This window comes from Thermobia domestica, chromosome 4 (genome assembly GCF_964235325.1).
Source record: "Thermobia domestica chromosome 4, izTheDome1.hap1.1, whole genome shotgun sequence".
Lineage (NCBI taxonomy): Eukaryota > Metazoa > Arthropoda > Insecta > Zygentoma > Lepismatidae > Thermobia > Thermobia domestica.
In genome coordinates this window covers 39835520-40095334 of record NC_137457.1, presented here as the reverse complement: position 1 = coordinate 40095334, position 259815 = coordinate 39835520, and the positions used below count along the sequence as shown (strand labels likewise).

The 259815-nt window shown below is 35.1% G+C and overlaps 1 protein-coding gene across 1 annotated transcript; it reads right to left on the bottom strand.

Annotated features, from left to right (window-relative positions):
• Positions 1–38875: 38875 nt before the first annotated feature.
• LOC145683299 (trypsin-3-like) lies at positions 38876–221802 on the bottom strand. Its single transcript, XM_081754660.1, has 7 exons — positions 221652–221802; positions 168477–168571; positions 142403–142494; positions 104368–104539; positions 72855–72968; positions 68746–68895; positions 38876–39118 (listed from the first exon to the last, which is right to left on the bottom strand). The coding sequence occupies exons 1-7, from the start codon at positions 221695–221697 to the stop codon at positions 38969–38971; spliced, it is 819 nt and encodes a 272-aa protein (XP_081610786.1). The 5' UTR covers positions 221698–221802; the 3' UTR covers positions 38876–38968.
• Between the last annotated feature and the right edge of the window lie 38013 nt (positions 221803–259815).

Genomic DNA, 259815 nt, shown 5'->3' with positions numbered 1-259815 from the left:
AGTACTCAGTGAAACTACATTTTGCCTTTTCCTGGATTACTATAGTACGGAAGGTATAACGTCGTTGCTTTCCCGTGGAAAGTTGTAGTGACGTTTATGGGGAATTGCCAGCTTGGTTACACGTGGCTCACTGAGCGCAGTGAATGGTGGCTGGTGATTTGCTATCCTCTTACCACGCCCCCAGTGACGAGCAGGTCCATGTGCGGGAAGCCAACGACGCTATACCTTCTGACTTTTAGTTACCAAGAAAATTGTCAAAAGGTGTTAACCAACTTACTTGGTTACACTAAGCAAAAGGAATAACAGCTGTACAGTTTTGCAGTAAAAATAGCTCATTGCGGTCTTTGTAATTGCTCATTGCACTTAATTATTGCCGGTACTTGGGCTGTTATAGACAATTAGTTATTTTAACCCCTCTTCCTTGGTTGCAGGAATTAGTTATTCAGGATAAATTAACACGTCTCAATTGATCTTTCTTTTCGAGTATCAAAATTCTTATATAATATTAAATTAACTGCAGTATGGGATATTTCGAAGTAAATTTTTCTGGTCACAGTATGAAACATCCTTAAATATGCTAGTTGTCATTGTCGTGTATGCGATGCACTAACCAATTAAAGTAGTGTCTACTAATTACGGCTCTCGATTAATTTAATCGTTTTGGTTGGCGTAATCATAAATATATTCATCTGTATTAAAAATTAGTTGCTATATAGATGTATATGTAGTATATAAGCGAATTTTAAAGGGGAATGTAGACAGTAACTCCCACAGGATTTCTTTACAGGAGGGAGTAGGCAAAAGGACCGACATACAAACAAAGTCACAGATACAAATACCTAGAACCACATAATATTTAATGTTAAAAAAAACAATTATTACAACGCACTGCTAACTTCACTAACTGTTGTGTGTGAATAAAAATTTTAATACCAATTAGGAAAATCCATTGTTAATGCAAGTGCTCCCTGCAGCGGGCGGCTATGGTTACAGAATACAGTTTTAGTGTTACTGATACTGCGTAAATGAAATCCTCATTTAGTTGGGCGAGGAATCTAGAATACGATAGTGCTATGATAAAGAAAAGAGTAAGTTTTTATATTTTAGGTATGTTTTGTATTTGTGACCTGTTCTACTTTCCGAAAGTATATTCTGCTTTAGAACAACTTAACTCTGTGCATCAGAAGTGCAGAAGTACAACTCTTATGTAATATATATGTATTGAAAATTGAAAGTAAAGATTACCATGAAAAAAAGCAATGATAGAACGACAGTGCGAAAAATACGAACCAACCAGTGCTAGATAGCCACTGAAAAGCGCGAATATTATTAACAGAGTGAGCACAAGGGCGTAGCAGGATGAGTTTTTTTGTGCTTCCGTATGGAGCGGTCATGTCAGCGACAGTGGATTTGCACGTAACCGAGGGTAGTGTAAAAATTTTATATCCCATAAAACTATGCCTTACATCTAATATAGCTTTACTTCACTCCTGTGGTTCTGCATCATCACTTTACATAATGCCTTGAGTTCATAATAGCTTCCTTACGTAGTACTATGCATTACGTATTACGTATTTGTACCTATGATAAATATTAAAATAGATATAAGGTTCCGATATATAGTTACATGTAGATTGCTATTTCAAAATGAATCAACATATAAATAACATAAATAATGGTTTGTGCCTTCCATTTCAACTCAGCCAAAAAAAAAGTACCATCACCATCTCAGATATTGTTGGAACTTTTTTATAGCAACTAGACATGTTTTTTAAACGACCAGTATTTTATGTTGTCGGAAAAGATTTTCCCGCCAAGTAATGGGCCATCAAAACGGGAAGTACAATTTACGAATTTTAGCGGATGTGGAAAATGGGAAACTTCGTAGCCCCACCATTCAGCTATGGAGACAGATAGTTATCATTCCTGTTGTGGTATGTACACTCATGACAAATATTATTGTCGCATGTCTATAAATATGTTGTTGTAGGAATATAATTTGATAACGAATTCGTCCGGTATTTCTTATAATATAATCGGGAAAGACGATGTATGTGGAAAATTTCATTTCAAAAGAGCAGTAAATAAGAACAATAAATGCCTCTCTTTCAGGAAATTCAGTTTCTTTAAATGTACCTAAATTTGTTATTTAATCATAATAATAAATTCCCTTACCGTGAATTAAACGGAACTTATCATCGGAAAAATATTGCTTTCTATAGACGAATTGCTCAGGTTTTAATTTTGACACCAAATTTTCGAGACTGTACGGAAGGAATTTAAATAAGTCTACAAAACGTAACTCGATAGGTCTACCATTAAAATTAAAATGTTTAGAGAATGTGATGTATTTCTCAGTGCTTTCAGCAATTACAGAAATATTGCCAGGTGTGCAACCTAATTCTTTCACAAATAAATGTGCATCATAGGCAGACAAATTATGGAAAAATACAGGGATAAAATTACTTTGACGTTTAATTTGTAAATTGCAATTATTGCACACCGGGCAATATATTAACCAGTTAAATGGTTATGATGTTTAACTTTTCTATTGCTACTCATATATTTACTATCGCAAACAGAGCATTCAGTGGATAGATTATACTCCTGTAACTGAGAACTATTTAATGGTATTATGGGCAACTGGCGGAACAGCTCCAGAATTGTTTCGTTTGGTCATGTCTCAGAAACGGTTTAGTATGCAAGGAGCACGCACCAGCTGTCCTCTGTTGCTGGTGCCGAGGGCGTGAACAACATGAAGACAGTGAGTGATAACTGCCACATTCCGAATGGATTTTGGTCGGTTTGAATAAACTGTTTACCATTTTGTTCATTTGTTTGTTTCTTGTGATTTTGTAGCTTTACTGCATTATACAGTGTTGGAAAGTTATTGATTTTTTTAGTTGTGTACTGATATCAATAAACAATGTAAAGTACCCTGCATATATGACTAAAATATTCTAAAGTTGTAAATGTACAATAAAATTCACAATTAAATCTTAAACTGTGTTAATAAGAAAGATTTTTCCATTACTTTCATAGGTGAGAGAAAATCTCACCACGCGCCCACTTGCGTTCCTAGTAACCACGCCCCCGGTGCCGGGCTAGGCAACACCCAAGCCAAGACGAGAATCGAACCCACTAGCCCCACAGCCAGGGGACAGCAACCGAACGCGTCTAACCACACGACCACCGACGTTTCTCCACTCGGGAAACTGTGACGCGAGGAAAGAAGATTTTTTCTGAGTATTTGTGTATTTCAATCAATCAAGGTAAGTCCGTGCAATAGGTCGCGAATCAATAAAATACATGCTAGTAAGAAATCTACCTATCCTTTCCGGCCTTGTGCCTAAAACTGTTTTTTTTTTTTTTTTTTTTTGAATAGGGCAGTTTTTGAAAAAAAGATTGACATTATAAGCCAGTAAATTTGCAAAGGAAAAAATTAAGTTTCCAACATTTAAATTCTCCCCCAAAAAACCTTCTTTATTTTTTAAAAAATAATAATAAAGCAATATATAATCTGTTGTCTGACCTTGGGCAGACATGTATTCTAGTCGGTAAAGTGACCGACTGCCAATCCAGCAACATGTGTTCCATTCCCGGTGAGAGTAAAAGGAACTTCTCAACTGAGGCTCTACGTCCTAAGGGTCTTCGTCTGCATGATTCTGGTTTCTTATACCGAAAGCTTGCTCCAATATAATCGTGTGTATATTCGTAAGTACTCTTTTCCTATATACAAACATTTGAACAGAGAGCTTAAATGTAATGCAGCGTGAACAAGAACTCTAAGCTTAGAGCCAAACGGTGAATAAAATTGGACAAATGTTACTAGTTTTAAAAATACTAGGCCAGTAACTAATTTTACTGCTCTAAGCTATGCATGTTTTACAGCCTAAAGAGTTAGAAAATATACTGCTTAAGTATACCTGACGTCTTCTTTCCCTTCCTCCGTTCCTGTCCACCGCACCTTTTAACCACCTTCTGGTAATGTGTATAATTCGGTGTGTTGTGACATTATATACTGGGAAGTTTGCGGCGACAACATCTGGAAAATGCAGACAATTTGATTTAGAAGTACAAAGTGGAGCAAAAATGGCGCACTGTAAAATATTAGTATTGACTAACTAACAGTAAAAGATGATCACTTTTAGTATTCATTTTTATTTTCGTTCTCTTTCCAGTGAGCTTTCAGACAAAATAACACCAGAAATGCAATTGGTTAAAAGTGGTCCAAAGAACTTACCGATGACTATCAAGGAGAGATTTAATATAGGTACAATAGGTAGATGAAGCACATTTCAAAGCTCTTTTAATGCTTTTACCCATGCTGCACTTCTTGAACTCGAGAAACCAATTACTATTTTTCTCCTCGAAAATGTCCCTGAAAGGGAACTAAAGCTAAATAAAATCTCGAAAATACTGCAGGATATTTTCATCAATGCTCACAAAACTATGTTAGGTACAAGTTCGTTGGAGACGAAAATCGGACAAGGAGAAGAGGGTAAAAAAAAAGAAAAGAAACTCTATGGGCCAAACATGCGGAAAAAAGAAAAAATATTAAAAATGATTTAAATGGATTTTTATGTCATAAGAGGTTTATCATGAGGTCTACTGTTCGAAGAACCTTTATAGTAGTTATTTTATATCTTATGTGAAAACACACAAACAATTACAAACTTTCGTCCATGTACTCTAATAAAGGGTATCCGAAAACACAAGGTACAAGAAAGAGAATTGGTACCAATCTACAGGTATTGCGTTAAGAAATGCAATGCACCTTTTCTGGAAATAATTTACATATTGCCAACCAGGAACTCTTCATTCAACATCAAAAAGTGATTTTTCATAGACTAAACCAGTAATAAACCATTCTCCCGAACTTTCTTGTATATTCAGAGAAGTCCCATTTTCCCCCGACTGTAAACACTATCATGGGTACGCTCGCTTGCCATCAGACAGTGACACGCAGTGTTGACACTATAGTTACTAACAGCTGGCACTGAAGTAGGTTTCTAAGCTCATTTCGTTACACGAGTTACTATTACTAGTATTAAGGTTCTTCGAAAAGTAGACCTCGCGATAAACATTTGAAAGTGTAGTTCAGATTCCTCAAAATCCATTGTTCGAGCAACTCCCTTTCATTTTCTGCCTTCATCTTGTTCGACCCCCCCATCCCAAACAATATCCCGGAATCTTCAATTTATATTTGCACATTTTTAAGGCTCTTATAACAGAAAACAATCCATTAAAGTAGCTTTTAATAACCCTCTACAGGGAGTTTCACCCCACACCCCTGTTGTACGACAGAGCAGAAGCTAGTTAAAAATCTCTTTGTTACCTTCCATCAACACTAGGATCTGCTAACAGACACAAGACGTAATTAGTACTAAAATGTGGCAATAGTTTAAGACTTTTTTCCTAACCTCGAAGAATTTCTGCCAACAAAGATTTTCCAAAAGAAAACTTGGCGTTACTGCCAGTTATTGTTAACTCTCAGAGCTGCTTCGTCTGTCATCAATTTCCTCAGAGGCTTTCTTGCACACTGTTCCACAAAGTAGTAGGCCCCGGCGTTGGCCCGAATGACTCACCCTCACTCTATTTTATGACCGGGAATTTTGAAATTCGTTCCCTCATACGGCTGAGTGCTTTGGTACCTCGCTGTTGATTGGCTGATAGAGGTCACGTGATGTTAGGCACCCGCCCACGCGGGAAATTCAAATTTTCAGGTTATGTGGTATGACGTCATGAGTCATCCCGCGGGGAAATCCATCACCCAGGATTTTTGAAATTCGTTTCCTTTCACGGGTAAAATGAGTGGTTTGATATCTGATTCTGATTGGCTGGCAGATGTCACGTAATCTTAGGTCCAGAGATATTTGAAATTCGTTCCCTTTTAGAGTAACATGAATGCTTTGGTACTACGATGATGATTGGCTGATAGAGGTTACGTGATCTTAGACTGGGATTCTTAAAAAAATTCGATCCCTTTATGAGTAAGATCAGTGGTTTGGTACCTTGAATTTGATTGGCTGACAGAGGTCACATGATCTTAGACCCTGGGATTTTTCAAATTTGGGTATCCTCTTTGATGAGTACTTTGGTACCTTGATTCTGATTGGCTGATAGAGGTCACGTGATCTGAGGTCGTGGTATTGGTACTACGATACTGATTGGAGGATAGAAGTCACATGATTTTAGACCCACCACACGGTGAACAGTTTACATGGTATAACGTATGGGGAAATCCCTCACTCATTTGTTTCCTTTTACGGGTAAGATCAATGTTTTGGTTCCTCGATTTTGATTGGAGGATAGAAGTCACATGATCTTAGCCACAGCCCAGCCGAGAAATTCAGAGTGCTATGACGGCGATCCATCCTAGACCAGGATTTTAGAATTGTTCCCTTTTTTGGTATCATAAAGTTCACATAGAGGGTTCAAACTCCTCCTTAAATAACACTTTTTGGTATCATGATATTGTACTGAAGTTTACATTAAATATTATCATTCTCTTTGACAGATAAGATGATTACCAGCTTTCTTACCTTGATGAAGAGACGTTTATATGTTTACGCCTTATATGTTTACGTATGGAGATCCTGTCCTTGAATTAGTAAATCCCTGAAAGGATACATTTATTTAACAATGTTGAAAGAGGGGGTCCATCCTTGTCGCTTGTAGATTTCTTATAAAACATTGTTGTGAGTTTAAGCGAGCGTTTTATTGCTCAGGAGCGCTTCATTAATGGAAACAGTGTTGCCAGATTTTTCCTTAACTAAACTGCTCCGATTCTTTTCGAAACGGTTCCGCAGAGTGCAAGAAATTTTAAACTTAATTTTTTTCTAACTAAAAAAATTTCAAAACTAAAAATTTTTCGAACTAAAAAAATTTCGAACAAAAATTTTAAACAAAATTTTCGAACTGAAATCTTTGAAACAAAAATTTCAAAAAAAATTCGAACTAAAAAATTTAAACAAATTTTTCGAACAAAAAATTAAATATTTTTCGAAAAAAAATTAAACTAAAAACTTTCGAACTAAATTTTCAAATCAAAATTTTTCGAACAAAACATTTTCGAACCCAAAAGTGTCAAAAGAATTTCGAACTAAACCAATTTTTAAGAACAAGTTTCGAACTAAAGATATAAATCACATCTAAGAATTCTCAAATCAAATTTTCTCGAACTAAAAATTAAAAACCAAATTTTGGACACTAAATTTTAAAATCAATTTTTCGAACAAAATATTTTCAAACTAATCATTTAAACCAAATCTTGGATATATTTTGCACCTTAAAATTTCAAGATTACCATTATTTGAAAACAAGTGTTCAGGGTTTCAAGAAATAATTAAACACATTTTTTTCAACTTGTTGTATTTTAATGAAAGGTATGTGCTTTTCTCATACAATTTTTATTAACACAATAAATACAGAATCTAGTTAATGAATATTTTGGACGTGTCGTCATCTTCAAATCTTGTAGACGTATCCTGTAAAGAAAAAGAAGAAACAATGGATTACTTTATGAATTTTTTTCTGAAAAAATAACAAGGAGTAAATATTGATAAGAGAGAAATAAAACTTACTCGTACATGACGGATGTGTTTAGGCTCATCTTCCTCCTCGGGTACGAGATGACAACATTTTTTCCACTGATGGTGATGTTGATGGTTTATGAACTCTTCTGGGCATTTCGTTTTTTCTTGGTGTTGCTGCTTTATGGTCAAGGAGAAAAAAGAGGAAAAAGGAAAAAGAAATGGCGGCCTCATTCGGTATTTACAGTTTTTTCTTCATCTTCTTTCTTTTTCAGTTCCAACTTCCGTTTTTTAACGTACCCGGACGGAACCGTATCATAGGAATTGAGTTCTTTAAGTCGACGTTTTGTGTATCGGATGCTGTACATTTTTTTCTTCTTTGCGGGTGACGATGGTATGGCATTTGGTCCTGCATATTTTATGAGGGATTGTAATAATGACTTGTCCACGGCATTGATTTTTAATCATTTCTTTTAGCGTACTGAAATTTAACTGCTGTCCTGCATCATAGTTTAATGTAAATCCTCTAATTTTACATATGTAGCTGGTGACGTTGGTGTCTAGATTGTATATTTCTAAGCTGTAATTTTTTGGCCCTCCACTAACAAATGTCTTTATGTACGCTCGTCGTCTATAAGACTCCATCTCATCGGATAAGCATCCCAAGTACGTAGAAGGTTCAATGGTTGGCTCTCCGGGCTTTTCTGCAACTATCACAGAATCCGTGTCGAAATATAAAACACGTTCCTGCAACATTTCCAGGTACTTGTACAGTTCCAGACGTTCCCGACATGTTGTAAATGCTCCTAAAACAACATTGGTGTTTCGGTATTTGAACAGGCACATGTTCATTGTACTCCCAGAACGCATACAACATGGTATCATTGATGGGTACAATTTGATGGGGTTTAATGTCGGGGGAAGTGAGTTTTTGATAAAATTCTTCCGGTTGATCAATAACTGTGGTCTGGCTAAAGTTTGACCGTTGCAAAAGCTTGCCCCATAGAGCGTTAACAAAAAGCTTAGATAAACTCCTCGTACAGGATTATTTTCAATTTTGGTCGTATCCAATGCGATACCTTCACGCTCCAGGACGGTTTGTATAAATTTTGATTTGTCTTCTTCGGTGACACAGGAACTGGGCCAGCCAGAAGCTTTAATTTTCGATTTCAAAAACGTATTGATGTATTCCGTGAGTTTCCAGCCTTTTTATCAGTTGCTGTTCAACCGATATCCATCAAATTGGAAGAGTAGGCTTCTACGGCTATCTAGTCGTGCATTATACAATTTGAAACCGATCGCTTGAATACGGGCTAAAAAGTAGTTTGGATATTATGTCGGATTATCGAGATGCATTGTATTTCAACGAAAGTTTTACATTGTTCTACTGTCAGCAGATATGCCATATTTTTACAGTTTGTATATCAAGTCCAAAGTTATACATTCAAATAAAAAGAAAGTATTTTGGAAACTTTGTTATTTTTCTTTTTTTGCAAAGTTGGTTCCATTTTTTAAAATTTATTTATTTATTCTTCCAGATTTTGGAGTGAGAACTTAAGATTCTTTTATATTCTACTTCTTAGGCTCGGCGATAAAAATTCTGTGAAAATTAATAATTAATTTGGTGTGTGTTGCTACGCAATTTATTCTTCTATTTTTCGGTATATGTTGTTTTGATTCGACATTTTGTATTAGCAAAAAGCTATTCAATTGTAATATGTTGGCTTAGATGAGGAGAGATTAACAGCTATGAAAATTAGTAGACCGCGGTAGCAGCATTTGTGTCACTTTAAATTCTGGTGTGAGAACTTTTTTTTAAACAGGTTCTTGCTGTAACACTGTGTCTTCAAGCTCCACTCTCGTCAGCAGTCATGATCAGAATACGTGAGGTCAGCGCCAACATATTTTACAAGGAGACGATCCAGTTTATGATTTTCTTCAGTACTTGCGGTAACGTCGTCCCAATATAAATAGGATTTTCTGTCTCGCTCACAACTCGAAGGGCTACGATGGACATTTTATTCTAAAGACCATGGTAGAACATTGTCAATGGAGACCTGACGTCATATTAAATGGGACCAAGATATTGAGTTTAACCTTGAATAATCTGACGTTCATTGACTCTTTGAACTTCCTGCCTATGGCATTAAGCAAATTGTCAAAAGCGTTCAATTTACCCGCAACTAAAGGCTACTTCCCGCATTTTTGAACACCAAAGAAAATCAATCGTATGTTGGACCACTTCCAGAAACAAATTATTATGGTTCAAATGAAATGTGCATCGAAGACAGGAACAAGTTCATGCAGTGGTACAACGATCATTGTAATGACACGTTTGATTTCCAGAAAGAAATTATCAACTATTATATTCAAGATGTCATTGTACTGCAACAAGCATGCGTTTCGTTTATGACGTCATTTGAAGCAGAAACCAAAGTGAACCCCTTCTTGGAGACGATAACGATTACAAGTGCTTCCAATTTAGTACCTGTATTCCGCCGGAATTTCCTAAAACCCAATACCTTTGGAATTCTACCGGCACATGGCTATCGATGGAAAAGTACCCAATCGATCGCTGCAATGCAATTGCTGGCCTACATTGAAAAAAAACGAAGGAAAACAAATCTTACATGCGGCTCGAGAAAAAAAAGTGTTTATTGCGGGATTCCTTGTTGATGGTTACTACCAAGATCCTGAGACGTTAGATGAGCACGTCTATGATCATGCCGGCTGTTTTTATCACGGATGTAAAGTGTGTATTACTAAAGGCCGTAATCAACCCATCTACGGCAATCCAGAAGACACCATGGAATTCCGTTATGAACGAAAGCAACGAAAAAAATGCAAGACTGCGTGAGTTCGGGTACATTGTACATGAAATGTAGGAGTTCGAATTTAAACAGTTCTTAAAACAAAATCCAACAATGGCGGCGTATCTGAAGAATCACCCGTACATGAACAGCAAATCCAAGAGATAGCTTTTTTGGAGGAAGGACCAATTATGTGAAATTGTACCACCAAGTCGACGAAAAAGCAGGAGAAAAAATAAGATATTTCGACATTGTTTCGCTTTATCCTTACTTAAATAAGTGTGCTAAATACCCTGTAGGACATCCTAGAATTTATCTACAGAGTGATGAAAATATACCACCAATAAATAAAGTCAATGGTCTGATCAAAATGACGATATTGCCAAGTCGCCATCTTTCTCATGGTCTCCTCCCTTATCGATGTAACAAGAAACATTGTTTCCACTGTGTGCTGCTTGTGCCGAAGAAATGAACCCAGATCCTACAGCAACGTGTACGCACAACGTTCAGGAGCAATGCCTCACTGGAATATGGGTATCATATGAAATACAAAAGACAATAGAATTAGGATATCATCCGGTGGAAATCTTTGAAATTTGGGATTATGACATTGAAGAATATGATCCCATCACGAAAACAGGTGACTTGTTCACGGAATACATCAATACGTTTTTGAAATCGAAAATTAAAGCTTCTGGCTGGCCCAGTTCCTGTGTCACCGAAGAAGACAAATCAAAATTTATACAAACCGTCCTGGAGCGTGAAGGTATCGCATTGGATACGACCAAAATTGAAAATAATCCTGTACGAGGAGTTTATCTAAGCTTTTTGTTAACGCTCTATGGGGCAAGCTTTTGCAACGGTCAAACTTTAGCCAGACCACAGTTATTGATCAACCGGAAGAATTTTATCAAAAACTCACTTCCCCCGACATTAAACCCCATCAAATTGTACCCATCAATGATACCATGTTGTATGCGTTCTGGGAGTACAATGAACATGTGCCTGTTCAAATACCGAAACACCAATGTTGTTTTAGGAGCATTTACAACATGTCGGGAACGTCTGGAACTGTACAAGTACCTGGAAATGTTGCAGGAACGTGTTTTATATTTCGACACGGATTCTGTGATAGTTGCAGAAAAGCCCGGAGAGCCAACCATTGAACCTTCTACGTACTTGGGATGCTTATCCGATGAGATGGAGTCTTATAGACGACGAGCGTACATAAAGACATTTGTTAGTGGAGGGCCAAAAAATTACAGCTTAGAAATATACAATCTAGACACCAACGTCACCAGCTACATATGTAAAATTAGAGGATTTACATTAAACTATGATGCAGGACAGAAATTAAATTTCAGTACGCTAAAAGAAATGATTAAAAATCAATGCCGTGGACAAGTCATTATTACAATCCCTCATAAAATATGCATGACCAAAGGCCATACCATCGGTACCCGCAAAGAAGAAAAAAATGTACAGCATCCGATACACAAAACGTCGACTTAAAGAACTCAATTCCTATGATACGGTTCCGTCCGGGTACGTTAAAAAACGGAAGTTGGAACTGAAAAAGAAAGAAGATGAAGAAAAAACTGTAAATACCGAATGAGGCCGCCATTTCTTTTTCCTTTTTCCTCTTTTTTCTCCTTGACCATAAAGCAGCAACACCAAGAAAAAACGAAATGCCCAGAAGAGTTCATAAACCATCAACACCACCATCAGTGGAAAAAATGTTGTCATCTCGTACCCGAGGAGGAAGATGAGCCTAAACACATCCGTCATGTACGAGTAAGTTTTATTTCTCTCTTATCAATATTTACTCCTTGTTATTTTTTCAGAAAAAAATGCATAAAGTAATCCATTGTTTCTTCTTTTTCTTTACAGGATACGTCTACAAGATTTCAAGATGACGACACGTCCAAAATATTCATTAACTAGATTCTGTATTTATTGTGTTAATAAAAATTGTATGAGAAAAGCACATACCTTTCATTAAAATACAACAAGTTGAAAAAAATGTGTTTAATTATTTCTTGAAACCCTGAACACTTGTTTTCAAATAATGGTAATCTTGAAATTTTAAGGTGCAAAATATATCCAAGATTTGGTTTAAATGATTAGTTTGAAAATATTTTGTTCGAAAAATTGATTTTAAAATTTAGTGTCCAAAATTTGGTTTTTAATTTTTAGTTCGAGAAAATTTGATTTGAGAATTCTTAGATGTGATTTATATCTTTAGTTCGAAACTTGTTCTTAAAAATTGGTTTAGTTCGAAATTCTTTTGACAATTTTGGGTTCGAAAATGTTTTGTTCGAAAAATTTTGATTTGAAAATTTAGTTCGAAAGTTTTTAGTTTAATTTTTTTTCGAAAAATATTTAATTTTTTGTTCGAAAAATTTGTTTAAATTTTTTAGTTCGATTTTTCTTTGAAATTTTTGTTTCAAAGATTTCAGTTCGAAAATTTTGTTTAAAATTTTTGTTCGAAATTTTTTTAGTTCGAAAAATTTTTTGTTTTGAAATTTTTTTAGTTAGAAAAAAATTAAGTTTAAAATTTCTTGCACTCTGCGGAACCGTTTCGAAAAGAATCGGAGCAGTTTAGTTAAGGAAAAATCTGGCAACACTGTTTCCATTAATGAAGCGCTCCTGAGCAATAAAACGCTCGCTTAAACTCACAACAATGTGTTATAAGAAATCTACAAGCGACAAGGATGGACCCCCTCTTTCAACATTGTTAAATAAATGTATCCTTTCAGGGATTTACTAATTCAAGGACAGGATCTCCATACGTAAACATATAAGGCGTAAACATATAAACGTCTCTTCATCAAGGTAAGAAAGCTGGTAATCATCTTATCTGTCAAAGAGAATGATAATATTTAATGTAAACTTCAGTACAATATCATGATACCAAAAAGTGTTATTTAAGGAGGAGTTTGAACCCTCTATGTGAACTTTATGATACCAAAAAAGGGAACAATTCTAAAATCCTGGTCTAGGATGGATCGCCGTCATAGCACTCTGAATTTCTCGGCTGGGCTGTGGCTAAGATCATGTGACTTCTATCCTCCAATCAAAATCGAGGAACCAAAACATTGATCTTACCCGTAAAAGGAAACAAATGAGTGAGGGATTTCCCCATACGTTATACCATGTAAACTGTTCACCGTGTGGTGGGTCTAAAATCATGTGACTTCTATCCTCCAATCAGTATCGTAGTACAAATACCACGACCTCAGATCACGTGACCTCTATCAGCCAATCAGAATCAAGGTACCAAAGTACTCATCAAAGAGGATACCCAAATTTGAAAAATCCCAGGGTCTAAGATCATGTGACCTCTGTCAGCCAATCAAATTCAAGGTACCAAACCACTGATCTTACCCATAAAGGGATCGAATTTTTTTTAAGAATCCCAGTCTAAGATCACGTGACCTCTATCAGCCAATCATCATCGTAGTACCAAAGCATTCATGTTACTCTAAAAGGGAACGAATTTCAAATATCTCTGGACCTAAGATTACGTGACATCTGCCAGCCAATCAGAATCAGATATCAAACCACTCATTTTACCCGTGAAAGGAAACGAATTTCAAAAATCCTGGGTGATGGATTTCCCCGCGGGGTGACTCATGACGTCATACCACATAACCTGAAAATTTGAATTTCCCGCGTGGGCGGGTGCCTAACATCACGTGACCTCTATCAGCCAATCAACAGCGAGGTACCAAAGCACTCATCCGTATGAGGGAACGAATTTCAAAATTCCCGGTCATAAAATAGAGTGAGGGTGAGTCATTCGGGCCAACGCCGGGGCCTACTACTTTGTGGAACAGTGTGCAAGAAAGCCTCTGAGGAAATTGATGACAGACGAAGCAGCTATGAGAGTTAACAATAACTGGCAGTAACGCCAAGTTTTCTTTTGGAAAATCTTTGTTGGCAGAAATTCTTCGAGGTTAGGAAAAAAGTCTTAAACTATTGCCACATTTTAGTACTAATTACGTCTTGTGTCTGTTAGCAGATCCTAGTGTTGATGGAAGGTAACAAAGAGATTTTTAACTAGCTTCTGCTCTGTCGTACAACAGGGGTGTGGGGTGAAACTCCCTGTAGAGGGTTATTAAAAGCTACTTTAATGGATTGTTTTCTGTTATAAGAGCCTTAAAAATGTGCAAATATAAATTGAAGATTCCGGGATATTGTTTGGGATGGGGGGATCGAACAAGATGAAGGCAGAAAATGAAAGGGAGTTGCTGGAACAATGGATTTTGAGGAATCTGAACTACACTTTCAAATGTTTATCGCGAGGTCTACTTTTCGAAGAACCTTAATACTAGTAATAGTAACTCGTGTAACGAAATGAGCTTAGAAACCTACTTCAGTGCCAGCTGTTAGTAACTATAGTGTCAACACTGCGTGTCACTGTCTGATGGCAAGCGAGCGTACCAATGATAGTGTTTACAGTCGGGGGAAAATGGGACTTCTCTGAATATACAAGAAAGTTCGGGAGAATGGTTTATTACTGGTTTAGTCTATGAAAAATCACTTTTTGATGTTGAATGAAGAGTTCCTGGTTGGCAATATGTAAATTATTTCCAGAAAAGGTGCATTGCATTTCTTAACGCAATACCTGTAGATTGGTACCAATTCTCTTTCTTGTACCTTGTGTTTTCGGATACCCTTTATTAGAGTACATGGAGGAAAGTTTGTAACTGTTTGTGTGTTTTCACATAAGATATAAAATAACTACTATAAAGGTTCTTCGAACAGTAGACCTCATGATAAACCTCTTATGACATAAAAATCCATTTAAATCATTTTAAATATTTTTTCTTTTTTCCGCATGTTTGGCCCATAGAGTTTCTTTTCTTTTTTTTTACCCTCTTCTCCTTGTCCGATTTTCGTCTCCAACGAACTTGTACCTAACATAGTTTTGTGAGCATTGATGAAAATATCCTGCAGTATTTTCGAGATTTTATTTAGCTTTAGTTCCCTTTCAGGGACATTTTCGAGGAGAAAAATAGTAATTGGTTTCTCGAGTTCAAGATGTACAGCATGGGTAAAAGCATTAAAAGAGCTTTGAAATGTGCTTCATCTACCTATTGTACCTATATTAAATCTCTCCTTGATAGTCATCGGTAAGTTCTTTGGACCACTTTTAACCAATTGCATTTCTGGTGTTATTTTGTCTGAAAGCTCACTGGAAAGATAACGAAAATAAAAATGAATACTAAAAGTGATCATCTTTTACTGTTAGTTAGTCAATACTAATATTTTACAGTGCGCCATTTTTGCTCCACTTTGTACTTCTAAATCAAATTGTCTGCATTTTCCAGATGTTGTCGCCGCAAACTTCCCAGTATATAATGTCACAACACACCGAATTATACACATTACCCGAAGGTGGTTAAAAGGTGCGGTGGACAGGAACGGAGGAAGGGAAAGAAGACGTCAGGTATACTTAAGCAGTATATTTTCTAACTCTTTAGGCTGTAAAACATGCATAGCTTAGAGCAGTAAAATTAGTTACTGGCCTAGTATTTTTAAAACTAGTAACATTTGTCCAATTTTATTCACCGTTTGGCTCTAAGCTTAGAGTTCTTGTTCACGCTGCATTACATTTAAGCTCTCTGTTCAAATGTTTGTATATAGGAAAAGAGTACTTACGAATATACACACGATTATATTGGAGCAAGCTTTCGGTATAAGAAACCAGAATCATGCAGACGAAAACCCTTAGGACGTAGAGCCTCAGTTGAGAAGTTCCTTTTACTCTCACCGGGAATGTATTACCGACTAGAATACATGTCTGCCCAAGGTCAGACAACAGATTATATATTGCTTTATTATTATTTTTTAAAAAATAAAGAAGGTTTTTTGGGGGAGAATTTAAATGTTGGAAACTTAATTTTTTCCTTTGCAAATTTACTGGCTTATAATGTCAATCTTTTTTTTCAAAAACTGCCCTATTCAAAAAAAAAAAAAAAAAAACAGTTTTAGGCACAAGGCCGGAAAGGATAGGTAGATTTCTTACTAGCATGTATTTTATTGATTCGCGACCTATTGCACGGACTTACCTTGATTGATTGAAATACACAAATACTCAGAAAAAATCTTCTTTCCTCGCGTCACAGTTTCCCGAGTGGAGAAACGTCGGTGGTCGTGTGGTTAGACGCGTTCGGTTGCTGTCCCCCTGGCTGTGGGGCTAGTGGGTTCGATTCTCGTCTTGGCTTGGATGTTGCCTAGCCCGGCACCGGGGGCGTGGTTACTAGGAACGCAAGTGGGCGCGTGGTGAGATTTTCTCTCACCTATGAAAGTAATGGAAAAATCTTTCTTATTAACACAGTTTAAGATTTAATTGTGAATTTTGTTGTACATTTACAACTTTAGAATATTTTAGTCATATATGCAGGGTATTTTACATTGTTTATTGATATCAGTACACAATTAAAAAAATCAATAACTTTCCAACACTGTATAATGCAGTAAAGCTACAAAATCACAAGAAACAAACAAATGAACAAAATGGTAAACAGTTTATTCAAACCGAGCAAAATCCATTCGGAATGTGGCAGTTATCACTCACTGTCTTCATGTTGTTCACGCCCTCGGCACCAGCAACAGAGGACAGCTGGTGCGTGCTCCTTGCATACTAAACCGTTTCTGAGACATGACCAAACGAAACAATTCTGGAGCTGTTCCGCCAGTTGCCCATAAGTCCTCCAGATTTAAACGAGAACTCTTCATCATACACGATAAATACAGCAAACCTAATAGAGCTAACATTTCTTCATAATCAGTGTTACGAATATCTCTTTCACGTGTTATTCCTATACGAATTTCTACTAATTTTAGATTCGTATATTCCACAATTTGTTTTATAGTGTCTTCAGGGGAAAATAAATGCAATTCTTCCATTGGCGATTTTACATTACGTGCTTGTCCTCTGACACTTGGTAAATGTCTCACGAGATTTATATGCCTAGTTTTATGTGTCGTGTTTCTGGAGTGAACATTCCACGTTGTAACTCCATCTTTCGGTGTATATATAGGTCTATCTCTCACTACGTGGTCAGAATTTACAACATCGGGTTCTGTTTCTGTTCCCGAAAACTTACTTTCATTATTTTGTTCAACTCGCTCAACGTTATCTCCTTCATTGTCACTCCAACTGTCCATTATTTCACTTGCACTTTCATCTGCGTCTTCCCTTATATTCATCTCCCTTTCCACCTCATCCATCCATTGTAACACTTTTTGTGCAGTTTTGTCATCCATAGTTTAATATATTTACCTACAGTCAATGTATTTGTAGTATTCAACACTGCCAGAAATAGTAACGTAACAGGGCGCAAGGTGAGATAAAATCTCACTGAATTGCAAAGCTTCTAACAATGCACTGCTAACAAAAACAACGATTCTTCATCAACAAGCTGTAGTTGCAGATTGAAGCTAAAAATAGTGAACTTGGAATACATAGAAGGATATACACGTGCGCATAACCATTGCGCAGTAGTACATGGGGAAAGCAAGGAGTGAGGGATTGCCTCACCACGCGCCCTGTGCCGGGCTAGTGTCGTGGTTGTTCTTGTGGAATGTATTAAGCGGAAATCAGTAATTCGGTAATCACAAATCAGTATATGTGGTATGAGTGTGTAAGAAATGTCGGCGTGAATGTTAAAAAAAAGTGGTCTAAGAAATAGGTTGAGTAATGCAAGGGTCACTAGTTCGATCCTCGTTCACGGGAAGATCGCTTTTTCTTTTTTTATTTTGCTTCTTTGAACGGCCGCCACTTTGAAATTTTCTAATGGTTCTGATTTTCACACATATCTAGTATATTGTTAACCTCGACATTTTGTTCAAATATGGTGCGGATCGGTTCATAATTGTAAAAATTATGAATTTTTCGAAAGTTCAAATGGCCACCGTTTTGAAATGTTTCATCCCATCATTGTGGCTAACGAACATATTAATACGATCAATTTTTGTGCCAAGTTTGGTTTCAATCCGTGAAAACTTACGGCAGCTAGAACATTTACAATAAACGTTATATATATATATATATATATATATATATATATATATATATTGGAACTAAGGGTGGTTTTAGTGTCAGGGAGTCATGATCGGTAAAATATATAGAAGGTTTCCGGAAGTGCCGACATGAGAGTATCTCCAATAGGCAATTTATAAGAAACCTACCTCAAAATCAGGGGAGGAGGGGGTAAAAAGAAAACTTTCCCATAGTACAAACTAAGAAATTCTTCAAATATCTTTATTCATGTGACTCAGACTTTCTAGAACATACTTAAGGAAGCTCATGTGCACAATTTCTCCTAGTGTGTAAAAAGAAAAGCTTTCTTTTCATCTTCCTGAAAAGTTTCGTTTTTGGGCAATGGTTATTATTATTATTATTATTATTATTATTATTATTATTATTATTATTATTATTATTATTATTATTATGCTACGTCCTGGAGGTAGGAGTTACGTAAAGGATTAAAATATTATGATGATAATATGATGCTGATGATGATACCGAAAGGAAGCAACATTTTGTTTGCGAGAATATTCGTAAAAGCTATTTCCCCTATTTGATTTACCAATTGGCCTTCAGACACCTTTCGTTTTTCTGTATGTACATATATGCAGTTTTAGAAACAGTTTAAAATTTTCCTGTGTAGGTATGCGCACGAGTCGAGTCCAGTCGAGATTTAAGCCTGTCTCGACTCGTCTCGAGAAAATGTTGTCTCGACTCGAAAATATGGTGCTGTCTCGACTTGACAGTCTTTGTCTCGACTCGACTCGAATTCGAGTCGAGAGTCTTGAAATTCGAGTCGAGACAAAATATACGAGTTAATATATACACACACACATCAGCCAGACCGTTATGACTACCTACCTAATTGTTAGTATGTCCACCTTTTGGCACGAATAACAACGGCAACGCGTCTTGGCATGGTCGTAATGTTCCTCGGTGGGTCGCTGGAGAGAGTTGGCACCACATACGCACACACAGGTCATCTAATTCCAGTAAATTCCGGGGAGGGGGTGATGCAACCTCACGTCACGTTCAATCACATTCCAGATGTGATCGATTGGGTTCAGATCCGGATAGTTTGGGGGCCAGCACATCACTTGGAACTCGCTCCTGTGTTCCTCGAACCACTCCATCACACTCCTGGCCTTGTCACAAGGTGCATTATCTTGTTGAAAAATGCCACTACCGATGGTAAACATGGCCGTCATGAAGGGGTGTACGTAGTCTGCAAACAGCGTGCGACACCTCGGTCGTCATGGTGCCTTGCTCGAGCTTCACTAGACACGTGGATACTCACCTGAGTGTTCCCCAGATAATAATTAAGCCGCACTCAGTTTGTTTCCGTCCCGCAGTACAGATGTCAAGGAGCTGTTCCCTTTGAACACGGCGGATTCGCACCTCACATCGTCATGATGAAGAAGATATCGGGATTCTTCAGACACTTTGAAAGCACTACTTACAATTTTGTATTTTGTTTGTAATGTTTAGTGGAAATGTTAAAATATTTGTTGGCAACAATGAGAGGATAAAAACGTTGACGTCATAACCGCAAAGCACGTGGCAAAGGTGATGTCTATTCAAGAGAAAGCGAAGTGTGGCGTGGTTTTGCGAGTTAAAATCTTGTGTTTTGGTGAGAAGAAAATTCAGACAAAAATATATGAAACAACCACCTGCATGTTGAAGTACCAAGAGATGGTACGATAGATTCCTAGCTACCGGAAGTATCTTGGACTTGCCTCGCGGCGGAAGGACATCAACTAGTGTTGATGTGATTCTGTACGTACAGGAAAGCGTGTTGGGAAATCTAAAGAAATCGTTGAAACGCAGATCCTTGGAGCTGCGACAGACAACGCTACACAATATAGTTCGTAAGAAAATAAAGGCAAAGCGTTACAAATTGAAACTTGTACAGGAATTTACGGAAGAACACTGTGACCTAAGAAGTGAGTTTTGTGAAATGCCATTCTTGGATTCCCGAAAAGACTTCAGCAATGTTTGAACGTAAGTTGTGCTCAGCTGAAGGTTTGGCGTTGAAAACTGCTTGGAAACAAAATTTGATACTTTCTTACAAGTCCACTAGGTTATAAAATTACATCTTTTTACTTTTTTCAGGACTTTTGGAAGACCCTGTATATATGACATAGATTACTTGACCTTGTTCCGCAACTGGAACCGGTATGTAACAATAGTGGCAAAAAAACCGTCAAACCTGCTATTATTATGCTCTCCAGACATGTTTATAGAGGTATTTGCTACATAGTGTAGTTTACTTGTGAACGAAAACAATCAAATTCTAGATTATTGAAATGAAATGAAATCTTTGAATTTTATGTCCCACGGTTATGCCGGTTAGGCTAAAAGAGACGGTGAGGATGAGTAATGAATGAAATGGTGGAATGAAGAAAGTGTGAGAAAATGGGAAAACCCCGAGAAAACTCACGCACACGGTGTTTGTCCACCACAAAGTTCACTTGGTGGGGGCTGGGATCGAACCCGGGACCCCTAGCACCAGAGGTGAACGCTCTACCAGTTAGCCACCGTGGGCCCCCAAATTCTAGATTATTGTGTAATAAATAATTAAGACCAGAAGTGAAAGGATCAACAAATGTAAAACCAGGAAATGACTTCTCTAGATAATATTTTGTAAATTTTACCTAGTTAGTTGATTTTTCTGTAAGTTTACATTTGTTCACTAATGTTACATTTCTAATCACAGTGGTGCCTTCCATCCACCCAGAGATTGTTTAACGTACAAAATAACCATCTGGTATCAACGAGCTGCTTGAACGAATGCTCTCAACGTAAAGGTGTAAGTTCTTTCCTAGATGTTTTTAGTGGGATCAGGCCTGTGGTGGCCCACTGGGACACCGGGAAATGTCCCGTTGCGCCCTCCGAGACATCGCGTTATATATAAAGGTACATTTTATATAATAAATTCTTACAGTTGTTATTGATAATTAACCCATGATAAGTAGTGCAATCTTTACTCAAGGCGACCTTGCGAAAACACGCAAAGATAAACGGTTTTATTTATTCTTCTGTATGGAACAGTTCTGTACAATGAATACATAATGTTACTGTTGGTAAAGAAGCCGTGAAGGCAACAGTGCACCCTTTGCATGAGGCGCCCTTGCGAAACCACATTAAAGAGAAACGACTTAATTTATCTGTATGGCACAGTTGTGTACAATGAATACACAGTGTACTCTTGGTAAAGAACCCGTTAAAGGTACAGTGCATCCTTTACGCAAGCCGCCCCTGTTCTGTGAATTTTCCTGTATGTTTTATAGTAGTACTGGAATAATCAGTGCCTATTGTATGGAACAGTTCTGTACAATGAATACATAATGTTACTGTTGGTAAAGAAGCCGTGAAGGCAACAGTGCACCCTTTGCATGAGGCGCCCTTGCGAAACCACATTAAAGAGAAACGACTTAATTTATCTGTATGGCACAGTTGTGTACAATGAATACACAGTGTACTCTTGGTAAAGAACCCGTTAAAGGTACAGTGCATCCTTTACGCAAGCCGCCCCTTTTCTGTGAATTTTCCTATGTTTTATAGTAGTACTGGAATAATCAGTGCCTATTGTGTTACTAAAATATAGCTATATTGATTTATTAGTATATATTTAGCTTCAGTTTGTTTGACAAAAAGTTATTACAAGAACTAAAATTGTTTCCCTTGAAAAGAAATTTTCACAGTTTAGCTATTAACGTTATTAAACAAACCTTAGTTTTAATACATAAAATGGCGCCCGTATATATACAGGAGTAACTTAATTAACATATCGAACTTCAGGAGGTGACTCTTGATACGGATGTAAAACGAAAAGTATACACCGTTCTGAGTGAGAAAATGCCTCCTTTCGGTGCCTTGATCACACGAAAATTTGTCAGAAAGAAAGTAAAAACAGCCATGATTCAAGAACAGAACATCGGATTAAAGTCGGGTAGAAGAGAATGCCAATTATTTTTAGTCGTAGATCCCACTAGTGTACAATCGGATATAGTGCAGTGGCGACGCAAGGCTGCTTCCCAAAGAAACTGGAGTATTTCTTCGAGTATTTTATCAAACGTTGAATGAGGAAAACGAACAACAAAAGTACAATATTTCAACCTCTCGACAATGCAACGCTCTGCCATTGTGCCAAGGTCTATTGGCGATGGTCACGTGTTCATTTCAGTTATAGTTGCCGATGTCGTGGTGTTAACATTCGCCATTAGGAGTGTTCGGTGCAACTGTGTTCAGACTAGTGTTGTGAAAGCCTGTGATAAAAACGGAAATTTTGGGTTAAAAAAACAGTTTTTTTACTGTTTTCCCGGGCTGGGGAAAACACGGAAAATTTGAGTATTATCAGAATCATCATTTTTGTTAATCACACAATCATTTTAGTTAATATGTTAAATTAAACATATATTTCATAGAGATATCTTCATTGTTTTATGTAAAATTCCGAAAAATTTTGAAACCATAATATAAAAGAAACATTTGTTTAGAAATATTGGCAAAAACAGGAAAATGTAGTTTAAAAACTATTTGTTGGCCTGATGCTAGTGATCTTACTTGCTGTTACATGTCTGCAACATATAGAGTGGGAAGTGGAAAATCCGAACTAATTGGGACCACATGTATTCGGATTTTCAAATTGTTCGGATTTTCGAAAATGACCAAGAAAATGCTATTTAGGCTCACATATACTGTGCGGTATGTTCTTCTGTCGATACAGTGGTTATTCATTACATACAGAAATTACAATATATATACAGTGGCGGATTTAGAATATGATCAAGGGAGGGGCTAAACCATAATTTGCCGTTTATCCAATGTAAAACAGAATTGAAGCCCATTTTATCCAGTGTAAACCTGCGCGTCAAGGGCAGGGCTTTAGCCCCGTAGCCCCCCTTGGATCCGCCCTTGTATATATGTATACTGTATATAATGCTCACAAAATTAGGGGTTCAGCTGAAATATCACACAAGACCTTATGAATAAGCTTGTGTTTGACTCATATTATCATACAAGAAGGAATGCTTTAAGATACACTAGGAAAATGGGGCACATATTGGTATTGAGACACGGAAAACTTCGTTCACATGGCTCATGACACAAGACGGTTATGTGTGCACCTCTCGAACTGCTCAGAAACATGCAAGGAAACAACACTGATTGTTCCTTAATATGTCAAATGATCATTTCGAATAGCCAACAGAGCCTCGCACCTGCGTGGCATGGATTCAACCCGATTATCGATGAGTTCTTGGGGGAAGTTGTGCCATTCATCCAGAAGAGCGACTTCCAGCTCTGGACTGGTTGTTGGATTTACTGGCCTAGCGGTAATTCGTCTGCCAAGCATATCACAGACATGCTCAACTGGAACGAGATCCGGAGAGCATCTGGCCACTTCATCCGAGCGATTCGAATTTTAACTAGCTTAGAATTTGGTCCAATTTTTGTCCATTCTTGTTCACCCAAGGAAAACAAATTGTACCATTAAAATAAACGAGGGAGAACCATTTCAAAATTTGGGGCACTTGGATCACCTGTAGTGCGACATCTTCAAATTCGAATTTTAAGTAGCTCAGAATTTTGTCCAATTCTTCTCCATTTTCGGCCACCCTAGAAAAAAAATTACCATTAAAATAAACGAGGGAGGGCCATTTCAAAATTTGGGGCATTTAGATCACCTGTAGTGCCATATCTTCAAATTCGAATTTTAAGTAGCTCAGAATTTTGTCCATTTTCGTCAACCCAAGAAAAAATGCTGTACCATTAAAATAAACGAGGGAGGGCCATTTCAAAATTTGGGGCACTTCGATCACCTGTAGTGCGACATCTTCAAATTCGAATTATAAGTAGCTCAAAATTTTGTTCATTTTTGTTCACCCAAGAAAAAATTTTGTACCATTAAAATAAACGATGGAGGGCCATTTCGAAATTTGGCCGATCCATTTATCTGTATTGCGACATCTTCAAATACGAATTTTAAGTAGCTCAGAATTTTGTCCAATTTTGTCCATTTTTGTCCACCCCAAAAAAGTTGCACCATTAATATAAACGAGGGAGGGCCATTTCAAAATTTGGGGCAATTAGATCACCTGTAGTGCGACATCTTCAAATTCGAATTTTAAGTAGCTTAGAATTTTGTCCAATTTTTGTCCATTTTTGTCCACCCAAGAAAAATTTTGTTCCATTAAAATAAACGATGGAGGGACATTTCAAAATTTGGGGCACTTCGATCACCTGTAGTACGACAACTTAAAATTCGAATTTTAAGTAGCTCAGAATATTGTCCAATTTTTGTCCATTTTTGTCCACCGAAGAAAGAAATTTTTACCATTAAAATAAAGGAGAAAGCCCATTTCAAATTTGGCCTAACCATTTAGCTGTAGTGTGACATCTTCAAATTCGAATTTTAAGTAGGTCAGAATTTTATCCAATTTTTTACCATTTTTGTCCACCCAAGAAAAACTTTTGTACCAATTAATTAAACGAGGGAGGGCCATTTCAAAATTTGGGTCACTTCAATCACCTGTAGTTCGACATATTCAAATTCGAATTTTAAGTAGCTCAGAATTGTGTCTAATTTTTGTTAATTTTTGTCCACCCAAGAAAACAATTTGTACCATTAAAATAAACGACGGAGGGCCATTTCAAAACTTGGGACACTTCGATCACCTGTAGTGCGATATCTTCGAATTCGAATTTTAACTAACTTAGAATTTTGTCCAATTTATGTCTCTAGTGCCGTTTCAAAATTTTTCTACTTACATCACTTGTAGTGATAAAGTTCAAATTCTAATTTTAATTATTCAAAATTTAGTCTAGCTTTGGTTCATTTTTGTAACACCACAAAATAATTTTGTACCATTCAATTTAACAATGGAGGGAAATAACAAATAGTGGCCAGTTCGATATCTTTTTATTCGAATTTTGAATAACTGACAAGCGAGAACTGAGTACATTTCTTTTACCACAAAGAACTATGTACCATTCAAATAAACAACGGAGGGTCATTTCAAGATTTGGCCAATTCGATGTCCTGTAGTGCGACAATTTTTAAATCCTAATTTTAATTAACTCATAATTTTGTCCGATGCGTGTACGTTGTTGTAGAACCAAAAATAATTTTATAATATTTAAAAGAACGAATTAGGGACATTTTAAAATTTAGCCACATGGATTATTTGTAGTGCAACATCTTTAAATTAAAGCTTTTAACAAGCTTACAATTTTGTCTAAATTTTGTACTTTCTTCTATCACCAGTAAAAGATTTTCTACAATTTAGGTAAACATCAAGGGGTCATATCAAAGTTTGGCCTATTCGAACACCTGTAGTGTGACATTTTCATAGTGATGTCAACCTGTTCGGCTCGGCAGGAGCCATCTCGGTTGCGATAAGCCATCGGCTCAGCTCAGGCGACCCATCGGCTCGACTCAGGTTAGCCACGGCTTGGGTCGTTTCGGCTCACGTGAGCCATGGGCTCGGTTTGATTCGGCGGAATTGAGTTATCAGCTCGAACCGGCTCAGTTGCGACGAGCCACCAGCTCAGTTCGACTCGGCTCAGGTGAGCCATCATCTCCCTTCTTCTCGGCTAGGCTCAGCTCATCGGCTCGGACCGGCTCGGTTTTGAGATCTGTTGGCTCGGCTTAATTCTCGGTTCGGCTCTGTAGTGACTTAGCCGTGAGCCGAGCCGCTCGAGCCGTTGACAACACTATCATATTCGAATGTTATGTAGCTCAGAACTTAGTGAATTTTTACTATCAACAAAACTTTTGTAAAATTCAAATAAACATGGAAGAGTCATTTCAAATTTGGCCAATTAGATCATCTGTAATGTTACCATCTTTAAATTCTCAATTCAAAATGCCGAATTACCATTAACTTGGAATGCCACCAATTCGTATTAAAGAATTAAGAACATCAGCGTCCTCTACGAGTTTTGCACCTTCAGAAAATGTAGATATTTTATTTTGTACCCTCTGCGTTAATGAGAAATTCCTAATTAAAAATGCGGAATTACCATTAGCTTGGAACACCACCAGCGTCTTCTACTAGTTTTGCACTCTCCGAAAATGTCGATATTTCATTTTGTACCCTCGCCGTTAAAGACAAATTCCGAATTACCATTAACTTGGAACGCCACTATTTTATACTGAAGAATTAAGAACACCAGCGTCTTCTACGAGTTTTGCACCCTCAGAAAATGTCGCTATTTCATTTTGTACCCACACTGCTAATGATAAATTCCTAATTCCAAATGCCGATTTACTATTAACTTGCAACGCCACTATTTTGTACTGAGGAAATTAAGGACACCAGCGTCTTCTACGAGTTTTCCACCCTCAGAAAATGTCGATATTACATTATGTACCCTCGCTGTTAATGAGAATTCCTAATTCAAATGCCGAATTTCCATTAGATTGGAACGCCACCAATTCGTATTGAAGAACCAAGAATACCAGCGTTTTCTACAAGTTCTACACGCACACAAAAAGTCGATATTTCATTTTGTAACCTCACAGTTAATGAGAAATTCCAAACTCAAAATGTCGAAATAACATTAACCTGGAAAGCCAACAACACATTTCGAAGAAATAACAACATTAGAGTCTTCTGCCGTTTCAGCATTTTCAGAAAATGTGGATAATGAGAAATTTAAAGTTCAAAATGCCGAATAATCATTAATTTGGGTTGCCACCAATTCGTATTGAAGAACTAAGAACACTTCTACGTCTTCTACGAGTTTTATATTCCCTGAAACTGTCGATATTTCATTTTGTACCTTTACAGTTAATGAGAAATTTTCAATTTAAAGTGCATAATTTTCATTACCTTGAAACAGCACTAACTCATTTTGAAGAAATAAGATAAGCGTTTTCTGTGAGTCCTGCTCCATCAGAAAATGATGATATTTCGTTTTGTGTCTTGTCAGTTAACGAAGAATTCAAATTCAACATGTCACAAATCACATTTTGTCTACAGTAAAACAACATATTTTAGTAAAAGGTTAGTTTAGTAATGAATACGTAAATATTATGTTACTGTACTAATATGTAAATATTATGTTACAAGATAATTCAATTAATTACGTTAAAAGATGACTAAGTATACTGATAAAGTACATTATTTTATTATTAGCATAGGTGAAAGTGGATCTGAAAAGGAAGACGACACATGAGGACTCGCTGTTCCGTGTGCCTATCTTTGTCAATTGTATTTTTTTTAGGAAGTAGAGAATGCCATAGATATTGCCATTAACTTTTAACGCCATAGATAGTTTTGGAAGCTGGGTGACGGCAGCCACTTGCGTTCCCCTTCACTTTTACACCCAATTGTTTTCTCGAAGTTATTTCCATGTGCAAAACTCGTAGAATAAGCTGGTGCTCTTAATTCTTCAAAACGAGTTGGTGGCGTTCCAAGTTAATGGTAATTCGGTATTTTAAATTTTGAATTTCTCATTAACTGTGAGAGTACACGATAAATTATCGACATTTTCTAATGGTGCAAAACTTGTAGAAGACGCTGGTGTTTTTAATTCTTCAGTACAAATTAATGGCGTTCCAAAATAATGGTAATTCCGCATTTTGAATACGGAATTTCTCATTAATTATCGGGGTACAAAACGAAATATCGACATTTTCTGAGGGTGAAAAAATAAGAGGACGCTGTTTTCTTAATTCATTAATACGAATTGGTGGCATTCCAAGTTAATTGTAATTCGGCATTTTTAATTCGGAATTTCTCATTAATTGTCAGATACAAAACTACATATCGACATTTTCTGCGGGTGCAAAACTCGTAGAAGACATTGCTGTTCTTTATTCTTCAATACAAATTGGTGGCTTTCCAAGTTAATGGTAATTCGGCATTTTGAATTTTAATTTTCTCATTTACTGGGAGGGTTCAAAATGAAATATAAACATCTTCGGAGGGTGCAAATCTCGTGGAATGCGCTGGTGTTCTTAATTCTTCAGTACGAAATAGTGGCGTTCCAAGTTAATGGTAATTCGGCATTTTGAGTTCGGAATTTCTCATTAACTGTGAGGGTACAAAATGAAATATCGACATTATCTGCAGGTGCAAAACTCGTAGAAGACACTGATTTTGTTAATTCTTCGAAACGAGTTGCTCAAGTGCTCCAGAAATTTGAAATGGCCCTCCCTCGTTTTTACTAATGGTACAAAATTTTTCTTGGGTGGACAAAAATGGACAAAAATTGGACAAAATTCAAAGCTAGTTAAAATTAGAATTCGAAGATGTCGCACTACAGGTGATCGAAGTGCCCCAAATTTTGTAATGGCCGTCCCTCGTTTATTTTAATGGAACAACATTCTTCTTGGGTGGACAAAAATGGACAAAAATTTGACAAAATTCTAAGCTACTTAAAATTCGAATTTGAAGATGTCGCACTACAGGTGATCGAATTGCCCCAAATTTTGAAATATCCCTCCCTCGTTTATTTTAATGGAACAAAATTTTTCTTGGGTGAACAGAAATGGACAAAAATTGGACAAAATTCTAAGCTACTTAAAATTCGAATTTGAAGATGTCGCACTACAGGTGATCGAATTGCCCCAAATTTTGAAATGGCCCTCCCTCGTTTATATTAATGGTGCAACTTTTTTGGGGTGGACAAAAATGGACAAAATTGGACAAAATTCTGAGCTTCTTAAAATTCGAATTTGTAGATATCGCAGTACAGCTAAATGTTTCGGCCAATTTTTGAAATGGCCCTCCCTCGTTTATTTTAATGGAACAAAATTTTTCTTGGGTGGACAAAAATGGACAAAAATTGGACAAAATTCTGAGCTACTTAAAATTCGAATTTGAAGATGTCGCACTACAGCTAAATGGTTCGGCCAAATTTTGAAATGGCCCTCCCTCGTTTATTTTAATGGTACAAATTTTTTTCTTGGTTGGACAAAAATGGACAAAAATTGGACAAAGTTCTGAGTTACTTAAAATTCGAATTTGAAGTTGTCGCACTACAGGTGATCGAATTGCCCCAAATTTTGAAATGGCCCTCCCTCGTTTATTTAATGGTACAATTTTTTTCTTGGGTGGAAAAAATGGACAAAAATTGGACAAAATTCTGAGCTACTTAAAATTCGAATTTGAAGATGTCGCACTACAACTAAGTGGACCCCACAAAATGTCGTATCTCAAAAAAATCGAAAATTGAGATATTTTACTATAGTGTTGTAAATAGAAAAAGAAGCGTTCGTATTTTTTTAGAAATGTACGTTTTTTAAAACAAACATTGCCTTTCGTTTTTTTTTTCTAAATTTCGGTTTTTCTAAATAGTCATTTGTAATGCACCTGACGTCTATTTAAGTATGGAATGTATTTATGTAGGTGTAATTGCCATAAAATGCAACATATATTAAACACTAGATACTGATATGCTACAAATATTTTACAATTTATATGAGTAGCATACCTACTAACAATTCGGGTTTCAGCAGTTTTCATCAATATCAACTTAGAAATAAAAGTAGACATGCGATTTTGTTTTTTCGTGAAAGCAGGTCTTTAGTAAGTACGAAAATAATGTCACGAACAGTATAAAATTCAAATAACTTGTCTAAAGGTAAAAACAAATACTAATTTGCGTACTAGTATTTTTCTAAATATCATATATATATATATATATATATATATATATATATATATATATATATATATATATATATATATATAATTTGTCGACTAGATATATATGATATGCAGAGCCTGCTCTACCATATGTGCAACACGTGCATTTGCATGGAGCGGCTAGTTTGGAAGGTTCGACAAAATATGTCATAAATATATTATTTAAAATAAATATTTCTTGTTGGAAACAGACTTCATGATGATGGTAGTTACACATACTAAGCTGACCTTCTATTTGAATACTACATTCATAAATTTATGTTTAGGTCGCATTAGTTTAAGGTCACATGGATAATGCTAAATCAAATGGTTAAGTAAATCCCAGCACAAATTGCTTGATTGTTGTCAAATGCAAAAACTCAATTCTCGAACACCTCTTCCATTTAGTTAGTTATCACAGTTCTGATATGATAGCTAGTCTTTTCTTTGTCAGAAACAAGTTCCTTATCACTGAAGGTGGAAACAAGTCTTTTTTTTAAAAAAAAAAATAACAGATGTAGAAGCAAAATCAAGAAAGAAAGATAAAAAAGCTACTTGCATTTTAATTGCAAATTGATATGTTCAGACTGAAGCTCGATATTAAATTCTATATAAAAAAGGGGGTTACCAAATTTTTAGGTGTGTTTGCTTTATCTTCACAAACATAATAGATTATTATTTAAAGAAAAAACAGACACAACGAAATTGTATTTGTAGTATTTAACCCTACCTGAGTGCGAGTGTATTTTTCTTCCTCCTGTTCGTTGTTCATGCTGGAATAGCATACTTAAAATCGTGAGTTTTAAAATTTGTTCTTTCTGGAGAAAGGGGAAAGCCGCAAATGATACCATTGCACTGGGAGGCAAATGCTCTGCAGCCTTGATATGTACATACAAGGCATGAATATAGTATGACACAATTTGAAGCAATGCAGGGTGTTTCAAAATGAATATTAGGGCTTTGAAACTTCGTAGTATTTATTAGAATTAACTTACAATTATATATATTATCAATTGAAAGAGCAACTCAAACAGTTTTGTATTCACACATGCACATGCATTGTTTCCTCTGTCTGCCGTTAGAAAGAGTTAATAGTAGCAAAGATGGAGGCTAGAGAACAGAAAGCTTTATGTGTTTTAAAAAAGACTGAATCTGTAGTTACAGTGCAACCGTATGTGTGAAGAATATTAAGGAACCGCTTGCAACTACGTCCCTATCGCTTGCAGTTTCTACAGTTCTAAACCCTACAGACTACGGTTTACACGTAAATTTCGCAAATGAATTATTCCTGCATAACAATGAATATTTTCATGAGTGTGTCGTCTTCAGTGATAAATCGACATTTCACTTTAGAGCTAATGGCTGTCGCATCTGGCTGTCAACTAATCCTCAGGAGATGGTACAGGTGAAACCAGACTCCAGTAAATTGAACATGTTTTGTGCCATATGGCGGAAAATTTATGGACCTTTCTCGTCTATCTAGATGTGTGCCGTGTGACGAATAAAGCTCACATCGAACATTTGTAGCAAAACCTGTTTGAGGCGTTCTTTTATTTGATGTATTGTTTATAATTGTACGTGACATGTAATGAGTACTACCAAGACTAAAACCTCGATATTAATTTTGAAACACCCTACATTTTTCACAACAGTATTGGAACTAAGATGTAAAAAGGGAAGAAAATTTTCCTTATAAAGTTTTTGTTTACAACAACGTTATTATTATTAGTCGAGACTATAACTACTACAACAACATGAGTTAGTAGTAAAAAAAAATGTAATCAAATGTACACTCTTAACACTTTCGGACGCAGGTGAACAAAGTGGCACATACTAGTGTGTCACTTTTATAAATCCGTTCCTGTGTGGACATTAATTAAGATATCGCGACATTATTTTTACCAGATATGGTTGGACCATAGTTTATAATAATTTCTTTTTCTCCTGGGTGAAGAATTTCCTTCTCAAATTCCACCCCAGTCAAAAATTCGAAAAATTTCGACTTTCCTTTACTTCTTTTCCTATGTAGCTTCCTTCGTTGAAGAGAGAGTTCCTTAAGACTTGCCTGATAGATACCTCGTATGGATACATAATTGTTGACATCAATTGGATGGGCCTGCGCGCAGTGTTGCCAATAGGGGAAATTAAAATTTTCCTAAATTTGAGCAAAAATTCGAAATTTTTCTTTATATATCCCTACCTATACATCCGAGTGCAAGTCAACTTACGCCAGTATAACGTTTGTCCTTACTGAACAAGCGCGGGTACAGATAGTTAAAATGGAGTAACTAGGAAGCGCACGAGAAATATGTATTTATGTTCTTACCCTTGATTTTTCTAGTTTTTCCCTACCTTTCTGTTTACCGTAATATATTTTTGGTAATTCGAAGCTTTGTTCCTTAAATATCGCCATGATACTTGTAAGATATATTAGCGGTGTACCAATGTTTAATTTGAGATAGTTTGAGTCTGTCTGGTAGCAGTGATGTCAGCTACAGAAAATTTTAATTCCTGACTTTAGGGGGGAGTTTTGGGAAAATTATCTGTTTTGTCTCTATAATTTCCCACTTCTTGGCTACATCGGAACAAACGTACCATTATCTGAAAGTATCCTCTTTGCCCTTTACAATTCACTATAGAAAGTTTCAATAGGATAATTAGGGGAAGTACAGTTGACGTTTACAATAGACCTTGTTCTTTAATTGGAAAAATAGCTTGTAATTTTTAAAGGTAGAATGAAATATTTTTTATTGACATGTTTACTTTATTAGATATTGTCACAATACTTGTAGGATATATTAGAAGGATACCAAAGCTAATTTTAAGATAGTTTGTGTGTGTGTCTGATAGCAGTGTTGCCAGCTACAGAAAATTTTAATTCCAGATTTTAGGGGCAAATTTTGGAAAAATGCTCTTTTTTGTTTCTATTATTTCCCTCTTGTTGGCTACACTCGAACAAACGTACCAGTATCTAAAAGCTTCCTTCTTAGCCTACACAGCGCACCATAGAAAGTTTCTCTAGAGTAATTAGGGGCTGTACAGTTTAGGTTTGTAATAAACCATGTTCTGTAAATGGAAAGAAAATGGTGGATTTTTGAGGTAGAATGAGATTTTTTTAAAATTTCATACTTACTTTGTTAGATATCACCATGATACTTGCAGGATATATCCTTGTGATACCAAGATTTATTTTCAGATATATTAAGTCTGTCTGATGTCAGTGTTTTGAGCCAAAACAATTAATTCCCAATTTTAGGTGAAAAATTCGGAAAATTTTCTTTTCCCCTGTATTATTTCGCTCTTGCTGGCTACATTGAAACAAAAGTACCACTACCTGAAAGCTTCCTTTTTGGGGATTTAGGATTTAGGAGTTAGATTTCTGGGCTTTCGGCATCTAAGGCCATATAGCCCGTCACGATTTGAGGGATGACGTCCCTCGGCGAGCACACAATCCGGGGAAAGGGAAGGAAGAAAGGATTGGGGAGGGAAGGAGGCGGCCTGGGACCTATAGGTTAGGTACCACCCCGGCATTTGCCTGGTGTGAATGAGGAAAACCCAGGAAAATTTCATTCAGGGTGGCCTGAAGAAGCGTGTTACACTTTTTCGACCGAGTGACCCCACCGGGAATCGAACACTTCCTTTTAGGCCTACAGAACACACCATAAGGAGTTTAAATAGGATAAATAGAGAAGCTGTAGCCTTGGCATATCTGTTGGTTTTTACTTTTGAGGCGTAAAAAGTGTCGAAATTTCATGTGTATGATGACAGAGATTTTTTTCTTTATCTTTTTGAATGGAAGCCAGCAACTTCAGGATTTGACTTTACCTTGTCAGCACACCAAAGAATTTTTTTAGGTGTCTTAAACCCATATGGCAGCAGTGTTGCTAGATAAAAAAAATGAAATTCGGTTAGGGATGTTTTGTAAATTTTCACCCCTACATTTCCCTCAATAATTTCCCACCCGTTGGCAACAATGCAATGTGATATACACAAACAATAGCAACATCAATTTTCTAGGAAACAAGGCCTTAACCATATCAAACGAATAAATGGTTTTTGAGCAATAAGTCACAAACTGAGAATGTTGGAAACGCCAAAAATGACCTGGGTCCGAAAGGAATAATCACACAATTTTGCAAGTATAGGTATAAAGAAACAAACGATTTGAAAGTTACGAAGGCTTCAACTCAACTTCTGTTGATTATTGCAATAATCTGTAACATAAATCAATAAATAATAGTTGCCAGAAAGAAAACCGACATTTGAAAGAAAATGTGAAAAAGAACGATGTTTTTATTGAAACAAAAAACTTCACAGAAAAAAAAACTGTTCTTTTTACAACACTATTTTACTATGTGGTTGCATACACTGAATTCTACAATTTCCCAAAACGACACATCTCTAATGTGCGTTGTTTTGACGGTGGTGATGACGTTACTGTGTTGTATCTTAAAATGAAGCATATAACCATTTTCACAAACAGTCGTATCTTGAGTTACTACAGCTTGTGAGCAACAGATCTTTCGCAACTGGACAGATACGCCTATATTCAAAGCCTTTTTTATATATATACAAAGTGGCCCAAAAGTAGGTACACAGTCCCGTACTGATAAACTCATTGCTTTTTATATCATTTCTTATTTTTATCCATCAGGTAGACTTAATTTCTTTATCATTTCTTCCTAATGTATTTTTCTTATATCATAAGCTCGGAACAGCCAAAGCAAATAAACTTATAAGCTAGAATGTTATACTTGATCAATGCGTGGCTGTATACATATATATTTACACGGCATGGGGCGTCCTTAGGTTGCGCATCGACATGACATGACATTTTTGAGTTTTACGTCCCACGATTATGCCGGTAAGCCTAAAGGAGACGGTGATTATGAGAAATAAATGAAATGATGGAATGAAGAAAGTGGGAGAAAACGGGAGAACCCCGAGGAAACTCACGCACACGGTGCTTGTCCACCACAAAGTTCACTTGGTGGGAGCAGGGTTGGAGCCCGCGAACCCATGAACCAGAAGTGAACGCTCTACCACTGACCCACCGCGGCCCCAGATTGCGGATCGAGGAGAAGGCCTTTAGCAAGAAATTAGCTGCGAAGATACTGAATAAACAGTCGCGGGCTAACAAACTCATCCTGTTATAGAAAAAACGACAGTTTTTCAGAAACAATCACAGAAGCATCAGACAAAAACTGATAACTTGGCACTACATCAGCAAAAGAAAATGGACATGAGATTTTGAACATGGAATATTAGGATTCTTTATAGAGAGGCGCGTTAAAATCCGTAATGAATGACTTAGAAAAATACAGGATGGTCCTAATAGGAGTTCAGTTTGATTGCTATGATGGGGTATACGGTGCAAACACTTAAGAACATCAGAGATATTTCTCTCCGATTCTTTGAATCTAGACATGGGCAAAATGAGGGAGATTCAGTGCACAGTGTATATAAGCACATCTATTAAGCACTGTGGTAGCAATTTTGTACCCTCGTAACTTGAACCGATTGTTAAACTGGCAATTAAAAAGTACCCATATACCGTTCATTGTGTTGACAGAAGCGATGAATGAGACTAGATCTCTGTCCCAATGTCTTTGTATTCTGTCAGATAGACGTGACGAAAATGGAGATCTAATCAATTGGCAGAAATGCGCGAAGTGAAAGCGAACAAAAACTATCCAAACTGCATTCAGTTTAAGACAAGTCATTTTGGGGACACTTACATGACTATTTCCCTGAAAAGAACGCAGATTGAATCCACCAGATAGAAGTTCCTACACTGATCCACAAAACTTAAGCAACTCGAAGAAAGTGGCAGAAAATAAGACGACACGATCATTACGCTAAGTATAATGAACAAATAGACGGTCCAGATGCACAGTACAACAGAAGTGAAGACGAACAATACAGTTGGGATGTACAGAGTGTCCAAAAATTTCAGCACAACGATACCTCAACAGGTGAAGTTGGATTGTGCGAGGGCATAGGCAGTCAATATGGCGCGTGACCACCAAGAACAGCTATACAGGCACGACATCTGGCCTCCGTGCTGCAAATCAGGGTGTTCATAAAGTCTTGCGGCAGATCGCGCCACTCCTAGAGGAAGGCTGTTTGCAGGTCAGGGAGAGTGCGTGCTGGTGGACTGCGCTACGCTATTCGCCGCCCAAGAGCATCCTACACATGCTCGATGGGATTTAAGTCCGGCGAATATGCAGACCATGCAATACGCGCAATATCTTCGCTCTCCAGATACTCGGACACAAGATGTGCACGGTGTGGGCGGGCATTGTCATCCACGAACAAGAAGTCTGGGCCAAATGCTCCGTGGAAATTGCGCACATGTGTATTGATAATTTCATCCCGGTACCGTTGTGCTGTCAAAGTGCCATGTTGCACAATATGGAGGTCCGTTTTCCCATCCAGCATAATTCCACCCCACACCATAATGGAACCATCACCATAGGAGGTTCAGCAATGAAGTTTGGATGATAGCGTGTTCCTGGCTCTCTCCACACTAAAGTCCGACCACAATCTGACGACAGGCTAAATCTCGACTCACCGGAGAACATGACACGCGCCCACTGGTGTTCTCCCCATGCAACATATTCCTGACACTATTTGTAACGCGCAAGTTTGTGCTCCAGTTTCAATGGCACACACAGCACAGGCCTTCTTGCATACAGTCCTCCTGTATTGAGCCGTCGACGAACAGTTTCACGACTCACGCGTTGTCATGTAGCCTGAAACAACTCAGCCAGTTGAGAACATGAAGATTGACGGTTACGTTTGGCAGAAATTGTGAGAAATCGGTCCTCGACGGCCGACGTCTTCTTCGGACGGCTTCCTCCATGACGTCTACTGACTTCACCTACATTTTGGAAGCGACTCTTCAGCCTCGACACAACACTTTTGTTCACGTTGAATTCATGCGCCACTTACACTTGCCATTGGCCCAATTCCTACCGCCCAATTATTCGCCCGCTGTCAAAGTCACTCAAATGTCGTCTACCAGCCATTGCAAGGTGTGTACCCCACACAAGAACCACTAACTAATGCTTGGAGCCTCGGACACTACTGGGCTGTGATGTACGCCTCATGGCATAAGTGTGCGCCACTGTGCTTGCATGGGTGCTGTTTATGCGACAGAGTGGGTGCTCGCCTTGCCTGTGTGTCTCTGTGTATGTGCATGCCACTAACTAGTGTTGAATGAGCCCCACACGTCACGTTCTCCCGGGTTACTTAAGTTTTGTGCAGCAGTGTACTTTACAAACTTTTCAAAAATTATCTCTCCAGAGAAGTACGAGGACTCGTTTTGATTGATTTTCAACGTCCCTTTCAGCAGCGAGGTTATATGAGACATGGACCTACTGATCAATGTGGAATCCGAACCACATGAGCTCCCGCCGGGAATCGAACCCGGGTCTCCCACGCCTACGAGGACTCGTTATCATTGTGTCCGGGCCCAACTCCAATCATTCGAAACCCTGAACATGTTCAATTTTACAGAAACTTACTACATTAGCCATCCTTCTCAAGTGCAATTTCAAAGCATGCAATTTGCAAATTACTTTGCAAGATTTTATATTCTGGCAATGGCAACTGGATAGCATTTTTTAATGTGATGGTTAATATGCTCTTAATATTGTGTTTGTTGTGTGTTCTTAGGAATTTCGTTTTACCCTCAAGATTCTCAGGAAGCATTTGTTAAATTATTTTGGGTAATAAACACTAAGTATTTCAATAAAAGTGTAATATATTCCGATGGTTCATCTGTTAAAGTAGTTCATATTATAAAAAAGATGCGTCGTATCTTTCATACAAAAGAGGATTACCATCGCCACAAACTGTAGTATCTTTTTCCCGCCAAATTTTCCACAAGCTTTTACAGATAAATCCCATAAAACTTTCTACACTGATTTCTTATGATTTAAGTTATAGCTTGGTAAATTTCCTCTCTTTCGGTAAAATAAACTTTTAGTTACGGCTGTTCTAAGTAGTGTGAGAACCTAAAAATCGCTCTCCTGAAAAGTATAGAAAACTGAGATACGACAGTTTGTGACGCTGTCGACGGTATCTAGGAATAAATCCTATAATTTTAAAAATCTTTACACTTAACTTCGTCTTGTGCTTTAACAATGTTTTCCAACAATAGCTCTTCGATAATAGCTACGAGAAATATGTAATGCATAGTACGCCTAGGAAACTCTTTAATCAGTTGCTGTTAAGGTATAGAAATTTATTTTTTGTGCTGTAAACTAAATCAGGTCTTGAGATAGTGTTACCTAGTTTCTCAATAATACTCTGCTTGTAACAACGCTCATAAGCAATATATGAAAACTCAAACTTCCCAGTTCCACACTCAAGTATGTACTGCATTCTACTGCAAAGTAATGCTGACTTGTTAATGAGAAAAACTAAATTATATTTCATCATTTTATTAACAATTATCTCCGTGACAGGATTAACATCGAAAATTGTAATTTACTATTTCATAAAACTTGCTATCTTCTTTTTGCTTATTTAATTTGTTTTAGCAAAATTCTAAAATTGTTTGCTATGTGCATGATTGTTTTACCTAGTCTTTTCGATATGGCATTATTAATAACAGTTTTGGGGGACCCGGGTTTGATTCCCAGCGGGAGGTCATGTGGTTCCGATTCCACTTAATCAGTAGGTCCAGTAACATATAGCTTTGCTTGACATTAAACTCCAACTCAACAACAACAAAATTATATATTGATTGTATTACCCGTGTAATTAGAAACAAAAATATGATTGTCTAAAGTTATCTTAACTGAAGAGAGGGAGAAGAGATAAGTAAAACATTATTCCCTTGACATTGATTTTATTGAGTGATGGCTAATATGCGGCCAAGTCTTCGATAGAATTGAAATAATACACATTTCTCTGGATGTTTACATTGTGTCATTAGGCCTGTTCAACAACATTATGAATAAATTCAATATATTTTGAAACTTCTGTATAGACTCCAGGTTTATTGGGATTAGCACACCCGTAACCCCAGGATACAATACCATATTGAACACCATCTAGAACAAGAGGGCCACCACTATCACCCTGTAAGAAAATTATATAAAATTATATATTCTAAGTATTATTGTATTAAGTAAATTCCATATTAGTGCTTTCTTAGATAATGTTATTAACAATGATTATGATACTAACCAAATATTTAAATTTTAATAATATAATTGAAGCTTTAGAATTGGTATTAAATTATGAATCTCGTTATGGGTGAGTCAATAACTAAAAATTATACAATAACTAATCTAGACCGACAAAGTAATCTCAAGGCTGTTATTCACGTTTATCTATACTTCTGAATCTAATTAATTACAAGGTCTACCAAGTATAAGGAAGCTCAGGCTGAATTCGTATATGCAGTAAATATTTTATTTTATTACATAATCTTTAGTCTTTTCATTCCTTTAGTTAGAGCTGAAATTTGATTCATTAGCGCAATAATATTTATGAAACCATTCAGATTACTTTGTGGAAAGTTTGATATTTTTAAGCGTTGCGTAAACTTATTTGTCAGTTACAATGTTTAAAATCGTACACACCAAAATCATACTGCTCGGTGTATATATGGAACATTATGATCTCTTTCATTCTCTGAAAAACTATATTTGATTTGTAGAACAAAGCAAACGGAAATAATAAGAGTTGTAATCCTAGAATTACACACACACACACACACACACACATATATATATATATATATATATATATATATATATATATATATATATATATATATATATATATATATATATATATATACAGAGTGTATCAAAAATAATAATCCGGTTTTAAACAATAATATCTATTCTGTAATTTAAGAGATGTGAGTGAACAACGTACTGTTGGAAAGAGGAACATCTCTAGTTGTATATTTGTACATGGTTTTCGCTAGGTAGCAGTAGTGTGCTTCAGTGAATGTTCACTACGGTTCTGATTAAAATGGCATCTGGACAACAGAAAGCGTTTTGTGTACTACGTTTTGCGGAGTGCAAGTCAGTGATAACTGTTCAGCGTGACTTTCGTACTAAGTATGGTGTGGATCCTCCTAATGCACGGAGCATCAGACGATGGCATGTATAATTCCGAACAACAGGTTGTTTGTGTAAGGGAAAATCATCGGGACGTCCTCGAGTGCCCGACGCAGACGTGGAGCGCGTCCGTTAATGTTTTACACGCAGTCCGCAGAAATCCGTTCGTCGTGCAGCTCGACAGCTCAACATACCCTCGATGTAGGTCTGGCGTTGTAATTTCATTCTTGGCAAGATTGCAGAGGACGACAGTTTGGTCACCGCTTAGTGTTTAGTGACGAGGCAACATGTCATTTGAATAGAAATGTGAACCGCCATAATGTGCGAATATGGGGAACGGAACACCCACACGAAGTTGTACAACATGAGAGGGACTCGCCAAAAGTTAATGTGTTTTGTGCAGTTTCCCGGAAAAAGGTGTACGGTCCATTTTTCTTTGCCGAGAACACTGTGACGGTGATAGCCTACCTTGATATGCTTGAATACTATCTTCCCACAGTTGGAGAATAATTCGAATGATTTCATCTACGAACAGGATGGGGCACCGCCACATTGGCATGGGAAAGTGCGGGGATTTTTAAATCGAACGATTCCACAACGATGGATCAGTCGCACTGGACCAAATGATGTAGCGTTACATTACTGGCCTCCAAGGTCACTGTTTGTGATTATTTATTTTCTTGTGGTGGTTTATAAAAGACTCCGTTTATGAGCCTCCGTTACCAACCACATTGAATGAACTGCGACATCGCATAACGGCCGCTATGGAAGCTGTAACTGAAGACATGCTAGCTGCAGTTTGGGACGAAATTGAATACCGCATGGACATATGCCGTGCATCTCACGGGGGCACATTCAACACCTACGAACGGGTGTATTAAAAGCTTTTTGAGTTTCACTATCATGCAAAACAAAAACTACTTGTATATGTTTATTAGTTTCAGAAATACAGACTTGCCAAAGTAAATGAATCTTTTTGATACACCCTGTATATATATAAATGCGGAACATAATTAATTTCCCAAAATAATAATTCAACTTCTCTCTTTCACCGGTATCTTATCATAATTAAATTTGCATCATTAAATTTCCATTTAGCAGTAGGAAATAATGGTAAGCATATATATGTCGACTAGGTTTTGACTAGCTGGGGGCTCCGCCCCCAGAACTCAAAGTTTGCTCAGCATGCGGCCATATCTTACCAATCGGCCTTTGCATCAACAGAGAACTTCGTGAACTTTCTCTTCATATTTCCTATATTTGTCCATCCGGGGGCTTTTCCCCACACACTGATTTTGCTCGGCCTACGGCCTCGCACATCTTAAACCCATAATGCCATAGTTTTTTTCCTATTTCAGCTATCTAAAAGCTAAGATTTTGTACCCCAAGAAAACGCCCATTTAAATAGAATGGAAATTTCTTCACCCTTTAGACCCCTAAAAGATTTAAAATATTCACTTTTCACAATTTTCCTGTTGGTTAGTCTTGGAATACTAGAATCTTGCAAAATTTCATGACTGTAATCTTGCCGGAATTGGCTAAACATTTTGGAGTGTCGAAGACATCCCATATAAATAACATGGGAAAGATTTTTCAGTTCCCCATAAAACCACTCTATGTTTGGATATTTCTATTTCTGATGATTCACTCAGGTAAGCTATCTAAGAACCTAAAACATGCGATTATAAGTCCAGGAAAAGCGCCATTTAAATAGCATGGGGAAATTTTTCATCCCCTCTTTACACGCTCTAAAAATTAAAAACATTCACTTTTGGTAATTTTTCTCTGTGCTTGTCCGGAAAACCTACAATAATGTCAAATTTAATCATTGTAGCCCTACAGGAACTGCTCAATAATTTGGGAAGAGGGGGGGGGGTAAAATATCCCTTATAAATAATATGGCAAAGATTTTTCAGTTCCCTATAAAACCACTCTAAATTTTTATTCTTTTATATCTTACTGATTTACTTAGATAGTGCTAACGAAAACGTACAAGCATGCCGAATTTCAACTTTTTATTCCAATTGAATTGAATTGCATTGAATTGTATTTTTTTTTTTATTTCAGCGGGCGAGGTTCAGCCGGAGGCTGTTCTGCCTCCTAACCTCTGTCAACATTACAAAGATAAGAAAGAAAAAATAAAGACACAAATAAGATACAAGATACAAATAACAATACAACATGATACATTCGATAATACTAAGGATAAACAAAACACTCTGTAAAAGTAAATGAAAAAAACTATACTCATACTGCTAGTCCAATTTCATACCAATTTCAGTCCGGTTTCAAACTGTAGTAAACCTTTCATGCTTTGTCTCTGATGGTTTAAATGAATTATATGGTTTGTCAGTGATTGACTTTGGAAGGGAGTTCCAGATTCTTACTGCCGAAATTGAAAATGCCTTATCAGTTATTTTTAAAGAATGCCGAGGCATATTTAGTTTATTACTTCCTCGGGCATAGTAACTGTGTATTTCTGATCTACATGTTAATTTATGGTGCAAGTAAGGTGGTGCTTTATGTGAATTTATTTTGTATAGTAAACAACAGTATCGGAGATATCGTCTTCGGGACATGGTTCGGATATTGTTCTCATTAAGTGCTGGCAAAATATACTGATACTTTCTGTTACTGAGAGAGAAGCGTATAGAGTAATTCTGTATTTCTTGAATAGCCCTAGTATTTTGAGTGGAGAGAGAGCTACCATATATTGAATCGCAATAATCGAACATAGGCAAAATGAGAGTGTTAACAAGTCTTGTTTCTTGGGACAAAAAGCCTTTTAATTTATAAAACTGTCGTAAGATGCGCTTAGCTTTAATGCCCTGTTCAGAAATGTGTTTATTCCAGCTAAGCCCTTGGTCTATTATTAAGCCTAGATCTTTTACAAAGGGAGAAAATGGAATATTGGAATACACTACAGTTACTTTTAGGTCATCAGGGTTGACTTTGATCAACTGCTGTAATGTTCCGAATACAGTGGAATCACATTTTAATGCATTAAGTAAAAGACCGTTCTTAAGGCACCAGTTGCTAACAGCTAAAAGATCCGTATTAAGTAACTCTATTGGGTCCATAAAATTTTCAGGCGTACTACTGATGAAGATCAGTGTATCATACTCATAGACGTGAACTGATGAATGTTTTATGACTGTAGAAAGATCAACTGAGGAGAGTGAAAATAATAGGGGACCTAATATTGAATCTTGCGGAACTCCTGCCTTTATCAGGGATTGAGTAACTACCTGAGTTTTTCTCCACTTAGTATTAGTTGTTGCTGTCTACAAGAGGGATACCTGTGGAGCCACTTAAAAACTGATTTCTAGAAGTTGTAATATTTCATTTTGGCCAGTAGCAGTTCACGATTTACCAAATCGAATACCTTCGAAAATTCCAACAAGACCAAAACTGTTACCATTGAATTTTCTATTGAATTCAAAATTGAATCTATAATTTCTAAAAGGGCTGTGGTTGTGCTATGTTCTTTACTGAAGTCGGATTGAGTAACAGGCAATATTTCATTTTTATTGACATAAGTTGTTAGTTGCTGAAATGCTACCTTTTCTAGTACTTTGGAGATAATTGGAAGTATACTGACGGAGATAATTGGGAGTATACGGATGGACGAAGTTCATCAAGCAACTGTACAACTGTCTTCTTGGGCAGTGGAACCACCTTCTCTCGCTTCCATAGTTCTGAACAACAACCTTGAGTTAATGAGTAATTTACTATGTGTGTAAGTGGAGTTAAAATAAACGGAACAGACAGTCGAAGCATTTTTCCTGTTATTCCAACAAACGCACATGTGTTGGACTTAATACTGTGTATTGCAGTTTTAACTTCTGTTTCGTTTACAGTATGAAACTTAAATGTTTCAATGTTGCTCTTTAGTTTACGCGGTGAAAGCCATTGCGTTTGTCCATAAGTACGTTAGTGCTTGTCTCAGACATTTTAAAGTCACTTGCGAAATGTGAATTTATAGCTTTAATGTCATTTACATCGTCCGGAAGAATCAAGCATGAATCTCTTTTACCTAAACCAAGATCACGCAAAGCTTTCCATATGTTACATGCATTATTCTCATACGATCAGAAAAATACGCAGTCTGTTCTTGTCGAACAACAGAAATTGTGAAGTTACGCAAGCGTCTGTAATCCTCCAAATGCAACTGATCCTTCATTCTTTTATATTTTCTGTAAGCACGTTCACGCTACTTCATTAAAAGTTTTGTGTTACTTGAGATAAAGGGCAGAGTGTTCTTAGATAACCTTTTGTTTTTGAGCGATGCATGGTTATCAAAAATATCGACCATAGACTTTTGTAAAAATTCAACTTTATCATCTATGGTTTCCATTTGAATAATGTTATCCCAGTTATAATTTTGTGCATCATGATAAAACGATTCGGAATTAAATTAAGCGTAAGTACGACACTGAATTACTCTACTTGGAGTTTTGGATATTGTATGAAGCTAGAGTGAAGTGAATTATGCTGGGTCTGATGTTCCAATGGGTGGACTAACCCCAAACAAGTGTATCTGTTCCGTGTTGTCAGTAATAATTAAATCTAGCAAAGATTCGGTAATTTCAGTGACTCTCGTGCGTTCATTTATTAACTGTGTAAACCTAATATGTTAATAATAGATTTCAAGTAAATAGTTTCTTGTCTATCTGGACAGAGTTGATCGCAATTGAAATCACCAACAACGAATATTTGGTCGACTTGTGGATATAGTTCCAATATGGCAGACAATTTCCTATACGGTACGGTACGGTAGGGAGATCTATATACAGCAGTAATACCTATTGACAAGTGGTTCACATTAAGAACAAGATTTAAATTTTTAATATCTTCATAAACATCGTTAGAATGAAAGTCAACAACTTTCACTTTAATATGTTGTAAGTAGTAAATGAGCATGCCTCGACCCCTCCCTTTTTCACTGCGAATGACTGAATATCCAGGTATCTCAATTTGCATTGTACTTATAGAATCATCCAACCATGTTTCCGATATAATCAAAATGGAACATTTCGTGGAAACAGCGAATAGCCGTACTTCGCCAATTTTAGGAAAAAGAGAACGGACATTTGCATGCATAATCTTAAAATTTGACGAAGCAGCAGATTGAGTAAGGATCTGCAACTCCACTCTACATTGTTTATGTTTGTATTAACCATATTCAAATACAAAGGTTATAACTAAAATGTATGTAAAAAACACATTAAAGCAGTAATTGAGCCCTGACGAAACTGAAAGGCTGCACTGACACACATGATATGATGACTGCCTCTTCTACCAATAAACATAAAATAAAATGCAATAGAACATAGATGACTGAATTTAGAGTAAAGAAGAAATAACAGTTCATTCCAATTCTAAGTACCTAACACATGATCTTATAGGTCCAAAAGAATCCTCATTTAAATAACATGGGGAAATTCTTCATCCCGTCTTTAGACCCCTAAAATTTAGATATATTCACTTTTGGCAATTTTTCTGTCGGTTAGTTCCGGAAAGCTACTATCATGCCAAATTTAATCATTGTAGCCCTACAGGAAGCGCTGAATAATTTATGTTTACCCATGTAGTAAAATTATTATAGGTTAGTTATTAAATAGCAATCGCACCTACATCTCTGCAAATGCATTTATATGTTGTTATGTTATTTGTATAACAGGCTGTGTCCAAAGACCAGACTACAATTCTAGACGTTTGACTTCAGCCCCTGTCCTGCAAAAGAGCTGTACTTCGTACAGGAACGGGTGAGTTATATCTCTTGAAACGGAAAAAGACACTATTATTACTGTGTCTAAGAACAGTTGTTCAAGAATATGTTCTTAGGTCACCGAAATTCTATGAAAAAAAAATGTCGAATTTGAAAATCTCGAAGATGCAACTCTTTAGCGTGATCTTAAGTAGATCTACAAATTATAAACCAGACTTTGTAAACTGTTGTAAGCCGTAAGCGGAGAACAGCAAAGGCATGGGTGACGGGCTAGGTATCATCCAGGTAATTCATATATTTTTTTTGTTTTGGAGTTATTATTATAATAGGTAATTTGGTAATAGTTAAGAGCAGCTACTTTTCATCTCCCGTGGACGAGGATACTTCTTGCTGTTACACTACCTACAAAATGGATTATATTTGATGTACAAATGGTAATAGAGCACACAAGAAACCCAGATCATATTGTATTCACACTCCAATATGGAGTGAGAATGCAGCGTGACCTACGTTTGTTATGTGTTCTATTACCACTTGTACATCAAATGCAATCAATGTTATAGGTAGTGGAACAGTAAAAAGTTTCTACGTGCACGAAACATACGATATGTGTTCAATTGCCCCTACACATACTTATACATTAAGTACGAGGGCACTGAACAGACACACATAAAGTACAAGCCAAATGTCAGAAATGCAACGAAAAAGAAGGAAAGTACCAGGTATTATTCATTTTCACATACCTCAAATGGTTGGAGAATACAGAAAGTTGTAAAACCGCGTTGTGAGGGGATACTTTTTCTTGAAAAGAAAGGAGGACAGATATCCGACGAAATGGTGTCTTTTGTTCCCATATCTCGGAATGCTGTCCTTTGAGTCTCGCTAGAACCGCTTGATATTTTGCGTATGAGCAACGGAAAGTGGGTCTATTCCCTCCTTTTTAGAAAGCTAGATAGGCAATGAATAATTCCTAAAAGTATGAGATTTCTTGTCCTTCCGTAAACGGAAAGTACCTCTGCTTAACTACAACCCGTAATTTATGTAGTTAATGTGAAGAACATTGGAATCATATGTATTATCCGCATTGTTCCTACTGCTTGCTATATGACTCAGTGGGGCCTCTCTAATCAGCCATTTAAAATTGTAGCTACCGAAATGTTATATAAGTATTATTAGCCTTTGTCACTATATTCCTTGTGTTGAATTATAATTTGGAAAATCCAAACAAAGTAATTTATAACACTTTTACGTTAAGAGATACTATAATGACCATTATACTCCACAATGTGAGTTTAGTAATTGTTAAGAAATCTAGAATGCTAGTTTTAAGTTCATTGTTAATTATTCGTAGTACAAAAACTTTGTTAGTAGTTTTCCATCATCGGGTACTTCATGACCGTATGACATAATACACTACTGTGGACTTACCATGACAAATATTACTTACATGAACGTGACTGCGATTTAGAATTAGAATCGACTTTGGAAATAATTGCTAAAATAAGCCTGAATAATGAAGAAAAATGTCAAGCATATGCTTGTTAAAGTTTCGGCTTTCATGCAAGAACTTCCTTTGACAAATCGTTGTTTGAGAATATTCCTATTAATTCCTACACACTTAGCAATCCCCACATGACCCTATGTTTAGAAAAACAGTGAAGCAGAGTGTGGAACGAAGTTGGCATTCCACAGTATTTTTACTGTAGAAACTACTGGTAGAAGAAATGCTGTTTTTTCTTTCATATAAAACTGGGTTGTTTTATTTTCTATGTTCAAAATCGCGTAAAAAAAGTCATTAACATTTTCTGCAAATGCACAAATGTAAGTAACGTATAAAAAGGAACACAAATAATTGAACGAAACTCTAATATCCTTCTCTTAGAATATTATTCGTTTCAACCTACTTCCCCATCTGCTTATTCCATTTGCCATACATGGCTGCTGATACCGAATTTCTTACCGAGGCTATCCCACACCCATCTTTTCAACATTTTTCTCCTGGGTCCTGGTGTCTGAAAAATCTTTGTTTATGTGATGTGCACGCACAGTCGACGCCGCAATTTTAATTTTAATGTGTATTACACATTACACAAAAAGAAACATTGATCTACTTGTAACACAATACGTAATAACTCTATATTATTTCTAGCATGAACTCGCGGTACTGGACTCGTTACTGGATCAATGCAACGCTACATTAACCAATAAATTTCCTGTCACTATCATTTACACAACACAAACAATTACCAGATTATCTCAAAATGGTGGGAAAAATTTCGAAAATAGGGAAAAAGACCTGCCTGTACCATTGGTAAATGTGAAAGGCTTAACCAGGTTAAGCCTCCCACTATTGATAGATGCAGTACACTAGGATTGTTGGAGACCCACCACATTAGAACATATTTAAGCTGCGTGAGTTGGACCTCTTGTTGACTATGAGTAAGCAATTTCCACAAGTTTGTCACTCGTTCTTCCATTCTTTTGCTTCGTCACTTCAACATAGTAGATTTCTCCTTTCGCTGCTGAGATAATGTAATTCATCAAGTCATATTCTATTCAAAACTTGCTGGATGAGGTTGTTTCAGTTCGTATAACAGACTGTGAACCAAAAATTCCAATTCAACAATTTTATTAGAATTTGTTGTATGTTCTCATTACAATACCCTATAACGCCGAATACTGACCAATGCTCTCACGAGCTGGCTTGTTATTGCTTATTCAAGCAATGTCCAACTTAAAACTGAATATCTAGTTCATATATAAAACAATAGTCAGGAAGTGCTTTGTCGCATTTCAGAATACAATTTATATCGACTGGTGGTGCGATTAGACTTCTTGCTAATATGTGTGATATGGCAAATCACATTTATTAATCATCGAATGCAATTCCTAGTAAATGAAGGGAAAAGAGAAAAATAAAACAAACTGCATTTATTGCAGACGTTCATTTATCCTTAGCATAGTAGTGGTGAAGCTATTATTTTCTAAGTTAATAACGTTTCGGAATGAGTTAATTATCGAATTGCTATTCAACTGTATGGTGGGTTATGACCTATCGCCTATATTGAGCTGCGTTCATCGTATATCACCTTGGCCTTCATAGTCCAACACGACTATGACTCCCTGTTGGCCTGCAATGAAGTCCTGGTTCTTGGGATATTGTTGTCTCAGACAAGTTAACTATATTGCAGCGCACCCATGCATGTGTCCATTTTCCATTGCTAATTTATGTTACTTCTTTCTGATACTCACGAATCAAAGTCCTTAGACAATAATATTTTATGTGTAAAGAAATCGGAATTCATAATTTTTTAAACTTGATATTTTGCGACATCTATTCTCCACATATTCCTATTCATACATATGTACACTCCAAAATTATTGTCGCATGTCTATAAATAAGAAAGTGGTGTTGATGTTCAAGACACATATTTCGTACATACTTAAAAGCAATTTAACACTTACATTTTCTCAAAGTATTCATCATTACACTGTACATACTTTTGCATCCTCGAAAACTACTTTTGGAAGCAGTGTTGTCAGTCTTTTTCTTCAAGCGTTGAAAGATCATTCTCGTAAGCCACTACAGTTTCTTCAGGCCTGCAAAATCTCTTCCCACGCATGCGATCTTTGATCCTGGGGAACAGAAAAAATCACACGGAGCCAGGTCAGGACTATACGGCGGATGAGTCATAAGTTTGACCTCCGTAGATTCTAAAAACGGATTTGTGATGTAGGTTGTGTGTGCGGACGCGTTGTCATGATGAAGCAGGATCATACGCAATCCAGTTCTTGGACGCTGTTCCCGAAGCTTCTAGAACACTTTTGTTAGGCAAACAGTGGTGTAGCACTGAACAGTAACAGTCCTTTGTTTTTCAAGTGGAACAGTTGCAACATAGCCAGATTTGAAGAAGAAAGCTACGACCATCTTCTTCCCCACACTTCGCGGTCGCTTCATTTTCGTGGGTTGATTTTCATCTGGAAATATCTAAACTGTGGACTGGCGTTTACTTTCAGGGTCAAATTGATAGATCCAAGTCTCATCGCCAGAAACAGTGTCAGAGACGCGTTGCGAATAGCCTCTATCAAACCTTGCAAGCATTTTTTCACACCATTCTACATGCATGCACTTCTGCTGTTCAGTCAAAGTGTGAGGCACCCGACGAGATGAAACCTTCCTGTGCCGAAGATGATCATGAAGAATTTTTGTTACTGCTGTTCACTGTAGATTTAATGACTTTGAAAGTTGTTCGAGGATTTTCTCGAATCATTCGTTCCACAGCGGCAATGTTTTCATCTGACAGCTTTTGCCGGACTTGCAGCTCTCTCTTCGTCTTTAAGCGATGTACGGCCTCTTCTGAAATCACGAAACTACCGAACAATTGTAGCACGGGAAGGAGCAAGTCCCCAAATCCCCCCTGCAAACGGGCTTTGTGTCTCGTTCAAACTACTTTTGAAATTGTAAAGGAAAATTGAGCGAAAATGTTCCCTTTCGAGCTCCATTCTAGACAACCGAAAACTGCTCACATCAGCAAACAAGCGAAGGCGATAGGCCACGCCGATAAGCGAGACGAGTCGAAACTTGCTTCTCTTTTCGCTCTGGACACCACTACCGAACGCAATTGTAGAAATTCAAATGCTGTGCCACAACAATGCGTATCTCAAAACTTTCATAGTGACGTTCTGTATGTTGTTGAGGGAATATAATTTGATATATATGATTTGATATAATTGATATATATATTTATGGATATATATATATATTTGATATAATTTGAGGTATATAACTTGATAGCCAATTCACCCTGTATTTCCTATAATGTTAGTATGTGTATAATCGGCAAAGACATGTATTGGCAATTTTCATGTGAAAAGAGCAGTAAATAAGAAAAATAGAACGAAAATAAAACTTTCTTGTCCATTTAGCAACATTTTGTTTTACTCATTGTAATTTTCATATTTATATTTTTTTTCCTCTGAAATTTACCACGCATATACATTTTCTGATTATACGCACAGTATCAGTAGTAACTGCAAAATCATTATCAACTTATATTCTTACAAGAAAACAGTTATAGATATGCGACAATCATTTTGGACATGACTATACATTAGCAAGAAGAATTACCCTGCCCTTGCGTGCTATAATTCCATTACCTTGTATCAAGGTCATTTGCAATTACTAAAACGGCTGAACAAATGTAGCTCAAATTATACGAAATATTTCTCAGCAGTAGGTATCACTGGGCCATATCTTTATGGAAACACTTGAAATTCCATCTCGAACTTTATGTATAACATGTATTCAAGTTCTTACTTCGTAATTATATTATTATTATTATTATTATTATTATTATTATTATTATTATGAACCCATATATGCTCAAATTATTTTCTCTCGAGAAATTTTGTGAAATTTACCATACTGGTCCAGAAGGAAAGTTATAAATGAATTTTCGTAAAACATACATATTTTCGAAGTTTTTTAAAATGTTGCACTAACGCATCACTAAGCACATATCAATGAGATACCGGCAGAAGCTTCTTCTAACGTTGCAAACTGAGTTACTAAGGAAATACCAGTGAAAACATTTCTGCTTTTTTTAACATTGCTCAAGAACAGATATATGGTTTATGTATGTGGCAACACTAACAAACAATCTGATAAACAATGAAATAATAGTAATTACACACTGCATGTTATAGCAGAAAACTTAAAGGCAAATATAATACTTGAATCAATCGTTTCGGCTGATGTTCAACCGAATTTGTTTTTGAATATGTCGAAGTGCTTGTCGTGCAGGGTCACTTTGCACTTTTCCGTTATTTGTGACTTGCGTAACACACACGTCAGTCTTTTGATTTCAGTACCTATCATGGGCTGTCCCTTATCATTTTGCACTTCAGTAGACGCTTTATTTGATGTATGAATTTTGCTTCTTCCTGCCTTACAATTTTAACGTACTTCTACAACAAGGAAAGTGCTACATATCTTCTAAATTCCAGGAAATCTATTCGTTTTTCACTATATATTTGCTGCGTTATAACAATAATAATAATAATAATAATAATAATAAATTAATAAGATAATTATAATTCCAATTACATAAACGATAACATCAAATGAAGAAATTCAATTAATATGACGTAACTTGAATCTGGGCTTCTATGACAGATATTAATGCGTTACCATTATTTCGTTAATCACTCCCATAAATCTTACAAACTAAACTCGTCTTTAGGGAAGATTTTAAATATTAACTTTTATTATGGTAAATCACAAATAAAATAGGTTCACTCCTTAAATTGGGCATGTAGCTTACATAAGACGAATCCGGAATTATATCTTATTTATTCTTCGTTGTTATGACAACGAATCTCTATCACAACAAAACAGCAACGTATCAACTGCAAAGAAATTACACCTACATATCCTTTTTTCATATACTTATTCTTCTTTTTCTTGAATAGCTTGTGCGTAATTTGAAAGTATATTCCGCCCACAAATACAAATAAAGGTTGAAATACAAGTATCGTTATATATGACGCCTAGAACTATAGAAACTGTTTCTCTTTAAAAAATAAAAAAAAAAGAAAATGCTTTGCCGTCAAATATTACATACTAAGTACTGGAATTTCCGAATGACTCTCATATATATATATAATTATAATTCACATAATTATATAATACATTTTACTTTTATAACATATTATTTTTATATTTTATTCTTAATTCTTAATTAATTTCATTTCAAATATTCATACGCTTTAACGTCGCTAATATAAAGGTACATTCAGATTACGGCGTAAATGTTACTGAATTTTAGGGTTTTTTGTGGAAGTTGATACATAATATATGTTGAAGTTAACAATATTTATATCATTTTAGCGAACAGAACAAAAAAAGTGTGAAAAGGATGTGACATTTACATAAGCTATTTTACATAAGAAATGATCAAAAATATTAAAATAGAAATATCAACAATATCCGGAACAAAACACGATAATCAACATCTTATCAAGATCATAAATGCACAAATTGTTCTCTTCGTTGATTCACTGTATTATCTTTTAGAATTCAAGTAAGGTACGAATAACAAACAAAATCATAACGATATTTACACTGAAATAAAGCAAGAATCAATTGAATACGGTTTTCCCGGACGCCATAACTTTAGCTTAAGTTAGATGACCAGCGAATTCATTCAAATTGCATTGACAGTCATAAACCGGAATAAAGTCTTGCTCGTTACTTACTTCTACAGTTCTTTGTTTTATATTTTGGGAATTTGTGCCATCTATGGAATTTCTACGAAGTTCACTTCGAGGGAAATTAGATCTAATCGTACATGCTTCTTAATTGTAGTACAATTATTATTACTGTTGTTACTAAGATTAGGTTCGGTTACAAGATTACTATTACTGTTGCTATCAGGATTAGATTCGTTTACATTACCGGTACATGTGAATTTAACATTACTTTTTACATTGGGATCACAGTTTAATCTCACAGGGTACTTCCAACTTGGTTTCGATTAAGGTTAATTTGGTTCAGATTAGTAGTGTATTGCATCATTGATGGATTTTCAAAATGTTGGGATGTCATACCTAAATGATTGAAGTTAATGCACTTCACCGCGTTCGGTAAAAGCACCATATGATTGTTTACAACTATCATATTTGTCTTTTCGTTGAATGAACATTTCAACAGCTCCAACTCATTCGACCAATCACTACAAGCATTGTTGGGAACACACGTTCTATTTCTGAATTTCACGAATACTGGAATCAATTATTTTTTACATGAACCATGGTCGTGTACATATAATTAAACGATTCTTACAATTACTTCATTTCCAGAACTAATATCATTTTGAATATACTGCGAATACAAGCAACCAAGAGCATTCATTAGGTGAAGATGGCCATAAGTTTTCGCATATTGATACATATTAAAATCTTCAATACACGCAGCATCAGTAAGACAATCAAAAACATTCGAATGAAGAAAGAAGTCGGGAAATCTAATCCAACCAATATCGTAGTATGTTTTTGCGAACACTCAGCAAATTTCACCAATGGAAACACAGGATCTGCATTTTCTGTTTTTTCTATGGAAAGTTCAGGTTCATATGGAGCATTCTTGTTAACCTATGATGACGTTTCTTTGGTGAACCTAAGGTAACTTTGTTCAATTCTTTGATATGTATGATTAATCGGTCCTGATAAATTTTGACTGTTAACGTTGATCTTACTGATGAGTTGATTCACTTGTTCCATTATTTGATTCATTTGTTCCGTTTGTTGATCCATTCGATTACAAGAGTCTTGTTTTAATTGTTGAACGAGATCAGCTAGGTAAGAAAAGTTAATTTCCCTGTTACCATCTGTTTCAGATGTATTTACAGTATCAGGAACTCATTGGGATATTTCTGAAAATTTTTGTTCAGCTCTTTAACAAAGTATACTCCGTTTTGATATTTTTTTTTAAATAAGATCACTACGTAGCCTTAAAGTCAATCTGCACACCTGGAGTTTATTATTTAGAAGATTATCTACTAAACTTCATACAAATTTCCTAAGGTCCTAGCTGCAAAACCACCAAATTTATATAAGGTCAATAACATATAATCCTTTTCTGAAAACACAAAATTTATATAACGACAATTATTCAAAATTAAGTTATGCGATGAACACCTATATATATATATATATATATATATATATATATATATATATATATATATATATATATATAGAACGTCGTTACTCAAAGGTCTACAGTTTTTAGTTTCATACAAGCAAGGCTACGAAAATCACCATAAAACATTTTTGTATTTTAAATATTACCTTTTGTTATGGCACAACACAAATAAAATAACTTCACTCCTTAAATTGGGCATATAGTTTACATAGATGAATCCGGAATTATATTTTATTTATTCTTTGTTGCTATGCCAACGAAACTCTATGACAACAAAACACCAAAGTGTATCAACTGCAAAGAAATTACATCTACACATCCTTTTTTTCATATACTTCTTCTTCCTTTTCTTGAAAATATTGTTCATAGTTTGAAAGTATATTCTGCCCACAAAGACAAATAAAGGTTGAAATACAAGTATCGTTATAAGCCTTCTAGTCGAGAAGAAAGAGGACAGAGGCAAGAGAAAAGTCCATTAACATATGTGAGGTTTAAAAGTTTCAATTTGACCTTTTATCAAAATTTCTAGACTATTTTGTTTAAATAATATACAAAAGTTTGTTGTAATATCACTTAAGTAACAGAAAGACAAACTTACTTCAAATAGTAGCAAAGCAAGTAGTTATGCATCACTGAAATAAACGTTGTAATCGTTGTTAATATGCACACGAATTGGATGATGTATATTTTTATTTACTCTCGAAAGACGAAGACAAAAGCGGAAGCCAAGTATTTGTAAAGAATCCCAACTTTTTTGGACTTTGGTGGGAGGAGTAGGAGAAAAGAAATGGTGTTTTTTCGTATGTTTTATCTGCTTGATTTCTTTTGCTACTCTTGAGGGTAAGTTTGCCTTTCTGTTACTTCTTATCATCTAGCTATTTTAGAGCAGAATTCTGTTTTCTAATGTTAATTTGACCTCAAAACTCCTTTGGTTTCAATTCGTTTCACGATTGCTTCTAGTGGCACCTTCTTGTTACTCAGCTCTTTTTAACTTCTCGCTCCACCAAAATCATCAACACCAATAAAGTTAAAGTTTTATGTTCTACTTTGATAAATCAAACGAGATAAATATTTCATATAAAAAGGAAGATAAAAAAAGTACACGTATAATATACAATCTCTATTCAAACTTGTAACAAAAGGCCACTAAAATCTTTACACATAACTTCACAGATAATATTTAAATATCCATGAAGTTATATGTAAAGATTATACTAACTTTTCTGTAACAAGTTAGTACGGAGTTTATAGTGTATATTATGAAAAGAAAGCACTCTCTCAACAATTAATGATCCTTTCTTATGGTACGGATCTATGAAAGTGTGAACCCAATTGCATATTCTTTCAGAGTTAATTTCCGTAGGTTGGAGAAAAGGGACATTTGTGAATGCATACGTACGTTTGCAGAGTATGAACTCATATAATAAGGTGTGGAAATGATGTGCGTAGCTGTATGTAGAGTTAGAAATAATATTCCCGTCTTAATTTCGAACAAATAAAATGGAATTTTTAGTGTCAGATGTTCTCTTATTTGATGGTAAGCTTTGAATGTAATTTCTGTCTATTAAGGCCACATAAAGAGTACATAATGTAACTTTGTTGTTACGTGCGGAAAGTTTTATCCACATTTTAAAAAATCTTGGAAGGTATGAATTAGGAGTATGCAACCTGAAATAGAGATGTATGCTTTAGCACCTATTTCGGAAAGTTTTGAATTTCGCACATACGAAGGTGCTTGGAGTGGAGAATAAGTTAATCCTTCCTTTGGAGAACTCTTCAATTTCTTTTAACATTTCATTAAGGAATCCCCGAATTTATTTACGTGACGACACTTGTGCTGTTGATTTACTTTGCAGTGAATTTCCCAAATTCAAAAATAAATATTTTTGAAGGAAACATCATCGAGTGAGTTACTTCCAAACACTTGCCGTGAATCACACGTTATGTAATTTACTCATGGACTGACCGAGGAACATTCCAGTGATGCCAGCTCAATGGAGACAAGTGGTTTTTCGAAGACCAGTTTAAATAAGCAGTCTATCGGGAATCCACGTCAATTGAGAGTGGATTCGGACGCCTTGGAGGATTGTCCTGAACTACAAGGGTATATGAATGAGTTACTTAATAAGTTTGCTAATGTACTTTCGCCCAAGCTAGAAAGAAATAAACATTTTAATTCTAAAATTCTCTCAAATGATTATACTCCTATCCGTAGGAAAGCCTATCCAATGTCACAACCATGTCAAAGAGAACTCCATAGAATTATTGATAAGATGCTAAAATCTGATTGTATGCTTTTTGGTGTTTCCTTGCAAACAATAACAATGGATTCAAAAGTATGGTTGTGAACAATTCTGATTTGAAACTGTATCTTTTTTAAAAATACACATTTCACACCTCGGATTGAGTATATTTTAGTTGAATTATCAGACGCAAAATTCTATACCCATTTCGATGTAAGGAAAGCATATTTTACAATACCCTTGACTTAGGATTGTTTTATTTGACGGAATTTCTTACGCATAAGGGTTTGTTGATTTTAAGGCGCTTCCAATTGGATTAGCTGCAGGAAGTCATGTGTTGTCAAAGATGCTAACTGAATTCTTATATCTGTGAAAAGATGAAGTTGTGGAGTGGTATGTGGGTGATTCAATATGTGAAAGGGAAGACATAGAGTGTCATAAAGTTTTATCAGATAAAGTTTTAAAGAGGGTAGAAGATAAAAGTCTGACTTGGTCAACTGAGAAGCGTACAATTTTTCACGTAAAATTTCTTATCTGAGTTTTATTATAGACGATGGAAAAATGAAAAAGAACCCATCTAGACTTGAAATTATTAAAAGATTGCCCGTACTAAATAATAAGAATGGTTTGATATCTTTACTTTCCTTTTTACAATATTATGTAATGTACGTTCCACAATTCCATGAGGTGACGGAACCAATCGAAAGATTAAGGGCGGCTTCTACAGTATTTAGGTGAGGACAAGAAAAGCAAAACCTCTAGATAATGTAAAAGAATTATTTCCGAATTATGTTGTATTAAAATTACCTTATTTTAATAAAGAAGTTCGTAATTAACGGTGATGCCACATTAACAAGTTTAGGGGGAGTGATCCAACTATATGATGGTAATAACAACTTAGCTCCAGTGGGTTTTTATAGCAGACATCTAAAGGCGGTGCAGCAGTGGGTTTAATAAGCCGATATATTCGTTAGAAATGTTAGAGTTCATCGAAACCATGGAACGTTATACAACTTATCTTCATAAACGTTTTGAGCTTAGAATGGATTACGTCGGTTTAGTGTATGCCATAAGGAATATGAAGAGAGTGAAAAGATATGGATCGTTATTATACCGTCTCTTTGCCTTTAATTTTGAAGTAAAATCAATTTATACTAATATGAATGTCTCGGCAGATTTCATTTCGAGATTGTATGATGTTAATAACCTTGAGGAAATAGAGACGGAACATTCATATTCGGACAATGTAACAAACTACATTTTGACTAATCTGTGGAATATGCCTTATGCAAATATGTCTATACGAGATTATCAGTTAAACGACTCTGAGTTCAGTAAGACTTTAAGGGATGTAGAAGCAGAAAGGATGACTGCGGGTTATAAGTTAATTAACAACATATTGTGTGGTAACGCTAAGGCCACTAGAAATACGTATAAGATATTTTTACTTAAAATATTAGATCCGAGTATAATTGAGTTCATCCACTCTAGTATTTTACCCGGATCTCATGCCGAAATAAGTAAAACCAATGGAAAGATCTGTGAGCGCTTTACTTGGCCTGAGATGCAAAAAGACATTTGGGAATATGCTTTTACTTGTACTGAATGTCAGTTGAATATAAGTAATAATGTGCAACCTGCAGCAAACTTGATTTCCCAGTATAAGAAGATAGTAAACGGGTTTAGGCAAATTGACTTAATAGGGCCAATGGTAGAGAGTGTAATCAGTGTTATTGCCTGAAGTAGTGGGTTCATTTTCACGAACCAATAAAATTCCTTTCTGCTCATAGTATTATCAATAAACTCTATACATTAATATACTGAAGCACCTTTGTGTTTTCCATAGGTCATGACAGTCAATCTGTATTTGAATTTGACAAGTTTAAAGATTATCCATATGCAAATATAATTTAGGACATAAGCATATCCTCATATCACGCGGCGTGGAATCTGAGCGAACGTTACATGCCTACGATAAAAAATTCCTTTAGGACATATTTTGTACAAAAAACAAACATCTTGGGATAAAGTAATGGGAAATTGAGTATTCTATAAGTTACGCTATTCACGAAGAAACAAAATGTAGTCTTATGGATTTGGTTTTAATTTTGATATATGTAATCCCTTGGATGTTAAATAGCAAATAATATCTTCAGATATAAATACTCGAGATTCTTAGTTTTGTTCAAGGGCTATGCAGAACGTGAGCAATGCGTGGAAACGTAAAACGAATATATATGATAGAAGACGTGTTGATCATAATTATATATAGCGGACACCATTTTAAGAAAAACACAATTTATTTTTCCTCCTTAAGTGGTAAAAGAACTAAATCTTTGTGTCCAAAAGGAGTGCGTCTTATCTCAGAGAAAGTTTCTAGTGTGGAAACATTGTTTAGATAAAAAATATTGAAAATCCCAGAGATATTAGAAAGTGTCATGTTAGTCAGACAAAGATGTTTAGGGACACGAGAAATATTATATATTAAAAATAAAGTAGATATTTCTTATAATATTATTTGGATCTGCGATATAAAGGAATGATAGTCATTCATACTCCAGCTTTAAAATTAATAAACTATATATAAAAATTTACATGTGTTATTATTATTTGTCTTTGTTTGTCTTCCAGATGTGGATGAGTTTTATAATTGTCATAGTTTTGTGAATTGTTCAATGTACTTGTAATACTAGGTAGTATCTTAGAGAAGATACATCAAAATATTTTGTACATGTATCAAGCAAGTAACGAAGTAAGATAGTGCTGTAAGATGAGTACAGAGAGAAAATTGTAATATTTTATTGTTATTATTATAATATAAATTATGGATATGAATATTCAATTAATAAAGTTATAAAAACTCACTTCTTATGTAAAAAAAATACAGCTATAATGTTATTGATATTAAATTCCTGAAATTCTCAAATTTTCACATTTTGTATGGCCTGGTTTTATGAATAGGAAAACCACTGATAACTTAATGTTTAACTAACATAAGTAGTTGGGAATATAGTAACGAATGAAAGAGTGTATGTATTTTTTGAGATTTTTCTTTAAATGGTTTTGTTTAGTTGAATTGAAAGAGTTTGGCGAGAGTAAGTTAGTTAGGAATAGAAATTTAAGTGGATTAGAGGTGTTGGATTAATAACAGCTAGTGACGAGGACAAATCCGAAATTCAATTTTATTCATAATTAAGATCCATTAAGGTTAATCACAGAGTACAAAATTTGTTATAAAATGTTGTTCCAACTTTGTATCGTCAAATAGGCGATATGCGTTACGTGGCAAAAATTTATCCACACTTTAAAAAAAATCCTGAAATATATTCCATTAGCAGTATACAACCTGAAATAAAGATGTATTTTTTCAGCGCCTCTGGCGTAAAGTTTTGAATTTTGTGCATACGAAGGTGCTTGGAGAGGATGGCTTACCCATTCGATCACTAGTATGAAAGTGGGCACTATCTTTTCTATTGTAATCACCTATAACGTGACTACATACTACAATTCTGTGGTTTTAACAGTTTTTTGAAAGAAGAGAAATGTATAAAATTTTAAAAGTATTGTTACTTAATTACAAAAATGTGTTAATCTTGTTTACTTTATTGTATTCTTACAAATTATTGTAGTGCTGTATAAATGAATTCAATTGGAAGTGAATATGATTACCTATCAGTTTTTTTTGTAGTAGGTGAGTGTTTGTACTTATTTTTATGTTTTCTCATTTAAAGTGTTAATCTATGGAGGAGTCAATATATATATATATATATTTCAATTATTAAGCATAGCTCTATCAGAACGTTTTCAAATATAAATTTATTGGAAGTAAAATAACATTACTGCATTGTATTAGGATATATTTAACAGATGAATTAAAATTCCCAATTAGACTTACTGCAAGAACAGTTTCGAGTTTATATTACCCAGTTTATGGTGTATGCTGATGATGTAAATTTAATAGGAGATGGTAGGAGAAAAATAGAAAGAAATGCAAAGATCTTATTAAGTGCTAGCAGGGACATGGATTTAAAAGTAAATGCAGAGAAAACTAAATACATAGAAGTGCGTCGGGACCGTAATACAGCAAATTATGGATGCGTTAAAATATTAAATAATGCTTTTGACAAAGTGGATAGTTTCAAATATCTAGGATCAATATTAACAAACGAAAATCATATTCACGAAGAAATTAAAGTCGACTAAAGCAGGGAATTTGTTATTATTCGGTTCAAAATCTCTTGTCGTCGCGAATTCTGTCGAGGAATTTGAAGCTTAAAATATACAAAACAATAATAATTCCTTTTGTTCTGTATGGTTGCGAAACATGGTCACTTACTCTGAGGGAAGAACGTAGGCTGAAAGTATTTGAGAACAAGTTCCTGAGGCAAATATTCGGGCCCAAGACGACCGAGAATAGGGAAAGGCGGAAGCTTCATAACGAGGAACTACGTAAGTTATATGATTTACCCAACATTGTTAGGGTCGTCAAGTCTAGGAGGATTAGGTGGGCGGGTTATGTAGCTAGAATGGAAGAAAGTAGAAACGCTTTCAAAGTCTTGACTGGAAAACCAATCGGAAAACGACCATTAGGAAGACCTATGCGGAGATGAGAGGACACTATTAAGATGGATCTCGCAGAGATTGGATTACAAAGTAGAAACTGGATGCAGTTAGCTAAGGATAGAAGTCAGTGGAGAGTTTTTGTGAACGCGGCATTTAACCTCCGGGTTCAATAGGCCCTAGAGTTAATTAGTTAGTTATTTATCAGGATACCAATCAATACATCAATATAAATTACTATTCTTTTTCAAATCAAATTTTATGTTTATATTACTTTTTTGCATTATTGTTTTAGAGTTATTTATTCCATAGAAACATCAACGTTTATTTTTATAGCCATATATTACCTATTTGATTATTGAAATTTATGTTTCTCTTCAGCTGGTGAAAAATACGCACTATTATATACGATAAACAAGAATTATTATAGAACATGTACCTAATTTTTGCTATTGAATGAATTTCAATTATTTTCCCTCATTTAACAATTGTCATTGTAAAACGTGTCTCTCAAGTTAGATATTTGCCCTGGTCATTAAAGGCCGGTGTCCCAAGACGGAGCTATTCCAAGCCCCTTTACAATATGAAACTAATTACCAGGTGCTAAATACTTAGAAAAGAATTTCATTACATGAACGTAAATAGTTTCATGTATTTAACTGTACTCCTGTTTTACTAATATTAAGAAATATTCATACCGCAATTTTTCTCGCGTATTGTCATTATCGGTCAAGCAACTCAAAGAATATAAGAGGAGAGATTTTTTACATATTCTTGTCTGGACTGATATTAGTTTCTATTACAAAGTAAATATTCTATTAATATTATTACCAAATACAATTATCGAAAAAGAAAGATTACAATGATTATGCTATCACACACATCACTAAATAATGAGATATAACACAATACGAAATTGTTTTGTGGAATTACAATATTTGATAAACGACTCTAGCTTTTTCGTTATCAGAAATGATAGTTCTTTGAATCTACTTTTTATTTTTATTTTAGATAGAGTCAGTCTAATATGTTTAAACCGAAAGATTTAGTTTTGGATCTGAATCTTAAACTCAAGGAAAACAAATTTCCATTTTGATGTAACATTTAAATGTGAACCCTTAAGGCTAATGATCAACTTTTACATCCCAATACTGCTCATTTTAATTTCAAATAGAACTCAAGATGATAATATAATGAGATTAGTAAGGAGTAAATTTTGCAATTTTATGTCAAAAGAATGGTAATTGCTTCTGTGAAAATAGTTCCTGTATTGCCAGGAAAGAGTCAAACGAAAATCAATTTGATCTGGTCATTGTCTGTAAATTAAGGGGTTATAATTCGGCAGTCTGCCTCCAAGGGATCTCAATCCCACTTATTAAGATAGTAATAAATTTTTGTTTGATTTTGATGACACAAAAGCTATGAAGTACCATTTTAGCAAACTTACATTTAGTTTGGATGCTAACTTTATTAATTTTCCATCGATAAAGAAGAACTAATTTTCTTGTGTTTGATGATCCGGTTCAGACACAAGATGTCTGAAAAGTCTTATTTCCATTCATCAATGACATTGCCTAGCGTTACTTCAAAATATAGAAGGAAGTTTGTGAGAGAAATACATGGAAGCATTTTGTTAAATATGGATTTTAATACTATAGGAGCGACCATTATGTGTAAGTTTGTGGAGCACTTGACAAGTGCATCATTGACTTCTTAAAGGGTTTATACAACAAGAAAATGAAAGAGCAAACGACTTGTAGATCCTGTTATTAATTGACGACAAGTTGTACATTTTCCGAGTTCAGAATTTATAATAATAATAATTGGGAATGTGTTAAATAAAGAAATTAAACTTGAATGCATACACAGTAATTTTTCTTGTAATCTCATGGAATTATGTAAACGAATATTCAAATATAAACAATAAAAATATCATAGAACAAACGTTTTAATAGGTTTAGGTAAAAGTAGGTATGTCAAAATTCATTTTACTCATCTACAGTTAGCAAAGGAAAAATGAATGTCGATTTGTAAATAATAAACAGAAGATATATAGGAACTGTAACTAATTTGCGAAATCTAATTCTTGCTTACCTGGGTAAAACAACAATGAATTAACTGGAAAATTTACAGTTCAGTAATATTAGTAATGTAGGATGAGGTAATGGAGTTAAAAATTCTGATAAAGGTAATCGCAATCAGAAATTGGTATCTTCGATGGATGAAAACTATTGCGCAACATTTGTGTATGAAGAGCAAAGTAGAAAAAAGTCGAAAAATTGCTGCGACAGTGGATCTTTTTTTAAACCTTGAGAGGAAATAGTTATTCAGAAACGCTTCCTTCCCACATACTCGTTCGGTTAAAGTTAATCGATTGATTGAAAATAGAATCTGTTTCATAACGTAAATTCATGGTGAATAAAGAACTAATATTCACTATTAAGGTAACCGGCATAAAGTAAAATTTTGGCTTGTAGAAATTTTCACTTTAAATGTTTGGTTGGAGTTAGGTAGTTTAAAGCTGTGGGTGCCAACGCTGATTACGGGAATAATGTGCCTTCATAAAGGAAGTAGGGGATATAATGTTTAATTGTTAAGAAGTCAACATTCAGTTTCAGAATACCATTTAGACTTGAATTGTGCAGACAGCATATTCGCTTGCGATGGCTTAGCTTAATTTATGTCCGCACAAGCTGCAGTTGTGGCCTAATTTCCAATGCGAGTAGAGAACAATATTAATTATTATTTAGTTGATCTTGCCAATCAGTATAGAATTAATGTAGAAGAACTAGAATATCAGTTTTTAACGTTTAATCTCGACTCAGTGGTGAAAAATTTTATAATGAAAACTTCCTAGTTCGAAAATTCCTTACATTAAACTTTGTGTAAAACCAAGTAAACAGAATGGGCATGCGGGTAATTTCCATGGGAACAATGATATTCCAAAAGAAGACGGTTTGTTGGACTGTTCTGGAGTAGATGAAGAATTCTTTTATATTTTTCATACGATAGCTGAAGAGATTAAACGGGTTCCGTGCCCGATGTTTTGCTGGTTTTAATGAGTAAGCAAAGGTGTATTGTATTCATACAAACCAAATTCCTTTGCGTGGTGCATACGTGGACTGCTATTTGTTTTTGAACACTTTTCTTTATTTTGTGGTTAATCGTGGCTCCTATTTTTAAACAATAAAGTAAGCCAACTCGAGGTCATACGTAAACTAGTTTTACAAATGGTTTACCAGTACAGCATAAATTATTTACTAGTCTGCCCATTCGGCGTTATTCAAGATTGAATAAGCCAAACCAAGTAGCGCGTCTGAATAAGCGATTGAGTTAGGGAAACTAATATATAAGATTATTTGCATAAAGTTAAATCTACTTTAGATTTGTAATAAGGGATAAGAAATCTTAAACATCTGTGAGGTTATTTGGTTCACACAGTTACAGTTAAGAAATATATAAGAGGATAAGATAGATTGTTTAGAGCCTAAATTAGGATAAAGCGGGAAGTATAAAACCTTCTATCATTCTATTTTCTGACCACCAATTAGGTTACATAATCTCCAATAAAATTCGTAAGGGCTTACACATTTTTGTAATGAAAGTTGTGATTATGAGCGAAAAGAGCTAGTTGACCTTTGACCCCGAGTTAAACCAGTTTGCGGCCACTTCTTGAGATTCAGACCGAGCGCAGTTGAATTACCAGCCCCAAGTTGCAGTTATTCATTAGAAAAAAGAAGGCGCCATAGCTACAACGCTTTTACTTTATTTAGATTACATATAATTACAAATAAGTTTTTTGCCTGTTCTTATGTAACAGTGGGGTTATGAAGGACGGGACTTACAATTTAAAGTGGGTTAAAAACCGCTACTTAGTTTCTATCCGAGAGAAATTGTCCTCTAGCTGGGCTCAAACATGGGACCTCTGATTACAATAGTGACAATTCCACAGACCCATCCACGGAGAACATCTGATATATTGTCCTAATCTTGCATGTACTATACATGTGAAAACTTTGAGTCACTTTACAAGAATCAGAACTAAAACCTGCACAAGTGAAATCAGTACAAAGTACAGAAGATATACTTCATTCCTCCAAGTAGTTCATAGAGTCAGAAATTTAGCGACCTATTTTAATTTGCATATAAGAAGTGAATAAAGATATGAATCATTTGAGTTCACTCTGGTTCTGAAATATTTATATTATTTTATTGGTTTAAATTAATTGCTTGTTCAACACACACATACAAATTCTAATTATATGCGTTTATTTAAACTTCAATGTGAAAATAATTTTAGTTTACACACAGTGGTATAGGTATGAAGTTCGTGAGCCGAGGTCTCACTGTGTATCTTCACAAGGTGTTCGAAAACGACATAAAACAAATTAATCCTTACACGAGGACATAAAATGAAAGTTATGGGTCACCGCACTAAAGACTATTCGCTAAAAGTTCTTGGACTAAATTATATTATGCTGCAGTCAAATACAACAAAACGTTAAGGCGTTTTCGGAAAACTCCAAAATATTGCACGAGATATAGCTTTTCTTTACCGTTACGACTAGTTTTCTGTGGACAATGTCTAAAATAACGCAATTATGCACCAAGGTTGTTCTATAGGCGTTTTCGTGTTTTCGTCCGACGATTCACTTCCCGAATTTATTTCGTGATATCACATGTATATATGTTATACTGCTTATTTTCAAGTAACAAGAACTAGAAATGTTCGAGGCCCTAGTTCCACTTATATTTATTACCACAATCTGAAATCCTTAGAAAAACACTCACTTAGTCTAAATTTTTGTGACATTACTACGTTCGTTCTTTATTAGCTTGGTTGGTTTGGTGGGTTTAGGGTTTAGCGTACCCTTCTTGCAATGATGTTACAAGAGACATGAGCCTCAGTAGAATCCGAATCATTAGTGGTGTGTTGAAATTTTAAGACTCTTCCACCGGGTATCGAACCCGAGATACATGATCCAAATTTGGAGGAGCTAGCCACTAGACAGATGGCAACGGCAAGGACTGTTGCATTTTTTATATTGCTACTTACGTATGTTTATTCACGGGAAAGTTGGTTCATGGGATTCAATCCATAGTTTTTGATGAATTAATCTTGAAGTAATGTTGATTTTTTATTACTTTCAGAATTTTTTTTAAATAGCTAACGTTGCCAGAAACTAGCAGTTACTACTCGCAACAAATTCCAAATCCCAGTTACTAGGGGGAAGTATGTAGCTTGTATCTATGCTAACGTCTCATACAAACTTAGTGCTGCAGAGGGAAGCTAAATTTCAACCACGATCTGTATGAAATTGTTGATCTTGCTCTCCAAAGTATACACTCCTACCTACTTTCTACTATTGTGGCAGTGTTATTGCAAAGAGTTGGACTTACTAATATTAAATTCGTGGCTAGCATTAATTATCTAACTAGAATTATTAGTAATGAAGAAATTGACGTTCTCTACCTAAAGTGTGCTTTCACAATATACATCATACAGCAGGAAATTGCAAGAAGAAAATATTTCAAATTGTCTTGGAAACAAATATACTTTCTTTGTGACCTTTACAAAAATATTGTATCCGCTGTACAGAAGCGAAGGAAAGAAATGGGAATTGGATGGCACCCCGCGGCCTTCTACCACACTCACTGGGAAAGTACGTAAAAGGAGAAGGGAAATGCTTACCTGTAACCAGGATATCTGTTTGCAAAGATGAAATTGAAACACAGAACCTTCAATATATAGTTCCTGGCAATTTACATTTAAAAGTTCATTACTTTTGATCTATTTCATTAAGCGTAAAATTGAAACAACTATTTAATTTATATTACTTTTCTGCACAAATAAGGAGAATTTCAAGTTGTTACTTACCATTTTTCGCTAGATATCCATGAAGTAAATTTATCTTATGGGGACTGAGAAACCACTGGTAAAAGGCATAAGATCCCCTTAATAAAATTTTCTGCTTGATTCAGGGAGAGAATAAATCGTCGAAATCGTAAACCAAAAAAGGCGTATGTTAAATGTTTCTGTATTTAAATGTTGAAGAATCACTGTAATTATTTATTTACACGTACTGCCAAGATATGGATGTGTTATTTAATTATGTTATATATAATAGTATTCACTTGCGTAAAAGGAAGAAAATTCGCAAAGATATTATGAATAATCCAGTGATCTTTTATCTACAGCTTCTTTTGTTACTCTTAAAAGTGAGCTTTTCTTCCTCTTCCTTTTCATCAACTAACTGCTTTATGAGCAGAATTATGATGATTGGAAATGTGAATTTAACAAGGAAACTTTTCTGATTTCAATTTGTTTAAAGATAATAAGAATTGATGCCTTCTTTTACTAAGTTGTTGTTAACTTTTACCTCCAAAGATAATTATCCTTTGTCTAACTAAAGAATAATATTTTTTGTATTAAAGAAATGAGTAGTTCTTATAAAAGGAAGATAACGAGAATAAACCAAATTAAATATTGAAACAATATCCGTCAAGTTATCTGTAAACTTTATTGTTTGTAATTAACATATTTCTTTTTAGTTTCATGACAGTAAAGAGTTTTTCGGTTTCATGACAGTATAGTACCTTAAGAATAGTAGACAACGCTTTAACCATTATTTCTTTCGTATTTTATGGATTTGGAAACTGCGTTTCCAAATATGAGATCTTATTATTATTATTGTTATTTCTGATGATATAATAATAAGATACGACGAACCTTTGTGAGTAATTTCCAAGTTTTAAAGACGACACAGGATTCCATAATTTAAATTGAATGAGTTTTGTAATATGTCATATATATATATATATATATATATATATATATATATATATATATATATATATATATATATATATATAATTGCCACGTATTGTTTTCAAATCTGAAAAAAAAATATTTATAAATCAAAATTCGTAGTATTGCGTCTCACTGCAGCTCAATAGCTCTGAGAGAACTGTAGGATATGGGAAGAGGGCAGAAAGTGCTTAAAAATAAGAAACAAGCTGTTACGGTAGCTAAGTGATATAGTATGTGGACATAGAGTGAGATTATGATGGAACTTAGAATATAATGGAAGTTAGAACATAATAGGAGTCAGATTATATTGGCAGTAAGAGTATAATGATATAGATTGATGTTTAACAAGATTAATGTACTTGTGAAGTAAGATTGATATAGATAGCTGTGTCACATAGCGGCAAAGATTAAAAGTAAAGATACAGAAGAATTTAAGTCTGTATCTTTGTTGAATTAAGTTAACTAACAAGAACACGTCACGTATTAAATCATTATTACAGGATAACACCTCTAAAAGTGAAAAGCTTTGCATTACAGACATATGTCGCAATAGTTCTGGAATAAATGTAATATATGTACTTACCGCGCAAGCATCCTTTCCTCCGTGAGGGTAACCAGCGCATATTTGATTTTCAAGAATCCCTCCTTGTTTGTTGTAAAGACGATTACATGTATCTACATTGACAATGGGTACTATGACTTTCAGAAGGACATTAGATTCTCTACCAGATACCTAAACAAGGAAGTAAACTAAATGGGCAATTAAATAATAATTAAATTGATCTTGCACCTCGAAGATTTATTCGAAAGTTTATGATAATTGTAGTTCACGTTCTAAAAGGTTACATGTTTTCTATTAACTATAATTCTACCCTTTAATTCTAAGACAAATTTGTAATTTAGGCGAATGTTATCCTCTTTATCACGTATTTGAAATTATATATATATATATATATATATATATATATATATATATATATATATATATATCCGATCGACTAACAGTTTCAGAGTGTGTCTCCTATCATTAAAAAGACGTGGTTCAATTAAAGGCGTAGCACACACAACATATCCTCTAGCTGAACGAACAGTAACTTATCAATACAGGGACATAGACACGTACATGAAAGCACAATTTGGATTAATGTGATCTCGAAAAGAAATTTTATTCATAATACAACCATAAGCCTTTAAGATAGATCGCAAGAGAGTTGAAAGACACCATGGACAACAATTGACCACGAATATCATTTGATAACACTGACTGACTTAGTTTATACCTTAAATTTTGAGTTGCTGTTATGTTCGACTTGTAAATACTGATCCATGTTGGACTGCACCTTTTGTCGGAAGTCGAATTAAGGTTCAATGAAAACCAGATTCTAGTACCCAAATGAAAACAAGAAGCATTTAACAATTTAAAACTAAGTTAGATTTTTCTCGTTGTGCCTCAGTGTGTTGAGGAAAGTTAAACTCAGCGACAAAACAAATCAATCAGTTGTTCAAAGGAAAAGAAATTTTTTGTATCCAGTATACCGAAATCTTCTCACAATCCAAAAACGAATCTCTTCACTAAAAACGGTTGAATATTTCTGGAATTTACACAAGACAATAGTCCTTATGAGCTATTTGGCAGTCTACAGTACAAGGACAATAATGAATTGAATGAATCACTACAGCTTCTCTGATTTGTATATTATAGGCATCTCCTGTCTAAAAATGCATTTCGTCATTTATTATGATCTACTTTCTGCTGATTTTTCTCTCATATATTTATTTCATGTTCATCTATGTTTCTTTCTGAATTAATCATTACAAAATTATGTTCTTAATCAGCATATAATATAATATACTTAAACGTTGTGATTTTCTACTGTCATTTATTTATTTCAAAAGACAACATTATCCATCTTTCAATAATATTTCCTGAACACATTTATGATTTCTACTGGTTTGACCCTCTTTCATATTTCTATGTTTAATATAGGTTTTCTTATGTTCTTGGTTTATTCTTTAATCTTATTTCTATTTCTACCGTTTTACTTCCCACTTTTCCACTTTTCCCCTTCATACTTTGTAAACTATATTTATGACTTGGACTCTATGGTATTCCTTTGTATAAAGAAAGTGCATGCATTTTGTTTACACATTCTTTCTCTCTCACTTTCTTCTATTTCTTTAGGCAAAATGTTTTGAAAATAAATATGTCTTCCTTTATTTAAATTATTCACTAAGTTTCATCTATTTTTCTCCTCCTCAACATTTAATTATGTTTTTCTTATTTTAACAAATACCCCGTTCAAAACAATGGTACATAAAATTTCTACACATCCATATCATTAATCACATTCGATGACAAGTAGCACAATAGATTCTATATTACCACCCTGGTTTCATACGTACATTATGATTACAAATGATGGTGTTTGTCTTGATGTTTGCATAACATTTATTAATTGTAATCAATAATTACTTTTTCTAGGTACTAAATCACTTTCCAGTGTCTTGTTTGCCGATCGTGATCGAGATTTGTCATCGGTATGTAAGATTGAATATGAAAAGCGATATTCGGTACTTTTGTGTTCCATAACGTAATTGTGAATGAAACGTACAAATAAATAGCACATGAAATTAAGAAGGTATGATTTCCTATTGCAAATTTTGCCACTCGGACATTTTTCTTATTTAATAGAGAAATCGCTTCATAACACTGGAAGTGTTTGAAATTTTGTATTAGTATGAACATATGTTTTTCTTTTATCGTTAAAATTGTGCATCACAAATAATGAAATATTATCTGCTTTTGTGACTTCTAACCTGATTTGATCAGACTTACAACTCAAAGCTAATAAAATGTATGAGCCTCTTCATATTATGCCCGTCGCGTGACCACACAGTGTATTTTACAATGATAGAAAACGCTATTCTTTTGCAATCCTTCATTAATATTTTCATGTTAGACAGAAAGAATAGATTACCAGTAATTCATTCACATGTATTTAAATAAGACGGAGTTAGGACACATCAACATAACCTGGAAGCCTGTAACCAGTGCAAATCATCATGCAAAGACTCCCACAAATATCTAAAACTTGTGCAGTAATATTATAAGCTGGCAAGACAGATGACAGAGATGCTAACCATGGCCGTTCAATTCAACTATAAAATATCCAACTATCTTACCTTCTTCTCACATCACGGATCCTCAGATGAAGAAAAAAAATATTTCTGATTAGGAGAGACATATATATATATATTTTGCATTATATCCACATTTATATTTATGACGTTTTTTGTAGTGTAGCATAAAATATCTGTGCCAAGTATATCAACTTTCGTTAGAGGTTTTGAATTATCACTCGAACTCTCAGAATAATCAACGACTTAAAGATAGATTATCTGCTTTCAATTGCTTGTACTTTTGTTTACTTAAACGCTTTCTTTTTATATCTCATAATTGTTTTTCCGATGCCTATTTTGTATTTATTTCATATCAGTAAGGCAGCGTATAAATTGGGAGTCGGGTATTAGGAACTTCGGTTTGGATACAGTTTGGAAAGCCTATTCTTTTTAAATAGGTTTTGGTAAATGGTACCAAGAAGTTATATTTGCAATTTTATTCTCTTTTGTCATTTTGTATAGTTTGTAATTTCAAACGTTCTGCTCTATGATCTGATGATCTGGATACATTCTTCCTTCGTTTTCTCACGTATCGCTAACACGAATATGTTTCATCAACTTAAGAATAAGCTCCATTTTCACAACGTTTTTACATTATTACATAGGTGTCAAACCTTGGATCATCAAATTCTATAAATTTTCAAACATTAGACTATTCAAATGGAAATGATGTGATATACGGTAATCTATTCATAAATTTGTATAAGAGTGTGGTTTCATAAGATCTTGAAGTATTTCTATGAAGTTACTGTAAAAAATAATCAATCATATTTTATTCACTGGCTACACCACGTTTGTGATCATTTCCAAAGTTCCCGAAATTCATCCTCAACATTACACTAATTACTCAATATTTGGAATATTGCAAGAAATTCATGCTAAAGAGAAAAGTATAGTGTAAACAAAGGTAAAGGAGAATGCTATCTATGTACGAACCTGAGACGAGAAATGCCATGGAGTGGACGAAAGAAATTATGGGGATACAATAAATTAATACAAGAAGTATACTAGTAATTGCCAGCTATAGCGTAAATAATATTAGTATTTTGATCAGGTTCCTGTACGTTTTAGAAATATAATCATATATTAAGAAACACACTATTTCCCTGTACAAGGTATAATATTATTATCATTATTTTTACTAAATTAGACACATTTACTACAATCTAAGAAAAGAGACATGCGCAAAGGGACATTTAAAAAATGCGCAAAGAGACATTTTGCAAAAAATATTTGAGGTGGACAAACTGTTTTGTTAGACTGTTGTTAACTGCAAATAGCTATAAGACAACAGGAATCCAACCTGAATTATAAATTAATGATGCGAATAAATTGAGAACAAGTACAAGTTTTAGTGTTCAGTCATGTCAGTGCAGTAAAACATTACGATAGAGAGACAGGTGTAAATATAAATAATTACTTTATAATAAAATAAGAAATGAATTATATCACAATTTTCTAATAGACACTTCAAAATATAAGAATTGAAATTGAAATATTAATGATATTTACCTGGGTATATCCCCAACCAGTTACATATAATGGAGTTCCATCGTCTAATTCTTCTCCTGGTGTAGGTAATGTAACTGGTTGAATATATTCATCAAATTTCAATGGGTTTCGTAACTGAAACATTTATAAATATATAGTATATACTATTGTATATAATACTACATACATACACAGTTTCATTGGCAATTAATAACTTATTTCATTTAGATACTCCCTAACGAAGACAAAAATTGTAATCATGGACAGTAATACATCAAAGAATCAACATGATTCTTGTTTTTCATCCTAAATGAAAAATATAAGGTGCTTTAAATTTAGTGTTACAATCCAGTTTGTATCAATAATGGGAAGAAAACTGATAAAGAAAAATAAAGCGACACCAACAAAAGCCTGTGAAAAGCAAGTGTACTAAGGGTTCCCTATTAAATTGCCCGTGGGTGAAACCTTAAAATATAAAATCAGACCTTACGTGAAGAGATACTGCAATTCTGATTTTGAGAATAAGAACTACTGTTAAACAAGTATCAATGTGGGAGCATTTGCAAGATGAACACCTGAATTCATCTGAATTTGTTCACTTAAAGTAAAGATTACAGTTTAGGTTTAGGTAATTACAGTTTAGGGAATGGTGGGTGCTAGATGAATATAACGTATTTCGAATAAACACATGACATATTGATGACAAACAAAAATAGCGTATATGTGAAAGAATCAATTCCATTGTCAAAAAACAGCCTACTATCTCTCCTCTCCTGTTCCAAGTGCTTCTGTAATCGGCGGCTAATAAATGCATGAATTTCATGCATGAATCTACTACAATCGACGCATATTATCGTCGAAATTTGATCAATTTTTAGTGGTAGTTGGTGCTTTATATAAAAGGAATGCTAGCGAAACATCAGAAGAAAAGGTAAATATGGTAGATCAGAAAGCTATGGAATATAACTTTCACTTCAAATACATTTGTAACACTGTCGTTCGTCAAACACAATTCTGACACAGTATGTGTTATGCTTGCAAGCAATGACATCATAATAAAGCAAACGTGTTCTTTTTTTTAGGAAGAATCTATCATTACAACTGTGGTAAAATATCTAGAATACTATACACATTTGAATAGTAGAATTTACGCCAGTCAAATGACATAGTCAAACAAAATGCTACACCATAACTTGAGAGACTGCCATACTCGTTCGAGTATTTGCCTTAATAAATTGTTCTTAATGAATATTATTTCTTCTTATGTATGGTTTAATTCAGGCCCGTGCTGGCCCACCGGGACACCGGGACGTGTCCCGGTGCGCCCTCCAAAATATCACACTATAAAGAATGGTATAAGTTTTTAGTAACAAATTCTTACAGTTTTATTGGTAAAGAACCCGTGAAAGGTGCAGTGCGACCTTTACATTAGGCGCCCTTCCGAGACCAAATCAAAGATAAACGATTGTATTTACTCTTCTGTATAGCACAGTTCTGTATAATAAATACACACAGTTACTGTTGGCGAAGAACCCGTGAAAGGTACAGTGCGCACTTTACATAAGGCGCCCTACGAAACACCACATTATAGATAAGTTGTTTTAGTTATCCTGTGTACCAGCTTTGTTTAATAAATTCAAATACTGATTATTAGTACAGAACCTGTGAAGAATACAAGGCGCCCTTTACATAAGATGCCCTGCGAAATATCACATTTTTTATTGTTATTATTATTCTGTATTTCAGTTTTGTATTATAAATTCATACAGTTGCTATTGGCAGAGAACAGGTAAAGAGTATAATCACTTACAGAAATATTATAAAGTTATATAGCTATAAAACGAAACAATGTGATACATCAAGAATAGTTCGGATAGTCAAACGTACGATGCATTTATGTAATACTATACTGACACTAGTCTCTAATTTACGATTTTTACGGCATCGAAGCTTTCACAGTCTTAATATGCATCCATATATGCGAGCATACGGATTGTTCTTGTGTGTTTTAAAGCAGTGTTCGGATAATCAGTACCTGTTGTATTTCTGAAATATAGCTGTATTAATTTCCGTAAAATGTGGTCTTCCTGTCACCATGGCACGGCGCGTCCTCAGGTTGTGGATCGAGGAGAAGGCCTCTGGGATATAGAGGTTAGCTGCGAATATACTGACAAGTAAACCTTACGTTTGGGTGAATCGAGTTGCTGACTGAGACACATATCAGAAAGTAGAACTAATTGTGGTCAGTATTTCAGTGAAGTTATAGGTGCGAAGCTCCAGGGGTTTAGGAGATACAGCTACCAGAACATCGCATGCAAGTACAGAATAGTCTTCATACAGTTGGAGGTAAAAGCTCTGTAAGACCTCTTGTAACGACAAAAGGTGATAAAAAATATATGGGTACATATTAGGACTAGGGGGAAGTCATATAGTAAGGGTATACCTGACGGTGGCCATCTTGAAATCCGCCATTTTGAATTAAGGTTAAGTTTTTGAAATAGGAATAGAGTCATGTGATACATGATTGAAGGCGCAAATTTAATCAGAAGAACAATGGTGAGGTTAATTTTGATTTACGCGCAATTGGTGAAAAGTTGCAGGGAAATTAAATATTGTTGCAGCATATGTATTAGTCCTTTACCCCACCTTGTAAATTTTGTGTTAATAATAATTAAATAAAAAGCAGGTGGATAAATATTAGGTCTATGGTAAGAGTTGCCTTGATGGCGGCCATGTTCAAATCCGCCATTTTGAATCAGACAAAAGTTTTAAACAAAACGCATAACAGTGATACCTTATTAATAGCAATTTTTACCATAATTCCAACGGTATAACCATTTTTGCTTTATCATTAACCAGCACAAAATTAAATGGATCGCTCCTTACGACTACTGCTTTGACGGAAATGTTAACGACAAATGTGTCAAGTGTAACTCGATTGCCTTTGTCAGGTGTGCTCTCTGTGAGCAGAGCATTTGTGCAAGTCATGCACTCTTTTCTGAACTACATATTGATTGTACTAATTGAGGATTTTTCTGGAAGAAAGACGCAAGTTCAATTATGACTCAATTCCACTTTGGTCATTTTTCTTTAAATTAGCAACTTGTTTATGCGATAACAAATGCTGGTTAATGATAAAGCAACAATTGTTATACCGTTGGACTTATGGTAAAATTTGCTATTAATAAGGTGTCAATGTTATGCGTTTTGTTTAAAACTTTTGTCTGATTCAAAATGACAGGTTTGAACATGGCCGCCATCAAGGCAACTCTTACCATAGACCTAATATTTATCCACCTGCTATTTATTTAATTATTATCATTAACACAAAATTTACTAGGTGGGGTAAAGGACTAATACATAAGCTGCAACATTATTTAATTTCCCTGTAACTTTTTACCAATTGCGCGTAAATCAAAATGAACCTCACCATTTTTCTTCTGATTAAATTTGCGCCTTCAATCATGTATCACATGACCCTCTTCCTATTTCAAAAACTTAACCTTAATTCAAACAAAATGGCGGATTTCAAGATGGCCGCCTTCAGGTATATTCTTACTATATGACTTCCCCCTAGTCCTAATATGTACCCATATATTTTTTATTCACCATTTGTCGTTAGAGCTTTTACCTCCAACTATATGAAGACTATTCTGTACTTCCATGTGATATTATGGTAGCTATATCTCCTAAACCCCTGGAGCTTCGCACCTATAACTTCACTGAAATACTGACCACAATTAGTACTACTTTCTGATATGTGTCTCAGTCAGCAACTCGATTCACCCAAACGTAAGGTTTACTTGTGGGTAAGCAGTCGCGGACAGACACGGGGTGATAATCCAGCTTGAGAATTTGGTATGAGGCTAACAACCTCATCCTGTAAAAAAAAAGGATTGTTCAGATAAGTTCGCAGAATCTTCGGATCAGAACTGTAATTTGGCACGAATTCCGCAAAGAAAATCGACATAAGATTTGGAACATGAAACGTAAGAAGTCTGTATAGGGCAGGCGCGTTAAAATTTATAAAAAAGGAATTTAGAAATAGAGGTTGGACCTAGTGGGATATCAGGAAATTAGATGAGAAGGAAATGGAGGAGTCAAGTCGGGAAATTTTACGTTCTTTTACGGGGAACAAATTAAAAATTAACAACTAGAAACAGGGCTTTCCGTTCACAAACGAATACGTAATATCAGCAATTACATAGGTTGAATATGTTATTGATATATTTTCTTTAACTTTTCTTAAGGGTCGGTGGTGTAATATTATTTTAAATGCACACGCCCCAACAGAAAATAAGGATGGGGATTTAAAAAATACAGTTTTTACGAAAGAATAGAACGGGTGTTTGATCATCTCTTGCAATACCATATGAAACTTCTGTTTTGGCGGTTTCAATGCTAAGGTAGGACCAGAGGGTAATTTCAAGCCGATTATAGGGAATAAATGTTTGCATAAGGAAGGCTGTGACAACGGCGTTAGATTCATGAACTGTGCAATATCCAGAAACCTTATCGTGAAGATTACAAAATTCCAACATCGCGACATTCATAAATATATTTGGACTTCCTCAGATAGGAAAAAAATCAAACTGATCACGTTTTAGTAGAGAGAAAAGAACAGCCTAGCACAACTGATGTTCGGTCGTTCAGAGGAGTTGATTGTGATAGTAAGAGAGAGACTATCGTTGAATAAAGGAAATATTCAATATCTGAAAACGAAGCGGTTTAATTTTTTTTAAAAAAATAGAGGAGAGTCAGGTGAGAGGGGAGCCAGATTGAAGTATCGAATAGATTTTCGGTTTTAGAAGGTTCGGAGTGCACTAGTGTTCAAGATACTTGGTTGAAATTAGAGATAACATTAAAATTTCAGCAAAAGAAATATTGGAGCGCGCAGAAATACGTAGAAACAAACCATGGTTCAACCAAAAATGTACAAAAGTAGCAGAGAAGAGAAAACAGAAGAAACTGCATTGGCTACGAAATCCGAACGAAATAACTACATAAAATGTCATTTTCATCTGGCAGTGACTTCTGAAACTTTTAAAACTTTTAGAATAAACAAAAGCGACTTTTGAAAGTTAAAATTAATTAACTTGAAGATAATAGTAAAAACAAAAACATTCGGGACATGTATAAATGCATCAACGACTGTAAGAAAGGCTATCAACTTTGTGCTTATATTATTAAAGAAACCTAAAGGAACAGTTCTCACTGATACAGATATAATCTTAAATAGATGGAAAGATTTCTTTGACGATTTGCTTAACACATAGCCAAAAACTAATGCACGTGGAGAAAGTGAAATGCATGCAGCATAACCGTATATTCGAGAAACTAACCAGACAGAAATAGAAATCGCTATTTAAAAAAAATAAAATAAACGGACATCTCCGGGTGTAGACGAAATTCTGGTTGACTTAATTTTAGCTGGAAGGGAAAAATTGTAGAGCAAGATACACAAACACATTCTCATTATCTGGAACAAAGAGGAATTACCAAAAGATTGAAGAGAATCAATCATTGTTCCAGTTCAGAAGAAAAGCAACAAAACAGATTTAATAGTTATCGAGGAATTTCTCTTCTGTCAACATCCAATAAATCCTCTTGAACATTGTATTAGCGAGATTGACTCCATACGCAGATGAAATTATTGGAGATTATCAGAACGGATTTAGGTAAAATCGATCAACTATCGACAAGATATTTACCAATACTTGAAAAGAAATGAGATAATACAACATCCTGGCACATCAATTATTGACTTTAGACTCTGGTAGGAGGGAAACATTGTACAACATGCTTACACAATTTGCAATACCGAAAAAGGTAGATTAATTAAGATATGTATAAATGAATCCCAAAGTAAGGTTCGAGTAGAGAAATTCTTGTTCACGAGCTTTCACGTTGAGAATGACCTGAAACAAGGTGATGCGTTGTCGTCATTATTAGTTGACTTTGTTCTGGAGAACACAATAAGGAAAATCAAAGACAGCAATCAGTCTTAGAGCTGAATTATATTTGCCAGGTTATGGCGTATGCTGATCATGTAAATTTAATAAGTAATGACAGAATAATAGAAAGGAATGCAGAAATCTTAATTAACGCTTGCAGGGATATAGGCTTAAAAGTAAATGCAGAGAAAACTGAATAACTGTAAGTTCGTCGGGATCGTAATACTGCATTTTATTGATGCGTTAAAATACCAAATAATATTTTCTTTCGACAAAGTGGATACTTTCAAATATCTGTGATCATTATTAACAGACCAAAACCATAATCACTAGAAAATTTGATGTCAACTGAAAGCAGGGATTTCGTGCAATTATTCAGTTAAAAATCATTTGTTGTCGCTAATTCTGTTGAGGAATTTGTAGCTTAAAATGTAAAAAGATAATCATGCCTGTTGTGCTGTATGGTTGCGAAACATGGTCGCTGACTCTGAGAGAAAATCGCAGACTGAAAGTATTTGAAAACAATATTCTTAAACCAGTATTCGAACTTCAAGAGAAACTGGAATGGGGAATGGCGGAAACTTCATAACGATGAACTGCACAACTTTATACCATTTACAAAAGCATTGTTAGGGTCATCAAGTCTAGGAGGCTCAAATGGTCAGGTTATGTAGCCAGAATGGAAGAAAATAGAAATGCTTTCGAAGTTGTAACTGGAAATCCAAATAGGAAAATGAGCGTTAGGAAGACCGAGGCGCAGATGGGAGGACAATAGTAAAAAGTTTCTCGCAGAGATTGAAATATAAAATAGAAACTGGGTTCAGTTTTCCAAGGACAGAAATCAATGGAGAGCTTTTGTAAACGCGGCAATGAGCCTCCTGCGTCCATAGGCGTGCTGTATTAAGTTGTTGATACATTTAGCTTCTTTTTATTTGACAGAAATGTTATTACAGGAACCAAACAGTTTTTCTGTAGTAAAGAGGATTTCGATTCGAGTTTAGCTATTTACGTTAATACTAAAACAAATTTGGTGGTGATTTTGATATAAAATTGCACCCATACTTTCTTTCAAAGTCTCTCTCTCTCGATATATATATATATATATATATATATATATATATATATATATATATATATATATTCCGTTTGTATACGCGCCCTTTTAGTAGACTTGTCCACCGCCCTCATTAGTATCCCAGCACGGCCCTGGTTTAATTTTAAAAGCCTCTTCTTATTGAACAATATACTTTATGATCTCTCTTTCTCTCTCAGTCTCTCTATTTTCATACATTGCAATAATGAATAATATTACTCTAGTGACAAATTATTTCAGAAAGTTTAATTATGTATTCTGATAAAATTCTATTCAATTTTGCTAGTATCCAATACGCGCTACAGAAAAGGATATTAAGGTCATTAGTCAAACTATTAGGTTTCTAGTACATACATGAAAGATTACATTTAAAGCTGCATAATTTCTTTTTCACGTTATGCATTTCTTCTAGAGTTGACCATTAGAAACCCGTCTTATGTTGATGCACTTCTGTTAACAAAAATCTACAAGCTCGTTCAGAGAGACATAGAACAAAAAGGGAACCTTGGTTTATCATAATTCCCACAGACCTGTACAGAAAGAATTGTATTTTTTCTACCGTTTTTTAAAATATAGATAGTATTTGCCAGATACACGGGGAGTATAACAGAGCCTTTTTTTCTGTACTTGTGGTATTCTTTTTACAAGATTTGTGAATTAGTAAATGTGCATTACATGTAATTTGTTACCCTGGGTTGGTAAAAATTTCTTTCTTAATTATCTAGTTTACATGCATCTTCGAGTTTGAGCGATATGAGTTATATGGGCTCTTATGAATTCAGAGTTACCTTCAGAATTCAGAGTTAAGTATTCAAAAGAGCGTTATTTGTAAAATATTGCATTAGGTACTTAGTACTCTGTTAATGCATTTTAACCGATAGCAGCGTCGCTGTGAATTATGCCAATTCTGACAGCTACTATGTGTTACCCAATGATTTGGCGGACAACAACTCTGTGATAGTTGTGTTAGTATCGATAAGTACAACTGAATTTAGTAGTACCCAGTTAAGGTGTGCATTCTTTGGGCATGGGCATATTAAGACTATTGCTGATTAAGTGTACTTTACTGATCATATTTATAGCGGTCGCAAACTGAATGTTAAACGTATTATTCTATCATTTCTTACTTTTTTGATTTACGACTTCTGTCAATTCGCCCCTCAAATAAAGACGCGTACCCTCTGCAACTCTCAGGATCATACCGTACAGGACTGTCTCAGCTCATCTCTTACTCAAGTTTATTTATTTTTAAGTGTAGGTTATGCAACCTTGCAGTTGAAATGTCAGATGCAGATTCCAGATTTTACAGTACATTTCCTGTTCTCCAGAGGGATACCGACGCATTCGCATCGGCCCTGAAACAGCCACTTGAAACTGTTGAATCTAATACAAAATTCGTCCCATCCATCCCTCCACATATGAAAGCTCACATAGTATAGAAACAGCAGAAACTCTGAAAACTGAAGCTACATATCCTCATCTTCATTTCCGGTTATAGACCAGACACTTCCGCTCAATTATAAGTTCACCACTACTTCGGAAGATGCTGCTAGTGATTTTGTAATTATTGGAACCCCAGCATAGCATAATAATTAAGATTCAGTTTAAAAATTGTGAAGTGACTAAACTTCTAAGAGTAATCTAAGTACTGAAGTAAGAAGTGGCAAGAACGATAGAACACGAGCAACTGAACCAACATGTTAAAATCTGTTGTTAAAACCGAGGCGAATAGTGTTAGCCCAAGTTTGGTATAAATTATTTAATATAATTTATATATTCATTTCTTGTTCACACTTTACAAATGTTCTGGTTCTCAAATCACATTGCATTCTTCTATCAGTTTTACATATTTTTCCATGTTAACTTTTCATCTCGATACTGTCAATAAACCGTCTTACCTCTTCTTCAAATTACATGCAATACGGGGGTTTTTATCAGGAACAAATTTATATTCTATTTGCCCAAAAGATGGCAGTATCAACTTTCTACACATTCCCCATTACCAATTTGTTCTACGCTTCACTGGAAATTTTTCAACAACTGTTCTCACCTATCGCCATGATATCGACTTCGAAGAGTTTCTTCAAATACCTACTGAAAGTATAACCTCAGGAACACTGCGCGTAATGCAGCGCGATATTTTACTTTTAAATATTGAGCCTACTCAATTGCTTCATAATGGTTCCTCTCCTTTACTTTAGCAGAATAGTTTAATTCTACTTTGGCACCAATAGATCTGACTCCACTTTATTGCTTCTCTGCCAGTCTGTCGAATTTAAGTGCTACTTATGATTCTTTTGAAGTGTGTCGACACTTATTTACTAACGGGCCTGACTACACGTTGTTTATAGGGACAAGTCCTGAAGATTGGATAAATTCTATATCAGTCACACTCTTATATATCCGGTTCAACATATGGACATGGTTCCTGTCTGTTTTAGTGATCATTATTCTCTACTCATGGCCATCAATCTTCCAGCCGAAAAGTTTTTTAAACACAGTGTAATGTGGTACTTTAATACTTCAATTTTACATGAAACGGAATACTTGACCCTCATACATGCAAAATAGGAAGGTTTTCCTGACATGCAAACACGACAGTATGGTTCTCTTTTGCAGTTTTGGGAAAATCATAGAAATCCAACTCTATGCTCTTTGACCAAGAAATATTGTGGAAGTTGAATGCTGATCACCATATGCAATATGAGTACTAGTCTGGTTTCTTTAACGGAGTATATGATAGAACAACATGTCGGTTGTCACTTACGGTTTTACATTCAGAAGATATAGGCTTATTTATTAACGATGTATAGAAGACGTATGTAAGGTTTTTATAGTTCGTAAGAAAATACATCAACATGATGATGTTGAGCAGGCTGGTATCCTTTAAATAAGCAAATAGTGTAGAGGGAGTAGAGAAAATAAAAAAATAATTTAAAAATTAAGGCCCAAGGTGGGTATTTGAATGTGAGTTTAGAAGTTGTCGCATGAACAGTTGTCGCTCCGCCTACTACTAATTGTACTGACCTTTTTATTTTTGATTATATTCCATCTGTGGTAACGGATCATGATCACGAGTGTCTTCCTGGCCCGTTCTCAATAGACCAGGTTAAGCAGCCAATATGTTTGTGAAAACTCGGAAAACCAACAGGCTTTCATTCTGTACTACTAGTATTTTGTGCCACGTTTGCAGATATTTTAGATCCCCTCCTCACAGTCCATTTTAACGAATACCGCACATATCGTTTTTAGGGCAGTTTCCCAGAACATTCATCTCCAAAGATTTACCAGCAACTGCTGTTACTAATTTTCTTTCTACAAGACCTTTATATACAGACTTAAAACTATAAACTTCTTGTCTCACGATGAAAATGTAATCATATAATAAGAAGGTGTATATTTAACATTTAGTATTGAAAACAAGAATTCTATTTGTAGGTCCTTACCAAATCATAGATATTGAATTTTCTTTCATTAATCTGCCGATCCTTTTTCTCTAGCAATTGTATCCTTAGATTATTCCAACATATAATATATCGTAATCATCCCTTCCAAGTTTTAGCTAAATATGGATACCGTGAACTTGTTATTTCTCTTATCAAAGAAGTATACTCAAACCTAAATACTAGATTTAGTCTAAATGGTCACCTAAGTGTACCCATCTCCGCTCATAATGGTATTCCACAACAAGGGACAATATTTAATACTTTATCCACCACTTTATTCTCAGCATCGAGTATATACCACACACTACCTATTCCGTGGTGATTATGCGTATAACAATAGTATAGCACCATGATTGTACATAGATGATACATACTATATACTACGAAGTCAACCAGACCTGGAAAGTTTAAAATATCTGAGGATCCCGTATCTGGAAGCCTCTCTCGCCCAACATAATAAATAAAAACAAAATATTTTGTATGCATGAAAAATGTCAATCTTTGTATAGTAGTATGTTTGATACTGTTTCAACTATCAAAGTTCTTTTTCCTACTGTATTGTATGATTTGTACTTTACAACAGAGTATCAAGAAAACAAGTGTTGTCAATGCCTCTAAATTTAACATCCTTTAATATCACATAACTCAAGTAATCTTCGTGTTTGTAATGTTTCTTAAAAAGCTGTTTTCAACTTATTATGATAGTTCCACCCAGGTGAAAGATTTACCATAGACTATCTATTACTTTCTTATGCGTAGCTAAAACCCGCGTTGCTGTACTCATTTGCTTTAACAGAAGGAGCACAGTTTAGAAATACTGAAACTGAATCACGTGTTCCACTCGTGAACAAAAGATCTCGAATGGTCCCCGATTCTATCACTGCTACGGTTTCCACCGCCTTGACCTTGTGCTTCCGATTCCTATCTTTCTATGAGCAATGAAATTCAGATAGACATTCAGATAGACATAATCAGTTAGACATTCTTTACCATAAATTCCATATATTTCTATACATATAATCCATATTTACGTGTTTTAGCACTATACATAGCAGAATACGCCATCTTTTGTCCAGTTCTTTTAATGTAAACAATATCATTGTTTCCAGACGTTAATAACTTTCATAGCTAGAAAATTAATCATATAAATAGATTACTCTAAAAAAAAATAATGCTTATTCTTGTAACGGCGTGACCAATGTATACTAAAGTGTATGAAATTAATTTAACATACAAGGCTAAGTCGTCCTCTTCTTCATGTAATCCGATGTGTTTTGCAAACACATTTAACAATAGACATCACAACGTATTATAATGCAAAACACAAACAAATAAAAGCATAACCGGTAAATTGAACTGTCCTATACTATTGCATTTAAATTTAAAGTAAGCTCTGAAATATGCAAATATCTTTGTAAATTCTCTATATTTAAGCAGGAAAAGCTATTTAAGAAATAGCGTAGCTTGGTGACGCACCGAGTTATCATAAATATCTTTTGAAATTTGAAAATGACAGATTCGAAACACGAACCGAAATATTTTACTTATTTTTGAAAATATGACGAAATAACTTAGAGGTTGTTAATATTATTTCCACATGTAAATCTTACATTTAAATATTTTGTTCTGAAATTTAGTGTTCGTTTAGTACACTGCTTTTATAGGACTTCTCTGTTTAAAATCCTTAGGATAATCTGGAACACTCGGACGGCTGTGCAGTTAAACTAAGAAAATTAAAATAAGCATGCAATTAAAAATTTGAGCTCCTCCGTGGCTAAGCGGTTGGCGTACGCGCGTTTGGCGTGGGAGACGGCGGGAGCTCATGTGATTCGGATTCCACGTTAATCAGTAGGTCCTGTCTCATATATCCTGGTTACACTCAAAATCAACTCAACGCAACGCAATTAGACATTTATACAAAAAAAATTATATCTGGTAAAATATATTTAAATTGCAAATATATTTCATAAAAGATAATAATAAATATTGGCAAGTTTTAAAATGTTTATATTGAATAAACGATTCTCACTAAAATGAAACGATTCTCACTAATTATTATAACGATGTCTATCACTTAATGAAAACGAAAAGTTATTTCCCAGTTTCATGAAGAAATTCAAGTATCCCTTTCTGATTTTCATAAATAATCGTCCGATATGATGCTTGAAAATACACAATAATATGGTGATAAAAAGTATTACGATATTTTCACATGTAAGAAAAATAAATCTCTGTTGTGGCGTAACGTGTGAATGAAAAGGTTGAAACAATCGTTAAGAATATAAAAAGATCATCCGATATGCAGGCAGTAATTTCGAAATGCTGCTTTTCCGAAAAGTACGGTTGCACAAAAACCAGATCTTTTAAGTTGAGATTCTCAACTTTCACTCACTCTTCGTTGAAGAGATGTAGTAGAAATTCAAGAACTCTAGAGTAGCAAGATATATATATATATATATATATATATATATATATATTAGTAAACCAATTTAGCAAGCAACCATATAGGTTCGAAATTTTACTTCTTTGCGGTTGTTATGTGCTAACAAACGAGACAATAAAATAGTTTCTTCTTTCTAGATGTAAATATTTATAATATACGAGTCAGGCAACTCCGTTTTGAAGTAGCTTGTTTCGAGGCACGATGAGAACATGCCCCATACCAAACTTGACCTTTTCCTATAGTTAGTGCAATTTTCATTAATGAACTGAAAGGTATATGTTCACACTAACACTTATCGTGATGTATTTAAGAAAGGCGAACTCTGGAAACGTGGTTGTAAGAACGGGCTTTGAGACTTCCATCTGTATATATTCTAAATCACTACAGTCATACTATATTATTGTACTTTCACACAAGTTTTACTAAAAGTATAACTCTATGCATTATAATAAGGTTCGATATATAAGTATGGAGAAGAGATAAAAATATAAGCTGTATAGATAAATAAGAAATAAAGACATTCAAGGAAGAATGAATGAAAAAAGAGAGTAAGGAAGTTTACGGCTAAAAGGGAAGAAAAATTTATTAGGACACTATTCATAAATTAATAGCTTTATAAAAGATACTTTGGAAGGATTAGTATCATGAAGGACAAAGAGGGAGAAGAAGATGTCAGCTCCTTTGGCATATGCATTCGAAAGTTCTTCTACATTATCAAAAAGTAAGGTTTTAAAGAAAGATGAATGAGGGAAGAGTTGTTTGTTGCAAGGACCTGCCAGTGTCACATATCGCTGATGATGATAGTAAGGTTATAGTCATTCTCGCGAAAAATGGGTATGATTCGTTTTATCTCCATCACGATACATTGCAACGCCCTTCCTTTTGTTAAAATATTTAGGATTACTTATGCGTTATATTATATTTGTGTTATATTGGTGTGTTATATTCATATGTGTACATCTTTAAAGTTTGTCTGCAACTATTCATTCCCCCGTTAACCCACTGCATATACCTTATGATTTTTGCATCTGCAAATTTCGTACCCCAATTCACTAGTACATTGCGAAATATTTTTAAAATTCATATCTGACGATTATTAGCGAAAAGGTGGCACAGATATGGAAATTCAACGAACAGAACTTTGCGCTTAACATTTAGTTATATATATATATATATATATATATATATATATATATATATATATATATATATATATATATATATAATTTATGATTATTTTTATCAAATATATATTCATCAGAAATATATTCAGATAAAAATTCATTTTGGCTTCATTACTTCTTACTTATATTTATTTTTCTTTCATTTCGAAATCATTCAAGTATCACTTTCTATTCTGGAGATTTAAAAGCGAAAAGTCTTATACATATTTGTTTTAGGACTAAAAGGAAAAAAGGAAAATGAAATATAGGCAATAAACACCAATCTTAACACTTTGGTGTTACACTTGAACAAAATGAAATCTTTAAGTTTAACGTCCCACGGTTATGCCGGTTAGGCTAAAGGAGACGGTGATAATGAGAAATGAGTGAAATGGTGGAATGAAGAAAGTGGGAGGAAACGGGAGAACCCCGAGGAAACCCACGAGCACAGTGTTTGTCCACTACAAAGTCCACACGGCGCGAGCTGGGATCGAACCAGGGACCCCAAGCACCGGAGGTGAACTCTCTACCACTGAGCCAGCGCGCCCCCGTGTTACACTTGAAATGTACGTGACAGAAAAATATTACACTTAATTATTTCATTATATCTAAATGTTTAAAAGATAAATAACATCATCTGAGACCTAATTTTGAGCTCTCGAATTTGGAAAATTTCAACTTATTTTCGAGGACTCAGTGTCTCAACAGAATAGGCTACGTTTGGCACAAATACTATTGCAGCTAGGATATATATATATATAAAGAACAAAGAGGTTTGTAGGCTTTTGTGTTCTCTTGTACGTGTAAAATCTTTCAGTTATATCTCCTACGATCACGTTGGCTAGGATGACGGCGATGATGAGAAACGAATGAAATGATGTAATGAATAAATTAGGAGGAAACGTGAGTACTCCGAGTAAACCCGTACACAGTGTGTGGCCACCAAAAACTTCTAGCTGGGATCGTACCAGGGACCCGATACATTAGAGGTGAATGTTCTACCACTGAATAACAGCCTCACTGTTTTTTAGAGGTTGTCTCTGAATAGGTTTGTGGGGCTTTGTGAAAAGAAGTGTACACCTATGTCACTACGTACGTCCTTCGAAGTCATAAACTTCATCTGAGAAAGCTGGGTTTGATCTGATACATCGTACTTATTGCTAAAGTGTTTCCAGAATTTCTTAAGTAGTCGTCTCACATTACTCCTATATTAACACATGTATGATAAAAGAGCTTCACTATTCGTATGTCTCTTGCACTAATACGAGTTTCAACTGAAATGTATCTGTTTTTTACTTGAATGCATTACGTCTCTCAGAAATAGACGTGGAAGCTTCGCGATCCTTCCAAAGTGTTCGTTTTCAATATTTACCGTACGAGATGCTACCCTACATTACTTTTAATATGCAACTTTTCCTATCGGTCATTGTATGGAGGGATCTGCGCTCAACACATAAACGCTAATTGAAGTTCATTCTGGCATTTCGTAATTCAATTTTCTTCTTCTTATTTTTTCTCTACCCTGTATATACTGCGGGACTTGAAAGATTATATGTGAAACAAAACACAAACTTTAAAACTATTTGCAATATTACTCACATTGGTACTAGATTACTACTTAAGCTGTTTAGATGTTAAATATGTATCGAATTTGATATGATCTGAAAAAAGTTTGACATTGAATTGATCAATAGCGTTCCTAATCGAACTTCGGAATACTCTTAGTTTCGCATTAGTAGCTAAAGTGACCAACATACATATTCTAGGACTAAGCATCGGTGAACCACTGATAGGTAACTAGCGATAATTCCTCAAAAATTGGTGGCCCCGCAACAACAATGTATTGTGGGCCCAATTTCCGCTTTCAAAATGATGCTACCAGCGGGAGAAGCGCGACAAAATGCCAATCAATCATAAAATTGCTTCCTCACAATATGTAAAATCGTTTATATGTGGAATTTCTTCATAATATGGTGAGTCTAAAAAACACTAACAAAAAGTACCAAGGATGGGCGCGAAACTCCAACCTTTTGATCACTAGGCGCGTGCTCTTACGTCTTCGCCACTTAGGTGCTGAAGAGTACATCGCTTGTAGAGGGATAAATAATTGAGGTCTATTTAATTTGGCAAATAAGAGTGTTCGTTTATCTGTGTACAATCAACGATTACCCTTTGAGATCTGATAAAGTGCCTTTATAAAAATAATTTTATAAAAATATGCACATTTACTTTCTTTATTTCGTAGATCTCCTAAATTCACTGTGTAATGATCGGCGACTGTTGCCATCTAAATTCATACAATTATATGCACTAATCTGAATATTTTTCAGTTCATAATTAAGAGTCAAAGATTACTGTTGATCTCGCCCACTTTAGGAACAATACGTCGGGGAAAATTTATAATAATAATCGCATGCACTTACCTGGCGATAATTCGTGTTGGTCCCTCGCGATTCTATGCGACGAATTCAAGAAGAGAGGGTCCAAACGAAGCACTCGCTCCAACGCAGTGGTAATTTCAGCACCCCGAATCTAGATGTATGTTTCGACTAAACCCTGACGCCAGTGGCACAATACCGGCAATCCTTCGACACACACATATCAACGATTGACATTGACTTTCCGGCAAATGGGTCACTAGGTGTTGACGACGTTTATGGCTTTCGCAATATTTTTCATAGTAAAAGTAACATTGTTGTGAGTAGGTAATAATAGGACAATAATAAAACGACTAGGTAATGCAGAAAGGTATTACTATAACAAAACGATTTATTTAATGTTGGTAGTAATTATGTTGATTTATATATTAATACTCTGATCCCTAAATAAATATCAACGGAGGGAAACCCCGTTGTAATTTCCAGCGGTCAAGTTAGGAAGTGGTGTTCTGAGTAGGTAGTAATATAGTAATAATTTGATATGAGTACTAAAGTATAAACGCAAAATAACTCTTTAATAATTGTATAATGCTGATTGTATTGTGCAACTTGTTTGCGTTACAGTTAAGTCAGAAATTCTTTAGCAAAATCACAAAACGATTTTATGATGTACAATACTTTTGTCGTTTTATTTTATAATGTTTCATGACGCATTTTCCATCTTATATGATAGTTATAGAAAGGATGTAAGTTAAAATTAGTGATTAAGGTTTAATGTATATTCATAATATGAATTTTACTGTGTAGGTCTATAGTTTTATATAGACATTTTTTTAATTATTATTAGAAACACAGGTGTAATACAGTACAATATGCAATCATGCAGTAAAAGAATTATTGATTTCAGTAAGTTTACATGTATGTTTACTTACAGCTTTGTAGTTTATGTTACTTGGCTAATTACAAGCTGTTGTAAAAGATTGATTGCTAAAATCTAAAACAAAATCCTCAAGAGCCAGTATCTTCATCACTACTACATATGCCTAGATACCAAAATTTTCTTTAAGTCGGCACTTGATACTGGAAATCTATTGCGTCTATTGTTTTCAGGGTTGAATGTAGCGCATTATTTTCTATTGACTTTGATCCTGCTATTTCAGTCCCTGCTCGACAAGGAATGCTTTTCTAATACATAATGAAGATTTTTACTGCGCTCCTGCACTGGTAACTGAAGTGTTGGTCTTATATGCTTGTATATAATGATAGTTTTGATGAAATATCAGTTTTCATAACTTTTCTTGCTCTTACAGTGGGTGCCTTTCTCCTTTGTTGTTAATGCAGCTGCAACTGTTCTGATTTGGTTTGATTTCACTTGCTCCCGTGATCTCATTCTATCTAGGTATTGCGCGATTCATTTTTTCTTATTAATGTTACTAATGTTCTGGTTTCCCAAAGAAAATTGTCCTTAAGTTTAGGGAGATCAAAACCACATACACAAACCAACATTACTGAGTTTAAGGCATAGATACTAAGGAGGAGAAATCGAAATACGCAGAATATAACTAGTTTAATGCATCCTTATATAAATTGAACAAACCAATTCTACCCTAGGTAAACATAACTCTGATATGGTAACCAACATAGATATAATAATTTTTAACTCCTTGATTTGTTACAGGAGATAACTGCAGGTCTGTAGTTAATGAGAAATGTTATATACTTGTTTAATATTGCCTGCCCCTCGTTGGATTCTAATGTTGTATGTTCAACATTGATCCGTTTCACGCTTAGTTACTACTCCATATTAATTAGACATAGAAGAAATGAGAACAAAATTTGTATGATATAACAGGGCACCGCATTAACTAACTTTATATTTCTCTCCTTTGCCTGCCTACCGTTAGTCTTGAATTACTTCCTCCTTTTTGTTATTATGATGTGTAAAGAACGGGAGTGCATTATGAAAATGTATTTTTTGCTACAGTTATAATTACAGTTTTTTTTTGCTGTGTTAATACAGTGCATGCTGTAGATGTCTTCTAGTAGTTATGCTGACTAATATCTGGGGTTAAGATCTTTCTTGAAAACCGTCATTTCGAACGTCGTGCTTATCGCACGGTAAGAATCGAACAGCACATTGTCATCTAAAGCGTACTATTTTTTAACCTCGTCTCGAAGACAAAAACAGTATGGTTGTTTGTAGCGTGCTATAAACTAGGGAAATGAGTGATAATATCGACTCATGCTCCTTTGGCATATCCTTGTGTTCTCTGATATGTGCAGTATGAAACCCTATAATCTAGTGTCGGTTATAAAATATATTCTTTTTTTACAATTATGGCATAGTTCTCGTTTTTCGCGATCGACTTCATTACCTCAACGATATAAATAAAAACAGTCTTCTGTGTTAGCCTGTAATTACCGAATATTCCATTACCGTTTTCAGACCTCAGTTGGTAGAAAACAAATTATGCTTCACACTTCCCTTAAAACTTACTCCCATTCCTGCTTCCACATAGTGTATTTGTACGCAATGTAGAATCCCAAAAATGAACGTAAATACAGTATTTTCTCTAAGGGATTTAAGCACAGCGATTAGATATGCATTCTTGTTACATCCTGCATCAATTTCAAATGTATTTGCTATGATATTATGTTGTTTATTTTTATCTAAGTAAATAAAGAGAAAAGAAAGCAACGTGGCCAATGTAGAAATTATCAGTGAATATTCCACCTTCGTCTTTTCCATTACTTTATTGAATGTTGGTTGCAAAACAAATCTATCGGCAAGACCAGTTCAAATGCATCACTCTTGTTAGCTTCTTTCAAGTTGTTGATGTCACTTCGTTTCAAAAGAGTTAATTCCATTACGTATCTAAAAGAGTTTCCATGTTTCTCACGGACAAAGTATATTACGTCCTCACGATTATAAATTTATGATTGTGTTTGCAGCATGAAACCAAATTAAATCATCAATATCATTACTCATTCTTATGGCAAAATTAAATGTATGACTGTTTTAATAGGTAGAATGATTGGAAACGCAGTTCATGACCAATATTATCAAGTAAATCTGGGAGTGATTTAGACAAGTCCATAAGGTTAGTTTATATATATGTGATTTGATGACAAAACATGAGACACAATTTTATTTTCTAATTTGAACGCATTATATTGTCAGCGAATCTAGGGAATATGTTTACATTCAAATGTTGTAACTGTTAAAATATTAGAGTTTCTACAATTTGGTTAAGTATAGGCTTTTACACGTCATAGTTTTCTTGCATATAATATTCATTAAAGACCTTGTTCAAAAGTCTTAAACTAAATGGCTACTAAATACTACCTTTTCTTCTCAAAGCTATCTTCCTTTCAAGCTTTTGGTAATAACTATTGTGAGTACTCCGATTAATTGAGACAACTAAGTTTACTCAGCACATGAATTACTGAAGTAACGTAGAGAGTAGTTAAACTGACAAAAAGTTGAAACCAAGGTTCTTGATCACCATATCAAGTGCTAGATAATTAATATGATCGTATCGTAAGCAACGGTATTTTCTTCTTTTTATTTTCTGTTACGTGCTAGTCTTAAACCATTTGCATCTCGGTTGAGATTTAGGAATTAATATTATGCTTATGCCTTTCTGTTCAGGTATCTCCGTTTGGTTATTTTCCACATATTTTCTTGGTAATCAAGAATCATCCAAATACCACACTTCTTAGCGGCTAAATTCCTGGTGTGGTAAGCCTTCTATTTTTGAGTTTGTTAGTTTGAGTTTGTACACTAGCATTATACACTTTCAAGAATTTCGGTAACATTAACTTAACAATCTTAATTAAGTAACGAATTATTTAAGATAGAGCAAAGTGAAGTTTGATAAGTGATGCATAAAATATATTAAGGTTATTTAAACTATCCTTTTTAAATGATCGATTCCATACATTTCATTCACATCACTCAATAAGAATGCATTTTTAAAGTTCCATGATATCATCTATCAGGATGAATTCCTTTGACAACTTTGGATACCTGTGTAGAGTATCTGGGTTGCTTTCTTTTCAACTCGTTATGCATGTCGCTTGATTTAGCCCATGCCAGATATATATAATGGTGACTCAAGAATTGATATTGGAAGAATATTGAACCTGCATCATGTAGAATAATTACTCAGGTATTGCCATCATCAGGATTAGTCGTCTGAAATATATATCTATGATTATTTTATTATCTTTATGAGTGTAATATTGTATCTTTTTACCAAGTACCATTACTCTGCAGTATCTTATATTAAAATTCTTTCACAAGTCTTTTTTCGTTATACGTGGACGCCATCGTGAGCAAACCTCATCTTCCAGATACCTCTTATACACGAAATAATCAAATTTTTTCTGCAGTGAGTTCTTATGTTTAAAGATTGTCAACCTTTTTAAGTACTTCGATAATTATAGTCCTATTTTTGGACGCTCTACATTTAATTTTCTGTATAAAGATACTGATCAGTAACCTTTCCATTCTAACTCCCTTGTCTTTCATAATATGGATTTCATTACTTCCATTCAACTACCGGCTTAACTGCAGTTGTATTGGAGCCTATATTTTTATACGGTGGAACTTATTTTCATATTTAATATTAACATTTATTGTTGTTTCAATAATGTTCGCTAAAGCTTTTTCTTATCATGTGTTTATTCTATTCGTGGAAACGTCCGTGTAAGTAAACGTGAACTACAATTTAATGAGTTGATTACTATATCCAACCTCACTACTTTTAACTGTCATTTCTATTAATCAGTAAACATGTATGGCTAACTCGAAGAATATGACCATTATGTTTTTGGCTTTTTCTACTACATGGCAGAAATTTAAACTTAACATAGATGTTTTTCAAGTGATGACGAATTAGGAAACATGCAAATTGGTTTCTTTTCTCTAGTAGACCATTTGACGATCTTAATGTACTTTTGATTAATGAAGAATGAGTAAATGTTTGTATACGTACTAAGATTGATATTCAGTTTATGTCTATCAAAAATTATAAGTTTGACACTCATTTTTTAAGTGAAGTAACCGACGGACTAATGATAGTTGAGTGTAAGCCATCACTATTTTCATGTTGTGGTACGTAATCTAAAATATCTTATTTTTACGCTACTCAAATTATAAAAAATAATATAATTAACCTGTTTCCAAATTAAACGCCTGACACCGAACACAAAACTGTTGATAACCATACTAGTATTTTCTTACTATGTTGTAGGTGCAGCAATGCAGAAACATGGTTAGAAAGAATGTAACAGTTAACACATGTAATAGAGAGAGTCGGATGTTATATTTCCGTCCTAGAGTCACTCGTTCTGACGAGACAAAAATAATTGAATTTATAGTTTTGTGATATTTGTTAACCTTAGCTTCATTTACTGTTATTTAGAGGCATGAAAGTGAAGAAGAAAAGATGCTTCTGTGTATAAATTGATATGTGATTCCCAGTCCTGGTTAATTGATATACCAAAAGTTTTCAAGATTTATATAATGAATTGTCTTATTCCTCCATCAGATTTTCTATGCTTGCACTGAAAAAAACTACACCTGAAAAAAAAACTTTTCTTCAACTTCCAGCTCCCAGGCTATAAGTGAAATGCACTAGTATTGCGATTTCTAAAAAAAAAAACATATTTGGGAAATGATTTTGGTTTTCTTTACATCACCAAATTATTAGGGTGTGACATTATTTTCGATTTTAAACTCATGGAGAGCGTAATATTATAAAGGGAAACGGTCTTCAGCAAAATACTAACTGTTGATCATGACTTAATTCGCAATGAAATCCGAGTAGGTCTCATTCTACTTTGAAACATTCCGTTCTATTCTCCATGTTCACTAGCTTCTACAGTCCGTCTATCTGCTCATGTGTCTGTTAGTATTCGACGCGATTGATATTGGTTCACTCCTATTCATCTTTGATATACAAGGTGAGTATTTCTAGTGTTTACAACTTCAATCACTTCTAATTCTTTATTATCGAAATCTCATACATACGTGGTTTATATGTCATTATACTGCAAAGCGCTTCAACTTTTTGGTACGAATCCATGATGGCTCAACGTGTGCACCTGCGGTCATCCTGCGGTCATCCGAACGAAAGTCGATATCCTGCTAAATAATAGCAAGCATTTCTTGGTAATGTCTGCGATGGTTGTTGTGATGATATGTTTCAGTTAACTAACATAATCAGGTAGGGCAGGGGTATACATCTTATCGTTCACAAACATCCACAGAAAGCAACCAAGTAGCGTGTAATCTGGAGACCGTGGCTGCCAGGTAATTGGTCCACCATGATCTATTCACTTATCTGGGAAACACTGATCAAGAAATTCAATTACATCTATCAGGTAGTGCGGCGGGGACCCATCTTGTTGCCACAATAAGCGGCAATTGTGGTCACTTCCATCTAAATGTGGAAAAAGGAAGCTTGGGAGCATATCAAGATAGACGATGACGGTGATGGCACTCTCAGCAAAGATGAATGGTCCCTACACCTTTGCTCTGGAAACCGCACCAAACACGTTCATTTTGGGACTGTCACAAACCAGCTACATGTGCACATGTTGATTTTCCGTGCAACAAATACTACAACTGCTTGTATTGACTCGACAAGAAAGGTGAAGAGTTGATTCGTCACTCAATACCACATTGTTCAATGATGACTCATCACCAGAAATGCAATTAAATTTGTAACACAGAATTAATGTCAGGTATATTTATTCGCTTTATTCAGTGTTTGAACCAATCACAGTGTGTATGGATTCATGCAAAAAAGTCTCAGCAATAAACGCCAATCAGCGGTCTGAAGGATACCAGTTTCATGTGATACACGTCGTGCAGATTTTCGGGAACTACGAAAAAAACTCTCCCTAACTGCTTCCATCACATCGTCAATCACGGTGAGAGCCATGATACCTTTGTGTATTGCACAGAACAATCTGCTTCAACAAATAAGTTGTACTATTTGTACGCTATTAGTTTGCTGGTTGGTTCCTTGCTATACTGAGTGCGAAACTTACGCTGTACACTTGTTATTGACTTCGTTTCTTCAAACTAAAACACGCACTAATCTCTTTCCGAACCAGTCAAAATCTCCATTTTCAACGACTGACCGGTGACACTGCGTGTGGTCAATTCTGCAACTTCTCACTACGTGAATCAAACGTGAAGTGATCTGCAGTATAATGACATATAAACCAAGTCTGTGTGTATTTCGAATGAAGAATTATAACTGATTGACGTTGTAATCTTTATAAAGAATCACCTTGTATTTAGTCCAAGATTCTCATAAGATTTTCCTCAGAGGTTGCCTTTACATTGATTTCTTGACCCCAAACACAAGGGCAATTTACTAAAGAGTGGAAACCGAAAGACGCAATTCTGTCCAGAATGAAACTATCCGTTTTTATATTTTCTTGAAACTGACGTTTAACTAACAACCCTTTCAACATCTCTCCCCCAAAAAAGGGATAGTTTTATTCCTGAAGGGTGACTTCTTTACAACCGAAATGTAAAACGTAAATTATTTTGTTTATATTCCCTGGCTATATACTTCAATAATGGCGACAGTTTATACAATTTTGGAGGATTTAGTGCGGCGTCTTAAACCTTTTTCCCGTTTAACACTAAGCTCATACATTTTATATGAAAAGGAGGTATTAGAAATCACAAAGCATATTAGTCGATTTCGTAAGCGCTAAAAAATGTCATTTTCTGCACTAGTTCTCACTATCACGTTTTACGCTAAGAAAAATGGATCCCTAACATTGAAGAAGTATCGCAAGGTCTACGGCTACTATTTACGGAGATGCTAGTCTGGTTTAGAAAGGGCAAGATTACGTTACTTATTCTGCTGGATTTCTAGTTTGCAAATAAACATTGCATTGCTGATTGAATGCGACATGGTTATATTGCTTAATTTGAGACAAAGATACATGAATATTTCACCGCTTAAAACTAGAAGATTTCTACACCTCTTTCAATGCGATAAGTGCCCGTCTGTCCGTCCATGGATAACTTAATCATTTTTTTAATAAAACGACACATGTCATGTTTTGTCAGACTCGAAATTAACAGCAACATTGTGTTTGCTACGCACAGATACACATTTTGTGACACATCTATATTTGTCAAAATGTTTCTACACTTAGTACTTTAGAAATAAATGGACGTTTTTGGAGAAACAGCAGTGTTTCATATTTTTTTTCAACAAAAATACTGGTTATTCTGACATGTGTTGTTTGAAAAAAATCGTATTAACTACCCTTTATTTTCTACCTTGCTGGTCGTTATATTTTGGAGATTATATATTTCATTGTGACATTCTTTATTTCTGTTGACACTATCTTAATCATATGTTCATTTAAAGTCGGTGTTACATTATGATGTTAGCTATATTTTTCATCGAGGCAAAAACAAAGATGGAAAACAATGTTATATACCAGTTCATAAACCAGTGTCGTGGATGGAGTCCATTTTTCATTTATGTGATGTATGCTTCGAAACTCTTCGACTACCTGCGTCTGAGAGTAGAGGCACGTAGAAAAACAGAGCGACTGCGAGCCCATACCAAAAGATGAAATATTTTTACTGCTTACATTCAATTTTAAGTATTTAACGCACAGTATTATTATAGTGGATGGCCGAAGCAGAAACATTACTTAAGTATAAATTATTTAATATAGTAGATCCTACCCCGGGATTTGCAACCAAGATGAATTACTCTTCGCTTTGTAACTACTTTCTGACATTGCCAATCGCTTGTATTGTCCCTTGAACTTCACAATGAAGAAGCAGTGTTTACCTATTCCAATCGATTACAAGTAATGACTCCACAGTAGTACGTAACGTCCCGTAGACCATCATAGACTTTCAAGAACAGTCACCAAATTAGATTTATAGCTCATCACTCATATGTCCGGCATACATTCAAAAGGGACGATGCGAATTATTTCTTTATTTGTCCCAACCTCTTTCGTCGAACTACATTTGTGTTAATTTTTACAGCACGCTGTTTCTATCCTCAATACTCAGAAATATAGAGTTGCTTCTTATTATTGTGTAACGATCTTAGTCGGTATGCCGTTATTATTAATAGTAGTAGCAGTAAGAAAAACACATAGTTCATTTTGCATGAGCATATTTTTTGCTACGTTCAAACTCTTTCGTTAACTTATTGCAGGGACCTACTGTAGTTTTAATGCCATTGACCTGTTCTTCGTTTCCCTCCTTCAAACTAAGTGTTAGAATAAATACTACTTGCTGTCTTGTTCCCAAAAATTTCCCCCGAATTAAGCGAACCTACACCATTCTTTTCTTATTTTTCCTTTCCAGTGTTTCCGTTCATTTTGATTTAATTTATTTTTCATATTAACTAATGCTGGTGGTAATTTAGGGGGTCTCTCTTGCGTGGGCTGCTACTGCGCTTTCTAAGAATGCAGCATTCATTTTGTTCTTTCTTCACCGTTTTCATGGACTAACGCCTGTGCCTTTCGGACACATTAGGCGACATTTTCGTCGCTTATACGAACGTCCACACCTTGCTTGATCATATTCAGTGTAATGAAATCCTGATAAATTTTGTGTCGTTCAATCGTTTACTTAACCTTCGAAATCACTATCCGTCCCACTCCTATATTGCATTCTCACGAGATGTCATTTAGGACCTCATCCACTGGTGATCCTAAGGGTTTGGTCACTTCTGTGACTTCCTCACCACTGGAATATGTCTTTTGGGTGAGCTTCAGTTTTAGTCTCTTTACGTGATCCACCATTTAGTTTGCGATATTTGTACCAGAAGTCGCAATGCAAAAGAATATGTCTAACAAACATTCCGATTGTAAGGATGAACATAAGGTTCCCTTTTCGAGATAAGGGCGATGAGAGAGGAATCTAAGACACATACTTCTTTATAATATGTCCTCTTGATCCAAGTTGTTGAACAACATTATCTCAGCTCATCCAATATTGTTATATACAATCGGACGCGATGAGAATTTTCGATCTCCTGATCGTATTTTTGGAGAAGGAATAAACTCCCACACATAAGTGTTCTGTTTGGGCACGTACATATCACATTGCACCAAGATCGTGGTGTAGTACTCAAAGTCCGTAGTTCAAAAATCCTCTTGTATTTCATCCTTTTCCTGACTCCATTCACTTTCATCCACGATGTGTCTTCATGAATGTTTTCCTCAAAGCATTGAAATCTTTTACCGTATACAAATCTCTCTCCTGTACACTAATGTATTGCTGACTCGTATTGGGAATTGCGAGATAATTGCATTCTGCATACTTGACATTAGGGGACGCCTGTTCGACGAATGTCTCCGTATCTTCAGCATCAGACGCTACGGCCTTTGTCTCGTTTTGATAATCGAGTGGGAGTAGCCGGAGACAAAGAGAATTCTCGATGGACTTCGACCAGGCAGAGTTGTCGGCTCTATACGCCAGTCGGTAGGTCTATCTGTTCTTCCGTCGGCTATTGGGCATCTATTGGGCAAAAGTGCTTATAAATGTGATACTTGCGGTTACCAAGTAAATTAGAGTTAACCTGTGCAAATAAGTGATATATATGATATAGATTTATGTCAGTTTTTTAAAGATGTAATACGATATAAGGTTATAAAGATATAAAGAAGCATTTGTTATAAAGAAATAATGATATGAAATATAAATGTGAATTCAAAGAAGATTATAGATGTAATAGTTAGAAGAATGATACGGTGAGGATTAAGAATAAAGGGATATATAAGATATTTAGTTTTAAAAATTGTAGAAGGCTGGCTTGGGAATAGTTACATCGTTTGTAGTATTACGATTTTTAGAAGCTAACACTTCACTTTCCTATTATGAACCACTGTTTTACGTGTAAGATTGAGTTTGCGGAGTTTGCATTTGAACTTCGTTCCGCGTACTCTGTCTATCTGTATTTGTCTCATATAATCTAGCTCGTTGCTTACTCCTTCTCTTCGAGAATGGTGAAACAGCTATGGTCCAGCATCTAGTACCACGAAGCTTATATAAAATAAGCTTATTTCGATAAGAAGATGGTTTTAAAAAAGATGTGAGTCATAATCTAGTAAGGAGATGCATTTCCCACTACCGATTTTTATTTGAACGGTGGGTAACACCCAGTACCCAAATGCCAACGGATGTTAGTTTCGTTGTAAGTGCAAATAGGATTTCATTTGTTCGATGGTAAGGACATAGAGTAGAACTGTCCCTTCCCTGTACACTTCCTGCTGAATCTCATCACCCATCTGGGGAACGAGCTCTATATTCTCACCCTTAATTCTAGGGGGCATCCAGAAACCAAATTCTAGTAATTGACTCAGAGTTTAAACTCTTTCGAATTTATCCAAAAAAGGTATCAAACCTCTCTAGATCTCTTCCATGTTTAGTAATAAGAAAGACAAGAAATACGTGCGCAGACCATCTAAAATTTTATAATTTACTTCGAGGTCTGTCGGTGTTCCATCAAGTCTACGCAAAATCTCTACTTAACAGGTAGATAAACGTTTCACTGTATTCTCCATTTAGTTGTTTCCTTGCTTTTATATCGTATCTTGCCCTAAGTACGCCTTGAATTCCGAAGATGGAGATCCATTTTCCGATTTAAAATTTCTTGTTCCTGTGTAAGAAAGTAAGAATATTCTACCCTACTGTCGGAGAAGTTCATTCTGCGTGCACATTTGACTCAGGCTAAGGGACTACAGTTCTTTATCCTAAAATGAAGTATAAACATCGCATTTAAGTTTTCGAGACAACATTACTGCCGTAGACAGAAAACTAAAGGAAGAAGAAAGACGAATAATGAAGGATTAACTTTAAGAAACCCGCTCCAGTTGAAAAACGTAGATACGGAGAAACAGTCGTATAAGCAAATGCTGAAAGAATCTTTGATTATGCGCTTACTTACCTTCACTAACGTGTCTGCTTACTACTGACGCATCCACGTTAGCATATAGTCACAAGAGAACATATAATTCAGATTTAGAGTACAGTTTCAAATGCTCATTCCTCGAAACTGTGAAAGGCGGTGGTTTTCTTTCATTCAAATTTATTCAAACTCACGAACGACGGCAAACTGAAAGGCACAAAGTTGCAATTGGAAGTAACAACTCTAGTCATACAGTTGGTAAAATTAGAAACGACCAAAATTGAATAGTTAACATCGCTCATTTCTAAATACAGCTAGCAGATTAAACTTAAAAGAATGACAAAAATCAGTGAAATTTGGGGTTATACTAGGCATACTTTGGGAGGAAGGCAAGAATCCGCGGTGGGGGTACATCAGTTGATTTCTTTGGAGGGAACAAAATGTGATTGGGAGGGAAAATTCCCCATTCCCCAAAAATCGTGATAAATGTCTTCAGCCAGTCCGTATGATTAAGTTCACTGTGGGTGATTATCTTTGAACGAAATTTCCGAAGTTTTACCTAAACAAAAAGGTGATTGTTTATCAGATTTAATCAGTTACTGCAGGATAATATGATTTAGTTTAAGAAATTTGAGCCAGAACTTTTATTGAACTGGCACATATATTTATTATATAATAAAAATATAATTACAAAATATTCATTCTTGAAACTGGAATTTCTGAAATTGCTGGAGCATATTCACTAAATTTTAGCAAGTTCATGTTTTATCTCTCTATCATGTCCTGAAATACTCCACTTTAGGCATACACTTTATCCCATTTTCATCTGCCTTAGCATACGTATTTTGATGTCATAACAAGTCAGTCTGAAGCAAAACTCCAAACTATGCAAATTCAATATTCAAACTTAAAATACAGGGTGTTCAATATACAGTGCAACCCGGAGTTCGGGATAGTAGAACTTTTGAACCTAAAGTGATACACAAATAATAATTATACCAAAATGAAGCCTTGTTCATGCACATATTTTTAAACTAGGAAGCAATTATTGAAGTACACTAGGAACCACACAGTGTTGCCAGATGTAACCGAAGGTGTAAATTAATTTTTGTTTTGCAAAACATGTAATTGGACTCATAGCTCATACGTATGGATGTTCTGTCATTAATTTTGTTTGCTTAGTTGGAGTAGCTTGGAAACTACGGGGCAGAAAAAAGAAGTTTTTATTTCCACCGATAACTAATCGAATGACGCCTCTGTAAGAAGAAACTAGGTAAATCGTAGTTTTTTTTTTATAAATTAACACTTTGAATTGGCAATTCTGCTGATGTTTCAGTGCATGTAAAGGTGTCTTAAGGATATATTTGCATTATGCAACTCCTGAAAACAACGAAAAACAAACTTTGAAATTATCATAATAAAATTTTTACTTACATGGAAGTGACAACATTGCTATTCATTTCTATGGGGCTATTTAAAGCAAGGGGTATACAAGAACAATTCCAGAATTATTCAAGACCTGGAAACGAACATTCACAGTGCCACTGAGAACATTAACATTTTTAATCTTCGTAAAGTTGCTGCCAACCTGGTGAAACGTGTGAACGAGTGTTTGAATCAAAGCAGAGGACACTCCCAGCACCCAATGTAGAGATGGTAATTCATTTCTGATAATAGCAGTGTTGCCGGGTGCATAAAGTAAACGTTTTATTTGCAAAAAGCAGACGGATAATTGTCACACTGAGTATGAGAATCCTATGTTTCAATCAGCATACTAGCGTACTAATGGAGAATGTGAAAATTTGTTTATATATATAATATTTCCCGGAGCAAAAACCTGAAAATATACTACTGCAAGTAAAGGGGATAGATGTGTAAGAAAGTATATGTGTGTTAAATTCTAAATTTTGTCGAAAGTAATAAAATTATATTCTGTCAATAGTAATAGTACCGTTCATATCATTATATGCCCGTAAGTTACTTTGCACTTCTCTGTAAGTACTCAACTAAATATAACTTCACAAACAACTAGACAGTTTGTGTTACATTCTAAATATTTATATTCTTTTCTATAGATGGTTTAAATATTAAATTCATGTTATAAAATTGAATATTTGTGTTATAAAATATAAAGTAAACGAAGTAAGTATTCGAAATATGCGATAATCAGTGAAATGCATTATAAGATATATACATGTTGACAAATGCAGTCTCGCAGGCGACGAATTAAAAAAAATAGGCAAAAATTGTAAGATAGTATTTACTTACAACAGTAATAATTATCATCAGACTTCTTCCAGTGAGATAAATTATGTACTTATTACATATTTTTAAGGTAAAGAAACTCGAAACATAGGTTGATATCACTCTAGTACCACAGACAATAATACAACATTGTACACTTGTTAACAAAGAGTAAATGTTGATAAAGGAAGTGGAAAGTAATTTGACAAATTTCCCATACATATGAACAGCTTTTAGTAGAGAAACAGATAAATAAATAGATTTAACTTGATGTGAATACTTGTAGAAATTAATACGACTTACAACATCAACAAATCACTCAGAACATATGCATGGAATTAATATGTACACGTTTACATGTACTTACATAATGTCGAACAGTTTTTACCTTACGTATCTGCTTTGTTTTCTTTTCAAACGAAATGTTTTTACTAGCAGTACAATGTATTACATCAAGACAGTCAGTGTCAAATTTTATTAATATCCCAAGACCGTTGTTCAACTTAAGTGTATTCTCATATTCTGAAGTGTAAAATAAAATATTACTGATCATTTACATATACTATTATATCAAATTGATTTTTCGTCATATCATTTGTAGATCTCGTAAGTGTCATTCATGTTTCTCGGCATATGTACATACTGGTAAAACATTATAATTATCATTTTAGTCTTCATTGTTGTCTAAACTTCCCTATGTTGATCGTGAAGATGGTGCAATATAGAGTAATATATATGTTTATAATATGCAAACAAGAACCTGATTGATATTTTGTTTTGAGTATACTAGGTATAGTAAATAAACAAATATTCAGGAATATTTCAGCATATAAATTTGTGATATTAATTAATGATTATTGTTTTATTTAATTTACATAAAGTAATTTACCTTAAGCACGGCAATATCATGGCGGTCTTTGCTAAACCATTCTCCAGATTCATAATCAAAAGCAATGACGGAAGAGAATTTTGGGTGGATATATACTTCAGATATTAATCGTCTTTGTCCTCTTTCTTTTAAATTTAGAATTCCAGCTCTTATGCTATATGAAGCATAATCTCTGTAATGAAAAGTTAAAAAGGAATGACATAAGAGGAAGGTCACAGTAACCGTTCATCATGTTCTAATATAATATGTAATACTTCGCACGTTAGTTGCAAAGGTTACATAAATAGTAATATGAAGTAATGATTGAATACGAGACTTTTAATTTTGGTTTATTTTTGCACTGATTATTTTATTAGCATGACATTAATTATAACTGTTCAGAAAATATATTTAATAAGAATTAACTAGTACCAAAAATACATCTTCAGGCTAAAAGGCAATGTATATCGTACTATATTGTTATTATTAATTTTGATTTTAGCAAGTACATTCGTAACCCCAATAATAGTAGTGACAGCAATACTAATGTTAGTGTGCGGTTTGACAATATAAATAAAACTTTAAGGTAAAATATACAATTAACAGATTTGTAATTTGTATCTGTCATTTATTCCTAAATACCTGAACTCTATATTATAACTATTCATTTCATTGCTTGGGCTACATTAAATATATATATACACAGTGTATATATAGAGTGTTCTTTTTAATAATAAAGGTGCCGGTAAGCTGGGCTTCACCTTCCAAATGGTTAAAATGCTTGTTGCATACTTTTCAGGGTAATAATAATAATAATAACAATGAGCGTAATATATAGCCCAATTTGCTCGAATTGTTCGGACTTGAAATTCTACACTTTCGTGTAGGACAGTATTTACATAAAAAAATAATTGAAATATAAGCACTTACCTAGGAATTTATTTCGAAAGGTTCAAGGTCATTTGGGGGTGCCAAATTGAATTAGAGGATATGTTGTATGAAAATTTGTAAACTCGCCTCTAGAATTAGACTAAATTTGCACAAAATTTGGGATTTTGGTAGTCCGTACTGCCAAATCCCATCCTCTGCGTGCGTCCCTTTTGAAATGTCTATGTTTTATACCCTATTGTTGACTGCAATGTAAATAACGAAAAGGTATAATAATTTAAAACATGATTCACAGAATAAGAAGTGTCCTTGGCAATTAAAAAACGGCTATATTTTTGTGAAATTTGGAGATACCTACTCCACGTCCCTCTACACACCACACACTTACACGTTTAAGATCCAATTAAATGTTCTTAATTCGGAAATATTTACTACTTCCTAGTCTGCCATATCACACAACAAATCGCACGTCCAACTAAAGTAAAGATTACTTAATTGACGAAAATCCATCCGACGACGTTTTAGACGCTTGGACCATTTTCAGATTCACAGGATCTCTTGAGCCGCCGTGGTTGGAGTTTCAATCATTTCCACCTATAAATCAGCACAAACTCGAGAGCGCGAAGAGTTAAGTTGCTTCTCAGTGGGAAAAAAGAACAAGATTTAAAACAGGAACCTTGGTTTACTAAATTGCTTTTCTCAATATGTCCGCAAGTAACAAACATAAGGGGGCGTAAATATCTACAGAAGTTTCTGCCAAGGTTCAATTATTTCTTTCTGTAGCAACCAGAGAAACAATAGCACTATAATTTCGATAACATCTGTGTGCTCCTTCGGTAGGCAACACTTCCCGTAAGAAAGTTAATCCAAAATTGTACAATTGGTAGGAAGAAAGGGTAGTTCGGAATGATCCGTGGCTAAAACAAAAGACTCGTAACCAGCTTTTATAGATAATTGAATGCAAATTTTGAATTATTTCTGCATCTTAAAAGCACATATTCATTTACTGTTGCTCATGTTGTGTATGCATATGTGTTTGTGTTTGTTTGTGTGTGTGTGTGAGAGAGAGAGAGAGAGAGAGAGAGAGAGAGAGAGGGAGAGACTGACGTTTGCTGACTTCTGCTTTCGCTTTATTGTCTTATTCACCACATAAATTCATCCCCCAATTTGCCATCTCGAATGGCCATTAAACTTCAGCGACAGACAAATTTTTGGGGATTATTTTGTTGTTACACGTCAGTCTGGTTGTTTCAGAGCCTTTATGGTTTATATTACCTTGCAAAAAAGGAATAAACAAAAGGGAAGCGCAAGGAAGTTGCTATCTACCGTTTCCCTTGGGTGCTGGCTTCCGAAGAACTCCCTAAGAAAACAGCTGATAACAATTCAGGTCCAGGCTCATGAGCTGTTAAGGCGAATATTGATAATATTGAAATATAACAAGTGATTTGACATGAGCAACGTTGGTGCTTTTGAGACTCAGGTTGTATTATACTTACCTTTACGTATACCTACGTATGCATATACGTATCTGGCAAGCCGACTGGTCGCAGGGATTCATACACACATGAATGAAGATGATAATATTTTCTTAGGTAAATTCTTATTTATTAAATATGCATATATGTGGATATGGAGTTGAATGAGAAATATATTAACAACACAAAATTTTCACTTTACAGAGCTTAAACGCTCAAACAGAAGAAGTTGCACTGACGCAATCAAATAAACGAAATAATAAAAAATGAAACACTTAACATTGCATAGTAAACGTAGATATGCGCACACTGTATAAAAGCACTAGAAACATTGAGCTTGTATTTGATATCACTTGCACTATAAACTTATGATTCACACTGAGATGAAAGTTTCACTGCGTAATTAGGACAAAAGGACTGGGAAAATACAGGAAACACTAGTTGACGATGAAATTCTTGATTCCAACGAAATGCTACATCCCCTAAAGATGGTCGTTCCTTTTAGCTTCACATCAAAGTAAGATTCTTTTTACATATTTGAGTATTCGACACACTCCTTTATATTAATAGTGACAAAACGTTCTTCCTAACTATTTGTTCCTTCTTCCTACGACGACTTGGGCTCACTTCTTGCTTCTACCAACGCTTGGGAACATGCCGTTCGCTATACTTCGGGTTGATTGTGCGTTATACAAAATAATAAAGAAATGTCAAAGTTTTCCACATTAATATACAATGCAAATATGACGACGGTATAATGGAGAACACTTGCAACATTTGTTTCGGTCTCGTGGGAGTGAAACTTGGAAGTGATAGTTAAGAAAAGTGTTGCACTCTGAACTAGTAGATTCTTTCCATGACTATTAGATTTTTATACACTACTATTATACATAAAACAGTTCTGGGGAAAGAAGTGAACGTTGGTAATTGTGTTAATGTCATTTCATTTACGACTCCTACAAGCCATGAACACTGTTCTCACGGTAGGAAGGGTGACATAATATGAATACATGGGAACACGACAGACGACGAAAATTCGTTCACACACAATATCAACTTCATGTCCAAAATATTCCGAATCTTAATAAATGTTGTTGTGGAGAAAATATATATGGAACAGTCATGGTAACGAAAACTATAAGTTGGTAACTATTTTTAGTGAAAGAAAAAATGAGCTTGCTACTACGAAGCACTTTGTCCAGACGATAAGTGTTGTATTGGGAAACAACAAGTTCTATCGTGAGAAACGATAAGAGCAGCTGAAGAACACTTGCAAACAAAGAAACAGTTGAAGTTCTCACCAGCAAGGAAAATACCTTTTTTTTTCTACGAGTAAAATAATGATTTCGTTCCATGAATAAAAGTTAAAAAAGAAATTCACTGTTCGCCCAAAAACGTAATATTGTGGCCGGGCTAACGGTCACAAAGTACCAGCGAGCGAAATATAGAAGAGCTCATATATTTCTAGTTCCTGCATACTTCCGACTGGCATCAAGAAGGAACAAAGATTCAATCAAGAAGATCATTCTCTGAGAAAAAAATGAAAACGAAATCCGATGATCACTCTGTACATACTTTTCAGTGAACTGTAGCCACGTTGGCAGCCCTAGCGACGCCCCTAATTGTCACAGGGACATGAACTAAATCTCTTTGAAGGCTTGTGAAACAGATTTTAAAGAGAAAACTTTTGTGTCCTCCTACGTGGGACAAATAACAGTGTTGCCAGAATTCCACAAACTTAAAATTGTTTATTTTTTTATTTTCTTCTTCTTTTACAAGTCAAGCATGGGGGCATAGAAGTTACCTAGGTGGAAGTTGCGTTCTACAAGCTTTCTAACGAAGTATTGTTCATGTCCCTGTGACAGCCAGGAGCGTCACTAGGGCTGCCAGACAACGTGAAGGGAGCGGAGACTGCTACGAGGTTCCGAAATTTATTTCCCTTGCTATTACTCCTGGACCCTTCCTTGTTTTGATGTGACTGTTCTCAATGTGTGGCGTACATGTGAGATTTTTTCCTGCATACGACAAATAGCAGTGATGGCAGCGTTCCTTAAAGTTCAAATATTTTCTATGGGCTTTCTTTTATAAGAAAAAATCACTGGAGGAATGGGCAAATTCAAACCCCCATTCATCCCTCATATGCCCAACGACCAAATAGAGTGAACAGTATTACAAGGTAGAATATTCATTTATTTATATTGGAGCCATATTTGTGTTCTTGTAGTTTCTTTGGGATAAAGTTAAAGTCAATTTGAATTTCGTAAATGCATCTTTAGTTGTAAAGCCATTATCATATTGTTAATAAACGCAACTAAAATTTAAAAAAAATAAGATATTGGTATTGCAATAACTTTATTTGCCTTTAACTTCATTTCTTAAACATTTGTGTTCCTGATGTTAACCCACCCAATTTTCAGTGTCTAGTAGTTTTGAAAACGAAAACGACTGTAATCTAAAACATGAAGATCAATTAATAAGAATGTATGTAAAGTGAAAAATAACCAGTATGAAGCAGACACAAGAATTTTTCTTCATGTATTTGAATCGGTTGGAGAGAAAGGGAGTGTAAACCTAATAATTCACAGCCCAGACACGGATGTGTTTGTGTTAGCCATGTCATACTGGCATGAGTTAAAAGACGTCGTATGCCACAATTTGTGGCTAATCGCAGTTAATCGCTGGTTTTGGAGGAACAGAGGTCATATAGATTCAGAAACATTTGGGATAAAAGTTTCCTAACGTTTACCATCTCTTCATGATATTACAAGCTGTGACTCGAGGAACAAAGTAGGAAGCAAATAGGATGCTCTCAGTTTAGCAAGAAAACCGGATTCTGTTTTAGATTTGCTATAATTATTTTAGCAACAAGACTTGAATGATACTCAACTTCACCAACTACAGCTGTCTATTTAAAGATTGTTAAGATAAAGGGAAACTCTTGAGATAAAAGTAGATACATCCACTTCATCTAATTCTCATCAGCAGTTCGTGACATTGTTTGTTTACCGTTCACCTCCAATTCTTTCCGACAACATGTACTGAGATGCACTGTTCAACTCTACTATTGGAGTAAGTCCACCATTCCGTTTGCAGAGCCTTTAGATTTAACCAATTTTGTTTTTTTTTTCTTAGATGACAGAAAACATACATCCACTTCTGATGACAGCCTGCCGTACCACATTGTATATGCAAAACCAACTTAGAAAATATTGTCTTGCAAATGTTTCGTAAGTAAGTCGTCTTGCTGCAGTCATTGTGCTTGTTAGGACAATTGCAAAAATCTTGTAACAAACTATTACTGCGAGGAAGCCGATAGTGACTAAGTAAATCATACCCAATTGCAATCATTAAGAAGAACAAACCCTTAGTAAATGCAACCCCTTAGAAAATTGAATTATCTTTTAAATTGATACGCAAAATTTAACGCAACAGTTACGATACGTTAGGCCTCAAGTGATTTAAGTTTAATTTTTAAAAAGCGGAAATTTTGAAAATCAACAACAGTTCGTTTCTGAAATAATGAAGTATTATTAAACAACACGAGAAGATGAGGGCATTATTTGTCATTGAAAATTGGCTGGATTAACATCAGGAACTCAAAAGTTCAACAAATGAAGGTAAGTGCAAATAAAGTTGTAATACTAAATTTATATTATTTTATTTCAGTTACATTAGTTACAATATGGTAATTGTTTTACAACTACATATGAATTTCAAAAATTCTATCTTTAATAACAAACTCAAACTGTCTTTGAACTTATCCCAAAGGAGCTCCAAGCACAAAAATTCATAACAGTATAAATAAATGAATATATGTATAAGGTAACCACGAATGTTCTATGCTTTTCTACCCACCACCTTCGAACATTGATATGTCACCTAAGATGTACCACGAAGATCAAAAAAGTCTGCATCACCATCGACGACCTTCTGCCAACGTTCTGGGATGCCACGGGTTCCATTGCGGTAGAACTTAGTGGGATGTGAAGCGAAGAAAGTATCAAGTGAATTTGCAACCCGTAATAGTGATTTGAAATACCGACCTCTTAGGTGGTGGTCCAAGGAATGGAACAGATTATAATCGGAAGGTCCTGGAAGTATGGAGGATGCAATAGTGCTTCCAATCCAAGGCGCAGAATAGTGTTCCGGGTCATCCTGGCCACCTGGGACTTAGTTATGTCGTGTAACAGGAGGGCAACTTCGCGGTTCGAAAGTGCTAGCTCCAGAGTTTTGCATTTTAATTGAACAAGGCTCAACTGATGAAAGTATAAAGATACTAAATTCAACCCATATATCGTTCAATGCGTGCAAAATTTTCATCCAAATATTATGGTTGACATTACTATTTGACGTCTTTAATGTAATCATTTTTATCATATATAGAGGTTGTTTTTACCATATAATAAATTCAACCATAATTTCCGACTATAATAGGGTTGAATGTAATAGTTGAATTTACTCATATATGGTTTTCGGTAGGTTGATTTTACCACTAAATAGTTGTTTCAATCATATTTTTTTCAAACGTATTTTATGGTACATTGAACTATAATATACTTGCCCATATATTAATCATATTTTTTGGTAAATTTGGTAACTTTGTTTTGTTGATTCAACCATATCGTTTTTTCTGTGAAACCGGGCACAGAGGCTATGGGGGCATCAATATGTTAACGGGTCTCAAGTCATTAAAAATTCTCTTACAAATAGCTAAATTGTGTTTTGTGTTAAGGTCTGGAGGGTCACGGAAAGTTAAAGGGGGAAGGCCCCTCTAGTCCCACCCTGGTTGCGGGCCTGGCATCATATATGGTGTACCCTGCAGCGCCTTCGCCTTGGTATGTGGAATTGGAGGGGTTTACTTGGCATTCAGGTTTAAAGTCTGAATAGGAATACAGAAGAGGTGTGTGAAAGCGCCGAAGGACGCAACATAAATAGACAATTGAATTCGAACTAGGCAGCATTATCTGCCTACTCAAAGGTTTGGTCCAGTACAGCAAACTGGATTTGAATACAAAGCATATTACCCCAATAGTGGGTATGTGACAGGAATGGAAAGAACTGAACCGTACACAGCGATTATTCCGCAGTGGAGCGCGCAATACAAAAAGCGCCAAGCAGGAACTTTACTTATATCGATGTCACAGACCGTCGAATGTGATGTACAACGTTAGCTGGACACAGAAGAACGGTAATGAGTGGACTTGTCGGGACCTACGATTCAAAGACATATGCTGGACTAGTGTTACCGATTTCTCTGCGTAAGCACCACAAACAAGACGCCGAGGTTACACATCTATTTCAGAGAACTACAGAAGTCATATATATATATTCATAAGGAGGAACTACATAATGTGTAAGGTTTATCCAACATTTTTAGGGTGATCAAATCTAAGAGGCTTAAGTGGGCAGGGCATGTGGCCAGGATGGAAGAAAGAACGAACGCTTTGAAAATCTTTTCTGGAAGACCAGCCGGAAAACGACCATTAGGAAGACGTAGGAGCAGATCGAAGGACTATATTAAAATAGATCTCGCAGAACTAAGCACAGGGACATGACATGATCTATCAAGAATTAGAGGTTGAATTACTTTACCCTATCGTTTTAAAAAAAATCCAGTATAACTTCTGTAAAAAGTATAATTTTTTTAAAGAATATGGTGCGTATGTAATTTGGAGTTTATGAACATGCCACACTTTTAGGGGTAAAATCAGTCAAGAATGACCAATCGCCCCCTGCCATTCATGTTACTTTACAAAATTTCAAACATTATTTTGTAGGTTCCCAATTAACTCCGCTGTTTGGAATTGGTCAATAATAAAGGAGTGAATTTCATTCCTCTTGTCATGTGACAAGAAATATTTCGTGCAAATTAGAGTTTTGTGAAACAATGTATAGTGTTTAAAATTACAGGCATTAAGTTAATGTTTGGAGTTGAAGTTGGAGGAAAAAAAGGAAAATTAATTTCACTTCGTGAAACTGTTAACAATTTTTTCTCCAAAGCTCCAAATTTTCATGAAATATTAGGTATGTTTTCTTTCAGGCTGTAGTTAGGTCTATTATTTATGTTGTTACGCGCGAGAGTTGGGGGAAATTAAACCAACTTCAAGATTACATTTTACGGTAACTTCTGTGCTTTTGTTAAACCTGATTTCATGAAGCAACTTTTATTTTTGAAAGTGTAAGAACTACTATTGTTGGTATTGACTGAAACTAATGAAGAGAAATATAATGTAAATGTGCAAGTTAAAAAGAAATCCGCTCTCTTCTTCAACGCACAGTACAAGTTATGCTGATAAAACGTTATTTTGTAAAGAAGAAATAAAATATATAATACTAGCCCCAAATGTCTTTTGGGCATTAATTAGGAAAAACATAAAATTAAAACCATTTTTTTTTCTAAAAACGAAATAAAATATTTAACTTTAGCTCCAGAGGTCTCTTGGACATTATTTGGGATGAAATTAAATTAAAGTTGAATCTGATTATGAAAACTTAAGACTCCAAAAAATTTAATCCAGCTTCAAATGTCTTTTAGGTTAATTGAGAACAAAAATGAAATGTAGAAGTTATTTACCATTGAACAAAAGAAGAAAAGATCAATAAAAGGCAAATATTTGGAAATGAAAGAATTCTAGTATTTTGTCTAGACACCTTCTGCTTCTATAACGTCACCCAAACGATTATTTATACTAGCTACAAGATTCGAGAATATAGTTGGATGTTGTTGGAAATTATTCCAGTTCTATTACATGTGCCTCAAGAATTCCTTTGTTACGGTTTTGTCGACGTTTTCTTCCATTCTTGAACGATTAACGCCCAAAGATGTTTTATGGGGTTCAGGTCTGGCGATCGAGGAGGTCATTCTATACATATTAGCTCTGGATGATCTTCCAACCATGCTTGAGTTTGCCTCGAGGTATGAACACCACTGTTGTCTTGCATAAACACGAATTCCTCTTGTTCTGGAAATTTTTCATGTAGAGACGGAAGCAGTATATCCTCCAGCACTTGCATATAAGTCGCACTAGCCATTCGTCCAGGAACAGCAACGATCTCGCCCGGACCTTCAGCTGTCATATACCCCAAAAATGAGCTGAAATTCGTCTTGAATGTTCGGTGCGAATGACATGTTGTGGAAGACATGTGTCCCGCGGTTCCTGTATAATAGTATTCTCCCTTGCAATCAGAGAGGAAAACCTTCTCATCAGACCAAATGACGAGATCCCAATAGGCTTGTGGAAGACTCACGTTCTTCTTAGCCCATTCTGAACGCCTTTCCTTGTGGTAATCTGTCAAAATAGTTCTCATAGCTGGTTGTGCGTGATGGGGTGCAGTCGCAGTAAACCGTTGCCTAAATGTTTTGTGTGAACATCCTAGTTCAACAGCTTTGTCTCTCAACACAGACCGATAACGCAAAGAATGGTTCCGTACTTCTTCAACGAGAGCTTCATCTTGGGTCTTTGACGCTGCCCGCGGTCTTCCACTTCTGGGACTTGACTTAGTACATTCTCTGTTTCCCTGCTCCCTATGACGGTCCAGCCACATTATCACGGTTCTAGGATCAAACCAAAATCTCTAGCAATGAGAGACAATTTCTCACCATTAGCAGCACGGCCAATAATCTCGCCTCTTTGAGCAGCAGTTAACTCCAAAGCGCCTTTAGTTCTAGGCATTTTTGCTGACACTAGAATGACAAACGAAATACTCCACAGGATGTATGAATGTGAAGGCGTGTGTTAAGGACCAGAGTAATATTATATGTTGATTTATTTATTGATGCATGTTCTCTGTGGGTATTATTAATTTTGTTTTTGTAAAGAAGCAAGTTATTACCCGCAAATATAAATAAATTTCTAGCTATAATCTTTTTCTATTTTTGACAAAATAATATGACGAGTGTGGATCTTTTCATTTGTTTTTGGATGTGAGACTGTTGACCAGGGTGAAAAAAATCATGATTTTTCTAAAAAAATATAATTTTTGTTATTTTTTTTACTTAAATCGATTTTTATTTAAATCAAAACTTTCTTCTCGTACAATACAAGTCGCGAACTGCAGAAAAGAATTTTGAGTTAATCACCAGTCGTTTATCTATTTCTATTCCAAACAATGTATCCCAAGCATTATGGAAAAAACTTACAGCAACGTTTGTCAACATAACCCTTTTCTTTTCGCGAAAGTTACTGATGTTTGGCAGGGGCATATTTTTTTAATCGAAACTAGCTAGCCCCACGAAATACATATAAAGTCCATAAATTTTGCCTAAAATTAACTACCTCTATGGCGTATGGAACCCGGAGGATCAATTCTACGTTCACAAAAGCTTTCCCTGACTTCTATCCTTAGCCAACTGGATCCAGTTTCTACTTTGTATTCCTATATCTGCGAAATCCATCTAAAAGTTGTCTTCCCATCTGCGCCTAGGTCTTCCTAATGGTCGTTTTCCGATTGGACTCCCAGTTAAGACTTTGAAAGCGATCCTACTTTTTTCCATCCTGACCTGCCCACTTGAATCTCATAGACTTGGTGACCCTAACAATGTTTGGTAAACCATATAAATTATGTAGTTCCTCATTATGAAGTTTCCGCCATTCCCCATTCCCGTTCCTTTTGGGTCCGAATATTCGTCTGAGGATCTTGATCTCAAATACTTTCAGTCTATGCTTTTGACTCATGCAAGCGACCATGTTTCGCAACCATACGTCTGTTAATATTTTCTTAGATATTTGAAAGTAATCCCTTTATTAAAAGTATTATTCGATATTTTAACGCATCCAAAATTTGCCGTATTACGATCCCGAATAACTTCTATTTATTTAGTTCATAAATTTCGCCTGAAGTTTTAAAATCTATTATTTTTTTCGCAGAGGGGATCGAGCTTTCCTAAATACGACACTATTACCTGAAAACAAACAAATAGACGTGGACACAAAAGAACTTTCGTCTTAAATTTTCATGATGATTTCTCCGTAGGAATAGTGTTAACGATTTTAAAACCCTGTGTTACAAAGAGAAGAAAGCAAGATTCACCCGTTATCCGTTCAAAAGGGGATTTTCTCTAATCATCCTCTGCATGATACTGTTTTCATATTGTGCTTACATAATTTGACTCTTATTGTATTTTATTATTATCTTCAATAATCGAAATAACAGAACAGAAACGAGATTTTACTTTTTTCACTTTAAATTAATTTATTTCGGATTTTGATTTAAACCAACGACTTTTATTCAAAACATCAAGTGATTTAAATCTTTATTAAAAACGTGATTTAAATCAGACTGATTTAAATCAATCCACCCTCCTGTTGACCCAATGAAATTTCCTTCACTAGTAAGCAACTACTTATTCGATGAGTCATCACTAAACGCCATAGGCAAAGAAAGGCAAAGCAATATCGCCTGAAGGTCGTTTGAAATGTGTGTCTTGCCTTGGTTTACCTGCGAAGTGAAGGCACTTTGTTTCTTCTACTAAGTTCTGACACATTTGGCAATGAAATATTGGTCTGTCTGTGAAAAGAAAGAGAGGAAAGAAAAAATATGAGCTCTCCGCGTCAGTCTATTAGATCTTTAAGCATGTTGGAAAAATAAACCATGTTCTGTATTTAATCAAAATATGGTTAATTAACTAGAGTTATTATCATTAAAGGCCGTATCTGTCCTGGAACCTTGTATTATACCTGGAAAAGTTCGTGTCAGATCCAGATGAAATGTAACATTTTATGATTATTCAACGATAAATGAAAAAATGGAAGTACACTCTGTCTTAGTGTTCGGTGCGGAAGACCTGGGTTCGATTTCCAGTGTGAGTTTATCTGCTTTGGGACAACACGTTAGCTGTAGGCGCATGTCTCATATAGTCTCGGTGCTGCAAATTAAGTTATACTTCTAACCATCAAACCCATCAGTCTTAAAGCTCATAGGATTATGAGAAAGTGATTGGTGTGATCCGTGATGCGTTGCAATTAAAAAGCCACAATGAGAATCGCAATGCTGGATATAAAAGTTGATCTCTCGCTGAAGCATCGTGACTTATAATTAAATTTCAGATTTTTATCTTCTAAAAATTGGGCCTATGGGTTCCTAATATAAGCTTGGCAAAGTAGTTAAATATATTCTAAAACTCATGAAATATAATCAACAATTAATTTAAAATTATTGACTGAGTATAACTGTAAACCCAGGGTTTAAAAAGAAATATGTAAAAATAATTAGACACATAGTTGCATTCGTCTGGATTTTCAAAGCACGTTTTTACTGTTCACATAAGCTTAAAAATTATCAACCAAATAATTACAATTTCCATTCTCCCACGAGAAGAATAAGTGTACGAAAATGTTATTTGCGAAGCGTTTAAGCCCCTTTCCTCCCCCCCAGAAAAACAGCAAATGATAAAAGCTATCCCAGTCAATAAACGTATTAACTATTCATTGTAAACAGTTAAATTACTTCCTTGCTTTGACCATTTAATTAGGATTTTGTAGCAATTACCGCCGTACATTCTACACGACAAATTTTACTGGCTCGCTTGATTGAATTTTGATAATCCCTTAAAATCAAATAACTTATCTTTTCTGTTATTCTCAAGCGCTTATACTCTTACAGAACTTGCAGTTATCTTTCAGTGCAATGTTTTGACACACACAGACGCACACATCAAACAAGAATGGCAAATATAAATTTAGTGAGAAGAAAAAGCAGAATCATGTTGTTATAATTTCATTTAAAAATTAAATGAACATTAATGAAAAATTAGTTTCACGTTCCACGATAAAGTCTCTTAGGCTAAAGGAGATGGATCACCAACGAAACTAAAGTTTCTTAAAGTAAAGCTTTAATAATCTCCCAACGAAAATCGAATCCAAGACTACACGAACCACAGGCGCACACGCTACCCACTACATCAACAGGAACGGTTAGGGTTTCTTTAACTGTGTCGTAGACACTTTCATTTCCATCGTCTCCAGGGTTGTTCGGTTATAAAGGATCCAGGTAATGAAATTCTTATCTAGTTTGATTACTGTTTCCCAATAGCAAATTAATTTCATTTTACTCTTGAACCAATTGATTTCGTTTAATAGGGGTGATCGAGAAGCCCCAAAGAATATATACGCCATACTGAATCAAATTGACTCAATATGGTTTAAAAATATTACTTGCTACACTTTTAATTGACAACTAATAAGTTTATGTTCATTATTACTGACAAATTTCTACTACTTGCAGAGACTATTCGGAGTAAATGTTTTACTTAGTTTAGTCATATTTTATTTTAATATATTTTTTAAAAAAATATTTTATTCTTTTTGTTTAATAAATATAATTATTTTTCGTTCTTTTTCTATGGGAATTAACAATTCTCATTTTTTCTTTTTATTATGGGAATAAGGAAAATATTCTGAACAATTTTTAAGCACTTAGCATCAAGGCTTAGATAAATATGCTATTTTATTTTGCTATCTGTATGATATATGAGATATATTTTTCTTTCTTATATAGGAAAATTAACGTTTCCCTTTTGCCTTCTAAGAAAATTAGAAAAATGGATATTCATAACAGCATCGCTTTCAGACACTTAATGCAGCGTTTCCCAACCTGTGTGCCGTGAATGTACAGCTGGTGTGCCGCGAATAATCGAAACAAAATTATTAATTTTATAGCAATCAAATTGTAAAACGTAGGGAAAATGTATATTTGTATTTCACATTACTATGAGCCTCTACTATGAGTCTAAAATTTTACGTTTCATACCGTGTTACTGTTTTGTACATTTCTGATGTTGAAAAAAGTATTTGTTGTCATTGTTATGACCATTATTGCTTTTTTATTGTTGCACACTATTTTGCAACTTGAAAATTTAAAATATCATTAAGTGCTTTCGACAAATTACTTACATTTGTGTTTTAAAAGTAAAAGAGATTTGTTTGTTCTTTCGTTATTTAGTGTTCTTCCTTCTTAGTAAAAGGTTGGATACAGTTTTTAAAAGGAAAGCGTATTTCTAAAAACTTGAGTCCAATATTTCATTGGAACTGTTTTCTATTTTTAAATTAGAATGAAAAATAAGCATAATGATTTACTACGGGGAAAAACAGTGTTCGAGTTTTATTCTCTGTCAGAATGAGATCAATAATCACAGAAAAAAAATAGCATTGTGTTTTATATTTACAAATAATATCTATAAGTGTGCCGCGAGAATCCAAGAAACACCCGTAGTGTTCCGCGAGTTGAAAGAGGTTGGGGAACGCAGACTTAATGTCAAGTAGCAGGTAGACAATTCTATTTTGTTCTCGCCATGAAATAAGCATCCCTTTTTCTTTCTTTCTTCATGGTGGCCCTTCAGACGTACCTAGACGATAGCCAGTAGTTTGCCTGAAGGCATAACGTCGCATAGCAAACATCTCGGCTCGACACGTGCCAATATACCTACCTTCTGAATAGAGTTGGAAGTACATTTTTTATTTTCATGATTTTATGGAAATTTTTATATATATATATATATCCGTTTCTGTACTAGTTCCACCTCTACTACTTATCTCCCCAAAAGTAAGTAAATCGCCTTTATGAGTACTAATATTTTATTGAAAAAACGTGTTATGAAGAATTAAAAAAGATCCTTCGGCCGGGTTTGAACTCACGCCAAAAGCAATTCTTGTTACCAGGCTACAACGCGAGCGCGCACGACCAAGGAGACCGATAGCAACAAGCGTATGATTTCTGTTATATACATAGGTATAGGCTACGTAGCAAGATACGGATAACGCCAACCAGAATTGTGTATTTGGTTACTACTTCCGGGAGTAATCTCCCGAGCAAGATCTCAACAACCTATTAAAAGCTAGAGGTTAACTATATCAATAAAATTCATTTCAAACGGTTCAGCCATTTTTGGTTATGATAACGCATTTTTCATTTATTTACTATGTAGATATACGTTAATAGTATTGTTACTGTCTTTTTTATTTAAATTATTTATTGATATAAAATGATGTAGGCTATTAACTTTAATATTTAACAGTATCATACAAATTTATCGTGCGTATGACGACGTGTCGTCGTCTCCAGGACTGTACCGGTCATGCCGGGACACGAGTGTGATTGCTTTCAGGTCACGAAATTCGTAACCAATTAACACTGGTTCCAAATACCAGTATAATAACAGGGTATGTTCTAACCCCAACGAGTAGGAACTGACTGTGGTTAGATTTTTTTCCTAAAAACGGAGCTCGATTCTCAGTAGAAGCCTATGGTTTTGGATCCCACGTTAAGCTGTAAGTCCATGTCTCATATAGCCTCGCTGCTGAATGGGACAATAAAGTAAAAGCAATTCTACAACTAATAACTAACGTTCTACAAAGAGCTCTGCAAACCATTTTCTTCACAGAAAATATTTTTTTCATATCAAACAGAACAACCATAAATGTATAATTACAAGCATTCTATTAAAATCTTCCGAAGTATTCAGAAACCTAAGAAAACAAAAAACTAGAAATACACAAGAAACAAACAAAAAAAGAACGATTTGATGTATGAATTTCTACCAAACATAAGTTTTAGCAAGCGAAGTAGGCTATTTTTAGCATTATTCAATTTGATCAGTTGCTACATTTGCTAATAAAAAGTTGACGTTAAATGTTCTTCCTGAAATATACGCAAAGAAAAAAATACTTTTTGATCAATGATAAGGCTTTAGATTTGTTGATTTATATAAAAATAGTAAGTTTGTAACGACACTATTACAACCATGGGATTCAAACTTGTGTTGCGTTATTCAAGGTTTAAAGTTCTTAACATATTTCAGATTCTATCGAGAATCAAATTCAAGGTGTATATTTCAAGGTGAAGTGTCCATATCTGTTCAAGACACTTGTATTTTAGAATCTAGTAGCAATATTATCGCTAACTTCAAATACCTTGCATTTCATTCAGTTTAGTGTATTCTAAAACATTGTTTAGTTCTGTTATAAAATTGTTCATAATATTTGTCATATCATTTTCGATATTTTTAGGTATATATATAATATAAGTATGTATAGTATGTATATATAGTTTCATTTCATTATATAATGAAATGTAATCAACTAGTGACAGTTTGAGCGATAATCTCTGTTTTGTTAAGGACTAAAAGAAGAGAATTTTGTATAAAAACGAAAAAAAAACATTAGTGATATTTGTTTCCAGAAATAGGGATGATGGAAGTCAATATGCTGATCACACACAAAACAGCTGAAATCCATTTCATTGACCATATTCAATTTATTTTGAGCTGTAATATTATTCATAGTTTTTATTAACAGTCAAATCTAGAAGTTTTACCCTTGTAAAATTCTACTTCATTTTTTCGCTTGACAAGGAAAATTAAATAAATACTTGCAGAATATCGAATGACGCCTTGAACTGTGACCATATGTTTCTTTCTACTGGAGTCCTACCTTATCAATAATAAGATAAAAAAGTAGCGACTCGAAGATTCGAACACGTGTCGCGGGAATGGGAAGTCTGCACGGATCCAACGAGCTACGGAATCACGATAAATTTACGCTATAAATATATGGCAATAATCGTAAGCTTCACGCTGTGAAAGAACTTTTTTTCCTTTTATTATGTTTTACGTTATTTCTATAGTGTCGTGGGTGAACTGCAAAGATATAGATCATGCAGTTATCGATTTGGTTAGGGATTGAGCTTTAAAAATGTTCAAACATTTAATTAAATCGCGATATGGTAGCAAGGAATGTGTAGCGATTTTATTCTAATAGTAATGGGGAAAAGATAGTATCCCACGGAAAACATTCATTTTCTTATGTGACAGAGAATACATCACTTGGTAGCTGGGGCATAGCCAGGATTTGATTTCAGGAGGACCGCTGGCTAAATGTTCATTTGGGATGTGTCCGTGGGTTCACCCCGGGAAAAAAATTAAATAAAACCGCAATCTTAGGCCTTATATTAGCAACTTTTACAAATGTCGGGCGTTCCAAACCTCCTGGCTACGGCACTGCTTGGTAGCATCCATTGTTCCTGATCATAACCAGTCTGTTTACTTTCACATTCAGCCATAATTTTATTCTTCCAAGCCAAGAAGAATGCCTTCGTTCTACACATTTCGCGCTCTTAAAAGTAAAATTATGGTATAATAAAACGTGTGATTTTGCCATTTGAATGTAAATTTATGTCCCTTACTGACCAAAACAAACCTTTTGGGCGCAATCTGCTACCTAAGCCCCGCGTGTGTGCTTCTCCCTGTTCCCAATAGAAAATTTAGTTTAGGTATTTTTTGCAAAACTATTCGCGACATATAGAATTTCGTACTCAGTACTTCTGTTTACTGGGTACGGGAATTCATAGAATTGGAAATAATTAGTTTGTATAAGTATAATTATGCAGAACATCGATGAATAAATGTTTTGTGTTGCTAAAAATGAATGCAAATTTTCAGGTAATTTTCTAGAGAGGTGGAAAATATTCTTCTCAGGCTGGGACAACAGTAATTAAGTTAGTGCCAAGGAAAGAAAAACTAGAGACGGGGAATTTCTCTAGCTTCCCTATACAAATAAATCACTAATCGTAACGAACGTTTTTCCTGACGTATGACTGTGTAACATCATGTGTGTCTCCGTGGATATTAGTGACAGAGTACAATAAATATTAAGTGAGCTAAGGGGTGGGTTGATAATTATTGGATTTAGGGATCGAGTCCGGTCGGGTAAGTTGGTATTTTTTTCATTGTTCGTTACCCATATTTTAAGATGTTTCTCTCCCTCCCTAATCATATGATGCTCTCAACTGAGTTCTCCACTTGAATTCAACAATTGGTAATGGGATGCTCTCAGGTTCGGGTGAGCTTTTACATGTCTACTTACAAAATCAAAATTTGCGTCAAAATTTGGTGCTATCCAATCATTTTGTCTCCAATTCTGAATTTGCACATGTGAGTGTTTTTCTCCTTCATCATATTTGCATCTCCCGTTCTCCTATGTTGTCAGTTATGATATAAGATGGCTTCGGAGCAAGATTTCAAATCATAAAAGCGCTATATCGCCCTCGCTAAGCATTTGATTAAAAGTATATGCTATCATACTGTAGGAGGTAAGCATTCGCTCTTCCAACCCCCCCCCCCCAATGAAGTGACAGATTATTTATTCAGGTTCTGCAAAATCATTTCAGATGATATGACTTAAAGAGAGTTCATTACAATAGCAACAGGATTGGACTTTCATTTTTTGTTTCACTTTATCTTCGCGAATAGGACGAATATCATATAGTATGTTTGCCTTAAGAACTACATGTCTAACATTTATTTCATTTATGCTGTAGACAGTAGTGGGAATTTCACCCAAGTGTACGGGAATTCTCAGGTCCTGGCGATTATGCCACCCGCCTTCCTTTACAGCTAATGTGGTTGCATACTCCCGGCAAATGCTTCAGACTCAGTTGCTGGAGCACCTTAGCCGTAAATCTCCATATGCCTGTACCATCCAGAAGTGTCCCCCGCTGTACCTCCAACCTGCAAACCCTCGGAAGATCCAGGAAGGTAACCTCGCTAAAATCGGCGTGGTCGACCGTTGTCTGAACGTAGTGCTGAATCTGTAGATAAACGCTCTTGATCCCGTTTACCTGCTTATATACAGAAACCAACTGAACTGAAGAAATGCAGTTTACCACAGGTCCGCAGAGCCTACACCGTCTACTTCGGTAACACCTCCTCTCTATATTACATCACCGACCCACACGCAGATTTATTAATTTCTATTAACTAATTATGACGCCAAATGCAGAAGTAGTCGGCACATTTTCAATCAAATCATGAAGAACCTTCCGCGGGCTAGTGTGAAGCAAATTATTTTCACCATGAATGGTGTTACCATAAAGTCAGATGACGAAAAATTCGGCATAACACTCCGTAACAAAGCCAGTTATGAAATAATTGGTAAAAATGCCACGCTTTCCAATCTGACTGACAAAGTAAAGCAAAATCCACCACCACCTTGCACACGGATGATGTATGTGGTTATTCGAGGCTTTTTTCCAGAAATAACGGATGATGAAGTTCTCGAAGAACTTAAAGCAGAAGTCATTCATGCAGCGAAATGTATTTGCATTAAAAATAACAATGGTGCTACATACACGGTTCGTGTCTCAACCACATCCCAGACTTCTATTGACACCTTCTTGCAAGAAGTAGCATACATCCTCAGAAACGACACCGTGTAGAGCCATCACGTATTACCGCACCTCCCCAAGTTAGATGTGAGAAGTGTCAAACTTATAATGTGGACATCACGTCAAAATGTCCAAATGTTCCCAAATGTGGGTATTACGGAGGACAACATGAAACCAAGGAGTGCCCGAATACGGGAAAGCAACCATACCGCCTACACAACCAACACATCCTACTTACAGTTACACATGAAAGTCGAAGCCGGCACCTGATCCAAATCAACCACAAATGACAGATCCGCTCTGTACAATGGATGCTTCAGTTCCATTCTCACAATCTACTGCTTCACCTATCGCTTTGCAAAACTTCCTGCGATATTTCAGTCTTATTTTGCAAAACATTTTTCCATTCCAACGTCAGCTTATTCTCGACCATGTTATTGCAGCAGCCTCTGTTATTTCCCAAGTTCTGTATGACACATATTCTGGTCCCTTTGTTCACTTTTATATTGCATCACGCGATACTGCAATTTAAAACCCACTCCTTCTGTTTCAGTATGGGTCTTTCTATTCTTTTTATGAATATTCGATCTTTGCCTCAACATCGAATACTATTTAACAAATGCTTCTAGAAGAACAGGTCGATATATTTGCATTGAACAAGACAGCTCTTAAACCTCCACAATCCGTACGCTTTCCAGGTATCAGTTTCTACGGCATGATTACCCAGACACTAACGCCAGAGATCAAGGCGGAGTAGCAATTGGAATATGCAATATACTTCCTTATCGACATCACTCCGTACCAACATATGTTCTATTACTCGAGCACTTAGTGAGGACAATATGTCTATCAAACTTGGCACTGTAGCTACGATCTACGTCCGTCCAGGACATATACTTCCACTAGAATTCTTTCGATACTTGTTTTCGCACTATCGTCATCTTTTAATCTTAGCAGACCTGAATATTCACAGTCGCTCTGATAGAGATAAAACTCAGTTTTCTGAATATATATCGATAGGTTTGCTTGGACATATATACATACTACCAAGACGCAACAGGCCCACGAGTCAAACTACTCCCGATGTTATTATTAGCACAGCTTCATTAGTTGCTAAAGGCACTGTAACTGTTCTTGATTGTATCGGTAGTGACCACCCACCAATAAAGGTCTAAATCAACCATGCACGCCAACCATAGTCTCCATCATTCACAAGAAATGTTATCATGCACGATAAAGCTCACTGGGAGCAGTATAAAACTGATATTAATATCGCGTTGGATCAGATAAAACCACCAACATCTGAAATTGATCTCAACAACGCCGTTCATAACATAACCACTGCACTTGTTGACAGTGCTAACAAGAATATACCTACCTACCTACGGCTGACAGTGAGAGAAGGTAAGTTACACTGTTGAATACTAATACGGCGAGTTTAAAAACCTTCCGATTTTGTTCTTTATCGCGTTTGTTTTCTAAAGGAGTCATTACCGCAAGAAAATATTCAATGGGTAAGGGAAAATTATTACAGAACACTACTGATTGCTGCAGAATATTATTAATTGTGAAATTAAATCTGATAGAAAGCAGTGTATTTCTCCTTAATATTTTAGTACTTTAGGAATATTTTGGAATAACTGAGCAGGCATATAGGTAAATGGCAGTATTCAAGCATAGACAAATTGTGTTTTTTTCTTCGATTTCTCGCAAACGCTATCGAGCCAAGTGCTGAAACTACTCTTAAGAACATGGCCTTTATAAATCTTTTTATCGTTTTCTACATTTAATTTGTCTTTAAGGAATATCAGAATAATTAATTACAATAGTGGTAAAATTCTGATAAATAAGGAAGAGAGCAATAAAGTAACCAACAAGCTATTAAATGAGAGGTTGGTGTGAGGGTTTAGCAATTGGGAGATCCTGAAATCAAACAGCTCATCCAGAAAGCTCTACTGAGGGTTTTAAGCATTCCTCCCTCGATTCCACCAGAGGAATTCCTAAAGAAAACCTTTAGTTAGCGTCTCTAGCCGACGCACGTTCAAAAATGTTGTTCTTTCGTTATTAAAATTAGTGATCGAGTGTAAAATAGCATTCTGACTGTCTTCTGAAATCTATGTAATATTATCATACAATTCATAAGCAAAGTACTATTTGATAAACGGAGTGGTCAGTCATCCCTGAATAACAAAAAAACATTGTATGCTGGTAATATCTCGTACCATATCGTACTCAACATCAGTAGCTTGCATTTTCCTAAGACTACATTCCTAACACTACTTTCCGTGTATTAAAAGAACCCAATCATTGCAATTTTATTAAGTCATCACTAGACATGATCATCGCCAGTAAATTTTGGAAGGAAGTTGTCTCTGTTCCTAAAGCAGTGAATACGTGAATTGTCTTCGTGTTTTTATTTTATTTCGAGATCTCGAGATCAACAAATATAAATATATTGCAGATTGTACCAGAAATTTGATGTTTATAAAGATACCTTTAATAGCGTGCAGTCCATTAGCACATTCGTTTTCGTTATTGTTTGATCATCACGAACAATATCAAATAAAAACTAGCGAAAACTTGAAATCTGGATCGGGATAAAAATCGGTTGGTCGTGGCGGACATTTTTCCTCTAAAGACAAGCAATCGGGCATTTAAGAAACACCAATCGGGTGGTTTAACTAATTTGTTGTTGAGAAGCTGTGCTGTTGTTCAGTCTTCCCGAGAAACAGACATCCAATGTGAAATCGAATTAAGAGATATTGAAAGACAACTTTGTAAGTCGAATGAGTTCATTGTTATTGATGTCTATCCAGCACTAATTATTGAAGAATCTCTTACAAGTTTAGCTGGAAACAGTGTGTATTCCAGGTTATACTGGAAGAAAGCTTATAATCAATTGAAATTACATGAAGACTCAAGAGAAATAACAACTATTGTTACTCATGCCAGTAGTAGTCTTTTGTGACGTGCTACGAAAAAAAAGCCTTGGGGATTTAAAAGATTTGTGTGTTAGAGTGTATTTTCATGGTTTACTTATTTCTACAACCACAATAGAAGAACATAAAATGGTACTCCGTAAAGTAATGTTCAAAATGAAAATGAAATCTTTAAGTTTAATGTCCCACGCTTAAAGTAATGTTCAAGTTGAAGGAAAATTGTTTAAGCATCCCCCCAGGGAAAAGTAATTTTTAATAAACGTATTAAGTATTTAGGATTTGTGCGGAATATTGAAATAGGTCCTATATGGATAGCAGCTATTAAAAATATCCCTCCCCCTCGTAATAGGCGCGGAGTATTAAAGATCTGCGGAATCTTTGGTTACTATTGTAAGTTTGTCACGGAATTGCAATAAACCATGGCTCCATTGCAATAAACCAGGCTTTTAGGTGGGTGCCTGAACATCAGTAGGAACCGGATAAATTACAAAATGCCTTAGTAGAAAATGTTGCATTGAAAAATCGTGATATGTCGAAGAAGTTTGTTGTACATGTCGACGGCGGAGGGAAGGACATCGCGGGGTGTGTTTTTCAGTACGATGCTGATAACCGCTTGTTACCTGTAGCGTTCTATTCGAAGAAACTTTCTGATGCTGATCGTCATCGTAGTATTTATGAGATCGAGTTTATTACCCTCGTACAAACAATTGAAAGGTATAAACACTAGAGGTTTATATCAACAATAAGGTGTTACCATGGGTTCAGGAAATCCCAAATGGTTGTACCGATATGGTCCGCTGGTTGAGACCTTGTGTCAATTCTCATTTACAATGAAACAAAATGTAGTTGCATATTTCTTGAATCGAATGTATAACCCATTCGAATTTGTACAAGTAGATGTTCCAGTTGGTCTAGCCATTCTGAGAAGAAATTTCCAAATGGCAAATACTTGGAATTTACGTATGATCATAGAACGCTTGAGACGTGGCCCTACAGTTTGGTGTGGAAATGGTCAGAAAATTGTATGTTCTTGTAGTAGCTTACTTTCTTCTCGTTCCCAGTATAAAAACATTATTAGTTTCATATTTTGATCTTTATTGACTTTGATTAACTTTGAGTGATCTTGCAAATCTTTGACTTTGCTTCACGGTTCAGTTTGACCACGTGTGTTAACACTTTAAAGTTGACTTTGAGGCCAAATTCTGATTTAAATTCGGTTCTTGTAGATTTAGTTAATTATTATTTGTATATATTGTTAATTATTTTTTCATTGCGACTAAATTACGATTTTCTCAACTCGGACACTTTTGCTTGTGCAGTTAACCTCTGGATCATTTGCGGTTAGTTTACATTAGGAATTAGTATAAGAATAACCAAAAGTGATTGGCAAGTTTAAAGTTAATGTTTCTTCAAGGACTATACTGTTAAAAATTATTACGTATAACTGTGAGCAAAGTATTAAGTTTTTTACTAGAGGTATAAAAATTAAAGTATTTTGAGGTTTATAAACGTTTAAACAGTCTGTATTCTAGTATTTTTTGTATATTTCTCTTTGGAAATGTAAATCAGACGTGGGTAAATCAGTCTGATGTTAAATTCAATCGTTAATATTCTAATTTATATCAAGTTTCTGTGTTGTATGGAATTAAATTTCAAAATTGGGGTCTGAACCACTGTGACGTGCAGGGGTGTGTTATGTCTTTGAGTAACCTGTGCTTCTTGTCTGTTTCTTGCTCTAAGACTACTTAGCACCGAATGGAGAACAGAGAAAGTGATACTATAATTTGTGCTATCTATCGTGGCCGAGCAAGAGAAGTGTATGGAAATTAATATATACATTTAAAAAAAATAAAACACGGAATCTCAGTGCACAAATAAAGTATATTTCGCGTTGTGGTTTATACCTTAGTAAATGGGTTAGAACCACGTACAGCCGCTAAACATAAACTTGGATCTAGCTGTACCTGTTTTCTTGGCTTACTCTTCTCCCTGACACCACTGTCCTGAAGGTGAATTGATGGACTCCTGACAGTCTGAAAGATACTTGCCTCACCTTGAATGTGTTTAGTTCCTAGTCAAAGACGAATGCTTAAGCAGCACAGTGCAGCTTATAGAATTTTTGTTTAATCACGACTTCGCGAATCCAGGAGCAGTCAATAGAATAGGTTCATATAACACTAAGGTGATGCAATCTCATCCGAACGTTCCGAATTATTATTCATCACTTAGCATTTATGCAATTAGACTGCGTATTCTGTTTAATTATTTTTTATATTAAGTTTATTTTCTTTGAAATAGTTCTTCAATTATTGAACTCACCAAGTTAGGTAGGTTACAAAGATAGAAATATGTACTGGGCAATCACGGAACACAATTACCCTGAGCTACCAACTCTAATGCTAATCATTTTCCGGGTGAAGGTACTTAGTTGATTTCAGACCAGTGACCGAAGAGAGCTTCAGGCTAGAGATAGAATACAGGTCAGCTTATAACCCATCGGTTGGTGGGAAGACACAAGGAAGAATGGAGACATGTCCTGAACTAGCCACGTAAGGGAGACACATCCTGACTAGCCTTTTCTCCACCATAGATTTCCTTAAGTCCGATAGGTACCCTTCATCGTTACTATTCCTTAGCACGAAAACAAACACTTTTATACCTTAGCAATTTAGATATCTCCCAGAATTTTCCATTCACGTTACGAAAGAAATAAAGACATTCTTCACACTCCACAACAAGGTGTACCATCCTGTCTCTTAAATATTCGGACCATCTTCTTTGTAAACAATGGAACTGCGATACGTCCTCCTCTATCTGTATCATTGAAGGAATCACCTCTTCTAACTGCATCTGGCTATCCAAAGCAGAGGAGACAGGTAGCCCTTCCTCTTCAGCTTATTAGTCTAGCACATAATAAAATCAGAAAAGTTCAGTAAGCAATATCACTTCCCGTTCATCCTAATTCTGTATGTTAACTGGTTTGAAATTTCGTCAAAATTCTCTATTTAATGAGAACGACATTGTTAAGTCCGTTCTCACTTCAATTTCATTCTATTATGATTAAATAGAAAGTGCTCTTCACCCGAACATAACAAAGACAAAGTAACCGAAAACATTAAGTTAACTTTTTATTTTTATCTGCTATTACCTACGATTACAACTACAAATGTAACGAATTCAGGTATTAATTCCTCACAATCAATGTTCTCATAGTTCTTGCTATCCCAGTGACTAAAGGTTAGATAAATCATCAATCAGAAACTAGTAGTATTAGATCTGTATTTTATATCATAAGAAATTGACTTTTGTACCAAATTTTCTCTACTATAAAGCTCCGAAACTGGTTACAAAAAAGTAACGGTCTGATTGTAAATTGGATACAATCAATTCTAACAAGATACCACGTTTTCCTTAATCAACATAAGAGAAACTAGCATGAACGTATCATCCGGAAGTTCGAATCAAATGTACTGTAATTATAAATTTAACAAACATATGTTCGTGCACGAAAAGTACGTCCCACTCCCTACGGAATTAGACCTCGGATCTCAATAACCCTGTTAGTATAAAGAAAATCGTAGACTCTAAGTGAAATAACTATTCCATCACCACTCTATACTGAAATGACATCGGGTACAATGCATTTTCTTCAGTTTGAAAAGAGCTTTTCAGATATGCTGCGTAATGCCGCCCATAGAGTAACTGAATTTGGAAAATCGCCTCCACAAATCCGTCCCGTCCCCTCTAGAAAAAAAAATAGAATGTGTGTTAGGAAATGAGTTTACCACGTTTCAGTTTACCACGTTTCGCGATAGACCTAATAAGTATGGGGTGAAATGAACGGTTCTACATCAATACACTTTCTACATAAAAAACACGGCATATAACTTGGCCATATTTTATAAAAAATATAAAGGAAACACTATCTTAATATCAGGATACTCTGAACCCTATTCTCTGAAGAAGTAAGCTTTTTGTTAGTTATCTTGCATATTTTTCCATGATATGCAAAGAGTGAAATTGGTGGTAAACACATAACAAACTGTAAAAACAAGGAAACAGTTCATTAATGCTAGATTGATTTTTACACCATTCTTGGAAACTGCATGGGAACTCTGATCCAGAACTGGTTACAGTAACTTCAAGATTAAACAACGGTCAAGACAGATACTGTTTCCAAAATTAGCACAGTTTATGAATTCCAGATGTGAAATTCTTGGTCGATAAATTTCGGCCAGAACACGTCCGAAGAATAATTCCATGGACATTTCGAATACGGCAGAGATGTTTGATAAATATCGCCATTTGAAAAACGAGTATCAAATATATCGTCCAACTTTGGAGCTGAAACATGAAAGTGTACAAACAATTGTACGCCGGAAAACTAATCAAAATGCTGAAATCCTAGGATATTTGTTGCCTATCGTCTTTCTGCTCGGCTTCCCAAAACAATGTGTTCTGCACTGCTTTTCTTCAATACTTTTTTATGTTATTTTGCGAGGTATAATATTAACGCTCGTACTGAATGTTTGTAGTCTGGAATTTTGGAGTATGACCTGGATCAACATTGTACTTTATTGCCACTTTCAAAATACGAATTATGAGGAACGGCGTTATGATTCTTAATCAGCCGCTTTGCCTTCAAAACTGTTTCAATATTTAGTCGACGTTGTTTATTGTCCACAGGTTTCCAAGAAACACAATCGGTGAATCTCTGTTACCTGTCTCACGTGATTATCTTGACCTAAACTTGTACACATCTGCGAAGTAACCACTTTTTTAAAAAAAATCAATGACAAGGATAGTTCTGCAGTATCTCAAACATAATCTAAAAAATAGTTTTTTGAGAGCATAAATCTTCCTATTTATAGAGCTGTAGTAGAGATTCCTTTATTAGTTATTCTGAACAGCCTGGTGCTTACGTCAACAATACTTTTTGTACAAGGGTATTTAATATTTACTGAAGGAGAATTACTAATTAACTTTACTTGACGTTTTGCTCACTATCATATCTCAATATACAGGGTGGTAGGTAACTCCACTGACAAACTTTGCGAGGTTATTCCTTATATGAAATTAAAGAAAAAAGTTGTTATAAAAATAGGACGAAAAACGTATCATTTCAGAGTTATGAACCGCCGAAAAATGGAAAAATCATGTTTCGAAACGAAGTGCCTTAGAAACTATAGGACCTATAACAAGTGGTTCGAGGAATTACATAGGAACTATTATGCGAACTATCTAAATATCCATATTTCACCATCCTCCGCTATCGGCGAAACGAACGCGTTATTAGTACTTAAAGGAGTATCACTATACCTCATTTTCCTTTTTACAGTTTACGGCACAGGTTGAATGTAGTGAAGCCGAAGAAATACAACAGCGCGAGGTTGCCATTGTTAAGTGGGAAGTGCAAGGCATAGTAGACACCGTAAACATCCTTGAATATGAGCAGGCCAAGGTTATTAAAGATACATGTAAAAAAAACAGGAAGTAGATTGTAGTCAGGAGAAGGAAATGGACAGTGCAGAAACAGTGGAAAACGAGAGACCGTTATGCGTACTTGTAGATAATCATGCTTTAAGTGTAGTTTGTATGCCGGGAAGGGATGAAGATTTATCACATGAAGTGAATTGTTTCGTCACGGTAATGCGTTGCGCCCTCTGAAGGAACGCAAGGAAGGCTTGAGAGTTGAATTACTGTTTCTGTATAATATTGAAGGATCAGTGTTGTCATGTTTGCGTCTCGGACAAATTATTTTGCGAAACCTAACAAACTCACATGCGTCTACTGTATTATACACATTCAATGTAAACTGTATTTTTGTGTTACATATCCTTTCCGACTTTATTAATTTTGAGTGTAGTAGAAAGTGGCAATTACAAGTTGTACCTTAGAGTGTAGCCCTGCGATGAGAATTGTGTTATATGTAGTAAATGGCTCTGATAAACTGGTCAGAAATGTTAGCTCTAAGCATGTGAATAACACTTCCAATAATGAGTACGTAGCCGAAAGGAAATGCCGCTAGTGCGAAATTGAAATGTAAGAGTAAGGTTAAAAAAAGAACGAGCCAACTCACTCTTAGGTTCTTCTAACATAGCAGTAAAGGTAATTACGATTTCAAGGAGTCTGGTTGACAAATTTAAGATTTGTAGAAGTAAAAGTCGTAGTAGAAAATTGAGTTGAGTGTATAGTCAGTCGAATTCATTGAAGTTTGTAAATTTCAAAGCTAGTGTTCCACCGTCGCGAAATCGAAAAAGGGAAAATTTAATTGTACAATCTTTCGGAAGGCAAAATAGCTTATTGTTTGTGATGATAAAAATGTTCGACGACCTCGACCAAAAACGTACTAGGAATACAGAAAAGTATCTTAGAAAACGAGGTTTAAGATGATTTAAAGGTAACCAAAGGAAAATTAGACGCAAACCAAAGCCAATCCCTAGGCAAGTCTACGCGTAACCTAATACGCTTAAGAAGCGTACGTCGACTCAGAAGGACATAAAGAAACGTAAGAGAAGAAACGTCCCGTTATCTTGCAGTAAATTGCACGGCAATTACAGTCCTAGAAATCGTAAAAATGAAAAGGAAAAAGAAATATTTCGATTTTTGGTTGATGATTGTAATAACGCGGGATGCAGGTGTTAGCATGTGGCCGTTTTATTAATTATTCCATCTAATAATGGTATATTAATAAAATCAGGCATGAATTAGATAGGCACATAGATATTGATAGTGCTCACTGAGTGAACAAAATGATTGCATTTGAAGCACTTTTCACTCAATGCATATCACAAGCATTCAAGTATAACCGAATGGCAATTGAACAGGATTGGCAGTTTATTGCTGTTTCTAGGATGCAAAAGACTAATGAAGAAAAACATTTCTATGAGGTTTTATCTATTATGTATGGGTATGTTAACGTGATGCGAAAGACCACAAAAGGGCAGCACACGTTCGAGGATGGTTACTCCTCGTTACTTCTCGAATGCCAGGAAACTAGATGAGTAGATAATGTTTTTTGTAAATGGTTGATAGTTTCTAGAGGTGGATGGTATATTTCTCATGTAATGTTCGTCTGCGATTGATCCCAGTGAATATTTTCCTAGTGTGATAACCTCATGATTGTTTTTGCCAGTAAAATTTTTTTTTGAAAACAACATTATAAGTGTTTATATCAGATAATTATTGCATGTTCAGCAGTGTTGTAGAAGTCCGTGCACAAAATGTTAATGCTTATGTATTTTTCCAGTCTATAATAATGATCTAATGAAAATACAAATTCACATGTGTTATGACATTAGAAGTTTAAAACAGAAAGAAAAATGTTATGTCATATTAGTCTTAAATAATAAGTTTAAATAAATTATTTTGTTTTGACATGTGATTCTAAATTTACCCGAAACGTTTCAATATGTTTAAAGTTTCATCGTTCGAGCAAGATGATTACTGAAATTTGAGAGTTTGAAGAAAAACTTATTTTACTTTATTCTTATTGTGCTATTGAAATTTAGCATTTGATTAGTTGGTTTGTTACTGATATAATAATTATCTTATGAATGTTTGTTTTAAATGTTTTGCTTCCTTACTATTTTATATATGAATAGTATATATTACCTGGTATAGTTATATTTGATATTGATTAGGTGTTTGCATTTTAGTGTCTAATTATTAATGAAATGATGATAGTTTGAATAAAAGATCTACTGATAGCTTAAATATAGTGAAAGGTGCATACACACATTCTCACACTACACCATACGTCCATTAGAATTATCAATCGTGCCGCGAAAACCGTCGTCAGGTGCCACTTCAGAAATTAATATACACACATATTTTTCATTATTGTTTAGTGTTTAGTATTTGCATGCTTATGTTGCCTAGTATGTCTTTATCATTTTGTATGAATACGAAATTATACCACATACTTAATGAGAAAAGATTGATAAACCTATAGAAACGTGTGCCGTTGGTGAGATACCAATATTTTCAAAAATAAATAAATGAAAATAAGAACTATAAAATGGACATACAAAAATAAATGAATTAATAATGAAGACTTTAATAATGGTGGATTAAATGTGACTTTAAAAACTGAAATGTGGCTTTATCATCATAGAGGATGAATAACAAGTGAAATTTGTTTCACTATATACAGTATGGTCTAAATATCCATTTCCCCATGCTGAACTTTTAGTGATTTGAATTTATGTAAAGGGTAAGCCATAATAAAGTAACATTACTACTGACATTGAAGGAGAGTTCATTAACCCTTTGACAGCCAGGATTCTCTTCGTAAATTGAATTTATTTACTTGGAGCCCTGTGGGCGCCATAAAGCATATCACCCTTCTTTAAGGCTCATTTATTGCTTTTAATTAAAATACGAAAGAGAACCAAGTTTCGAACTTGATAAACAAGCGTCATATATGAAAGGAGATTCTTAGAAGTGCTCTCTGACAGGCTTACTATGTTTGTCTATGTATACCTGGTTTCGAGGCGCTCAGAAAACCTTATATGAAGAACCAGAGTGAAAATCGCCAAATCACTGCATTCCGTGGGACCATGTTATCCTCAAGCTTGGTTCTTTGTCCCGAAAGTTTAAGAAATATCGGGAAATTTTCCCCCGGCGAGTTTCACTTACTAGATATTAGGAACGAAAAGAATAACTCAGTCGCGCATCCAGTTACAACGAGGGGAGACCCTACTTCGTTTTCGCTTCGAGTAACTCATAAGCATAAGCTGGGTATGCGACCACGAACTTATTATTATTAATATGTTGAAGGGAGCTCCCCACTTCGTTGGTAAAGTATTAGTGGGTCGATCATTACAAAAGTAAGATAACCTGATTATATTCGTAAGCTCTTTTAAATTTGCTCGTGTACATTTATATATCAAGGAACTGTGTGCTGTGCGACATAGCAAAAGAAACATCAATGATCCGATAAGAGGACGCTTTTACTGATGTGGAACACTGTGGGCCATCATACGTAACCAGCTGTGGACTTATCCGTCACTGCCGAATCGAGTCAAAACAACGACGACAAAGTGGATTGATCTCTCGAAAATTATAGTTGTATCATAAACATATTTTAATAAGTGACTAATCCACCTATCAATCGCAAATAACACATAAGGATTAAGCTCATTGAAAGGTCTTGTAAATCTAAAACTAGAGATTTTACGAATTTATATGATCGATGTCATTTACTTGTAATATAGTTTACAGATATTATTATTAAATGCGTTATACTCTATAACGTAGAATTTTATTTTCTTGCTAAGTCAACTTTAACTTACTGTTCGCGTACAATTACCTACTTAATCATTTGCAAACTTTATTTCATTTATATTCATATCTACCTTCCCCAGCTTCGGTTGAGATTCGCTGTAAGTATGGTTGGGTCGCGTTTCATTGTCGCAGAGCTGGGAAAACGAGAAAGAGATAAGCGTTTGTTACGTCTTATGACCAAGTATAAGAGGTATAACACAGCTTCTGTTGTTGTCAGGAATTTTTCTACTGTTAGAGGTACAATTTATTGAGAAATGTCTTTTGAAAAGTCGACGTAGCGCAAATTTTGAAAACGGAGGTATATATATATATATATGCGTTTTATGCTGCCAGTCGAGTAGTGAAGTCTATTTGGGAAATCTTGAAATGAGTTGTGAGTATACCATACTAAATCATAAGCATATTGTCATAACTCGATAGAGGTTATGCACAATAACGACAAAAATGAAATTCCTGTAAAACGAATGTTTTTTTCTTCCGAGTGTTCTAAAAAACGCTTCTCAATTGAAGATTAACAGTATATAGATTGTTCATTGCAGTACACTTGTATGCCACACGAACATGGTTTGTTTCACTGATTCTCTTTAGGGAAGATTTCATTTAAATTGAACCGAGAACATCTAAATGGGCTCAAAAACATTACGTAGCGCATTGATCGCAGATAAATTTCGGTTAATTTTACCTGTTATACTTCAAGCCAGTCTATTGGCAGAGAGCTTGGAATAGTACGCCTAAGAGCTACCTTTACTGAAAAGAACATTACTGATCTAAGATTATCAGGAGTTTTGTTGTGATGATCCATTACTCTCGCAAGCCCTACATATCACAAATGATAACAATGCAAGTGTATAAAATGTGAACACTTAGATCCACATGTTTGTATATCTCCGGACAAAGTAGATATTCGTTCAATATGCGGAAGAAAATTGATAAGAAGTTACGAATACACTGTAATTATTTATCCATTTCTCATTATCAACATGGAAAAACATTGAACGCCACTTTTTGTACTGCTCACAATATTCTTACAACAGTGGTGTTCCTGTACTTAGCTATTCTATCGTGCAATACGACATGGATTAATTTTAAGTTTTATAGTCCTCTATTTGTACGTACGTATTATCCATTTGCCGCTTCACGTCGCTCTTAGTCTGTCCTCTTTATGAATTCAATTTTACACCCATATGTGATATGTTATGTCCTTTAAAGGCAAATCTACAGTTTGTTAATTACCTCAAATGCAAACGCACCATACACTAAAGAAAAAATCAGATTGCAATGTAAGTTGCAGTAAAATAAAATGGTGATTTTATTTTGTATAAAAATTATATCGGCATGATTGGAAAGAGTGAAGCATTGGAATAACTTAATGCGCAGTAATTCCTTTTAAGTTGAGGAGAACATGAGCTACAAATTAGAGAATTTCCCAACTTTCACCAATTAACATAAAATGTCTTGAATTTATTTTGAAACAGAGTGTTTCATTAACGTGCAATTACATGTATGAAAAATATCGATACATAACTTGCACATAACATTTATCAATGACCACAAAAAATGAAGTGAGACTTCAAAAATTAAAAAAAATAGATGAGTATTTACTTCCGCAAATATATTCACAAAAAACTTTCAGTTCATTCGAAATATCCTGTTGCGCTTTCTTAAGATCACCTAACCTGTGCTGATTTTCAAAATTCCTAATTTTCTCGGAAATTATATTTCTTTCCCTTGCAGTACCGACAATGAATGTCCGAAGTTGCACCTATTGTCACGGAAGAATTTGCACAGTTTTAAAGTATTTACGATGATATATTTGGAGGAAAGAACCCTTATCTGTAGGAAAATTTATTAGACCCCAAACTCTGTTTATATATACGAATCATGTTATTGAAGTCAATATTATCATTAACACTAAAACAATGATCTAATAATACGCTACTTCAGAAACATTCAGATGAAATAACATGCCATGTTTGGAAGAACGTTTTACTCATTCCCAAAGCTCGATTATTCCTAATACATAAACTACCTCATAGCAAAGGAAATGTCAATTCAAATATAACGTGTAAGGAACAGTTAAAGAAGATCAAGGTTATTTCTTTAACCCCAGCTTTATATTGGGGTGTCTCACAGACGGCATAGAATCATACGGCTCGATTATTTCCTTATTTTGATAGATAAAGCACAGTACGTTTCTGACATCTTCAGAAATTCAATTTTACAGCATATTTTATGACTATAACAAATTTTCTTTGTTTTGAACCATACTTATCTGACTGCATTGTAAATAACCCTGCTTTTTTCTGTCGTGCGGTCTGTGTGACCCCATTGAGAGTCATTTTGCTAATAGTTATGAAGAATTTTAAAATTATTTTACTGAGACTTTCTGACAATTAACCTCATGTAAAATGATTTCAAACTAATTCGTACTTGTTTATTGATGACAGTGGCGGTTTTAGCCCGAGCTGGGGTCCCAGCCCCACCAAATTTTTGAACGCCAATAATAATTGAAGCTACGATTTATATAAATATTTCAAATTAAAATGGTTTGCGTAAACTCATGATAAATCTATGGTATACTGGAATCTGGTTGTCCCCTCGAAAGTTTTGTCTCCTATATCCGTCACTGGTTGATGATGGTAAGAAACTAGAGCGATCTGTCTGTTGCAAGCGGGAAACTACTAGCAAAAGACCATTTATAAATTGTGACTTTAACTTTTCCTTTACTCTAATAATCACGGAATGTTTCGAAATAAGGCTGATGGGAGAAAGTCTTTCTTCTTTCAGCGTTTGATAGTTTACCACCAAATCGACCAAGCAGCCGTCCTTCAGTTAGGCACTTTAGATATCTTCACCGGCAGATCCATGGTATATTCATTTGTAGGTAGCACAGTCCAAGAATCTACATTATCACTAGCAAATTGCCGAGTAACGTAAATTTATGTAACTAACCAATCTATCATTGACAATCCAGAAGGTGGGACTGTGTTATCTGTTAATGAATATACCTTTCACCTATTGGCTAAGTTATTTGATCGAATTTGGAATGCGCCCAACCGGAGTTTGATGCATGCAAAGTAAACAGAAACTTTGATCGTGTATAACGCACCTTGGTGGATCGTAATTTCTTACAATATGAGAAGAAGTTGCCAGTGTGACCGCTGTTTTCGTCTCCCCTTGTAAGTAATCGTTGTAGTGTAGTGTATGCCTAATTGGTTTTCCAAACAATTAGCTTTACGGATTAAATTATTGTTCTTGTTTATTATGTCTGAACCTAAGAAACATCGAACTGTTAGAACACACGAAAGTATAGTTCGATACTGTCTGAACATAGTGATGAAGAAAGTGAAGAAAATTTCAGCGAAGATAAAACATTCTGAAGACGAAGATTTTGTTTTGCCACAGAAAACGACTATGACGATCCTCCAGCTGGTATTGAAGAAGCTAGTGAGAGTGAAGATGAAGTGGGTTAATCAAACGTGTGTGACCATGAATCAGGAAGTGAAAATAGTGTTGTGAACATTGGTGGTGATCTTCTGCCAGTTTCGAAAAACGGAATGTACTGGAATCCCTAGCCCCAGCCGCCAACTCAAACTAGAAGACATAATGTAATTACATCTACGATTTGTGAAAAAAAAGAATGTACACATTGCTACGCCATGGAAAGCGTTCAATTTATTTTTCAGTAATGCTATTCTTGGCGAAATAGTGCAATGCACAAATCTCGAGGCAAGGGGAGTGACAACTGTCGATTCAAGCGCGAAGTGAAAATACACACTAGATAAAATAGAATTAATTGCAATCGTAGGACTTTTGCATTCAGGCGGGGGTTTATCGTAATTGGGAAACTTCCTGTAATAGAACTGTACAAAGGTTCAAATGCTAATTTGTATCGCGCGACTATGTCACAGATACGATTTCATCAAATTCTAATGTTTCTTCGATTTGATGATAAACAAACATGAGCAAATGGACTGAAAGAAGACAAAATTCCCCCATCCGATTTGTTTGGGAATGTTTTCTTGCAAAGTAGAAATTATTACATACCAACAATGAATGCACAGCTGGTTCCATTTCGTGGTCGCTGCGGTTTCGTTCAATATATGCCTAAGAAGCCAGCTAAATATGGCATAAAATATTTCGGTTATGTGATGCACTGAACTATTTTGCACTCAATGGTTATGTACACCTAGGAAAGCAACCGAGAGGTACTGTGGAGAAGAACCTGGTTCAGTACGTTGTGAAGAACTTTCAAAACATGTGTGCAAAAGTAAAAGGAGCATTACTATGGGCAATTATTTTACAAGCGTTGAACTTGCACAGTACCTGGTAACTCAGAATCTCACTCTCGTGGAACGATGAAGAAGAACAAACGTGAAATCCCAGACATTATGCAACCTACTAAATCTCGTAGTCCATTAACATCTGTCTTTGGATTCAACGGAGACCTAACAATCGTAAGTTATGCACCAAAGAGTAGCAAACGTGGAGGGTCCTATACGATAGCTTCTATACGATATCGTACCCTCTGCTTGTAAGTGCAACCCTTAACTGGAACAGTTCATTTAATGTTTAATTGGACTGAACACAATTTATCAAATTATAAAAATTACGGAATTCCAAGAATATGTTTGTAAATTCTGGCAATTTGTAATTACAGTTTTTTGCAGTAAAAGACTTGAACTGATAGTACGTGACTTGAACAAGGCATATTATTGCTTCAAACAGTTAAGTGAAATAACTGATTTGACGAAAAAGACAGTTGTTCCATGAATCGAGTTGTTTCATTACTCACTTATATCTGTGCGATTCATCCTACAATTGCATTACAAATATACATGACTTCTGCAAATTATGTTCATTTTAACAATATTTGCACCTGCCTCGATACGGTTATTTTGTAAATTCAAAGATTTTCTGATACCTTCCTTCTCCTATAGAATGCCTTGTGCAATGGGGATTAAGTGAATGAAATAGACCTTTCAGATTTTGCTAATTTTTTCTTTGTTCTCTATATATTAGATCTAGGCATAAATCACCAAACAAATAAACGGTATATGGTGTTTTCTAATATATTCATTTACAATGTTAGTCGCACATATTGTAGTGCTTACCATAACGTATAAGATACAAAATCGAGAAAATCAAAATCTGCAGCATGTAAGAGATGGTATTGAACTAAATTTGGTCTCCAAATTTGTAGAAAGTATGCGTTGTTCTATACTGGAAACAACCATCTTCTTTAGCCTCACCGGCATAACCATGGGACATAAACTCAAAGATTTCATTTCACTTCATATACTGGAAACAAGCAAAAAGATGGAACAACTTTATGCTACGTAACCTGCCTCTTAGATTAAGCTAGTCGTGTTAACATTCTTAGCAAAAAGTGGTAGGCGATTGCAAAAGGAATTTCCAAATCATTCACAGAATACTTAATGCTGATTTGGTTTTACTACATGAACCTCAAGGTGTTATCATCAACATAAATTATGTGCTATAAAGAACGCCCTAGTACAGTGCATTCTTTCGAGATGACATTGATCTGCATAATCATACATTAGCTTTTAACTGGACTGGAAAATGAAAATGTTCCACCAAACTAGAAATCCTACCTAATAGTTCCGATCGTTTCTTTGATGATATTTTACTTGAGTTCTCCCCGTTGCCAGTTTGCATGGAACTATTTTTATCTGTAATTTTGCGCATTCACAAAAGGTTTTCTTTTAGGAATATCGTCCTCCAATTAAGAAAATGTGGAAGAAAATGAAGAAATTGGATTACTTAACGCATTTTCAGGAACAAGCGCATTAAAATAATATAATTAACAGAAATTAATTTTAGAAAATAGTTTTGTTAAGGCGTTCATTGGATTTTAACCAATTTTTGTTTACAACATATATTTAAGATACAATTTCAACTTCTGTGTGAATGATGTTTGCTTGGCTTCTAAAATGTAAATACAATTTAAATTGCATTTATAAATTTTCCTTATATTGAATATAATTTTCTGTGTTGTTCGTATTTTAATTTTAAATGTTATTTACATTTGAAAATGATAGCCCAGAAAAAGGAATATTGTCATTAATATATAAAGCCTGATTCACTATTGAGTTTTATTATATCTTACTTTATTTGATTTTTTCCGGAATTTTTACTAAAGCAGATATTGTTTTTCCACTACTCTCAGTTCCAACTATATTTTCCACTATTGATTCACGTTATAAAAAAATATTGTTATATATAATTTTGGAATTTTGAAAACATCAAAGTAGTAAATAACCTTGTGTTACAAAATTTTACACTTACTCAACACAATGGGCAGCGGTTAAAATGAAATATTCATTGATGATACTTCCTCCACATTTGTGACTATATTCGTTCGCATATTCCAACGACACCTGTAACAAACAATATCTTTAGTATTACGAAACGAACAATACTTACGTAAAGTAAAATTATTAATAACAGAAATATCTAAAAAAAGTCAACATGTATTTCCAACCTCTACAAATGTTGTACTTTGCAAAAACTTGTAATTTCCCAAAATATTCCATTGAAATGTTAAGTAATATTAACGAAATAAGTTTCATTTATGTGCTTTTGAGTGTATTACGTATTAGCATCTCTTAAAGATCAACATTGTTAATTTGGGGAAGTTTACATGCGTCATGGACATATATGTGCAAAATAAGAGAAATAAATGGATTTGTCCCTCTATTTTTCTCTCTAATCTTGTTTAATTCTACAGGGCTATGGTTATAAATTTACTAAAATAAAACTTTAAACCCGGATGTTTTCATGATTACTCGTAGTAAATAGTAATGGGTAAGATCTTTTCCAGTCCAAAGAACACATTGCATAAAATCCTTAAAAATCAAAAAATCTTTCCCATTAATATACACTTTATAGACAAACATAAACATAATTCCAATTCGAAAAAAGGGAACGTACAGTATAATATTTGGTTTCTTTCAAATATTGCATTTAGTTAATAATAATGTAAAATAAACAACATTTGTAGAGGTTGCACGGATCCAGATATCCACATCAAAATGGGTATCTGCGGATATATATTTCTTCTCTGTGCAGATAGAGGATATAATTGCGGATAGGTTTCCTAAATCTTTTCCCTACCTAAAATAGAGCTATGCAATTTATGATTATGGAGGAAAGAGCACTACGCAACGTGCGTTTTGAATTAAAAGTTTCAACACCGGTTGAAAAATAAACTAAATCAAAATTAGTCCGTTTGAAGATTGTGACTCAGTGACAGCAAAAACAAGAAATGACATGAGAGTTGCATTTTATTGCTTTTTTTGATATTTTTGCAGCCGGTTTGTAGCTGAATGACATCTCTGACCTAACCAGAAGGAAACTGCAGGCCCGTTTTCTACTCCTCAAGTTGCGCTATTTACTGTTTAAAGAAATTCCTCCAAAGCCCCTATGATAAAGCTGAAAATATTCATACCATTGACGTTGAAGGTGAAGAAATGTGTTCAAATATTTTTTTTTTTAGCCTGAGAGGTCAGAAACCAAAACTCAAATTTAAGACACCACATCCTCTTCCATAAACTGAAAACTGGTAGCAGAATTATCTTTATCTTTTGTTACAAATAGAAAAGATCGTGGGTTGCCGAAATAGCAAAAAAAAAAATCACATTATTCTTCAGCAGCTAAAATCTAGAAAAGTCGCTTATCTTTCTCTCCCTCTCTTTTTAAAAAAAATTCTTTACTGTTTCCTTTGAAATACAGAAGATATACCGATTGTACATTTGCGACTCTGCAGATTTCTCTCTTCAAAGAGGTACCACGGACCTCAATGAACATCTCGATGGATTGGAGTTTTATAACAGCAATTGTCCAGCAATGGGTTGGGGCTGGAAAGAAATTTAGTAAATTCTAACCTTGCTCTATTGCCTCTTCCCGAAATTGAGGACATAGATCTTCAATTTGTATTCGAAGTTATTTTCACTTATAGTTTCAGTTATAGCGTGTTGTGATCATGCAAGAATGCAGATTGTATTTTGTTCTTAGATTTGCAACTTTTTTTTTAATTTAGTGGAATTGCTGGTCGGGATGATGGCTACCTCAGCCACTACAATTAGGTCCAGATTAAAGCAGGAAGTATACACTATTGTGCAAGACAATAAACTGAAATGAATAATATGGATACGTTTTGGTCATGTGTACGATGATAATACTTAAATTAAAGATATTGTTGCATGTTTCCAATTCAAGAGAGTGTTCTCAACAGCAACGTACCATAACACTTTGAGCGCAATCCCAAATTTTGAAATTGTGCCATTCAGGCCATGTATGTTGAAATAAAAATAAATAAAACGTTTATCGTATAGAAGTTCTCAGTTTCAAAACGTACCAATAATCTTCCCTCCGGGCCATGCGTGTAGCAGTCATGCTCCACGCCAGACCGATTAACCTAAACGGAAAATAAGCCTACAACTATGACCATCGGCCTAATACATGTATCAAAATGAAACTCTTAATTATAATTTTCAAACGCTGGTCATAAATAAAAGACGCGGATTGAGCGGAAAGTTCTATGCCGGTCTCAGGTGACCGCGATGGCAGACAAAGACTCCATAATTTGCAGTATGTTAAAATTAAAGTGAGTTTTCTCTTGGGTAAATAATTGAGTGAACAACATTGTACTCTGAAGGATTTTTCTCGCTAAAACCTCTACCGCAAATATGTAGCGTTATTGTCATTTTAAGTGAAGTGGTTGGCGATGCTGTGGTTAATATTTTTCTTATTAACAATCATTTCTAATTCGCCTATTTGTTTTGAAGAAATGATACATTTTTGGGAACAATGACGAAGTTTAAAAACTCAGTGACGTCCTCTAAATTACTTGACAGAGGGGATAGCACCTACGTGGCATTATTTTAGTCCGATATCTGCATTTAAAGAAACACGAGAATCAGTCCGACATCTGCACAAAAAATACAATGTAACTTAAAACAGAGAATCCGTGTAATTATTCAGTTCAAAATCTCTTGTCGTCACGAATTCTGTCGAGGAATATGATGCTTAAAATATATAAAACGATATTCAGAACTGTTGTTCTGTATGGTTGCGAAACATGGTCGGTTACACTGAGGGAAGAACATAGTAGTAATTGCCCACTTGACCTAACTCTTAATAATCCAATTTTGGGTCCCCATGGACCATAGTGAATGAATCACTGATGCTTTGGCCCGGCATTGCGTCACCTATTGAAATTTTGCTTATGCTTATTCAGGGGCCGCACGTTGGTGTAAATGAATCAGAGGTACCTTGGTCCTGCTATGACGTCATTGAATTGGGAGTATTGGATCAGAGGTCATGATGATTCTTTAAAATTACTAAAAATATGTTATTGATGATTCATTACGTTATGAAATAGTACAGGTTTACGAATGCTTTCGTTCTCTTTTTTGGCATAAAATTTGGAGATTGTTATATCTTTGATGAGATGGACTAACACGGATGCAAATGAAATCTTTTAGTTTTACGTCCCACGCTTATGCCGTTTAGGCTAAAGGAGACGGTGACGATAAGAAAGGAATGAAAGTGTGGGAGAAAATTGGAGCATAATGTTGCCCACCACAAAACTATTTTCGAGGTGTTTAAATCAGGGACCGCATACAGCAGAGGTGAACGCTCTACCACTGAGCCACCGCACCTCTACTGGTATGAATGAATTAGAGGTGGTTGGTTAGAGCTAATATGTTCGTTTGACGTCACTGAACTGGGATTTTTAGCTTGGAACTTATGATGGTTTGTTTCCTTCCCTTTTATGGGTATAAAATTACCAAAACAAGGTTTGATCTCTTTCTTGATGACCTATTACATTATCAATTAGTAGACCTCAGTAATAGTATAAATTAGTATTAGTATTAATATGAAACTCGAAAACTTTGGAGTTCCTCCGTGGTTAACCGTTTAGCGTATGCGTCTTTAACGTGGGAGACCAGGGTTCGATTTCCGGAAGAAGCTCATGCGGTTCGGATTGTTATCCTTTTGATGAGATGTGCTAACACTGGTGCAAATGAAAAATCTTTAGTTTTACGTCCCACGATTATGCCGATTATGCTAAAAGAGACGGTGACGATGAGAAAGGAATGAAAGTGTGGGAGGAAACTGGAGCATGGCAGGGATTACTCAGGACACATAAGCTCATATTGATTTACATCAGGAGTTGGGGAAGGTGGGGGGCGTATAGGATCTTGTACTCTTTGATGAGTATAAAAAATATTAAAATTTTGTCGTTTTTAACTTATCCTATTATCTTTCACGAGGCATTTTTGTTGTATAATAGAGTACAATGGTTTACTTTTTTGGAGTTATCGTTCCCTTTGGAGCCTTATTACGTTATATGGAGGCATATTTAAAATTATTCCATTAAATTTGATAAGTACTTTGTGATCCATTTTGTTCCGCTTCAGCGGTGAACATGGATACCTTGCAATCGTCCCGAGTTCATTTTCTTGGTGCTAGTTTAGGAAATGTTGAATTTAATGTCCCCGCCGATGATGAGAAATGATGAAATGAGAAAACATCATAAACTTACTTGGTTGCGGATTGAAGCAGAGATCTCACACATCAGAAAAAAAAAACGCTGAGCCACCATGCCAACTTCGGTGCGAGCAGTTTTGCGTATGAAAAAGAACATGATCAGATTATGTTACATTACACATTTCTCCTCGTTGTTAAGCATAGAAGTTTGTTATTGTGAAATTGCAGCATGTGCTTATACTACATCAGCATTTTTCTTAGATGACGGACTTTTAAAGATCAACTTTACATTTATGTCAAAGACAGTTTCGTAACATATCGATGAGTGTTACATTTTTCAAACAAGTTTAAGGAAAATGAATCACATTTTTAGATGTGTTAATTTGAATGTCGTAATAAACTAACGAGTCAACGGTGTGATGTCATGATCAGAATCGTGATACTAGATGTCGTAACGAATGATGTGTAAGAAGAAAAACCTGAATAATGTCACAACCAATCAGATTGTTTTCTTACATCACGTTTCGGCTCATGATATATAATGAAGGCTGTGTTTTCATTGGTTCTCCGTGATGTCATTTATTATTTTCATCGTTTCTGATTGGCTGATAGTGTTGTCACTTTATAGTTGAACACTTTTCAGACCTAAATAAAATTTTTAATTTCATTTTTCAAGTCCTACTTCCACGAAGATCGCGAATGAACGTAGGTGTACCTCTTGCGTCAGCGTGACTTTACTCCGTTCCTTGAATTTGAGGTAAGTATCAACCGCGTTTTCTTAATATCAATGGAGTGCTTTTGCATGATGATAACATTGTTATCACTGTTTTTATTTTAGCATGAAATATTATCAAATGGAAGAATAACCCTCACTTACTTGACCGGGGATCGAATTAGGAATCCCACACATTAGAAGTAAGCAGAAGAAATTTATTGATTTTGGTTTAGCATCCCTTCAGTAGTGAGGCTATAAATACAGCTTAATGTTGAATTTGAGCGCATACTGGGTGTTGAACCCGGGCCACATCCACACATTAGAAGTAAGCACGAGAAAATGATATCATTTTTTGACTTTGGTTTAGCGTCCCTTCAGTAATGGGGCTAGGAATACAGCTAAATGTTGAATCTGATCGCATACTGGGTGTTGAACCCGGGCCAGATGTGCGTAACACTAACCACTTAGCTCAGTTTTTGAAAGTTACCATTAACGTAAACAAAGAAACTAAGCACGATTTTGTTCCCCGAAAGTGAGACGTGGACCTTCAGTTTAATGTGGGATCTGATCTCCCGCCGAGAAACGAATTCGAGTCTTTCTTGCCTTAGCTCGAGAAAAGCAAGCGCATGAGATTTTGTTTTTGTTTCATGTTCGTCATACGTTTTAAAAGTTCAGTGTCAGAGGAAAAATGCTTCCTACAATGATTCTCTCAGCTGAGTAGGAAAACAATTTCATTCATTCTTTTTATCACTACAGAAAGTTAGGTCAGTTACATGTTGGTCCCGGGTTTGATTTCCAGTATTACGACAACAAAAATTTTTAACAGTAGAACTGTTTGAGATATGATGATTCTTTTAGGATTGATCGCGTAGTCATTTTGATACAGTTAAACGTGTTAGCGATTTTCTGAATTCAATTTTAATTCGTGCTTTTTTTCTCTTCTCGTTTTAGATATTTGTTTTCTTTGCCTATTCCTTTTTGCTTACCATACCTTTTTCCTATTTGAACATGGCTACTTCTGGCTTTACTGTCTTGCGAGAAATCAATAGACATTATCGGCGTTTTAATCTTGAAGGACGAATGCTGGAAATCAAATTAATGCTCCGACCAGTGACACCGATATTGTTGAGTGGGTTCAGGCCTCCTTTCCACAGATGTTGGATTATTTATCGGAAAATGTCGACGAATTATCGATGGTTGGATTATCGATTTTATATCATGATGAGAAGAACAAACCGTTTTATTTATCTTTTCGGCGTGCAAGTAATTTCACACTGGAGACTTTATGGGCTTCCTTTGATCGCATCCTTCAAAGTAACGATAGTTTTCTCATGAGCGAACCTTTCATTGTACATTTTCATCATGTGGATGTGACCCGTGGATTCGGATTGGTGCATCGAGGTATTTTATTAAACGACAAGTTACTAAAACGCAAGAAAGGCATTTTACGAGTGAAAAACACCGACAAGAAATGTTTGGCTTATGCGATTGTGATTGCTATTGGTTTAAAGAAATATAAGGATACGAACAAGAAACTGTACAGGCAATATGAGAACTAGAGCAAGTGTGTTGTTCTCCCTGGTGTACATGAACTTTTGTCCAGATCATCAGTGAATTTAGAGCATGGGGGATCCGTGGAAGAATTGCGACAATTGCAACGTTACTTGACCAATTATAAACCTACCGTATACACCAGCTTTTCCGAAGAAGATATTCTGTATGAAGGGTCGGTGGCGAAGACAAGATTCCAATCAATTTAATGTGCATCAATTTTCATTATGACATCATCACATCATTAACGTCGGTTTTTTCTACTAAATACTATTGTGCTGCATGCCACAAAAAATATGAACATCGCACTGCACACGTCAAGAACTGTTCGGCCATGTGTGAGAAATGTGTGCAGAAACCGCCATGCAGTAAGACCAATACGGAGAAGCAGTGCCTAGAATGCAATCGTGAATTTTATGGTGAAACATGCTATACAAATCATCTGACTGTACCATATCATAAGGGCCAACCAATATGCAAGATGGTGAAACAGTGCTCCAAATGTCTACGCATTTATTCGTTTGTCCATACAGGGGAAAGAAAAAATGATTGTACAGATTATTTTTGTAATATGTGCCATAAACACGTTACGTCTACCCACCAAGGCTACATGAAGCCTGATACGACTCAATTTAACCTGGAGTTCCATCAGTGTTACATGCCAAGAAGGCTATGATTGTCTTCTATGATACCGAAGCCACACAGGATACTTTCTTCGTTGAAGACACGTTCATTCATAAACCCAATTTACTGGTGGCCCAACAAGTATGTTACAACTGTGTTCAAGATGAAGATATACCGTGTGAAGTTTGTGGACAGCGGGAACATATTTTTCAAGATGATCCGATCAATGCCTTTCTTGCGTATTTACGGCAACCATGACCCAACATCAAACTTATTGTATGTTTGGCACTTAACTCTAAGGGATATGATGGTCATTTTATTTTTAAATCCTTAGTGGAAGAACATGAATTGAAACCTACTTTGATCTTGAACGGAGCAAAAATTTTAAGCATGAAAGTGAATCACTTATCGTTTATTGACTCCTTAAATTTCATGCCAATGGCTTTAAGTAAATTATCCAAGGCATTTCATTTACCAGCGACCAAAGGATATTTTCCACACTTTTTTAATACTGCTGCAAATCAAACGTATGTGGGAAAATTACCGGACATCCATTATTATGGTGCAGATGAAATGAAAGTGGATGAACGAGAAAAATTCATGACATGGTATAACGAACACCAGAACGATACGTTTAGTTTCCAAGAAGAATTGGTGAACTATTGTGTCCAGGACGTCAACGTACTTCGAATGGCTTGTATATCCTTCATGACCACTTTTGAACAAGAAACTCACGTCAATCCTTTCCTGGAGGCTATCACTTTGGCGAGTGCGTGAAATTTAGTATTTCGACGAAATTTCTTAAAACCAAATACTATTAGCATTCTTCCTGCACGAGGATACCGTCACAGAAACAATCAGTCACGGATTGCTTTGCAGTGGCTTGCCTACATGGAGGAAAAAGAGGGTCATTCAATTCTGCATACTGCGAGAGGAAAAGAAGTTTATGTTGCTGGTTTTCATCTGGACGGTTACTACAAAGATCCCGACACTAAAGAGGAACACGTGTATGAATTTGAAGGGTGCAGAGGCCATGCCTGTCCTCTATGTGTCCCTACAGGCCGTGGTCAGCCCATTTATGAGAACTCCGAAGAAACAATGAACTATCGCTACGAGAGAACACAGCGTAAAATCAAATTATTACGATCCATGGGATATAAAGTACATGAAATGTGGGAATGTGAATTTCGTCAAGTGTTAAAATCCAATCCAGCATTGGCCTCTTCTTTAAGCACACATCCTTATACTAGTAAGCCACCATTAAAACCAAGAGACAGCTTCTATGGTGGCCGTGTTAATGCCATTAAATTGTATCACGTCGCAAATGAAAATGAAGGCGAAGAAATAAAATTTTTGGATATCGTTTCCCTGTATCCTTATGTGAATAAATGTGGACGGTATCCAATAGGGCATCCACGAATATATCTACAGGGAGATCCAGAAATGCCCACCATTCAAGATGTCAACGGATTAGTCAAGTTGAAGATTTTGCCTAGCAGAAATGTGTTTCATCCAATGCTGCCATTTCGCTCAAATAAGAAGTTCTTGTTTCCACTTTGTGCTGCCTGTGCCACAGCATTAAATCAAGATTCTGAATGTGCACATACCGACAATGAACGCAGTCTAACATGAACATGGGTGTCCTATGGAATTCCGAAAGCCATTGAACTTGGGTATCAAGTCATTGAAATTTACGAAATTTAGGATTACGACATCACCGTATATGATCCAGAAACCAAGACTGGCGGATTATTCAGCGAATACATTAACACATTTTTGAAAACGAAGCTGGAAGCTTCTGGATGGCCTGCCAATTGCGTCACCGAAAAAGAAAAGCAGCAGTATATTCAAATGGTACAACAACGGGAAGGCATAACTTTGGATGCCACAATTATAATTACAAATTCAGCACGTCGTAGTCTGGCAAAACTCTGTTTGAATGCCTTCTGGGGACGACTCGCTATAAGAGACAATTTCAGACAAACGACCATCATTAACGACCCCAAAGTACTGTATCAGAAATTAACTGCTCCAGACATAAAAGTCAACCAAATTTTACCTGTTAATGATTCGTTGTTATACCTTTATTGGCAGTATGAAGATGATGTTCCAGTACAAAATCACAATGCTAATGTTGTCCTTGGAGCATTTACAACGTGTCAAGCTCGTCTGGAACTTTACAAATATTTAGAATTTCTGCAAGAAAGAGTACTATATTTCGATACAGATTCCGTAATATTCTCGCAGCGACCATCATAGCCCACAATAGAACCAGAAGTATTTCTTGGTTCAATGTCAAATGAACTGGAATCAATTGGACCAAAAGCAAATGACATCACCTTGCAGAAACCAGTGGAGAAAAAAAAGGAATTCAGTACGTCACATTTGCTTTTCTTTTTCTCATCTCACTCTTTCTTGATCAGTTAGTTCGATGTTAATAATCTGTTTTTCTTCTTTCACAGGAAACAAAATAAATATTACCATGTATATTCATATGTTTTATTTTCTCTTTACAGAATTTGTACCCGTCACGAACACGTCTTCCTTTGAAGAAAAAGAAATTCTGTATTCTATGTCACTTGCTAAAAATAAATGTACAAAAACATGATTCTGTGATTTATTTCACATCCTAAAATCAAATTCTTTTCCTGTACTGCGATTTCAATTTAAATTTTCTGAATCAGTTTACCAGTAAAATAAATCAATGTTTTGCGGAAAAATAATCAAACTAAATTTTTGTTTCAGAACTTTTCTTCGTGTACGAAATAAAAAAAAATTGTGTACAAAATAAAATTCTGTTTCAGAAAATTTTTTTGTGTACAAAACAAAAACTGTTTCAGAAAAAAATATGTATAAAGAAAATTCTGTTTCAGAAAAAAAAATTATGTACAAACAAAATTCTGTTTCAGAAAAAAAAATTGTGTACAAACAAAAATCAGTTTTCGTCACGAAACTGCTCCGACTAAATGAATCGATTCATTCTGATAGTGTTGGCAACACTGGAAAATTTCGGTGAGTATCGCTCAGGCACTGAGTTACAGCGAACACAACTAGATTCGAACCAACAACCTTAAATGTCTGATTCATCTCTAAATACAGCCAACAAAACAATTAGATTATGTATTTACGCCAATGCTTAGCACTGAATCAGCAAGGTTTTCTTCAAGGTCAAAGTCGCACACGAAGTAAAAAGATGACAACACAGATCTTCTATCTTTCTATATGAAACATAAACCTAGTGTAAACTGCTCGCACTGAAATGTGTAATGTAACATAATCTGTTTAAATCTGCTCGTCTTCTTTTCATACGCGAAACTGTTCACACTGAATGGAGTACGGTGGCTCACCGCTTGTCTCTAACGTGTGAGGTTCCTGCATCAATCCACAACGAAGTAAGTTCATGTTTCCTCCTATTATTTTTCATCATCGTTTCAAGGGGACGTTAAACGCAAAATTTCCTGAAACTAACACAAAAAAATCTAACTCGGGAACATTACATAGTAATCAACAAACTGAACTTCTCAATGGAGTATGGTGACTCAGCTCTTATTTTTGATGTGTGAGGTCTCTGCTTCAATCCGCAAGCAAGTAAGTTTATGATGTTTTCTCATTTCATCATTTCTCATCATCGGCGGGGACATTAAATTCAACATTTCCTAAACTAGCACCAAGAAAATGAACTCGGGACGATTGCAAGGTATCCATGTTCACCGCTGAAGCGGAACAAAATGGATCACAAAGTACTTATTAAATTTAATGGAATAATTTTAAATATGCCTCCATATAACGTAATAAGGCTCCAAAGGGAACGATAACTCCATAAAAGTAAGCCATTGTACTCTATTATACAACAAAAGTGTCTCGTGAAAGATAATAGGATAAGTTAAAAACGTCCAAATTTTAATATTTTTTATACTCATCAAAGAGTACAGGGTCCTATACGCTCCCCCTTCCCCAACTCCTGATGTAAATCAATGTGAGCTTATGTGTCCTGAGTAATCCCTGCCATGCTCCAGTTTCCTCCCACACTTTCATTCCTTTCTCATCGTCACCGTCTCCTTTAGCATAATCGGCATAATCGTGGGACGTAAAACTAAAGATTTTTCATTTGCACCAGTGTTAGTTCATCTCATCAAAGGGATAACAATCCGAACCGCATGAGCTTCTTCCGGAAATCGAACCCTGTTCTCCCACGTAAAAGACGCATACGCTAAACGGTTAACCACGGAGGAACTCCAAAGTTTTCGAGTTTCATATTAATACTAATACTAATTTATACTATTACTGAGGTCTACTAATTGATAATGTAATAGGTCATCAAGAAAGAGATCAAACCTTGTTTTGGTAATTTTATACCCATAAAAGGGAAGGAAACAAACCATCATAAGTTCCAAGCTAAAAATCCCAGTTCAGTGACGTCAAACGAACATATTAGCTCTAACCAACCACCTCTAATTCATTCATACCAGTAGAGGTGCGGTGGCTCAGTGGTAGAGTGTTCACCTCTGCTGTATGTGGTCCCTGATTTAAACACCTCGAAAATAGTTTTGTGGTGGGCAACATTATGCTCCAATTTTCTCCCACACTTTCATTCCTTTCTTATCGTCACCGTCTCCTTTAGCCTAAACGGCATAAGCGTGGGACCAAAAACTAAAAGATTTCATTTGCATCCGTGTTAGCCCATCTCATCAAAGATATAACAATCTCCAAATTTTACGCCATAAAAGGGAACGAAAGCATTCGTAAACCTGTACTATTTCATAACTTAATGAATCATCAATAACATATTTTTAGTAATTTTAAAGAATCATCATGACCTCTGATCCAATACTCCCAATTCAATGACGTCATAGCAGGACCAAGGTACATCTGATTCATTTACACCAACGTGCGGCCCCTGAATAAGCATAAGCACAATTTCAATAGGTGATGCAATCCCGGGCCAAAGCATTCCTGATTCATTCACTATGGTACATGGGGACCCAAAATTGGATTATTAAGAGTTAGGTCAAGTGGGGCAATTACTACTAACATAGACTAAAAGTATTTGACAACAAGATCCTTAGGCGAATATTCGGACTCAAGGGGAACGAGAATAAGGAATGGCTGAAACTTCATAACGAGGAACTACATAATTTATAAAGTTCAGCTAACATTGTTAGGGTCATCAAGTCTAGGAGGCTTTGGTGGGCAGGTCGTGTAGTTAGAATGGAAGAAGGTAAAAACGCTTTCAAAGTCTTGACTGGAATACCAGTCGGGAAACGACCATTAGTAAGACCGGAAAACGACCTAGGCACAGATTGGAGGACAATATCAAAATGGAACTCGCAGAAATACTAATACAAAGTAGAAACTTTTCCGAGTTGGCTAAGGATACAGGTTGGTGGAGAGCTTTTGTGAACGCTGCATTGAACCTCCGGGTTCCTTAGGCCATAGAGTTAGTTAGTTACTTAATTTGCATTTGAAAACTTAGACACGTATATATAGTTCGTTCCTTTCTGAATTGTATCTACACGATTTATATTGCATTTTATTTAACGTATTTGCTATTTAATAACGAGAAAGCCGATATAATGTATTGTTCCCTTTCATTTAGTAATCAACAATTTAAAAATATTTTCGAAATTATGACTATTATATATATGTAAGTTGCATATATTTGCTGCATTATTATCTGCGGAAGCGGGTGCGGACAGGTAGAGCTCTAAACATTTGTATTCAATCACGAAACCTAAATGTTTATATATGATCAGTGATTAATTTTATTTAGGGTAACTTCGGCAAATAACGCCACCAATTCAACACAATGTTCTGGTGTTTAACTGTTTTTATATCTAGAGCCGTGAAAATTACATGGAATGGTGGAGTGAACCCTCCGCTATAATGCAATGAGAAAACAATTTCCTACACATACAGTATTGACCACAATGCACTAAGAATCGGAGTGAGTATGAGATGGCGTTATTACCAGACTTGTCCGCAAAAAACGCCACTTGCTTTACAACAACGTAAAGGTTTTGGAATCGTAACGAAATACATTTTCAATATAACCAAACAATGTTCTTGGTAATGTGCTACCTGAGGTAATGTGCTGGTACACAAAACTCATAGTCATCGTACATGTCATTATCTGGTAACTCTTGTGATGAATGCGAACCTCTTAACATAACAGCTGCAGCCATATGGATCCCTACTCGGGTCGGGTCAACTCGGGTCGGGTAATCGGGTCAGGCTACTCGGGTCGGGTTGTCGGGTCGGGTCAGTCGGGTCAGGTTATTCGGGTCGGGTTTTCGGGCCAGGTTATTTGGGTCTGGTTATCGGGTCGGGTCAATCGGGTCAGCTCGGGTCGGATCAGTCGGGTCGGGTTGTCGGGTCGGATCAGTCGGGTGAGTTCACTTTGGTCAACTGAGTTTAGGTTAAGCTTAAACTCGGCTGGAGTATAAAGCTGCTGATTTCACTAGCTGCCTAATTAAAAATAGCAATTTTAAATTGGTTTTATAGTAACCATAAATCTATTTTGAACACTTGCAGCTAGTGTTTTTATGGTAAATGCTTACTTTTGTACTTCTGTGTACTTTAATTTTGAAATCGATTGCAATATTAATATCTACGCCAGTATGGAGTCTGGATTTAGAACAAAACTAGAGTTGTTTAAGCAAGGCCAAAAGGAAGATTGAATATGGAACACCAAGCCCAAGCAGGGTCGCGGTAGCTCAGTGATAGAGAATTCGTCTCTGGTGCATGGTGTCCATGGTTCGATCCCAGCTTGTGCTAAGTGGGCTTTGTGGTGGAGAAACGCCGTGTAGTGGGTTTTCTCGAGGTTCACCTGTTCCCTCCCACTTTCTTCATTCTACCATTTCATTCATTTCTCATGGTCACAATCTCCCTTAGCCTCTGTGCAGAATCGAGGGACCTTAAACTGAATATTTAATTTCACCAAGCCCAAGAACATCGATTCAAGAACAAGATAAAGATTGGATATGCAAGACGAAGTGCATAGTAATCTTGCTCTTGCCCTTGTTTTGGTGATCACCTAGTAGCGATGAGCATATTTTCTTGCTTTCCGTATAGTACAAAAGACCATAATCAAAATCACACTTGTTCTTCATTTGTACCGATGAGGCGAGCATTCTTGGTTCTTGTATAGCATGAAAGACCACCAAGACTACGAAATGCAGAACCAAGACCTGGCTGTGCAAGACAAAGAATAAGACGCAATATTGATGATTAAGACCCAGGGTGCGAATTGTTTGAATTTTATTTCTTGAACTGAAAGTGATGAAATAAAATTAGAAATTTATAATTAATTATCATACTGTATTTTGAAATTTTAAATTACAAAATTCATATTATGTATCTTCTTACTTGTAACTATATATACTGTAAAATACCTTTTTATTACCGAGAAAGAAAAATCAAAGTGGCGCGGATCGAGGAATCATAAGAACCTATTTTGGAATGAAAGTTGAAGGGTTGGAAAAAATAGAGATGTTCGCCCGTTTCTTTAACCCTTATCATTGTAGATAAACGATTTCCTTTTATGTCCGCCAAGAGACTAATGCTCCGAGAAGACCCGCTGCCGTCCGAGCAGGTGAGAACCTTGAATAAAAATTTCATCACATAGAACTAAAGCAAAAAATAAATAAGTAAATTTCTCCCACCTAGCACATTGGTACCAGTTATAAAAATAAATAACGAAACCTCAAAAGCGCCAAATATTCATTAAGATGCATATTCAAATCTCCCGCTTAAACTAGCTGGTGGTTAACGTGTATAACGTTGGTACACGTGGTCCGGGTTTAATTCTCAATGGGGTGCATTTTGGTGTTCACCCAGTGTCGTGAACATAGTGCTCTCAAACGGGTCGGGTCGGGTCAACTCGGGTCGGGTTGTCGGGCCGGGCGAGTCGGGTCAGCTCGGGTCGGGTTGTCGGGTCAGGTCAATCGAATCGGATAACATGGTAGGATCACTCAGGTCGGGTCGGGTCGGGTCATCGGTTTACAATTAATAAAGGAAATTAATGCTATCACCCATTTCAAAAATTTTAAAAGCAATGTAGTTTCTAATGCAATGAAATTTCATTTATTATCGATAATATGAAACGTTGTACATAGTTGTAAATTTCTATAACTGTCTCGCAGTTAGATTTGTTTACAGCAAAAGGTAGTTTTGCCGACTTTAACAATACTAATATAAGCGTCTTGGAAAAAAAACTCTTGTTTGTAAAAGAATACTAATGATCGCTTTTAGCTGTTGTAACGGTCTGTGCAAGATTGTATAGATATATTATATTAGGTAGATTATATATATATATATATATATATATATATATATATATATATATAAATATATATATATATATATATATATATATATATATATATAGATAGATAGATAGATAAAAACTTCTCGTAGCATAACGACAAAATATGCTTCTCTTATATATATATATATATATATATATATGTGTGTGTGTGTGTGTGTGTGTGTGTGTGAAAAGAGCTTGGTGAGGTGAGTGTATGGGAGGGGAGCACGGAATTCAACTTCATCTTGGGCGCCAAAATCCCTAGCTACGGCTCTGATTCACAGCGACTAAGGGGACCCCAAATATTTTTAAATTTACTTAAAATAGTTTCACTATAAAAGTTAAAAAACATACCATGAGTCATTCTTATATATCTCATGGACCCTTTTGAACATGTTGAGAGAGGGCCCATCATTTAGGTTTTGGTTTGGTCTCCTTTTATTTCCCGCCCCAGAGCCCTAATGGTCTTGATCACGCCCTTTATATTACCTATTGTAAACACTATTGTAAAAGAAGGTGCTCTAAAATGTAAATTATTGTTTAATTTCAAGTTATGTCATTATTTGAGATTTCAATTTGGCTTAATACTTCAATATTAGAAAAAGTATCAAACAGAGTGAGAAATCAGGAATCTTTCAAGGGCTGAATTACGAAAAATGTTAGTCTCTTTTCGCAACATCATGGAGTTGTAACGCTGATCTCGGATTAGCTGTCTGTATTGCCGTTACTCGACGTTTGCCTTTTCGTTCATATACCGCTACTTACAATACGAGGCGGAGGGCCCACTAAAAATTCACCATCCAGGGCCCACAGGGAAATTTTCCGCTTTCCCGCCTGGCCAGTACGGCCCTGCTCCTTAGAGTACAGAAAACGGATTAATCCATGAAAATGAATGGCTATTAAGTAATCGTTAATATCAGAAGGTGGGAGGAAAGGGGAGAACCCCGATAAAACCGTGGACACAATGTTGTCCAGCACAAAGATGGGTGGCTGGAGATAGAAACAGGGTACCCTCGCACTAGACGTGAGTGTCCTACCTCTGAGCCTCTCTTTATTATATTAGAGAATTTATATATTTGCTAGGTAACCTTGCCGAAAGGAATTGCTTTGACAGTTCTAAGATTTATGAAGCTGGACAGAGCGAATTCAGATTAGACGCAGAGTTGGTTCAGAAGTATAAACTACTATTTCCATTCATTGTCAGCTTTAGCAATCATTGATGAGGTTACACACTATGCAGTTGTCCCAATCTGTTCTCCTAAAAGTTGACTTGTTAGCAATTAGATTTTTTTTCTTTTGAAGGAATTCAACTCTACCAGTAAAACTTCATTTTTTTTTGACCTGAATACTTACAACCTGTATCCTAATTACCTTATAAGATTTAACAAATCCACCTAGATCCAACTCCATTATCTAGTAAATATAACTCTAATCCGACGTAACGTAAACTACTACATATGAATTTAATGATTTTAGTTGAACGTCCGATGGTTATGCTCTTTAGGCTAAAGGATACGGATAATTCATCAAAGTGAAAAATTGTGAAATTACAATTTTGTGTTCTCCCACCGGGAATCGAACCTGGGACCAATTTGAGAGCCAGCTAGAAATCGGACACTTACAGGAGCTAGAGATTTGCTGAGCCCTCTACCCCACCCACTCATTCTCAGTTACTAGATAGTTGATATGAATTTGAAACAGATTACAAATGTTCAATAAGTGGAGGAAGATATCGACGAGGAATTTGAAGAATGTATAAGCAGCAAACAAATAAAACAGATTTCATTGGTAGACCTTCTTGCAATAAAGTATTCTGTAGAGACTTTGGGATGCTATTGGCTCAACAATTAGCTGAAATGCGCAAAATTGCAATCAGACAATGAGTTTAGTCCGGAAATACTACATGGTACACAGGTGCCCTTTATGTTCGGCTGGATACGATTCCCTTGAAAGAACAAAACATGGTCTCACAATGCCTCTATTATAGCATTCAATTACTTAAACATCTATTTATAATTATTTTTCGTATATGAGACTTACGTATTTTTCCAGACATTGTCAAAGGTATATGATACCCAATCAGTTATTCTGTATACGAGATAATTAGTGATCACCTACGCTTTCCATACTTTATATATTAGATTATGTGGTGAGATTAAACATTTAAAGAGGACGCAAAAATATAGGAGAAGTGATTATAGAAGGAAACTATCTAGACAGATGTCTACAATAAAACATTGCAATATACAAACCGATACAGATACAAAATACTACGGCTAGTTACATTGACTAACTATTATTTCTACTGTAAATTCTATAGCTTAAACTCCGCTATATAAGAAGAAATCTCTTCTTTTCTGTGTCCGACTTGCAACACAGTACGTTGGTGTAGTCAGCATTTGCCATGTGTAATATTTATTACTAAAATAGATGAAAAGCGCGTGATATCCTAACTAGCGCGTAAAACGTCTCTACTTGGATTGTACGCTAGAATGAGGAAAGTGTAGAACAATTTTCGGGGGAATTTTCGTATTGTCGAGAATACAGTTGGGAGGGCAACATACTGGGTTTATAGTGACTGAAAAATATTAAAACGAGCTCTGCATCCTAAGACGTAAACATACATGTTCATGCTAGTGTATTGGGGTTTTGTATTAAATGAATGTGGCGAGCCATTTATGAATTTTTTTCCTTCTCCTAGTTTTTTTCCCCATTGGACAGCAACATATTCCTTAGCTAAAAGTAGAATATAAAGCATCCGGGCTATAAGTAGAAAACACAAGAAGTAGCTTGTTGTTCCATTAACACCAACTTTTCGTTTCTTCCGACCCATATGTCATCGTGTTCCATTCTTAGCATGACGACACTCGTTCTAGAGCACCAAAGTGGTCCGCTGTACTTAATCCAACGGCATGAGTTGGCCTGCAAGGTTATATTGACACTGACAAAGAGAATAAATATATCGCGGTTATCAACGTAAGAAAATAAACATAGTTAATCTTAACTTTGCACATATCACAATATTGCTTTTAACTAAATATGATAGCTCGGTGCACCTAATACTATAACGGCACCATTGTTCTTAGTTTGACTCCCATAAGACGACAATGCTTACCAAATACACTTGAATTCTGTATATTACGGTAGTTAACATGCTTCACAATTCGGGATTATATATTCACAATGACGGTTAGTTTTTAAGGTTTAATCTCACCTTTTAATTAAAAGTTGACACGCTGATGTTCCTGCGACGACTCAGCACGATGAAATATACCAGAATGAAAACTATCTACCAGTAGTTCAGCTTGTCTTCCCAGCGAACCTTCACTTCATTTCAATAACAGGGATCATTCCGGGTCAGAACCTGTTTGTTCCTAAAGAGTTAAGCATTTTTAGGCATAATTGAAACTTTATTTGGAATTTCCTCTAGCTGCTCCCAGTCCATTACATGGAATTTCAGACGCCAAACTATACGCATCGCCTATTACGAGGCAGAGACCTAAATTATTTTTGTGCCTGGACACGATACGATCGATGCCCTTTGGTTTACAATAGCCAAAAATGCAATTTTTGCTGTTTTATTTTCCTAAGGCTGGAAAGCCAATTATTTATTAGGCGCCAGATGGCCAACAAGCTATTATCATTAACCTTAAAAAATATACCCTTGTCATTGGAACTTTTTGACCTCGTATCGTTAATTTGACGTTGACCCCCAATGCTCTTCGGCGGATCATCATGGTATTGAAACTACCACATGCAGTCATGCCACGTTATGTACAAATCTTACGTCAACAGTAACTTACCCATTCCTCAATACAGTATGTCGGGTACTGATTTGGGGTCTTCTAACGTACAAGACAATATTGTATCGCCTATGACATAACTCATTTCTCATGGCAATTTTGCACCTTGAGTATAAGCAATTACTTCTCGTTACGCGATTTCCATAACGGGGGCATTTTCATCATTCTCACAAGGCAAGGGGTGTCCATCTCTGTCTTCAAATGTACCACTTAATCTCCCTAAAGTATACGTATTGCGAATACACTGTTGATGCTTTCTGTATGAATACACTTGCTGTCCTACAGAATTACCCTGCGGGACTCTACCTCTCCCCGAGACAATTTCCTGCCCCGCTAATTCTTATTTCAGCCAGACGTAGCATTTACCATGTACAAGACACTAACAAGGCATATGCAAAATATCATGAAGTATTCACTTTGACCCTATATTGCTGTCTTTTTGACTTACCTGTATTTCATTTGTGCCGAGGAGAGTTTTTGACCATTATCTGACCGTCTTCCTTCCTGGGATGTAACTGCCTTTCGGATACAATTCTTAAGAGACTTTCTGCGTTTTGGGAGAAGCCTTATTCTTTAGTGAAATTCGTGCGTTATTATGATTCTAGTGTACACTCTAACTTTTTAATTTACGGTACTTGTCGTCTGACCTACGTCTTAGATTTTTACTGAATATAATCGGCATCACCTAGCAACGACTATGGTGTCTAACTGTAAGACTACTACACTTATGTTATCTCGATATATCCACCACGAACATATCCCGTCCTAGATCTAGCTCGATTTCCACTGGCATTTTATTCTATCCCTTAAATTGAACGGTTTTCTATCCCCTACGTCTTAGATTTATCTCATGTAGGCAATTGTATATTGTGCTTACTCCGCTTTCTCCAGCGATTCAACGTTTCCTCTGTCAACTTGCAGGTTCTATTACCTCTTTAGTATAGTTTCTGCATTTTTAGTAACAATCTTTTCATGTGCATATATCATGTTTTACAGTTTTCAAGATATTAACGCTACAATCAACCACCGAGGAAACTATGCCCTGCAGTTTGTAAGTTATACATGTTATTCGAACGCTTATGTATCTACTCTTTATGCTCTGCAAAGAAAAACAAACTAACCTTAAACTTTGTCAACACAATTACTACTTTTAGTACAAATACAGATTACAGCTGCTGTGACCAACAGTATAATGCTCTCTAACACTTAGTTACCGTCTATGTTCGTACCTGCCTTTGGTATTCCTGATATCAGGTATGCATGCTGGCTTTAGTAACACAGAAACGATAATGTCGTTGTAAAGACGACGGGACACGGCTGAAATAAAATTCATCGTCTCTGCACTTGTGGCTTTGCTGTGACCAGTCACCCTTCTTTGTATGTTTTCTCCTACACCGGTCTGGACATCTTGTTCTTACCTTTGTCCATGTTGGGTGTTATTGGATCAGCATTCTTCTTCTTCTAGAAATATAACCAGTATGGTGATCACAGGTGTTGCTTCATTCCCACAGTTACGAGGCGTCCGTAACTTTTCTCCACTATATATTTGCTCTAGCACCTTCGAACTTCGATGGAAGCAGAGGGTCTCGTCACCTTTTCCGGTTTGTCGCGGCACGACTATTGCGTTTTGTTGCCATAGTTTCCTAACGTCGATATAATATACAAGAGAATGTATAGAGTATACCGCCCTTGTGATTAAGTTTTATTCTTTTCTTGTGTTGTGATAACACTTATATGTGTATTTAACAAATCTATATCATTAATTAATAACTGCTTGTTTTGATTAGTAAGGAGGAAGGTCATCGCGATTTTCGTTTAACCTTCCATATATCCATGTATACCATTGTGTAATTATTTTGATATGCACTCAAAAATTTAGTAAACAACCCCTGTACATATCGTCAGACTGCGTACGATGAAATTGTACGCAATCGTTTACAAATCAGAGTTACATAAGTTTCTAATATGCATATGAAGAAAATGAAAAGAAAAAAAATACTAGTCGCAACCCAGAATATTACTCTGCTTATTATTCATTAAAAGTATTTCACTTGAGATGCTATTACATTCTGAGCTATTACAATGATATAACCGAGTTTCAAGGCCTAAGCAGAGCCAAACCTAAATATCACAAAGTTCCGAAACCAACTTTTCATGCTGGAGACAAGTGTTTGATCATCATTAATCATACGTAAACATTCACAAGAATAAATTTAAGCACATCTCTAATAAGTGGCTAAACAGTAAATAAAATAGGACTACATATACACTATATCTAGGTGTCTTATTACTCGGCGACTTTTACCGCTGACTAATATATAATCCTATATTTATTTCTACATATATTAGGGGTAATTGCCCCGAGTCACCAATCTTTGAACCGCACAAGACTTCTAGCATATTCGTCCTATGCATTTACGTAGGGTATTATCAGTGAGTGCTAAAAGTTAATTCTCATAATCCACATTCAACAACCCTGCGAAGAATAATCCAATAGAGATTATGAACTGAAGTAAACATTTCGTCAAACACTTGTTACCGTAACGAAAGATTCGAAACTACTGAATATATACTGTTACCAAACCCCAGTATTACCATATATTTACAGTTCGGAACCTGTCACATCAGATACACGAAATAAGTTTGTTTACGTTTCTAAGTGAATCTTACTGCTTAAGTTAAACTTCTGCATCGGCGCGCGAAATGAAAATTCTTACTCTTAATAAAGTTAGTTACAATAGTAGCTAACCTATCATATGAGCGTTTGCTATTATTCAAAATTCTGTTATTTCTAATCCAATATTCATATATCTACACAATACAATTTATATGTCTATATTATAATCACAGTAACAAATATATTTCGAAGACCAATCAGTATTCTACACAGAGAAAAATCCGAGCAGCGGTATATTGTACAAATATACGGTATCCTTTTGCTTACTATAGAAATCAGTACGGAGCATACGTTATCCGTATGCTACATAGCCACTGCCCTTAGATGTTACATCTTGCCTTTGCAGGATGTCTGACATCTAAATGTTTTCCCTATATTACATGCATATACTTATGTTACATTCGTCAGCTATATGTTATATACGTCCATTTGTATGTGAGATCCTTACCGCCTACATTTTTTTATACGCAAAGTACGCATAGATGGAACACTTATACAAAAAGTATTATAAAACATGCGTTTTCAGTTATACGTCTGCTGTACGTAAAGTCTAAAAACTACAGGAATTAAACATGTAACCAATCTTTTTAAGTACACCAGCTACAATGATTTTCTCAGAACAGCTTAAGGTTTACAAACGTCAGCAACCAGTGACCTTTAACTACGGGAATGTTTCTAGACACTGATTTCTGTTAAGCAGCATCGCAAAATATTGTTTGTAGTATTATTTGATACGCTTCCATCAGAATGAAATGAGATTTTTATAGTACTTTCTTGAAATTTGACTACTTGTCATAGTCGTAACAGTTCCCAGAATCTCATAATATTAAAAAACACTCATTTGAATTTCATCATAAGCCATAAAGTACAGATGGTGATAAATGAATCGCACAACGCAATTGTTGTTTCACGTTAGGTGTCGCTGTGATACGAAAATCGAAACATGTACTTAAAACGAAATATGTGCTGAGTATTGTGCAATTATAACTTGTATCATAACGTAAATGTATTATATGTTCAATAGATTACACGGATCTCTGATATATATATATATCAAAACAAAATAGTACATGACGTCGCGCAATGGTCTAACGCTACACAGAGATGGAAACTTGAAATTTCTAAATACATTGTTGTTAGGTGAATAATCAGAATATTATCTGTGACACTTTACACTCATTATCTAAATATCGTATGCTACTAACTACATAATAAATACATATTACTACAGTGTTATTTACATTATTAGGAACGAGAATTAGGAACAAATTTCTTCACAATATAAACCTATTTTATATTTTTAGAAAATGCAATAAATTCCTTTATATATATTCCTTTATTGCTTTATATATATATATATATATATATATATATATATATATATATATATATATTAGAGACCTGCACCGGCTGGGCTCAGCCCCAGGCCCGAAGCCCGACCCGGCCCGTGGGCCGGGCTTCGGCGGGCCGTCTCTGTTATTTCATTGGGCCTGGCCGGGCTTGGGCGGGCCGACACTGATTTCTCTTCGTTTCGTTAAACAATAATTAGAATGAAGGCAAACCTAACCTTGTCCTTGTCCTTGTTCTTGTCCTTGTCCCCGTTCCTCAAATAAATATGAATGATGAAATAAAGGTTGAAGAATGATATTGCAATGATGATAGCCCGTTTCGGTTCAAATCTTCAGGTGCCGAAACCGAAGAGGCGCGTCTGAGCAATGAAAAAAAAAAAATGAAGGCAAACGGTGTGCGCCCGTGAAAATGTTACAAAATGAGACTTTTAGAATTTTTCGGGCCCGGGCCGGGCTTGAGCCAAGAATTTTAAAAATCTTATCGGGCCGGGCCGGGCTCGGGCCGAAAATCTCCAAAACTTTTCGGGCCCGGGCTGGGCTGGGCCTAGGTACATTCGGGCTGGATTGGGCTCGGGCCGAAACATTCGGCCCGTGCAGGTCTCATATATATATATATATATATATATATATATATATATATATATATCTTACTACACAAAATTGAAATTGAAAAATAAGTTTCAACTCTGAGCGTTGATACATATATTTTTCAAAACCAAAAAATCATTTCCACTGGATGTGATATGAAATAAGGGAGCACAGACTAACTAGTCCTTGCACTTCAAACAATAATTTACATTTTTAGAACAACTTTTGATCCAAAAGGGAGACTTGAACAAGAACCGTTTCTGAAGGAAAGTAACTTTCACTTCTTTATTCAACCGATATTAATTTAGGAAGCTACGACAAGCAAAAGCGGACCCTAGTCCCTAAGGAAACTTACTCGTACATTTTAACATTTAACTGAGTTAACCCGAGAACACTAGATACCGTCATGACCTACACAAATTCTACACATTGAAACTATCTAATGAACAATTTGCCAGATCTAACATATTTATGTTAGGTTAACGAATACTTAGGAGGGAAAACGAATCTTCAAATTTGAACGAGATATAGATGAGCGCCTCCACGGATGTCCGAGGAGACAGTACAGAATGTGCGGCAACGTTTTTGCAGTCCCCTAAGAATTGCCTGCGTCGATTATAACAAGAGGTAGGGATGTCAAAGTCATGTGCAAAGAGCCGCTAAAAGAGCCAAGCTGTTTCCATATCGCTTTGCAGTCGTCCAGAAGTTGAAGACTACAGATTGGGAAAAGCTCGTGATGTATTGTCGTTGGTTGCCAGCTTTGTTGCATGAGAATCCAGGAATCCTAGACTATACTTGGTTCACAGATGAAGCTTGGTTCCATCTCTCCGCTTATGTGAACTCGCAGAATACTCGGGCGTGGGCCGCCGAAAATCCGCATGTGTACCATGAGATTCCGCTTCATCCCTTGAAGGTGGGAGTTTGGTGTACAATTTCCCGACAGGGTATCATTTTAGCCAACTTCTTTGAAGATATAGTAAACACACAAGTTTACTTACACATCTTCAGTGAATTTGTGAAGCAGCTGGACGATCAAGAACTGCGTCGCGGTTATTTCGAACAAGACGGAGAAATATGCCAAACTTCCAACGTGGCCATAGCAGAAAGTTAGTCCTTTTTTGATGACAGGGTAATCTCGAAAGGATTGTGGCCGCCAAGATCCCCGGATTTTACACCACCTGATTTCTTCTTGTGGGGTTTTCTTAAAGGTTGTATCTACGGAAACAACCCACAATCACTGCAAGTGTTGCGAAACAACATTGAGAATGCGATTAATGAGATCACTAAATCGGACTTTTCACAATATGGAACGCTGTGTACAAACATGTCTTGACGTCCTGGGAGGACACTTTCAGCACCTTCTGTGACGGTCGTGTATTCAGCATGAAACAAGGTACGTGTATTGTGAATTTCATTTTCCTATGTATATTTGTTCGGAAATTATAACGCTTTTTTTCGGGTTCGAAAGCTAGTGGGACGCACTGTATTATCGTTAATATATTGCATGTATATATGATTAAAGCATTTGTTTTCATTTGCTCTCCTTTTTAAGTTCCAATACTTGACGCACGATCCGAAGGAAGCGCCTTATTGCTATGTTTGTTTGTGCTTACGTTATACCGAACGAAACATAAATGTTCGTTGTTTCCAAAAGTTTTTACTGGTGCGAGCAAAATTTAGTTCGGAATTAGTAAAGATCAAAAGATTTGAGTTTCTGTAAGATGTATGACTGATAACATATTATGGCCAAATTGATTTAATGGGATACACCGTTTTTTTAAAATCCATTTTACAAGTTTGCTTAAAGAGACGCCATTACTTAGACTAAAAGTAGTATTACTTTGGAATTAAATACAGATATGACGTAGGAGAGGGAATTTTGCTCATAATGCTGAAACTATATGGCATGAACATGTTTTCAATATATAGTCCTTTTTTTCTTGCTTTTTAAGACACAACATTAAATATTCAGGTAGCGCTAGTTTACAATACTTCAAATTTTAATAAAAGAATTTAAATTGTATCCAAAACAATGCTGGGAAACTCAATTTATATTTTTAGTAAATCTGTTTCCTCATTTATATCGTCACTTTAACAATGAAATTCCAACACTTGAACCATAATTCGCTAATGATGTGTACAATTGCATCGATCGAAATTGTAGATGTTATCCATCTTATATTGTGGGGAATCTTAAAGATTATCTGATTAGTTATTTATTACTTTCTAGATGTTTTAAATTTCTGTACTTACCATATATGGAAAGTCACCTCTATTTGCAGGAACGCCACCCACAATAATTGGATATTGTATTTTGTCGATTAGATAGTCTTCCATAGGTAGTGCATCTAAAAAATAAACATTCACCTAACAATTGTCACATGCATATAAAATTCAATTATTTGCTAAGAAGACAGTTTTCATCAGTGCAAAGAGCTTTGTATTTAACATTGTTCATTGAACTAACAACTAGTGAAAAACACACTTAAATATTTTCATCCAATCAATATTACTACATTTTCTATAGACGAAAAAAATAGATTAGTGCTATTATTATTTTTATTTACCAATGCCGCGTCTCGATATCTTTTTTAATGTATCATATATAAAAAACTAAAATTAAAAACTGCCAGCATGAATATTTTCTATATTCTTCCCTCAGAGTAAGTGACCATGTTTCGCAGCCATACAGAACAATAAGAAAAAATTCAGCATGTATTTTTTCTTGTTGTTCTGTATGGCGGCGAAACATGGTCACTTACTCTGTGGGAGGAATATAGACTGAAAATTTTTGAGAACAAGATCCTGAGACGAATATTCGGACCCAAGAGGAACGGGAGTAGGGAATGACGGAAACTTCATAACGAGGAACTACATAATTTATATAATTTACCCAACATTGTTAGGGTCGTCAAGCCTAGGAGCCTTAGGTGGGCGGGTCATGTAGCTAGAATGGAAGAATGTAGAAACGCTTTCAACGTCTTTACTGGAAGACCAATCGGAAAACGACCATTAGGAAGACCTAGGCGCAGATGGGAGGACACTAGTAAGATAGATCTCGCAGGGATAGGAATGCAAAGTTGTAACGTGCCTCGATGGACGCCGTTCTGGGCCGCTGGATATTAGATCCATGACAACTATATAAAGTATTTAAGGGGTTAGAGTTGTTAGACCTATTTTCTCTATCATAAGAAATTAACTGGTGTATTATCAAATCTATGGCTAAAGATTATGAATCTGAATAAATTTAACAATAAATTCAAATATATTAATAATACACTTACGAACTGCATTAGAAATATACCGTTTTATAGGTAATTCAAGATCAGGTTCTTTTAAACGGAAAATCAGTATATTATCTTTTCTTATTTTATTTAGAAAAAAAAAAAAAAATGAACTATCAAAAATGTATCGAAAATACAGATTAAATATTTAAACAATTGAAGATTATAAACAATTATGATATATCTTTGAGTATATTCTCCCATTTATACAAGTAATTACGTGTTCAAGTAGGTCAGAAAGATACATTAACTGACTCTATTTGATTACTACAATAATACAATAAATCGTGGATAACTAATAGATTTTGAATTCCTCGTTAAATTCAATAAGAATTTAGAATAATTTAATATATCTCACAATATGATAAATTGAATAAATTACTAGTATTTAAATTGAAAAAGTATAACACTCACCAATTGACAATGACAATTTTATGCCTTGTTAAATACCAGCCAGAAGGAGTATTTCACAATATTGCCTCTGAATTCCATCAAATAACCACACAATTCGACACCAATTAACAGATTTATATAAATTATAATATTATATAACACTTGATTAACTTCATGAAAACTTTAACACTTTTAGACAACTCGAATAGTAAATCACTTGAAACTTTTGAAGAATTACCGTATTCCGATTAAACTTAAATATATGTTATAGAACCAGTATAATTTCGAGGTGTCCAGTTCTACATTTCGTTCCGAATGGCCGCTTAGGTAACCCGCAGCTCATTCGAAACTCAGTAGTTCTACAGTTTTCCTCTAGAGGCCCTGCATATGCCGAGTGTTCGGAAGTTTAACATAACCTCTAGGATAACATGATTTCTCATTCTTTCTTTTTCTTTTTTTTTTATATATAATCAAAATATAGTGTGATAAAAGTTATCACACGCAACAAATATCGCCCTCCCGGCATATAAAAAGTTGAGGCAACTTTTTATTTAATTAATTTAACCATATTTAGATATTCCATTTCAACCTTAATTATGAATAGATAGCATAAGTTATTATTATTGGTAGGTTAAGCTTATAACTACTTCTACACTACACTTCTAACTACTAACTCTAACTAACCCTCACACTCAATAAAATTCATTACATACAAAATAAAAATTTAAACGAAACTTAAGAAAAAAAATTCCCCCCAAAAATTCTAACACACCTCTAACAATCTATCAACCACTCTAAGTTAGTTAAAATTAAATAGCTATTACTAATGTTGTCTATCTATTCATAAATTTACAATATATACTCTTTAGATGTTCTTAAAATACTCATATATACCTTATTCTTACGCTTGTGCATTCGGAAGGAATGCTTTCGTCGTCGTTTTGTAGAAAGAAAAGAAACTATAATCGTTAATTTGGGAAATACAGCTCACTGGTAGAATTGAGATGTTACTGAGAAGACGACGAGCGTTTTTAGTTTATAGGGCATGTGGGTAGAAATAAATAAAATCAAATAATTAAAAAAGAGAGAGTCGAGAGTTTGTTTAGGAAGAAAGAAAAGGAAGGTTGTTTGGGCGTTTAGGACCTTGGATGTGTATTCCGTACCTCCGTTTTTGGTCGTCGACTGGTGGTCTCCATGTCTCGGCTTCTGTGTCGAATTGGCGAGGAACTTGGTATAGGTCTCTCCTGTCGTTGCTCACACTCGCTTCTCGTGTATTTCACCGCTTCTCGAGTGCTACTCCCCTCTTCCGGGTCCTGGGACGTTTTTATAAGAAACAAAGTAGGAAGATGGCCGACGAAATTACGGAAAAACATCCAAAGTACGCAAGTGTAGGATTCAGGAAAGTGCAAGGTAAATGGAATTCTCGACTTATTTAATAATTTGTCAACAGTTACAGAATGCTTTGGTTACATCAGATTACATAAGTTACATAAATTTACCAAGAATGAAGAATGAGGAATCGTCTACTAAAGAGAATTTTGAAATGTTTGCTGACTGTCTTATTATTCCAAGTTGTGTCTGTCTCTCATCATCCACAGAAAATAAAGAAAAAAAAGTAAAAAATAATAATAATAAAAAATAAAATCGTTTTTAAATCTTGATTTGTTTATATACTGAATATTAATAATATGAGGGAAATCCAATATCTCTACATTCCCGCCACTAAATCTTACTGAACGACGAAAAGAGGAACGCTGTCGTTTCAGGTCCAATTACTTATTGAACGCACTGTATATCTTTATGTATGTTAAATACATATAAAAAAATAATTAATCACACATCACTAAAAAAAAACACTTAAATCACTAGCGTTAACAGATAATAAAATGTAGCACTAAACCAATCAATCAATCAATATTTGAAGAATAAACACACAAGAAAGTTAATTTGTCAATTTGAAAGCATCATCTTTCAATGTCTTGGATAGTTCCTGTTAAATTGCGTTACTAATTTCAATGTTTCCTTTTTTATAGGTAAGTGGAATGCCTACTAGTTCATCTCAGTACTTCACCTAATTTTATTTTCAACAATGGAGGTAGACAAGTCATAGCTGAAACTGTTTTTGGGAGATGGTTTAATAATTCCTCTGGACCTGCACTCTAACAGAATAATGGACGCAGGATTTTTTTTTTGTGGTAAAAGTTGTACTAACATACTGCAAATTAACATAGAAATAACTCCCTGTTAGGCCAGTAATAAACTAATCTCTAGGTTAAGTACATTATATAAATTTTATGCTCTTGTAAAGGACAAAAAAACTCATTTCGGGAAATATTCGTGCATCACTTTTTCGTAAATAATTTGATTTTGTTTATCGAATTGAACAAAAATTATTTTTTCAAAATAATCGAGGTACTCCTCGAGATACTCCCTTACTACGTTCAAAGCAATTCTTGCAGCCTCCAATTTCGGGTAGTTAAATACTCCTGTAGCTATATTTGGAAAGGCAATGGTCGTTATGTCATTGTCCATAGCCAACTGTAGGGATTTCTCATAACACATCCTTAGGCGCTTAGCATTTTTATCATCGGGTGCAGATACATGTATAACATAATCTACAGGTAGATTATATCCTGAGGTTAATACGGCATTACCTGGGTTCAAGTGACCAATTTTCTTGCACTCCTGCCTCATTTCACTTCCCGCCAAAGACTGTACCATCAAGTCTACACCCCCTCTTGGTTGCAACTGGGTGTTGGATGAATTTACGATCGCTTGTCCTGCCAGTGATGTAATAGACCCATAATACAAAGCCACTTTCCGGTTAATTTCCTCGTTGACGGCAAACTTCGGTTTTTCAACATCAGCCATCGATTTGGTATCAGGTCCGGTCTCGTCCCACGACGGAATTTCGGACATCAATTTCACATCTCGAATGAACAATGAATCCGCTTCCCCCGTGCTTTCCTGTTCCTGATACTCCATCAAAAAAGAAGTGGACTCCTCCTGCTGCTGAAAATCCTTTTCCTGGACTCCTTCACCCAATATTTGTGCGTCCTGATTCTCTAACTTTTGCAAGTCCTTAGATATTCCCTTCTCAGGTGGATAATACTTCTTAAGCCGGTCTATAGAAAATGAGTCTATCTTAATCTGTCCTCTAGGTGTTCGAAACTTAACATAATAGCTGTTGTCATGTTTTTTGGACACAATTTGACCAGGTCCAAAATACTTTCCCGAGAAAGCAGCACATTGTCCTCGTTTTCTAGACAGATCAAAAATCCAAACCGCTTCACCCTGCTTGAATTCTTGTTGTATTCGCTTCTTGTCGTAAGACTTCTTGGACGTCAGATGTCGGTTGTACAAATTTTCTTGGGCTTTTTCGCGTATATACTTCATTCGTTCCAATCTGTCTTCGTTTTCTGAAAATTGACATTCCGTACCCAACATGGCGGAATGCAACAACCGAGGAGAAAAGCCGTGGAGGAGTTCGAAAGGAGAATATTTCATGCTCAAATTGCACGTGACGTTATAGGCAAAGGTTACTTCTGGTAGAAGTTCAATCCAACGTGATTGGTCAGTTTTGTCTAAGACGATCTTCAATTGCTGTTCTATATTTCTTACTGCGATTTCTACACTCCCAATAGAAAAATGCCCTTGAACGTCAGCGAAATGTATTTGAGTCCCCAGTATTTTACATAACTCCTTAAATAATTGACTGGTAAATGCAACACCTCTATCACAACAGATTTGAGTTGGTATCCCATATTTCAATATGACGTTGTCATATATGAAAGCACTAACAGAAGCTGCAGAAGCATCTGGTAGAGAACCAGTAATACAAAAACGAGTTCCTTCATCTATGACTATAATTAGAAATTTGTGGCGTAAGATATTATTACTAGGGTAGGTCCCACCAAGATCCACATAAATTCTAAAGAAAGGATGGACGCTAGGATGTGTCTGAAGACTACCGAACTGTTTTCCACTCCTCTTTTTTAGCAATTGACAAGTTACACAAGATTGGCACTTATCATACACAAATTTTTTCATATTAGGGAAATAGACAGACTTTAATAAAAGGTTGTATGTTTTCGAAAATCCACCATGGCACGCACCCAGTTTCCCACAATGCAGTTTCTCAAATACAATGTCTCGCAATTTCGATGGTACTGCTAACAAATAGACTTTACCGAATGGTGTCTTATTCACTTTGTGTGCTACATTATTCTTCAAAACAAAATACGATGCCTGTCTTTCATAGGCTGGATCCTTTTCTGCTTGATCCTCCAAGTGATCAATAATTTTCTTCAGTACTGCATCTTCTCGCTGTTCTTTTGCGATATCAATGAGGTCCATGTCTTCGATTAGGAAAATTCTCGGGTCAGAGGCACTCTCTTCTTCATCTTCCTTGTCGCGACTATGTTTAAAAAAGCGACTCAAACTGTCGGCTTCTATGTTGTCGGTACCTTTCACGTGGGCGATGGTAAAATCGTAACAATCAATCTCAGACATCCAGCGTGCTAATTTACCTGTCAGGTTCTTACTGTGGCGAAGAAACGTAATAGCTTTGGAGTCCGTATGAAGATAGAAATGTCGACCCACCACGAAATATCTGAAAGATCGCAGTGCATACAGCAGAGCCAAAAGTTCCAAATGGTACACTGACAAATTTTTTTCTGAAGGTCCAACTGCTCGACTGGCATATGCGATCGGTACTAGTTCAGCTTCAGGATCGTCTGAAATAGGTTGTTTTGCTACAGCTGCGAGGCCCTTCTTACACGCATCGGTGTAGATATGTAGATCCCTCTCTGGTTTGTATGCCATCAATGTTGGGGCTTCCAAAATTGCTTTTTTCAGAGCTTCAAAAGATTCTTGTTGCTGGGTTCCCCACTTAAAATCTTGGTCTTTTCGAAGCAGAGTTTGAAGAGGATAAGCGATTTCCGAGAAATCCTTAACATACCTTCGCAAAAAGGAGCACACCCCTAAAAAACTTTTTAAATTCTTCTTCGTGCGTGGACGTTGGAAATTCTGAATCGTGGCTAACATTCGATCTGACACTTGTACTCCAAATTTTGATAAACGATGTCCCAACACTATCAAAGAATAATGTGCGATCTTTGTCTTCTCGGGAGACAATTTTAGTCCCCGTTCTCTAAGTTTTTCAAAAAGGACCTTGCACCAATGCACCATCTCCTCTACAGATGACGCGATAATGTAGAAGTCGTCCACATAATGCATAATATTTGTACTTGGAACGCCTGCTAACGTCAATTTGACCAGTCTATTAAGCGCTGCTGCGGAAGAAATGTGTCCCATAGGTAGGACACAATATTGATAACTTGACATGCCTGGTATCGAGAAACCTGTACACTCTTTCGACTCCTCTGTAATCGGAATTTGGAAGAATCCTTTGGTCAAATCACTCGAGGTATAAAGGAGATGTCCTGCCATACGATTGATTATGTCATCCACCGACGGTGTCGCAAAATTCGAAGGATGGGACTGCTGATTGAGACCCCTCAGATCACTTACGAATCGGAACTGATTATTACGCTTCCTAATCAGCAAGATGGGGTGGTTCCAGGGCGAGATTTTTTCCCTCAGAATCCCTTGACGAAGCATCGTGTCTAACTGCTGCTTGAGTATTCCACGGAGATGATAGGGCACTGAGTAGGGCGTCTTATTCACGGGTGTGGGATCGGATAGACGAATTTCATGACGGTAACCTCGTGCGAGTCCTATGTCCTCCTCAGACCAACTCCAAACATCAGGAAATTCTCGTATGAGACTGTAGAATCTTTCTTTGTCTTCTGGAGGTAGCTCAGGGTTGACGTCGACACGACTAGGGTCACAAAGTCGCCTGGACAGCTCCATCTTCTCCGGGGACGGTAGGTCCTCTTCTACCGACGAAAAACTCCTCTCCTCAGGCTCCTCTGGGACCTCCTCAAAATCTTCAGCATCCCCAATATGTGTACCTTGTCGCAGTTTGATCTCCTTAATGGTGGGATTCGTAACATACACCACGGGGCATCCTCCATTCACTATCGCACATGGAATAAAAATGTCCAGTATTTCTTCTATCCGGCGAGAGGGCGACAATAATAACTTCTTCCCCAAAATATCCCAACAACTGCGTAGCTTCACCAGAGTATGCGATCGAGGTGGTAAAATCGTGTTTTCCAATACTCTAAAAATAGCCCGAGATCCCTGCGCAAGCCTGGATGTTAAGACTTTTGACAAATTGACTTCTAAATTCCTCGGAGGTAACGTTTTTGAAGGAGGGCGTCCGAATCGAAAAAGAGTTAAATTTTGCTTATTGTAATCTAAAACAGCCCTGTGCTTTTCCAAAAAATCGGCGCCAATCAAAGGCCCATAATCAAAATTTGGAATAACTCTGAATACATGAGTAAACCATTTTTTACCAATCCTAAATTTTAATAAAGCTATCTCAGAAACTTGTATAGACTTCCCTGTTACTCCCCGAAGTCTAGTATTAATACGGAAACGTTTAGCATTTTCCGGGACCAAATTTTCCCCCAGACAACTGATCTGGCTGCCGCTGTCAATCATCAGTTCTACGTCTTTCCCGTTCATAAAAGCTGACACATGAGGCAATTCGTTAAAGGACACTATAGGGACTATAACAGAACCTTGAGTAGATTCGTCCCGACCATCTACTCTGTCTGCATGTTTAAAGAAGGCATACGACAATATCTCGCAATATGATTCGGTAATTTGCATTTGTAACAAATAATTTGGCCTCTATCCGGAGTCGAACCCTGACCTGGCGAAGAATTACTATTACTTGAGGACGCAAAATCACTGCTGGACTTTTTATTAGTATCAGCATTATTATTCTGACTTCTGTTGTTTTGATTACCGTTCCGTTTTCCTTGGTAATCCTGACCTACATTTTTCGGCTGATTAAACTGCTTTTTCCTATATTGAAAATCATCGCTTCTTTCACAATTTGTTGAAGGAGCTAAGGCTGAAATCTGCAGCGTCAACTTTGACAGTTGTTGCTGTATGTCAGTCAACGGGTCGATTACCGGTTGGTTCTGTTGAGTCTGCTGGTTTTGCAAGTATGCTGACTGTGTATTATATGGTTGAGCAGTAATCGGACTTTGAACCCTTACTTCAGCATTATTCTGAGTATGAGCATCTATGCTAGCCGGAGAAAATAAAGACGACTGCAAAACAGCAGAATTCTTTTTCAAGAATTTCTCTAATTCCTTACGCTTCAGTAACAATTTAGTCCTTTCCTCGATAATGAGATCGTTCAAAAGGTCACTCACCGTGTTATACTCCTTTCGTACTACAACTTTAAAGTAATCGGGTAAAAGTCCTTCCACAATAAATTGTAATTGTTTCTTTTCATCGGCAGTCGGGTCTGCGCGTAAAATCAAATCCTGCTTCGCATAAACGTACTCTAGAACGGATTCTGATTCATTCTGTTCACGGGCTCGCATCTGAGCTTCAGATAATTGTGGCACCAAATTGTCCTTAAAAGCGTTTATAAAAGCTTGCTTGAACTGGTCGTAAGTCATTTGGGCAAATTCTGGCTTTCTTTCTATGCCAGCAAACCAGTTTTCGGCGGGGCCACGGAGTAGGCTCCCCAGCACCAATTTTCGTCTCATACCATCCCATGAATTAATGCTAGCGATGGTCTCATATCGTCTGATGTACGTGTTTACATCGTCACCCAACCGGGCGTAAAAAGGCTCCGGTTTCACAATTGTGCCGTGCATGGACGGAGGTGGATCATTTCCTCCTGTAGCCATACTGTTAGAACTAGAACCACGAACAGTTACGTCTAAAGAATCAGGAGAAATATCCGAAAATGATTCCGAAAATTCTAGCTTCTTTTTAAGTTGCTCTAAATAATTACGTGTGAATTTAGTCGATTTAGGAGACGAACAGGCCGCGGGATCGAAATAGACAGTATCACTTAAGTTAAAAATATCCTCTAAAGGTATCAAAAATTCGTCCGCTAATCTTCGCAACATATAACACAAGTAATAAAACTATTGGGCACAAGTCAAGACCTTAAATATGCTATACCTACACTAAAAACTAAATACAACACATAAAACATACACAAGAGGTATTGGGGCTCCACCACTCTCCAAAAAAGGAGAGAAAAAGAAAGGTAATTATAGAATAGCATAAGAAAGATTGCTCAAAAATAAAAAAAAACAAAAGAGAAGAAAACTAGTTTCATAGAGGGTTGGTGGCGGGGAAGTTGGAGGTGATTCTAAAAAGCCTTAAAAATGAAGAGAAAACAGTTTAGAGGTTTGAAAGAAAGCTAGCATTGATCACCATCTTACGCTGATGAGAGAAAAAAGATCAGCATCTCCATCATCTTACGCTTGTGCATTCGGAAGGAATGCTTTCGTCGTCGTTTTGTAGAAAGAAAAGAAACTATAATCGTTAATTTGGGAAATACAGCTCACTGGTAGAATTGAGAGGTTACTGAGAAGACGACGAGCGTTTTTAGTTTATAGGGCATGTGGGTAGAAATAAATAAAATCAAATAATTAAAAAAGAGAGAGTCGAGAGTTTGTTTAGGAAGAAAGAAAAGGAAGGTTGTTTGGGCGTTTAGGACCTTGGATGTGTATTCCGTACCTCCGTTTTTGGTCGTCGACTGGTGGTCTCCATGTCTCGGCTTCTGTGTCGAATTGGCGAGGAACTTGGTATAGGTCTCTCCTGTCGTTGCTCACACTCGCTTCTCGTGTATTTCACCGCTTCTCGAGTGCTACTCCCCTCTTCCGGGTCCTGGGACGTTTTTATAAGAAACAAAGTAGGAAGATGGCCGACGAAATTACGGAAAAACATCCAAAGTACGCACGTGTAGGATTCAGGAAAGTGCAAGGTAAATGGAATTCTCGACTTATTTAATAATTTGTCAACAGTTACAGAATGCTTTGGTTACATCAGATTACATAAGTTACATAAATTTACCAAGAATGAAGAATGAGGAATCGTCTACTAAAGAGAATTTTGAAATGTTTGCTGACTGTCTTATTATTCCAAGTTGTGTCTGTCTCTCATCATCCACAGAAAATAAAGAAAAAAAAGTAAAAAATAATAATAATAAAAAATAAAATCGTTTTTAAATCTTGATTTGTTTATATACTGAATATTAATAATATGAGGGAAATCCAATATCTCTACATTATATTCTAATATGAATATCAGGAGGTAACAATATTCTATTAATCTTACATATATTTAATTTACAAAAAAAATATATTACAATATATACTCATCTGATATAACACCATTATTTTCCATCCATTATAGGAACAATCTTTAGAACTATTTTTCGTACAACCTTTGGAATAATGTTTGGAATAATCTTTGGTACCTTCTGTAGAATAATCTTTGGAAGCTTCCATATATCTGTTACTCTCGGTTTCCATTAAAATCTCCATGTAGGACATTGGACAATGACAATTCGTACAAACAATTATCAATACATTGACATAAGGACATCCAGATCTGGAATACCTTGTAAGTCTGGGTTTGCCTCAAGTACATCTGGATCCACCCTCAACGGACATGCCATTTGCTCCATATGGGTATTAGAACTGCTTTCTATAGAAGGATCAATGCACTGGCAACACTGCAAATCCCATTAACTGGACCACTGAGATGCCCCTCTCTCTCCGATACCATTATCTGACTTGTTGACTGTCCATCAGTGTCCGACTCACGCAAGAATAGCTTGGAAGTGTTTCCGACCGCTTCACTGCAAAACAAATCATCCGGACGAGTTTCTGTTTTCAAATTTTGGGGGAGGGTGTTTAAAGTAAAGTTTAATGGTACATAAGCACCTTCCAAAGGGAGAAACAACTTATTGTTCACTAAGTCAATGTTCGCTTTTAGAGTTTTAAGTTCATTTATCCCAACTATGAACACTGGATCTAAGTCACTCACTAAGAAAAACTTCATTCTGTAAACACGGAATCTGAACTTAATTGGAATGATCACACACTGATCTAATGTTAACTTTTGTTTATCAACCCCAATTCCTACAAATTTTTCATTAATTATCTTAATTGGGTATTTTAACTGCTTATTCCAATTAATAAACCTTTGTTTGTTTATTAGTGACGCCATTGAACATGTGTCCAAACCACCTCTTATGTTTTGTCCCAACACAAAAGCATCCACCAATGCTGCAGTCAAAGTTCCACAAAAATTGGCATTTTCATTTTCTATTTTATTCTTATTATCACTATCTTTAGTTTCAGAATACGGAAATCTTCTGTTTCCTATCTCTCGTTGTTGCGAATCATAGCAAAATCTATTTTCATTTCTTTTAAATAGGTGTTTTTTACTTGTATAGCTGATCCCTCCAGAACCGCCACTGAAACCAAAGTCTTCGCGCTGTTGGTCACGCGTATTACTATCTTTCACTTTCGCATTAACTGGTATTGCTTTTGGGACCACTTCGTGTTGTTCTAATTGTACTCCCTTACGTCCATGACTTCTACCTCCCCCATGGGATCGAATCCTGGACCCCTTCATAAGAGTCAACACTTCATCATTACTTTCACTTTTTTGTTTCTCGGACCACCCCAACCTTGACCGATTACCTGCAAAACGTCTTTCATTATTATTTAAACTAAAGGGTAATTGTTTATTGGAGGCACTAACACCACTATGAAAGCTCCGGGTTTGATCTTCCGACCCCCTCATCTGAGTAGTACCCTCTAACCGGTCACTAACTTCTGCAAAGCGTCCGTCCGAGTTTAAGTTCATATTCACTTTCACTAACTGCTTATTCACAAGATATTGTTTATGAGCCCTACAGTTAGCAACACGATGCTGTCCGCCACAAAAATAGCACTCAATTTTGTTTTTCTGGGTTTTACTTGTATCTGAGTTTCTCACCAGTGCATTATACGATTCTAAGTTCCGCTGATGATTATCATACTGAATAATGTCTCCCATTAGATCCTCCATTGATACTGGGTATCGGTACTTATAAATATCAAACCTAATTTGTGGCTGCATCCCATCCATTATTAAACTAATTAATTCACTAGAGTTATTCCCATTCACAGTACCATAACATATTTCATATGCATCGCATATATTGTTTACAAAATCTAGTATATTTTCTCTAGGCTTCTGTATTACTCTTACATACCGATTTAAGAGTTCTCGCTTTCCTAAAGGTGTAACTAATTTAGTAAACAAATAATTAGAAATAAACCTCCAGTCATGTGACATTTCATACAAAGCAAGCAACTCTTGATACAACTTCCCTTGCGCTTTACTTAACGCAGCAACTAAAATTGACTCGACTGGAAAAATTTTTAATTTCATAATTTTATGTACTGCTAATAGAAATTGAAATAAATTAAGATCATTTGTTCCATCGGTACTAGGTATTGATTGAATTTTCTCATTAAATAAGTTACCTGTAATACTACTATTTAATTTATCTACCCTAATATGGAAAGGCATAAAACTGTTTATTAAGGAATTTCTCCCAGTATTTAAATTGGTAGCTTCATATGAATTATCAACTACAAAAGGATTCTTACTTTCGTTTTCTTCGTTCTTTCCTTTTCTATTACCTGTAACCACCAGGTCAATAAACGGATTGGTAACAAGACTTCCTCCCCTATCACTTTCTACAGACAAAAGCTGTTGTGAGCTATCACGTGACAAACCTATTGCAGCTAGCTTGCTTGTTATGTCACTAGCGTTCGAACATAATTCACGTGTCTCGCTGTTTTCCTCAACAGACAAGGAATGCCTTGACCTTGACTCACTTTCAGTTTCTAAATAAGAAAGATCCCATCGCCGCCTAGCATTGGGAGGAATGACTACCCCTGCATTTCCATTTTCAAATCCATTTAATACCAACTGCGACTGATTTCTTTCCCCCATATTCTCCGAGAAAATAACAAGGCTAAAGAAAATTATTATTCTTAAACCAAAGTAATGTCTGTATGAACTACCTTTCTTTAGGATAAACGATAGACTCTTTACATTCATTGACCTTAAATTTTAGATTTGCTATTTCCTTAATAAATATATACAGGGTGTTCACAAAAGTTTTACAAAAATGACACAACATACTAATATTCTTTCCACCTAATTCAGCGTTGAACATACTAACCCCTTTATTTTAACTTCTAATATTCTTCCGATAGAAGAATTAAGATTCGGAACGAAATGTTTGTAACGTGCCTCGATAGACGCCGTTCTGGGCCGCTGGATATTAGATCCAGGACAACTATATAAAGTATTTAAGGGGTTAGAGTTGTTAGACCTATTTTCTCTATCATAAGAAATTAACTGGTGTATTATCAAATCTATGGCTAAAGATTATGAATCTGAATAAATTTAACATTAAATTCAAATATATTAATAATACACTTACGAACTGCATTAGAAATATACCGTTTTATAGGTAATTCAAGATCAGGTTCTTTTAAACGGAAAATCAGTATATTATCTTTTCTTATTTTATTTAGAAAAAAAAACAAAAAAAATGAACTATCAAAAATGTATCGAAAATACAGATTAAATATTTAAACAATTGAAGATTATAAACAATTATGATATATCTTTGAGTATATTCTCCCATTTATACAAGTAATTACGTGTTCAAGTAGGTCAGAAAGATACATTAACTGACTCTATTTGATTACTACAATAATACAATAAATCGTGGATAACTAATAGATTTTGAATTCCTCGTTAAATTCAATAAGAATTTAGAATAATTTAATATATCTCACAATATGATAAATTGAATAAATTACTAGTATTTAAATTGAAAAAGTATAACACTCACCAATTGACAATGACAATTTTATGCCTTGTTAAATACCAGCCAGAAGGAGTATTTCACAATATTGCCTCTGAATTCCATCAAATAACCACACAATTCGACACCAATTAACAGATTTATATAAATTATAATATTATATAACACTTGATTAACTTCATGAAAACTTTAACACTTTTAGACAACTCGAATAGTAAATCACTTGAAACTTTTGAAGAATTACCGTATTCCGATTAAACTTAAATATATGTTATAGAACCAGTATAATTTCGAGGTGCCCAGTTCTACATTTCGTTCCGAATGGCCGCTTAGGTAACCCGCAGCTCATTCGAAACTCAGTAGTTCTAAAGTTTTCATCTAGAGGCGCTGCATATGCCGAGTGTTCGGAAGTTTAACATAACCTCTAGGATAACATGATTTCTCTTTCTTTCTTTTTCTTTTTTTTATATATAATCAAAATATAGTGTGATAAAAGTTATCACACGCAACAAAGTATAAACTGGATGCAGTTAGCTAAGAACAGAAGTTAGTGGAGAGCTTTTATGAACGCGGCATTGAACCTCTGGGTTCCATAGGCCATAGAGTTAGTTATGTATTTTTTCTTATCGTTTCTATGGCGCTCTTCGCTACTAGTAAACTAAAAAATAAAGCTATAATTATATAAGATAGATGTATCGCAGTCTTGTAAACACATAAACTTCATTAACTGGCATTGGATTTCAATGATACTTTCGTGATACATTAAGTTCCTGGAGACCTCAGTCCGCTTCGACGATGGGTGTCGTAGGTGCAAGGGGGAGCTAACCCCTTCCTATTTGGTATATTTTATTCAAATTTAACAAAAAGTTTTAAATATGTACGATCAGCTGTAGTAATCGATTTATGCTTACTTGTGTTCATCACAAACATTGGTCTATTTTCTAAGAACTCTGTCGGGTTACGTACATTTCAGTGTTTCCAAATAAATTAAAAATTAGTCTAATATTTGGACCAGTAGTATATTCTCCATTGCGTCTCTACCTATAATTTCAAAAGTTATGTACAGCGGTGGACACTTCTAAATGGTACACCTTAGCCGTAAATCTCCATATGGCTGTACCATTTAGAAGTGTCCACCGCTGTACATGTCAGCATAATAATAGTGTATAAATCCTTACCTATATAAATATCAAACATAATAGATCTGTTTGGTTTAGTTAAATTTTCCATTGTTGATTACGCTTAAAGGATTGTAATTCACATGATTTTATCTTATCCATATTTATTATATGAAAAAAAAATATTTTTGTGAATTACCCCATAAAGCAAAAAAGTTAACCTAAAATAAGCATGCTTTCTCCGAATATCTTTATTTTTGATATTCTCCAAATGATTTCTGTGAAGCTATATCTATTTGTAAACATATTTAAAACAAAAATACATAAATGTCCACAGATCACCTCCTTAAAATACTGTATTTGTTCACTCCTGTATTATACATTATTATGGCCTAGGTATTTTATAAGAGCTTTTGGTGGATTCCCTCTGAATGAATCAGACACATACTTTATATTTCCTCATTTGCAGAAATAAATCCAACGCTTCCTATATTTTCGGAAGAATCAAAATTAACGATTGCACATTCCCTAACTTTAGGCTCTTTAGATAATCCATCAATCATTAAAGCACCTATAAAGTTTTTTATCTTTAAATCTTTCACCAACCTCTCTATATGGAAGTAGGTTAACTGTTTAAGGTTTTTGAATTTCCACTTCTACTTTCCTTTCTTTTGATTGCTAAGTTATGGCTTTGTTCTTCTACCTTTTATACTTTTTCACATCATTTATAGTTTTAATGATTGTAGCGACCCGTTCAGCAGAGGAATTAAAAGCCCCTATTAACGTTCGAATTGTAGGAATAGTAAATATAAGTCCTCCCTAGTGATTGTCATCCTTAATCTTTATTTCGTTTTAAATTTTGGTATAATAAGAGATAATGGCATGCCTCTTCATTTGCATAGAATGATTTCTTTCTGTTTAAGTGGCTTTTTTTTGTTAAAATGTGCTCAGTATTTAATAACCCGAGTTCTTCGTTAGGAACTGTAAATGTAAAATTACTCAACTTCTTTTTGTATTTATTAGACAAAAAGCTTTTTTGACAAAGTTAAAATAGGGTTTGAAAGCAGAGATATTGCTGGTCTATACTCGCTAACAAAATCAAAACTACCATGAATATTTAAATTTTTACCAGGGGCTTCAAAACAATAAATAGAGACATCAGAGAAAAAAATTGTAAAGCACTTGAAGAATTCAAAGCGGTTACTCTCAAATACCCCGAAAATGTTCAACTGTACAATGTTTCTATCAATGAACCTGGTTTGTACTCTCTAATCATGAAGTGGGATATGAGAAGTGATATGGAACATCATCATTATTTCAAGCCATCCACCAACAGGTTTTATCAGAGGCATCAAATAAAATACTAGAAGAAACCATCGTAAAACGTTTGAAGATGTTAAGATCGAGTTCAGGGAAAAGATGTTGCTATGATGCTTGAGTATAAAAATAAAGATGACGCAATAGGAACGCAAGTTCATTAAGAAGATAAGAAAACACTATTAACATTGAGACCCAGTAAAACGATGGGTCAAACACACACCGAAAAAGGAACTATATCTATCAACGTATCTCGCTTGTATTTGTTCCTCTTACAATCAAAACAATACAAAACTAAAGCATTCAAACGATAGGGATATTACCGTATTGGCCAAATATTTCCCTCCTTCACCTGTATACATAGGGCACTCCCACAAATTCGGTGTTTTTTTCATTTTTTTAATATTTAAAATATTATGTTCATTGTTTAATTTCTAGCCATTTACAAAATTTTCTTCCGCCTATTGAACACAACTTAATTGCATTGAAATAACAAGTAGACTCGTCCATAATAAGTTTAAAGTAACCAAACAATGCATACAAATAATTATCTTTCATCTGCTCATAACATTCATCATTATGGATCATATTCGTTTATGGAAAGTACTCCATAAAATTAAACATTACATATACTGGGCGAGACATCAAATAACACTAGCTTGAGCTCGGAAATTTAGTGATGTAATTTGCTTTTTATCTTGTACAGTTTAGAAATTATTAATGCTCAAAAGTGGGAAATTACCTTGATACTGATCCAGATCTCTCTTTGTTCCAGGTGACCTAAAATGGGTCTGACACGTGAACAGAGGCTCGAAATCATCCTTATATCAGGGGAACGCACCTACCGAACAATGGCAGCTGACTACAACAGACGGCACACAGACAGACGACCGGTATCGCACAGCACGGTGGCTCACGTGATCACCAAATTCCGAGAGACGTGCTCTTTTCAAGATAGGGCACGTAGTGGGCGACAAAAGACTGCCACCTATGAGGAAACTCCAACGGCGGTTGTTGCGTCGTTTGTGAAAATTCCTAAACGAAGTACCCGCCATATATCCCTAGCATGTGCAATAATCCAATCATCCGCCGTCCGGATATTGCACGCCAATCAGTGGCATCCTTAGAAGCTGCACATGCAACACAAACTGGGAGGATGAACCTGATCGCCGGTTGGAGTTCTGCGTTTGGGCTACTGAACAACACGAACTGGATCTTGCGTTTGCCAAGCGCATAGTGTAGAGCGACGAGGCGTATTTCATTTTGAATGGGGAGGTTAATCGACATAATTGTCGATACTGGTGTGACGCAAATCCGAATTGGGTTGAGCGGAGTCGAGAACATAGTCCAGCGAAGGTGATGGTGTGGTGTGGCATATTGGACACCCGCATCATTGGGCCATTTGTCAGTTACAACATCTTAACTGCACCACAGTATCTGATGCTACTGCAGGACTTTGTGCTCCCTGTCACACTGAACGCTGACGCCATTTTCCCATCTTATTTTCAGCACGATGGAGCCCCTCCACACTATGTCCGCGAATAGTTGGATGAACAACTGCAGGAAAGTGTATTGGTCGCCGTGATCCCGTGGAGTGGCCGCCCAGATAACCTGACTTAACGCCTCTTGATTTTTATCTATGGTAACATCTTAATCAGATAGTGTATGCTGAGACAATCCATGATTTGAGACACCTGGATGAACGCATCCAACAAGCATGTGATCAAATTTCAGGAAACATTCTTCTCCGTGTACAGTCAGAGTGGTTGCGGCGATTACAGTCGTGCATTGCATGGGGTGAACATGTGTTGTAGCATTCAGTGTCATGGTAATTTCCCACTTTTGAACATTAATAACTTCTACACTGTACAAGAAAAAAAAACAAATTACACCACTAAATTCCTGAGCTGAAGCTAATGTTATTTGATGTGTCATACACCCCCTTCCCATTTAAAAAAGTGACTTGTATCCAAAATGACGGATTTCAAAATGGCGGCCGTGAATGGTATACGCTCCAAAAGTTGCGACCCCTCATCAAACCTCTGTTCCATCATTACTTTTTTACTTTCCCCGTCGATTTTCAAACTTGTGCCGGTGTCCAAGGACTTTTGACTCACCCTGTATTTGTAAACCAAAACAAAATTTTATTTTTGTGTTCATCGCTAAAGCAGTTACTAGAGCTAGTAGTTTTTTGTTTAGTTTTTAGTCCGGCAGAACTAGGTCAGGACCGAGATATGGCATCCATAAAATTAGTTTTTACTCTTTTCTGATGATGAAGAGATAAGATAACAGAAAATGCCGGGTGACATCATGTCACTGTTGGGTAATTGTTAAAATAACAGAATATCAAACTTGCAAAAAATCACTGCGAATCAAATTTACAATAATGAAAATGGTAAAGAATAATTCGTAAAAATACAAGCCATAGTTTTATTCCTTCACTTATATCATAGATAGTTATAATAAACCATAGAGAAATGTGTATATATCAAATCAATATATAACACGTGTATATATCAAAACAGTGTATCCAACTTACAACCAAACCAAATCCTGCCAAATGCGTTAAGAACACACATTAATAGTTTTTATTCCCAAATCAAATAAAAGTACGGTGTTTAATAATAGATAAATATGGTGACATCATATGATCGTATCGTATCTTAAAACAGCAAGGTATCTTACTTTCAAAGGAAAAATCTATAACGATGGCATTTAAAATATCGCATGCGATAACTATGGTTTCTTTAAAGTATTTATTTGTAGGGGCGGACTGACAACCATAGGGCCCACCCTGATAAACTGAAATGAGGGCCCACTATATAAAAATATAAAAAATGTACTTTACATTCTTCATATGTATTACTTAAAAAAGTCCATCTTCAAACCCATAAATATCATCCCTATATTCATACAAAAGCGAAACATTAATTACAAATAATCTGAAGTATGAACATTTTAATAGTAACTCATACAGTGTGTAATTGGCATTATCATTTTTTATTGTTAACACACACAATACAGGAATTGGTGCTTTCAGTTATTTATATAATGCTATTGTTTTTTTATGTAATGAATTTAAACCATTTGTTTGAACAAATGAATGTCATGTTTCAGAAACCCAAAATATAACATATGCAATAAGTAAAAACTAATCTGAAATCAACCTTGAAACACTAAATAATTAAAGCACTGACAGAAATAGTGTAAGTTTCTTCTCTCATAGATCAGTTATAATACAAAATTCGTTGAAAATTTCTACTAAATTGCATACTGAAACATAATATAATATAATATTATTATGAATGCCAGAAATGTATCCTAATATTAATATCTTCATTATGCCCCAGTTACACTCACAATTTCAAATATATACCTAATTCTTTGGAGCTAGATACAAGATCGTCAGTCACTTTGTAGTAATCAAACGTAGATGATCTTTCTATGTTTAAAAGAATAAAGTCTTCCAACAAGCCTTGTCCAAGAGATGAACGCAACCGATTTTTTATCACTTTCATAATCGAGAAAATTCTTTCACATGTTACTTGGGTGCACGATAGAGTTAGAACATACTTATACGCTTTATACAACGATGGATATAATAGACGATAAAAATTTAATTCGTGAAGCAGGTGCAGTGCACAAACTACACACACTTTACACTGTCTTGCAGGTGTGCATTTCCATTCATCTTTCTCCTCACTCTCAGTTTCATTATCTTCTTCTTCTCCATTTTCCTTTTTTTCACTACTATGAGCATATTGGTCGCTGCCATGCTCATTTCTTGAAATATTCTGCTTTTTACATATTGGTGGATTATAGTCCCTATAATGACGAGAAAATTGGAGCAGTTCCTATTGAATTTGTTCTCTTTCTACTTTGCAGTAATGTGGTAGAGTATTGATAGCTGAATCAGGTAGTTCTTCTAAAGTACTTAACTCATGGAAATGGGTAGGATCCAGCCATGCAATGTCCTTCATGAGACTGTCATTGCAGATAAACCGAGACTGTAATTGCTCAATTGCAGTATCGAAAATAACATTGGAAAAGTTTATCTGAAACACTTTTGATGAAGAATCTAAAATTCTTGTCTCATCATGGGAAAGCTTGTCTGCTTGTAGAGTTGTTACTGGTATTATCTTTGCAAGGAGAGAAGTTTTAACTGCAACATCGCATCTTCCGTTCTTTAATTTCCTTTTCAAGTCCTTTGCAAACTCATTGCTTTAGTTTCAATAGAACAAAACACGTCCCGTTTTTGCTCTAAGGCTGATTGTAACGTACAAATCATTTTTGTAGCCGTTTGATAATCCAAACCAGATTTTTGCTAGTACTGCGAAGTAGGTGTACATAGGTGAAAAAGTTGGCTGAAAACAAAAGCCACAAGAATGTTTTCAAATTTACACCTGGCTGAACCAAATACTTGGCTTGAAATGTGACTTCTGCTTGAAAATCCCTCATACTTGCAATATTGAATAGACATTGAAGCAACGTCATGAACCTCTTCAGATTTTGCAAATGTGTCGAAAAATCATCAAAGATACTCTTTAGAGTTCTATCTTTACTCCACCACCTTGTCAGATTTATTTATTTATTTATTTATTTGTAATCGGCGAAGTAGGTGTCTACTACTTGAGTTTTCTTCATTGTATTTAATCCACATTTCCATCCTTTTATATGAAGCGCATTTGAAAGTAACTGTCATTTAAAGTAACCCAAGAAAGTCTTTTGCGACTTTGCAACATTCTGTTGCATTTAACATTACCAAATTTTGAATATGCGCGAGACAATACACGTACTCAACATTCAGATTAAGTTTTTTGATCTGTACTTGGACACCGTTATACTGGCCACTCATGTTAGCTGCACCATCAAAAGAACAGCCTAAAATATACGACGTTGACAGTTTCAGCTTAATAAGTTCACCTCAATCTGTTTGTAAAGACCCACTCCAGCAGCTTTGTCGACACGAATTAGTTTCAGAAGTTTCACTCTTACTTCACCATGGAGCACATACCGAAAACACAATGATAACTGTTCAATAACAGTAATGTCCTGGGTACAGTCAACTTAAATACTAAATGCACCTGCCTGTTTTATTTCGTTAACACTATTAGTCTGAACCTGAAGAATAAGATAGGTTACTAATTTCTTGCCAAAAGTTACTAATGAGCCTCTTCCTTGTGAACTTCCTTCACCACACTTGTCTTGGCGCAATCTTCTGTTTTGACTCTTCATAATCACCTCTGAAACATGGTTCTTTAAAATATCATCATACTTGCATACCAATAAAACTAATTCTAAGAAATTTCCATGATTAACTTTTTTGTTGTTGAACTCAGCGGCTGCTTCATCGCGCTTTCATCGAAAAGCTAGTCCTTGTCATATATCCAATATACGCTTCAAAATGTTTCCCCACCGTTCAACTTGAGCTTTTCTTCTGTCCATGAGACCTTTATCTACAAGTGTATTTAAATCTGCACTTATAGTGGCCATTACATAAGCTGCGGAAGCATTGATATGTAGTTTTGAATTGTCATGAACTGTAAGGTCTTTATAGAAATGTTTCTTAATGATTTTCTGGCCTGTTACAAATTGACGTTCTCTGTCAATTGCAAAAACCATGCAAATAGAACAGAAACACAACCTTCCTTCCATACAATATGGAAACCACATTCTCTTTTCAGTTGTGTTATCTGAAGTAGTACGATAATATGTTTTCATAGGCTTGAATGGAAGAATCACATCAGGACTTTCCGTGGGTTGAATTGGATGTTCCTTAAGGAAATTGAGTTTCTCTAAAACCGAAGAATATTGGTAAGGGGGTACAAACTTGGACAAATCTGCAACTTCCATGCTATCAGTTTTATTCGACTTCCCTTGACAAAACACGTCTTCAATATCACTATCCAATAGTTCATCTCCAAACTGATCTTCTGCTAATTCTGACTGAACCTGATCAGGTACTGAATCGTTTGGACGTAATACTTGGTTTACTTTTTTCACAATTTCCGACTTCAGCTGATTCAAATATATCCATAGGCCTTACTGATCCTAATTGAATGCACTAGTGCAGATGTTAAGGTAAATAGATGTAACCATTGTCACAGTAAATACATAAATATAAATTCACATTCGAAAAATATTACACCAGTGATGGACGTGCAATTAATTAGGAAGTGACAGCTTCATCTGCTGTTAATATATGGCACTTTATATATCGACAAATTACTTACATTTTACACATAGAATCACCACATGTAAAAGGTGTTTAGTATAATATATATATAGAGTGTCCGGAAAATGACGGGTAAAAAGTATACCGCCGTGTAAAGTACATCAATACAAGAAAAAAGTCATCTTCAACTTTGGACAAATCCCACTACTTTCGGAGATATAAGGCACCGAAGCCGTGGGAAAATGAACTTTGGACCCCCGTAGCTCCGTCACTATGACTGATAGAGTGGAAGTTCTTTGTCTTTTGTAACAAGTTGAATAAGGTCTATTCAAATTGTTTTATTTCATAATTGTGCACTGACGCATAACGGAGATACAAACGGAAGCGGCATGTAACCACAAAGCCTTTAGTGAGCTATTGCCGCTACCATTAAGATCTCCGTTATGCGTCAGTGCACAACTATTAAATATAGCAATTTGAATAGACTTTAGTCAACTTGTTACAAAAGACAAAGAACTTCCACTCTATCAGTCGTAGTGGCGGAGCTACGAGGGTCCAAATTTCATTTTCTCACGGCTTCCGTGCCTTATATCTCCGAAACTAGTAGGATTTGACCAAAGTTGAACGGAATTTTTTTCCTTGTTTTGATGTCCCCTACACGGTTTTATACGTTTTGCCCGTTATTTTCCAGACACTCTGTATATATATTCTGAGGCCTGGGCAGTTGCGCCTGCACAGACCTGACTAAAGCACTATTCAATATGGACTGGATGAATATTTTCTTTTCATGCCCAAAAATCTACATACCTACTTGTGCTACCATCTACCAGCAGATGTTTATTTCTCTAAAGTTTGGTTTTAATACCATATTTCGCAGTTGCAAAGATGGCGTAGTGCTAACGTGTGAGAGAGCTATATTAGGGGTAGTATGTTTGATCTCAGGTGCTTCCTTTCTGTGCTTTTTTTCTCTTCTTGAAATTATTGATTGTATTGTTTTTTATCTCCTACTAATGTTTTTTGGATAATATTTCAATGAAACTGGTATTTTAGTGTCAAAATATGCCCTTGTTCTCAACAATTTGATATTTCCTATCCTCCTAAGCCCGTAAAATTTAGAAAATGTGTTTCTGGCGTGAAAAAAAATGCGGACTGGATAGGTAAAACATTTTTAGATTTTATAGGATACTTTCAGTTTCACTGGAACATATATCTTCTCCACTAATTTTGCAGACATCATCACCTGGAATGAAGTAATGAAGGTCAATATACGGAGTTCACTGCCACAGAAACTACTAATTTAGAATATTATTCAACGAGAGTGAGGCAACCATCACTTACCAGGGCAATACTACTACTACTACTACTACTACTACTATTACTACTACTACTACTACTACTACTACTACTACTACTACTACTAATAATAATAATAATAATAATAATAATAAACAATACGTGTTCTTTATATGTTGTTATTGAAATTTGACAATTGTATTTCACTACTAAGTATTTTTAAAATTTATATTCAGGAATGCAATGATTCATCGTTGCACAGCCCCATTTACACATGACGGAAAAAGTTTTTCAATGGAATAAGGCATGTAGCCTATTCAGGACCGGCGGAGAATGATCAGTAGATGTTTAAAATTATAAACTAGTTGATTTTGACATGATTTTACCCGCGTCTGCTATAAATTCCAAAATAAAGACTGGTGTTTCAGAAAAGTATATCAAATTTAAAAAAAAAGAGCAGTAGAGGAGATATAGATATTTGTTCAACGTTACTTAATTTTGAGGCAATTTTTATTGCGTTTTCATGTAAAATAACATATCTGAAACTTTTTTTAAGTAACCAAACCTGCAACTACCCTACTTAACAAAGATCCGTATTTTGTCATAGCTGATCTGGGGCTCAACTCCCCCTTGATACGTAAAAAATATCACTTACTTCAGTCGGGAGTCTGCTCGCGAATGTGTAGCAATCTCTCTCTGTACCTATCTTTTTGGCGAGAAGAAAATGTTGTAACCCACATACACAACATCTCTAAATATTGCTGTATAATCTCGAGGACGTACGCCCCGCTCTTAGCAGACAATCTACCCCCCCAAAGCGTGTCAGGTGAGACAACAGACGTGGCGTCAGTGTTGGAAACTTAAAAAAAGCTGTAACTTTGTGGCCGCAATGCAACACAAAGACTGCGATTGCAGGTAAATTTGCGATAGATTTCAAACCCAAGATTTTCCTTGACATAAATAAGTCATAATATCATATCTTCATGTCGCAGAAAGATTAGATATCGTCTATCGTCTAGTGTAGTCCGCCCATTCCTCGGCTGGCCCCAACTTCTCTTTTCATATGAATACCTACTTTGCGCATCACAAATAATTTTTACATTTTACTACACTTTTATTTTAAATTAACTTTAAATGACTAAAGGGAAGTTAACATTTATACGATATATACACTGATTTGACTGGCAGCATTAGTATTCAGCACTTTTAGAAGTTACACCAACGTTTACTGAGCCCACTGCCGCAGCTAGTGCTCTCAAATGGGTCAGGTCATGCTTCATCGGGTCAGGGCTCGAGTCGAACCTCCTCGGGTCATAGGTCGGGTCAGGGGTGCTCTAGCCACGCGTCGGCTCGGGTCAACTTTCTTATGCGTCGTTTCATCTAAAACCTATTCGGGTCATAAGTCGGGTCGGGTCGACGTTCAACTCGAACCGACACTCTCGATCCGAGAAGGATTTAGCCGAAACGGCGCATAAGAAAGTTGACCCGAGCCGACCCGTGGCTAGAGCTGCCCTGACCCTAGCGTAGGTGACCTGACCCGACCCGTGTCTCAAGCAGGCTTGGCTCGACCCCTGACCCATGAAAGCATGGTCTGACCCGTTTGAAAGCACTACGCGGCATCAAACAGTTCAGCTAATTTCGTGTTCGCCTGTTAAAGTTGTGTAATTTCAAGTAAAAATAGCCATAAAAGATAAGCTACAACTGACTGAAATCATCCAAAGACGTGGTGTATACATTATAATTTATAAACCCCTTAGACAGAAAAACAAATAAATACTTGGCAAATGTCCTGCAGTACCCAAATTAGTCACATCACGCTCACTTGTTTCTAGGGGCTTCACAGATTCAAATAGCCTACGTTGCTTTGGGTCAGATGCAGCTTTTTGTAAACCAAATCGTCATTTTTGTTCTCGCTTCTTAGCACCACTTTTATATTTTCTCTTTACAGTAATCTTCCAGTGACTTCTACCATCCATACTGACACAAACACATCTGTTCCCCCAAGACGAACGACACGTAACTGGTGTTCGAATAATTGAATTGCTGCTATCGGATTTGCTCTTCGATGTAAATTTAATATACAAATAAAACAGGAGCCGAGGGCAGCAACTTCATAGTAATTGTTTGAGGTTTTTATGAAGCAATCGTAGATAGTGGCGACTAATTTCTCTTCGCTTTACCATACTGGAAAAAAACAACGAAGCCTGATCCGATTTCTTTCTTCGAAGCTTGGTCTGAGGACAATGCAGTTCAAAAGCGTTCCGACTCCACCTCCACTTTCCACAATAACAATATCTACGAAACTATTGTTTCTTTAAAACATCGCCACTCGCCGGCTTGTAAAAGGACCGGAGTAGGCAACGGTATCCAAATCCAATAACAGACATAAGTCTACTGTGTTTCTTATATTAAAAAAGTAGTAGTTAACGTGCTCGTTTTTAGCAGCTGCTGTATCGCAAACCCCGCAATTTTTAGGGCCTGATTGTCTCATAGACGGAAACTTTTCAAGTCGATAAACGTGAAGAAGAATAAGGTTTGTTGATGAAAGTTTAACTTTACGTCTTTTTTATGTAAAACACAAGTTTTCGGGAGTTACCATGCCATATTTTTTATGCTGGTAGGTTTAATTGAGCACATGTTTCTTAAAAGTGGTGGAGGGGCCCACCTGTTTGGGGGACCCACCTTGCATTTGCAGGGTAGCAGGATTTACCAGTCCGCTACTGTTCATTTGAAATATATTGATGATATACCAGGGAGAAAGTCGTTCAGGGTTAATACTTAATATCTGATTTAACCGTTTATTGATGTTGTCTTCCATTTTGCGTTAACGAAGTGATATTTAATACAAAATTAAGTGGTGACGTGAGTTCACCCTTGGGCATTTTTCAATTGAGAATTTCATTTTTCGTTTACTTTTTATCTTTTTCTCAAATATATAGAATTATGTTAATTGAAAACATTAATATGTTTACAATGTAGTAAATGTGTTTTTTATTGTTTCAGATGAGGTAAATAATTGAAAATAGGACAACGAAAGTAAAAACAATGGAAGATAAATGCTTGTTTAGTTGGAAATTCAATTCTGACTAGAAAAGAGAGAAATTAATTGTAAGTGACTGTGCAGGATTCAAAACATTATTAGTTGCAGTAAAGTACACAATGACAAATACACATTAGTCTTGAAGAAAAACTATCTGAAAACAGGATGTGACAGTAAAGTGATATAAAAGATGTGTGTCAACATATACATCATCAACCCAGCTAGCCAGACAGCGAAAGATGCAGTTTCAGGAAAGGACTTCCATTATTTCTAACAAAAAATCAAGAACTACATTTCAAAATACATTTTCAAGTTGACGAGACATAGACATTATTGATACGTTGACTCACGAGGTGACTCCCCTTTCTACACCTATGTTTTATGACAATGGAGAAATGCGAATGACAAAAACAAAATCGATTCTTCAAAGACTTCTGCAAGTCTCTACACCAGGAAGATTAACCCCTCAATCTAATGTGACCATCATTGATGGTATTGCTCTTCTGTGGACTCTCAATCGGCCTAATCATGAAACAGTGAGGGAGTTAACCCTGCTACTACCGGAATGTTTTCGTTACACTGAATACCGTTGGGGTCACTGGTGACCCCATTTCATTTATTGAATAAACACGGCCTTGTTTGTTTAAAAAACATTTAATGGTGCCCACTTTTACATTCTATCGTGTTTGTGTATACATTGTTATTAACTTAACAATGAGTTTATAAGTTGATAACATAGTGCAATTATATAAATAAAGTACAGATATGCACATATGGAAACTTAATAATTTGGATGATGATTAGTAATATAGCTGAATTTTCCAGTCTAATTGCCTATTTTAGACATACAATTCGATTCTAAAAAGTTCTCTGAATTTGTGTTTACCTGCGAAGTAAAGTTTTTTTGGTCAGGAAATTTTGATCTCCAAGAAACAAACTACACACAAATTAACTTGTACAAAATTAAACTGTCGTTTTAGTTGTTGTGTCGTCGTTTTTACATAAAGAATAGCTGAGTGTTGCTTATACACGTATGTTTCGCATCTTTGCATATGTCTTGCATAACATACCGCTCATAGAAATGACAACGACCACGTTTTCGATATTTATTGGCTTCTGAAGATATACACGGGGACTCTGAACGCCAAAGTTGGTTTTGTATAGTTAGAGACTTAGCTACTTCAAGAAGAAATATTCTCCTTCTGTAATTACTTCTGCTGTTCCATTCAGGATTGAGTGAAAACCAAATGATGAAAACGTTGAGAGCACTGAAGCTAATGACGGAGGGGTCAGCGTCCTCAAAATGACACTAATTGTTCATCCATAGTAATGTTACCCGCTATATATGCGTCCTGTAACGTACTTCTACATGCATCAAAAGCGTCTCCAATTGGAAATAATTTGTCCGAACTATGATTTTTGCCTCGTTGTTGAGTGTCATTGATATATCGAGATATCTGTGTAAATCTATTTCTCCACATTGATTTGTTGGAAATAGGCCTGTCATCTTCTTTATTCCACAAATGTGTAATACATTCATTGTGTGCTTTTTATACTTCCGCCTGTATAAAAAGCAATATGAAACACTGAAGTTCACCCTTATCAACATACGCCCATTTATATCCATATGTAATAGAGCATTCCTTGTTTGTCCATTTCAAAATAGTTTCAAGAATATTGGGTCTCATAAAGTGCTCGAAAGGAGATTGAACCGTATCCACATTCCTGATATTATGACGTGTAAGCCTTGTTTCCAGTCTTGATAATATTGCGAAACGGAGTCTTAGAGACGGAAACTGAGTCCTGAGAAGTCCTTAGTGGATTACTATTGTAGATTTATTGTCCATTCTTTGACTTGAAAAGAAAATGCGGATTCATAAGATAAAAGAAAGGGAAAATCAACATTGTAATAACATAAGATGACTAACAGAAATCAGAATCAAAATCAGAACAAGGATAGAAATATGTTTATCATCGTAGTTGATCGTGCTCATTAGGAACAATTTTAGTGGATTATTCAGAAACAAAACATTGAATAATGTGCCGCGGTGGCTCATTGGTAGCATCTTCATCTCTGGTGCCTGAGATTCCTGGTTCAATCTCAGCGCGCGCCACGTGTAATTTGTGGTGAATAAACACAGTGTGCATGGGTTTTCTTGGGGTTCATCCGTTTCTCCCAATTTCTTCTATCAGCCATTTCATTTATTCTCATTATCGTTGTCAACTTTAGCCTAGGTGGAATAATCGTGGACTCTTTTTTCCCATTCCTTTTTCTACAATATTGAATAAGGATGGGAAAAAGGAAATAAGGAAAAGGGTAATCATATTATCAAATGAAAGAACAATTCCGGAATATATCTTTCATGAAAGTTCAGAAAACTAATAGATCAGGACAAGAAATGCAGCAGATATTGCAAGACTTCGATTTCAACTAGGAGCTATTTCTCATTATTTTTAGGACCCCGCTGGATCTAGAGGCTAGCACACTTACCTTCGACCCAGGGCCAGGTTCTATTCCCGGTAGGAGTACAGTTGAAGGAAGAAATTGGTTCAGATTTCCCTACACTCAGTACGCCTACATCTCCTCTAGTCTACACAGCATAATCGAGTGACGTCAAACTCAAAACAATGCAAATCATTATTTTAGATTTTTATACTACATGAAAGTATATTGGACTGTATTTTACCATTTCCATAAAATAATAAAATCAATTGACAAAAATACAAATGCAACAAAAGTAGAAGTCCATTAGAATATACTTACTTAGTTGTGCAGTGCAGATGTTGAGATATTATTTTTGCTTCTTTCAAGCATACACTCATCTTCAGAATCTAGATATGAATCTAAATCATATTCATCTATATCATTATAGTCCAAACTTTCATCTATTTCACAATCGTCACTAGATGAAACATCGCCACTTGCAGGATCTTCTGGCGAAAAATCAGAATCAGTGATATCTTCATGCAAATTTTTTTCTACGTCTTCGCAAGATAGATTTTTTGATGTCATGGTGCTTCTCATACATTCGAGAAAACAATTGAAGAGTGACTTGTGTCAAATTTCACTCCAAATAATCAGTGGCATGTATCGGAAAAATACAAAAGTTATTAATAATTGCTGGGGTCCTATATGACCCCAATGGTACTCGGTGCAGGAAGTAGAGAAACTTGCGCTCACATACACACAAAAAATATTGCAATGTACCAAAGTGAAGTTCCAAAGTAAACATGAAAATCCAATGTTTGTCTTTTTTTAATGTAATATATTACGCGAGTTACACACTGTTAAACTTAGCTTGGGGTCATATAGGACCCCACGGTAGTAGGAAGGTTAATATTAAATCTAAACAACGCAAAAAGCCAAGCTGTAAATAGGTGATTTGTACCTAATTTTATAGATACTATGGTTACACTCTAAAATCTGCTGCAAGAAGAGGTAGATCTACTTTGTCAACCCGAGTTCATCAACTGCAACAGAATACGCCAATTCCAGAACACATTATTGTAGTAACAGTGACAAGATTTTTCAGACGATGAGTCCTTCTTTGAGGATGTATTAGTTGGCAAGAAAATCGTCATTGCAGGTCCAGGTAGTATGCCTCTCGAAATATCTTCATCCAGTGCAATGAGACTTCAACAGGACATGGAAACAAACCATGATAGATCTGATATAATTCTTGTAGATTAAATTCTTGTAGTTAGAAAAGAACAAGGGAATACAATCAGTGTAGTATTCAATGCAACTGGCGTTTTCATACCACTTTTGTACTACTACTATAATTAAAATGTAACGAACTGTGTACTAATAGAGTCTCCAGTTGCAGAAAGATTAATAGTTGATATTCGTAAGATCGTACAGAAACACACTGAAATTTTCTCTGAACTTCTACCAGCACATACCCTATCTGGGTGACTCACTATATTCTGTTTTTATGGTATAGATGAAGGTAAAATGTCAAGGGTATTTCGCTCAGGATTGTCACTTTCATTCCTAGGGGACGTGAATATGCCATGCGACCAAGTTCTACAATAAGCGACAAAATTTGCTTCTGTATGCTACGGCCAACAATACAATTTCTGTTGTTCGTGTGAAAGTTCGGGCGAGCAAAACCAAAAATCTTTTTGCGATTTCTCAAAGTCTATGTTATCTTCAACCAATCAACGAATTATATAATGAAAATGTTAAAAAAACACTTTACCAAGTGTTTCTACGTAAATCAGCAGGAATAGGAAATCCAAAAGGTCTCGGTTCTGTGGATTATGAGTGGGTTAAGGACGAATTGAGCACCTCACTGGTACCCATCATATTCTCTCTTGGATTTCCATATACCAATGAATCAATATTGAAATTGGTAAAATACGGTTGTTATAAAGGGCACGTATGCTTATCCTCGGCAGGTTACTGCTTTGTTAAAATAATACCTTGCATTTTATTCTGTAGTTGCAGTGATCTAGTTTTTCAATCTTTGAAATTTCATTAATTGAAATTCATCACTGTATCCTAAGACATTTAATGATTAATTATCACCAAAATTATTTCTCTTGTTCTGGTTTCTGAACAACATTTCACATCTTTTGTGAAATATGCATAAACATTTGTTTTAAAGAGCCGAACTTACCGAATTGTAAATATATGTAACTTGCTTTTAATTTTTACTATAGAATATCAACTGTTTATGCATATGATGTGTTCTTAATGGCAACACATGATGGTATTTCTTTTTTATCACCAGTTTGGTACTCTCTGTTTTAGCAAATTTTAAGTACTGAAAGACATTTTAAATATATTTACTAGTATTTTAAAGTAAAAATTGAACAATTAATTTAGTTTTCTGCATTTATATTATTTATTATCTTGTTATAAGTTTGACTTACACAACATGTATTTATAGAGTTGATACGTTTTTTACAAATATGGTGCATTTACAACAATTTGCCTGATAGTTTCTAATACTTAATATCTGACTTAAAAGTCAAAGAGAAATTAAGCTTTATCAAGCTTTCTGAATCGGCTGTTTGATTTGTTTCCACTTGTAAGTTTTATACCCTGTTATCACAGTGAATGAAAAGTGAACATTCACTTTTTCTCTGGTTTAACACCAGTGTGTTTGAAATGATTAATGTAAATAATCCATTGTTAATGTAATATTTTAATGGCATTGATATTAAGATATTTTCCCTCGTGAGTTAAGTACCCAGCTGTTTTAAGATACGATAAAATCACATGGCGTCACCGTACTTCTCTAATGTTTAATACCATACCTTTTTTTAAATAAGGAATAGAAACTACTTCATGAAGTGTACCTAACGGGACTCAGATACATGAGAATTTCTATTTTAAGTTGGATCCACTGTTGTGATATATAAGCTGTAGACTGATATGTAGTATACACCTTTCTCTATTGTATTCTATGACTATCAGTGTGAAAGGAGGATTAAAACAATGGCTTTATACTTACAAAGTATTCTTCTCAATTTTTAACATTATATAATTGATTTATAGTGACTTTTTTGCAAAGCTGATACCCTGCTTTTTGAACAAATTCCCAACAGTGACGTGATGCCACCCGGCATTTGTTGTCACCTTTTGATCCTAACCTTAAAGAGAAATGATAAAATAAACTATAGACAAAAACATCTCAGTATAAATGATATTTATCTGCCGGACTATATTAGTTATGTATCTTGAGCAAAAACGCATTCAAATGTTTTGTTCTAATACTTCAGCAATACTTCTTGAGCTTCTATCTTCATGATCTCTGTAAAATATACCGTTTTCTTTACAGTTCTCATATAATGTTTAATTCCTTAAGTTCTTCCTCTTTCTCTCCTTTAATTCCTCTTTCTAGTTTTTACTGTAGCTTCGGGTAGCGTACACGAAAGTTGTAACCTGGCATTCCTTTCAAATTTAAAATCTGATCCATCAATCGTTTTCCATAATTTTCTTCATTCCAAAATCTTGGTGGTAAGTCTTTATAATCGTTATCGTATAGCCTATACCGTTTGGAATAAATTGTGAGAGATTCGAATTAATCGTATTCATATACCCTCTTTCTCATTCTGAAAGTTATTATTGGCAGTGTTTCTCTCTTCTTATAACAATCAATCGCTCTCTTTTTTTCTTAAATCATTTACCCATATATACTCTTTCCGTAAGTCGTTACACATTTTTATTCCCTCTCCAAACTTTGGTGTTTTCTTTCTTGGTGTTGTTGACAGAAGACATGGTTTAAATACCCATCCCAATAGGTTTGATTTGATTTCATTACATTTTACACTTATACTAGATTTTCATCTCCCTGTTTTCGGAACATTCTCTTGAAATATGGAATTTGAATCAAGTAATATTTATCTATAATCAACTAAATCTTTATAATCATAGCTTGTTGGTTATTTCTTGTAATCATTTCCAATAGTTCTTCTGTAACAATATAATACCTACTAATAATAATCAAATCATCTCCTCTTACTTTAACATCCATATCTCCTACCTTATATATTATTTTTCTATCTAGATTCTCCTCTCATATTGGATAAACTATATCGTCACTTGTTCTACAATATCTTGAAACAATAGGATCGAAATGGGTCGATAGTAAAGGATCTACTCCTTCTACATTACATTTAATTTCATTTCTAATTTGATTTATCTCTTTCGTTACAAGTGTATTATCCTCTCCTATAGAACTATCCTATCTTCGTGGTGCTTCAAATAATTTCGATTCTATTATGTCCTTATTTATGACTACAACTATTCCTTGGATAAAATTTTGTTTTGTTCTGCTAGTTTTGATATATTTTTCCTAAACATTCAATTGCATTGATAAAAGGTTGATTTTCTTGTTCGTGTTTCTCATACATAGCTTGTTTTATTTGTATAAATCTTTTAACTAGTTCTTCCCTTAACTTCAGAAACTTCTTAGCTTCAGCAACATCCATTTTAAAATTTAAAGAAAATAAAAGCCTAATATAACGAAACGTAACGTAACGTACGTTCTTATACGTTTAAGCTCATCTGAGAACATCCACATTTACGTTCTTCTACGTGTGTGCCTTCAAAAATTCCTTAATTGTATTTCTATACTTGTCATTGTTAGGTTTTCTAGTTTGATCGATTATCAGAAAACCATGATCTTCCCTCCAACACCGATTACATAATGATTGTAATTTTGCAAACAGATCCAACTAATTCATCATATATATGTTTAAAATTTACATTGATTTTGTTGGGATGTAGTATAGGCAGGAAGTTACATGAAAGTGTGCACATGCCGTTGTGTAGCTATTTTTAGGTAAAATGTGTATATAAAGGTGTAATGTTATGTATTGTTGATAACAAAAAGAGAATCGCTACGAAGTAAGTAATAGATTTTTAATCGATGTATGATTTGAGATTACTTACTACATATTAGTTATATTATGGGAATAGCGAGTGTTTATCCAACGAATAATGTTTGGTTACTTTTGTGGGAATTGTATACCAATAAGAGGTATAGAAATAAAAGTGATCATTGTTCCTTAAGTGAATAATGATCTGGACAAGTCGGTAGTATTACATTAGATACAATTGGTGTATGTATATATTCTTTTAAGAATATAGAAATCTACAGTTTTGCTTACAGATACAGAGAAAATTTACGTTATCCCTTACTAGCTGTTTTGGTGCTTTAGAGTAGGAATGTCCAAGAAACACTTGAAACATTTATGACGACCTCGAGTAAAGTATTCCCTTATATTGTTTTCTTCCTCTAAAATGAAATCATCATTACCACCACAGAATCTTTCTCATACTTATCTAATGGTATATTATCTGTATCTGTGTATCACTACAGCCACTGTATCAACAATATCCTGTTATATATATATATATATATATATATATATATATATATATATATATATATATATATCAGAAATGTTTTATTAGTTGTTGGTATTCTCGATGAATTAGGCTCTTAAAATAGATAAAAACATTTCCATATTACAATCATTTTCTTGCAAGTAAAACGTTAACAATTATTAGTGTAATCTTTCCACAACCACTTGGCTATAAAATTAAACAAATTATATATCGTCTAATAACTCCTGCTTTTCCTTTTTATTTGTAGAATGTTCTGTTAATCCTGATTTAATATACCAGTTGTCCATTTTATAGATTTATTATATGATAAAATGAGGATATATGCAATTTAAATATTTACTCTTCTATATTATACATGAACCTGTATTATCCATTTGTAACACTTGCTTAATAGTTGATTTTGGTAGTCGTGATTCATTACAAATACAATTACACCTGATCAATACAATTTAAAAGCTATTGAGGAATATATTAAATCACAAATGCGATTAAATAATACTGATTATGAAAAGAGTGCTAAATTCATTGGACAGAACGAAAATAGTAAAATATTAACCAAAGATTTGGTTTAATCTTTGTTAGTATTAATGGTGCAATAGGTTTTAGCGAGAAAAATGCCTAGATCAGAATAATGTGTTGGAGATAAGCCTCCAAAGTTTGACCCCTTGATACCATAAATATTCACTGTAGGTTAGCACAACATATGACTTTAAAAGATAATGACACAACATATAATGGAACAGATTTAATTGCAACAGGTAGAATAAACGCATAATTTAGAGAACCAACTATATGAATCCACTGAGAAACCGTTTTACCGAATATATCATGATAAGTCTGATGAGATGAGAATGGTGATTTGATTGATTTTGATGGAGCTCACATAACTATTCCTCTGGGTGTTCAAACATGAAATATGGATATATTTGGTAATATTGAAAATAAGAAAAGTTAGATTCGAAATATTACTGAGGAGAAAATATATTAGATTTTATTGGAGAATTTAAGTAGTGTATCAGATGTTGTATTCAAAGAAATGTAACTATACCTTTTTCACCCAGTTTGAAAATATTATGGATATGTGATATTAAGCAAAATGAAGTCACAAAACATACTCAAACACTCTTATTTTATATCTATGTATTCCACAAGAAATATCGTGGTAATACTTTGAAATAATAAGCAAATATTTTATGCAATGTCATTTTCATTATATATATTCTTAGTCACTTAATTAACAAGAACTGATAGTCATTAAAACCCAAAAACGACGAGTCTGTAATTACAGTAACAGAGTTTAAAACATAATAAACGTCAACATATTTTTCTATATATATTTTTCATTTCGTGATCATAGCCTGTGCACTTTTAAGTAGCACCTTTTGACCAAAGTAGTTAAAATATAAAATGCAAGTGATTTACAAAGATAAAATAAAATATTGTTTTAGATGTGGCTCAAGAACAAGACATCTTGAATTTTTCACAATTAAAGATAGAACCCTTGGACCGTCATACATTGCAAATACAAGCTTATCTTCCTTTTCGTATGGTCCTTACATATGAAAATTATAATCCATGGAAGAAATACATGATTCTTATTTCATATCATTATTAGTCTTATATTCTTATATTACCCAATTTTAATTCCAATTTTATAAAATTAAAAATATGAAAACATATTCAAAATGTGAAATGTTTCCGGTCTATTCTTGTTCAAAATAGATTCTTTAACTCAACACTATTTATGCTTGTTGTTAAAATAAATTTGTGTAGGTTAGAGATACAACATAACCTAATTCTTCCATTTGGACATAGTTAGCGAAACTTTGATAAATACACATCATCGTTATAAGTAAATATGTGATTGCTTATAACATAGAAAAAGAGCGAATTACAAAGAAATAGTAACAATGTCCAAGGCTAAAAAAAACAATAATTAATTGAATGTCCTTTCAAGGCGCCATAACTTAATCTCAAGTTACATTATCAAAAGATTCGATTAAGTTACATTGAATGGCACAATCTTGAATACAGTCCGGTATATTATTAATTATACCAGTCCTTGATACCCATTCGCGAAATTTTTGTCATCTATGTAATTACTGCGGAATCTGGGAGTACGTGGATAATTAGATCGATTATTTCTATTATGCCTAATAGTTGCATGATTACCATTTTTGTTTCTTCTAAAATTAGATTTGCCCATTACCATTACAATTAGGTTCAGTTATATTACCAGTACGAGAAAATCCAAAATTGCCTTTTGTATTATGATTACAAATTTCCTTAACATTAATAATATGAGTAGGAAAATTATTAGCTTGACTTCGGTTAGAATTGCTTGGAAACTCTGCCTGTCTTTCAAAATTTTGCAATATCGCAAGTAAATAATTAAAAATATACTGTGACGATATTAGGATTTGCTGCAACCCAAAAGGTAATAATACTAGTATTGACGCGATAACGCGTAATTCCGATTGATAATAATTGATCAGTTTTCATTCATTGTATCCAGTGATTGCACAATCGGCGAGATTTTGGTCTACTTTTGGATCATAATGACAATTTCTGGTCTGTGCATCAGGATTTGCCATTAAAAAGTCATTTTTCAAAATTGGCTAAGAGAGTATTTTTGAAATCTGAGTAAGTAAGTAAATTGCTTCTAATAGTGTAAAGTCATGCCGACCATTGTGGCAATATAACATGTGGCAAAATTTTAAGAAAACTACACTCATTTATACCGATCAATTCACCTTCATGTTCAATTTTTAAAAAAATATACTAACGGGAATAACTTTGGATCTACCACTGAATTTAGTCAAAGGGTAATTTCACTAATTTTGAAACTTGTATCTGAGTGTCTTAGATTTTTAAATTTTACGTGTCAGTATTTCGTCGCATTCCTCTTTCTTCATTTTCAGAATTGGAAGCTATGTCCTCTTCGGAATAAAATTTAGGTAAGTTACCGCCTTCTTCACATATTCTGGCTCCGTCAACATTATATTCTACATAAGTTATATTGACGAATGGATCACGAGAACTGTTTGCTGTCCCAAGTTTTTCCTTGACATTCTATACTTCTTACAATTTCATTATTTGAAGTTGATGATTGTAGACCCGTGTTTCTACCTCTTCGACTGAACTTTGCCAAATCGCAAAAGTGGAGAATTTGCTCTATTCTATTATCGGTTAGTTCGAGTTTGGAGTTAATTTGTTTTGATATTTGTTCGATCCTGGTATCTGATCATTGTATCAATTGTACCATTTTGGCATCTACTGTTCCTCGTTGGTAATCAACTACTGCGTTACTTGTTCGTTGTTGTTATTCAATTGTGTGTAATTTGCTCATTTTTGGCATCCAACTGTTGCGTTACTTGTTCCATTTTGGCATTCAAGAGTTGTCCTGTCTTATAAGGTCAGTCCCATTCATTGACGAATGAACGTATTCAGCTCCATTACTGGTGCCTTACTGCAGTGAAGATTCATTTTTGAATGTCGGTATATTTTTCTCTTATTTCGTAACAAAATATAGTCCGTGATGATCAAAATATATGAGACTGTTCACTTTAAACTTCTATCTAGTCTCAAGCTCTTGACTGAATAACACCACCTATAATGCAACGATACCTACTTAAGTATTTTCGTAAATGTACCCAGTTCGAAAATACTACGCATGTTTGATATTAAGTAAAATGAAGTCACACAACATAATCAAAGACTTGTGGTTTTATATCTATGTATTCCACAAGAAATATTGATTGTACTACTCTGAAATAATACACAACACTTTTATGCAATGTTGACTTTCATTATCTATATTCTCTTAGTCACTTAATTAACAAAAAACTGTAGTCATGGCTACCCCAAAACTACTGGTCTGTAGTTACAGTAACAGTGTTTAAAATCACACATCAACATATTGTTCTATATATTTTTCTCTTTTTCTTAACCCGTTTTTGCCCGAACTTTTTACTTTCGATTTTTTTTAAAAATTTGTGTTTTTCTGAATCACCACTCTATACCTCTACTTTTTCTAGATAGAAATTTCTTTATAAAACAACCGATCAATTTTCATATTTTTATTTTGCAAATATACTTTGTACGAATATTATAGTATGAAATACAGGACGAACAGTATAAAATATAAATATTTACTACAGAATATGAATATAAATATTATTTAATAATTCTAAATTATGTATCCTATAGTTCTTATAGGGAGATATAGGAATAAAATATTAACACGTTAAATTTTCAGATATATGCAAAATCAATATAGATTGATATTTAGGATATAACGTTTGATTTTCTTCCCGACAGATCTGACCAATTCAACAACTAAAATTACATTTGAGTGTGGTAAGGTGTGAAGCTGGAGCTATCCAGTGATCCGAAATGTTATGTCTTATACCTCTACGGATGTGTGACAGAAATTCTTTGCTTGTTTTCGTCCTTCCGCTTGAAGATGGTAGAGAACTATGTTTCTGCAAAAATATTTCGATTATACTTCCTATGAAGCCGAGATAATCTAATGATGGGTTTGTTTCTCTTTTCCTGTAGAGTTGCCAAACATTGTGGAAAGGGATATCAATACAGATCGCAAAAGGAGGTCACCACCATGTTCTGGATCTGCTTGAAATTCTGTAATTTTCAATGTTTTCATTCATCCTATCCACTCTTCCCATGAACTTGTTATACTTTGAAACAGAATTAGGTTGTGGAACTGGTAATTTCTTCTCCCTAGGAATCCATCTCTTTGCAGGCTCCAGAGCATTGCATGTAGTTACCAAATGAACTACGCGATTGTCATTCAATTCCACCATCATGCATTTGCTAGCTGCGTCGGCTTTGAAAAAATGCCCCCACCTTCTTTCTTTTGTTCCCGTAGATCTTTCAGTGGGCAACTCTCTATTCGGTTCTTCAAAATAGTTCCAGTGAAACCAATACCCAATTCGGCTAACTCACTTGCTAGTGAGTGATGAAAATAGTCTATCCGCGTATATGTTGAAATGAATATCTTTTGTAATTCAATTTGGCAACTGTATTACAACGTATTCTCCCAAGACAGTGTCTTTCGGTGTATTTACATTTCGTCCAACGTATGGCTGAAATTGTACCAGGTATCCTCGAGGTTCACACAGACACCACACAAATAAAACTGAATTGTTACACAATAATAATCGGTTATAATAATAATAATAATAATAATAATAATAATAATAATAATAATAATAATAATAATAATAATAATAATAATAATAATAATAATAATCTCTTATGACTAAATGGTTAACGTTCTCGCATCTGGTGCAAGAAACCCAAATTTGATTCCCGGCAATTAAAAAACTATAGAACCATCAGGTATCTCTGTAGAATGTACAATCCTACCACAAAGGGAATTGAACCTCGGACTCAGTGCATCAAATACATGCGTGATACTAACTAGTTCAGTAAAGAATTATACATCCAGCATACATCAATGCTCCATACATTTTCAGAAAATAATTTATAATATTATTAAGTGCAATAGTATAAAATTACAACCAAATAATATTATGAGCTATTTTCGATACTTTTAGAATGATATGAGTGCTTGCACCGCTAGAAACAAAGTAAATATAAACAGATAAATCGTACGGAAAGCAAAAATCATTTATATTTTAATAAAAAAGTAATATACATTACAAGTTGTGAGACAGAAATGAAATTTTACAATAATGAAAATAATGGACCCATTCGTTCCTGGTGTTCCATTATTGGAACATTGTACTTTATTTCACACTGTACAAGTTATAATTATTAATTTCTTTATAAATCTTTAATATGACTTGAAACAACTATTAGTCAAGGTATCTGAGGCAATAAACGGACAGAATTATAAAAATAAAGGAATATTTTCTTACTTTCTTTCCTCCATGGTGTATGTAAAATTTTCTTAGAAAATGGCGTCACCACCGCGGGGTGCAAAAGCTAATAGAGGAGGAAGCAAGTACATCCGCTCTTCATTCCATCCCTTGTGAATGCAGTTGGCACGTTCTCAACTAATCGCGATACAATGTAGCCAGCTGAGCAGGTATTTGCGTCATCTTTAAAATTGTTCCAATATTGGAACACCGGGAAAAAACGGGTTAATCACAGCCTGTGCATATTTAAGTAGCAGGTTTTGCTCAAAATAGTTAAAATACAAAATGGAATTGATCTAAACATATACCATAAAATATTGTTGTAGAAGAGCCAAATAAAGCTTTTATTACAAATAAGTGGATTTGCGAGTTAAAGACTCGTTAATACAGATTTTCGTATTGACCAAGAAGATGCTGTAACCATAAACGAACTTAAAAACGTGGGTATTAAGAAAGATGATAGAGATGTTTTAAGGAATGGATTAGTTAGATTAGTTTTTACCATGAGAGATGATTATACATTTACTTTTTTTACACGATTTACTGGTTTACAATATTCTATTGATAGCTATGCTGTAACATTATGACAGCTCTACGAAAGACGTTACTAGCAATCCAGAAGAAAATGACAGGAAAAGGTCTGAATATGTATTAAAATCATTAGGAAATGAACACTTAAAGAAAGACGATATTGATACTTAATATTACTAAGAAAGATATTACTTAAGGATACTACTTAAAGATACTTGATACTACTTAAAGAAAGACGATATTGATGTTCGTTACAAAAAAGATTTCGAAATGATGAGCAGATATAGTTCGGACCTAATTATGAAGAAAGAAACTGAAAACTTTTTAAGTCAATTGTGAACTAAAAATTTTAAATTTAATTTTCAGAATATTCAATGTATCTAATGGTTACAATTTTCTCTATAATGGTAAAATAATGCATATGGAATAAAACTTGTATAAAAATTTTATTAACGTATATTTAAAGAACACTGTACTTGGCAATTTTTCTTTAGACATTAAAAAGAGCTATATTATTATCTTTCAAACCAACATATCTGCTATGGAAAGATTACAGTTATTTTTTGTTTTAATGTATATGGAAGGAGAGTCTCCATGGAATTGTCATTTGCTACATAATAAAAACGGACATCTTCGGTAATATTAAAAAAAATGAGAGCTACATATTACTACTAATGAAAAAGATATTGAAAGTTAAATAAAGATGCTAATTTAATTAACCGGAAAGAGACTGTAGAATTACCATGACAATTAATAAAATATGTTAAAAGCCCGGTCTTTCTAATACACAAATTATCTAATGGTTAGAAATTTCTTTATAATATGAAAATAATAAGTATGGTTTTTACGTTAATACATATTATATATACATATTTTAATGACATTAAAATTGTAAATATTACTTAAAGTTTTAACAGAAATGATAAGTTAGCAATTATACCAACTGAAAATTATAATTCGAAGCATGGTAAATTATTTCTTGTTATTGTACGTGTAGAAGGAGAATATCAATATGAATCAGATGATGATGATGATGATGAAAATGTTAGAAGCATAATATTAGGTGGTGATACTTATTACTTTCCTATACCATAAATAATGTTGATGTATTGTGTTAAGTTTAAGAGAAAGCTGACACTTTAACTTCATTTAAAACAACAAAAATTGGTAGAAAGTATAAGAAAGGTAAATGCTTAGAAGTAATACAAATAAACCTCAATGCTCAAAACAAGACTGACTTTATCGAGACGGAATAAGAGAAGAAATTATATAAGAAATGCATAAACCAGCAAGAAAGACCTTTGAAAGGTTAAATATTGTTGTAAAAGGTATTGATGATTTATCCTAGGCTGATCTTGTGGATATGGATGGTGGTGTATTAAAAGGAATGTAAAAATAAACAAAGGGTATAAATATTTACTAACGATGATTGACGTGTTCTCAAAATATGCATTCGCGGTTCCTTAAAGGATAAGAATGTTGTAAAAGCCTTCGAATCAGTATTAAAAATTAGTAGACCTAACAATTTACATACTGACAATGGTAAAGAATTTTATGACAAAGACCTTAGAAATTTACGAAGCATTCCAATATGCATCATTTCTCAACTTTTAGTGCTAAAAATGCTTTAACAGGACTCTTAAGCAAAATATGTGGAAAATATTTCCTATTTGAGGCAATTAGAAATGGATCGATATATGAAAAGCATTGGCTGATGAGGATAATAATAAAATACATAGAACAATTGCTCTGGTGCCTCTAGAAGTTAATAAAAAGAATCAGCAAAAGTTATTAGACGAAGCATAGAAGAAAGAATGTAAGCATGTTAAACCAAATATAAGATTGCTGATTACGTTCGTATAAACAAACCTAAAGGTTTGTTTGGTAAAGGATATACAGCGAATTGGGAAACAAAAGTATTTGTTATAGCGAAGTTATTCCTTGTTAAACGCCAAAACACAGAATTAAAGATTTAAATAACGAAGAAATAAAAGAAGAGTCCATGAGCCATAATGATTAAAAACTAAGTATAAAATGAGCACGTGGTTGAGAAAGTATTAAGAAAGAAAGGTGAGAAGGAATGTGTTAAATGGTTATGGTTTGATAACTCTCACAATAGTTGTATAGATAAAAGTAATGTTGTGGTGTAAATATAAATTAAACCTTTTATGGAAGATAAATCATAAAACAACACTCAAAAATTATAAAAGAAAGAAAACAACAGACCACATTTGGAAGGCTCCTACCACACTATATTGCTTTACGGTGAGGGTCATACAGCATTGCGCCAATTTTAAGTGAAAAACGGTTCAAGAGGTAGGGGGCTCTACACACAATCCTATTATAAGAAACACTAGGCTTTTTGAATTCAAAAAGCTAAAATATCATTATTATCTAAGAGAAAAGAATCGTAAAACGGTTGAAGAAACAAAGGGGTCTACGACAATCTAAACAATTAATTTCTTATATAGGTTCATCGCTCCGAATTCGTGACGATGACTTTAAGGTTGTTGCAGTTAGCAGATTTGTTGTTTAGGTTTTTATGGTAGTAATCTCTCTCAGTATCAAAGATGCGCAAACTATACAAAAATTCGTGTGGACTTTGTAGTGGATAAACATCATGCTTGTGGGTTTTCTAGGGATTTTCTTGCTTCCTCCCACTTTCCTCATATTTCATTTACGGCTTAGATAATAATGATAAATTATAATAGCCGTAAATGAAATAAAATCAAGAAGTAAAATTAAAAGTGAAATCTATTTTTATTCTGAAATAGCTAATTGACATGGGAAACATTGTGAGTTAATGCTAGAACACCTTAATATTATTTACAGTGGTATTGAAATTATAAAACCATTACTAGATAAAATAATACTAATGAAAGAACAGAAAATTTTGATGCAAGAACAGGAAATACGATATACAGAAAGATAGACACCAGAATCAAATTGGGATATCAATAAAGAAAAAAAACAACCAAAAGATCATAATGAAGTTAATTCTAAAATATATATCAAAAATGAATTATTTTTTAATAAATTATAGATAATTTGATGGGTTATTTCCATGACAGCCGTATTCCTAATACAACACGTTAATATAAAAATGTGAGGAGTTTTCAAGTGTTAACAGTTGTCTTAGGGAGACATGAGATCCAAAAATAAAAAGTGTAAGTAATAAATAACTGATTTTGAGTAAAGACACAGTAATTAAAAATAAAAATGAAATGAAGAAAATCAAATCAAATCAAAATGCACAAGTAAGAAACGAAAAGGTTATAATGAAATGTCTAAAAAGACACACTTTAATAAAAATTAAAATGACAATGAAAATGAACATGTGCTAAATCTCTCTCAGTATCAAAGATGCTCAAACTATACCAAAATTCGTGTGGACTTTGTGGTGGATAAACATCATGCTTGTGGGTTTTCTAGAGATTTTCTTGCTTCCTCCCACTTTCCTCATATTTCATTTACGGCTTAGATAATAATGATAAATTATAATAGCCGTAAATGAAATAAAATCAAGAAGTAAAATTAAAAAATCGAGGTTATAATGAAACATCTAATTAAAATGCAGTAATTGACTTGAAGAATTTATGTAAAGAGAATGGGATGGAACGTTATTCCCGATTAAGAAAAGCAGAACTAGTCCACACCGTTTTAAGACGTAATAATCATAAAGAATTACCATTCTATAATGTTCAAAACTATTGTATTTTAAATCTAACACAATTTAACAAGAAGCCAGAGAAACAAATAAAATGCTATTGCAAACTAAATAAGAATCAACTTGTACAGGAATTGAACAAAAAGCGACTAAAATATATTTCTAAAAGGTAAACCACTACAACAAACAATAAAATTGAAAATGATATTCCCATTTAAAAAAGAAGTGATTGTATAAATGAAACCGAAATGCATACCTATTATAGTAGCACTAGAAGAAACAGCATTGAAGAAACAATTGCAGACTATTAAAGTTAAAAACATAGGTGGATATATAGGCCCAATAAGCTTTCAAAATACTATTGGAGGAATTGCTATTGACAAATCAAAGAATTAAAATTTCATCCTCATAAAGGTAACCTTCTTTTCGTTTGTAACTGTATTAAACATACATAAAAGAGTACAATAATTAAATTTTAAAGCAATGATTGGTAAAATGTTACAACCAACCGATCTAGATGAAGATATACACCATGCTCCGAGGAGAAATGGTGTATTTTCAGGGTAAACGATCAGGATGGACATTACATCAAACTAAATATCTAGGGATCAAATTAAACAAATATGTGGTATTAAAAAGTTCTTTCTATATTGAAATTCCAAAACCAATTAAATGTAATGAATCAGTAATTAATATTCAAAATAAAGATAATTGTTTTTGTACTCTTTTGGGAGTTATATAAAACCTATAGACATATGTTCTCAGTATCAAAGATGCTCAAACTATACAAAAATTCGTGTGGACTTTGTGGTGGATAAACATCATGCTTGTGGGTTTTCTAGGGATTTTTTTGCTTCCTCCCACTTTCCTCATCCCACCATTTCTCTTCATCACCACCTCCTTTAGCCTAACCGTCATAACCGTTGGACTTAAAGATCTCATTTTGACAAAACTCATATAAGTGATCAAGAGTATGAAAATGTGAGAAAGGTTTGGAAATTATTCGAAATTACAAACCTTACAGAAAATTCCGAACTTTATAACAAAACGGTTGTGTTAATATTACCAGTTGTGTACTTTCGAAATGTACATCGAAAAGCTTATGATTTTCATCATCTTGGGGATTTCACTTCTTTTTTCTTTTCGTGAGATTCAATTTTAAAGATGACAAAAAATGATCTAGAAATGTTTATGGAATATGATAAGATATTAATGACAGACAAGGGTATAAGAGGTTGAATTTTACAAAGTAGTAAAACATATGTAAAAGCAAACAACAAATATATGAAAAACTATAACAAAAATAACTGTTCAAAATAGCTTGCATATTTAGACGCAAATAACTTATATGGTTGGGCTATGTGTCAATAATGCCCTATAAAGACTTTGAATTGGTTAATCCTTACATAGATATAATGATTATTCCAGATGATTCTGAGATAAGTTATATATTAGAAGTTGATTTAGAATATCCGAAGTATGTACATTATAATTACTCAGATTACCATTAGCACCAGAAAGCATGTATTCACCAGGATAGAAACAATCAAATTTTTTAAACCACACATTATAACAAAGAAAAATATGTTATTCACTATAAACATTTATAAATGCATATGTCACTTGGGATGAGATTAAAGAAAGTGCACAAACTATTAGAGTTGAAACAATTAGAATCGTTAAAGAAATATAAAGTTTTGTATACTGATAAGAGAATAACAACTAAGAATGTTTTTGAGAAGGTCTTTTCAAATTAATGAATAATGTATTCCGGAAGACAATGGAAAAAATATGAAATAAAAGCTTTGAGTTTTACGTCCCACGCTTATGCCGGTTACGGAAGATAATGGTATACATTAGAAAAATACTATATGTTATCTTAGAATTTGATCCGAAGATGGTATTAAAATTAATAGCGAAACCGAACTTTGAACACAGAACAATATTTACTGAAGATTTGTGTGCGATACATAAAAAAGAAAAATTAAAATTCAATAAACAGATATATATGCTAATAAACGTATTAGAATTATCAAAACTATTAATGTACGATTTCCGTTCCAGGACTATCAAACTTAAATTTGGAATCGATATAGATTTGTTATATTGACACTGATAGTTTTATACATGAGATAGAAACATTTGGCTTCTATAATGTCTAAAAGAAATTGTTGGTCTGTTTGATACAAGCGAGTATGAAAAGGATAATAGATATGGGATACCACTAATAAACAAAAATGTATTATGAAAAATGAGATATGAAATCAATGGAGAAAAATGTCTAAACTTATTGGATTATGATCTAAAATGAATGCCCTAGAGTAGAAAGTTAAGAAAAGAAAAGAGCGAAAGACACTACGAAACGTGGTAGCGAATGTGTTATAGTTTGATGATTATAAGAAAACCCTATTCCGTAATATAAGAACATATTACGGAACATTTTCCCTAGTTCTAAGAATGACTTATACACTATAGCTGTTAATAAGTTAGCGTTAAATCCTAGCTATGATAACAGCTATATACTAAAGGATGGTCTAAATACTTCAGTTCGGGAACATTATGGGTTAGAGTTGAAATGTGATTATTTGTAGTTTATATTTAGATATGTAATTTTTAGGTGATGAGTTATTTATGCTTATAACTTCATAAAGTTCTGACCGCTTATACTTTCCATTTAGCTTCACGGAATTTTGGTACCTTCCTTACAATTCCAAGGTGGGTAGTTTCTGAGAATTTTAAGGTGGGATGAATTTTGAGCAAGTTAGAAAATATGGGGTTTTACATTGCATGATTTTTAACCAGATTTACTGACTAAGTGGTCACTTGGGTTTCAGAATTATGAGTGGTATTGCTCTTTAAATATTGTTAAAAAGATATTATAACAATTTGTCTGCAGAACATACATATGCGCATTACTGCCCATGACTGCCCGAATTAATTGTTTCGTGATTTTCAGTTACGTTTGTTCCATATGATCGTAGTAAATCTGAAAATAACGACATTTTTGTTGTTGTTGTTGTAATTTGTTCACTGTGAGCCCTGTCACAAAATTCCACACACAGCATCTCCCAGGCATATAAAGTTATCCCTATTTGCGTGTCCATATGAACTCACTGGGAAGTTATGGGTTAATGCAGTCGAATTTGTGTCATACGCATTTGATTGCAATTGTTTATTTCTTTTTTAAGTGAAGTGGCTGAGAATTCGTATCATAATGACAATTAAGTATAGGACGGAGATATGTGACTAATATCGTCATGTTTGTCCTATTTATTCTGTCGTTTTTTTTGATCCGTAAAAAACTCATTAATTCTAAGATACTAGAAAATAAATATAGTTGATTTTTTTTCGTTTATTAATAATAATTAAAGCGTTATGTTTATTCTAATACTAACGTGCATCAAAATAATATTATAATTGTTTTACATAAGAAAAATCCTCCTAATATATAAAAGTAGATATATTTGGTTTAGTTGGCAATTCTAAGTTTAATATAAATTATCATAGTTTATATTTTACAAACTGTGGCTGCATTAGTAGGTTGAACATTATTGTTTGCGTGTTTTGGTAGCCTACAGGGAAACAAACATTTGACTTACGATATTTCATACGCACTAGCTAATGTTAGGTTAATTGACACGTGTGGCTAAGAGTTAAATATCTCGTCGCAGTTGAAATAATATTTTTTCTCGCATTCGTCCTTTATCCAAATTGCGAGAAACACCAATAGAGGCCTCATGTCATTTGTAAGAGGATTTTGTATTTAACTTAGCTTCAGTTTTTGTTTGGTTTCTTAAGTCCCTTTGAAAATTTCATTATGACACTTTATCTAAATGTCAGTATCACTTGAACCTTTTACTTAAATATATACTATATATCCATCAATGCTTAAATTAATGTACGTAACACATTAGACTTTAGGAGATCTACCGTAAACAGAATAGAAACAACTTTCGTATTCAAATAAATATAATGAAAGATAAATGACATTAAACCACTTCCTCAGCTCCTACTCTTTTTGCGATACTGTGTATGCTTTAAAATATGCCATAGGTCGCCTTTGCGCGGAGTAAGTTAGTAACTACAAGTTGTACTAATCTTAATTTAAACTCAAAATTAAAACGCTATATGAAAATGTTGTTCTCTAAGTGGGAAAAGCTTCAAGTTTCATTTAAAACACATACACAGAAAACGAAATGAAACACTTAACAATGAATACTGTTCAAATTAACGATGTGCATATAAATGTGGAGAATTTGCTGGTTCGAACAAACCAGTTAATAACAAGACTATCATCCAATAAATTTGTTACAGCAGCCAGGTGCATAGGCGTCATAGAGCTGGTTCCTTCAATGATGCATGTTCTCTGATATTTCAGTAATTTTCTAACAGAAGAGCATATCTTAGTCGAATGGAAGAAAAATATACCTATAATGTTCGGCTTCACTAACTTTCCAGTGCAGAACTTAAAAAACGATGGAAAAGAATTATATATAACCTGCAACTTTACTCTGTCAGTCTTTCAGGTATAACATGTTAAAGAATTAATCTGAATTTGGGAAAACATGCGTCACAGGATATCGAAATCGAAATAATGGTTAACTGTTCGGTATTTTGCATAAACCGGTAGACTTTAAAGAGGGAAGCCGACATCTTCTAATATGTTGTGAAGAAGTAATTATCTACCGTAAGAGATGTCCTTGTAAGATGCTGATTAAACTTCATTGACCTTTTGGGGAAAGAATAATAATAAGAAAAACAATAAAATAATGAATAGTGATAGAAACAATAAATATTAAACACTATTTAACTCATGTATTTACTTAAGTTAATCGATTTATTGTAATTTTAGACTATAACCTCTCAAAAACGTTTTATTCATAACGATGTAATAACATTAACTCCAGTACACTCACAATCTATTTTTTGCTGATATTAAGTTAGAAAGTTTATCCGGCATTCGTTTAAAAAAGATATGCCGCCACAGAGGAAACTAAGAAGAAAATAATAGGAAGCTATGGAACATTACACTGATATCTTCTATGGTAAACGGTTAAAAGAATAGTGAGTACACACTAAGAGATTCTGGCGAGAAGCTTTTCTTAAACGTTTTCATTCTCACATATGTTGCTTCTACGATGATATTTTAACCTTTTCGGTACACATTGTAAGTATTTAATATCAGTGTTTTCATTGTAATTGCATCTTTAAAATCTAGGTTAAACGCATTTACTGCACAAAATTTATTTACACGTTCAGTTACATCGATTTTTTGTTTTGTTTTGTTTTTTACATGTCATTAAGCATTCTTCAAGAAACCGATTGATTCAGTTTTTCCTCTCAACTCAATATGTTCGTTGCGTCAAGTTTGAAACCGAACTATCGCTTCTTGATTTCCATCTGATGTGGCAATCATGATTGAATTGTTGGATCAGAATGGAATCATGATTCTTAATGTTGGTACTAATACTCAGCTCTCTAGTTCATCTTAAATCAACTCTAAAATAAATATTTTCTTATGTAGTATTTCTAAAAATAGTGTTTGAGCTTTCAATTCAAATACACCCACTGACCATGATCAAATCGAATATATCACACTACGTCTTTCAATATTCAAAGTTGTACACGTCCAGGGAATCGTCCAATAAGTATTCCTAACTCCAACGAATGAGATCCAATAGAGTAACATTAAAATCCAGCAAATTAAGTCGAACTTTTATGGCATCATCTAAAAGAAAACTATTCCGTAAAGGTGAATCACTTACTTAACACTACAGTACTCGCATGAAATTGTTGAAACATGAGTGCTCGCGCGGTTTACGATTGTAGTCCATTTGATAAATATGTATATATTAGTGGTTATTCAATTAGTATTTTTTACATTATTTTTGTGGGTTTTCACAAGCAATAAAGAACACATTTCAGTGCTAACATTTTGTTTTTTTAATGCAGAAAAAGAATTAGAAGCCAAAACTTTATAATGGGTATGCAATTTACTATATTTTTGTAATTGTTCGTTTATTTTATTGCTATTTGATTAAAAAATTGAAATAAGAGAGGAAATTTGCATTTAAAGTGTTAAAATTTCTTATAAAAATAAAAAGAAGTTCTTAAATTGTTTGGAAGTTTAACTTTTTCACTTGAAAATAAGGTCAAAAGTATGCAAAATTTTGGGTGTTTCAGTCATAAGAGTCAGTGCAAAGAGTTTGCTTGTGGTCAGAGCAGATCCACTTACTGCACCTGAAACATGTTTTTCGGATACTCTTGTTTCTTCATCTTCCACAAAAAGGGTTGATAAGTTCCATAGCCACAGATTGCAGGAAGTCTCTACGGTTGATCATAGCATCATTGTTATTTGCTTTGAAAACAATGAGAGCGTTTACTCTAGCAACGTTTAACACGTGGAAGAAGAGAGTGAGTGGCCATATTTGCGAATTCCTAGCTGTATAACACTGGCGACACAATTTGTCCAATATATCAACTCCGAATTTAGTGTTGTTCTATCTTAATAACTATGCAGTGTAGGTATGATGTTATTACACTGTGTTCTCGTATTTCTTGGGTGCACTAGATCAATATACCATCTGATAATTCTGTCCTTTCCAATGTAAAATTCTCCGTGAAACTTGTCTTCCAGGATAACACCGTTCCTTTCTTCATCTTCCATTTCTTCCAAATCGTCACTACCACTTTCTTCTGAGTCACTACTCGACAACATCTTCCTCTATTTCATCTTAGTCTTTTATACTCAAAACACTTTCGTTGTCACTTTCAGTTTCTGTTAGACGCTGTCGTATCTGTTCTTGCTCTGACATTTTAAACTAACATATATCACATATATTTGAGCGAATAATGTGAAATAATACATTCAAAACAAGAACAGTCAAAAAGTTAGACAGAAAACAAACTATCACCTCAGTACTCGCACGGATTACAATAGTAGTCGATGCGAAAATAACAATACGTATAACATCAGTGCTTTGACTTTGGGTGCTATCACTCGACTAATGGTGTTGTAGAAATGGGAGAGGAAGGTAGACGACCGCTGAAGGTCGCAAGTGTTGCCAACCCTCAGATACCAGTAAACTGAAACCCACTGGACTATAATAGTAATCCGCGCGAGTAGTGTAGTGTTAACTACAGCTAGTTTACTGATTTAGAATTCCATTGTGCAATATCATGGTACCTTTAGTAGTCTCAAATTTGATTCTGTTTCATAAGAGTAGCCAAATTCTCTCCAATTCACAAACAGTATATTTAGCGTTGTGTTGCAAATCTCCACATACATAGTAAAGTTAAATTACTAATTCTGTTTTATTATCAGCTATTCGGATAACGTGATCACGTAAGATGGTAACCCTCATACCTTTGTAATAAGATAAATCCGTTACAATAGTCTACATATTGAACGGCCTTACAATTAACAATTTTAGCTTTTGACCGTTGGGTAAACAAAGTTTGTCTATAATATTTTGAGTAGTACTTTCTGTTCCGTTTGTTTCAATTTAAATTTCTCTATACTTATATAACACATTTAAGATTACTGATGCGTGAAATCCACATTGTCGTTATACAGCAAGGGATATGTTATTTTATCTCATGTTAGTTATATGTGTACGTCTTGTATTGCGTGGTAGCTGAAAGGTATTGTAAGAAGACGGTCCAATCCCACCCAGGAAAAAAGGAAATTCAAAACGTTTTATTTCATCTTAAGAGTTGCTGATAATATTGGCGTTATTAACATTGAAACTAACTATATGTCTAGTATTGGCATCAAGACTCATAAATATCCTTATTTTTGGGTAATTTTCTTATGAACGTATCGGCTGCACACATTAAATTAATACCTTCTACTATCCAATTGTTTATACCAATGCATATAAACAGTACAGAAGGAGGAAAAATATATACGCAGTAAGTACTAAATCTGCGATTCTATTTCAAAGTTCTCATATATAGCTACAGTAATTTATTGTAATAAATTCTTTGCTACTCGGAATACTCGATTTTGATGTAGAATTGTAAAAGTAATCAATAGGTTTAAACTTACCAAAAGTTTGCAGCAAGAAAATTACTGTAAAGACCAGAGAAGACATCACGTCATCTAAAAAGTAGCTTATAAATATGAGTTAACACTGTTTTACGAAATATGCTGCTAACAGGAATTCTTTCCGTACTTAATTCTCAATTGTGTAATACATAATATTAAATATTTATTAGTCGGAAAGAAGTTTATCCAACACACATGATGGTACGCACTCACATATTTTCACAAATCACAATGACTTTAATAAGAGAGTTTGCTGAACAATTGAAATCTTTTTAGAAACAAGGCTTATGATGTAATTACACGCACACGTTCGTTTTAATCTAAGGTCTAATACTTAGCACCTTTTCGCAAAAATGAATACAATTGTTTAATCGTTGCCTCTTATCATTTCTTGTTAATATGCGGGATGTGATATTAAATTGAATCGTAGAAAGCTGAAAGTATAATCATATTTGTTTTATTTCAGTGCAATCCTATGTCGTATTCTGATTGTGCTAAGCATTTTTCAGCTTTACTGGTAGTAAGACTCGATTGAATTTTGGAATATGTCATGTTCTTTACATCTACAGAATTATAGGATGCAGAATAATATCGATTTATTTTGTAAAACAGTTGTACATAGGTTTGTAATTGTATGAAAAGAATTAGAAGTATTTCATTTAATTTGAAATAATTATTTTGAGATATAGTATAGCATATCATAAATTATTGCAAGTGATAACTATAATAAAAATATTCTGTGAGAAAGAGAAACAAAAGTGAAATTAAATATTGTGATTTGACATTATGATAGGGAATGGATGGAAAAAAAGATTTCAGTTAATCTAGTATAGTAAAATAATAATGTGGTTTAAATTTTACATTGAGAAATTAATTTTAAATAGGTTAGCAAGTTTGAAAAGATAAATAACGCTAACAATTATTTTTAAGATGAATAAACAAACTATATATAAAGATTTTAAATACAAAGGACAGGCATTTTCTCTCTTTCGTCTCTTATCTATGTTTTACGAATAGAAGAGTTGTAACAATGTTCAAAATAAATTTTCTGTATCCTACAAATCCTTTCATTAAAAATGTTATTGATCTTTATATATTTAAGCTTTTCAAATTTTCAATAGAAAAAAACCGTCCTCATTATTTACTTTCAATTGTTTTCTTTCATAATAAATATAATTATTAAGTTAAAAAGAAAACACATAAAAGTGCACTAACTTTCATTCATTGTCAACAACGATAGAATAAAGTGTTAAGACAATTCATACTGCTCAACGCTATGCAACTCTGCAATGCGTTTTTTCTGCAATCTGCAGTTCTTATAAATATTAACTAACCTTTCGAATATAAATATCTAACAATGATATACATATATAGTAAAAAAACCTAGAAATTTTAATTCTAATTGTTGAAACGACAAACCTCTTTCATGCTGTTCCTATATAAGATAACAAATGATTAAAAATGTTAATATGTCATACAGTTCAACAGCAAAGTATGAACCAAACATACTTATCATATATGTTAAGGTGATCGCTTAGTGATATATGATCATGGATATCGTTAGTGAGTAGAAGGAAAAATAAAGAAGTTATGTTGAAGACCTGAGTAATTTCAGATTATGCGATATATAGTGAGTTTATTGTATATTTTAATTACGTATATAGCATTATGTTTACGATTATTGAATATATACTATTTATGTTTACTCTTCTTAATATAACAACTTGATCAAGGGAGAAGACAAATTATAGTCGCTATATTTTGTAATAATTCATTGTGATTGACATTTTAATATGTAAAATAGATTATCCTGATATCAAATATGTAGCGAATTTGCTATAAAATATCTAATAATTGAAAGGGTTCTTGCTGTTATTTATTGTGGAAGAAAGTATTGTCAGTATGATGAGATTATTTGTTGTATATGGTCAGTTATCCGGCTGCGGAGGATTTTTTCAAATAACTTAGAATAACTAGATAATATTGATATGACACTTAAGGATATTTATTTCATTTTTACTGTTGGTCTTAGGATTGGACAGCCTATAGACGACTTAAATTTATTTGATAAAACGCATGTTTGTAAAAAGAAGTACGATCCATAGCGGATATATAAATACATCAAAGAACTCTTTACAATATATGCATTTACACCATCTAGTCCAACAGATGCTCTAAGTTTTGATGTTTCATTGACATTTCGAATTTAGAGAGACTGATTCCTTGTACAATAAAAGACTTCATCTTTCCGTGCTCACCAGTTAGAGGATTGAATATAGTGATATTAGTGGTGTTCGCGTCAGGCCCAAATAATGAAAACACGTGCTGTGTAAATACATTGGCTATTTTGTTATTATGATAATGCTCATGTCCACCAAAATCCAGTTCTCCTTACAAAGATTAATAGTCTTAGTTTCCTTTATTATTACAAAATTCGTTTGTTTCTTTATGAGTGTTAATTTCCATTTCATATAAGAAAGCTTTACCGCCAGGGAAATATTTTCTCTATTTCTCTACTTAATTCATTGAATTTCATGAGATAGTTTACTTCTTCGTTGTGTTTGAGGCTGATTGTTTTAATTTTGAGATACTTTTAAAATATCATTTATAAACCAGTACGAGTATGGGTTGTTTCTAAAGTGGACGCATAATGTTATTACCTGAGTCGTTGATATTTTCATAGTTTGGTAGACAGTTCCCGTCAACGTACGAAAATTCGTGATACATTCCCAAGAAGTCTGATTTCCTAAAATGGTTTTCTATATACTTGCATCTTTTCCATTTTACCTCCTCGCTCTACTACTGTATCATATTTATTACTATAGATGGATGGCTTACATCTTCTGGAATTAGAGGTCGTCATTGTCTACTGATTTCTTTATTACTTATATTAGATAGAATCAGATCTAATGTACGATTATTTTCCTTCGTCATATGAATCAGTTATTTTACATTATAATAAGAAGTAAATTCAAATAAATGCTTTGATTCAGAGAAACGTGTTTCCAAATTAAATCCTGTATTATTGACTTTCCCGTGTAGAGTAGGTTCCTATCACCACGGCATGGCGCGTCCTCAGGTGGCGGATCGAGGAGAAGGCCTCTAGATACAGAGGTTAGCTGCGAATATACTGAATAAGCAGTCGCGGACAGCCGACTAGGAGTGGTCCTCCAGCTTTTGCGTGTGGGTAAGACAAACAACCTCATCCTGTAAAAGAGCACTTGTTAAGAAATATTCACACAAAAAGCCACGGACAAGGACTGATAACTTTGCACGGTCTCAGCAAAAGAAAATGGTCATGAGATTTGTAACATAGCATATTAGAAGTCTTTGTAGGGCAGGCGCGTTAAAATCCGTAACGAGTGAGTAAAAGAAATACAAGATAGACCTAGTAGGAATTCAAGAATTTAGGTGGGAAGGAAATGGATCTGTGAATTCCGGAAATTTAACGTTCTTTTACGGGGAAGGAAATAAAAATCACCAGTTAGGAACAGAATTTCTTGTTCACAAACGAATATTACCAGCAATTAAATGGGTTGAATTTGTTACTGACAGACTTTCTTTTCTTACTCTAGGCGACGGTGGTTTGAATTATTGTTTTGAATGTACATGTATAAGGATGACGATATAAAAGACAGTTTTTACGAAAAAGTGGAACGGATATTTGACCAACTCCTGCGATACCATATGAAAATTCTATTAGGGGATTCCGTTTTTCTCATTGTAGGAATTGTTGGGGGATGTGAATTTTTTTTGTTGGTTTTAGTAAGAGTAGTAGGTGTCATACACGTAGTAAACATATCCTTGTACTCTAGTATGAATAATAAGGCACCGGGATAAAAATTTGGCGGGACAGCTTTACCCCCCTTGTGTTTCTCATTGTTGGAATTTTTGGGGAGGTGAAATTATATTGTTGGTTTTAGTGTGGGATGTAGGTATCATATATGTAGTAAACTTTTACCTATGTGCGGTAGTATGAATTATATTGCACGGGGTAAAAATTTCCCGGAACAGTTTTAACCCCCCCTGTGTTTCTCATTGTTGGAATTTTTCGGGGAGGTGAAATTTTGTTGTTTGTTTTAGTGAGGAATGTAGGTGTCATATATGTGCTAAACTTTTACCTGTGTACACTAATATGAATAATAACTCAGGGGGTAAAAATTTCAAGGGACAGTTGTACCTCCTTTGTGTTTCTCATTGTTAGAATTCTTGGGGGAGTTGAAATTTTGTTGCTGGTTTTAGTGTAGGATGTAGGTGTTATATATGTATTCTACTACCTATGTATGCTAATATGAATAATATGGCACCGGGGTAAAAATTTGCCGGGACAGCTCTACCCATTTTTTCTCATTGTTGGAATTTTTGGGCAGGTGAAATTATATTGCTGGTTTTAGTGAGGGATGTAGGTGTCATATATTTAATTAACTTTTACCTACGAACGATAGTATGAATAATAACTCAGGGAGTAAAAATTTATCGGGTCAGTTTCACCCCTTTGCGTTTCTCATTGTCGGAATTTTGGGAGGAGCTGATATTTTGTTGTTGGTTTTAGTGAGGGATGTATGTGTCATATATGTGGTAAACTTTTACCTCTGTACGATAGTATGAATAATATGGAAAGGGGTAAAAATTTCCAGGAACAGTTTACAGACCTTTGTGTTTCTTATTGTAGAAATTGTTGGCGGATATGACATTTTTGTTGGTTTTAGTGAGTGATGTACGTGTCATATATGTAGTAAACGTGTATCTATGTACGCTAGTATGAATAATATGGCACCGGGGTAAAAATTTGCCGGGACAGCTCTACCCCATTTTTTCTCATTGTTGGAATTTTTTGGGCAGGTGAAATTATATTGCTGGTTTTAGTGAGGGATGTTGGTGTCATATATTTAATTAACTTTTACCTACGAACGATAGTATGAATAATATGGCAGGGGGTACTAAATTCCCGGTACAGTTTTACCCCTTTGAGTTTCTCATTGGAGGAATTTTTGCGGCAGGTGAAATTATATTGTTGGTTTTAGTGTGGGATGTAGGTATCATATGGGAAGTAAACTTTTACCTGGGTACGATAGTATGAATAATATTGTAGGGGGGTAAAAAAATTCCACGGCACAGTTTAAGCCCCTTGTGTTTCTTATTGTAGGAATTGTTGGGGGAGGTAAAATTTTGCTGTTGGTTTTAGTGAGGGATGTTGGTTTCATATATGTAGTAAACTTTCACCTATGGACTCTAGTATGAATAAGATGGCGGGGGTAAAAATTTCACGGGTCAGCTTTACCCCCCTTTTGTTTACCATTGTTGGAGTTGATGGAAGAAGTTAAATTTTGTTGTTGCTTATAGTGTTTGATGTAGGTGTCATATAAGTAGAAAACTTTTACTTATATACGCTAGTATGAATTATATCTCAAGGGGTAAAAATTTGCCGGGACAGTTTTGCCCCTCTTGTGTTTTTCATTGTAGTTATTGTTGGGGGAGGCGAAATTTTGTTTTTGGTTGTAGCGAGAGATGGTTGTGTCATATATGTAGTAAACGATAACCTATGGACGCTAGTATGAATAATATGGTAGGGGGGAAAATTTCTAGTGACCGATTATCCCCCTTGTGTTTATCATTGTTGGAATTGTAGGGGGAGGTGAAATTTGGTTGTTGCTTTTAGTGATTGATGTAGGTGTCATGTATATAGTAAACCTTTACCTTTCTAGGTTAGTATGAATTATATCGCAAGGGGTAAAATTTTCCTCTACACTTTTACCCCATTGTTTTTTTTTTCATTGTTGGAATTGTTGGGTAAGGTGAAATTTTGTTGTTTCTTTTAGTGAGGGATGCAGGTTTTACTTACGTACGCTAGTGTGAATAATATGGCATGGGGTAAAAATTTCCAGGGGCAGTTTTATCCCCCTGAGTTCCTCAATGTTGGAATTTTGGGGAGGTGAAATCTTGTTGTTGGTTTTAGTGAGGAATGTAGGTGTCACATATGTGGTTAATTTTACCTGTGGACGCTAGTGTGTGGTAGGGGGTAAAAATTTCAAAGAACAGTATTACCTCCCTTGTGTTTCTTATTTTTTGGAATTATTGGAGGAGTTGAAATTTTGTTTTCGGTTTTAGTGTTGGATGCAAGTGTCATATATGTAATGAACTTTTACCTATTTTCGCTAGTATTAATGATATGGCAGGGAGTAAAAATTTACCGGGACAGATTTCCACCCTTGTGTTTCTCATTGTAGGAATGGTTGGGGGAGCTGAAATTTCGTTGTTGGTTTTAGTGAGGGATGTAGATGTCATATATGTAGTAAACTTTTACCTATGTACGCTAGTATGGATAATATGGAAAGGGATAAAAAATTCCCGGTACAAATTTACTCCCTTTTGTCTCTCGTTGTTGAAATTGTTGGGGGATCTGAAATTTTGTTGTTGATTTCAGAGGTGATCTAGATGTCATATATGTAGTATCCTTTAACTATGTACACTAGTATGAATAATATAGCAAAGGGTAGAAATTTCCCGGGACAGTTTTACCCTTTTGCGTTTCTCATTTTTGGAATTGTTGGGGGATATGACATTTTTGCTGGTTTTAGTGAGGGATGTAAATGTCATATTTGTAGTGAACTTTTACGTATGCACGCTAGTATGAATAATATGACGAGGGGTAAAATTTCCCTGCACAGTTTTACCCCCTTGTTTTTTTATTGGTGGAATTTTTGGAGGAGGTGAATTTTTTGTGTTTGTTTTAGTGAGGGATGCAAGTGTCATATATGTAGTAAACTTCCACCTCTGTGTGCTAATCTGAATAATATGCAGAAGATAAAAAATTTCCCGGGTTAGTTTTACCTCCTTTATGTTTCTCATTTTTGGAATTTTTCGGGGAGATGAAATTTTGTTATTGGGTTTTGTGACGGATGTAGGTGTCATATATGTATTAAACGTTCACATATGGACGCTAGTATGAATAATATGGAAGGGGGGGAATTTCCCATGACAGCTAAACCCCCCTTGTGTTTCTGATTGTGTAATTGTTGGGTAAGGTGATTTTTTTTAGTTTCTTTTAGTGAGGGATGCAGGTTTGATATATGTAGTAAACTTTTACGTATGTACGCTAGTATGAATAATATGGCTGCGTGGTAAAAATTTCCTGGGACAGTTTTACTCCCTGTGTTTCCGATTTTTGGATTTGTGTGTGGAGGTTAAATCTTGTTGTTGGTTGTATTGAGGAATGTAGGTGTCATATATGTGGTTAATTTTACCTATGTACGCTAGTATGAAAAATATGGCAAGGGGGTAAAAATTTCCAATGACAGTTTTCACACCTTTCATGTTTCTCATTGTAAGAATTGTTGGGTGATGTGAAATTTTGTTGTTGCTTTTAGTGATTAATGTAGGTGTCATATATGTAGTAAACTTTCTTACCTATGTACGTTAGTATGAATTATACCGCAAGGGGTAAAAATTTCACTGGACAGTTTTACCCCATTGTGTTTCTCATTGTTGGAATTGTTGGGTAAGGTGAAATTTTTTTGAGTGATGCAGGTGTGATATATGTAGTAAGCTTCTATCTATGTACGCTAGTATGAATAATATGGCAGCGGTGTAAAAATTTCCCAGGACAAATTTACTTCCCTGTGTTTCTCATTGTTGGAATTTTTGGGGGAAGTGAAATTTTGATGTTTGTTTTTGTGAGGAATGTAGGTTTCATATATGTGGTAAATTTTTACCTGCGTACGATAGTATGAATAATAAGGCAGGGGGTAAAAATTTACCGGGACAGATTTCCACCCTTGTCTTTCTCATTGTAGGAATGGGTGAGGGAAGTGAAATTTCGTTGTTGGTTTTAGTGAGGGATGTAGGTGCCATATATGTAGTAAACTTTTGCCTATGTAAGCTAGTATGAATAATATGGAAAGAGGTAAAAATTTGGCGGGACAGCTTTACCCCCTTGTGTTTCTCATTGTGGGAATTTTTGGGGGATGTGAAATTATATTGGTGGTTTTAGTGAGGGATGTAGTTATAATATTGCTAGTAAACTTTTACCCATGTACGATAGTATGAATAATATGGCAGTTAGGCAAAAATTCCCCGGGAGAGTTTCACCTCCTTGTGTTTCTCATTGTACCAATTGTTGAGGGAGGTGACATTTTGCTGTTGGTTTTAGTGAGGGATGTTGTTGTCATATACGTAGTAAACTTTCACCTATGGACTCGAGTATTAATAATATGGCGGGGGTAAAAATTTCTCGGCACAGCTTTACCCCCTTGTGATTATCATTGTTGGAATTGATGGGGGAAGTAAAATTTTGTTGTTGCTTTTAGTGTTTGATGTAAATGTCATATATGTAGTAAACTTTCTTACCTATGTACGTTAGTATGAATTATACCGCAAGGGGTAAAAATTTCCCGGGACAGTTTTACTTCCATTGATTTTCTCATTGTAGGTATTGTTGGGTAAGGTGAAATTTTTTAGTTTCGTTTAGTGAGGGATGCAGGTTTCATATATGTAGTAAACTTTTACTTATGTACGCTAGTATGTGCTCCCGCCGGATATCGAACCCTGTTCTCCCACGAGAGAGACGCGTGCGCTAACCGCTTTTCCACGACAAAGTTCTATCTAACTTTTGGGTAAGAGCAGTGAGTGGTATAGCACTTTGCACACTTCTATTCATATGTCACGATTTCAAATAGGATTGTTATAAGACTATTTTCAGGAGAAGTGTTAATTTTCGAATTTGTGATTAATTTCTTCACAAGTTTCCTCTCTCACCGAATACAGTGCCTCGGCATGTCTTCATTTACTTCAAGACAGTTGTACTAAAATTCTTAGATGCTGATAAGACAACACAATTCATTTAAATCTACTACTGACTTCAATTAGGATATATAATCCGTCCGGCATTTGTACCTGACGACACACCCGAGTCGAAAACAAAAGCATTCAACAAAAAATATCTTCCATGAACTTATCCTTTATTATTATTATTATTATTATTATTATTATTATTATTATTATTATTATTATTATTATTATTATTATTATTATTATTGAAGAATCACATACATTTTCTTATGTATCCTTCAGCTACACCTAAGGTAGTATAACTTCTTTTAACAGTGCGGGTAATTTTATAATGTACTGTATGTTATTAGATTTTGATATATAGTTTTCGGCGTACGACTTAAATCTGTTTGTTTCTTGTCCAAATCCAAGTTAACCTAGAAGCTTGAGAATAATTAGAAAAAAAATATATCCCGAGAAATAGTTTCAATTTTTATTTATTATTTTTACGTAAATTTCTGTAGCTATATGGTTACCTCAATTGGACGATTATTGAAATTATGCATTTAATTCAATGCAAATCATAGGTTAGCAATTTTGTAGAATGTTCTGTATTTCTTCTTCACTCTAATATTGGGTAGAATATTTTGAACCCCCTTTGTTCTTCTGAGATGCCTATATGCTGCTAAAATACGGTTTGATCCAGTTTTCACTACTTTTCATTCGCTATATTTTCTCCGCGAAAATCCCCTTGCTGTGATTGGGAACTATGTTCTGCCTTAGTATACTGGCGCGATTTACCAGGTCTTTGTTCTAGTAGCGGCCGTCGGAAAAACCTCGTAGATTGCCGAAATGCAGTGAAATTCATTAAAAAGACATGATTTTATGAAATGAGCAGGTAAAATTAGTTACAGTTAAGAAAGTAATAATTTGGAAGCTGATTGGAGTCCTGGAACATTGGAATTATATCGGAAAACAGCAAAATATGGAATTTGATTCAGTGGACGCCATTTTTGGAATACAGATAGCTATGGATGCTTTAGGGTCATATATTTTACTCTTAAATTTAAATCTTGAAACTCATTATATGCAAAATAGTTTTGTAAGTGTTCCTCTCCGTTCCGGAAAGGGATCTTAAACCTTAATACTTTCGATATGTCCCTTTTGTGATATAAACAATATTCTGATAATTGCAACGAATAGATTAGTTTGAGTGCAAGTGATACCTTACATGGCTATTTCTCTTCCCTCTTTTTTTTTTTTTTTTTTTTTTAAAGCCGTATGAAAATGAGGTGATTTTAGGGATTTGATAGCATGGATATGTAGAATTTAGATTTCTGTACAGATATGTATTAGTGTGTGTAGTTTTGACTTTTTGTGATATAGTATGTAAGTGTGTATTGATGTATGTGTGAAAGTGTTATTAACTTGCTTAAGGATAGTGTATTGATGATTCGAAACTATTCATTTCTTCTGGCCTAACATAATAAGTAAATTTGTCTGTTAATTAAAGCTATCGTGATTTTATATCGTTATTTCATAATATACAATTTGTAGTTAGCTTCTAATACCTAGGTAGAGTACAAAGTAAGATATTCCAAAAGAAAATCTATTGAAGCGTCCTCTCATTTCCAGCGAAGATTCGCGCATCTAGAACCGTTTGTTATGAACATAGTTAAGAAGATTAGTAAAGTAAGAATTGCTTATTTTTCGTCAATATTTGAAATGAAATGAAATGAAATCTTTAAGTTTTTGTCCCACCGTTATGCCGGTTAGGATAATGAGAGATGAGTGAAATGGTGGAATGACGAAAGCGGGAGGAAACAGGAGAACCCGGAGAAAACCATCCTCTCTGGGCTCCCTTATGGAAAAAGAGAGTGTAAAATTTGCTACAATTAACGTCGTACATTTTTTATCGTAGAATCAATAGTGTGAATGAAATAGTCCTTGGAAATTGATATTTCTACTTCTTCCGTATCTACAGAAATTCTGTTCTTTAAGTTTATATGTCATTTATTTTCTGTATCTGCGAGATAGTACCACTTTCCTTTCTGCATACAACTTCAACTTAATATTTGTCACATTTTGCAATAATCCTGTGATAGCTTGTTGCAATAATCTTATTTCCACACCACTCTTTGAGGTAAAGATTGCAGCGTTTATTGGTTGTTTTGCTTTTTTTGTCTTTTTTACGTGGTATCCCCATTAGGCCTGCTCCTTAGTAACAAATACAGATCAATTGTTTTCCAAAACATCTTGTTTTTATTACAGATGATGACGGAATATAATCGTTAAAATCATAAGACTACCGGTAAAACGACTGGAGCCTAGGAGAACTTACAAACAGATGAAAAATATGAAAATGTTTTTGTAGAAAAGGTACTTGACAATATATATTATAGTGATTATTGTTTACACAACATTGGCTTCAAAGCTCTAAATTACAAGAAGTGCAATTTTAGTCCCTCTACACTGAAAATGTGAAATTTTAAGAAAGTGACTTAACCTTTTACGTGATTTGAGTTTATTCTTGTTTGTTCGTTTCTAAGCATATTGAATCTGAAAAGTTTTAAGCTGCTTTTTTATATTTATTTATAGAAAATATACTTATTTCTCTCATAATGTGTCTGAGGAAGGCTTTGTTACATAGCCGAAACTGTAAAACATATTCTTAATATATATACAAGGGTCGTTCTCTTAATATATACTCTTAATATATATAGGTATTCTTAATATATCTAGAAGGTTGACCTGGACTTTAATTTCTTCAGAGGAAACAGATAGCAATAAACTATGTCAGCTTCTCAAAGTATTCTCCGTGCGCGTCGAGACGCCCTACCTTTGTTGTGGCAGCTCCCTGATTCTTTTGGAGCAGAAAAAACTTGGTTGTTGTGGTAACCACAGGAGGACATCGTTCGGCAGTGCTGCATGTGTCATGAATTTCGTCCCTCCAAAACGGTCTTTGAGTGGTGCAAAGAAATGATAATCTAACTAACTAACTAACTAACTAACTCTATGGCCTATGGAACCCGGACGTTCAGTGCCGCGTTCACAAAAGCTCTCCACTGACTTCTATCCTTAGCTAATTGGATCCAGTTTCTACTTTGTATTCCTATCTCTGCAAGATCCATCTAAATGTTATCCTCCCATCTGCGCCTAGGTCTTCCTAATGGTCGTTTTCCTATGGGTCTACCAGTCAAGACTTTGAAAGCGTTTCTACTTTCTTCCATTCTAGCTACATGACCTGCCCACCTAAGCCTCCTAGACTTGACGACCCTAACAATGTTGGGTAAACCGTATAAACTATGTAGTTCCTCGTTATGAAGCTTCCGCCATTCTCCATTCTCGTTCCTCTTGGGTCCGAATATTCTTCTCAGGATCCTGTTGTCAAATATTTTCAGTCTATGTTCTTCCCTCAGAGTAAGCGACCATGTTTCGCAACCATACAGAACAACAGGCATGATTATCGTTTTATACATGATAATCACTGGGGCTAAATATGGATTGTATGGGTGATGGACAGAACTTCCCAGCGCATTGCGGATAGAGTAGTTGTTGTCACATTGGCAGCGTCAGGACGGGCATTATCACGGAGAAGAATGACAGTTCCAGACCACATACCATTTCATTCATGAGAATGGATTTCCGTCCATCACCACTTAACAATGTGGAGGAACACTGGATAGTAATTTTGCTCGCTTTGTCCAGGAAATCCACATGATAACACTTTTAATGTTCCAGAACTCTCATGACATGATCTGCCCAGCGGACACCTGCGTTTTCGTTTTCTTGGGCGGTAGGGAACCTTTATCTCTCCACTCCATCCAGGAGAACACTACGCCAACAGGTCTTCGGATAATTAAGAAAGGATTGATTTATCAATCAGTGTGATATAAAAAGCTAATTAAGAACGTCGAAAAGCAGCTGACGTGGGATAACATAAGAAGGAGAATTAAAGGGGTGGAAGACAGGGAGAAAGAGACTAAAAAAGAGGGAAAATTAAAGACAAGATATCTACATTTGTGAGAGAAGTGATGAGACATCTGGACCATTGGCAAAAGAAATTTGAGGTGAAATAGAGAGAAAGTTTGAAGAAAACGAAAAGAAACTAGGATGGACTGAGCAGAAACAAAAGTGCAAATAGCGTAACAGCAGAAGGAAATGTAAAATTAGCAGACAAAATAAATACATGTTTGGAATTAACCTAGAGGTTTAAGCTATCGGTGGAAACAGAAGAGAAAGAACCATATTGTTCAGTGTTGTTGAAAAGGGAATGTTCTCGATCATTAAAAGATAGTGCATCTTTAAACAATAGAAGAAAAAGTGGGAAATAACATTAAAAGAAAATGGAAAAAGCAGAAAGTGTTGAAGTCCCTAAAGCTGATATGGGAGAATATGTATGCATGATTGGTGAGTATAAAAGAGCTGCTAAGCATAGCTTACAGACTGAGCCCGGTACTAACAGAGGTTGTAATGAACAGGTAGGAACAGAAAGTATAAGGAGGAGGAAAAATCTAACAACATTTTGAATAATATTGAAATATTGCCTTGGAATATTGAAATTGTCTATGAGACAGCTGGAGAAATTTTCAAAAACAATTAAGGACGAAAAAAGAGATTTGGCTAGAAATGAAAATAGACGGAGAAAGAAAAATCAACTTCATGGACATGACATTAGAGAAAGTTGGAGGAAAGTTCGAGAACAGGTAGTACAGGAAAGAACCCGACGCAAGGATATACTTCATAAGACGTAGACATAAGGACCGAGAAGAATTTTATACTGAACATGAGAAAGAGATGAAATATTATAGATAGCGACGAAGATAGAAACAAACAAAGAAAGTAGACATATAAATACTGTGCCAGCTATTAAAGAGAAACAGATACACAAGAAAAGCTTTAAAAGAAGAAACGTTGAAGATGCGAAGAAAGACGGAAAGAATGGTTTAGAATTGAAAGTTTAGGCGAGAAGGAAGAAAAAAAGGAGAAAAATGTCGAAAAAGTAAGAGATTAAAACTTATATAAAAGAAGAAAAGAGGATAATATAATTAGTGAGAGAAAAAGGAAAGACGAAAGAAAGGAAGGCAACATCAAAAGAGGAAGGAGTATTGTACCAAGTTAATTGTAACTAGTGCTAGATGAAGTACGTAGGAAAAAGAGGAAAGAGATTAGAACAAAGGACTAGATGATGCTAGACTAAAAAGAAAAAAATGAAATGATTTTTTTTTAAATTTTACATCGCACGAATATCCAGGCTAGGCTAATCATGAGAAATGAATCGAGTTGTGCAATGAATAGTTGGAAGAAACGGGAGAACTCCAAGAAAACCGACTCACACGGCTCTTCTCCACAACAAAGTCCACTACGCCCAACCTCGGGTGAAACGAGGGACGCCAAACACCAAATATGAACGCTCTATCACGGAGTTAATACTACAAAGACGGAAGAACGCAATATGTAAACACATTAAAGAAACGGGACATGATATAAATTGGGAAGGAGTAAAGAATTAGAAAGGGAAAAAGGAATTTGATAAGGAAATGGAAAATAACTTAGTATATTAAGACATATGGGAAGGAGAAAATTTATGCAGAAACACTAAAAATTATCTTATTGTATTTACGGAAGAACAAATTTCGGATTCCTAGGGATGTTTCATTTAAGCTATTGATTCTACGAAAAAGTATAGGACCTTGTTGCGTTTAGTCCAATAATAAAAATTTTTGTTAGAAAATATTGTTAATAAAATCTCCACTTTAAAGGACAATAAGAGAAATAGCTTTAAATGTTTTGCCAGATGTCCTTGAGTCATCTATCCCTGGAAGTTCTCATACTTTCCGCTGCATGGCGCTGGTTCCGATTCTGGCAAAATCTAACCACTAAATTAGTATTATTTTTAAATCAAATTTTTGAGATAAAAAGCGAAAAAGGAAAGAAAAGAAAATGATTGGTTTGTGCTGCTTTGTATGGTAGATTTAAGTCTCTTAGAATACTATTAGACTTATGTTTCCTACTTCATATGATATTGCCTTGACAAGAAAGAAAAATTATGAGAATTAATTTTGAATTAGGTCATATCGTTTGACTTAACAGCTATTTAAGTGCCGGGGTTGCTGCTTGCTAACGTATGTGACGTAACAAGTTAATTTTAACTACTAAAAGAAGCAAAAAACACATAAAGAAATTAATTGCTTTAAATATAGTATTTTATGAGTTTAACAACCCTTATTGTTCTTTGGTCTGGGGATTTTATACTCCTTTCGTTCTTTGTCAAACAAAACCTTAAAGAAAGAGCTGAAAACTACTTGTTACCTACTGTTGAGATGTATTTAAAATATTTAAGTGAAGTCGAATATTATTTCAATTTCATATGTATTTCTTGTTATTGAATTTGTTCGTATTACAATAAAGTTTGTAATCTGTTTTGGGAAATAGGTGGATGTAATTGCCACTATAACAGGTAACCTTCTATACCGCTTACAATCATAAGACGTCACTGTTTCCATTAATTTTCTGTTTTTTATGTGTGTGTATGATAGTTTTGGATTTATCTCTTTAATACCAAATAATTCAGTACTGAGAATTTCCGGTGGCATATAATTACATATGTGTGTTTATTCAGCAACACCCTTATGTACAGCAAATTTTAATAATTTCTTTTTTTCGATAATAATCTATTTTTTATTTATTTTAAGCTAGAATGTAAGGGAGTCGAGTTTTTCAAAAACATTATAACGCTATTTTAAGAGAATTCTGCATTAGGTACCATATTACCAAGATTGTGGCACCAGCGGAAATCTGACTAGGGTACAAATTTAGTATGCTATTTAGATTATCGTAATACACAGGTTTATCCAGTTTTTAAAACTACCTCACTTAATGCAACCAAAACCTAATTATTCACTGGACTACTCGTTTTAAATCCCTGTTCTTGGGAGAAAAGAAACATGCCAAGGATGACTTTTGTTTTCTAAATCTTTGATCTGCATTTTAAGTTTTCTTAATACTGAATGTAACATTTTCTGTTATATGGATTTCTCGTTTACAGAGAAGAGTTACCAAATATTTTTTTTTTTCTAATTAAACAAGATTTGCAAAGTAATCACAAAATATAATTTACATTAGAGAAATGTAAATTACAATATATGTAACAATAGAATTGAATTGAAGTTTTGTTTCGTATTTTCAAAATATTTGTGTTTGAACTGAGCTTGTTTGTAATTTCCTTTTGTAACACCATTGAATGCCTTACAGAAACACATCACTTGCTTAGTTGGAACATAGATTGGAAGAAACTTTGTGTATAATTTACAGCGTTTCGTGATTTTGGTAATGCAATTTTTATATTTCTTTTCGTAGAAAACTTGAATATTATTGAAAATATTTATAAGTTCCATTCCGTCATCACTAGGATTACTTTATGTTGAAATTATGTATAGTAATTATCCTCCACTGAAACTTTGTTCCATATCAGGAAAATTTGATTAACATGCTTTACTGAATTCAGCTATTAGTCTTTTAACTCTTGCCTAGGTTTACTTTATTCTTAGGATTTTATCCATACATTCATTACGTTTTACCCTTTAGAAAAGTCATCTCACCATTGTTTCGCTTCTCAAAATTTAGTAAAAGAACTCTAATATTCCTTAGAGTACCCAAGGTTGGAAATCCTAAAATGTAAATATGTCATACTGTAAAATATGTGCTAAGATGTGCTATTGAAAAGGTGTATTTCGAAACTTTTGCACCGGGCTTGAGTGTTATTCCAGTGATGATAAAACGTATTTAGGAATTGGCAAAAATAAAAAATAAAAACACTTTGGCGGGACAATATTTAAACAAAAACAATTAGGTGGCCTATACATTCTCTTTAAAAAACTTCTTGTAATACTAAGCTCTATGATTGAAAGACTATAAACTGGAAGTGGTAAATGAAATTTGTACAGCATTTCTACAAGTTTCTCGCAATATTGCTAAAAGGGAATTCATGGATTTTCTGAAGCGAAGCTAATTCTGTAGACCCTCAGTCGACTCCTTCACCCTCACCCTCAGCCACCCTCACCCTCAATTGACTCACTCACCCTCACCCTCAGCCACCCTCAGCCACCCTCACCCTCAGTCGACGCCCTTCCCCTCACCCTCAGCCACCCTCACCCTCAATCGATTCCCTCACCCTCAGACACCCTTACCCTCAATCGACTCCATTACCCTCACCCTCAGACACCCTCACCCTCAATCGACTCCATTACCCTCACCCTAAGACACCCTCGCCCTCAATCGACTCTCTTACCCTCACTCTCAACCCCTCACCCTCAATCGACTCCCTCAGACACGCCCTCAGCCCCCCTCACCCTCAATCGAGTTCCTCACCCTCAGCCACCCTCACCCTCAATCGACTCCCTCACCCTCATCCACCCTCACCCTCAATCGACTTCCTCACCCTCAGCCACCCTCTATCAACTCCTTCACACTCACAGTTTCTTTCATGTACTAAATAAACAATAAGTAAGGGTTAATATGACTCTCATTCAAGTGATTGAAATTTATATTACGTAGATATACGTTATATCTACGGCATAATATTATTTATATTTGATATACTTGTATATATATAATAAATGGCCATTTTGCACTGGGATCGCTCGCGCTCGAGTTCACCAACACAAGAAAGAATATCAAAAGGTCGCAGACATAAGCTCACTGGGCATAAGCTCACCTTTGTTAAAGCAAAAGCGAACAAAAGCTCTCCGGACATAAGCTCACCACTAATAATATAATTATATTATAATACGATAATTAATGCAATAAAGAATACAATAATGATAGTTAAATACATTTATAGGTTAACTAATTTAATTGCAAAGGAAAATAAACCTAAATAAAATTTTAAAAAGCACCTGAAAAATGGCAAACAGAAAATATGACAAAAATGAAAACCAGATTTTGAATGTTAACATGAAGTAGATTTTGAATATTAAAATATAAATTGAAAACGGATTTGGACAAACAAAAGAGTACTATTTCCTTTTACTGAAGAAAGTAGTCCAACCCCCCTCCCCTATGCTGAAACTTTCGGTGCAGGAAATTTTGTAGAACAGAAATATTGGTAAACGAAATTTTGGTGAAAGGCTCTCTCTCTCTCTCTCTCTTTTTTTTTTACTATGGCTGAAATCAACTCAGAAATATTTCATTTTCCTTTAGAAAGAAATGAAATGAAATCTTTTAAGTTTTACTTCCCACGATTATGCCGGTTAGGCTAAAGAAGACGGATGAATAACGAATGAAATGGTGGAATGACGAAAGTGGGAGAACCCCGAGGATACCCACGCACAAGGTAGTTGTCCACCACAAGGTTTACTTGGCGGGGACTGACGTGTAACCCGGGATCCAAGCACCAGAGGTGAAAGCTCTACCACTGACCTACCGCTCTCCCCCTCTAGAAAAACGTATGATGGGTATGAAGATGTATTAAAATCTAGACTTTGACTAGTAGTAGACCTAATTCAGTAGAAAATAGAGCTATTAATGCTATATATCAATTGTCAGACATCAGAATAAAATAATAAGGATGTTGCAGGGTTTAATGTGTTAAACGTGGGTTGACTTTGAGAAACTTGTAATAAAATGCTCCAGATATTTAAATCTGGGCTTTGACTACTAGTAGGCCTACCTTCTCAATAGAAAGTAGGCTATATTACTAACGTCATATAGGAGTTATTAGACATCAGAATAAAATATTAAGAATGTTGCAGAGTTCAAGTCTTAAGTCTATTATTATACTTGCAGACCAAGGCTCATCAAATGAATCTTTCTTATTTTATTTATTAAGAACAAAACAAGAACTTATTAACCAAAAGAAAAACCTTTGTGTTAGTAAATTAGAAAGAGATTTCTTTGAGAGTGTTAGGCTGCAAACACGACGACAGCACTAAGAAGCAAGCCCTAATTACATCTGAGTATGATGAATTCGTAAAAAAAAAAAAAAAAAAAAAAAAAAAAAAAAAAAAAAAAAAACAGAATCACGAATCCCGTTAGGTAACCAAATTCTATTATGTAAGTATGCATGCCTAATCATCAAAATATTTTAATGCAGTGATGAATTGTCCGACCTATAACAGGCACGTAGCCAGGATTTCGTGAAGGGGGGGGTCCGTGACATGAAATGCTGTGGTCATCACACCAGGGGCTCGATCATTCTGAACAATTTTACTGGAACATATATTGGTTTGTTTAGCCAGGATTTCATAACGGGGGGGGACATGAAATTCTGAAGACCCAGGAGCTCGATCAATCTAAACTACTTTACTATCAACATATATTGATTTGTGAGGATATATTGGTAAGTATTTTAATAAACTATGAAGAAATCTCGAGTAAAAAAAAAAAACGTATTGATAAAGATTATACAATATGTACATCCTTCGTCTGTTTATTCAAATATTACAATTTTCCTTTCAATATGACCTCAACTATTATAAAAAGTACATATTCACTATTATAAAAAGTACATACTCAGTAATGTCTTGTAAAATATTTTGCAATATCTGCGTTCCTTTTTCTGTTGAATCAAATGTTAACCGAACATTTTTCCACATATATTTATGTTTTTATTATTCAACTACTGTCTGTTTCAAATGACAGGTTAAAGGAGCAGTAGAAAATTGTTTTTGAAATAACATATTCGATATTGCAAGGGTGCGATGACGAAAAATTATGATAAAAAAAATGTCCACGCTGTTACACAACAGCACTATGCTTTCGGAAGCTTGAAATCTCCCTGACTAGTAGCAGAAGTTCTGAGAATTCCTCAACGTTTCTAGAAATTTCGAATTCCTTGACTCATACAGGATATATCGCTCACCTCGCAACCATGTATTGCAAGTAATACAAAATTTCCTCATAAGAAAGAGTGACCAAAAGCTTCCTGTAGTTTATTTTTAACGCTGATCATTCTTTGCCTCATTTCATTTTCTTTCATCCTTCCCTATTTTTTTCCATTTCTGGTCTCGAAGGGGGGTTCCGGATCCCCCGGACCGCCCCCCTCCTTGGCTACGGGCCTGCATATAAGAAAAATTGGTCCCAAAATTTCCAGGGCAAAAATTACGCCTTCTGTCGCCGATGCTTAACACATTAAACTTGCAACATTCCTATTTTATTCGGATATCTGATAACTGCTATACAACATTAGTAGCTCTGCTTTCTACTGAATTATTAAACCTATTTGTAATTGTAGTCAATGTCTAGATTTTAATATCCAGGGTATTTTGTTACAAGTTCCTCAAGGTCTGTCCACGTTTAATACAACGCAACTCCCAAACTTTTTTTTTTTTTTTTTTACGAATTCATCATACTCAGATGTAATTAGGGCTTGCTTCTTAGTGCTGTCGTCGTGTTTGCACCCTAACACTCAACACCTGATAAATGATATAAGATAGTAGCTCCATTTTCCGCTTAGGAAGTAGCTAACGCCTAAATTTCAATATTCGGTGAATTTTATTAAATGTCCCTGAAGGGAGCTAATGAAGGGAGCTATCGGTGAGGTTTTTTCCGCCCCTGTAATACAAGACTACCGGTGAGCTTATGTCCGACGGGCGGCGGTAATTTTGTTACTGGAAACTTCGTCACCGGAAAGTTCGTCACGGTAATTTCGTCACCGGTGATTTTGTCACCAAAATGTTATCTCTTATCTCAAATATGATATCTAAAATACGTAACTATTTAATAATAATAATAATAATAATAATAATAATAATAATAATAATAATAATAATAATAATAATAATATCAGCTCTTTGCAGAGGTAGGTTCAATAAAATAAGTTCTCACATTTGAGCATTTATTATTATTATTAAAGTAAGTAATACAGTGAAATGCTTCAAAACGGACATCGGTGGAACCGATTATTTGTACGTAAATGAGAGGTGTTCCTAAAACGAAGGGTTCTATTTCATAACACCACACCACACATATTTATGGCATGGAAGAATAAGAAAGTTTGTCCTCTTATGAAGATGTCCACTATTGAGAGATGCCCGTTAAGAGAGGTTTCACTGTATTGGGAATTAACCTCCACTATTATACCCAGTAATTACATGTGAATTAATTACATACGTATTATTGTAATTATTTTGCAAAATTCTGCTATTATTTCAATTTATTCACCCCCAGCAAGTTTTAGTAGGTGATTTTTTTTTCAAAATATTAATTGGGAAAAAATCCTCGTCCGATGCTGAAATCACATTCGTTTAGTAATTAATACTGTGCATAGTTCCAATTTCATTATTTTAATATTCTAACCCTGTTGTTAACGTTAATTGTTGTAATATTATTTGATCTCTTAATCTCCGTTCCTGCCCCTTCCTGGCTACGTTATTCTCTCTGAACATCTTTCATAAGAAAATTATTCATTGATTTAGTTGTTTTCCAGAAATCCAGTTTTTCAATTTACAAATATTTTGTATCTTTCTGTTTTGTCTTCTTTAATATATCCTAATTTTAATAATCCCAGGGCTCATAGTGGTCTGGTCTCTTGTAAATAGTTGAAAAGTGACAAAAAAATGTCCAAAAGCACACGAAAAAGTTAACAAAATGCCATCATGCCACTTTTTTCCTTTGTCAATTTCTCCATCACCTCTCTCTTTGTTTGTTGTTCTGTTTCTTCTTTACTTTTTCTTTTTAAGCTTCCTCCTTTCTTAGGTTTTCAAAGTATGCTTTGTAGTTAGGGTAAGCAGATTTAGCTTCTGAGTAAGTGAAACCAGTTCTGGCCTATTTCCGAATTTCTTCATCCCAGACATTATATTTAACTTCGCATTAAGAGTTCTCAAAAACGTGAAATAATCAAATTCATCACCTACTCTTAAGAAGAACATACAAGAAGCATAACACAAGACGAACATGATGAACCACACAAACACACAACACAACGTTGAACGGAGCGTTAACTATTACGAGAGAAAACTAAAAGATTATTACGATAGAAGAAAGAATAGACACTGAAGGGTTCTCTACCCCACCTTAAGAGCTTATGCATCCACCAACCGTCCACTGTGCTTTAGAAAGAATAAAAGCTGAAGTGAGAATAAAGCTGGCTGTTTCACATGTGGCAGCAAGTACTGAAGCTTTCTGAAGAGTAATGAGTAACAAGTTTCTGCCTTTTTCCATTTGTTTATATATTTTTCTTAGAAAACTGAGAATGCAAAACACAAATCACACGAAAAAGTCACTTTACCTCTCAAAAAGTAACTTTTAGTGACAAATTTCAAAAAAGTAACCTTTAGTGATCAACTTGATGAAAAGTAAATTTTAGTTTAAAAGTGACTCGATATGAACCCTGTTCTGCTCAATGAATTTACGTGAATAAAAATATACTTTCCAAAAAATTAAGCTAGCGTCAAATGGGTTCCTGCATAACATTAGACTCAGTTTAAATATATATAATTCTTTCTTCGATCGATCTCTTCGTTTCTAAATACGTTTTGACTACACCCTTCTAACGTCCGTCCGTTGATACACCACTTGCAGAAGAGGCTCGAAACCAGCCACAGAGCTTTGGGCTGCCATGAATATGTTAGAAGGGACCAAGTCATTAAAAATTCTCTTACAAATATTTAAATTGTGCATTTTGTATTGAAGTCTGGAGAAGACATGAAACATTTAGGGAAGGCCAGGCCCTCTCTAGCTCCCCTCTGATTGCGAGCCTGTTGCAGAGTAGCACTTACGAACTTATTCTGAAATAGACTTATTACTATATTGCAGGGGCGGATCCAGGACGGACTTCTGGGGGGCGGTGGGTTGTAATACTGCTACTTAGAGCTACTTTTAAGAGCGTCAAAAAATAAACTATATATTTTATTTATATATAAATTTAAAAAGTTTCCTCTTCTGGAGGGGCGATCGCCCCGATCGCCCCCTCCTGGATCCGCCCCTGCTATATTGTCACATTTTTCCTTATTGAGGAGGAGATAGGTGAATGACCGCTCAAGACGTTGCCAATTTCAGTCATCTGCACCTGTCCATCAACTCTTTTCTAGGAAATGACTGCGGAGTCGTGGAGGGTAGGTATGAGTAGGTCTGTTTTGTCAATTCTTTTGATCGAAACACCGCCCGAAATAATGAGGGCATGTGGTTCTCGAAGCCGTACATGAGAACGAGGTCGCTTCGTATTTTGAAGTGAAATAAATAAATAAGAATGTTGCCTTCTTTCCTAAACGCTAAACCTTTTTTAACTTGATGCAATAAAGAACCTATATGATACTGATTGATACAATTGGATTTGGAGGAGTATTCCTTTTCCATCCAGTGGTGTGTGTAAAGAAATTTGGAGGGGCGTTGGCGGGTTGTAGATTACTCCCTGGTATCGTGTGCAACTGCACTTTTGTGAATGCCCAGTTGTTTTGAATAAATCACTTGGATCAGTTGAAGACAACCTACCAGTTTTTCCGCTTCCAATCTTTGTACTGTCCTCAATACCGAGACCACCGTATTTATTTGTTTCCGCTGGGATGTTTCCTTTTTGCAAGTACGGCACATCACTTTTTCTTGGAAATTTGTTACCAAAGATTTCTTGCAGACTGACACATGGTTGAGTGCAGGGGGAGGGATCAATTCTAGCCTTTCGCTGTTGTTCTATCAACACCACGAGGAAGATTAGGAGACTTCGGGAGGGCAGCTATGAGGCTGTGTTTTTGTCACCAGCTGCGCATTCAGAAAAGTTCGCTTTTTTCTAAAGAGACTCCTGCTTCTTGGAATTCGCCCCAGGCGAATTATTTAAACTTGTTCCTTGCATACCAACATTTGGAAGGGAGAGTTGATATGGATCCGTTCTTTTCCAGTTTTTTCAAAGTGAATCTTTTACCATTAACATATACATTTTTGAAATTAAGTTAGCAAGTTTTCCATCCTGACGTGGTTCTTGCGTGTAGTGGCGGATCGTGGACATAAGCTCACCTATATTGATGCAGAAGCGGACAAAAGCTAACCGGACATAAACTCACAGTAAATAACACAATTATGTTACAACAAACTATGTTATAACAATGATAAAAATTATGTTTGTAATAACCTAATAATAATCAGCGCCGTTGCTACAGAGGGTCTGAACCTCTAAACCCTCTGAAAAATCTATCGTGGTGGCAAATCTCAGCATGTCATAGAAAACAGCATGCCAAACAAAGGCACTAGTGTTTTTTAAATATTATTAATTTACAATAAAATGATAGAGAGTACAAACTCCACAATATGGGTATACATTATTTTTACATTATTTTGTATTGTACACAGTTCAAAATACATTATTGCCATTAAAAAAAATATATTAAAATACTCAATTGCAGCAGCTTTGTCGAAGTACTGCATAATACATATTTTCTATTACACCGTTTGTGACTTACGCTTTTTTAGGTAAATTTTAGACTTTCAGTCAAGCAGTTATTTTGTCGAGACTTTATCGCAGGATCATGGTCCTTACCAGAGATGGGCATTTTTGCTAACCCTCACTCACCCTTACCCTCAATCAACTCCCTCACACTCACCCTCAACCACCGTCGGTCACTCTGGTCACCCTCAGCCACCTTCACCATCAATCGACTCCCTTACACTCACAGTTATCTACATGTACTTACTAAACAATAAGTAAGGGTAAATATCATTCTCATTCAAGTAAAGTAAAAAAAAGAAAAACAGATTTTACTATTTTTAGGATTTTTGGATATCATATGACCCGTTGCTGTTGACAAGTTTTCAAAACAGGAGACAAGATGCCAATAAATACCATAAGTGCTGTTCTTGCCTTCATTAATTAGTATGGTAGTGCAGTTGAAATTTTTCCTAAGCCTTCGGGAGCAGGAAACTTCGGTGTACGGAAAACTCGGTGTGGGGAATGTTAGGTGTCAAGAAAGATTCGTTGTAGTAGACCGTAGGATTTATTAAAAACTCAACTTTGAGGATAAATGAGCGTATTAGTTTCAAGGATGTAATGGAGGGTATACGCGGTATACGGCGTATACCCACCTCTAATTTTTGGAAACTATCGCATAGCCACCTAAAATTTAGGAAGTACGCCGGTATACGCAACATTCGATCAATAGTATACTCACTTCATTGGAACAAACAACAACTGCTTTCCACGAAATTTTCAAAACAAAAATATCTCACTAAACAGTTGGTCGTCAGGCTGTTACCGCGAATGATGTCTAAATTCTTTTAAAATATTTGCGTTTTCGGGGTGTGGGAATCAAATTTTCTCAGAATCTCTTCTATAATGGAAAGCAGCGCTCTGAACATGCAGTGATTTTTCCTCAAGATGTCACATGCGTTGTTCCTACATTCCAAATTCCAAATTCAATTTAAAGTTTGTCGATTGGATACAATTTAAGCAAGGCAATATGGAATAGAAAAATTCCTTTCTTAACGCGGAAGGAGGTTCCGAAAAAAATGTGGCCTTTCCTTTGAGAGTTAAGAGGAAATTAAATGAATGTATCTGCGCCAAGAAATCGCTGGCCTCCACAAAAATAACAAAACATCTGACCTATCGTTGGTCTAGTTTGAAGCATTCACCGTCGTTCCGAATACCACCGAATACAACAGCGAACCTCGGATTAGTACTGTTCATTTGTAGCCGCAGTTGACATGAAAGAAAGGAGCGATTGATTTCGATAAATACTCAGCAGCTAGTACTAGTAGTAGTTTTTCGTCAACCTACTGAAGAAAAAAAAGGGACGGGGTAAAAGTAAACATATTTCTTCGTTATTTCATTTTCTTTCAGATAAAAAAGAAAATTGAAGAAACTTTGTTAACAGGAAGAGGTAGAAAACAAAAGCCAGGAAAGACTTGTAGCGTATGAGCATGTCACACCAATCTTTAATCATTTCGATACAGCCGTCACTTCGGAAATACAGGTATTTGCTTAGTAGTGTTTAACCCTTTGGGAATTTATGGTACGAATCGGTACCATGGAATAGTGCTGTGTTTAAACGCTTATTAAGCTCATATAGCACGTATTGAACCCGTTTTTTTAATTAGTCAAGTCAAGCATGGACCAAACAGCACCCCAGATGCGTTTCGGAACCGGATGGTAAACTTGCCGGTGCCAAGTGGGGGCGGAGGGGTGAGGTAAATAAAAAAAACCCTTAGTTTTCAAGATAGCAAGATTAAAATTTTGCATCAAGTGTGTGTGCACCTTTGAATATTTCTCTCTCTCTCTCTCTCTTTTTTTTTTTTTTTTTTTGATGCCAATAAATATCATAACTGCTTTTCTCCCCTTTAAAAAATGTTATGGTAGTGGAGTTGATTTTTTTTTCTGGGAACAATAAGTGGCTTCGCACTATATTGCACCGGGAATCTGAGACTCCGCAATAGTGTTACCAATCGTGCCCCACACTTTCTAACTGGATCAGATTACCTTCTTTTCCTTACTTTGAAGCAAGAAAACTAATATTTTTAACAGTGTGACTTCCCTCAAGAGCAGCCTCTACTTTTAATTTTGTGCTTGGGAACATATTGTCCTGCTAGAACACATTCAATATAAACATTTCTTTATTAAATCCAAATTTAATAATAGAAAATTTAAAAGGGCGAGTTGATTATAGCCTGTATTTTGCTAAAACAACACCAATTAAAGTGAATGAAAGCTCAAGTAAGATGTTTGTGACTATGAAATTTACGTCATAACACCACATTGAGTCTAGAAGTTATGTGTAATACATTTGAGAATGATAAGCATAGTGTGGTTCTAGTTTTAGATTCATCTATACATTTCTTTAAGTATATAAAAACCGGTTCTTAAGTAGCATAATATAACGAAAAAATAGTACACTACATAAAATGAGTTAATATAAAGGATTCCGTTAAAAGAGAAATGCAGTTTTCAATTTACGAAGCTATCGTGTAAATTAGGATGTTTTGTGTTCATTTAGAGCTAAACATTTTTTTCAGCAGCGAGATTGTATGGGACTTCTCTCATCCTGAACGCGAGAACACTCACCACTCATTCGCAAGGAATCAATACGAATATATTTGCAATAAAAGTATTGTGGTAAACAACACCAAACTCGAATTGTGGCAAACGACACAGCGTTGGTTCAGAGTAGCTTTCGAAAAAAGACTTTAATAAAAGAAAGGGTGTGTGTGTGTGTTTTCTAGGATGTCGACTTGCCACTTTCTTTTTTATTCTAGCCCATTGCTTTATTAGAGAAAGTATTCTTTTTTAATGTTCGTGATTTAAATTTTTTGATTTTTAATTTCTCCTTCTGGCCTATTTTGGTGTCCATTGCTTTAAAAGTATTCTTATATATAATGTTATGTTGCTTTAATTTTTATTTATAAACAGGGACTTACGCAGGGGGTGGGTCCTGGGGGTCCGGAGCCCCCGAAATCTGACTTTTTGTAAATTTAGTCTTATTTTAGGGGCAATTTTACAATTTTTAATATAATTTAGCCTGAAATTATGTTTGGACCCTCCCCGAGAAGCTCTGGAACCATCCCGAAATAAATTCCTGCGTACGTTCCTGTTCATAAATATTAAAATTACATCATACAGTAGTAACATTTTGCGTAGTATACATTTAAAGATGTCAAGAAGAAATCAGTAAAATTAACTTGCTAAAATTTTCGTTTATCTCAAAGAATAAATAGAATGTTTAATCATACAAGTTAATGGGCTGAGAAACCATGATGCTGTCGACATTCAACACACTTAAGTGCTACTCTTGTTTGTTGGGATTTATAAAACCTACAATTAAAATAATACCTATTTCGCTAGATATTTCTATGAACGCACGGGTTCATTAGTTGTTAGTATATAAATTTTCTACCATGGAAACTCAACCGGTTTCCGTACTGTACGATGTTTATGTAAAAAAAAAAAAAAAAGCAATGGAATTTGTTACTAAAACAACAAATACAAATGCCAGCCTCAAACACTACTCATGAAAATCTATGAAAAAGACATTTCTATTTCCAAAACCAGCCTCAAATGTCACACACTCTTCAAGTGAATAAATATCACACATTACAAATAGTACATCGACTCTCTCGCCCGACTCCCGATTCAATCGATTCCGTCACCCACCCTCACCCTGACCTTCAATCGAACACCCTCACCCTCAGCCACTCTCACCGTCAATCGTCTCCCTCATACAGTTACCTTCATGTATTTAATAAACAATAAGTAAGGTTAAATATGATTCTCATTCAAGTGATTGAAATTTATATATTATAATATAGATAGGAATACATTATATCTTCGGTATATTATTATTTATATTACATATATATACATATACATATATATATATATATATATATATATATATATATATATTAAATAGATAGTCATTTTATATTGCGCTCGCTCGGACTCACTTCGGTCAGTTGTGCTCGCACTCATTTCGGCTTGCTCTGACTTATTTTATTAGGATTCGGGCTCGCTCTTAATTATTGAACCCGAGCTCAGTTGAGCGCGAGTGGCTTGCTCGAAAGTTTGGTCACTTATGTGCTAAGCGAAATTTGTAAAAAAAAAAAAAAAAAAAAGTATTCTTGGATATCATATGACCCGTTGCTGTTGACAAGTTTTTAAAAAAGGAGACTAGATGCCAATAATGTGGGTGTGGAGAAGAATGGAAAGAATTAGCTGGGTCGAGCGGAAAACGAATGAGAGAGTGTTGGAAATGGTGGGTGAGAAAAGAACACTTTTAGATATTATTAGGAAGAGGAAGAGAAACTGGTTGGGACATTGCATAAGAAGAGATTGTATCATGAAGGACGTCCTAGAGGGTATGGTGGCGGGAAAGAGAGGGAGGGGGCGAAGGAGACTACAATTAATGGATGATATTAAAACAGAAAGATTATACGCGAAGACGAAAAGGTTAGCGGAGGACCGTGGAGCATGGAAGCTTCTCAGCTGCGGCAAGTGACCTGCCAATAAAGGCAGAATACGTGTGATGATGTTGATGAGATGCCAATAAATACCGTAAGTGCTGTTATTGCCTTCATTAATTAGTATGGTAGTACAGTTCGAATTTTTATTTTCTTCTGAGAACAATAAAGGTTTTCGCACTATATTGCACCAAGCCTTCCTTATATATATTTGGGAACCTGAGACACCGCAATATTGTTCCGAATTGTGCCCTGCACTTTCTAACTGGATCAGATTATCTTCTTTCTCGTACTTTGAGGCAAGAAAACTATTTTTTTTACCAGTGTGACTTCCCTCAAGAGCAGCCTCTATTTTTAATTATGTGCTTGAGAACACATTGTCCTGCTAGAATACGTTAAATATAAACAATTCTTTATTAAATCCGAATATAAGAATAGAAAATTTGAAAGGGCGAGTTGATTATATTTTTATTTTATTTTATTTTATTTATTTAACAATCTAACTCCAACAGGGACGATCATCCCCAATTATAAGATCTTTTGCTACAGTTGATTTACAATTTTATAGCCTGTATTTTGCTAAAAGAACAAATATTAAAGATAATGAAAGCTCAAGTAAGATGTTTGTGAGTATGAAATTTACGTCATAACACCACATTGAGTCTAGAAGTTATGTGTAATACATTTGAGAATGATAAGCATAGTGTCGTTCTAGTTTTCGATTCATCTATACATTACTTTAAGTATATAAAAGTACACTATATAAAATGAGTTAATATAAATGACTCCGTTAAAAGAGAAGTTATCGTGAAATTTAGGATGTTTCGTGTTTATTTGGAGCTAAATATTTTTCAGCAGCGAAATTGTATGAGACTTATCTATTCCCGAAGGCAAGAACACTCACCACTTTTTTGCAAGGGATCAATACGAATATAAGTTCCCGGCAACATTTAGCTGTTTCGTCAGATATGTGCTAATCTGTACTGGAATAGGAACTGTTATATCCTGAATAAAAATATTGTGACAAACTACACCAAAATCGAGTTGTGGGAAACGACATACCGTTGTTTCAGAGTAGCTTTCGAAAAAAGACTTTATATAAATTTCCTACCTTGTAAATTCAAGAGGTTTCCTTACTCTATGATGTTTATGTTAAAAAAAAAAAAAAGATGCAATGGAATTTGTTAGTTAGACAACAAATACAAATGCCAGCCTCAAACATCACTCATGAAAATCAATGGAAAAACATTTCCATTTCCAAAACCAGCCTCAAATGTCTCACACTCTTCAAGTGGATAGTTATAACACATTACAAATAGTACATCTACTCTCTCGGCCGACTCCCGACTCAATCGACTCCCTCACCCTCAGCCACGCTCATGCACCATCCTTTACCCTCAAGAAGTGTTGGTAAGCCAAGCTCCTTAAATACGAAATTAGAATGAGTAGTTTAAGGTTCCACGGCTATGCCCTTTATTCTAAAGGAGACGGGTGACTAATGCAAATGAATAAAGGTAAAATTAAGTCCTTGTGTTCGCTCACCGAGAATTGAACCCGTGACCCTGTGCATCACTGGCGCACATGCTAACCACTAGACTTGTGATGAGGAAAGTTAGAAAATAAGTAACAGTAGTTTAAATTTGTATTATTGAAAGTTGAACTAACCACTAATTATGTTTCTGTATGGGAGGGGCAAAACATGATGTGTACTGTACATTTAAGCAGGCAACCAAATCTCAAACTTATCAATTAATTTTAAAATACTTCATGTTCAGTGGTGAAAACGAGATATATATATATACTGCTAAGCAGGCATGTAGAAGCTAATACGTCATTCTATTAAATTATAGATCATCCGTTACAACGAATGTTATGAGAACCTGTGACTATGACACGTCTTACAAGGAATGCTTTTCCAAGAATTACAGAATTTTCGTGACCTTTCCACCCCTCTCGAGCCTTTATAGTTTGCTTCTGACGAAAAGAATGTGTTTTCCGCATGAGTAAGTAACTATTCCAAGAAACAAAGTATGTGATTCCTACGACTGCGAAAATGTTAATAACCTCTTTTAAGTCAGACATAAATGCTATGTTTTTGTTTGGTTACATAAAATATGTTTTCTTTTCTAGCTATATGACCACTCGAAAAAAATACTAGAGAGGGGAAAAAATTAAAATGTTCTTCTGGGAGGGAATTAAATTTTTGTCACACGGAATATCCCTTTCACCATCCGCATTAATTCGAACACTGCACCAACTGATGTTTTGTGGCCTAATTACGTGACTCTGTGCCAAACAGGTTGCTACTCTATTTGAAAAATGAATTGAAATCTTTGAGTTTTACGTCCCACGATTATGCCGGTTAGCCTAAAGGAGACGTTGATGATGAGAAATGAATGAAATGGTGGAATGAAGAAAGTGGGAGGAAACGAGAGAACCCCGAGGAAACACACGCACACGGTGATTGTCCACCACAAAGTTAACTTGGCGGGGGCTGGGATCGAACCCGGGACCCTAAGCACCAGAAGTGAACGCTCTACCACTGAGCCAGCGCGGCCCTACTCTATTGGAAGTTCGCAGGAAACTGCTATTTCTTCAATCATTTCCCAAATAAATAACTTTCAAGCAAACATCCTTCAGGAATTCATTCTGGTGATGGGCATTTTCGCTTAGCCTCACTCACCCTCACCCTCAATCAATTCCCTCAACATTACCCTCATTCACCTTCACCCTCAATCGACTTCCTCACCCTCACACTCAGCCACCCTCAGTTGACTCCCTCACCCTCAGCCACCCTCACCCTCAGTTGATTCCCTCATATTCGCCCTCAGCCACCCTCACCCTCAGTCGACTCCTTCACCCTCACCCTCAGACACCCTCACCCTCAGTCGACCCCATCACCCTCACCCTCAGACACCCCTACCCTCAATGGAATCTGTCACACTCACCCTCAGACACCCTCACCCTCATCTACCGAAATGAGGGTGAGTGAGGGTGAGGGCGGCCCTCTTGAGGGCAAAAATGAGTGAGGGTGCCCATCTCTGCTCCGAATACTCCCCGCTTTCTCTCTGACAAACAGGTGTTGCCATGTTCTCACCCTACCCTCCCTCTCCAACCTTTGTTCTTCCTTTTACCCAAACGCTATAAATTAGAAGGGCGAAAGATGTGGTTCACTCAGGATCATTTCACATTGTGTTTGTAGTGAATACAAAATTTAATTTCAGTTTGTTTTGTAAAACTCTTTGCAAATTGCATGTGTCTGTTAGTATTTAGGAGCTGTATGAGTTTTTTTGCACGTTAAGTATATATACCGAAACATTTAGTTATATATTCTGCTATTTTTTATTATAATAATGAATTTAAATTCTTGTGCACTTTCGTTTCTTAACACAATAATCACTGTAGATAAAATACTACGAAAGACGTACTAATGATACAATAAACTGAGCTTTCTCATCTCATTTTAAATCACGACTCCTTATATCACATCCTCTTGTCAGTAATCCCCATAATTAATTTCCGATTTCCAATAAGTTTTTCATTATTGCTGCCAATCGGTTACCGTTGTAAGTTGTATTTTTTGCTTCTGGTATTTCATTGCAGTTTTTCATCAGTTTTTCCTTCTTTTATTCCAAATGTTTTTAAGTAATATTTATTTGTTTAATATTCTTTGCTGTATTTGGTAACAAATTATAGAAATAAAAATATGTCTATCAAAACAAGAAGTTTAAAATATATAAAAAACATATGCCCTTTAGGCTAAAACAAATAGATGATTGATTAAAATAAATATTAGACAAATTATTTTTTTGTTGTCCCCCGGAAATGGAATCAGGGGCTACGTGCACCAAAGCCATACGCACTAACCACTAGACCAGCGGGAAGGGCTAATTTATGATATAAAGTAAAACGAGTTATGTTTGCAAGATAACTTTCAAAAGGTATAGCCTTATTTGTTTAGTTTCTGTAGTGGTGATAAAGAATCAATCTGAGGAAGGAATGGAGAAATTGTTAATCTAGGGCAACACAATATGGATGCCGATTTGCTTCATACAATACAATATGATTGCACGACTTGATTTTTATTAATATTAACGTGTTACAAGAGAAATGCAGTAGAGCAATGTTTTTGTAAAAAAAAGTTCTGTTTTCAAATAAAATAGTAGTAGTAGTTACATACGGAAAACAAATGTTATAATACTACGACCCCACGATAAAAACAAATATTACGAAAACGCTTCTATCTAACTTTTCTAACCTCAATTTTCACACTGGTCTCTCTAGACCAAAATTCAAGTGGGAAGTCCTGAGGAATTTTCTCTGTAGAAGCAAAGTTCTGGACTAAAATTTGAACACTGAAATTAATAATACGGAAGAAATAATACATACATACATGAAAAACCTTATCTTGCTCGAGGAAAAAATGTTTCAATGATTTTGTGATTGGTTTTAGATACAACTGCCAACTGACGTACACAGAATTTCGTTAACGGCATCCAATCTTAAATAGTTTCAAATTTCAATATACGCTTGTTTTTGTATGACTAAGTACATATCTTGATATGGTATATATTTTTTCATATGACCTTGTTGAGGTGGGTATTAAAATTGGAGAATCACCTTAATCAACTATATGCGACTGTGCAAGAACATTGAAAATCACGCGTATGATCAATCTGTATTTCAAATCAGAGTTTTGTTACAAGGATGGAATGTAAATAGTGCGATCCTTTGTCCTCTCCAACCATAAAATTCACTTTATTGCTACAAAGATATGAAAATATGAACATGAAATCAAATCATGACTTATCTTGGTTGATGTTATTCCTTCGGTAAAGGTCGGGTTCAAACCCTGCTCCCGCCAAGTGAACTTTGTGGTGGACAAACACCGTGTGCGTGGGTTTTCTCGGGGTTCTCCCGTTTCCTCCCACTTTCTTCATTCCACCATTTCATTCATTACTCATTATCACCGTCTCCTTTAGCCTAACCGGCATAAGCGTGGGACGTAAACTCAAAATTTCATTTCATTTTCCTTCGGTAAAGGGCTGATACCTGACAAGTCACATCCTGAGTCATCTTCTCCATCATCTTCTGTGGATCTCGCCCTCACTCCCGAATCAGCACCAAGTTCAATTACAATATTTTCGACGGCTTCTTCAACCAGTCTGCCTCGTTCCCAGTATTCGTCTTCAAGTCTCCTCACGTGGCTGCATTGTTTTCTCCACTCATTTGACGTAATGGACTTAAACACATTTTCTGTTATATCTTTAACATTTGCACCCGATTGTTCAACGTTTCTTTCCGCCGCTCGTTTTTTCACCGAACTCCAAATTATTTCGATTGGTGACAAGTCACAGTGGTACGGTGGCAATCGAACAACAGTATGTCCGTGGTATTTTAAGACATTGTCATTCACATATTCTGGTTCCCGGCGCTAACACTTCACTAAAGTCAATAGTTTATTTTTCGAAAATCACTTCCAAAGGTAATGTTATTTGTACGTAACCAATTTTGAATATCAGTTTTAAGAGCAGATGATGTTGGAGGTTTCTTTGTTTGCACTGAGTGGTATGACGCATTGTTAAAGCAGACTATACTGTGAGGTGGTAAGCCTGGAATTAACTGCTCACGAACCCATCTAAACAAATCTGTCCATTCGTTTCGTCGTGGTAGTCGCTGGATTTAGTTCTTGCTTTGAATATGCAAAGAGCACCCGGCACAAATCCGCTTTCTCCTCCAGCATGTACAATGACCCACCTTTGTCCAACACGTTCAGTGGTTTGAATGCCATCTACGTCATCTGATTGCCAGCATATCTTAACTCTGTAATTTGGATGAATGTATGTCTCATCCAAATACACAACTGGCTTTCCGATTGCTCTATTAGCACCCATTTGCGTAAGAAAGTATGCTCTTTTCGCAACTATGTCCTCCCTTTCTATAAGCAAGTGCCTGTTCTTTTTGCACTAAGCGAAGCGAAATACTATCTCTTTGAGAAGTGTTCGTAGGGTTTCATTGCTTCCAGTAAACCCAATAGCTTCTCGAACAAGGGGAAGCAATGATCGTAAGGTCGGTACAGTTTTACGGAAACAAAAAACTTGTTCATTTTTCTTCTTATGATGCATTTGTCTACATCATCTAATTGGAATTTTTCATGCTTACCTGTGCTTGAGTTTCCTGGAGTTTATATCTATTCACCGCTTACTTCGGCTCTTCGTCCTTCCGCTCTTATTCCTTGAATTGTTCCTTCTCATTTTCCAGTCGCTGCTGCATCACGTTTCGTAGCCTGATCTATTGGGAAAAGCAAGTGTCCCGCTTTTTTCTCCTCCTTACAAAATTTAATTAAGTTATTAATCATTTTTCTTCCTTTGGAAAGAATTACAGGCTTTTTCTTACTTGCTATTACAAGTGCCTCTGGTGCTTGGGGTCCAGGGTTCGATCCCAGCTCCCGCCAAGTGGACTTTGTAGTGGACAAACACCGTGTGCGTGGATTTTCTCGGGGTTCTCCCGTTCCCTCGCACTTTCTTCATTCCACCATTTAATTAATTACTCATCATCACCGTCTCCTTTAGCCTAACCGGCATAATCGCGGGACGTGAAACTCAAAGATTTCATTTGCTATTACATGTACTGAACGCGCGCGCATACACACACACACACACACACAGACAAGAAACAGCACTTAGCACTTACACAAACAAAATAAACTCCTTCAACATCAGTTGTTAAACTACTGTACTAAAGCAGGCCAAAGAGCAAACATCGGAACTGTTTCCAGAGGTCATGAGCCATGAGTCGGTTTTAAGCGAATAGAATGTCCAGAAACAGCGGATGTTATCGAAATGCCCCGTGTGTTTCCTAGACGAATATATATGGTGGATGTTACCAAAACGTCAAAAAATTGAAGGGGAAAAGAATCATAGAAGAGGACATAGGGTAGGTAAATAGGGAAAAATAGTTACATAAAATTAGAAAGCAGAAATGTCCCGATGATGTTGATAAATACACGGCAAGCTTTGTTCACCTAATGTATTTAGGTCATTTACGTTTCTTAGACAAATCATAAATAAAGATTGATCAGTATTTTGTATTTTCTTAATTTCATCGAGAAGTTATTAGAACCCTTCTGCGTTATAAGAGGTCACCAAAGAGTTGAGTTGATTTTAGTTTATCGTCCCTTTCATCAACGAGGCTATATGAGACGTGGACATATTGATTAACGTGAAATCCGAAGCACATGAGCTCCCGCCGGGAAAAGAACCCGGGCATCCCACGTCAAAGATGCGGACGCTAACCGCTTAGCCACGAAGGAGCTCTTGGATCAACAAAGAGTGTAATATAACAACATTCCTTCTTTTATTATATTGTTTAATGATTTGTATATATTTGAACGTTGATAAATGTTCTTCGCTATATTCGCACAGTCACTTTAACAATTTATAGTTTTTATACAATGAATGATGTAACACTAAAACATTTTTTGCGATCTAAGCCTAGGGTGAACTAGTTTCCCCATTAGATTTGACAGATGTCTCGTCTTAATAACCATACAAGGATCATTACTTGTATGCTTCTCGCCTCGTCTTTAATTTGAAAATGCACTCGTCTCGTGCGAATCAGAGACCCCCAACCAGACTCAGATGTTTGGAGGCCATGAATATGTTAGGGTTGACAAGTCATTAAAATTCTCTTATACATAGCTAAATTGTGTTCTTTGTATTACTAATAACATTTTGTGTTACGTTCTATGGGGCCACGAAACGTTTGAGGGGCAGGTTCCTAACCCCCTCTAGCTTTGGGCCTGGCGCAACACTATTTACAATCGTACTTAAAACTGTCATATCGATGCAATTGATATGATAAAGGTGCATATAAAAAGTTATGTAACACGAAAGAAAACTAATTTTGCAGTAAAGAATGTCGAAAATCTTTGTTATGATGCAATAGACAAAGTTGACCATTTATTCTGAAATAATGTAATGAAACATGCATGGGACTTAATAAAAAAGGCTTGGAGAACTCGTGGAATTTTTAAAAAATGTCAACAAACGTGTCACACTGTTAGGGAAAAGTGACAGCAGGAATGATGATGATGATGATGATAATGATATCAATATTAGCTCTCCATGATAGAAAAGACGAATGTGATTAATATGTACTGTACACCAAGTGTTTCAATATAGCCAGGTCCAAATAGCATGTTAAGCGAAGTACAACGTCGTAGTCAGTCACTGAGCTCTCTGTATTTCAGTGACAGTGATATTGAAATAATCATTTGTCCTCGCGGCATTTTATTTTTAATTTCTCAAAAATAAAAATGTCGTTTGTTAAAATTGCATGTTCTTTCCTATATCATTATAAGGCATTTTGTTCAAATGATGATAGTAAAAAGTTTAAATTAATATTCTTCGCGAAAGCGTATTTATAGTTACGCAGTACTTTTCTCCGCCTCTATTCCCATTGGATGTTGTTTGGACAGCAGGATGTTCTTCACCACAAGCTTACCTGCCCGGGCATCGAACCAGGACCTCACACACTATACATAAGCGCTCTACCACTGAGCCACCATGCCCCCTTGTTTACTCAAAGAATTAATAAAAACAGAACTTAAACAATTCTACTAACTATTTGGCGCCATGAATCAGGATCGATTCCCGTGGAAGGTCATGTAATATTGATTCTATGCTAAATTGTAGGTTCACGTTTCACTTATTTATGGTGCTGAAAAGGACGCTAAACTCAAATCACCACCAATAACAATATGTAATAGATAGATGAACATTTTGTTAAGTATGCTCTTACTTTAAAATGCGCTTTAAACAAAGTAAATTTTTGTTGACCGTAATACCTTATATCTTTTTGCATACATTAATCTTATATCGAATACTAATGTTTATTTATATAATTAATCAAGTGATTGATACATTTTGAGACGGTCATTTATACTGGAAAAAGCAACAATCAACAGCATAAAACGACGTGGAATAAAGTTTGTCACTAGTTACAATCAAACGTTTCATTAACTTCATCAAATGAAGTTTGAAGAAAACATCTTAAAAACCTCAGACACAAGAAACGGATTTGAAACTTCGATCATCAGATTAAGGACCAAGAATGATAATAATTATATATTCTAAATGGTGCAATATTGGAATGGTGCATGTATTGGAATGAGGCTGGAAATGAAAATAAAATCTTTCAGTTTAACGCCCCACGTTTGTGCCCGGTAGGTCAGAGGAAACGGTGCTTTAGGCAAGTGAATAACGATAGAAGAATTGGTGAAATGAGAATCTAAGAGGAAGAGGAAGTACTCCGACAAAAGCTACGGACACGATGTTGTGTACCACAAATTTACTAGGCCTGGGGATCGGAAAAGAGACCCCATGATTCAGAGGTAAACGCTCTACCACTGATCCACCGTGCTCCTCCTGACATAAAGCTGAAAATAATATATTACTCTACTCAGAAAAAAATCATTATAATACACAGGTTATTTTATATCTATTAGCTGAATATTATTTTAATT

Coding starts and splice junctions, on each gene's coding strand:
- LOC145683299 (XM_081754660.1), bottom strand. CDS start 221,697: ATGTCTTCTCTGGTCTTTACAGTAATTTTCTTGCTGCAAACTTTTG. Junction 104,540..142,402: donor ACCGCTGCCCATTGTGTTGA/GTAAGTGTAAAA, acceptor TTTTCATTACAG/AGATTATGCTTCATATAGCA. Junction 72,969..104,367: donor ATGATATTGCCGTGCTTAAG/GTAAATTACTTT, acceptor TAAATGTTTCAG/TTACGAAACCCATTGAAATT.